The sequence below is a fragment of the Pogoniulus pusillus genome, chromosome 13 (genome assembly GCF_015220805.1).
Source record: "Pogoniulus pusillus isolate bPogPus1 chromosome 13, bPogPus1.pri, whole genome shotgun sequence".
Classification (NCBI taxonomy): Eukaryota; Metazoa; Chordata; class Aves; order Piciformes; family Lybiidae; genus Pogoniulus; species Pogoniulus pusillus.
In genome coordinates, this window is record NC_087276.1 from 17,704,495 (window position 1) to 17,988,773 (window position 284,279).

General features: G+C 49.3%; 3 long non-coding RNA genes across 9 annotated transcripts; 2 read left to right on the forward strand and 1 right to left on the reverse strand.

The window, feature by feature from the left end:
- The first annotated feature begins 1,997 nt into the window (after positions 1-1,997).
- On the forward strand, positions 1,998-130,363 carry LOC135180639 (uncharacterized). Of its 7 annotated transcripts, none has more exons than XR_010304514.1 (7): positions 1,998-2,210; positions 21,735-21,879; positions 22,992-23,092; positions 41,125-41,428; positions 45,283-45,347; positions 59,945-60,080; positions 130,202-130,363. It is a non-coding gene; the product is annotated as an uncharacterized LOC135180639 (long non-coding RNA). The 7 variants fall into 7 exon arrangements; XR_010304515.1 differs by lacking the exon at positions 130,202-130,363 and adding an exon at positions 96,933-96,992; XR_010304516.1 differs by lacking the exon at positions 130,202-130,363 and adding an exon at positions 76,840-76,897.
- Positions 130,364-185,830: 55,467 nt separating this feature from the next.
- LOC135180323 (uncharacterized) lies at positions 185,831-215,827 on the reverse strand. Its single transcript, XR_010304390.1, has 2 exons — positions 215,525-215,827; positions 185,831-187,411 (listed from the first exon to the last, which is right to left on the reverse strand). It is a non-coding gene; the product is annotated as an uncharacterized LOC135180323 (long non-coding RNA).
- LOC135180321 (uncharacterized) lies at positions 186,942-203,228 on the forward strand. Its single transcript, XR_010304389.1, has 7 exons — positions 186,942-187,019; positions 191,272-191,366; positions 195,903-195,992; positions 196,237-196,360; positions 201,146-201,269; positions 201,404-201,533; positions 202,864-203,228. It is a non-coding gene; the product is annotated as an uncharacterized LOC135180321 (long non-coding RNA).
- Positions 215,828-284,279: the final 68,452 nt, after the last annotated feature.

The window sequence follows — 284,279 nt, forward strand, 5'->3', positions numbered from 1 at the left end:
GGCTTGACAACTGTTTTTGAAGCTGCCTGAGTGCCCAGGTTGCTGGGTTGGAGAGCTTCACAAGGGGCAGAGTTCTCTTCCTTGAAGCACTAATCCTCTTCTTTGGAAGCACAATTACAGCAAAATAAATAAGCAAGCAAGCAGCATTTCAAAACCATCAGAACAAATGCTCTGATTAACCTAATCATGCATTCCCCTCCCCCCCCCCACCCTTGCATATTTAATTCATTATTTGTATTTTTCTCAGGTGCTGATCATTTTGTCCAAATTCAGGATCAGAAATGTGAGTATTTTGCTGAAACAGAAAGAGAAAAAACCCAACCCAAACCGAATCAAACAGCTCTGAGAAATCCCCCAGGCAGCAGTGGGGGGGGATGGAGATTTGGGTTTTTGGTTAGGTACCTGAATGCATCACAATAATTACAGCAGTTTGCAGCATTTCCCATCTGCAGCCCAACTCTATAGCAAGTTGATTAGAAAATAAAACAACAACAACAAAACCCCAAACCTGAAGGGAACAGGCTGGAAATATGAAGATGAGGGCCACTGAGCTTCACAAGAGCAAGGAAATGATGAGGCAGGTTCCTCATTATCCGGCAATGGGTTTAATTCTGAGGGCTTTCACGGGAACAAAGGCAGGCACTTGACAATGATTTGTATGATTTCTGCACCACCATCTTCTGGGCAGGGAACCAACTCCTGCTAAAAATGCTTCTTTAAGTGGTGCTGACTGGAAACGTTCAGCTAATGCAAACGCTAACATCTGCATGACTTTCCCTCCACCCCCACCCTTCCCTCTCTTAAGGCCAGAGGTAACTTTAAAATAAAATGAAATGATGATGCTTTGAGACTCAGCCTCAGCACAGGTGTAATTGTACCGACTGCCTGACAGGAAACTGCAGCTGCTGCTGCTCTGTGGAGGGCCTTTAGAAAGAGCCTCAAATGGAGAGGAGCAACCTCCTGTGCCACTACAGGTGAGGAAAGCAGCTCTGTGAAGGACCTGGGAGACAACAAGTTCACCATGGGCCAGCAGTGTGCCCTCAGGGCCAAGAAGGCCAAGGGTAACTTGGTAATTAAGAAGGGTAGGAGGAGGTCAAGGAGTTCTTCTCCCCCTCTATTCTGCCCTAGTGCAGTCTGGTGTGGAGTACTGGGTCCAGTTCTGGACTTCCCAGCTCAAGAGAGGCAGGAAACTGCTGGAGAGAGTCCTGGGGAGGCTGCAAAGCTGCTGAGGGGCCTGGAGCAGCTCTGGAAGGAGCAAAGGCTGAGAGCCCTGGGGCTGAGAGCCTGCAGAAGAGCAGCCCCAGAGGGCATCTGAGCAATGCTCAGCAAGAGCTAAAGGAGCTGTGGAGGGCAAGAGGCTGGGGCCAGACTCTTGTCAGTGGTGCCCAAGGACAGCACAAGGAGGCTGGAACCCAGGAGGTTCTATCAGAGCAGGAGGAGAAAGTTGTTTGTTGTGAGAGTGCTGGAGGGCTGAGGCAGGCTGCCCAGAGAGGTTGTGGAGTCTCCTTGTCTGGAGAGCTTCCAAACTGCCCAGGGCATTGTGATGCTGGGCAGGCTGCTGTGGGTGCCCTGCTTTGGCAGGGGTAGGATTGGATGATCTCCAGAGGTCCCTTCCAAGTTCACCATTGTATGATTTATGATCATTTGCCTGCAGAGCTGCTTTTAATTTACTCTGTTTCCCAGCTGCTAAACAAGCACCCAGGTGATGCCACTTCCCAGCCTGGCAATAAGAGCAGGATCCCCACCTCCACTCTGCCAAGACACATGCAAGGTAACTTCTCTAGTGTTTCTTCAGTTTCTCACCCTGTAATGGGAAGCAGAATTTGGCCCCAAATTAGCTCCAATTAATCTGATGCTAATGTCACTGATTACAACTGGCTGGGATGATTTAGGCAGTAAAACACAGCTCATTGGCAATCTGTTAATGCTAATGCAGGCAAACCTGTGAATTAATGTAGGAGAAGAAAGGCTCTGTGTTTTCAGCTGCTTTCAATGTTGCCTTAATTAAACTGCTTTAATGCAGCCAGAAGTTAAAGGGAAGCCTAAAGCACCTCGAAGTGCTGGGAAGTTTGGTGTAAAGGCAGACAAGGTCTGTGCTGACCTGTGTGAGCTATGGCCACGGTGTTGTATGGTTGACAAGCAGTGGTTCCAGGAGTTCAGGGTTCATTTCACTTTGTACAAGTACCAGCTTTGGGCCTGGGACAGGCAAGGTAAGTTGTAACAGTTTTTCATTGCTTTTGGGTGGGATATGATGGGTTTGGTTGATGTACTCTGTTTCACAGGTGTTTCTCAAATGGGCACTGGGTTGCTGGAGCAGGCAAAGAAGCATGGAAGTAAAATGTGCATGGATTTAACTAATAACTTACATCTGCCATTGTTAGCTGGTGGGATTCTTCTATAGGGCAGGCTAGGCAGTGCCAGCTTTCACAGGACCACAAACCAGGGCAGATATTAAAACATGTTTTCAAAAGGAGAGAACTCAAATGCCAGGCAATCATCTGCAATGCACATGGCTCTCCCTGCATCCTCTGGGAGACTAAGCAGCAAGAGAGCCAAGCATCTAGAATACAAATCACAGGCTCACAGGATGTTAGGAGTGGGAAGGGACCTCTGGAGATCTTCCAGTCCAAGCTCTGCCACAGCAGGACCAAAGAATTGGTCACACAGGAACACATCCAGACAAGGCTGGAAAGGCTCCAGAGCAGGAGACTCCACAGCCTCTCTGGGCAGCCTGTGCCAGGCCTCTGGGACCCTTACAGTCAACAACTTCTTCCTCATGTTGAGGTGCACCTTCCTGTGCTGCAGTTTCCATCCATTGCACTTGTCCTGTGCCGGGGCACAAGTGAGCAGAGACTGTCCCTGTCCCTTCCTCTCTGACCCCCAGCCCTCAGCTATTGACAGACATTGCTCAGATCCCCTCTCAGCCTTCTGCTCTGCAGACTAAGCAGCCCCAGGGCTCTCAGCCTCTCCTCATCAGGCAGTGCTGCAGGCCCTGCAGCATCCTTGCAGCCCTCCCTTGGACTCTCTCCAGCAGATCCCTGTCCCTCTTGAACTGGGGAACCCTGTTCACTGTGTCACCTCAGGCAACCCAAACATGATGGACATTAGGCTGAAGGTCTGAGGAGGACCTTGAATGCTTATTTATGAATGTGTAGGAAATTTAATTACCTTCTAATAACCCACTTAATTACTAATATTCCTTAACATTACTGAAGTGTCATTAATACTTCTGAGTGATGCTCGAAGACAAATGTTATTACTACTAGATGTCCTACCAAGAACATTGTGAAGATGATGATGAGTAGATGTTCTCAAGTGCATAAAAATATAAACTCTCTTAGTCCTCACTGGTTAACCTTTAGCTATGAGGAGAAAATAAACCTTTTATAGAATTCCCTGTCGCTCTGGAACTGGGGAGCCCAGAACTGGATCCAGTGTTCCAGGGGAGGTCTCAGCAGGTCAGGGTAGGACTTTGTAACAGTGTGAAATGCAGCACCCCGATACTTAGATCCTAAACAGAAGCATTGGTGTCCTCAGCATGAGAAGGACACAGAGCTGTTTGAGCCAGGCCAGAGGAGGCCACACAGATGATCCCAGGGCTGCAGCAGCTCTGCTGTGAGCACAGGCTGAGGGAGCTGGGGGTGTGCAGCCTGGAGGGCTCCAGGGGGACCTCTGAGCTGCCTGCCAGTGCCTGAAGGGATCCTGCAGGAAGGCTGCAGAGGGACCTTTGCTGAGGGTGTCTGGAGCCAGACCAATGGGGAATGGTTTGGAGCTGAGGAAGAGGTTCAGTGTGAGAGTGTGGAGAGACTATCACAGGCTGCCCAGGGAGGCTGTGGTTGCTTCGTTGCTGGGGGTGTTGCAGGCCAGGCTGGATGAGGGCTTGAGGAGCTGAGTCTAGCTGAGAGGTGTCCCTGGGCATGGTGGTGAGGCTGGAGCAGATGAGCTCTGAGGTCCCTTCCAGCCTGAGCCAGTCTGCATTCCATGGTGTGTGAGGCTCTCTGGGCTGTGTCTATTTTTTGATATGTTTATGTGACAGAAAAAAGTGAACTTGGAGACATTTGTCACAAAACTTTAAGTATGTGTCCCCAGCCAGCAAGGTGCTCTCCAGGTAAAAGTATAATGAGATATCTGAATCTTTGGAATTAATAAATGCTCTTGAAGCAGCCCTTCTGTGGTGCCAGGGGTAGCTCTGGAGATAGCAGGGGAGGAAGATTGATGGGCTGTGCAGGTGCTGGTGCCATTTGAAAGACCTTCAGAAAGAAACAAGTAGGATTCCTGAAAGCATTTCTTGAGAGGAATGCCTGACTTTGACAACAAATGGATGCCCCCCAAGAGAACTGACAAAGTGAGAGAACAATCAAGGAAGAGCAGAGGGAGGCTTTGGGAGGGGCAAAACCCCCAGGTAAAGGAAGTGTTTAAAATCTGTTTCCAGAACACTGAGAAGTTTCTCCCCCACCTGCTGCTGACTTCTTTTCTCCTCTAGACAGTGCAGATCTTGCCTTTGTGTTGGGTGGGACTCAAGCTCCCAAAATGAGCCTTACCTAGGGATGTGGGGTGCAAGGTCTTTCCTAGGTGCTTCCACAAGGCACCTTGTGTGGGGTAACACAAGCAGAGCCATAGAATGAGGTTGGTTTGAAAGGACCTTAAAGTTCATCTGGAACCAACCCCCTGCCATGGGCAGGGACACCTCCTACTAAACCAGGTTGCTCAGGGCCCCATCCAACCTGGCTTTGAATACTTCCAGGCTTGGAGCCTGCACAGTGCCTCTGGGCAACCTGTTCCAGTGCTTTACCACCCTCATGGGGAAGATTTTTTTCTTAATGTGTCATCTAAATCCAGCTTCTGCCAGTTTGAAGCCATCACTCCTTGATCTGTCACTCCATACCTTTGTCCAAAGTCCCTCTGCAGCTCTCCTGTACCCCCTTCAAGTGCTAGAAGGCTGCTCTAGGGGCTCCCTGGGCTCAAGGATCTTCAGAGGTCCCTTCCAACCCCTACTGTTCTGTGATCCTCTTTCATTTAGGAATTTCATCCATCCAGGCTGTTAACCTATGGGTATTGGAATGGGCTGCCCAGGGAGGTGGTGGAGTCACCATCCCTGGAGGTGTTCAAGAAAAGCCTGGATGAGGCACTTGGTGCCATGGTCTGGTTGACTGGCTAGGGCTGGGTGCTAGGTTGGACTGGATGAGCTTGGAGATCTCTTTCAACCTGGTTGATTCTATCATTAATCATCTTTGTGGCTCTGCACTGGACTCTTTGAAACAATCCTGTGATCCCTAGAGCTGTAGGATCTGCTGAGACCCCTGCCCACCTCTGCTTTCCTGATGGCAGCTCCAAAGGCTGGGAGCATCCACTCTCTTCTGCAAGAGAAATAGTCTTGGTTGAGGCTGGGCCCTGAGACCACATTTCCTAGAGGACTGAGAGTTGTCTAAGGCAAAGATCATTTGGAGGGGACTACCTACATTTATACCTTACAGTTATGGAGGGTGTATTTTTGCATTTAAAGACAAAAATAATGAGACTTGAGAGTGTGCTCAAGCTTTAACCTCATCTTCAGCAGCTGTGAAGCCCTCGTGTGTGTTCTGTAGATACATGATAGGAGAACTAATTTGCCACACCACAAATGCCCCTCTGAGGCACAGCTGGGAGTGTGCTGCAGGCATGAAGGTAGTTGAAGCACAGGAGACATCGTGTCACACAGTCACAGCATGTTAGGAGTTGGAAGTGACCTCCAGAGATCATCCAGGCCAACCCCTTGCCAGAGCAGGGGCACGCAGGGCAGGGCACACAGGAACACAACCAGGGGAGTTTGGAAAGGCTCCAGAGAAGGAGACTCCACAACCTCTCTGGGCAGCCTGCTCCAGGCTCCAGCACCCTCACAGGGACAAAGTTTCCCCTCCTGTTCCCTGGCACCTCCTCTGCTCCAGCTTGCTCCCAGTGCCCCTTGGCCAGCCCTGAGCAGAGCCTGGCTGCATCCTCCCAACACTGCCCTGCACATCTTTAGCAGAGCACTGAGGGCAGCCCTCAGGCTCCTCTGCTGCCAGCCCCAGCTGCCTCAGCCTGGCCTCACAGGAGATGTTCACTGCCTGCAGCAGCTTGGGGGCTCTGGGATGGGCTCTCTCTTGAAGTTCTCTGAGGCCTTTCTTGAGCTGAGTGGCCCAGAAGTGGACACAATATTCCATCTGTGAGCTCATCAGGGCAGAGTAGAGGGGGAGGAGAACCACTTTGGACCTAGGTCTCTTCTGCCAGGCAACCAGCAATAGAACAAGGGGACACAGTCTCAAGTTGTGCCGGGTGAAGTATAGGTTGGATGTTAGAAGGAAGTTGTTGGCAGAGAGAGTGATTGGCATTGGAATGGGCTGCCCAGGGAGGTGGTGGAGTCACTGTCCTTGGAGGTGTTGAAGAAAAGCCTGGATGAGGCACTTAGTGCCATGGTCTAGATGACTGGCTAGGGCTGGGTGCTAGGTTGGACTGGATGAGCTTGGAGGTCTCTTCCAACCTGGTTGATTGATGATTCTGTACTCACCACAGTTATCCTAATCCAGCCTTGGATGCCCTTGGTCTGCTTGGCTACAAGGGCAGACTGCTGGCTCCGGGGCATACTTTGTGTCCACCAAGACCACCCAGAGCTGCTCTTCAACAAGTCAGCCCCCAACCTCTGCTGGTCCCTGGGCTTGTTCTTTCCCAGATGCTAGACTCTCCCATCTCCAGCAAAGTGGCATGAGGCTGGCCAGGAGATGTGCTGAGTAACAAGCACAAACCCAGTGTGAACTATTTGTGTACTTACATTTAACTGCCTTTCTTACACCAACACCTCCAGGGAATCATTTCATTTCCTATTTAATTTCAGATGTTGCAAATGCCTGAAGGTTGTTATAAATTATGTATGGGACTAAAAGTTACAGTTTCTATTCTTTGCTGGGTATGGATTGCATTTTAAATTAAACATGCTGTAGAGCCATGGTTGAGCAGGACATCAGCTTGTTTCCTTTGCACCCTTCTTGGACTCTGCAGTCAGTGGCTCTAGAAGGTGTAAAATGTTTCATGTTTTACTGCAGAGTAATTCCTGTTAACCAGCTTCTGGGGAGATTCTGCTGCTTTGGGAGGAGTTCAGAAAGCTTAAGGTGTGGAGACCCCAAGTCCTGTGTCTGAGCTTTCCCATATGATGCTTTGCTGAGTTATTTATTGCTTTCCTATTGCCAGCACTAATATAGTTAATGGCCATATGCTGATAAAAGCCCAAATTCTGAGCTTCTGGGGGGGTTACAGGCAATAATTCTATTGTCCTCTAAATCACAGAATGGGATGGGCTGCAAGGGACCTCCAAAACTCGTCCAGTCCAATCCTGTGCACTCAGCAGGGACATACTCTGCTAGAGCAGGCTTTCCACAGCCCCATCCAGCCTCACCTGGAATATCTCCAGGGTGGGTCCTCAACCACCTCCCTGGGCAGCCTGTTGCAGTGTTCCAGCATCGTCCTGGTACAGAACTTGTTCCTCACATTCAATCTCAATTGGCTGTGCTCTAGTTTGAGGCCTTTCCTTCATCCTGTCCCTGCAGGCCTTTACAAACAGTCTCTCTGCAGCCTGCTTGTAGCCCCTTCAGGCACTGGCAGGCTGATACTAGGTCTCCCTGGAGCCTTCTCTTCTCCAGGTTGCACACCCCCAGCTCCCTCAGCCTGTCCCCATAGCAGAGCTGCTCCAACCCCCTGATCATTTTCATGGCCTCTTCTGGACCTGCTCCATCAGGTCCATGTCTTTCCTAAATGCTGTGTCCAGCAGGAACAGGGAGGGGATTGTCCCCTTGGGCTCGGCTCTGGTGAGCCACACCTCGGGTTCAGTTTTAGGCACCTCTTTACAAGAGAGATGTGGAGGTGCTGGAACCAGTGCAGAGCAGGGCAAGGAAGCTGGGAAGAGCCTGGAGAAGAAATCTGACGAGGAGAGACTGAAGGAGCTGGGGATGGTTAGTGTGAAACAGAGGAGGCTGAGGGCAGACCTCATGGCTGTCTGCAGCTACCTGAAAGGAGGCTGTGGAGAGGCTGCTGCTGGGCTCTGCTCACAGGTCATTAGTGACAGAACAAGAGGGAATGGCCTCAGGCTGCCACTGGGGAGGTTTAGACTGGACATGAGGAAACATCTTTCCCAGCAAGAGTGGTCAGGCACTGGAATGTGCTGCCCAGGGAGGTGGTGGAGTCACCAACCCTGGCTGTGTTTAAAAGTGGTTTGGATGTAGTGCTTGGGGCTATGGTTTAGGGTGAGCCTGGTAGGGAGGGTTCTGGGTTGGACTCGGTGATCCTGAGGGGCTTTGCCAGCCTGAGTGTTTCTGTGACATATGTCTATACTGAGGGCTCTGGAGCTGGATGCAGTACTCCAGGGGAAGTCTCACTAGAGCAAAGTGACAGAATCATCTCTCTGGATCTGCTGGCAGCACATCTGAGAACTGAGATAGTTGTAGCTCGTACCAGTGCAATGAGGATCCCAGCTGGGTGGGAGTAGGAAGGGACCTCTGGAGATCATCCAGTCCAACTCTCTGCTAAGGCAGGGACACTCACAGCAGCTTTCCCAGCATCACAGTGTTCTAATAGCAACCTTCCAGGACCTGAAGTGGGCTACAAGAAGGCTGCAGAGGGCCTGTTTGGGAAGGCCTGCACTGATAGGAGGAGCAATGGTTTGAAATGGGAGCAGAGCAGACTGCCTGTGAGGAGCGAGTTCTGCATGAGGAAGGTGCTGGAACACTGGGACAGGTTGCCCAGGCAGATGGTTGAGGCCCTGCCCCTGGAGATATTTGAGATCAGGCTCACCAGGGCTTGAGCAACCTGAACTAGTGCAGGATGTCCCTGCCGAATGCAGGGGGCTGGACTAGGTAGCCTTTGGTGGTCCCTTCTGACTGAAGCCATTCTGTGGCTCTCTATACACCCCAAAGATTGGGTGTTCTGAAGGTGAAGTGGCAGCACTGAGGAAGGCTGGAAAAACCCTTCTCTGGGCTGCTAAGAATAACCCCAATGATAAAGCAGAAAGTGAGAACTGTGCTGAATGGGGTCAGAGCCATTTAATAAATCCTGCTTATTACCTTGATGAGCTGAACCCGGGCAAGTGGAGCTAGTGAGGAGTCTGCACTGGTGAGCAGTCATTAAACCATTGTGAGGGTAACAGAAGCAATCATCATTAGCCTTGGCTCTGCTGTTACCTCATTAAAAATGCTTTGTTTTTAATGCCTCCTACATCAGTCACAGTTGTAGTAGGGGTAGCTGGTATCATTTAATAACAAAATATGCTTGGCTTAGGTTGGAGGCACCAAAGTGTTTGGCAGCTGCAGCAGATGATCCAAAGAGCCTTGCTGCAGATAGGGTTGGGTAGTTTGACTAATTAGAAGCAGGTGGAATATTGGAACGTTGAGGGCAATAAGAGAGATGCTGCTTCAGGATTTGACAGCTAATGATCATAAGAAGATCATTTGCAGCAGCTGGTAATTAAAGATGGGATCTCTACCAGCAGAAAATCCTGTGCTTGGGGGTGAAAAAGGAGGTTTGGTTTTAAAGCAGATGAAAGAATCTTGTCAGTTGGAGATTTACATTTCCATTTCCTGAGAGGTTTGGAGGGAGAAATAGATCTACCCTTTGGAAACAATGCCTTCTGGGATTCCCAGCTCAAGAGAAACAGGGAACTACTGGAGAGAGGCTGGAGAAGGCTACAAAGCTGTCAAGTATGGTGCCTTTGGTAATTCAGAGTGAATCACAGATTGAGTCTGTGAGGTCTCTTCAACCACCAGGAGCTCACAATCCCACCACTGCTGCTAAGTGGTGTCCCTCAGCACCACCTTTTAAACGCCTTCAGGGATGGCGTCTCTACCTCTTCCTTGGGCAGCCTATTCCAGTGCTGGATAACCCTTTCTGACCTGGGGCATGTGGAAGGAGAAAAGGTGTCTAGAGAAGGAGTCTTCTCTATACACATAGAGGCTTGGCATGAGTGGAGGCACTGCCTGCCTGAAGGGAGCTCAGCTGAAGGAAGGAAGGTGTATGTGCTCCAGCTGACAACGGCAGCACCAGATCTCATTGCAGCAGTCGTGGAGTGGTTGGGGTTGGAAGGCACCTTTCAAGGTCATCTAGTTCAAGCCCCCTGCATTTAGCAAGGGCATCTGCCACTAGAGCAGGTTGCTCAGAGAGGTTGTGGAGTCTCCTTCTCTGCAGAGAGTCCAAACCCCTTGGACATTGTGACTTTGGGCAAGCTGTTGTGGGTGCCCTACTTGCGCAGATGATCCTCAGAGATCCCTTCCAGCTGCTACCTCTCTGTCATTCTATCCCTTCTCTGGCTATCTGTAACTATATAATAGGACAAGATAGGAACTTCCTGGTTGGTGCTTATTAAGGCTGTAACCAGCATTTTGTGACCCCTGCTATGCCACTAGCTGCTAATAGAATTGTCTATGCCAAATTAATGAGTCCTCTTAAATCATTTAAGCAAACAGATGCTGCCTGCTAAGATAGCTGAGAGCATTTGTTAGCTGTAAATGATTTAGATGACAATCTTCCTGGAATAGTTATTCTGAGTGTGCTTGTGGGTTGGAAATATTTATGTCAATAAAGACCAGCAAGGGGAGCACTTCTGATGGAAGGGGGGGGGGGGGGGAAGGAAAGGTAATTAGCAGTTAATGATTTATTAATGGTTCATAAATATATAAAAAAGATGGTTATACTAATATCAACAGTTCCAGGCAGTTAGAGGCAGGCAACTGCCAGTACTTTGTATCTAGATTAGGGATGAAAGCTCCTGCTGCCATCTCAGAACACTTGGAGCTGCAGTGTCCCAGGGGATCGCAGGGCTGGGAAGCAGAAGCTGTGAGATGGGTTTCAGTGCAGCACCATAGAACTGTTGAGGTTAGAAGAGACTACTGAGCTCATCACGTCCAACCACGCACCTAGAGCTCAGCCCCACCACTAAACCACCTCCTTCAGCACCATATCCATGCATCTTTTAGATACCTTCAGGGATGATGATGATGATGACTCCACCAGCTTGATAACTCCAGAGATGGTGGCTCAAGCACCTCCCAACTACTGGTCAACTAGAGCTCACTGGATGGGTTTCCCCCCCCAACAGCTCAATTTAAGTTTTTCATGCCCAAAAAGAGGAGTTGAGTTGGTCTAAACCAAATTTCCCTCATCCACAAACAGATTTATGGTCCATGGAGAAAGAAATTCTGCAGCTCAGCTCCAGGTTGACCCATAATGATGTGGCATCAGGGTCAGAAGTAGATGTGGTAGAGCATCTCTCTGGCACAGTGTCTCCAGCACCACTTTGCTGGAGCAAGACTCGGTCTGACCCTACACACCAGCCTTGGTCTCAACAAAACAGCTCCCTGGGGTGATGGGGAGGTCTCAGTGGGCAGCAGGGTGGTCCACACCTTCAGGGGCAGGAAGGCAGGGGGGGCACCTGTGGGAAGGAGCAGACAGCACAGGTGAGCCTCAACTGCCCAGCAAGGGATTGCAGCCCCTTCCCTCTTCAGAAGCAAGCTGAAGGGTGCCCAGGGTCAAGCCTCTTCCCTGGCTGCTGTCCTAGGAGGACTCTGAGGACTCTGCCCCATCCCTGTGTTCCTCAATCCAGCTCCTTAATCCAGTTCCTGTCTGCTGCTAAATCCAGTCTGGGCCTTGCCCAGTGCCTGCCCCCAGCATCAGTGGTGCCCTGAGGAGTTGGGTTCCAGGCTGGTATGTGCCTTTGTGTTTCTGTCCCATGGCTTTGTTCTTTTTTCCATCCCATCTGGGTTAGTTTCTTTCTCTCCCTTCCTCCCTTTGGAAGGCAGAGGGGTTTGCAGGGGGTGCCTGACACCCATCTGCAGCCTGCCCAGCTCTGCCCTTTGATATCAGCATGTACAGCTTGGGCAGTGTAAGTTCATTGTCAGGTCCTATTCCAGATTTAAGAGGTGGTTGTGTCTCATACCCTTAGTCTTGGAGACTTGTTGACACTGTGGATCTTACAGCGAGAGGAACTCAGGCTGTTTCCTGATGGAGTAAGCAGGGATCCATCATGGTTCAAGCCTCATTGGCTGCAACTAGCATTGATTACTGGGGATGGAGAAGGAAGAAATATAGATTTGTCATTGTGTGTGGTTTGCAGGGATTAAAATGAGGTAACTCATGTTAAAAAGTGAGAGTATAAATAAGAACCCCCTGCAGACCAATTACACAGACTCCATTTGCAGCCCACAAGTTTCTGATGGCTTCTTAGTGAAAAAAAAATGTAGTATGTGGATGTGTTATACATGAAAAATGTACAGGATGGATGAAGGAGAAACTTCCTGCATGTTATCTGGGCTGGAAGGCTGGAGGAAATGGTACAGCTCACTTTGTGTGTGTCTGCATTAAAACATGCCTGTGCCCTAAGGAGAGTTTGACTTGAGCTTGATGTGTGGTTGTGCTCATCAGGGGAAAGCTCTGACAGGAATATTCCTCTGTCTCTGCCTAACTGCTGGGGCTAACTTTTGATGGAAAGCTGAACTAAAGATACCATGAACATATCCACAGGGTCATAGAGCAGCTTAGGTTGGAAGGGAGCTCGGAGCTCATCTGCTCCAACCTCCACGCCATGCCCAGGGACACCTCTCAGCTAGACTCAGCTGCTCAAGCCCTCATCCAGCCTGGCCTGCAACACCCCCAGCAAGGAGGCAGCCACAGCCTCCCTGGGCAGCCTGGGACAGACTCTCAGCACCCTCACACTCAACAACTTCTTCCTCAGCTCCACTCTAAGCCTGCTCTGCCTCAGCTCCAAACCATTCCCCCTTGGCCTGGCTCAGACACCCTCAGCAAAAGTCTCTCTACAGCCTTCCTGCAGGATCCCTTCAGGCAGTGGCAGGCAGCTCTGAGGTGCCCCTGGAGCCTTCTCCTCTGCAGGCTGCACACCCCCAGCTCCCTCAGCCTGTGCTCCAGCCCTTGGAGCATCTTTGCTGTCCCCTCTGGCGCCACTCCAGCAGCTCTGTGTCCTCCTCCTGCTGGGGACAGCAGAGCTGGAGGATTGGAGGTGAGGCCTCACCTTCATGGAGGAAGAACACCTAAATGCAGCTTTTAGGAATTACATTTTTTCCCCCTGGAGGATCAAAGCTTTCTCATAAAAGTGTCAGAAATTGTTTGGGTTTGTTGTTTTTTTCTCATTTTTATAAAACTGTCAGAGCAGAGATCACAGAATGGCTTAGCTTGGGAGACTTTTAGGTTGGTTGAATCCAACCCATCAGATGAGCCTGGCACCATTCATTTCAAGCCATCACTGAAAGCTCCAGGGTTAAGCCTTCAGGTGAAGGAGCAAGGAGGCTTGCTTGCTTGAGTGAAGTTTTAACACCAGGATGCAGAGTTCAGATAGGTGATTTATTCTCTTGTTAATATTTTCCATTGGGTTACAGCTTTCTAATTCAGAGTTGAGATCTGTAAGGACAGAACATGCCCTCCATGGGGCCAGACTCTTTTCAGTGGTGCCCAGCAAATGGATCAGGGGCACAAACTAGAGCCCAAGAGGTTCCATCTGAACAGGAGGAGAAATTTCTTTGGTGTGAGGGTGCTGGAGGCCTGGAGCAGGCTGCCCAGAGAGCTTGTGGAATCTCCTCTGCAGACATTCCAACCTGCCCTGGCCACTGTGATCCTGGGCAAGCTGCTTTGGGTGACCCTTCTTTAGCAGGGGGTTGGATTGGATGTTAGGAGGAAGTTGCTGGCAGAGAGAGTGATTGGCATTGGAATGGGCTGCCCAGGAAGGGGCTGAAGTTGCTGTCCCTGGAGGTGTCCAAGAAAAGACTGGATGGGGCACTTAGTGCCATGGTCTAGTTGGTTGGATAGGGCTGGGTGCTAGGTTGGACTGGATGATGTTGGAGGTCTCTTCCAACCTGGTTGATTCCGTGATCTCCAGAGGTCCCAACCCTGGAATCTGGGATTTGAGTGATGAAGGCAGGTAACGTAAGGAGATGTAGATCCCAAGAGCTGGCAAATAGAAAGCAAGCTTGGGAAGATGCTTTGTAAAGCTGGAGTGGTTTTGTGGTGGGAGTAAAGGGGAGAGGATTCAGAAGCCACAGCTTGAACTCTTTGGGGATTATATCCCTGTTCCCATGGCTCTGAGCACTTTCATTACTCTTCTACTGAACCCAGAATTTTACAAAGCATCACTTGAGCTCTAATGTTGAGGAAAATTGCCTGAATGATAGTAATCATCTACAATTACAATAAATACATGGAGGGAGCTGCAACTTTGATTTTCTTGTTCTCTCTCTGAGTTTTATTACTCAATAAACTGCAAGCCCAACTCCCTTCACTCACACCACACTTACCACAGTCCTCTCTGATCTTACCTTGATTTTATTGATTTCAGTGGTGTTCAACAGGCATAAACCCCACGAAACTAAAAGGAGAATCAATTCCACATTAATTAAGCAGCATTTTATGCTGCTTAATGGCTCTTGTAATCATCTACAACTGCACCCAGTGCCTGGCAGTCGCACCCGGGCAGAGCTCCACACAAACACGTGCCCTGAGCAGCGAACTCGCCCTGGGTTGGCACATTTTCAGGGGGCAGCCTTTGCTGTCAAATTGTGTCTGGGTTATAAATGGTGACAGAGAAGCGATGGTCACAAGCAGCCCCACGTGAGCCCAAGCTACTTTTTATTTATCCATGCTCCCCCCCAGCAGAAAGGGCTATTAAAAAACCCATCAGGTAATGCCTGGATACTTCATGAGCTTTCCCAGTCTGAGGAGGATTTCCAGCACGACAAAACTCTCAGGACCTCATCTACAGACCACTGAAGCAAGAGGAGGGATTATTTGTTTACAGCTCATTATATTTCAGTTTTGAGCAGTGATTCCCTGGCTCATTTATTTACTCAGCAGCCAACATTATGGAAGGTTTTTAAATGGCAGGAAGGACTTCAGCGTTCCTCATACTCAGGCACTGGAACACAAACCTGATGAGGAGAGGCTGAGGGAGCTAGGGGTGTGCAGCCTGGAGAAGAGGAGGCTCAGGGCAGACCTCATTGCTGTCTACAACTACCTGAAAGGACATTGTAGCCAGGTGGGGTTGGACTCTTCTCCCAGGCAACCAGCAACAGAACAAGGGGACACAGTCTCAAGTTGCGCCAGGGGAGGTCTAGGCTGGATGTTAGGAGGAAGTTGATGTCAGAGAGAGTGATTGGCATTGGAATGGGCTGCCCAGGGAGGTGGTGGAGTCACCATCCCTGGAGGTGTTGAAGCAAAGCCTGGATGAGGCACTTAGTGCCATGGTCTAGTTGACTGGCTAGGGCTGGGTGCTAGGTTGGACTGGATGATCTTGGAGGTCTCTTCCAACCTGGTTGATTCTATGAGGTGGGGTTGAAAGTTTGGTATCTAAAATGCTTTGGACCTGGGTATAGAAAGGAAGCAGCACCTACTGTACTGGAACTGGGCTAGCCTGGGGGCTTCATGCTTTTACCTCTTGACATGGCACTTTCTCCAGAGTGCTGCTTTGTGCCCTGTCCAGATAGGTTCATTTTAGTTGAGGAGTGGCCTTTAAATTTTTCCATGTTTTGCTCTAAGCCTTCTCTTTTCTGTCAGTAGTTTCTTATTCCTTAGTGTCGTAGGGTTTGGTTTACCCTAGGGTTGGATTCTGGCTTAAAAGATACAAGGAAGGATTTTATTTTCCATGTCTTTTTCACACTCCTTGGTTGAGACTCCACCTGGAAGGCACAGCTGCTGCTGCTGACTCACTGCTGCATTCAACTCTGATCAGACAAAGGGTTTACTCCACCTAAGAGTTCCTGCTCTAGGAGCTTTCTGCAGCAGATGTGTGTGAAGTGATCTCAGGTTGTCCCTTACAGGTTTGCTGCGTTTCTGTCCGTGTAGGGGGTGTGATGTGCCCTCTGTGCTGTTCAGTTCAGCTGCTCTGCAGAGCACGGATTCACTTAGAGAAACAAAGCTTGTGACTCTGTTTTGCAAGAGGACTTCCATTTTGGAAGGACAATACACCCATGATCCTTGTAATGCTTAAGATTTACTCTTCCTTTTCTCACAGGGACACAATGAAACTGATTGCTTAGATACAGCAGACATTATGGTCTGTCTTCTCGGGGGTGTGTGTGTGTGTGTTTTTTCCTCCCTTTAACTGTGCATTTACACATGAATGGGCCATTGGTTCCAAACGGCGAGAAGATCACAGTGAATTATGTTCACTTCAGAAAGACAGTGTCAAATTCAATCTGGTATAAACTCCTCACATCGTTTCAAGTGGAGGAAGCTGTTTGAATTTGTGTGGTCGGCAGCAGAACTTGCCCTGGCAGCCTGGAGCTAGATGGGGCTCCTCGTACCCTCCTTTTATGATCAGGTTGACCCCTGGTGGATGTGGGGCAGGCTGTGGATGTATTCTACCTGGACTTCAGCAAAGCCTTTGACACTGTCTGCCACAACAAGCTCCTAGCCAAGCTGGCTGCTCATGGCTTGGACAGATTCACTCTGTGCTGGGTCAGGAACTGGCTGGAGGGCCAAGCCCAGAGAGTGGTGGTGAATGGTGCCACATCCAGTTGACAGCTGGCACTGTTGGTGTTCCCCAGGGGTCAGTGCTGGGCACAGTCCTGGTCAACATCTTTATTGATCTGGACGAGGGGAACTGAGTCCAGCATCAGTAAGTTTGCAGATGACACAAAGCTAGGAGCAGGTGTTGATGTGTTGGAAGGTAGGAGAGCCCTGCAGAGGGACCTGGGCAGGCTGGATGGGTGGGCAGAGGCCAATGGGATGAGATTGAACAAGGCCAAGTGCAGAGTTCCACACTTTGGCCACAACAACCCCAAGCAGCACTACAGGATGGGGACAGAGTGGCTGGAGAGGAAGAAAGGGACCTGGGGGTACTTGTGGATACTAGGCTGCAGATGAGCCAGCAGTGTGCCCAGGTGGGCAGGAGAGCCAATGGCATCCTGGCCTGCATCAGGAACAGTGTGGCCAGTAGGACAAGGGAGGTTATTCTTCCCCTGTACTCAGCACTGCTCAGGTCACACCTTGAGTGCTGTGTCCAGTTCTGGACTCCCCAATTCAAGAGAGATGTTGAGGTGCTGGAATGTGTCCAGAGAAGGGCAACAAAGCAGGTGAGGGGCCTGGAACAGAAACCCTATGAGGAGAGGCTGAGGGAGCTGGGGGTGTGCAGCCTGCAGAGGAGGAGGCTCAGGGCAGACCTCATTGCTGTCTACAACTACCTGAAGGGAGGTTGTAGCCAGGTGGGGTTGGTCTCTTCTCCCAGACAACCAGCAATAGAACAAGGGGACACAGTCTCAAGTTGTGCCAGGGGAGGTCTAGGCTGGATGTTAGGAGGAAGTTGTTGTCAGAGAGAGTGATTGGCATTGGAATGGGCTGCCCAGGGAGGTGGTGGAGTGGCCGTGCTTGGAGGTGTTGAAGCAAAGCCTGGCTGAGGCACTTAGTGCCATGGTCTAGTTGACTGGCTAGGGCTGGGTGCTGGCCTGGACTGGATGAGCTTGGAGGTCTCTTCCAACCTGGTTGATTCAGTGATTCTAAAGTCTGCCAGGCGGCCCCAAAAGTCAGGCTTATTCTGGGAATGACTTAAAAAGGTATTACAAATTCATTTTCTTTCCATTATTCAAATTAAAAGGAAGCTAAAACTGCTGTGCTTGCTGAAGAAAGCTGTTGCTGAGAGTGATCAGTAATTATCAGTAAGATGTATCCTGTTCGGTTCAGGTCTCTGCTGCTCCAAAGCAATTTGTGTGTCTGACTGCTCCAGCTCGGCTTGTCTGATTCTATAGGAGCACAGGCTGAGGGAGCTGGGGGTGTGCAGCCTGCAGAGGAGAAGGCTCCAGGGGCACCTCAGAGCTGCCTGCCACTGCCTGAAGGGATCCTGCAGGAAGGCTGCAGAGGAACTTTTGCTGAGGGTGTCTGAGCCAGGCCAAGGGGGAATGGTTTGGAGCTGAGGCAGAGCAGGCTTAGAGTGGAGCTGAGGAAGAAGTTGTTGAGTGTGAGGGTGCTGAGAGTCTGTCCCAGGCTGCCCAGGGAGGCTGTGGCTGCCTCCTTGCTGGGGGTGTTGCAGGCCAGGCTGGATGAGGGCTTGAGCAGCTGAGTCTAGTTAGGAGGTGCCCCTGGGCATGATGTGGAGGTTGGAGCAGATGAGCTCTGAGGAACATTCTAACCAGAGCCATTCTGGTCTGACAGGTTATGGTTCTATGGTTGATTTCTGGGTGACTGAGGCTCTCACACAGATCAGTGTGAGATCATCACCTCTCACAGTCTTCTTAATTCTGGTTGTAGTGATCACTGAGTCACCAACTCTGGTTGTGTTTAAAAGTCATTTGTGTGTGGTGCTTGGGTGTATGGTTTGAGGTGAACCTTGTTGAGTAGGGTTAGTGGTTGGACTTGGTGATCCCAAGGATCTTTTCCAAGCTGAATGTTTCTGTGGTTCTGTGAATGTTCTGAAGGCTTTGATGATTGCTTTGGAACCCACCAAACCCTGGTTCCATGCCTGCAGGCCATAGTGGAAAGCAAAGGCTGCCTTTGTATTTCAAGGGTCAGGATGGACTTTTGTGCTGTGAGGTGCAAAGAATGTGGCAGAAACAGCAGAAATCGATGCAGGCCCAGCTTATGCTGCTGCTATCCAGTGCCCAAGCAGCTGGGGGATGCTGTCAGGCATGGCCCTGGTTCATGGAATTGTTTCCATTGGAAAGCATCTCTAAGACCATCAAGTACAACCATCAGCTTAAGACCACCTTGATCATCAAACCCTGTCCCCAACTGCCACAGGTTTCTTGTCCAGGGATGGGGACTCCACCACCTCCCTGGGCAGTCTGTTGTAGTCCCTGACCACTATTGCAGCATAGAAATTTTTACCTACTATCCAATCTAACCCTCCCCTGGCACAATTTCAGGCCATTGTTGGCTTCTCTGGTTGTCATACCCCAGGTTCTGTAAGTCTCTGTGTAAGCAGTTCTCTTCCTTCCCTGCCCACTTCTCTCCAGCAAACTGTTTGCAGCAGTTTTGGAGATGTGTTGCCCCTGTGACTCAACAGAGAAAGAAACAACCCTTCTACTTTTGGTGACCATGTGCTGCTTCCAAGTAATTTGCAATCTAGTGATCTCATCTCTGGCATGCTTCCAAGCTGCACAGCCCTTCAGCCCCGCAGTTTTACATGCTGGCCACAGGGCTTTGCAGGGCATGTTCTTGCAGGCTGATGAGGTGCAGCTCCATTGTGGAGCTTTGTTTCCCTTTTGGATCTGTTCTTTGTGAACTGATTCAATGTTTGACCACATAACCCTGGCACTCACCATCATATGCACTGCTGAGGTTTGTAAGAGATGCGCTGCAGTTGTCCTCAGAAAGAATTCCCAAGCCCTGCTGCTTTCAATGCCTTAATTCTGGGGTCACTTCAATGTGTTGGTAAGTTTGTGTCTTTTCAGAAGTACCCCACAGCACACTGGATGTGAGCTAGAAGAGAAAAACAAAGCTTTGCATTCTAAGTGGAGTTATGGATTCTTAATTCATAGAATCAACCAGGTTGGAAGAGACCTCCAACATCATCCAGTCCAACCTAGCACCCAGCCCTATCCAACCAACTAGACCATGGCACTAAGTGCCCCATCCAGTCTTTTCTTGGACACCTCCAGGGACAGCAACTTCAGCCCCTTCCTGGGCAGCCCATTCCAATGCCAATCACTCTCTCTGCCAGCAACTTCCTCCTAACATCCAATCCAACCCCCTGCTAAAGAAGGGTCACCCAAAGCAGCTTGCCCAGGATCACAGTGGCCAGGGCAGGTTGGAATGTCTGCAGAGGAGATTCCACAAGCTCTCTGGGCAGCCTGCTCCAGGCCTCCAGCACCCTCACACCAAAGAAATTTCTCCTGCTGTTCAGATGGAACCTCCTGGGCTCTAGTTTGTGCCCCTGATCCATTTGCTGGGCACCACTGAAAAGAGTCTGGCCCCATGGAGGGCATGTTCTGTCCTTGCAGATCTCAACTCTGAATTAGAAAGCTGTAACCCAATGGAAAATGTTGAAAAAAGAATAAATCACTCTCTCTGAAGAACTTTCTCCTAACATCCAGCCTATACCTCCCCTAGAACACGTGAGGCTGTGTCCCCAGTCCTCTTGCTGGTTGCCTGGCAGAAAAGCCCAACCCCACCTGGCTACAGCCTCCCTTCAGTGCTGAAAATTGTGCTGATATATGCCCATTCATCTGCCCCCCCCAAAAAATCCTTCCTAAAGATTTCTTCATTTGAAGCCTTAGCTCCATTCAAATATCACAGCAAAATGATTTTAGCAGGGGGAGGAACTGGCACAGTAAAAAGCCCCTGTGGTGCCACCTCAGGAAGCAATATATCAAACACAAACAGCTTGCAGACTTTTCTTGTGCATGCAACTTCATTACTTGGGGGGGGAATTCTATAAAAGGTTTGTTTTCTCCTCATAGCTAAAGGTTAACCAGTGAGGACTAAGAGAGTTTATATTTTTATGCACTTGAGAACATCTATTCATCATCATCTTCACAATGTTCTTGGTAGGACATCTAGTAGTAATAACATTTGTCTTCGAGCATCACTCAGAAGTATTAATGACACTTCAGTAATGTTAAGGAATATTAGTAATTAAGTGGGTTATTAGAAGATAATTAAATTTCCTACACATTCATAAATAAGCATTCAAGGTCCTCCTCAGACCTTCAGCCTAATGTCCATCATGTTTGGGTTGCCTGAGGTGACACAGTGAACAGGGTTCCCCAGTTCAAGAGGGACAGGGATCTGCTGGAGAGAGTCCAAGGGAGGGCTGCAAGGATGCTGCAGGGCCTGCAGCACTGCCTGATGAGGAGAGGCTGAGAGCCCTGGGGCTGCTTAGTCTGCAGAGCAGAAGGCTGAGAGGGGATCTGAGCAATGTCTGTCAATAGCTGAGGGCTGGGGGTCAGAGAGGAAGGGACAGGGACAGCCTCTGCTGCTTGTGCCCTGGCATAGGACAAGTGCAATGGATGGAAACTGCAGCACAGGAAGTTGCACCTCAGCATGAGGAAGAAGTTGTTGACTGTAAGGGTCCCAGAGGCCTGGCACAGGCTGCCCAGAGAGGCTGTGGAGTCTCCTTCTCTGGAGCCTTTCCAGCCCTGTCTGGATGTGTTCCTGTGTGACCTGCATGGGATTCTGTGGCCATGCTCTGGCAGGGCTTGGATTGAAAGATCTCCAGAGATCTCTTCCAACCCCCAACAACCTGTGAGCCTGTGTGGTGTGGTGACCTTCCTGCTTTGAATAACAGCAAAGCAGAGATAGGAAATGTGGGCAAAGAAGGAGCAGAAGCATCTTGTGTACATCTGAAATACAATGCAAACAAATAGACACATTGCTGTGAGTCATCAAGATTATTTCTCCCTAAGCCTGCCAATTTTCCTGTGCTTTTGTGAACTTCCAACAGACTCCCTGCTCTTTACTGCTATAATTACCTTAATTCCTGCCTGAAACCTTGAGTCTGCAGGATGAGGGAATAATGCTCCGGCACAGCCAAAGCTCCCTCTGCAGTGCTGACTGCTGCTGACAAGTTGTGCTTTAGCCTCTGGCTGCTCTATGTTTTTTCTGTGGCCCTCATTTATCGTGCTATAATCACTGGGGTAGTGTCACTGCAGTTTTGGGAAAGGCTTCTATTTCTGAATGTGGGAAGAAGAAAGAAAAGAAAAGAGAAAAGAAAAGGAGGGGGTTTGGGAAGGTATTTTGAGGATCAGGGAGATTAAAGCACAGCAGATGCCATGAATGAGGAGAAACATCACTGTGTTGTGTTGTAGGTGCTGCTCAACATCTCTAGGTGAATGCTAATTCAACTTGGGACGTGTTGATGATGGTTAAAGGCTGCTGGAACTCTAAATGGTGATGTCTGCTGCTGGCATGGAGCTTTCTACCAAAACCAATCCCTGCATCAAAGGAAAAGAGGTAGGCTAGAGGCAGAGCTATCAGTTGAGGCTCATTTCAACTGCAAAGTCAAAGCAAAATAAGGTGGATGCCCCCTCCCTGGCAGTGATCAAGGCCTGGGTGGACAGGCCCTTGAGCAACCTGGTCTAGTGGGAGGTGTCCCTGCTTAATGGTCTTGCAGGTCCCTGCTAAGGCAAACCATTCTACAAGGCATGGGCAAAACCCCAGAGAAAGTTCCATCTGTGGACATCAGTAAGGTACGCTGCTGGTGGTGAAGGTGCCATGGAATCAGAGAATCATTGAGGCTGGAAAAGCCCTTTAAGATCATTGAGCCCAACCATAACCCAACCACCAGGACCACTCAACCATGTCTTGAAGTGCTACACCTACAGGTTTCTTGAACAGCTCCAGGGATGGGGACTCCACCACCTCCCTGGGCAGCCTGTGCCAATGCCTCACCACTCCCTCAGTAAAGAAAATTTTCCTAATGTCCAATGTAAACCTCTGTTTAACTGCCACCAGGAGGTAAAATAAGTTTATAACCACATGTAGAGTGTTACAAATCTACTAAAGGCCACATTTGTGCCATGGCTCTGCTGAGTGGTGTAGAGCTGAAAGAACTGTTTCAGGATTCAGCTAGTGAGGGGTATGGAGAATAGGGAGAAAGAGATTTAGGAGAGCTCTAGGTGCAAATGGCAGCTGCATTTCATATCAATTGCAAGCCACCTAACAATCTCAGGACACAGGATGTTAGGGGTGGGAAGAGACCTCTGGACATCTTCCAGTCCAAGCCCTGCCAGAGCAGGGCCACAGAATCCAGCACAGGTCACACAGGAACACATCCACACAGGGCTGGAAAGGCTCTAGAGAAGGAGACTCTACAACCTCTCTGGGCAGCCTGTGCCAGGGCTCTGGGACCCTTACAGTCAACAACTTCTTCCTCATGTTGAGGTGCAACTTCCTCTGCTGCAGTTTATATCCATTACCCCTTGCCCTGTGCCAGGGCACAAGTGAGCAGAGTCTGCCCCCACCCTCTTGTCCTCCAGCCCTCATGTATTTGCAGACATTGCTCAGATCTCCTCTAAGTCTTCCTGCAGCAGACCAAAGTAATGTCAACTTTTTAATTGCTCCAGGAATCCTGGACACATTTGCATGCTCTGCTTGGAGCCAGATGCTCCTTCACGGGCCCTGACAGTCAGTGGATTCATTGATGTGCCTTCTTCCAGCAAATGAGGTAAACAGCTCTGCTTATCACCTCTTCATTAGCATTTGCTGCCGCAGATCTGATCAGCTCTCTCTCTGGGTGCGGGTGAAGCTTGATTCTCCTCTTTGAGGCGCTGCCTGGCGTTGGCAGGCAGGGCTGGGAGCGGCGGCGGGCGCGGGGCTGTGGCGTGTGGGTCCCCAAGAGGCTTTCTTCCAACCTCAATGAATTTTTCATTTGCCTGCAAGTTTCCTGAATCCTTGCAGGCGAGACAGAAGTTCTCTGTCTACTGCAGAGATGGAAATAGCTCGTTAGCAAAGCTAAGTTTAACAGTCACTTGATCAGGGAGAAGGGAGATGTTCCCCAAGGAGCAGACTTTGGTGTGCTTGGTTATTTGTGGTGGTGAAAGACAGCAGGGAGAGATGTTTCACGGATTTGTTTTGTCTTTAAATGCTGAATGTTAATCCATTTTCTAGATGGATTGTCAGCTTTTTTATCAGATTGGGTAAGAGCTAACATCCTTCATGGGAAGTGAATCTCTTCTGCCACCGAAGGCTTCCTTTGGAGGGAGAGGAGTGAGGTGGGAAATCTAGAAACAATCTTGTGAGGACTACTGAACAAAACCACAGAGTGTTAGAGGTTGGAAGTGACCTCCAGAGATCATCCAGGCCAACCCCTTGCCAGAGCAGTGGCACTCAGGGCAGGGCACACAGGAGCACAACCAGGGAGATTTGGAAGGGCTCCAGAGAAGAAGACTCCACAGCTTCTCTGAGCATTCTGCTCCAGCACTCCTACAGGGACAAAGTTTCTCCTCCTGTTCCCCTGAAACCTCCTCTGCTCCAGCTTGTCCCCAGTGCCCCTTGTGCTGCCCTTGGTCACCCTTGAGCCTGGCTGCATCCTCCCAGCACTGCCCTGCACATCTTTAGCAGAGCACTGAGGGCAGCCCTCAGGCTCCTCTGCTGCCAGCTGCCAGCCCCAGCTCCCTCAGCCTGGCCTCACAGGAGATGTTCACTGCCTGCAGCAGCTTGGGGGCTCTGGGCTTGGCTTTCTCCAGCAGTTCCCTGAGGTCCTTCTTGAGCTGAGGGGCCTGGAACTGGACATAATATTCCAGAAGTGGCCTCAGAAGGGCAGAGTAGAGAGACAGGAGAACCTCTCTGGACCTACTCACCACAGCCCTTCTAATCCACCCCAGGATGCCCTTGGCCTTCTTGGCCACAAGGGCAGATTGCTGGCTCCTGGACATCCTTCTGTGCACCAGGACCCCCAGGTCCTTTATCCCAGAGCTGCTCCCCAACAGGAGATATTCCAGATATGACCTCACCAGGGCAGAGTATAGAGACAGAAGAACTTTTCTCACCCACAGCCCAGGATACCATGTTTATAACACAAACTTAGTTTCATTGGTTTTGTCCTCCTCCTGCAGTGGAGCAAGGAGTACTTTTTCTAGTGTTTGAAGGTGGTGGCTGTGACTGGTCATGCTCATGGTGGGTGCACATGTTTATGAAGAGGTGCAGCTCACAATGGAAGGGTTCAGGTAGAGTGGGAACTCTTTCAGAAGACTGAACCCTTGTGGTCTTGCTTGTTCAGATCAGGATGTCAGGTAATGGCTTATTTTATTAATAGGGTTAAGAGTGTGCTTAATTAAAGCAGAGAAAATTTAACCTATCAAGCTCAACCTACCAAGAAGGTTGAAGAAATCATCTTGGTTTGGGACACTGTTGAGGGCTAATTGAGTTTGAAGTTCACAGGATGCTGTAGCTCTGCAGCATGCTGGTCTCAGTGGCCTTTTGCTGACGTAAGGTGGGTCTGGAGTCTGATCCTTGGCAATGGATTCTGTGCCTATGTGGTCACAACTTCTTTTTTCTGCCTAAATTCCTTAAGCTTTCTGGACAGATGAACTAAAAGCATTCAACTCTGAAGGAAAAAAAAAATAAGAAAAAGAAAACCCAAAGTAGCAATTATGCAAGAAATGTCAATAAATGATGCATGAGAATAAATATATTAAATTAAAGCACTTTAGAGGAGATGCACCCAACTGCTGGGTGGATGCCAAGCTGCAAAAACTCAGCTGCTCTTCTCCTTCAGGAGAAGGACTATGTGATGTGTGGGGCAGGGTTACTCCTACTGTCCCCCCAGTAAATCTGAGCTGCTGTCAGTGCTGATCAAGACTCGATGGCTTCATGGTGTCATCCTGCATCTCATTGTGCTATGGTTGAATATATGAATTGCAGAATTACAGAAAGGCCACAACAACCCCATGCAGCCCTACAGGCTGGGGGCAGAGTTGCTGGAGAGCAGCCAGGCAGAGAGGGACCTGGGGGGACTGATCGACAGCAACCGAACATGAGCCAGCAGTGTGCCCAGGTGACCAAGAAGGCCAATGGCATCTTGGCCTGGATCAGGAATGGTGTGACCAGCAGTACCAAGGAGGACATTCTGCCCCTGTACTGGCACTAGTTAGGCCACTGGCCATTGGTTAGGCCACACCTTAAGTACTGTGTCCAGTTCTGGTCCCCTTAGTTTAGGAAAGATGTTGAGGTACTTGAATGTGTCCAGAGAAGGGCAGCAAGGCTGGTGAGGAGCCTGGAGCACAGCCCTGTGAGGAGAGGCTGAGGGAGCTGGGGATGTGCAGCCTGCAGAAGAGGAGGCTCAGGGCAGACCTCATTGCTGTCTACAATTACTTGAAGGGAGGTTGTAGCCAGCTGGTTTAGGACTCTGCTCCCAGGCAACCAGGCATAGAACAAGAGGACACAGCCTCAAGCTGTGCCAGGGCAGGTTTAGCCTGGACATTAGGAAGAAATTCTTCATGGAAAGAGTGATTGACGTTGGAATGGGTTGCCCTGGGAGGTGGTGGAGTCGCTGTCTGTGGAAGTGTTTAAAAGGAGACTGGATGAGGCACTGTTCTGGAGCACTCCAAATTCCTTCCTTCTCCCCTCCACTTCAGGTGTGAATAGGGAGGAGAAGAAGGTGTGAAAACTGCTTCCCCCTCTCCCCCACCAGCAGGCTTGAAGCAGGGAACAGCAAAAGGCCTTTCTCCACAAGTGTACAGACCTGTGGAATCAGACTGGGGGTTGGCTGGGATTGGCTTCTATTCCAAACTGGGGAGACCCGAGCCGTTTGGCTCTCCTCTGCCCCAGCTGAGGCAGCGTCGCTTCCACCAATCTCTTGTTGGATACAGGAATATTAAATGCAGTGATTTTATAGAATAGTGTGGCTGTGGTGCAGCTATTGTCCAGCCATGGACAGGAGAGGGTTCAGTAAGTGCTGATAGAGGGTTGGAATGACCTTAGGGACTGGTGTAGCAAATGCAAACAAGTGTAAAGCCTGGAGTCTGTGCTTCTCGCCTATCTCTGCTGGCTTGGACTTGCCAGACACAATGTGTGTGTTGTTGAGAGAACATGAAGAATGTCTGCCAAGTAGTGTGTAATCCTAGTGTAGTCCTAACACAAGTGTGTATAACCAATCAGAATTTAACATGATGTTGTAATCCTTCTTATGTGGTCTTCTGATAAAGTATATATCCCTATGCTTGGGGTGCAATAAAGGGATTCAGATGGGATTTGGATTTGGATTGGCTTGTACCAGGCCTTTGCCCCATCTCTTCTTATCCCCCTGATGCTATGGTATGGCAGCTGTGTCTAGAGACACTGCTGAGTTCGGCAGCTTCACCACTCACCTTGCGCTTCTGCCGTGTGGGTCTAGGCTGCTGGACATTGCTTGCAGCATCAGAAGGCAGCTGAGCCACACAGAAACCCAGCACAGGTTCATCACTGAATACCTATCTCACCTCCTGTTCCCTTAATTCTCTGCTCAGCCTGATTGATAGAGGGGTAAAGCTGTGTTTGTAGCTTAGCCTTTTCCGTTGCCTGACTTCCCAAATCTCTGACTTTGCCCATAACATCCTGTGAAGAATTCCTGACTGAATTAGAGCCTGCAAATAAACCTAAACTGGTTCTGTATATAGTCTGTGGGCAGGGTTTGCAGGGAAAGAAAACAATTCTATCATTCCTGCCTTGGCCACATGAATTCCCTGCCTCCACAACAGGCACTTAGTGCCAGGGCTTAGTTAATTAGAAGGGTTAGACTCGATGAGGTCTTTCCCAACCTAGTTAAATCTGTGATTCTGTGAGGTTGGAGGGCACCTCTAACCTCCCCACTGTGGTGAGGGGAAGAACAGCCCCTCAATGGCCCTAGCACATATGCTGAAGTGCTCCGAGTGTGATATTCAGCTAAGCAGAAGAGTGGCTTCAAAAGGAATACTTCATTTGACTTCATCTACAATGAAGAATGGAGAACAAGGGGAAAATAAATTGGACCAGAACAGAAATGGAAAGATCTGATTTGTACTGTGGCACAGAAAAAAAGCCCATAAATTCTTTCTGAGCTGCTGCAAAAGCTTTGCAGATTAAGATGCTGCAAAGGAACCTTTCTTGCTCCGCTCTGGCTTCTTTGTGGACGTTTTAGTGTGAAGTCGTGCAGGGTAGATCTGAGAAGGGAGCAGGGCTTGTGCCTCTGTAGTGCAAAACAGACGTGGGCTGCTCATCCTTATTCTCAGAGCAGTCAAGTTTAACGGCAGGCTGATTTACATAATTGATCCAGACGAGCCCAGCAGGTGCTGGGGAGCTGAAGGAGCCAAGCTTCCCACAGGAGAGCCTGTGCTGATGGGCGCAGGGGACACACTGCTGCCTAAGCCCCAGCACTTCTCCCCAGGAAACTTCCTGTCATCAGGAGATGGCAGCAAAATCTTATGAAGCAGAGCATTTGCTACCCTGCAAATGTTGCCAGGCTTCGTGTGCCAGGAAGGCTGCGAGGGCTCTGCTGGAGATAACTTTGACCTGCCTTCCCTCTTTGGCCCCCCCAGACAAAGCCTTGTTAGATAGGTCTATTGCAGTAGGCTGGATCCTCTCCCTGCTTTTATTTCTCTCAGCAGCTGTTACAAAGATGCTTTCTTAAGGGCTGTCCTCATGCCACCTAGAAAAGCAGACTCATCAATGCTGTTAACCCAGCTGGGGCTGTGCAGGATCATAGAATCCTTTTGGTTGGAAGACTTTTCAGATCGCTGAGTCCAGCCACACTGCCCATGTTTCACCTCACTCAGCTTCAGAAAGCTGGGCAGCTGGGAGGGTCCCACTCACCAGACCCTGCCCACAGCCATCCACCTGGCCAGGGAAGCTCCATCATTGTGGCATCATGAAGTATTTATCTCTAGACAAGTGGATGAGAGTCTGATTTAGACTTCTATGCTGCAGGTGGTCTGTCTGGTGGGATAACTCAGGCTGAACCATTCCTTGGCTGATCCATTTAAGCCCTCTTGGTGTGTATCTGTGGCTGGCCACCTGTGGGTGTTTGTCCATCAGCTTGGCACAATGAGCCCAGGTGAGAGTTAAGGTGTCAGAGGCCAAAACTCAGGTTTCTTCATGGCACATTGGCTCTGACCTCTGGTTTGTAGCCATCACACTTAATTTTGGTCCAACACTTTGCAGTGTGGCATTGCCTTTTTTGTGTCTCCTTCCTCAATGCACAGTATTTGAAAGCTGCAAGGATACTGCTGTTGTGATGTGGGTCCAGCTGGAGCAAGCATCAAACATTTGCTTGTTGCTTTAATCTCTTTAATCTATTCTTGGCTCCTAGTTGTTTTTCAGGAGCTGAGTGCTTATGTTAGAGCTGAGGCTTTCCTGGAGGGCTTTGGCTGTACACTGCTGTCCGGCTCTCCATAGCAAGAACATAACCAGAGGCACCACTCATTCATTTCTCCTCCTACAGGAAAGTACCAACTGCACAGCTCTTCTGTCTGCTGGTGCTACCCAGAGGTGACACATCTTGACTGTTCCTGTATTTTAATAAGATGTAATGCTTGTGTACTCTGATGCCTAACAGCATCTTCAAAATAACCACATGGACCTCATGCAGGAGTCAGGATCTGATCTCAAAACTGCATTCAACTTGTGGGTTTTTGTAAGTAGTGAGGCTTTTAGATTAACTTCCAAACCAGGCAGTTTGCTTCTCTGCAGCATTCTGGGTATTGCCTCTCCGAAGAAGTGTCTGTAATTTATGATCTGTAATTAGGATACAATTTAATAATTACATGTCCTGCAAGGAAACGTTTCTTGAGCAGGGCTTTGTTCTTATGCAGCTGCTGGAAACACAGAAATGTGGGCTGTAAGAAATAGTTCAGATGGAAATGAACTGGTGAGCCCAAACTGTCTTCAGAAGTGATCAGGAGTGCTGCATGCTGACTGTGCTTCGTTGTATAGACCACACCTGGAATGCTGTGCCCAGTCTGGGGCTCCCCCATTCGTGAGAGGCAGGGATCTGCTGGAGTGAGTTCAGTGGAGGCTATGAGGATGATGAAAGGACTTGAACATCTCTGATATGAAGAAAGGCTGAGAGCCCTGGAGCTGATCAGTTGGGAAAAGAAAAGGCTCAGAGAGGATCTTATCAGTCTATCAATATCTGAGGGGTGGGTGTCAGGATGAAGGTTCTAGGCAACCAGCAATAGAACAAGGGGACACAGTCTCAAGTTGTGCCGGGGGAGGTCTAGGCTGGATGTTAGGAGGAAGTTGTTGGCAGAGAGAGTGATTGGCATTGGAATGGGCTGCCCAGGGAGGTGGTGGAGTCACCATCCCTGGGGGTGTTGAAGAAAAGCCTGGCTGAGGCACTTAGTGCTATGGTCTAGTTGACTGGCTAGGGTTGGGTGCTAGGTTGGACTGGATGATGTTGGAGGTCTCTTCCAACCAAGTTGATTCAATGATTCTAAGGTGCCAGGTCCTTTTTGGTGGTGCCTAGTGACAGGATAAGGAATGGTAGGTACAAGATGGAATCCAGGAGGTGCCACCTCAACATGAGGACAGACTTCTGTATGGTGAGGGTGGCTGTGCTAGTTTGAAGCTAGCTAGAATGTTTTGATGAGAAGAACTAGATTACAGGCTGTGAAAGGGGAACAATGGTGATGTCTACTTCACTCATAGGCTTGCTGAGAGGTATAAGAGCAAGAATCCAAACACAGATAAGGCAGTTGCTCTCTGTCTGGGCTGTGTGCTGCAGTTTTCTCTCTCTAACCTAACCTGATTAATCCACCTGTTTCCTAAACCACCTGTCCAACCCTCCATTCTTCCTTGGGCACAAGGCAATGTCTAGGGTAAGGTGCAGGAGTGGTAGAAGGGCAGTTGTGAGCCCCTCCTGGGGACTCAGGTTTCTGGGAGGGCTGTTGTGTTTCTGTACTACCTTTTACCTTGTATATTTCTGTCTATAACTGTATATACTGTAAATATCTGCTTGTATATTGAGCTAAGCTGTGAATATAAGCTTCATTCAATTGCCAGAGCTGGCTGAGTCTAGCATGGGTGATTTCCAAAGCGTGGAGGGGTGGGTAACACCCAAACCATCACAGTGGCAGAGCCCTGGAGCAGGCTACCCAGAGAGGTTGTGGGGTCTCCTCCTTTGGAGAGATTAAAACATGCTTGGATGCACTGCTGTGTGCCCTGTCCTGGGTTATCCTGCTCTGGCAAGGAGACTGGACTCAATAGTCTCTGGAGAGCCCTTCTGACCTCCAACCTTCTGTGATACAGACATTGCTGCAACACACAGGTTGTCCAGAACACTGCAGCTCATAAACATGTACAGCAGAAATCACTCTGAATGCAAAAGGAAAAAAAAAAAAAGAAGATTCATTTCTGTGACTGCTTCATGGCAGATTTCTGTATGAAATGTAGCAAATCAAAGGCAATGTTCCTGTGCTTGGTCTTTCCTCTAGCAAATGCCAACACAAAAAGATTCTGAAATAGTTTTTTTTTTCCTCCTAAGATTTATGCTGAAAAGTAGACATAAAAACCTTTACTGATGGCATTATTAACTTAAGAAATGATTTTAGCCTTAAAGATGAATAATTTCAGAGTGACCTGATGGTGGGTTACAATTCTTCCCTGAGCTATCAACTGCAGCTGAAGGACTGTGTCTTGATTTTATTAACTTCCTCTTGCAGGCAACACTGTACTTGGGGAGAAAAAAAAATCCATTTGTTGAAGTCATGGCAAAGGTTCTCCAGGTAAAAGCCTGCTCTGGGAAGATGCATATTTTGTTCTACACAGGTGCAGACCTGGCACTTCAGGAGATGGTTTAGTGGCCATGGTAATATTGGGTTGGACCTGATGATCTTAGAAGTATTTTCTGACCTTTATGATTGCAGAAAACTCCCCAGGAGCCAGCAGTGCCCTCATGCAGCCCAGCAGGCAGGTGTGTGCTGGGATGTAGCCAGAGAAGTTTGGGCAGCAGGGCGAGAGGATTGTGCCCCTTGATTCTGCTCAGACCTCACCTCTAGCCCTGTGACTATCTCTGGTGTCCCCAGCATAAGAAAGACACAAAACTGCTGGAGCAAGTCCTCTTTGCTGCAGAAGTTGTGGTCAGAGTGGTGTTGGCAGAAATCACAGAATTCCATCGTGGTGGGGTTGGAAGAGAGCTCTGGACAGCATCCAGTCCAAACCCCTTGCTAAAGCAGGGTACCCACAGCAGCAGAGGGGGTAGGAATCTCTCCACAGCCTCACTGGGCAGCCTGCTCCAGGCCTCCAGCATTCTCACACCAAGTAAGTTTCTCTTCATGTCCAGATGGAACCTCCTGGGTTCCAATTCGTGTCCACTGCCCCTTGTCCTGTCCCTGCGCACCACTGACAAGAGTCTGGCCCCAGGCTCTTGGTCAGTGCAGATGTTTGCAGCTGCAGAGCACAGCAGGACATGTCTCTGTGTGCACCGGGGTGATAAAGCAGTGCAGTGGTGGCTTTCCAAGTATGCAGAGACAAGTGCACTGAAAACTCTCTTTAAGGAGCAGTGCTTCAGTGTGATGTGAAATATTAATGCAGCCTCATTTTTCAGGCATCAGGGCTTTCTCGAGCTGAGCCATATGCTGTACTCACCAGGGAGAAGAGCAGGCTCTGGCTGGGTTGGGATGAATGTGACAGTGTTGAGAAGATTGACCTCTAGCACTGAGTCAAGTTTAGGCTCTCAGCCGTTTCCTCCTCTGGACTTCAGGTTTTCCAGAAGGAGATGTGCAGTAAGGGTGATCAGATCTGTTTCTTTGCATCCTCTTGTGTCCTGAGGGGTCAAAACTCCACAGATTTTCAGGCTGCTGCTGTAGCTTTCTCTACACTTCAAACGATTTAAAGTTGAACATACTCGAAATGAGAAGCAACATCTCAAGCTGGTAAATCAAAGTAGAGGTTACCTTGTGTTTCATTATTAAAGCTTGATGTGTTCAGCTCTATCTGCCTGGAAGGGGAATGAGTTGTTTGGTCTCTCCTTGAACCTCTGTCCCTAGCCATGAGTGTGGGCTCACTGCTTGTTGCCAAGTCTTCCTACAGGGATTTCTTCTTTGGTAGAGGCACCACCTCAAACCCTTTTGGGGCTGTTGTTGGTGATTTTCATGATGAAAGACTGAATAAGCCCGTGCTGCATACCTCAGTGCAGGAGCATCACCTGTAGCACTTAGTGACCTGGTAAAAAAATAGTGGATGTGGGCTGCTGTGCTGAGGTGGTGTCTGCAAGAGCTTGCTGCAGCAGTTAGTGTTACGTGGTCATATGGCTCTAACTTCAGCATTTGCTGTTAGGTGTTCATATGGCTGTAAGTAACTTCAGGTCTCTTCCAACCTGGCTGATGCTATGATTCTATGATTCCTTTCTTTCCCCAGTAAAATGACAGAACTACCCTCACTGTCAGGGCAGGCTGAGGGAGCAGGAGACAGAAAGCAGCCTTGAGGTAAACTACTTGGGGGTGCTGGTGGAAGAGCAGGAAGATGGACAAGAGCAGGCAGAGTGAGCCTGCAGCACAGAAGGCCAAGGGCAGCCTGAGCTGCATCCAAAGCAGCACTGCCAGCAGAGCCAGAGAGGGCATCCTGACACTTTGCTCTGCTGAGGCCTCACCTGCAGTGCTGCAGCCAGCTCTGGAGCCCTCAGCACAGGAAGGGCATGGAGCTGGTGCAGAGGGTCCAGAGCAGGCCATGAAAATGATCAGGATGCTGCAGTAGCTTTTCTACAAGGACAAGCTGAGGGAGCTGGGGGTGTTCAGCCTGGAGAGAAGAAGGCTCCAGGGACACCTAATTGCAGCCTGCCAGTGTCTGAAGGGGCTACAAACAGGATGCAGAGAGACTATTTGCAAAGGCTGCAAACTGGTGCACACTGCTGACTGATGTTGAGCTTCTTGTCTACCAGCAGCACCCCCAAGTCCCTCTCCTCAGGGCTGCTCTCCAGCCAGTCACTGCCCAGCCTGCATTTGTGCTTGGCATTGCCTCAACCCAGCTGCAGGACCTTGCACTTGGTCTTGTTGAACCTGATGAGGTTGGCTTGTGCCCACCTCTCCAGCCCATCCAGGTCCCTCTGGCTGGCATCCCTTCCCTCCAGCCTGTCTGCTGTACCACACAGCTTGGTGTCATCAGCAAACTTGCTGAGGCTGCACTCAATGCCTCTGTCCATGTCACCAACAAAGATGTTGAACAAGACTGGTCCCAGGGTTGATCCCTGAGGGACTCCACTTGGCCATGGAGCCATTGACAGCCACTCTTTGGGTGCAGCCATCAAGCCAGTTCTTTATCCATCCAGTGGTTCACCCATCAAACTCATGTGTCACCAGCTTGGAGAGCAGGACGTGGTCCGAGACAGTGTCAGAGGCTTTGCTCAGGACCAGGTAAATGACATCAGTTGTCACCAAGTATCTGGGGTGTTTCTCCAGCATCACAGGAAAATCGTGAGGGCCCCAATGTTCAGAGGAGGTGTTTCCTCCTCCTTGTTAACAGCCAAATTGCAGAGTGGCTCATTTTGCATTCCAAGCATCTCTAACATTGCATTGCCACGTAAAGAATTGCTGTCTTTGCCCTAGGAACGTTATGAAGTGGCCTGAAACTGTGCTCAATAGCCTGGGTGTTATTTTATGTCTCTCCCTGAACAAGAAGAGTGATGAGTGGCTTGTCTTCAAAGAGAGGATGAATATGAAATGGTACAACAGAATGGCTTGGTCCTGTGTGAGGATTGATGGATTTGAGCAATGATGCTTTTTCCCCCCCCCCTGCCTGCAACCAAGTTCTATTAAAAGTTCTCCCATTCAGCAACTCACCTACAACAATTAATTGAGCTGCTTTGTGTACCTTTTAGCCTTTCTAAGAGCCTTGTTGCTTTGGAAACATCCAGAGGCCAGGAAACTACCAGGCAAATACTCCAGAATTATTTCCATTTCATAGTGACCAAGAATTAGGATCATATTTAATAGCACCAGGCGGCTGTTAAGACTGCAAAGGTTTCTGAGATGCTTGTGACTTGTTCCTGTCCGTGCTGTAAAGTGTCCTAAAATCTGCTCTGAAATTCCCCTGGAACTGGACTCTTTGTTTATTTCCAGTGGGTGTTTTCCTGCAGCCCAAGAGAAGGATTGAATTCATCATGCCACGTTGAAAGGGCAACATTTGCATTACTGTGACCAATGAATTGCAAGCCACCAGTTACTTTTCATAGCTGAAAGCCTGAGAGGACATCCAGTAAATGATCCATGAAGATCTTAAACAAATGACAACTTTACATTTCAAATCTTCATTTGGGATTATGACAATGCAAAAAAAGCTTCCACTGTGATGAACCTCCCTTGGCAAAGTCCTAACATTGGATTGTGTTCATGCAATCACAGGATGGATCAGGCTGGAAGGGAGCTCAGAGCTCATCTGTTCCAACCTCCACACTATGCCCAGGGACACCTCTCAGCTAGACTCAGCTGTTCAAGACCTCATCCAGCCTGGACTGCAGCACCCTCAGCAAGGAGGCAGCCACAGCCTCCCTGGGCAGCCTGGGACAGACTCTCAGCACCCTCACACTGCAGAACAACTTCTTCCTCAGCTTCGCTCTAACCCTGCTCTGCCTCAGCTCCAAAACATTCCCCCTTGGCCTGTTTCCAGACACCCTCAGCAAAAGTCCTCTGCAGCCTTCCTGCAGGGTCCCTTCAGGCACTGGCAGGCAGCTCTGAGGTTCCCTTGGAGCCTTCTCCTCTGCAGGCTGCACACCCCCAGCTCCCTCAGCCTGTGCTCACAGCAGAGCTGCTCCAGCCCTTGGAGCATCTTTGTGGCCTCCTTTGTCCTCACTCCAGCAGCTCTGTGTTCTCTTTTTGCTGTGGACAGGAAAGCTGGAGGCAAGATTGGAGGTGAGGTCTGAGCAGAGCAGAACCAAGGGGCACAAATCCCTCTCTTGCCCACTCTCATCTGGCTGCAATCAGCACACCGCTGCCTGCTGGGCTGCATGAGGACAATGCTGGCTCATGGGGAGCTGCTCAGCAACCATGACCCCCAAGGCTCTTTCTTCAGGGCTGCTCTCAACTCATCCTACACTCAGCCTGGACAAAAGAAACAGCCTCAGTTTGCAGCAAGGGAGGTTAAGTTTGGATATTAGAAGTCTCTTCACTGCAAGAGGGGTCAGGCACTGGCACAGGCTGCCCAGGGAGGTGGTGGAGTCCCCATCCCTGGAGGTTTTCAAGAAACGTGTGGCAGTGACACTTGAGGATAGGGTTGAATGTCCATGGTGGCTCTGGGTGGATGATTGATCATCTTAGAGGGATTTTCCAACCTGAAAGCTTCTATGATCGTACCTACTGTAATGAGCTCAGACCCTGAAGTCCTTAAATTCTAACATAAATTCAGAGTCTATCATTAATTATTCCTTTTATATCTGTGAGCTGATGAGGGTAGCAGCATGAGAGATGTACTGTGCACGATGGCTCTTGCCATGACTCACTTCTGGCCTTGAAGCACTTAATGTGTCTGTGGCTTACCTGGAAGAGGGGACAGCACTGCTCTTCATGACAGAGCTGGTGCCAGCCTTACTGAATCAATGTCTGAAAGCTGCTTTGAGTTCCTCAAACAAAAGAAGTGGCATCTGCCAGGGAAGATGAGGGTTTGCAGACAGCTAAAGCTGAAGAAGTTTGAGATACTGCAGTCCCCTTCTGTGAAATGCAGAGAAATCCCAAAGCTGTGTTAAAGTTGAAAGGGTAATTGATGTTTTTTTTGAGTTAAGGTTGGCCTGAAAGGAGGCTGGCAGTCTGGAGGTGTGCTGTTAGGGACAGACTGTATATCTGAATGGTGCTGTGGGAGACCGTGATAAATGACGGCTGCTCGGTGGTAAAGCTGTGCGTGTCACACACTGCTGGCTGCAGATGCAGCCCCACTCTGTCCTCAGAGTCAGGTTTCCTTGTGCCTTTTGGAGCTGATGATGACCTCAGTGATGAGCCACAAGGGACCTTCAGGGAATTTAGAGGCAGGGAGCTGGCACTGGGATAGAAGGAGCCACGGTGGCAGGTGGAGGGATGCTGACAAGTGAGTCAAAGAGAGGGCTTAGCTGCACAGAGCCATTAATCCTCCTTGCTCCTGCTTGAGTGCCTTTGGCAGAAAGTAAGACTGGGTAGACTTCAGATAAATCAAGCAGTTGGCTGGCTGCTGCCTGACTACTTCTGTAGGTACATGGCAACAGTGAAGCTCTTGTCTCTGCTGCCTTTTAAGGTGCCCAAGTGGTGGCCTTCTGTGGCTTCCCAAATCAGTGGCATGCAGCTTGCACTGCTGCCTAAAACAACCTCTAGAATTGAGACTTGCAGCTTCTGCTTTTTTGTTTTGTTGCCTGGCCACAAAGAGTGATGGAACATGGAATAAAATCCAGTTGGTAACCTGTTGTAAGTGGTGTTCTACAGGGCTCAGTTTTCTTCTTTCTCAGTCTCAGGGACTGAGGCACCCTCAGTAAGTTTGCAGCCACCAAGTTGGGTGGGAGTGTTGATCTGCTCAAGTGTTGGAAGGCTCTGCAGAAGGAGCTGGGCGAGTTGGATTGATGGGAACTATGAGATGGGGTTGAACAAAGCTAAGTGCCAGCTGTTGCACTTGAGTCACAACAACCCCAAGAGTGCTCCAGGCCTGGGGCAGAGTGGCTGGAAACTGCCCAGCAGAGAAAGGCCTGGGGATGTTGGCTGAAGATGAGCAGCCATGGTGGGATGTTACTTATCATAGAATCAACCAGGTGGGAAGAGACCTCCAAGACCATCCACTCCAACCTAGCACCCAGCCCTGTCCAGTCAGAAGCTGCTAAACAGGTAAAATCTGACTCATCTTTAATATCTGTGGAACTTTGTGTAGTGCACAGAAACATCCCAAAGGGATACAGTGTAAGGGGACAGGAAGGTGTTCAAAAATTGTGTGGAAATGGCACTCTGGGACATGGTTTAACGGCCATGGTGGTGTCAAGTCAAGGGCTGGACTTGATTTTGGGTGTTTCTCCCCAACTAAAATGATTCTGTGAGCAGAGTAGCAAGTGACTGTGGAAGGGATTGAAAGAAATAAATCACAGAAAGGGAGGAATGTCAATAGTGGCATCTCTCTTTGGAGAAGACTTCTGGACAGCAGTGAAGGGGAAAAGGCCCTGGGGGTCCTAGTGGATGGGAGGTTGACCATGAGCCAGCAGTGTGCAGTGGTGGCCAAGAAAGCCAAGGGCATCCTGGGGTAGATTAGAAGGGCTGTGGTGAGTAGGCCAAGAGAGGTTCTCCTCCCCTTCTACTCTGCCTTTCGGAGGCCCCACCTGGAATACTGCATCCAGTTCTGGGCTCCCCAGTTCAAGAGTGACAGGGATCTGCTGGAGACAGTCCAAGGGAGGGCTGCAAGGATGCTGCAGGGACTGCAGCACTGCCTGATGAGGAGAGGCTGAGAGCCCTGGGGCTGCTTAGTCTGGAGAGAAGGCTGAGAGGGGACCTGGGCAATGTCTGTCAATAGCTGAGGGCTGGGGGTCAGGAAGGGAGGGACAGGGACAGCCTCTGCTCACTTGTGCCCTGGCACAGGATAAGGGCAATGGATGGAAACTGCAGCAGAGGAAGTTGCACCTCAACATGAGGAAGAAGTTGTTGACTGTAAGGGTCCCAGAGGCCTGGCACAGGCTGCCCAGAGAGGCTGTGGAGTCTCCTGCTCTGGAGCCTTTCCAGCCCTGTCTGGATGTGTTCCTGTGTGACCTGTGCTAGATTCTTTGTTCCTGCTCTGGTAGGGCTTGGACTGGAAGATCTCCAGAGGTCTCTTCCAGCCCCTAAAATCCTGTGAGCCTGTGATGTGATTTGGATTCTAGATGCTTGGCTCTCTTGCTGCTTAGTCTCCCAGATGATGCAGGGAGAGCCATGTGGATTGCAGATGATTGCCTGGCATTTGAAGTCTTTCCCTTTCAAAATAGCCTTTAACAGTTGCCCTGGTGTGAGGTTATTTCAGGTGTTGCTCAAGCACCCGAGCAAAGCAAGCAGAGTTTGACAATGAATTTGCAAGCTGTCTTTGGTAGTTGGTGAATGCAGGTAGCTGTGTCACTGGAGGTCAACTAGATTAGCTGAATAATTAACAAAGTCAGGTTTAAATCACTGCTTTTAATCACATCTTCAGGAATTGCCTGGGAGACTTTGCCTTTGAGGGGTAACTTGGTCTTCCAGGGAGAACTTTATAATTGAGTCCTTTTCCAGTTTCCATCACTGTCTTTGACACAGACTAACAGGGCTGTATTGATTTACCCCAGACTGGATGCTCAGTGCTGATCTACATTCAAGTTAAAAACTTCTACATGAAGAGAATATTGAGGCTGTGGCACAGACTGCCCAAGGTACAGCTGGCAATGCCCCCAGCTCTTGTCTGCCTGATGAAAAGGAACTACAAGAAGCAGAATGTGGCTGGAGATGTGTTGAGGAGACTCAGTCACTGATGTTTGCTCCTATGACTAATGCCTGTCCCCTTCCAGAAAATACTCCTAGAGGATCATAGAGTCATAGAATCATAGAGCTGTTTGGGCTGGTAAAGCCCTCTGAGACCATCCAGTCCAACCCTCAATCCAATACCACCATGGCCACTAAACCATGTCCCCAAGTGCCATGGCCACACATCTCTTGATCACCTCCAGGGATGGGGCTTCACCACCTCCTAGGCAGCCTGTGCCAGTCCCTGACTACTCTTGCAGTGAAGAAATTTTTCCTGACCTCCAACCTAACCCTCCCCTGGCACAATTTCAGGCCATTTCCTCTCCCATCACCTAAGCCTAGGAAGAAGAGCCCAACCCTACCTCACTGCAGCCTCCCTTCAGGGAGCTGTAGAGAGGAATGAGGTCTCTGCTGATCCTCCTCTTCTCCAGACTGAACACCCCCAGCTCCCTCAGCTGCTCCCCATATCTTCACTGTGTTTTGTAATGTCATAGAATTATAAAATTGTTCAAGTTGGGATGGATCTCAAAGCTCATCCAGTTCCAACCCCCCTGCAATGGGCAGGGACACCTCCTACTGGCCCAGGTTGCTCAAGGCCTCATCCAACCTAGCCTTCAACAGCCCCAGGGAGGGGTCACCCACAGCCTCCTTGGGCAACCTGTTTCAGTGTCCTACCACCCTCACTGTTAAGAATTTCTTCCTAACCTCCCATCTAAATCTACCCTCCTCAAGCTTCAATCCATTCCCCCTTGCTGATGTCCCATGGAGCTGGAGTCCACTCCTGTTAGGAATCCTTCCTTCCCTGGCAGAGCAGATTCTCCCTCTGTCACACAGAATCAACCAGGCTGGAAGAGACCTCCAAGCTCATCCAGTCCAACCTATCCCCCAGCCCTAGCCAGTCAACTAGACCATGGCACCAAGTGCCTCATCCAGGCTTTTCTTCAACACCTGAGCTGGAGGGCAGAAGGGCTCTGCAGCGGGAACTTGACACCTGGACAGATGGGCAGAGGCCAATGGGATGGGGTTCAGTAGCTCCAAGTGCAGGGTGCTGCACTTTGGCCACAACAGCCCCATGCAGAGATACAGGCTGGGGTCAGAGTGGCTGGAGAGCAGCCAGACAGAGAGGGATCTGGGGATGCTGATTGATACCTGCCTGAACATGAGCCAGCAGTGTGCCCAGGTGGCCAAGAGAGCCAGTGGCATCCTGGCCTGCATCAGGAATGGTGTGGTCAGCACGAGCAGGGAGGTCATTCTGCCCCTGTACTCTGCACTGGTTAGACCACACCTTGAGTACTGTGTTCAGTTCTGGGCCCCCCAGTTTAGAAGGGACATTGAGATGCTTGAGCGTGTCCAGAGAAGGGCGACGAGGCTGGGGAGAGGCCTCGAGCACAGCCCTACGAGGAGAGGCTGAGGGAGCTGGGATTGGTTAGCCTGGAGAAGAGGAGGCTCAGGGGTGACCTTATTGCTGTCTACAACTACCTGAAGGGTGGTTGTGGCCAGGAGGAGGTTGCTCTCTTCTCTCAGGTGGCCAGCACCAGAACAAGAGGACACAGCCTCAGGCTGTGCCAGGGGAGATTTAGGCTGGAGGTGAGGAGAAAGTTCTTCACTGAGAGAGTCATTGGACACTGGAATGGGCTGCCCGGGGAGGTGGTGGAGTCGCCATCCCTGGGGCTGTTCAAGGCAGGATTGGACGTGGCACTTGGTGCCATGGTGTAGCCTTGAGCTCTGTGGTAAAGGGTTGGACTTGATGATCTGTGAGGTCTCTTCCAACCTTGGTGATACTGTGATAAGTATAAAATCCACTGGGCCCAACCTGGGCTTCTAGAATCCTCCATCCCTTCCACCTTTCAGCTGGCCTGTAAGGTAGGCTGAAGCTGCCCCTGAGCTGAGCCTACAAGGCTTCAGTGGCCCAGCTCCTCCACAGCCCATAACATAAGAGCACACTGCTTGGAGAAGTGACAGCAAGGAAGGCAGGGAGAGGCTGTGATACCAGAAAGGGAATTATTACAATATCCTGGGATGTGCAGGTCTGTCCCCCTGGAATGGGCCTCTGTGCCTATGGTTTTGTTGAAGGGGGACCTTGGGCCCCTCAAACTACCACAGTCTTGATGTTGAATAGATCAAGGTTAATCATGAAGGTCCAAAGCAAGGCCAGCTGTACAGCAAGGACCCTGTAGCATGGCTGGGCTTTTGCTGGAAGCAAGAGCTCCATACATTTTCAGCCTCAAAGAACTGGATGTTTCCAATAATAAAATTCAGTAAGCCACATCCTCTGGTGTGGCTCATAAAATGTAAGGAAACCAAGTGCCTAGAGACATTTTAGGATTTATTGGACTGCTGCTTTGTCTGGCAGAGCAGGTCTGAGCTCCAAATCCCACCTGAGCTCCAAGACGTCTTGAGGAAGCCGTGGAACTCCAGCTGGGAAGTGTCCCATGTGCAAAGAATCTTGTGTTGAAGGAGACTGGTGACTCTGGCATCATTTGCTGCCTTTCCCCCTGTGAGCTTCAGCAGTTTTGCAGTTCAGATCCGTGGGAATGGAGTGACAAGCGCTGGGAGGATTTGCTCTGCTGAAGAAACGTACACATGAACACAGCAACCACCAGGAGCTTTCAGCGAGCTGTCTCCCTTGGCCTGCTTCACTCCAGCATGGTTGGGAGGTAAGAAGGAATTTCAAAAGGCCTAAATAATCCTAAAAGCTGCTTACAGCAGCCTGCTGCAGAGCCCCCAAAGTCTTGATAGAACAAAATTTATATTGGATGTCAAAAGCCCAGAAACTGATTCGTGGTTGCATTAAATCTGGTGGAGTCCTGGAACAAAATTGGGGCAGCAGATTCTCTATCTGCAAACAAGTGCACAGGTGATAATAGCAGAGATTTTCTTCTCCTCTTCCTCTGCAAGTAAAAGGCCTTTGGGATGTAAACACCCAAAAGTTTCTGTCATGCCAGGTGACTGAAATCTTACCCTTGATAATGAATAGAAACAGGTTGCCCAGGGAGGTGGTGGAAGCCTCATCCCTGGAAGTCTTTAAGGCCAGGCTGAATGTGGCTCTGAGCAACCTGATTTAGTGTGACATGTCCCTGCCCATGGCAGAGGATTGGAGCTAAATGATCCTTGAGGTCCCTTCCAGCCTTGACAGCTCTGTGATTCTGTAATGTATGTGTAAATTACATTGGGTAGCTGCCATTTAGCATTTGACCATCTCCAGTGGTGGTGTGGAAGAAAAAGTGTTAATTAATTATTTCCCTAACTTAGAAGCAACAACTCAATTCCCAACAGCAGGCCAGAGTGCACTCAAATGGCACAGTTTGGATTAAGTTGGCACTGATGTTTCTTCCCAGAGAGGGTTCTCAGACACTGGAATGGTCTGCCCAGGGCAGAGCTGGAGTTCCCATCCCTGGAGGGTTTCAAGCAGCCTGTGGAGCTGGTGCTTAGGGGCATGGTATGGTGTTGGTTCTGCAGTGCCAGGTTGAAGGTTGGGTTGGGTGAGCTTGAAGGTCTCTTCCAAGCAGATATATTCTGGGGTTCTTTGTTGTTTGTTTTTCTAATCTGGGTGAGGACTTCAAAGTTCATGATGTGCTTACAGAGCAGTGTTCAGGTGATAAATGTTATGGGGTGTTCCTCTAGCAGAAATCACAGAATGGGTTGGGTTGGAAGGGACCTCCCTGCAGTCAGCAGCTAGAGCAGGCTGCTCAGAGCCCCAGACAACCTGACCTTCAATGGTTGCAGGCATGGGGCAGCTCCCTCCTCTCTAGCCAATTTCTGCTAGGGTCTCACTATTCTCACTGTGAAAGAAATTCTTCCTTGTCATGCACCATGGGGGTGAAGGAAGCTGGAGGAGAATCAGAGACCTGCCCATGTCTCCTTCACCTCAGCACTAGCTAGTCTGAGTCTGGAATGTTGTGCCCAGTTCTGGGCTCCCCAGTTCAAGCAGGACAGGGAACTACTGGAGAGAGCTCAGCAGAGAGCTGTGAGGATGCTGAAGGGACTGGAACATGTCTCTTATGAGGAAAGGCAGAGAGCCCTGAGGCATTTTAGTCTGGGGAGAAGAAAGCTGAGAGGGGATCTGATCAGTATAAATCTCTGAGGGCTGGGGGTCAGGAGGATGGAGCCAGTCTCCTCTCAGTGATACACAGTGACAGGACAAGGGATAAGGAACCTAAACTCAATCCATCTCAGTGTGAAAAATTCCATCTCAGTGTGAAAAAAAAACTCTTTACAGCAAGGGTGCTGGAGCCTGGAGCAGGCTGCCCAGAGAGGCTGTGGAGTCTCCTCCTTTGGAGACTTTCCAAACCCACCTGGATGCATTCCTGTGTGCCCTGCCCTGGGTGGTTGTGCACTGTCAGGAGAGTTGGGCTGGATGACCTCTGGAGGCCCCTCCCAATCCATAGCTTTCCATGATTGGTTCTCAGATTCTATGATTGCAAGAGGCAGGCAAAAGCAGAACTTAGAGCAAAGAGGGTGGGGAAGAAAAAAAAAATTAAAGGAAAGCAACTTTACTTTGAAATTCAACTTTTGTGATAGACATAACAAAATGAAACAGCCTTTGAAGCTACAGAGAGAGCAAACAAACCCCAAAAGAACACAACCCCAATTTTTCAGCCCATGCAGCTTGTTTGAGATGGGTCAGAATCTGTTTTATTGATGGGGAGAGAAAAAGACTTTGTCGATCCACTGGCAAAGCTGAAGAACAATAAGTTGATTGAGCAGAAGCATTGTTTGGTAGGAGAAAAAGAACATAAAATCCAGTTTATCTTTATTGAAAGGGATGTCTGGAAAGTTTTGTTGTGAAATGATTTGCTTTTCTTTGTCCCTCTGAGCACATCGCTGCCTGAAATGAAAAATCACACTGTGAGCACATCTGATCTAAAACCAAACCTGGAAAAAGAGGGAAGTGTTTGACTCCTCTTCAGCTCTTGTCTGCTGGCATCTTCTCTTCCTGTGAAAAAAATCAGTCTCATTCCGTCTATTTCTTGCCCCTGAATTTGTACCATTTTGAGAACCATTAGATTTTTGTGTTACCAAAGCAAAGAGTGTGCAAAAGAATGGTTTTAAGTCAACTTCTGCTCCTCAAGGCTTGGTGGCTACAGACACTGTTTAGTCACAAACTCATCGTCTTTGGGGAATATTAAATAGATTGAATCATGTCCTGGTTTAGTCTAGACCAGCACCAGTCCTGCTCAGGGCTGGCACTGCCCACCTCAGGCTCTGCTCACTCAGCCACTTGATGAAGCTCAGGGCAGCTTTGCACAGCCAGGGGCTGCTGCTAGCAGGGAGAAGCTGATGCCACAGCTCCTGCCAAGGGCTGGAGGGCACAAAGACTCTGCCTGACACTTGCTCCTCTGCACACCAAGGGCACTGCTACAGCTGTGCTCCACCTTGGGAGGCAGGAAGGCAGAGGAGGTACCTGTGGTGAGCCTTATCTGCCCAGCAAGGGACTGCAACACATGGATGGCATCTGCAGGAGCAAGCTGAAGGATGCCCAGGGTCAAGCTTCTTCTTCTCTGGCTGCTGTCCCAGGAGGACTCTGTCCCTTCTGCCTTCCATTCTCATCTGTGTATTCCTCAATTCAGCTCCAAGATCCAGCTCCTGAATCCTGTTCCCATCTGCTGCTGAGTCCAGGATGGGACTTGCCCTGTGCCTGCTCCCAGCATCAGTGGTGCCCTCAGGGGTTGTGTTCCATGCTGGTTTGTGTCTGTGTGTCTCTATCCCATGGCGTTGTTCTTCTTTCCATTCCAGCTGGGTTAGTTTCTTTCCCACCCATCAGTCTCTCTCTTTTCTTCCCTTTCTCTTCCCTTTGAGAGGGCAGAGGAGTTCATGGGGAGCATCTGGCACTCAGCTCCTGGCCAGCCCAGCCCTGTCCCCTGACAGAGGAATGTATTTTGAAATGTTTTTAGCATCTAACTCAGTTCCTGAGTGGCTTCATTTCTGCTCAATCACTACACCAGCTGGCAGCACAAGCCAGCGTTTCCTACCTTCACCCCACGGTACTTTGTGCTATAAAAGCAGGCGAAGGACCCAAGGCTATTTGTACATTGGAAGGTTCCCTCCCCGAGCTGCCAGATCACTCTTAATTTCTATGACACCTTTTAGGCTGAGTTGGGATATTAGAGCTGTCATTGTAAAAGATTTCCATTTTTCCTGTGACGCTGCTTTGAGATGGATCCGCTTTGAAGCTGTGTCAAAGTGGCTCTGAATCAGGAGCAACTTTCAAATGCTGCAGTTGAAAGTCTAAACAGCCTCAATATGCTGCAGAAAATTGTTCTGAGGAGCCAACCTCCTACTATGGTACCCTGGAGCATTCAGTCACTTTCAATAAATCTCTTTCAATAATTTCTCACTTGTCCTTATTATTACTAACAGCAAGAGCATCTCAAGGCAATGTCAGAGGAAAGGCCCTGCCTAGATGCAGGAATCAGCCTTGTTTGGAAGATAGTATGAAGGAAAAGTAACCTAAATGCTAACTAACTGGGCAAAGTGACTTCTTCTGGCTCTTTTCTATCTGAATTTACAGATGGTTGGTGTCAATTGTGTCTGAAAAGTCACCAGTGGTTTGGTTTCAAGAAGTTATGTTCTAAGGTAAGTCTGTTGAGAATGGAACTTTGGAGTTGTGTGCTGCCATTCAGAGAGACCTGGGCAGGGAGAAAGGGAATGAAACCAAGTAAGGGCAGTTGTGGAGTCTTGAATGTAGGAAAGAACAGCCCCATGGACTAGCAGAGGCTGGGAGCTGGGCTGTTGGAAAGCAGCTCTAGAGAAAAGGACATAGGGGTCCTGGTGGACAGAAGGATGCTCAGGAGTCACAAATGTGCCCTTGTGGCCAAGAAGGCTGAGGGCATCCTGGGGTGGATTATAAGGGCTGTGGTGAGTAGGTCCAGAGAGGTTCTCCTGCCCCTCTACTCTGCTTTGCTGAGGCCACTTCTGGAATATTGTGTCCAGTTCTGGGCCACGCAGCTCAAGAAGGACCTCAGGGAACTGCTGGAGAGAGCCCAGCCCAGAGCCCCCAAGCTGCTGCAGGCAGTGAACATCTCCTGTGAGGCCAGGCTGAGGGAGCTGGGGCTGGCAGCTGGCAGCAGAGGAGCCTGAAGGCTGCCCTCAGTGCTCTGCTAAAGATGTGCAGGGAAGTGTTGGGAGGACTCAGTCAGGCTCTGCTCAGGGCTGGCCAAGGGCAGCACAAGGGGCACTGGGGGCAAGCTGGAGCAGAGGAGGTTTCAGGGGAACAGGAGGAGAAACTTTGTCAGTGTGAGGGTGCTGGAGCCTGGAGCAGGCTGCCCAGAGAGGTTGTGGAGTCTTCTTCTCTGGAAACTTTCTGATCCCCCCTGGATGTGTTCCTGTGTGCCCTGCCCTAGGTGCAGGGGGTGGCCTGGATGATCTCTAGAGGTCCCTTCCAGCCCTTTAACATTCTGTGATTCTGGGCTGTGGTTGCCTCCTCCTTGGGGGTGTTGAAGGCCAAGCTGGGTGAGACCTTGAGCAGCTGAATCTAGTTGAGAGGTGTCTCTGCCTATGGCAAGGAAGTTGGAGTAGATGAGCTCTGAAGTCCTTTCCAACCTGAGCCATTCTGTGATTCTATGAATAGTGTTTGTGCATTTATGTCACTCAGAGCTATTCCAGATCCCCATTGGGAACTCCCCTAGCTGGGATTTTCCCTAGCTGGGAAGTTGTCTGGTTGATGCTATTTTATTCAGTGGAAGATGATGCTCCCTGGAGCATGGTAGGTAATAAAGGAGGACAAGATCAGGAGGAAACTGCTCATTTTTGGTGACTTTCTGCTGGGGTTTTGTTGTACAACAGCCAGAATGAGTTCTCAAACAAGGTTTGGGGAGAGCAAGGACAGCTCATTCTCTTTTTATGGTTGCTCTTTTCTCATAACCTAACACTCAGCTTTGCTACCAGTCTATCACTGATGAGATTTCATCTATATAAAACTCCTGAGGACTGCAGTGATAATTTCAGTCTCCCAGTTTATGAGATTATAAAAGGCAGTTTGCCCTTGCTGGTCTGTGAAGGGCTGAGATTGGGCAGTCTGATAATTCAGACTCTCCATTTTCAGGCTGAGACAAAGGCTAAAGCATGGTAGTGCCTTGTGCCCAGGATGAATGGGATGGGCTTTGACAGAAATAAAACCCATTTAATGTGAAGTTGTTGGTGCTGTAACACAAAGAAAAGGGCCTGGCTCACAGTGCAGCCTTCAAGATGTGCCCAGCCTGGACTCAGCAGCAGATGGGAGCTGGATTCAGGAGCTGGATTGAAGAACACAAAGATGGGGCTGGAAGGCAGAAGGGACAGAGTCCTCCTGGGATAGCAGCCAGAGAAGAAGAGGCTTGACCCTGGGCATCCCTCAGTTTGCTCCTGCAGATGCCATCCATGTGTTGCAGTCCCTTGCTGGGCAGATGAGGCTTGCTTATCCTGGCTGCTCCTCCCCACAGCTGCCACCTCTGCCTTCCGGCCCCCAAGGTGTGGCACAGCTGTGGCAGTGCCCTTGGTGTGCAGAGGAGCAAGTGTCAGGCAGAGCCTTTGTGCCCCCCAGCCCTTGTCAGGAGCTGTGCCATCAGCTTCTCCCTGCTAGCAGCAGCCCCTGGCTGTGCAAAGCTGCCCTGAGCTTCATCAAGTGGCAGAGCCTGAGGTGGGCAGTGCCAGCCCTGAGCAGGATTGGTGCTGGCCCAGCTCAGAGTCTCTCCTGGCCAGTGCAATCAGACAGTATTTCTGCTAAAACACTTGTGGATTTTTCTGGTGTGTCTTAGAAATACAAGCCCTTGGCAAAGCAAAACTGATAATCCACTTTGTCAAGGCAGCGTGGGCCAGAACCATCTGCTTGTGATGAATGTTCCTGGCTGTGAGCCATGCCTGGGGAGAATGTGAGACCGCAGCCCACAAGGAATAACCCTCAGGAGGCAGGACACTGATCTGTAGCCCTTTCTTCTACCCAAACTTGAAGTTTTGTGAAACCTGGAGGAAATCTGAGAGCCCTGGGACTGCTTAGTCTGCAGAGCAGAAGGCTGAGAGGGGATCTGAGCAATGTCTGTCAATAGCTGAGGGCTGGGGGTCAGGGAGGAAGGGACAGGGACACCCTCTGCTCACTTGTGCCCCAGCACAGGACAAGGGATGGAAACTGCAGCACAGGAAGTTGCACCTCAACATGAGGAAGAAGTTGTTGACTGTAAGGGTCCCAGAGCCCTGGCACAGGCTGCCCAGAGAGGTTGTGGAGTGTTCTTCTCTAGAGCCTTTCCAGCCCTGTCTGGATGTGTTCCTGTGTGACCTGTGCTGGATTCTCTGGTCCTGCTCTGGCAGAGGTTGGACTGGAAGCTCTCCAGAGGTCCCTTCCAACCCCTGACATCCTGTGGTATCTTCTGTTCACTTTGGCTGAACTGTATTGAAGACTTCAAATGTAAGAGAAGGAGACTGCTGGACGTAAGCTGCCCAAGCAACTGATTTCTTCCCAGAAAGCAGGGTGAGAATGCCTCAGCTCTTCTCTCAGAGTGCTGATTTCCTCAGGGGGAGGCTCATACAGATTGGAGACGGAGGCTGTAACTAAGGCTGCAGAAGGTCCAGAGCTAGCACCACAGTCCTGATGCTGCTGCACTCCACAGTCCAGGCACATGACAGTGGGAAAAGGCAGAGTTTTTAGTGAAATATTTCACATATCAGGCAGAATTATCTCCCTTTGCCTTAAAGAGGCAAGGATGGCACAAACAAGTAACATAATCAGGTGAAAGTATTTTTTAATTAATAGGAGTGGTGTGGGTAGGACTAATCAACTCTTTCCAAGAGTTGTTTGCTTAACACATTGGTGTTCAGTCTCTTAGTTACTTGACCAGCATTGGAATGGGCTGCCCAGGGAGGTGGTGGAGTCGCTGTCCTTGGAGGCAATCAAGCAAAGCCTGGATGAGGCACTTAGTGCCATGGTCTAGTTGCTTGAATAGGGCTGGGTGCTAGGTTGGACTGGATGATGTTGGAGGTCTTTTCCAACCTGGTTGATTCTATGATTCTGTGATTCTTTCTCCTTCTTCTTTCCTTCCCTCTGCTCTCCCCTCCTTTTTATTTTTCCTCTTCTCCCCCTTTTTTCCCTTCCTCTCTTTTTTCTCTCTCTTCATCCCTTATTTTCTCTTTCCCCTCTTTTTCTCTTCCCTCCTTTTTTCCTTTCTCTTCCCTTTTGTTTTTCTCTCTCCTCCTTTTTTTCCCTCTTCTCCCCCTTTTTCCCCTTCCCCTCTTTTTTTCTCTTCCTCCCTTATTTTATCTTTTCCCTCTTTTTCTCTTCCCTCCTTTTTCTCCTTCTCTTCACTTTTGTTTTTCCTTTCTCTTCACTTTTGTTTTTCCTTTCTCTTCACTTTTGTTTTTCCTTTCTCTTCACTTTTGTTTTTCCTTTCTCTTCACTTTTGTTTTTCCTTTCTCTTCACTTTTGTTTTTCCTTTCTCTTCCCTCCTGTTTTTCTGTCTTTCCTGTCTTGCTTTTCTCTTTTTCCCCTCTTTGCTTTTCCCTCTTTCTCCCTGTTTGCTTTTTTCTCTTTCTCTGCTTGTTCTCCCCTCTTTCCTCCCCTCCTTTTTGTTTTGCTCTCTCTTCCCCTGTTCTCCTCTCTCCAAGGAACATTATCTCAGTTTTTTTATGATTTTATTTATACATATTCTACACTTTCCATATATTTTTAAAACACACCCCCAGATTGATAGCCACTTTCCTTGATTCTCATGATCTTAGGCAGCCTTACTGCTGAAGTTAAATCCTTAACTGCATCGCTGTGCTTCCCATTCTTAACAACACAACTGAACATCTAATGTGTGTGAGGCAAAACACTTAAAAACCTCACCAAAACAAGGAGATAAAAAAAAGCAGTAAGTCCAAATGTCTAAAAAAACCCCATGAAACTAACTTTGAAATCTTCTGGTGTTCTCAGCTATTGACATCCCAGTTTGGATTCCCAGGCAGAGTGTTGTGTAACTTTTTCTGATGTGCAATCCAATACAGAGCTTTCTGCAGAGGATGGCTTTGGCAACCTGAAGGAAAGCTTCACAGGAATAATAAATCACATCCAGAAGATGTATGGGAATGACTTTTCAGGGCGTGATGTAGCCAGCTCAGTTTTTGTTCTGGGCTGGCTTTGGGTCTCTGAGACACACCTCAGCCCCACCATGTGCTGTGTTGGCTTCCTGTTCCAACTGCTGGTTTCAGGCTGGTCCAACTATTCCACCAAGATTTGTAGAAAGAGGAATTAAAATCACCATTTCTGCAGGTCCACTTCTGCCTGGAATTTGGTATAGGCAACTCATCCATCTCCTGCAGAGCAATGCAGTTGCTGGGACTTGCCATAGGAAAAATAACTCTTTTTAGAGAATCACAGAGTCACAGTCTCATTGAGGCTGGCACAGACCTCTGAGATCATCCAGCCCAGCCTGTGGCCTAATGGCACCACATGGACCAGAGCATGGCACTGAGTGCTACATCCAGGCTTGCCTTAAACACCTCCAGGGTCAGTGACTCCACCATCTCCCTGGCCAGTCCATTCCAGTCTCTAATTCCCCTTTCCATCAAGAGATGCTTCCTAACATCCAACCTAAGTCTCCTGTGACACAGCTTCAGGCCATGCCATCTCACCCTGTCACAAGGTGCCTGGGAGCAAAGCCTGACCCCTGCCTGACTACAGATTCCCTTCAGGTAGCTATAGAGAGTGCTAAGTTCCCCATGAGGCTCCTCTTCTCCAGGCTGAACACCCCCAGCTCCCTCAGCCTCTCCTCCTCAGCCTTCCCCTCCAGCCCCCTCCCCAGCCTCATTGCACTCCTCTGGACTATAAAGATTTGGGAGGTGATAGCACAAACTAGAAGTGCAGTGCTGGTAGTCATGGTCTGCTCACCACTTCTGCCTGCAGAGTGAACTTGCTTTACAATCAGCCTTTCCCCTTTGTTTGATGTAATCCACTTCAGTAGCTGTGGGACCTCAGTGACTCTTGGGGGTCGAGTACGTAGTGACACTGTTAGGAAGGACATTGAGTTGCTGGACAATGAGGTGCTGGAGTGTGTCCAGAGAAGGGCAGTGAAGCTGGGGAAGGTTCTGGAGAGCAGAGCTGTTGAGGACCAGCTGAGGGTATTCAGTCTCGAGAAAAGGAGGCTGAGAGGAGACCTCATTGCTCTCTACAGTTCCTTGAGAGCCAGGTGGGGTTTGGGCTCTTCTCCCTATTCTCAGGTAACAGGACAAGAGGAAATGGCCTGAAATTGTGCCAGTGGAGGGTTAGGTTGGGCATTACATAGAATGTCTTTGCTGCAAGAGTGGTCAGGGACTGCAACAGGCTGCCCAAGGTGGTAGTGGAATTCCTGTCCCTGGAGGTGAGCAAGAAATCTGTGGCCATGGCAACTAGGGACATGGTTTAGTGGCCGTGGTGGTGCTGGATTGAGGGTTGGACTGGATGAGCTTGGAGGGCTTTTCCAAGGCAAGCAATTCTGTGTCTCTGTCTGGTTCTTTGAGCCAGGTGTTCATTCTCTACCTTGCCAGGACACTACTCACAGCAGCATTAAAACTTGGGAAGCATTGATGAAAAAGATCATATTTTTGGTGCAGTCTCATTTAGTCTTTCAAAAGCCATCAGTGAGGATAATTACACCAGAGGCAGATCCCTGATGTAGGGCTGACAGATATCTTTAATTCCCTCTGTGGAACTTGGGAGCATTAAGCACATTTCAATATCACTCCATGGACAGGAGATCATAAATCTTTCCATTACTAAAGTGATCTATTTTTAAAATGCATTAGGTGATAGCACTTGAAGAGAGGGGAGAAAAAGATTAAGTCATAAAAATGAATAACAATTATTTTCTCTGCATGTTCTAGGCGAGCAGTACGTGGCCTTTGCCATCATAAATCATAGGATCTTAGAATCATCAAATGGTTTGGGTTGGAAAGCACCTAACAAGGTAATCCAGTCCAGCCCGCCCTGCAGCCAGCAGGGACAGTCTGCACTACATAAGGTTATGCTGAGCCTCAGCAAGCCTGACCAAAAATGTCTCCAGGGATGAAGGGTTGAGGACTCCAGCACCTCTCTGGGCAACCTACTCCAGTGTTCCACCAGGCTCTTGGTGAAGAGATTCTTCCTAATGTCCAAATAACTTCTTCCTAATAAGGAGGACACAGAGCTGCTGGAAAGAGTCCAGAGGAGGGCACAAAGATGATCCAAGGGCTGCAGCAGCTCTGCTGTGAGCACAGGCTGAGGGAGCTGAGGGTGTGCAGCCTGGAGAAGAGAAGGCTCCAGGGGGACCTGAGAGCTGCCTGCCACTGCCTGAAGGGATCCTGCAGGAAGGCTGCAGAGAGACTTTTGCTGAGGGTGTCTGGATCCAGGCCAAGGGGGAATGGTTTGGAGCTGAGGCAGATCAGGCTTAGAGTGGAGCTGAGGAAGAAGTTGTTGAGTGTGAGGGTGCTGAGAGTCTGTCCCAGGCTGCCCAGGGAGGCTGTGGCTGCCTCCTCACTGGGGGTGTTGCAGGCCAGGCTGGATGAGGGCTTAAGGAGCTGAGTCTAGCTGAGAGGTGTCCCTGAGCATGGTGTGGAGGTTGGAGCAGGTGAGCTCTGAGCTCCCTTCCAGCCTGAGCCATTCTGTGAATCTAATGTCCAATTTTATGAGCTGAAAGGACTTTGTGCAACAGAATGAATTTTAGGCATCAGAACAGACTCAGGGGGAACTGCAGTTTCATGGAGCTGCCTCCATTTCTGGGGCAGATTGTGTGATGCAGTGGCAAATTGGGCAGTCTGTAAGTGAGATCCGTGCGAAGCAGCAGGACTGTGAGCTGCTTGTTTCACATACGAGGGCATTTTGGCCCTACCAGTAAATGTGTCTGCAAAGCTGCTGTGCAGTTTGCTAAACACTGCCTTTTCTAGTCCTTCAGGCACCTGTCTGAAGTGATCTGATGGCATCACAGCACCAGATCTCATTCTGCTGCTGATGTTATCAGATGATATGTCCTAATAAATGTATTTGCTGTTGGCTTTGGTTTATGCCTCTCAGGACCCATTTTCCTCTTGATGGAGGTAATTAGACCTCAGTCTCTCTCTGTGTCTCTCTCTCTCTCTCTCCAGAACAGATTCTCCACAGCTCACAAAATGCTGAAGGTACTAATAGAAAAGTCTTGAATTTCATTTTGTGCATTGCCAAAAGGCCTTCACTTTGCAGTAGGCTCACAGATACCATCTACCTAAATGAAACAGGAGTAGAAAGGAGGTGGAAAATGGCCTTGAATTACATTTATTGATTTACTGCATTTTTTGGTAGTGCTTTAAGACTTCATTTTATTTTTTCCCCACTTTTCCTGTTGGGTTTTATTAAGGTTTGTTGAGAAACTTAAGCAGGGAATTCAGCATTGTATAGTCCACACAAATCTTGGGCAGAGAGTCCTTCAGAAAGGTCCTCCTGGATTTTTCCATCTGGAGAGATGGAAGAAAGAAGACTCTGGGGAAAAACTTATAAAGGCCTTCCACTACCTGAAAGCTGAGGAGGGATTTTTCTACAAGGAGCTGTAGTGGTAGGATGAGAGGCAATGGATTGAAGCTCGAGGAAGGAGGGCAGATGGGAGCTTAGGAAGAAATTCTTGATAGTGAGGGCGGTGAGACACTGGCACAGGTTGCCCAAGGAGGCTGTTCAAGGCCAGGTTGGATGAGACCTCGAGCAGTCAGGGCTGGTGGGAGGTGTCCCTGCCCATAGTGGTGGGGTTAGAACTAGACGGTCTTTAAGGTCCCTTTCAACCCAAACTGTTCCATGATCCTATGAAATCCTTCTGGGCAGAGGATGATGTGTTCAGCTCTGGCTAATAACTACTACAGGCTGGAAACTGTGTTTTCTGCTTCCTTCATGTCAGAGGAACTCAGGGTTTCCACAGCTGGGTCTTTTTGGAGTATCCCATGGTCTGAAATTCCTGAATGAGTTTCCCTCTGTGCTCAGGGCTGGATTCTGTCTTGTCCTCAGCCATGGGGCTCAAAGTACAGTCCGTTTCCTCCCCCTTTTCTGCCTCTCTCTGCTCCCAGACAGACCTTATCTCATATGGGAGAGGTTTGTGGCCTGGCTTGGCCTTGACAGAGCTAATTTTTACTGGCATCACTTGGGCCTGGGTAGGGAGGTAAGGTGCAGGAGGGAATGCTTTTTGAAGCCTGGAGCTTTTGAGCCTGGTTGGAGACAGAGGTTTTGGAAGGTTTTGGCCTGAGATTGTGGAAAAGTCCATGGTGGAGAACTGGACTGAGGATGGATATACATTTTGTGTGTTTTGCATGGTTTTGTACTGGTTTATATAGTTGTTACATTTACATTTCCAGTTGAGAGTGCCTGAACAGGAACCAGCAGTGTGCCCAGGTGGCCAAGAAAGCCAGTGGCATCCTGGCCTGTATCAGGAACAGTGTGGCCAGCGGGACCAGGGCAGCTCTTCTGCCCCTGTACTCAGCACTGCTCAGGCCACACCTTGAGTGCTGTGTCCAGTTCTGGGCCCCTCAGTTGAAGAGAGATGTTGAGGTGCTCGAATATGCCCAGAGAAGGGCAATGAAGCTGGTGAGGGGGCTGGAGCACAGCCCTGCGAGGAGATGCTGAGGGAGCTGGGGGTGTGCAGCCTGCAGAAGAGGAGGCTCAGGGCAGAGCTCATTGCTGTCTGCAGCTACTTGAAGGGAGGCTGTAGCCAGGTGGGGTTGGGCTCTTCTGCCAGGCACCCAAGGACAGAATGAGGCGACACAGCCTCAAGCTGTGCCAGGGTAGGTTTAGGCTGGGTGGAATGAACTGCCCGGGGAGGTGTTTGAAAAGAGCCTGCATGTGGCACTTAGTGCCATGGGTTAGTTGATGAGAGGGCGTTGGGTGACAGGTGGGACTGGATGATCTGGAAGGTCTTTTCCAACCTGGTTAATTCAGCGATTCTGTGTACACTTCCAATCCTTTCCGACCCTGTGTGGAGCATTTCGTTTTACTCCTTTAAGGAGTGGTAAAGGAGGATCTGCCTGCTCCCTAAAACCTCGACAGTAAGAGAAAAGCGTTTCTAGTGTGTCATAAATCGCCTGCTTCGGAGCCGAATTTAGCCTTCTGCGCTTCCAGAGCCCGCACCAACCTGTACGCGCAGGAGCCGGGGGCGGCTCGGAGCTCAGCGTGGCGCAGGCACAAACGCCTCTGGTCGCTGTTCAGTAAGCTGCCGGCTAAAGGTCGCTGCCCGCTGCCGGTCGCTGGTCGCTGCCCGCTGCCAGTCGCTGCCCGCTGCCGGTCGCTGCCCGCTGCCGGCGCAGCCGAGCCAGCTCGCAGTGTTCCGCAGATGGCTTACCCACGGCAGCGTTTAGCCGCAGCTGCTGCCTGGGGCTTGCGTTTCCCTCCCACCAGCCAGCCGCTGGCAGCTCCGGGGACGGATCCAAGCCTCACGGTTGAACGCGCACGGGCAGAGCGGGAGGCTCCCTGGCGCTGCTCCACCGCAGCGGGACGAGCGCTGCCCGGAGCGCAGCTGCTGCCCTCCCTGACTTGGAGGCGCTGGTGGAGTTGGTCCTTCTCACCAGCTATGCCCTGGATCGCTGCAGTGCCTTAGCCAGGTGGGGGGTGGCCTCTTCTCCCAGGTAACCAGCAATAGAACAAGGGGACACAGTCTCAAGTTGTGCCCGGGTAGGTATAGGCTGGATGTTAGGAAGAAGTTCTTCACAGAGAGAGTGATTTCCCATTGGAATGGGCTGCCCAGGGAGGTGGTGGAGGCACCATCCCTGGGGGTCTTCAAGAAAAGACTGGATGAGGCACTTAGTGCCATGGTCTACTTGATTGGATAGGGCTGGGTGCTAGGTTGGACTGGATGAGCTTGGAGGTCTCTTCCAACCTGGTTGATTCTATGATTCTAACTCTGTGGCAGTGCTATGTGCGAGGGGTTAGAGCAGATCCCTCCCCCGGTAGAGCAAATTTCTGTCTCTCCAAGTAGAGAATGTGGAAAAGTCGAAAGAAGAGAAATTTGTATCTTTTCCTTTTACAGTCAAAACTACATTTAACAACATAAGGAGAATAAACTACTGCAGAATAGAATGACCTTAAAGAAGATGGGGATGGGTTCAAATGGTGGCAAAGCAGAAAAGCAGCAGCCAAAACAGCAGTGGGGGAAGATAGCAGCAGGGTCAGCAGAGGCAGCAAAGGGGAAGATCCAAGCTGTGCTTCCAGACATAAAGCTTTTGATGCTCCAGTGAAATTACATTAACTTAGCCACTGTTGCCATTTTATGGCCTGGCCCTGCAATGTTCACCTCTCCACTCAGAGATTCCAACACTTTCCCGCTTCTAAGTTTCTCTGTTCCCAATTTTTTATGTCTGAGCTGGAAATCCATCTCAAACTGCCGCACTACGGATGCTAAACAGGACCATGAAAACACATTTGGAGATAGAAAATCTGCTTCCAGTGCTGGGAAGAACTTTGCTAGGTGCAAGCTCAACCTGCTACTCTTATGAAATCAGTTGCTGGAAAGAAAGAGATGGAAGATTCCAATAGGAATATATTTCACTTTAATGGCATTGCCCATACCCTGGCAAAGCATTTCTCTCAAAGTAAAAGCACCTCCAGCTCCAGACTGCTTTTGCCTCTGTAAGAAAACCCCTTTGATCAAACAGGAGTGGAATCACCATCTGGCTGCAGATCTCTACATTGCACTAGAGAGGTGATGGCAATGTTCTTAGGAAGAGTCTGTGCAAGTTGCTCTGGTAGAAGCTGAGCAACAAAGTTTCTGTAGGCTGTCAACCAATCCTTAGCCCTAGGGCTTCCAGAGCCCTGGAGGCTCCAGAAGCTATGAGGCATTCATTGTGATCTTCTGGAGAATAATACCCCTTACACTGCCCTAAACAGTGCTTTTGCAGCCCCAGAGGGGAAAGTGGACCTGTGAAAGGTGATAGTGAGATGCTCTTTGTCACCTAGAAGATCTGGTGCCCAGATGAGTTTGTTTTCTGCCGTTTTTAGTCCCCAGCTTTGCATCTTTCCCAAAGCACTTGAAATGACTGAGATTCAGTAGGGTAAAAACAGGTAATTGGTCATGGTGAATCAGGGTGACACAGCTGCCTCTACAAAATTCCCAATTTCAAATTACTTTTAATTAATCTTATTAAAATTCATTGCTTCTGCCACGTTGGAGAGTCTAGATTGGAATGAGTGTTTTCATCTTCCAGAGCCAGCCCTTCAGCTCTCCTCACTGGCTTTGAAGTGAGTCTTTGCAACACTGACATTATCCTAGAGGGCTATAATAGGAGTGGAGAAGTTCTGCTGCTCTGTCACAGACCAGGATGGTTGGCTGAAGAAACAGAGCTTTGGAAGAAAGGTTAAAGGGAGATGCAGGGGACAAAAAGTGTAGTGGTGTGAAAGCTCTCAGAGGGACGATGGAGCTCTTTGTTTCCCTCTAGTCTAGTTGATTGGCTAAGGCTGGGGGATGGGTTGGACTGGATGATCTTCGAGGTCTCTTCCAACCTGGTTGATTCTATGATTCTATGATTCTCTTTCCTGTCTAGGAGTGAACATGACCTTTGGCTTGCTACACATTCCTCTTAAGAGGGTTTTATGAATTTGGAGTCAACTACAGAGGAAATTCAATCTACTTTCTTTTGTACTTACATGCATTATATGTCTGAAGTGAAAACCATGGCTTAATCTACAAATAGAAGTGGTCAACATGATTGATAGCTGCTCCAGTTTGCACTAAGCTCTTTGCAAAGGCTCAGTGCTGGCTAAGGAGGTGATTGCACTGGTGTCCATCAGAAGGCAGGTTTTGCCAGGAGCTGCCACCTGTGACTCTCTGCAGATTCCCAGTGTAGCAGATGACTCTTGTCATGCTTAGGGTGACAGACCAAGGCTGACCTTGCATGGTGGTTATTGCATGCTAGCTGCCTGACAGTGCCAGGCACATGGTGGCACTGGCAATAAGCCACCACCTGCACACCTTAAATATCACTGAATGAACTGCTCCAGAGGGCAGCCACAAGTTTTGATTCGTGGACTGGTTTGATTCGTGACTGAGGAAGGGACTGGAGGGGAAGGCTGATGAGGAGAGGCTGAAGGAGTTGAGATTGTTTAGCCTGGAGAAGAGGACACTCAGGGAGGACCTTATCATACTACCTGAAGGGAAGCTGTAGTCAGCTGTGGGTCAGGCTCTGCTCCCAAGCAGCTTGTGACAGGATGAGGGCATGGCCTGAAGCTGTGCCAGGGAAGGGTTAGGTTGGATGTTAGGAAGGACTTTCTTTATGGAAAGTGGAATTAGAGGCTGGAATGGACTGCCCAGGGAGGTAGGTGGTGGAGTTGCTGTCCCTGGAGATGTTTAAGGCAAGTTGAAGGCCATGCTTTGGTTGATGTGGTGCCGTTAGGCCACAGGCTGGGTTGGATGTTCTCAGAGGTCTGTGCCAGCCTCAGTGAGTCTGTGACTCTGTGATTCACCTTCTAGACAGTGACAGGTTTGATGACTCTGTGTTCTTCAGCATTTGGCAAGCCTACCAACCACAAGTATCTCAGGAGCCCTGCAGAGGTAATACCTGTTCCCCCTGCAGAACCATAGATCCACAGAGTGCTTTGGCTTGGAAGGGACCTGAAACATCAGCTAGTTCCAAGTCCCCTGCCATGGGCAGGAACACCTCCTCCTAGACCAAGCAGCTCAAGGCCCCACTCAACCTGGCTTTGGACACTTCCAGCCTTGGAGCTTACACAACTATTCTGTTGCTCACCACCCTCATGAGGAAGAATTTCTTCTTAATGTCCAATCTAAATGCAGCTTCTCCCAAGTTGAAACAGTCACCCTTGCCCTGTCACCCTATGCCTTGCCAGAAGTCCTTCTCCAGTGCTCCTATAGCCCTCTTCAAATGGTACAGGAGACACAGCAAGACAAAATACAAGTTCATTTGATTTCACCTGCTTTTAGTTGTGTTATTTCTTTAATTAGTATTAAACAAAAAAAACAATGTCAGGTTTAAAAGGCATTTTCTTCTTTTCACCACCATCATTTTGTCCTCTGTGGTCATGCAGTGAATGAATTATTGTGGAGTTATGGACATATTCATCATCTCCATGGAAACAATTGGCACAGGACTTTGACTTCCTTGCATGACAGTGAAAAAGAGAGGCTCTGATAAAGGATAGTGCTAGGTCCAGTTCTGGCCTTCCCAGTTCAGGAGAGACAGAGAACTGCTGGAGAGAGTCCAGGGGAGGATGCAAAGCTGCTGAGGGGCCTGGAGCAGCTCTGGGAGAAGCAAAGGCTGAAAGCCCTGGGGCTGAGAGCCTGCAGAAGAGCAGCCCCAGAGAGCATCTGAGCAATGCTCAGCAAGAGCTAAAGCAGCTGTGGGGGGGCAAAAGGCTCTTGCAGTGGTGCCCAGAAACACGACAAGGGGCAAAAATAGGAACCCAGGAGGTTCCATGTGAGCAGGAGGAGAAAGTTGTTTGTTGTGAGGGTGCTGGAGGCCTGGAGCAGGCTGCCCAGAGAGGCTGTGGAGTCTCCTTGTCTGGAGAGCTTCCAACCCACCCTGGGCATTGTGCTGCTGGGCAAGCTGCTGTGGGTGCCCTGCTTTTGGAAATTTTAGCTATGCTTTGACTTGTTTTCAGAGTCACTCTGGGTCTTGATGTAACCAACTGCAAGATTTAACTTTCCAGATGGACTTTTCTGGTTAATTAAGTACATTCTATAGGGCTATATGGAGAAAAGAGGCAGGTTTCCATACAAATATAAGCCAATGTGAGTTGTAACTGCTTGCATCTAGCCTTTATTTCAGCCTTTGGAGCTGGGAGCTGCACACACTGCAGTCAATCATGTTTATCCAAGTCTATTGCTATTTTTGCCCTGCTTATTTAGCTTGGGCACAGTGCTGCAGTGCACAGCTCCGTGGCTTCCAGAGCCGAGCTGCTGTCTCCATGACTTTGTGTTAAACCCCTGAAAGGCACTAAAGGTTTTGGGAGCATTTCATAGCCTTATTCACCAAAACTGGAATACCCCCCTCCAAGCCCCTGCTTGTTGTGTACCTTGTAGATGCCCTTAGCCAGTTGTTCCTGGTGTATGCACCATAACACCACAGGACTGCTTAGGTTGGAAGAGACCTTTGAGATCAAGTCCAGATGGAGCTGAGAAAGAGTCCAAGTATTGAGTGTCAGGAGGAAGCTGTGGTGGGGCTGCTTTCTGCCCTTTGCAGAGGGCTGATGGTGGCAGGTGCATGCCTGCAAATCCCTACAGCTGGAGAAATCTCATCTCTATGATCTCTTTCAGCTGTGCCCATGCTGCAGACCAGAAACAGCTACTGCCAGCAGAGCACCTGGGGAAGGGTGGGTGCTCTGGGGAGAAGGTTGGTCAGAAAAGAAAGGAAGTAAGAAGAGAAAGCAGGGCTCCTTGCTGATGGTGGAAGGTAGGTGTTCATTTTCTCCTGTACTTTGGGAAGCAGTTTTGGAGGGAGGAGGTTTCCAAGATGCACCTTGAGCTGGCTTTTCACTGCACTTCACCTTTTCTTGGTTGAGGGGAATTGTGAGAGAGCCTGGATAAGGAGGTTGTGGGTGCCTGATGGGGTAGGGAGCTGTAAGATCTCTCTCAGACCTCTATTTTCTTGATTTAATTTGCTTCTGTATTCTAAGGGATTTGAGCTCAAAATCTTGCTAGAGTGAAGTCTCCTAAAATTTACTGTCCTGTTGACTGATTGTGGCCATTAATCACCCTAAGAGGAGTGAGTCACCTGCCTGGTAGTAACACCTATTAGCTGTGAGTGAGTGCCTGGAGCAGTGCAGTGTGCCATCATTACTCACCACTGTGATGGGGCAACGAAGAGGAAAGAATTAAAAACAGGAGCAGGATGAGAGTGGGGGAAAAAAACAAACCTGTGTGGGCATAGTAAGGTAGAGAGCAGGCTCTTGCTGGATCCTTCTTCATGGAAGGCATCCTCTGGCAGTGAGACCATTGCTCTTTTCTGAATTCCCCACTGACCTTTACACCTATTCCCCAGCTGGGAATAGATACCTGGCAGCTAGTGAAAGCTAGAAGCAGCAGCTCTTTCCCCATAGCATTTCCCTCATCAGAGAGAAGCTCCAGTCCTTATCTTCGTATCCTCCACTGGACTCTCTCCAGGAGTTCCCTCTCTCTTTTGAACTGGGGGTCCCAGAACTGGACACAATGCTCCAGATAGGGCCTTACTATGGCAGAATAAAATGGGAGGAGAACCTCTCTCAACTTGCTGGCCACACTCTTCCTCGTGCACTCCAGGAGATCGTTGAGCTTCTTAGCCACAGGAGCTCAGTGATGGCTCATGGTGAACGTTTTGTCCTCCTCTATGGAGCTGCTTTCCAGCAGGTCAGCCCTTAACCTGCACTGATGCACAGAGTTATTCCTCTCCAGGTGCAGGACTGCACACTTGCCCTTGTTGAACTTTATGAGGTTTCCCTCTGCTCAAGTCTCCATCCTGCCCAGGTCAATACCATAGCAAAAGTTTGTTTCCTTGCACTTCCCAGCTCCTCTGCACTGCCTGAGGCAGCTGGAGTCTAGATAGCTGCAACCACAAACCCTGGACTCCAGCGAGAGGGGGAACAATCCCAGCTCTCCTGGGTGCTTTCATGCAGCACAGCAGAACGGGGCTGTTCCCTGCAGCTGACCACAGAGCTGGGGGAGAATGAGTGGCACCACCATTGTTTGTGTTGCCAGGAAATTGCTCGGCTACCTCAGTAGCTCAGCTGCAGAATCAATCATTCCCAACAATTAAAACAATGCTGTTTGGCAGCTGACAACCCCAAGTCCCAGCTGCCAATTTCTTTCTCTCTTGTGTGGTTGTTTTCTTGGGGTTTAAAACTGCACGTGGATGGGAGTCACCCAACATTTCTGTCCATAATAACTCTTCTTGCTGTATCTCACAAGTGTTTATCACCAGGCTTGACAGGAAAGGCAGCACAGTTGTTGAGAGGAGACCTTTGTTAGTGTGGAAACCATGACTTTTGTGGTGTAGCAGCACTCATCAGCCTCTAAATAGGATGGATAAAGAGGTTAAAAATCCATGCTGTGAATCATGTTCCTGCCAGTCTCCTCTTTCCACTGAAAGCACATCTGTTGCACTTGGTATGTTCCATTCCTGAAGAGCAGGAGGGTACTTAAACTTTCTTAATGGAGCAGGTTCAGAGCTGGCCACTAAAATGTTCTGAGGACTGGAAGCTGTCTGCTGTGGGGGCAGGCTGAGAGAATTTGCCTTGTTGAGCTTGGAGAAAAGGAGGAGACATTCTGGTGGATTTTCAGTGCTTAAAGGGGTTGATTAGGAATCTGGAGAGACAGACTTTTGAGCAGGATCTGTTGTGGTTGGACAAGGTGGGGATGGTTTGAAACGGAAAGAGTGAGATTTAAACTAGACAGAATGAAGAAACCTTTCATATTCAGGATGGTTAGACCCTGGCCCAGGTTGCCCAGAGAGGTGGTAGAAGCTCAAGTGCCTGGAACCATCCCAGATGAGGTTGTCTGAGGCTCTGGGCACTCTGCTCTAGTTGCAGCTTGGGATAGATGACTTCAAAGGTCCTTTCCAACCCAAACCACTCTGATTCTGTGAAGCCTTTCTGCTTTGTCCTGGTGGTCTGTATTGATGTTACACCTACATAATACAGTTTAGGTTGAGGGAAATCACCTGTGGTACTGTTACAGTTTTCTTCCCAGCTTTTCCTAGCACTCCAAAGAGGTCCTGCTGGTAGCCCTTCAGGTGGCATTCAACAGGAGTCTAGTTCAAGGGGGAATTGGGTAGCCTGTGTTGGGCACAGCAGCTGTCTGCATGGAAAGCAAGCAGAAAGAGATGATGAAAAGTGTTGCATGAGGGCTGGATGGTCAATAGCACAGATAATGTACCCTGGGTATGACCACTCTCTATGGACCCATATCTAATAGAACATTTCCAAGGTGCTTCTTTACACTGTCATCATGGTTTGTACATTGATGTCTTCTTCTGGGAGTCCAAGTGGATGGGAGGTTGACCATGAGCCAGCAATGTGCTCTGGTGGCCAGGAGGGGCAATGCCATTCTGGGGTGTATTAGAAGGGCTGTGGTTAGTAGGTTGAAAGAGGTTCTCCTGCCCCTCTACCCTGCCCTTGTGAGGCCATATCTGGAGTACTGTGTCCAGTTCTGCCCCCCCAGTTCAAGAAGGACATAGAACTGCTTGAGAGAGTCCAGCACAGAGCCACAAAGATACTGAAGGGAATAGAACATCTCTGTTATGAGGAGAGCCTGAGGGAGCTGGGGCTGTGCTGCTTGGCGAGGAGGAGACTGAGAGGTGACCTCAGCAATGGTTATCAATATGTAAAGATGAGTGCCAGGAGGCTGGAGCCAGCTCTGCTGGGTGATGCCCAGTGACAGGACAAGGGCAATGGCAGAAGCTGAGGCATAGAAAGTTCCATGAAAACATGAGGAGGAATTTCTTCCCCGTGAGGGTGACAGAGCCCTGGAACAGGCTGCCCAGGGGGGTTGTGGAGTCTCCTTCTCTGGAGATTATTAAAAATCCACCTGGATGTGTTGTTGGGTGATCTGATGTAGGTGACTCTCCTTTGACAGGGGGGTTGGACTGGATGAGCTTTGGAGGTCCCTTCCAGCCTCTGACATTCAGTGATTTGCTTTGAGGGTGCTGGATCCTTGGAGCAGGCTGCCCAGAGAAGCTGTGGAGTCTCCTTCTGTGGAAAGCTTCCAACCCCCCCAGCTGTTGTGCTGCTGGGCAAGCTGCTGTGGGTGCCCTGCTTTAGCAGGGGAGTGAGACTGGGTGATCCCCAGAGGTCTCTTTCAGCTCCCACTGCCCAGATTCTGTCTGATGTCTGCCCTAACATTCAGCATCTTTCTGCTTGAAGCAAGATGGGGAAAGGCTTTCTAACACACAAGTTTTTGCTAAGGTAGGGATGGGCAGCAGAGATTTTCTTGTGCCTCCTGAACTGGGTGATGACTTTGGGGCTGTGGTTCATCTTGTGCAGTCCTGCTGTGGCTCATGGGCATTGTTAGCACCTCAAAGCAGCTCCTCACAATGACTAACGACACCTCTAATTATACAAGCTGGCATAAACAAGTCTCACACTGTGGATCATAAATTAATCACTGGCTTGGGGAATACTTTTTCCTTCCCTGCTTGCTCATGGGCATTGTGATTACTGAATGTTGTGGAAGAAATGGGATCATCCATCAGTGGGATGGGCAACTGCAGGGCTTATGCTAGCATCCCTCAGACTTCTGTCTGTGGGGTTGTTAGGACCGCTTTGGCATCTCTCTTGGCCCTGGTGGGAGTGAATGCTGTTAGGAGAAAGGTTGTGACTACAGTTTTCTTTCTGAGCTGGACACCGGTTTTGCCACATGTCCATCTTTGCTCTCTTGAGATTGCCCCACACCATCTTAACCTGGATTACTGGGTTTGCTCTGTGAGAGCTGTGGAACAGTTGTTTGTAAGAGCAAAATGCAAATGGAAGATGCATTTCTCCCTGGTTTCTTGTGTCATCCTTCTTTGACATTGATTTATCTGACAGTGATGTTTTCAAATGGCATTTCTTGTTAGATGCTAATTAAATCTTCCCTATGCTGATGGCTCCAAAACTCAATATCTGGGTTGCTGCTGTGAAGCACTTGGAATCAGGACTGTGAAGCACTTGGAATCAGGACTGTGGCATTGCTTTGGTTGGAAAAGCTCTTCGAGATAGTGAATCCCAAGTGATCTCTTACTCTGCAAAGTCTGGTGCTTGCCTTTGAAACACCTCCAGAGATGGGCATTTGACCACCTCCCTGGGCAGCCTGTGCCAGTGGTTGAGAGCCCTTTCAGTGGAGATATTTTTTCTCGTATCCAACCTAAACCTCCCCCAGTGCAACTTGAGGCCATTTCCTCTTGTCTTGTCGCTTGTTTCTAGGATTAAAAGGCTTAAAACCATCTGACTCCAGCCTCCTTTCAGGTTACTGTAATCATTGGACTACTGCAGATGCTCACAGCACAAAATGAATCTTGCAGAAAGGTGGAGTGTCTGGAATCCATCTGCTCCCATTACTGCCTGACTGTGTTTCAAAGTCTGTTTTTCCTCTGCCTCGCTCTATGTTGTGCAGCAATAACTACCTCTAGTAAGTCTACAATCAATATGCAGTTAGCTTACTTTTTTTTTTCTCCATCAGTCTTTCTTTCTTTTTTTCCTTGCTCTAACTGTATGAAACTTTGCACATTCACCTTAGTGTGTATTGAACACTCCTCACTTTGCCAAGTGGACTTTGTATTTAATGGCACGTCTCAAATGTATCCTCTGGGAATTAGGTGGACTCCATTTTCACTTCTCATTTAGCTTGTAGGACAAAGCAATATATTCTTTCACAAAGAGAAGTGTATTTTAAAGGCTAAGAAGGAACTGGTGTACTTGGATTTGTTTTCTTGCTACACTTGTCAGGCACTGCTTATTGATTGGGCCTGATGATCATAAAGCTCCTTCCCAACCTAAACAATCCCATGGTTCTGTGGTAGTATGCACTCAGGCATGGATGAGATCTGTTCTCTAAGGAAGCTTAAGAGGTGAGCCCAAGCTAATCTTGTGAATTTCCACAAGGCCAATTGCAACATCTGACACCTGGGTTGGGGCAATTCCAGGAACAGATACAGGCAGGAAGAGGAGTGGCTCAGGAGTGGTCTTCATGAGAAGACTTGGGGGTGTCTGCTGATGGAAACCTTCCCCAGGAGCCAGCAATGGGTGCTGGTAGCCCAGCAGGCAGCTGTGTGCTGAATTGCATTAAAAAACATCCTGAGCAGCTGGACCAGGAGGGGATTCTGCCCCTCTGCTTTGCTTAGATCCCACCTGCAGTACTGCCTTTAGTTCTGGTGCCTCTAGCTTAAGAGAGACATGGAGCTGCTGAATTGGGCTTGGAGAAGGCCATGAAGGTCAGAGGACTGGAGAACCTCCCCTATGGGCACAGGCTGAGAGAGCTGGGGCTGCTCAGCCTGCAGAAGAGAAGGCTCCAGGGAGACCTTAGAGCAGCCTCCCAGTACCTGATAGGGGCCTACAGGAATGCCAGGAAGGGACTTTTGACAAGGGCTTGGAGAGAGAGGACATGAGGCAGTGAATTGAGGAGGACAGATTTAAATTGGAGATTAGGAAGAAATTATTTTACAGTGAGTGTGGGGAGACACTGGAAGAGGTTGCTCAGGGAGGTTGTGGATGCCTCCTCCCTGGAGCGGTTGAAGGCCAAGCTGGATGATGCCTTGAGCAATTTGGGCAGTAGGTGGTGTTCTTGCCCTGGCAGGGCTCAGAACTGGATGATCTTGATGGCCTCTCCCAATCTAAACCATTCTATGAATTTATGATGGTAGAAACAAAGGCTTGGGTCCTGTATCTAGGGCTTCATGGACAGGCTCTTGAATCATTGCTTTGGGCTCACCATGGATTTCTTTCAGGAGCTGGGAATAAGTTGAAGCCGTCACAGTAAGAGTGGAAGAGTTAGAGGAGGTTGCTAAAAGAGCTTGTTTCTTGCTTCTAGTCTTTTTAGCTCTTCTTTTGGTGGGATATGGAAGAAGGTTGCTCTTTGAATGAGATGTGATCAGAGAGCAGTAAGGACCTGGTACTTAAAGGCAAAAGAAGAGTTTCAGACTAGAGAGTTAAGGAAGTAAGAAACCCAGGAAGAACATCATGGCTGAGGCTGCCTTTGGAACTAAATGAGTTGGCAAAACTTTGGAGTAGAGCAAATCCAAGTGTTACAAAGATGCTTTCTGGAGCTCCTTTCTACAGCGCTGTCTTGGTTCTGGTTTGAATTTCCCAGAGACTCAAAATACAGCTGACAGAACCAATACAATTATAGGATGCTTTCCCTTCTCCACCCTTTTGGAAAGAAAGGAATTAGATGTAGAGAGGAAAAGGTAAAACATACCCAAATAAATAGTCTCACTCCGGGGAGGAGCCAGGAGGACCTGGGCTCAGGCTCAAGACCAGCACCCAGGAGGGTTAACCCTTTACAAGCACGTTGCAGATATGAGAGCTGTTAGATACTTGTCTCAGCGCCCTGCTGAAGAGGTGACCAAGTGCTAGCTGTTGAAGCTGATTATGGAACAACCTCAGAAGTCTGTTGTGGGAAGGGAAGAGGAGAAACTTTAGCTTCCTTGTGACTTCAGCTGCACGTTGAGAGTCCTTTGTCACGAGCAAGCTGCCGCTGGGTGTCTGCTGGAGGCAGGAGGCTTGAAGTGGCTTTTGTATTTTTAGCTGTTTTCCAAGCTTGTGGTTTTTATATGCTAATATGTTTGTTTCTTTCCAGCCTTTAGAATGTTCATTTTACCAAGTCTAAAATTTGACACCTGCTCTACTAGCTTTTTATTATCATCACTTTCACCCTTAGAAACCCAGAAATTATTAAGGTGGAGTAATTGCTATCCAATTATATAATAACTACTTTAATCCAGCCATCATGATATGATTTAAAATGAACCCTTTTGTGCCATTGATTTCAGAATAATTACTGGTATATTGTACTTCTGCAAGAGTTATTCTCAGTTAACCACTTGAAAATAATATGCTGTACTTATTGGAAAAAAAACTAAATCTGATTATCCCCCAAAGCTCAATGTTCTTCCTGCATCTGTGCCTCAATTGTATGGAGGCACATAAGCAGAGTGCTTGCTGGTGACCTGAGAGATGCTGAATTAGGCTCCCTTCTGTATCTGCTTTAGGAGATATCAATAGCTCTAATACCTCATTCAAAGGCCTTTTTTAATGCTGATTTTTTTCCCCCTTCTGAACCAGGGAGGTAGTCACTGCTTAGACCCGATGGGTTTGCCAGTTATCTTTAATCACAAAAGAATGATTAAAGCACAAGAAAAATATTTTCTTTTTTATTTTACCTCTTCCTGCCTCCTGACTTACATTTCTCTTTGTATAGAGTCATAGAACGGTCTGGGTTGGAAGGGGCCTCCAAAGGTCATCGAGTCCAACCCCTTCTGCAGTCAACAAGGATGTCCTCAAGCAGATCAGGTTGCTTGGAGCCCTGTCAAGCCTCACTTTGAATATCTCCAGGGATGGGGCCTCTAATAAGAGAACCAAATCTGGTCAAATTAAGTTTTGTTAGTATCTTTGAAGTAGGAGTGACTAAGAAGGAGATGATTGCCAGGGCTGTGGGCAGCCTGATGTATAGGCTGGATGTTAGGAGGAAGTTCTTGACTGAGAGAGTGATTGGCATTGGAATGGGCTGCCCAGGGAGGTGGTGGAATCACCATCCCTGGAGGTGTTCAAGAAAAGCCTGGATGAGGCACTTAGTGCCATGGTCTAATTGACTGGCTAGGGCTGGGTGCTAGGTTGGACTGAGTGATCTTGGAGGTCTCTTCCAACCTGGTTGATTCTATGATTCTAACACATGTAGCTGAGGATGCCTCTGCTGACTGCAGTTGGGGTTGGATTAGATGACCTTTGGAGGTCCCTTCCAAGACAGACCATTCTGTGCTGCCTGTCCTTGAAGACATGAAGCAAAATATCCTGTGGTCCTTCTCAGATCATATTACCAATTTAAGTAGAGAGCCCTTGTGTAAGTCTTTACAGAAATGAAAGAAGAAATCTAACCTTGTTTATCTGCAGAGGTGGTGAAAGAAGATGGGAACACATCAAAGAGCATTTCAAGCCAGGAAGGAAAATTATCAAAATAGTCATGAAGAAAAAAAGTCCTTGAACTCTGTCCTGCTCTGAGGGCCTTGGACTGGGAGATTGCCCAGTTGTTGTCTGAGTGATGGTGAGAGAAGCAAAAGATTGGTGGCAGTGCTGGTGAGGCCAAAGGGAAAGTCAGCCAGTTGCCATTCTGAGCTCTTAAACTCATACTGTGCTGGGAAAAGGCATTTTCAGCAGGGGACTCGTGGAGACTGCACATTGCCCAGAGGGGTTGCTTAGCCTCCTACTCTGGAGAGATCCCAAACCGCCTTGGGCATCGTGCTCCTGGGCAAGATGCTGTGGGTGCTCTGCTTTAGCAAAGGGGTTGGACTGGATGATCTCCAGAGATCCCTTCCAACCTCACCATGCTGAGATCCTGTGAAAAACTCTGCATCCTCAGCTTTTGCTGACTTCACAGAAGCCTTTCTGTGGCTCCTTCCCTCCCATGTCATAGATAGGGAGTGAAGGGAAAGATGTTTTACTGTTCATTGTCTTCATATTCTCCCCAGCTAAAAGAGTAGGAAAGAGTTTTCTGGGTGGCAAAGGGCCTTAAAGCTCATCCAGTTCCAACTCCCCTGCCATGGGCAGGGACACCTCCTACTAACCAGGTTGCTCAAGGCCCCATGCTTTTGCATCCAGCCTGGTTTTTCAACAGTGCCAGGCTTGAATCCTCCACAGCTTCTCTGGGCAACCTGTCCCAGTGCCTCACCACCCCCTTGGGGAAGAATTTCTTCCTAATGCCTAATCTAAATCCAACTTTTTCCAGTTTGAAGCCACTGCTGTCACTCCATGCCTTTGTCAAAAGTCCCTCTCCAGCTCTCCTGTGGCCCCCTTCAAATGCCAGAAGGCTGCTCTAAGGTCTCCCTGGAGTCTTGCCTACCCCAGCAGAAGGGAGCTCCTCCAGAGAGAGAGCTTTGGTTCTCTGCAGACAAGTTTGTTGCATCTTTTCCGTGGGCTCAGGAATGTGGGTCACAGCACATGAGCAGGCTGGCAGAACAGAAGTGAGAGACTGGCTGAAGTGTGAAGCACTGATGTTGCTGCAAGCTTTCCCTTGTCTCCTGCACTATGAGGACAGAGTAAATCATTTACACAGCTCATGTTAGCCCTCCTGCTAGTACTAAATGATTTTTTCATGAATATGTTTCTTCTGGGAAGAGCCTCCAATGGTTTGGAGCTGTGGTGCTGAGGCATGTGTTCCTTCTGGTCCATCCTGGTTTAGACCAGTGATTTCCCTTACTCCTTTGAGCTCTGCTTGCTGATTCTGAAAGGTCCTGTTGAAACTGCAGTTACTTGGCTGAAGTGAAGTGTACTTTAGAGGGCTGTCTGAATAGTTATTGGAATGAAAGGCAGATTACTCATGGAAGTGTACAGCAAATGATAATTGTGGCAGAGGCTACCATGCTTGTATGTTTTTCCTCCTGGGTGTAAAAAGCATCACAGAATGCTAGGGGATGGGAGAGCCCTCTGGGGATCATCTAGCCCAAGAGCAAAGCTCACAATGCCCTGATTGAGCTATAGGCCTTTGGAAGTGCTTGCTGCAGCACTGGGGTGGTGTTTTATGGATAGATTCTCCCACTTGCTTCCCTCATCAGTGCTGGGCTTTGCTTGCCTGTGCAGGAGCTGACCGCTGATGGGTCCATCTGAGCCCGCTGGCCACGGGAGCTTTCTAGTGGCTGTTGCTATTCCATGTGCTGAGGACTGCTGGCTGGAGCATGGGCAGTGCCTCGGAGCAGGTCACAGAGCCCTCAGTCACTTGTCCTGCTTCACTGTGGGGCTCAGCTCACTGCCAAAGGAAGACATTTAGAGCTTAAAGGTTCAGTGTTGCTGTTGCCTTCCCGAAGGCATGTCTGACTCCTTCAGTGGGCTCCAGCAGACTCCTCCTGCTTTCTCTGCTGCGGGCAGAGTGCCCTGGTTCACTGCAAGGCTTTTCTTACAGTGTTTACAAGGTTGGGGTTTATTCTTTTACATATGTATTGCCCTTTGGATTTCCTGGGATCAGCACCTTCTGGGTTTGGCACTTTGAGAGCCCTGAGGAAGTTTAAGGAAGGGCTTTGGGATCATCTTTCTCTTGTTTCTTTCTTGAAGGCCCTCCATTGAATTAAACAAAGTTATTTATAGCAGACCTCTGGGCCCAGGGCAGCCTGCAGTGCTCAGAAATGATCCTAATGTTGGGGTGAGTCCACATCAGCAAGGTTCTCTTTTCCAATCAGAGATGCTCTGTGATTCTGTGACCTTGGTGTCTGTAGAGCTGCTCTCCCACTCTCCCTCTTCACTTTGAATTGCACAGGGAGGGGTTTCTTCCCCTTTAAATACATTCACTGTTGCTGCTGCTGAACTCTGCCTTGGCCAGCAGCAGATCCATCTTGAAGCTGGGAGATGTTGGCTCCATCAGACATGATGGAAGCATCTAGAAGCTTCTTACTAAAGCCACCTCTGAACCCTAGTCCTTGCTACCAAAACCTCACTGTGCAAACTCAATACAGATGTCAAACTCTGCTTTGCAGCCCACCCAGAGCAAAGTCCAACTATTCAGTTTGAAACTTCTCTTTAGTTTCTGTCAAATTCAAAGCTGCTGGCATTGGTCTGAGTGGGTCAATGCTCACTTTTTCCCTTCCCTGCACCAGAGCCTGGGGACAGGAGTAAGAACAGTGCCAGCAATTAGCACAACTATCAGCACCTTCCTGCTGAGATCTTGCAAAGCTGTTGAGGCTATCAATATCTGCTCATGGTGGCTTTGGGCTTTGCAATCAATTTTTTTTATTGGTCTGCTAAAACAAAGAGATGTCAGATGCTGCTCAACACCGCCTCCTCAATTCTCTCTTCCTCTCCAGTGATCCATAATGCAAGTAGAGAAGCTGCTGGTGTCAGTTAATCCTCTGAAAACCCGGAGCCTTTGGAAGAACTCCTGGATTTCTTGAGCTGGTTTCAGAGTAGTTGAGTCAGCAGGGGTTAAATATGACTCGAGGGCAATATTTTGCAAAGACAGAAACCTGAAGCAGGAAGCTGCCCTCACTCTGTGGTCATGAGATGACCCAGCTGGAGCTCAACCAGGTAACCCCAGCATGCAAAGGTTCTGCTCAAAAGAAAGCTAACTCCGGCTGGGTAAGTCTCAGACCTAGGACAGGCTGAGGGAGCTGGGATTGTTCAGAAGAGAAAGCTCTAAGAGGACTTCAAGTCTGCCTGCCAGTGCCTGAAGGGATCCTGCAGGAAGGCTGCAGAGGGACTTTTGCTGAGGGTGTCTGGAGCCAGGCCAAGGGGGAATGGTTTGGAGCTGAGGCAGAGCAGGGTTAGAGTGGAGCTGAGGAAGAAGTTGTTGAGTGTGAGGGTGCTGAGAGTCTGTCCCAGGCTGCCCAGGGAGGCTGTGGCTGTCTCCTTGCTGGGAGTGTTGCAGGCCAGGCTGGACGAGGGCTTAAGGAGCTGAGTCTGGCTGAGAAGTGCCCCTGGGCCTGGTGTGTAGGTTGGAGCAGATGAGGTCCCTTCCAACCTGAGCCGTTCTATGATCTGGGGTGCATAGGAGGTTGCATCTGCACAAGATGTACAGACCAGGGGCTAAAATACTTCCAGAAGTAAATGGTTTTTATTCCTTCCATCTCAGGTGGCAGATTTTGTGTCTGTCCTTGTGGGTGCAGCTCACAATGACATTTCCCCCCCTTTTCTTTATATTACAGAGTCATTTCTTTACATATGGGGAAAAAAAAAGTCCATCTTTGTGACTCAGAGGTGAAATCATGCAAAATGTAGAGCACTGGGTAGAAATTGAATCTTGGTAGGTTCGAGATGTTACTGTAGCAATCCCTTGTTTGGTTTAGTAGGGATTAGGCAAGAAAATACTTAATTGAGTCAAAAACTTGCAGAAATGGGAACTGATAATCCAAGTAAGCTCAGCAAAATTGCTTGTGCCTCTTTCTCACCCCAAGACACATAAGTATCTTAAGCTGAGAAATAAACCTGCTCTAAATAAACCTCTGCAAGCCATCATAATCTGAGATGCTTTATGATGGAATCCCAAAGGATAAACCACATTTATACCCCTAAGGCTTTGTAAATTAGCTTGTCTCAGGGAAGCTGCTGGATGGTAAATTGGTGTTGGTTCTGAATGCCTTGATGGTTACACACTTCTGAGGTCTTGATTGCCTGGCTGCAAATGACTTTGCCTGCACTTTGTTGATGCGTGGGGTTTGAGGAGCTGCTGTCCGCGAGCAGCCCATCGCCACGCTGGGCTCTGTTTTGTCGCTGACTACAGGAGGCTTCACTCTCTGTGCATCTCTGTGGGGAAAGTGCTAATTTTCCTGGCAAGTGAAGGACTGAACATCTGCCAGTCTTTGCTTCCCAGGCAGCAAACAATGTGAGGAAACCACTTTCCACGCTGCTGAGGTGTCAGAACTGTCACAACTTGTACTGATGCTGAGCAGGAGAGATGTTCGTTCCTGGGCACTGGATGGACTCTTGGCTCAACTGGGTAGCCTGATGCTGTCACTCAATTAAGGCTTAATTTAGCAGCAAAATTGGGGGGGAGGGGTGGTTAATATTTTTGTGTGGTTTGCTATTTAGCAGGTTATTGGTTTTTAACTAAGTGATCCTAGGACCGATGCACAGCCAAATGAAATGCAGCCTTTTGCACTCCATCCTCAATTCAAATTAACTATGAAACTACAAAAAGCTGTGGAAGGTTAAAATTACCCCCAAATGAAAAATCACCAGGCTAGCTCAGAAGGGTTGGGAGCAAAATGAAGCTGTGTTTTTACAGCAAGCTAAACTCTACAGGCATGCAATACAATGTACATGCACACTGATAGACTCACAAATATTTACAGCTCTTCACAAAGTAAAGACAACACAAGGACCATCTTAGGGACCCTGATCACCCCTCTGGACAAACCCAGGGGGGCTTCCACCAGCCTCCTTTTTGCTCTTCTCCTGTTACCTCCCAGACTGTTTGTGCCTGTGCCAGCAAGAAGGTCAAGACAGAGGTAAGGGCTACGCAAAGCAAAGTCACACAGAGGAGGAGTGAGAAAGAGAGAGACAGAATTGTTTATACAACTGGATTTTATCCCCACCAGCAAGCAACTGGAATCACATAGATTTACCTTTCTTATTCCTTTTGCATCCAGCAGCCAATTATTAATTTTTTTTAACTTTTTTTTTCTCTAGTCTCTAAAAGTCCATCCCTTGTTTACTGTTAGAGACAAAAAACTAAGCTGAGCTTTAACCCATAACAAAGCCCCAACTCTACCTCATCCACACCAAGCCTGAGGGCCAACCCCCCAGCCCCAAGAGTTACCTTGTTTAAAGTACCTTTCTTAGAGCTCTCACTTAGTGCCATGGTCTAGATGACTGGATAGGGCTGGGTTGGACTGGATGATCTTGGAGGTGTCTTCCAACCTGATTGATTCTATGAACAGCTGCTATGCTTGGGAAACCAAGGAAGAAAAAGCTGTTGGGGAAAAGATGTGTGGGGAGGGAGCCCCCGTCAGACAACACCCCCCAGCTGCCTTCCAAGTTCCAGTGCAATCAGGTTTCGTTAGGATGTGATACTCTGGGTGGAGGAAGGTTCTAAGAGCAAAGGGAAGTAGAGCAGGTTCTTTGATAGCTCCTTTAATGTGCACTGTAACTATTTCTGCATACCTGGTGAAAGGAAAGAAGCCTTTGAACTACAGCTCTCATTTTATGACTTTTAGCCTCTTTAATAGAGTGATTTCCCATTGGAATGGGCTGCCCAGGGAGGTGGTGGAGGCACCGTTCCTGGGGGTCTTCAGGAAAAGACTGGATGAGGCACTTGGTGCCATGGTCTAGTTGATTGGATGGGGCTGGGTGCTAGGTTGGACTGGATGATCTTGGAGGTCTCTTTCAACCTGGTTGATTCTATGATTCTATGATCTTCTGCAGACAGACTGGAAACGACAGCCTTTAGGGAGAGCAGCTGCCTCTGCTCCTTGTGTATTGGAGGTCAGGTGTGGGAAGTCTCTCTGGAAAGAATGGGTGAGAAACATCCATGGTGTGTGGTCATGTGCCACCCACTTTAACATTTCTAAGTTCTCTGTGGAGCTATCAGGACTTACCTGCCAGGTCTTTTTAATTACCTTTTAAAATGTGTGTTTAGTGTAATATCAAATAGCATAGAGAGGTTTGGGCTGGAGGGAACCTTTCAAGGTCATCTAGTGCAGCCAGCAGGGACATCTGCAGCTAGAGCAGGTTTCTCAGAGCCCTAGGAAACCTAACCTGCAATGGTTCCAGGGATGGGACATCTGCCACCTCTCTGGGAAACCTGGGACAGGTTCTCACTGCCCTCAATGCCAAAAAATGTCTTCCTTCTCTCTAGCCTGAATTTCCCTCTTTCAGTTCAAAATGCCCTCCCTGGTCCTGTCACAGCAGGCCCTGATCAAAAGTCTGTCCCCAACTTTCTGATCAGCCTCTTGAAGCACTGCAAGGCCACCAAGACATCTCCCTGGAGCCTTCTCTTCTCCAGGCTAAACACCCCCAACTATCCCAGCTTGGCCTCACAGCAGAGCCCTTCCAGCCCTTGGATCATTAGCAACAAGACTGGGAAGGGAGCTGGAGGGAAAGACTGAGGAGGAGAGGCTGAGGGAGCTGGGGGTGTTCAGCCTGGGGAAGAGGAGACTCAGGGGGACCTTAGCACTCTCTACAGCTACCTGAAGGGAAGGTGTAGCCAGGTGGGGGTCAGGCTCTGCTCCCAGGCAGCTTGGGACAGGGTGAGAGGGCATGGCCTGGAGCTGTGCCAGGGAGGGTTAGGTTGGATATTAGGAAGCACTTCCTGAGGGTTAGGTTGGATGTTAGGGAGCACTTCCTCACAGAAAGGTGATTAGGCACTGGGGTGGATTGCTCAGGGAGATGATGCAGTCACCATCCCTGGAGGTCTTTAAGAACAGATGGGATATGGCACTTGGTGGCTTGGTTTAGCTGCTGTGGTGGTGCTGGGTCATAGGCTGGACTGGATGCCCTCAGAGGTCTTTTCCAGCCTCAGTGACTCTGTGATCACTCTTGTGGCCTCCTCTGGCCCTGTTCCACCAAATCTCTCCAGACAGTAATAAAGTTTCCCAGGTCAGTGAGGTACAGACAGCTTGCTTGGGCACTTGCTAAGCTGGCACAGGATTTTTGGTCTTGCCAGACTGACTTTATATCTTTTTCTGCTCCTGCTAAGGATAAAAAAAACAAATCCATCTTCCAGTGCCTGTGGTAGGAGGAGACCCTTCTCAGTATCAAATACTTTGCAAGTGCCTGTCTTGACCTGTGTGGCTGAAGCATACTCTCTGATGTCTCTACAAGCAAACCTCTTTGTTCAGGTCCACAGTAACTTTGCTGCATGTCTGTGAGTGCAGCTGGGCTGAGAGAGCTCCCAGAGCAGGTCACCTGTCTGATAACAGCTGCTTGGGCAGTGTCACTGTCTGCTGGGAACAGTGAGAACATACCTTCTTGTTCTCATTCTTAAGCACTTGTAGTTGCTCCTTTCTTGTTATTGTTTTGGGGCAGTTTTATTTCTCCCATGGAAGGGAAGAGCTTGCAAAGTAAATTAGCCCTATGAGGTTGAAGAAAGGGAAAATGTTCTCCTGCTGTTGAGCAGGGTGGTGAGTGCAAAGACTTAGCTTCCTCAAAGTGGCTACCTACATTTCTCACCTGAAGAAAAGCTGTTACTGAAACCTGTTTATGTACTACAAAGGGACTTGCCCATTGAGTCTCCTGCCCACAGGTACAAGCAGACGCCCCCAGCATGATGGGGTTGGAAGGGACCTCTGGAGATCACCCAATCTCCTGCTAAAGCAAGGCACCCACAGCAGCTTGCCCAGCATCACAGTGCCCAGGGGAGCTTGAGATGTCTCCAAGCTCAACAGCCCCAGGGCTCTCAGCCTTTTCAGACAGATGTTCCCTCACCTTCTGAGCCTCTGCTGGACTCTCTCCGGTGTTTCCCTGCCTGTCTTCAGCTGGGGAGCTGAGAAATGGGTATGGCACTCCACATGCTGCCTGGCTAGGGCAGCGTAGAGGGTGAGGAGAACCTACTTTGACCTCCTTGTCACATACTTCTTAATGACACCCCAGGAGACCTTTGGGCTTCTTGGCCACCAGGGCGCACTGCTGGCTTATGGTGAACTTGTCCAGCAGCACACCCAGATCCTCCACAGAGCTACCTTCCAGCAGGTCAGTCCCTAACTTCCACTGGTGAAGGGAATTATTCATCCCCAGGTACAGGACCCTACTTGCCCTGAATGAACTTGATGAGGTTTCCCAATCAATAAATAATAAACTGACACAAGAACAAACTGACTGCCAGATATGTGCAATAAATAATGTGCCAATTAGCCACCACAGCCTTTCCAGAGGAACAGTTCTGCTCTCTGTCTGATGGAAAGCTCAGAGCAGATGCTTCTGTACGTTGTTGCAACCAGCACTGAGTGAAGGCTTCACCATTCACAAGGCTGTATGGTTTGAAATGCTGGAGGTGCTGAGTGCACATCTTTGCTACTGGTGAGATAAAAGGATGCAAAGAAACTGTCTGAGACTTATCCATTCTCTTTCTAGTTGGAAGTCCTAGCAAAGAGTTGTCAGCACAAATGAGGCTGCTGGATGTAGAAAGTGATGGGAGCAGCAAAACTGCTCCAGTGCTGCTCCAACATTTGCTTAGATAAAACCTGCTCATTAAATCTCAGTCACTTGTGGCCTTCCTTTCACGTCCTGGAGTGTGTTGCTTTGCATGCCACGTTCTGTGATGGATTTAACTGCTGGGCCTCTAGGAGAGTGTCTCCAAATCCTAGACTGGCTCAGGCGGGAAGGGACCTCAGAGCTCATCTGCTCCAACCTCCATACCATGCCCAGGGACACCTCTCAGCTACACTCAGCTGCTCAAGACCTCATCCAGCCTGGCCTCCAGCAAGGAGGCAGCCACAGCCTCTCTGAGCACCATATTCCAGACTCTCAGCACCCTCACACTCAACAACTTCTTCCTCAGCTCCACTCTAACCCTGCTCTGCCTCAGCTCCAAACCATTCCCCTTTAGCCTGGCTTCGGACACCCTCAGCAAAAGTCCCTCTGCAGCCTTCCTGCAGGATCCCTTCAGGTGCTGGCAGGCAGCTCTGAGCCTTCTCCTCTTCAGGCTGCACACCCCCAGCTCCCTCAGCCTGTGGTCACAGCAGAGCTGCTCCAGCCCTTGGATCATCTTTGTGGTCTCCTCTGGCCTCGCTCCAGCAGCTCTGTGTCCTTCTACTGGGGACAGCAGCACTGGAGGCAGGATTGGAGGTGAGGGAGTAGCTAAACAAAGCTGGCCAGGGTAGATGACTTTAAACAACTCAGATAAGAAACATCAATTCCTCCATATACAACTCTTTAATAAAACCAGGGCTTTTTCTACCTAGAAGTAAAGTTGAGGGAGTAGCTGTTAGCACAGCCTAGGTTAGGCAAGCCCAAGCAGTTTCCACTGCTTGCATAAATCTTCTTCTAGGGTTCAGCATTACCTCACAGCACTCCTGTGCTCCACAGATAGAGCTGACTGTGAGCCAAGTCCTCCCCTTCATGATGTTTCTGCTTGCACCCAATATGGTCGTGTTGCAAGTAAGGAGGCCTCAGGGCCAGGCCAGTGTCTTTCCAGGGAGCTTCTCGTTGGGAAGTAAGTGGTCTTGTCAACAATATTTTAGGTTTTTTTCCCTCTTGCCTTCTTTTGGGAAGTCTTTCAGGGTCTGGACCATGATTGGGGGTCTTTGTCATGTGCTGCCGAATCCTAGAATGCCTTCAGTTAGAAGGGACCCCAGAGCTGATCTTCTCCAACATCCTCCCCATGAGCAGGGACTCCTCTCAGACTCAGCTGCTCAGCTCCCTGCTGCCAGCACAAGCCAAAAGCAGGCTCTGCCTCACATTTGGCATTCTGAAGTGTTCAAAAGACCCAAGGTGCTGCTTTCATGGAACTTGTTTAATGCATTTAAAATATTTCTCAGGAAAGCCCAGTGAGCTGTTACCATTCAAGAGGCAAGTCTGGTTTATAGGGATGATCTTTTGATTAGGCATGTGCTGAGCTCTTTGAAATCTGGCTGGTGAGCAGGGCACTGCTAAGAAGCTTTTCATGTCTCAAGTTTTTTATCTGTTAGGGTGAGAAAGGAGGAGAAAGTTGGCTACGTGAAGCCTGTGGTTTGCAGCTGCTGCTTTCCTTGGGCTTGCTGCTGGCAGAGAGGAGGACAAGTGGCAGTAGATATCACTATCAAAATAAACTAATCTGGGTAGGAGTCTTTAGAAGGCAATCTCACCCTTAAATAATCTGCTGTTAAGGTGAGGCAGCTGAGCAAGGTGCAGTTGGGTTTGATGGTCCAGTACTGATTTTTCTGCTGTGGTGTGTCTGTGGGATCTTTTATTCCCACAGAGCCACAGAATGGTAGGGGTGAAAAAGGACCTCTGGACATTGTGGAGTCCAACCCTCCTGCCAGGGCAGGTTCAGCTATAGAAGGTTACCCAGGAATGCATCCAGGTGGGTTTAGAGTTACTCCAGAGATGAGGACTCCACTTCTTCTCTGGGCAGCCTGCTCCAGGGCTCCAGCACCCTTAAATTAAAAAATTCCTTCTCATGTTCAGATGGAACTGCTGATGGTCAAGTTTGTGCTCATTTGTGCTCCATCCTCCCAGCACTGCCCTGCACATCTTTAGCAGAGCACTGAGGGCAGCCCTCAGGCTCCTCTGCTCTCAGGTGCCAGCCCCATCTGCCTCAGCCTGGCCTCACGGAGATGTTCACTGCCTGCAGCAGCTTTGGGGCTCTGGGCTGGGCTCTCTCGAGTAGTTCCCTGAGGTCCTCCTTGAGCTGAGGGGCCCAGAACTGGACAGAACATTCCAGATATTCCAAGATAAGCTATGAAAGTGTAGCAAAGACTTCAAACAACAAATGTGAGCAAACTTCCTTGGGAACAATTGCGTTGCAAAAGGCTTCCTGTGTAATCCATATGGATATTGTCCTCAGTACTCCTGGGAAGCAGTTAGAAGTTCCCTGGAGCCTGGTTCACTGCACTTTGCAGTTTTGCTCTTTGATTTGGTCATTTGTATGTACTGAATTTGTTCTGTGTGGCAGAGGAGGGTCCCTTGGAGCTGTGTGAGACACTTGGTTTGGTCGAGACGCATAGTGTGGACTCAAAATGTGCCTGATAGATGCACCTTCAATCAGAGATAAACATACCTAAAATACACACCTAGAAGCTGGTTTGAAGGTGAGGAGAGTGGTTCTCTGATAACATTGTTGACCTGAAAGTGCTGGATACCAGACCAGGGAGTCATTTGAACAATATAAAGGTGAATAAGGATAAAGAAGGAAAAACAGCAGGCAGCAGTACAGCCTGGGGGCTGTCCTGTTGGAGAGCAGCCCCATGGAGAAACACCTTGGAGTGCTGGTGAGCAGCAAGTTGTGCAAGGGCAGCAATGTGCCCTTATGGGCAGGAGAGCCAATGGCATCCTGGGGGGCATCAAGGAAAGTGTGGCCAGCAGGGCTAGGGAGGTTCTTCTCCCACCATACTCTGCCCTGCTGAGACCACGCCTGAAATACTGTGCTCAGTTTTGGGCTCCCCAGTTCCCCAGTGCGCCCAGGTGGCCAAGAAAGCCAAAAGCATCCAGGCTGGCATCAGAAATGCTGTGTCCAGCAGGAGCAGGGAGGGGATTGTCCTCTTGGACTCTGCTTTGGTGAGTCCACACTTCGAGTGTTGTGTTCAGTTTCGGGTGTCTCAATACGAGAGATGTGGAGGTGCTGGAGCCAGTGCAGAGCAGGGCAAGGAAGGGCCTGAAGAGGAAATCTGGTGAGGAGAGACTGAAGGAGCTGGGGATGGTTAGTGTGAAACAGAGGAGGCTGAGGGCAGACCTCATGGCTGTCTGCAGCTACCTGAAAGGAGGCTGTGGAGAGGCTGCTACTGGGCTCTGCTCACAGGTCAACAGTGGCAGAATAAGGGAGAATGGCCTCAAGCTGCCACTGTATAGGTTTAAACTGGACATGAGGAAACATTTTTCCCCAGCAAGAGTGGTCAGGCACTGCAATGCACTGCCCAGGGAGGTGGTGGAGTCACCAACCCTGGCTGTGTTTAAAAGTCATTTGGATGTGGTGCTTTAGGCTATGGTTTAGGGTGAGCCTGGTAAGGTAGGGCTCTGGGTTGGACTTGGTGATCCTGAGGAGCTTTGCCAGCCTGAATATTTCTGTGAGTCTTTGAAGAGTGACAGGGATCTGCTGGAGCGAGTGCAATGGAGAGCTATGAGCATGTCTGAGGGACTGGAACACCTCTGCTAAGAAGAAAGCCTGAGAGCCCTGGGACTGTTTAGTCTGGAGAGGAGAAGGACAAGGGCAAGGGATGGAAACTGCAGCACAGGAAGTTGCACCTCAACATGAAGAAGAACTTCTTGACTGTAAGGGTCCCAGAGCCCTGGCACAGGCTGCCCAGAGAGGCTGTGGAGCCTCCTGCTCTGGAGCCTTTCCAGCCCTGTCTGGATGTGTTCTTGTAAGAGCTGCACTGGATTCTCTGGTCTTGCTCTGGCAGGGCTTGGACTGGAAGATCTCCAGAGGTCCCTTCCCACCCCTAAAATCCTGTGAGCCTGTGATGTAGGTTTCTCAGAGAATATCACAGTACAGGAAGCAGAAACCTTGCCAGTAGCTGACAAACCCATTCCCAAAGCTTTTGCCTTTGCTACTAGAGCAGGAAAAAAAACAACCTCATACATTTTCTGAATGATCCTCTAAAATTCCTCTCTTCCTCCCTGGAGCAGAAGAGCAGATTAATCAGAAGGGGCTTGAGGGCTGCAGAAGCTGTAGAGGTCATCAGAACATCCTGAAGAACAAGGGCTGCACTGGAGCTCGGTTTAACTCCACACCCTGCCCCAGCAGCGAGTGCTGCTCTTTCAGAGGGGCTCCTATCGAGACACCAGATGCCTGAAACGGACACAGAAGCTGCTGAGCCCCCAAGTCTTGCTGCTCTTGTGTCTTTCAGCTGCTTTGTTGTGCAGCCTGCTGTGCTCTGCCTGCCTTTCTCTGGGACAGCTGGCTGCGCTGCAGGAGGCCTTTCATGGGGGAAACAGGCTGGAGAAAAGAAATTGTTATTAGTAGTAGTATTGTGCAGCTATCGTGGCTATGAATGTTTAATTTATAGACTCCAGACTGGGACCAAACTGCATGCAAGGAACAAGAGAAAATGAAAAGGCATATTTTAATGGGGAAATGCTTCAAATCCAGCTTTGGAGGTGTGTTTTCCTTCTCCAGATGTGTGTGGTGTTAGCTTGCACAGCAGCTGAGCTGTACACTACATGGATCGGCAGCAATTGTGAATGGACAAGTGTGAAATGCATTCTTGCTTCAGGTTTCTTAGCCTGTCCCTTCTTGTGACTTTGGTTATTGCATCTGTAACCAGTGGAGTCCCCCAGGGATCAGTGCTGGGGCTGGTCCTGTTCAACATCTTCATCAGTGCTACTGATGAGGGCACAGAGTCTGCTCAGCAAATTTGCTGATGACACCAAGCTGGGAGGCTTGGCTGATACAGCTGCAGGCTGTGTGGCCATCCAGTAAGACCTGGACAGACAGAGCTGGGCACAGAGGAACCAGATGAGGTTCAACAAGAACAAGTGCAGAGCCCTGCACCTGGGGAGGACTAATAAACTGCACCAGTACAGGCTGGAAGGTGACCTGCTGGAGAGCAGCCCTGTGGAGAGGGACCTGGGAGTGCTGGTGGGGAGCATCCATGGCACAGCAGTGTGCCCCCTTGTGGCCAAGAGGGCAAATGGGACCCTGGGGTGCATTAAGCAGAATGTGTCCAGCAGATCAAGGCAGGTTCCCCTTCCCCTCTACTCTGCCCTGGTGAGACCTCATCTTGAATACTGTGTTCAGTTTTGGGCTCCCCAGTTGAAGAGGGACAGGGGAGGGTCTAGTGGAGAGCTATCAGGATGATTAGGGGACTGGAGCACTGCCTGATGAGGAGAGGCTGAGTGGCCTGGGACTGCTGAGAGGGAATTTAATGAATGGTTATAAATATCTGAGGGCTGGGGGTCAGGAAGGGGGACAGGCTCTGCTCACTTGCTCCCTGGCATAGGGCACGGAGCAATGGATGGAAGCTGCAGCACAGGAGGTTCCAGCTCAACACAAGGGAGAATTTCTTTCCTGTAAGAATCACAGAGCACTGGAAGAGGCTCCCCAGACAGATTGTGGAATCTCCTTCTCTGGAGACTTTCAAGACCTGTCTGGATGTGTTCCTGTGTGATCTGTGCTAGATTGTGTGGTCCTGTTCTGGCAGGAGGGTTGGACTCGATGATCTCATTGGGTCCCTTCCAACCTCTAATATCCTGTGATCTTGTGATCTGTCCCAGGCTGCCCAGGGAGGCTGTGGCTGCCTCCTTGCTGGGGATGTTGCAGGCCAGGCTGGACGAGGCCTTAAGCAGCTGAATCTAGCTGAGAGGTGCCCCTGGGCATGTTGGGGAGGTTGGAGCAGATGATCTCTGAGGTCCCTTCCAGCCTACAAGTCCATGGCATGCCCATGGCAGGAGGTTGGAGTGGATGGTCTGTGAGGTCCCTCCAGCCTGAGCCAAGCTATGATCTGGGTTTTCATACCCAGTGTGAAGGTTCATCTGTGAAGTGGTTTTTTTTTACCCCTTTCCTTAGAGGTTGTAGCCAGGTAGGTGTTGGCCTCTTCTTCCCAGTAACAAGTGTTAGAAAGAGGGGAAATGGCTTCAAGCTGCATCAGAGACAGTTTATGTTGGATATGCAAAGAAACATCTTCACTGAGAGGGTTCTCAAATCTTGAACAGCCTGCCCAGGGAGGTGGCTGAATCCCCATCACTGAAGGGGTTTCAGAGATGTGGTGCTGAAGGACATGGTTTAGCCCCAGCCTTGGTGGACTTAGAGCATGGCTGGACTCCATGATCTGAAAAGTCCTTTCCAGAGCCCAAGTATTATGAGTGCTTTGCCAGACAATTCCTATGGGAATGCATTTTTGAGGAAGTAAAAGCACCAAATAGTTTGGGGCAGTTTTCTGTGGGAGCACTTCAGAGCAGCTGAGCTTGCTGTGAGGTTGCTGCGAGGCTGGGCAGTGGTTAATGACTGTTGGTGAGCTGCCATGTGGCAAAATGGACATCCACAATCTGCTGGGAAACTCAGAATATGTGGCAGATCTTTCCTAGGTGGGATAAAATCGCAGGAAATGTGTTTATAGCATCTTAGGATGCATCATTAAACCTCTTTGTTGTTGTGGTACCTTGTGCAGAGGGCTGGGAAGGGACTGTTTCCAAGGGCATGGAGCAGTGAGACAAGGGGCAATGGGCTGGAACTAGAACAGAGTAGATTTAGATGGCATATTAGGAAGAAGTCCTTTACTGTGAGAGAGGCTGTAGCCAGGTGGGGTTGGTCTCTTCTCCCAGGCAACCAGCAATAGAACAAGGGGACACAGCCTCAAGTTGTGCTGGGGGAGGTCTAGGCTGGATGTTAGGAGGAAGTTCTTGACTGAGAGAGTGATTGGCATTGGAATGGGCTGCCCAGGGAGGTGGTGGAGTCACCGTCCCTGGAGGTGTTCAAGCAAAGCCTGGATGAGGCACTTAGTGTCATGGTCTAGTTGACTGGATAGGGCTGGGTGCTAGGTTGGACTGGCTGAGCTTGGAGGTCTCTTCCAACCTGGTTGATTCTGTGATTCTGGCGTGGTTGAACACTGCCACAGGTTGGCCTGGGAGGTGATGGGCTCATCCCTGGAGATGTGCAAGGTTAGGCTGAATGGGACCCTGAGGGACCTGATCCAGATGGAGATGTTCCTGCTTACTGCAGACTTAGATGACCTTGAAAGGTCCCTTCCAACCCAAACCATTCTATGATTTTGATACCAGCTGCGTTTCCTAACCCACACCTTACTTCTGATGTATTTTTAAGATCCCAGACTCTGCACCACACAGAAGAGCAAGAATGTGTGGCCTTTGGTTGTGTTTGTGCAGCCTCTCTGCTTCCAGAATGACAGAGCCATGGCTGCAAAAGACCTCTAAGATTATAAGTCCAACCACCAACCTAACTCCACAGTGTCCCCGCTGCTGTGTCTGCAGGTTTTCTGAGCATCATTAGGGGCTGTGACTCCACCACTTCTCTGGGCAGCTCCTTTCAAGCTTGTAACTCAATTTTCTGTCCAAATTAAGTGAAAACCGAGGACTGATTCTCTCTGAACCTCGCTGCTGGCAAGCCGTGGTGTGAGGCTGCCAGCAATCCACTCCCTGACCAGGGGAGAAGCTGTAGAACAAAGCTTTATTTGATGTAAACTCCAGCTGGAGGAATTTGTGAATCCCTTTAATAATTCTAATTTTGCAATGCTAATGAACTTTCCAGCTCTTCCTTGCTTTTATTGGGAGGGAGAGTTGTAAGCTAAGGCAAGCAGACAGTAGAGTTCTGAAGGCAATCATGCTTCATAATCACCACCCAGCAGAGGCTTTTAGCTCAGCAATGAGCAGGAGACACTCAGGACAGTGGCATTAACTTTGTTGCCACGGTAGGAAGGGACAAATGAACCAGTTACAGGCTTCTGGTAGAGTGAAAATCACAGCTGGAGTACACCAGCTGCTCAGAGCTTTTCCTGCAGCCCAGGTGATGATTTCTAAAGGCCAGGGTAGGATTCTTAACAATACATTTAGGCTCCTTCCCTCAGATTCTCAATTTCAGGTGCTTTCAGTTGTGGACTTTGTTCAAGTATTTGGCTTGGATGAGTATTTGATTTATTTTAATATATAAAGTCACAGAATGGTGGAAAGTCAGAAGGAAGCTCTGAGGACATTCCACTCCATGCTAAAACAGGTTACCTGCAGCAGTTTGCCCAGGGTCACAATGCCCACTGAGTGAGGCTTGCTCATGCCAGCATGCGTGATGGGAAGTGCTGTTAGCATCAAGGGAGCTAAATGTGGCCCTCAGGACTGAAAACCAGGCACATGTACGTTCCCCCTCTGCTCTGCTGTTCTTAGTGTCCAGTTCTGGGCTACCCACCTCAGGGGAGACAGGGAACTACTTCAGGGTGTCCATCAAAGGCTACAGAGGTGCTGAGGGACCTGGAGCAGCTCTGTGAGGAGCAAAGGCTGAGAGCTCTGAGCCTGAGAGCCTGCAGAAGAGCAGCCCCAGAGGGCATCTGAGCAATGCTCAGCAAGAGCTAAAGTGGGGCAAGAGGCTGGGACCAGACTCTTGTCAGTGGTGCCCAGGGACACAACAAGGGGCAGTGGACACAAACTTGAACCCAGGAGGTTCCAGCTTAACAGGAGGAGAAATTTCTTTGGTGTGAGGGTGCTGGAGGCCTGGCCTCTACAACCAGAGGGGTTGTAGAATCTCCTTGTCTGGAGAAATCCCAAACCCCCTCTGGGCATTGTGCTGCTGGGCAAGCTGCCGTGGGTGTCCTGCTTTAGCAGGAGGTTGGACTGGATGATCTCCAGAGGGCAGTTTTAGCCCCTTCCATGCAGGGATTCTGTGGCTTGTGCCCCTCTCCTCTGCATGCATGTGATGTGCTCCCTCCCCTCTGGTAAGCTCTGCTAGAAGAGCAGCCGTGAGTGTCTCAGCAGAGCTGTGCACAGCCGACTCAGCCTGAAGTTTCTCAGAAGCACAAGGAAATGACTCTCCTGATATATATATTAATTTATTTCCCCCCCCCAAGCAACATCCAATTGCTGACTAATACTGGCTGTGGTTCAGATGGCTTTGGTGGGAGGGATGAAAGCTTTTTGGCAGCTGGAGGGGTATGGGTATGGGTAATAACTTTATCAGGTAATTACAGTGCTGGAAACAATGCTATGTCTGTGCTGTCGTGGGGATTGCAGATCCACCTTACCTCGCAGGGCTCTGAGTACTGATGTCTTTTCTCAGCCATTCCCAGCAGCAAAGGCTGAGCTGGAGCAGGTGGTTCTGCATTGCCTCTGCAGTCCTAGCCCAAAGCTCAGCCCTGCCATCGCCCTCAGGAGAGCTTTATGGGACAAGCTCCAGTTGGCTCTTCCCCGACTCAGAGTGATGGATGTCACATCTGCACCCAGCGATGACTTCGGTGTGGCCTGCACACTTGGTGCTGGCATTAGGTGGTAGAAGTGCTGAGCTGATCTTTTCCAAGCTAGGCAGCTCTGTGTTTCTGTGTATCAGTGGTCAAGTCCTTTCTGCCTGCACATCCATCTGTTCTGAGGATATTGTGTGCACAGGGCTTGTGAGCAGCTTCAGGTGCACTGCTTCAGCCCCGGCTGGCAGAGCCACAGCTGAGTCACAGCTTCTAAATGTGGTGACAACTAATATGAACAGTAAGCAGGGTCAGAAGCAGTGGGGAAGAAAATGGGAGGCTGAAGAGGAGATGTGGTCTTTTAACCTTTTTGGACTGCAGCATAACCTTTCTGTGTCTGGTAGGAGCAGGGAGGTGATTGTCCCATTGTACTCAGCTCTGATGAGGGCACACCTCAAATACTGTGTTCAGTTTGGGGCACTGCAATACAAGGAGGAAGTTCTTCACAGAGAGAGTGATTGGCATTGCAAAGGGCTGCCCAGGGAGGTGGTGGAGGCACCATCCCTGGAGGTGTTGAAGCAAAGCCTGGATGAGGCACTTAGTGCCATGGTCTAGTTGACTGGCTAGGGCTGGGTGCTAGGTTGGACTGGATGAGCTTGGAGGTCTCTTCCAACCTGGTTGATTCTATGATTCTATGAAGAGAGATGTGGAGGTGCTGGGCTGGGTCCAGAGGAGGACAAGGAAGCTGTGAAGGGCCTGAGAATAAATCTTATGAGGAGCAACTGAGGGAGCTGAGGATGGTTAGTGTGAAGCAGAGGAGGCTGAGGGCAGACCTCACAGTTGTCTGCAACTACCTGGAGGTACGTTGTGGAGAGGCTGCTGCTGGTCTCTTCTCACAGGTCATTGGAGACAGAACAAGGGGGAATGGCCTCAAGCTGAGGCTGAGGATGTTTAGATTGGACATTAGGAACAAGTTTTTCACAGAGAAAGTGGTCAGGGACTGGAATGAGCTGCCCAGGGAGGTGGTGGAATCACCCCGCCAGATGTGTTTAAGGGTGGTTTGGATGTGGTGCTTAGGGATGTGGCTAAAGGTGAATCTTGTAGAGTAGGCTTCTAGGTTGGACTTGGTGATCCTGAGGGGCTTTGCCAACCTGCATGTTTCTGTGATCCTGTGAAAAGTCAGTGTGAGATGAGCTGCTCTTCATTAGAGTGCTCTGAAATTCACCCTTAGAGGCTCAGCTGAAGTGTGCCCTTTGGTTGAGGGCTGGACAACTTCCACTGCTGGAAAGGGCAGGAAATGCACATGAACATTTCACTGTCCTCTGCAGCCACTGCTTGCTGCTTGTGACCTCTCTCTGGGACTGAGCCTGTTGGTGTCCCAACCCAAGCTTGTGAGGCAGGTTCTTTGTGTTTTGTTCCTTGTTTTGTGCAGATCAAATGCCTCTCAAAACACAAAATGGTACTAAGAGTGTATTTGTGCGCTCATAAATACAAACTAATACACTTGCAGAGGCAGGAGATTGATTAAAACTTGGATGAGTTAGATAAAATTCTTTTCCATCATCAAGCCATGACCTCTTCGTCCAGACATGCTGCAGGCCAGAGCAGAATTCAAATGAGCAACCTCCTTGTCAGCTTCAAAATAAACCCCAAATGTACTTTAACCAACTTTGCCAGCTGATTGCACACAGCCCTGTGTCTGCAACTGTCCTCAGGTATCAACTACAACTTTAAAGTCCTTGTAGAATCCTAGAACAGCTCAGGCTGGAAAAGACCTCAGAGCTCATCTGCTCTGACCTCCACACCATGCCCAGGGACACCTCTCAGCTAGACTCAGCTGCTCAAGCCCTCATCCAGCCTGGACTGCAACACCTCCAGCAAGGAGGCAGCTACAGCCTCCCTGGGCAGCCTAGGACAGACTTTCAGCACCCTCACACTCAACAACTTCTTCCTCAGCTCCACTCTAACCCTGCTCTGCCTCAGCTCCAAACCATTCCCCCTTGGCCTGGCTCCAGACACCCTCAGCAGAAGTCCCTCTGCAGCCTTCCTGCAGGATCCCTTCAGGTACTGGCAGGCAGCTCTGAGGTGCCCCTGCAGCCTTCTCCTCTGCAGTTTGCACACCCCCAGCTCCCTCAGCCTGTGCTCACAGCAGAGCTGCTCCAGCCCTTGGAGCATCTTTGCCTCCTCTGAACTCTCTCCAGCAGCCCTGTGTCCTTCTGCTGGGGACAGCAGCACTGGAGGCAGGATTGGAGGTGAGGTCTGAGCAGAGCAGAGACAAGGGGCAGAATCCCCTCTCTTGCCCTTTGCCTACATTACTTGGGCTCCTCATCAGGAGGAGCATGGCACGCAGCATCCTTCTCTTGTGAAGCACTTGCTGTGGGTTTTCTTCCTGAGAGGAACATCTCTGTTCAGATTTGTGCCCTGTCACAACATCTCCTGCAAAGCATTTTCTCACAGAACCGAGGAGACAAATCAAACTGTGAATGGCAGTGACTGGTATGGCCTTTGATTAAGAACTGTTGGAACAATGAAGGTGGGGAAATGGTTGAGCTTTTAGTCTTCATTGTTCAAAGCCTTGAGCTATAACTATTTCTTTCCTTCCCCCGTGCTGAAGGACAAGCTTCCCGGCGCATGCCATCAGAGGCTGAATGTATTTGCTGCTTATGTCAAAGAGGAGCTCATCCCAGGGAGATGGAGGAGCTGAAGCAGGCTGCCTTCTGAAATGCAATTCACAGGAATCACAGGATTAATCAGGTTGGAAAGGACCTCCAAGATCATCCAGGCCAATCTATCAATTAACACCTTCTAATTAACAAAATCCTGGCACTAAGTGCTTCATCCATCCTCCTCCTAAACACCTCCAGGGATGGCAATTCCACCACCTCCCCAGGCAGCCCATTCCAATGTCAATCACTCCGTGAAGAACTTCTTCCTAACATCCAGCCTCAACCTGCCCTGGCACAGTTTGGGACTGTCTCTCCTCATTCTGTCCCTGGTTGCCTGGGAGAAGAGACCAGCCCCTACCTGGCTACAGCTTCCCTTCAGGCAGTCGTAGACAGCAATGAGGTCCTCCCTGGGCCCCCTCCAGGCTGCACCATTGTTTTTCTGGCGCTGGGTGCAGCTCAGCACTGGCTAACAGGGTGTCAGAGCAGCTCCTTTTGGAGCTGCCCTCCAAACGTGTCCCCGAGCCTGCGCTGCCTCGTGCCCTACCTAATCAAATTAGCAGATTGCATTTCCCAGCCAGGCTGAGCTGAGTGGGCTCAGCCCTTTCACTCTGTCATCTGTTGGAACATGACATTTAGGCAATCTCCTTCCCCAAGAACTCGAGAGAGTGCTTAGAAGGGCCAGCAGTGTGTCTGCTGCTCCCGCCGGAGGAGAACGCATTTGCTTTGCCTCTTTGCTCCCCGCTCAATAATTGAACTCCTCGCAGGGGTGGACCAGCAGCACATTGACAAATGGGGGAGGACACTGTTTGCCAAGGTAGAATTACAGCTGTGCCAGAGGTCTTCAAGTACAGCCTGGTGCTCAATGAAAAGGTGCCTTGAGCTAGTTGCTGCCTGACAACATGAAATGAGAAGGATATTTGGTGATGACTTTGAGCAAAAGGCAGGCAATAGCCTCTGGGTCCTACTGGTGAGGCACGGCCCTTGTTCTACTGGCAGCCCTTATTGGTGTGGACATGGCAAAAAGGAGATGCTGTATGTGTAGGGATCAACAGGTTGCAAAAGCAGGGGCTGTTTAGCCTGGAGAAATGAAGGCTCTGGGAAGACCTTGTAGTGGCTTTCCAGTATTAGAAGGGAGCCTGCAAGAAGGCTGGAGAGGGCCTTTTCATGATGGTGTCTAGAGACAGGACAAGGGACTTGTATTGATAGGCTGAGAGGGAATGGATTGAAGCTTGAGGAGGGTGAGTTCAGACTGGAGGATAGCAAGAAATGGTGAGATTCTGGAACAGGTTGCCCAGGGACGCTGTGGAACACCTCCCTGGAGTGTTCAAGGCCGTTTTGGATGAGGCCTTGAATAATGTGATCTAGTGGAAGGTGTCCCTGGGCCTGGACACAGCCCTATGAGGAGAGGCTGAGGGAGCTGGGGGTGTGCAGCCTGAAGGAGAGGAGGCTCAGGGCAGAGCTCATTGCTGTCTACAATTACCTTAAAGGAGGCTGTATGCAGACAGGGTTGGTCTCTTCTGCCAGGCAAGCAGCAACAGAACAAGGGGACACAGTCTCAAGTTGTGCCAGGGGAGGTCTAGGCTGGATGTTAGGAGGAAGTTGTTGGCAGAGAGAGTGATTGGCATTGGAATGGGCTGCCCAGAGAGGTGGTGGTGGAGTCACCATCCCTGGCAGTGTTCAAGCAAAGCCTGGATGAGGCACTTAGTGCCGTGGCCTAGTTGACTGGGTAGGGCTGGGTGCTAGGTTGGACTGGATGAGCTTGGAGGTCTCCAACCTGGCTGATTCTATGATTGGAATTAGATGACCTTTAAGGTCCCTTCCAGATGAGGAAATGCCAGCAAAGAATAGATAATAACCAACTTTGATGTAGCAAAGCACTGGAGGGATTGAAAAGACATCTTGTGCTGCTGAGGAATATGGTTTAGTGGTGCTCCTGGCAGTGATGGGTCAATGCTTGGACTTGATGATATTAAAGGTCTTTTTCAACCTAAATGGGTATATGATTCTGTGACTTCAGGGCTCCTAATTTTGGGTATTGGTGTTGATGTGAATGATTTGTAAGGACAATAATGGAAGAGTCAAATTATCTTGGAGCAGGCATTTTGATAGGATTCTCCATCTTGAGGATGCTCTTTGCTTTTTATCCTTTTCCTTTCCCATTACTGTCTTACCTGAAAAGCTTGACTAGATTGGGGTTTTTAAAGGCTGGAAAACATAGGAAGAGCATAATGGAATTAAATGTTTGCACCTGTGAGATCTGTCCTGCTTAGGCAGCCTGTTAGGGTGTGATTTATTTTCTTTATCCCAAAACATCTGGTAGCAAATGAGTATGGAGCTACTTATGTGCTCCTAAGAACACACATCCAGAGGGCTTTTGCGAGGAGAATCCCTTGCCTGAGAGCATCACCAGACAGCTTGAGCAGCATCAGGAGCTGAGTGACAAGCTGGAGGATGCTGTGGCTGAGGTAGATCTGGCTGTGCTTGAAAGAAATGCAAAGCAGCAGTGATTTAAAGTCCACAGCAACAAAAAAAACCCAACCCAGTAGCACTAACTTGATGTGGTGCTGTCAAGAAAACCGAAACCTCGTGAGTTAGTGGTGGCTGTTGATAATATTTTGATCCACTGTTACACTTGTGGAGACAGGGCTTGATTGTCAGTGGTTGACCATCACCAGCTGACAGAAACAGGATATTCCAGGTCTACAAACCACAAAGAACTTAAAAGAAGTTTTGATGCAAACCAAGTTTTTCAGTCTTTCCATCTTCACACTTCCACAGCTGTGGATGTGGCCAATGGAACGCGCTGAGGTCAGTGCCCCCCTGCTGGAGAAGTGCATTTCCCTGCTGCTGGAAAAGCTCCCTGGGGCATTGGAGCTTTTGAATCACAGAATGTTAGAGGTTGGAAGGGACATCCAGAGATCGTTGATCAGATCTCCTCTCAGCCTTCTCCTCTCCAGACTAAACAGCCCCAGGGCTTCCAGTCTTACTCCACAGGGGAGATGCTCAAGTCCCCCACTCAGCCCCGTGGCTCTCCACTGGACTCTCTCCAGCAGGTCTCTGTCTCTCATGATCTGGGGAGCCCAAAACTGGACAAAGTATTCCAGATGTGGTCTCACCAGGGCACAGTAGTGGATGAGAAGAACCTCACTAGCCCTGCTGGCCACACTTTCCTTTCTACCCCCGGGGCTGCCATCGGCTCTCTTGGCCCCAAGTGCACATTGCTGCCCATACAGAACTTGCTGACCACCAGCACTCCAAGGTCCTTCTCCACTAAGCTTCTTTCCACCAGGGCAGCTCCAAACCTGCACTGGTGTCTGAAGAAGAATCCTAAAAAAAAAAATAATAATCCATATTTTCAGATCTTTAGGGTGACCAAAGGACAGTTGAGGCTTTTGACACTGTGTAGGTGTTGTTGGGGGCAGAAGGAGCAAATAAAAGCTGCTGCTCATAGATGGGCATCAGACCAGGTGGGATGCTCTCACCTATGCCCAGAAATAGTCATTTACCTCTACAAGACACAGTGCCAGTCATTAGAAGTGGATTTCAGCCAGCAGCTGCCTGAAGTTTCAATGTTCTCCCCAAATGCATGGCCACTAAGCCCTGAGCAAGTGTGGTGTTCCCTCAGCCCTCACCAAACTCCCTTGGAGACAGTGAGAGTTGTGCCTGTGTATTGAGAACAGCCTGATGCTCCTGACTGCTTGCAAAAAGACTCCCTGTCACCCATCACTGACCTTCCACTGTCTGAAGGGGGCTACAGGAAAGCTGAGGAGGAACTTTTTATGGTGTCAGGTAGTGATAGGACTGAAGGGAATGACGCAAATCTCTCAGGGGGTGGATTCAGATTGGATGTTAGGAACAAGTTCTTCACCATGAGGGTGGTCAGACACTGGCATAGGTTTCTCAGGGGGGTGGTGGAAGCCTCATCCTTGGAAGTCTTTAAGGCTGGATGTAGCTCTGGGCAACCTGATCTAGTGTGAGGTGTCCCTGCCTATGGCAGGGGGGGTTGAACTGGATGATCCTTGAGGTCCTTCCCAGCCCTGACAGTTCTGTGATTCAGTGATTAACATAAAGCACCTCCCATAGCAGCAGCAGGTACAAATACGTTTTCATACATCTGTTTGGGGCTTTCCTTTAACAAAAGGCACTTCTGCTGGAGAATATTTGCTATTTGCAACAGGAGGAGAGAAGCAGCTCTGTAGCTGAAAATAGATGGCTGTTATTGAAATGAAAACGATTCACACTTCACAAGTTCTGCTGTAAACAGAGGGAGGCTGCTGAGGTTGGTGTGGTTTCACAGATTACCAGCAGGGTGGGGGTGGGAAGAACCTCAGGAGATCATCCAGTCCAACTCTCCTGCTAAAGCAAGGCACCCACAGCAGCTTGCCCAGCAGCACAATGGTGAGGGGGCTTTAGAAGCTCTCCAGACAAGGAGACTCCACAGCCTCTCTGGGCAGCCTGCTCCAGGCCTCCAGCACTCTCACACCAAACAAGTTTCTCATCCTGTTCAGTTGGAACCTCCTGGGTTCCAGTTTGTACCCACTGCCCCTTGTGCTGTCCTTGAGCCTGTCACTCCTTGCATCACAGGATCATAGGATGTTAGGGGCTGGAAGGGACCCAAAGAGATCATCGAGTCCACCCCCCCTGCTAGAGCAGGACAATGCTGTCTAACACAGATCACACAGGAACACATCCAGACAGGCCTTGAAAGTCTCCATGGAAGGAAACTCCACAACCTCTCTGTGGAGCCTGTTCCAGTAAAGAAGTTCCCCCTTGTGTTGAGGCAGAACCTCTTTTGCTGCAACTTACACCCATTGCTCTTTGTCCTTTCCCAGGGAGCAGTGAGCAAAGCCTGTCCCCTGCTCCTGGCAGCCTTCAGATACTTATAAACCTTTATCAAATGCCCTCTAAGTCTTCTCTTCTCCAGACTAATCAGCTGCAGGTCCTTCAGCCTCTCCTCATAAGCCATGCCCTCCTGCCCCCTCATCATCCTCATAGCCCTCCGCTGGACCCTCCCCAGCAGATCCCTGTCCCTCTTCAACCGAGGAGCCCCAAACTGAACACAGTATTCAAGATGAGAATCGTTTGGGAAAGCTGTGCTCCAAACAGCAGTCAGAAAACTGAGCCTAAAGACAAAGTGGTTCTGCATTCCACATCAGCTGCTGTTTCTTCCCATGGGAAGTTCTCTCTTAGCAAAATGCCTTTTCTCTTCTGCCGGGCAGTGGAAAAATTAAAGGTTGACAGGACATGCTAATGAAATAAAGCACTAAGCATTTTCTGACAGGTGCAAAACACAGCCCCTGCTTGATAAGATCATATTTTTTTGGGGGGGAAACTTTTGCTTGGTAAAATCTAATTTGTGTCAGTTCAATATTGGCTTGAACATCGAGCTCTAATTTATTGAGAGCACCAGGAAGACGATAACCATTTGTTTAGCACAAAGTGTTCAATCTATAAGGAACCAACTTCATGAAATTTAATTTTCTGAGAGAAAAAAGAAAAGACAAAGCCAGCAAAGCATCACAAAACCTCAAACCACCTCTGTCACTCCTGCCTGGGAACAAAGGAAGGAGCGAAGTGTGTCTGAAAGCACCGAGCCAGCCCTAGCGGTGACCTTGCCAGGCACCAGTCCAGGCAAGGTGCAGAGGGGGTTGAGAGCAGCTCTGAAGTAAAAGACTTGGGGGGTGTTGGTTGCTGAGAACACATCCGGGTGGGTCTTGGAAGTCTTCAGAGAGGGAGACTCCACAACCTCTTTGGGCAGCCTGCTCCAGGGCTCCAGCATCTTACACCAAAGAAGTTTCTCCTCATGTTGAGATGGAATCTTCTGGGTTCCAGTTTGTGCCCATTGTCCCTCATCCTGTCACAGGACCACCCCTGAGCAAAGCCTGTCCCCTTCTTTTTGCCCCTCACCCTTCAGCTCTTTGTAACCAGGAGTTTGTTGTGGTGAACTTGTCTGATAGGACTGAAGGAACAGCAGCACAGGCTGGGGAAAACCCTTGCAGGCAAAACAGCAGGAAAAAAGAAAAACAACCCAGGGCAGGTTCTGCTCTTCCTCTTCCCTGTGTTGCTCATGGACACAATTCCTATCCCAGGGAGCAAGTGAGCAGAGCCTGTTCTCCCTCCTGACCTCCAGCCCTCAAATGTTTATAAACATTGGTTAAATCCCATCTCAGTCTTCTCCAGACTATAAAGCCCCAGTCCCCTCAGCCTCTCCTCATCAAGCAGTGCTCCAGTCCCCTAATCGTCCTCACAGCCCTCTGCTGAACCCTCTCCAGCAGATCCCTGTCCCTCTTCAACTGGGGAATCCAAAACTGAACCATTGGAGATCCCAGCCAGGAGATGCTGCTAACGTCTGACCCCTGCTTTCTGCTCTGTCATTTGTGCGTATCGCTCCCCGGTCTGACCTGCTGTAGTTGTAGCTGCTGCAGTGAAATGGCTGAATTCCAAATCTCACAGCTGTATGAAGTTTCCTATTGTGGGGATTTTTTGTTTGGTTTTGGGTTTGTTTTGGTTTTTTTTGTTGTTGTTTTGTGGTGTGGGTTTCTTTTTGAGGGGAGTATGTAATGAAGCTCAGTGAAAACCAGAAGCAATCATCTCCCCAGGCTTTGGCTCTTGTGCTGCGTTTCAGAGGCAGTGGTAATTGGTGGCCAGAGATGATTAGCATCTTTCAGGGGGCTGGGAGAGAGGTGTTGGAAATCTGCAAACATTGTTTTTATTCTTTGCCTTCTGACTTGCAGAAATTTCAGGTTTGTTTGTTTCTCTCTCTCTCTCTCCCCCCACCTCCTTCTTTATGCAAACACTCAGCTAACAACCTAATCAGAGTGAATAATTGCAGACTAACCTGACTGCTAATTAAACACGCTTAACGAGAGCCTGCTCTTACTATCTGCTGTCCCTGGTGCTTTTCTGTTTCTTACTGGATATTGCACCAAGCTGCTGTTCCTTAGGCTCTGAAAGTGCTGCTGGCACTTTGAAAACCGCTTAGCCCCCTACTTAGCTGGGATCACCGGCTGAGCTGCTGACTCAGCAGATCTGGGGGGGGCAGACACTCCTCTGTGAATCTTTGAGCTTTGCAGAGGGCTGCTGAGGCCAGAGGATTTTCTAGGCTTAAGAACCATATCGGTAGAATCAGCAGGGTTATAGCTAATTAAAAATAAGCCTGTCCTGGAATGATGACTTTCAAACCTAGGGTTAGTGAAGTGCGTTTCAACTGAGCCACCTAAGTGGGTGCTGCAGCAGAGGAGCTGCTGGCAGGGCAGGATCCTTAGCATCTGCTGAGGAGCAGTGGTCACAGAATCACAGAACTAATCAGGTTGGAAAAGACCTCTAGGATCATCGAGTCTAACCTGTCACCTAATCCTTCTAATCAACTGAACCCTGGCACTAAGTGCCTCATCCAGCCTCCTCTTAAACACCTTCAGGGATGGTGACTCCACCACCTCCCCAGGCAGCCCGTTCCAATGGGAAAATGATTGCCTGAGCTGGGTCTGCCTTACCTGTGCAGCAGAACTCCACATCAAAACACTTCTTGCCTTCAAGGGCCTAGCCCATTTGATGCCAGTCCTGTTTCACTGTAGCAGTCAGGTAGCCCAGGGAGATGGTGGAGGCTCCATCCCTGGGGACACTCAATGCCAGGCTTGATGGGGCTCTGAGCAAGCTGATCTAGTTGCAGATGCCCCTTCTCACTGCAGGGGTTTGGACTAGATGACCTTTAAAGGTTCCTTCCAACCCAGTGCATTCTCCAGTTCTAAGATCTTAAAGGTCTTTTCCAACAGAAGTGATTCCATGATGCTAAGAGATGCAGCTTGAGACAGCAGCAGAGTTGCAAGGCTGGAATGGTGCTGTCTGGGGGAGGGGTGTGGAGAGATCTGAACCCCTTTTATTAAGCAGTATTTTTGGCATTACAGCTTTTGGCTATCAGTTCAATTTAACTCCTTTCAGATTTGAGGTTTTGGTTGGTGTTTGTTTGGGGTTTTATTCACCTGAAATAAGTGTAAAGAATATTTCCCCTCTTTTCTTTCTTTGCTGAAAGGTCAATAAACTCCATGAAACTTCCCAAAATAGAAGGCAAATCTGGATGGAATATTTGTAGTCCATTATTTTTCTGATTCCTTTGTTGCTTGTTTGTTCTTTTCTTCAACACACAGGTTTTATGTAACCTTAGATTTACCCATTTTATGCTCCAGCAAGCTTTGCAAATAAATACTGATGGTTTAGAAGAGTTACTGATCTATTCTTAAGTCCAGTTTGATAGCAGCTGTAATGCTAGGGCTAGCTGTAGCCGATTGATCTATGCTGGATTAGAAGCCTATTTCTTGTGGGTTGCTCATTGGTACATCTTTTGAACACAGAGTTACAAAGCAGCCCAAACCTTGAGGTACAAATGATAGAATGTTAGGGGTTGGAAAGGACCTCCAGAGATCATCCAGGCCAACCTCCTGCCAGAGCAGGGTTACACAGGGCAGGGCACAGAGGAGCACATCCAGAGGGGTTTGGAAAGTCTCCAGAGAAGGAGACTCCACAGCCTTTCTGGGCAGCTTGCTCCAGGCTCCAGCACCCTCATGGGGACAAAGTTTTCTCTGCTGTTCCCATGGCACCTTATCTACTCCAGCTTGCCCCCAGAGCCCCTTCTGCTGCCCTTGGCCAGCCCTGAGCAGAGCCTGGCTGCATCCTCCCAGCACTGCCCTGCACATCTTTAGCACAGCACTGAGGGCAGCCCTCAGGCTCCCCTGCTGCCAGCCCCAGCTCCCTCATCCTGGCCTCACAGGAGGTGTTCCACTGCCTGCAGCAGCTTGGGGGCTCTGGGATGGGCTCTTTCAAGCAGTTCCCTGAGGTCCTTCTTGAGCTGAGGGGCCCAGGACTGGACACAGTATTCCAGATATTCCCTCACTGGGGCAGAGTAAAGAGGGTGGAGTGTGGCCCTAATCACCACACTCCTCCTAATCCACCCCAGGATGCGCTTGGCCTTCTTGCCCATAAGGGCACGTTGGTGGCTCATGGGCATCCTGTGGTCCACCAGGACCCCCAGGTCCTTTTCCTCAGAGCTGCTCACTGGCAGGTCAGTCCCCAATCTGCAGGTCCCTGGCCTTGTTCTTTCCCCAGTGTAGAACTCTACCCTTGCCCTTGTTGGATTCTCATTCAGTTTCTCCCCACCCAACTCTCCAGCCTATGCAGGTCTCACAGTGACAGCACAGCCACTGGGAGGGGGTGTCAGCCCCTTCTCCGTGTTTGGTGTCATCAGCACGCTTGCCTCTCTGCCCTCACCACTGGCCCTGTTATTACCTTTATTGTTACTTTTCCTTAAAAACAAGCAGGAACATCACTCCTGAGCTCCCTTAGCAACAAAATGCTGCAACTGCTGAGTTAGGAGGCGCAGGTCAGCAAAAGAACCTCACAAGAGGCTCATTCAGCTGTGTTTTGCTTGTGACATTCCTGCACAATGGGGAAGGATTCTTCTCATCTGTTGCCAACAAGATCTGCCTATTATGCAGGTGTTGCATTAGAGTGGCAACGAGAAATGCTGAGTTTTTTAGGTACCTGTTCTCCAGCCTTATCAGCAAGTGAAGGTCACCAGTGTCTGCTGTTTGAAATCTCATTTTCAGCCTTATCTCTGTGACCTCTGGGTTAATTAATGTTGGAGTCTTCAGCCTTGCCATTCTGGCCCCAAAGTGTGGTAGCTCTAAGTAGTGTGTAGAAGTGTTCTTGGTGGTTGTCACTCCAAATAGCAGCAGCTGAATATCTGCATTAAAGCAGTTTTATTATGGGAAGTAGGACAGGTGTGGGCAAGGTAGGAATTCATATGTCTGTGTCTGTACCCAATTAGCTACACAAGCAGCTTTTCCTGCACTCCTCCTGCACACTTTTTCTTTTCTGGATGCCTTTGTTATGGTAAAACAAAATGTAAAGCATCTATCAATCTGCCAGAGCTGCAATTCTGAGTCCCTGAACAAAAGTGGCCATGAAACTCTGTTTGAGTTTTGTTATGTTATGGATTTATTTGTACTGGTTTGTTTTTATGTTCTCATAAAAGCAGGTGAAACTGTTGGCATTTTGTACAACACGGTGCTAACAAAAGAGCCGAAACTTGCAGCTTTGGGTATAATTAATTCTGCAGCTCAGACAAATCTCTTTGGCTGGAAGCAGCCCTGTGGTAGAATTCAATATACTTTAACCCTGATAGTTAAGATCATAGAACAGTTTGGGTTGGAAGGGATCTTTTTAAGTTCATCCACTCCAACTCCCCTGGAGTCAGCAGGGACATCTGCAGCTGGAGCAAGTTGCTCAGAGCCCCAAACAACCTAACCTGCAATGGTTGCAGGGATGGAGCAGCTCCCATCTCTCTGCACATAGAACCATAGAATCAACCAGGTTGGAAGAGACCTCCAAGATCATCCAGTCCAACCTATCCAACCAAGATCATCCAGTCCAGCCCTATCCAATCAACTAGACCATGGCACTAAGTGCCCCATCCAGTCTTTGCTTAGACACCTCCAGGGACGGTGACTCCACCACCTCCCTGGGCAGCCCATTCCAATGCCAATCACTCTCTCTGCCAACAACTTCCTCCTAACATCCAGCCTAGACCTCCCCCGGCACAACTTGAGACTGTGTCCCCTTGTTCTGTTGCTGGTTGCCTGGCAGAGGAGACCAACCCCACCTGGCTACAGCCTCCCTTCAGGTAGTTGTAGACAGCAATGAGCTCTGCCCTGAGCCTCCTCTTCTGCAGGCTGCACACCCCCAGCTCCCTCAGCATCTCCTCACAGGGCTGTGCTCCAGGTTCTTCACATCTTGGTCGCCCTTCTCTGGACACCTTCCAGTACCTCACCATCTCTCTTGAATTGGGAGGGCCAGAACTGGACACAGTACTCAAGGTGTGGCCTGACCAGTGCTGAGTACACTTCCCTGTACTACTGGCCACACTGTTCCTGATACAGGATCTCAACTCACCCATTTTCTTCCTTCTCTCTGATTTAGTTGGGGCAATTAATAAGGCAAGACTTATGAAATATGTAGTTATCTGATTTCCAGAGGCCTTGCCCACAACTATATACAAATGAGTTAAATTTGGGTTCTAATTTGGTCAGGAAAATCTTCACAAGGATGCTTATAGGCAATTTAGGAATTTAGGAGAATCAGAAAATGAGAAAAGTTTAGCCACAAAATGGCTTTGCCTCACTTGCAAATAGGCAGCCTGCAGCCCTAGGGCAAGTCTGTGCTGCTCAGTGCGCCAGTGTTGCGACTGCTCAGCCGTTGAGAGGCTTCTAGATCTTCCCAGGGTGCTGGGAAAGAAGCAGATGATCTCTGACCTGATCCTGGTTCCTCTTGGCATGGAGGTTTGCAGAGGTGTAGATAGGGTCTCCAGAGAGCACCATGTCGGTGTCGCTTCTTGACACATCACGAGGCACTTAAATGCCTTCTCCTGGGAAGCTTGAGGCACTTCAGTTTCCAGGTAGCTCAAGCCCAAGACATCAGGGCTAAGCTGGTCTGAAGCACAAGGCAGAGAAGAACACATTGTCCAAAAGCAGTGAGGCAGAGGCAGCACAACTGCTTGCAGCTTAGCTCCATTTATTTCATGTGCCCAAGGGCAGTGGCTCCTTTGGCCACAGAGATTCACCAATCAGATGGCATTTGCCAAACTGACCACATTAGGTGACCCCGGGGCTTGCTTACCTTCACTTGAGCAAGACACTAACAAGTACCTAAACACCTGTGGGTACCTGTTTATCACTTTGGGAGGAGACATAATGGCCCAAGCCTATGTTTTCTTCCTGCCCTTGCTTCCCCTGTCAGCAGCAGGAGGGGGCAAGCCAGGATATCTAATAGGTGTATTAGCCTTCCACAACACTCTTCAGCCTCTGTGGGCTCAAACCATCACCCTTGTCCTGTCACAACAGGCCCTTCTAAGATGTCTGTCTCCAGCTCTCCTGCTCTCCTTCAGGTACTGGAAAGCTGCTCTAAGATCTCCCTGGGGCCTTCACTTCACCAGGCTGAACATCCCCAACACTATTTGCCTGTGAGCTACAGAACCTGTGCTGGTCTGACTGCATTTCTGCAGGTGGTTTTTGTTGTGTCTGGGGAGAGGAAGACTCTGCCATGTGGTCTGAAATGTGAACCACAGCTAGAGTTTGGGGTTTTTTTGCTACCTTTACATGAAAATTGCTGCACGTTTCTATGTTTGCAAGCAGAGTGTTCAGGAGCATTTGCAGCAGTCTAAACCAGCCAGCACTTGAAGCTAAGCAACATTGCTTCTTCTGGCTGTCAGGCATTATGCAATGGAAAATGATGAACTTCCAGATCGACACAGACATGCCAAGATAAGAGCCCAGATTCCTGGAAGTGACATAGCTATCAGCACTCATGCACGCAACTGAGGAGGGAACTTGTAACCTGCAGTAATAGACTTGGCTTTCAACTCCCTTTCTGCATAAGAAAGGAGCCTAAGAAGGTTGCTGTCAGACTCTCAACCCCTTTTTACCATGTTTTTGAAGATGTAGGGAGGATGTATCCAATCTTCAATGGATGGAAGTTTGAATTGCTAATTGCCTTGCACACAGGTGTGACTTTGTGTGAAGCACACAGTTCAGCTGGAGGTGCAGCTTCCTGTTGCCAAAAAACCTCACTTGAAAGGCTGCTTTACTCAGCTTCAGGCAGGCGTTGCTTTGCTAACTGATGCTCTGCAGCCACCAAAGAAGAAGCTGATGGCTCTGTTTGTCAGGTGTCACTAATCACCATGAATAAGAAGGAGAAAGAGAATAGTGTTCAGCATCTGGGATGATTTTGTGCAACTCAATAGCATCTCATTTGCATGCGTCAGGACTGACTTTGTTCCCTAACAAGTCCCACTTCCAATGCTCCCAGCACCCCACCCCTGCAGGAGCAGAGGGAGCAGTGCCTGCTGCTCAGCCAACAATCCTGGTACAAGGAAAAGGGTTACTGAGGAATCACAAGGCCACAAAGATGGTCCAAGGGCTGAAGCAGCTCTGCTGTGACCACAGGCTGAGGGGAGCTCGGGGTGTGCAGCCTGGAGAAGACTCTGGGAGGATCTCAGAGCTTCCTTCCAACACCAGAAGAGATCCTGAAGGAAGGTTGCAGAAAAACTTTTGCTGAGTGTGTCTGGAGCCAGGACAAGAGGGAATGGTTTGGAGCTGAGGCAGAGCAGGGTTAGAGTGGAGCTGAGGAAGAAGTTGTTCAGTGTGAGGATGCTGAGAGTCTGTCCCAGGCTGCCCAGGGAGGCTGTGGCTGCCTCCTTGCTGGGGATGTTGCAGGCCAGGTTGGATGAGGCCTTGAGCATCTGAGTCTAGCTGAGAGGTGTCCCTGGGCATGGTGTGGAGGTTGGAGCAGATGAGCTCTGAGGTCCTTTCCATCCTCAGCCCTTCTATGGATTCTATGATTCTGCCAGTGTGATACCACTGCCAGCTTTGTCGTTCCTCCGTCAGTCTCCCACGTTTGATGCAAAAAAGTCAGCACTGAGCTCATCCATTCTAGAGCAGGATGCTGCAGCCTTGGCACGTGTGGCTCTGGGCAGCTCTGCCAGCTGGGTAGCTTTGGAGCAGTGCTGTCAAATGCCTGAACATCTCTTAATGATTGGGATTTATTTAGAGTTGCAGATGATTCTGAGAAAATTTAATCTCTTGAGCCAAAGCTATGCCTGTTGCTGATATTTGCTGGAGTGTTTTGGGTTAATTTCAGCTGGTTTTGAGGATGCCAATTGAGAAAACACTCTTCTTTTTTTTTGGGTTGTTGTTCTTCATTAAAGTGCTGACAGTCATTGATGTAAAAAATCAAACAGATCAAATTCCCTTGTGTCCTTCTGCTGTTGAGAAAAGGAGTTAATTCTTCTGGTTTTATTAAGAAAACACTCTTTGTGTTTCTCCTGTTCTCATGTGTAAGTCCTCACTCTTTCTTCAAAGCATGCACCTTGGAAAAACTGTGCTTTGAACTTAGGGGGTGGGAAAAAGAAAAGCCCTTTTGGAGGTCTCCAGAAGTGTGTAGGAGGGGGCTAGGGAAGGTGTAGGGCAGCCCTGATAAGAAGGCTTGCTGCAGGTGCCAAGATGCAGAAATGAAAAGAGTCCTGAGCCTGTCTGGCTTAAAGCAATGAGAAAGGAGTTGGATGATGCATCCCTGAAAGGGAGGAGGGTTGAGATGGGTCAAGCAGAGCAGGAAACATGAATGGAGAAAATGAGATGGAAAAAAAAATAATCTTGTCCCAGAAGTCCTTAAAAAATTAGACTTAAAAACAGAACTGGAAGATTTCTGTGTCTTGTTGGTTCTGCTCTCGTGGAGCAGCTGCAGATGTGAGCCATGGGGGAGGCTATGGCCAGTAGCAGGTATCTGATGCTCAGACCTTGGTGCCAGGGCTGCCAAGCCCTGTTAATTCACCTTCATTGAATCTCCTGCGTTCTGTTTACAGGGCTTTGATTGTGTTCAGGCAACCATGCACAAAATATCAGGGTTGTGGTTGTTGCTGTCCAACGTAAGGAAATGGCAGTGCTGAGCTCCTTTCTGTCCATGGTGCTCATCTCTGTTCTGATGGGATCCCCTCACTGGCCATGCAAATAGAAGATTTCTTCTGGGGGGCACTTGCTCAACAACCAATCCAGAGATCCAAGCAGGGCCCAGATGCAGCTCAGGTCAGGAAAACCAAGATCAGATTATGGCAAGTGCCCAATACCTTGAAAGTTTTGTGTTCTTTGGCTCTACCTGGCACCTAGAGACCTTAGGAGGGACTCTTGACCTCTTTGTGCTTCAGGTCTTTGTAGAGTCTGCTCATCACAGCCCAGTGCTGCAAAATCAAATGTGATGCTGCAGTGATGAACTGCCAGGCCAATAGGATGGTAATCCCAGAATCAGAGAATGGTGGGGTTGGGAGGGACCTCTCCAGGTCATCTGGCTCAAGCCCCAGCAGCAAGTGGAAACATCCCTGACTGGATCAGGTTGCTCAGAGCCCCATCAAGCTTGACCTCGAATGTCTCCAGGGATGGGGCCTCCACACCTTCCTGAGCAACCTGTTCCAGTGTTTCACCACCCTCATGGCAAAGAGCTTCTCTCTAATGTCCAATCTAAACCTACCCTGTTCTAGTTTAGAACCATTGTCCCTTCTCCCAGTGCTACAGGACGTTGTAAAGAGTCCCTCCTCAGCTTTCTGGTAGCCCCTTTCAGACACTGGCAGGCAGCTCTGTCTCCCTGGAGCCTTCTCTTCTCCAGGCTATGCAGCCCTGACTTCTCCATGGAAGAGGTGCTCCAACCCTTGTGACCTGCTCTGCACTCACTCTCATAGTTCTGTGTCCTTCTGCTGAGGGATCATCTTTGTGGCCTTCCTCTGGCAAGGTCCTCTCCTTCAGGTCCTGCCCGTGTTTGGAGCCCCAGAGCTGGCCAGTGATTGGTTTGATAGAAATAATCTTTAAGGTCACACTACTTAAAATCTGATGCCCAGGAAGCAGCCCTCAGTTGTTCCACTAAGTGCCTGGCCTGCTGAAGTCATTATGCTCCTTCTCTTTGGGTTACTCATTGTTTTGCTTATACAAGTTGGCTTCTAAACTACTCCCGAGGCTGATTCAGTTCCCAGTGAAGTGAGCAGGGGGCTTTCTGCTGGATGCACCAAGATCTGGACTAAGTCCTGGCTCCACAGCACCTTGTAGCATGGGCAAATGGGAGCCATTCCCTCTGCTGTAAGAGTTAGCAGGGACTGATGGAGCAATCAGCCCTTCTGCTCCAGTTGGCCCTCATGGCCAGTGTGGGAATGATGCCAAGGTATAATCCTGGGATTAAACATGCAGCAGTGATCAGTGGTGAAAATAAGGTAGCAGGGAAACATTGGAAAGGATCATGCTCCTCCCTTGGCATGCAGTGGCCTTGTGTGCTGGCCAGCAAAGGTCAGAGGCCTGGCACTGTCCTGGGCACTGTGCTCTTGTCTGATTGCAGCTGCTGTCTTTGCATCTTTGCTTTTCTCTCTGGTTTGTGTTTGAGGTTTTGTTTGCTTGTCGGTGTTTTGGTTTTATTCTGCTTTTAAATCTTATTAACCTTCCTGATACATTTTGCAGTGCTTTTCATCGTGTGCCTAGAATTCTTCCTTAGCCTTCTGACAGGCCCTGGAGAACCTCAGTCTTTTTCCTTAAACCCTGGACTGCCTTGGCAAATCACAGGTGTCCTCCTTTCCCCTCTGCTACATCGGTAAGACAGCCCTCAGCATTTGCCCCTTTCTGCTGCTGAAGCCTGGCCAGAGGTGGCTGTGTGTGGGGCCAGGGCAGGGCTGCTTCTGACAGGATGTGCTGCCCCACTTCACTTTTCTCATGTGCTTCAAGGTGTAGCAAGCCCTATTGGCATGTCCCAGAGTAGCCATCTCCATGGAAGGTTTTGCCAAAGAGTCCTTCTGCCCACTCAGAATTGGGCCCTGCTACCTTCATCATCATCATCATAGAATCAACCAGGTTGGAAGAGACCTTCAAGATCATCCAGTCCAACCTATCCCCCAGCCCTAGCAAGCTCTGTGCTGAAGCAAGGAGGAGCACCAAAAGCATCCCAACATCAATTCTGTTGCAAAGCAGACAAGGAGCAGCTGCTGGGGACAGGCTTAGGATTTTTCCTCCACTCTAATTGAGTTTCTTTCTTTCATCTTTGCAAACTGAAGTGAGCAGATGCAGATGTGTCAGCTGGCTCAGGGATGGGTTTATGACTACAGTCTTCAAGGGAACAACAGAACCTGCTTGTGGAGACTGTTTTCACCAAGAGCATCTTGCTGAGATAAATGAAACTCCTGCATTCCATGTGCTTGCTAATCAGCTTGAAGTTCTGGGGTGTAACTGAGTGAGCAAAGTTTATAAAACTAGTGATGTTTGGCTAAACTGACTTCATGGCTTTTAAAAGCAGCTCTTTCTACTGCTCCTTTGTGTGCACTGCCCTTTTGGAAATCCTCTGTGACATACTGAGAGTACTTCACACAAGACTCTCTCCAACAGCTCTTGCATGGGTAGGGGAAGTTGCCTTCTATAAAAGTAAGGAGGAGGATTTTTTATTACTTCTGTTTGTTTTCTTTTCCACTGCTTCATCTTCTTTCCATTTTCTTTTTATGTGATGGCTGCTTTGGAACTGGCTGGTCAGATATTTGAAGTTCACAGAACCAAACAATCACAGCATGGTAGGGGTTGGAAGGGACCTCTGGAGATCACCCAGTCCAACCGCCTGCTAAAGCCGGGCACCCACAGCAGCTTGCCCAGCAGCACAGTGTCCAGGCAGGGTTCTCTCCGGGAAAGGAGACTCCACAGCCTCTCTGGGCAGCCTGCCTCAGGCCTCCAGCACCCTCAAATGGAACCTCCTCAGTTCCAGTTTGTGCCCATTGTCCCTTGTTGTGTCCCTGGGCACCACTGACAAGAGTCTGGTCCCAGCCTCTTGCCCCCCTTTAGCTCTTGCTGAGCATTGCTCAGATGCTCTCTGAAGCTGCTCTTCTGCAGGCTCTCAGCCCCAGGGCTCTCAGCCTTTGCTCCTCACAGAGCTGTTCCGGGCCCCTCAGCAGCTTTGTGGCCTCTGCTGGGCTCTTACAGTAGTTCCCTGTCTCTCTTGAACTGAGGAGCCCAGAACTGAACCAAATACTCCAGATGCAACCTCTTCAGAGCAGAGTAGAGGGGGAGAAGAACCTCCTTTGACCTGCTGGCCACACTCTTAATGCAATCAAAGTCGGGCAACAAGACTCTTGGCTTGATAGGTCTGTGAAAATTACCTTGAGCAGCTGAGTCTAGTTGAGAGAAGTCCCTGCCCATGGTTGGGAAGGTTGGAGCAGATGATCTCTGAGGTCTCTTCCAACCTGAGCCATTCTGTGATGATTCCATGATTAAACTCCAAAGCCCTAAGGACCAGAAATGTTTATGTACCTGTTGGTTTGGAAGCCTATGCCACCCAGTTGTGAAAGTCTTGATTGATCTTCAAATCTTTTTCTCCAAAGGCTGAAGGCGTTTTGGGAAGGGGAGACAGCAACAATCCCAATTCCTTGTGTCCCCAGATGCTACCTGAATTGCAGTGTTCAATCACAAGGTGGCAGTTCTGCTTCACACATAACTTTTTTTACTCTCAGTTCCTTTTTGGTCCAGCTCCAAACAACAACAGTGTGTGTCTCTTGCCTCAATTCACCTTTTTATCCTATCAGTAAAGATTCTTTACATACCTGAAAGAGAACCTTTTAATACCTCCCCAGATTTCTCCTCTAATTCAAGCCTACAGTGAATAGACACTTGAACAGCAGTGAGGCTGCAAAGATGCTGCATTTTCTCTACACATCACTCCAGTCCACACCATCAACTTTTCATTGCAAAGATTTATGTCAAGGAGCTACTGAAATTGTTCCCATTGGTACTTACAGATTTGGGTTGCAGGTGAATCTTCTCTTTATTTAACCTGGATTTAGTTACTCCTTGCGATCGTCTCTATCCGAAGCTGATAGCCTCCCTCCACAGCAAAGTGATGGTGCTCCTGTAACTGGGCTCAGCTCTGGGTGCCACAGCACAGGAAAGACGTTTAGGGCATTCACTGTCAGGGTGAAAGAACACTGCCCAGGGAGGCTGTGGAGTCTCTCTCTCTGGAGATATTAAAAAACCCACCTGGATGTGTTACTGTGTGATCTGGTGTAGGTGATCTTGCTTTGCAGAGGGGGTGGACTGGGTGAGCTTTGCAGGTCCCTTCCAGCCCCTGACCTTCTGTGATTCTGTGTGGGAGGGCATCCAGAGAAAAGCATCAAGGTTAGTGAGGGGTTTGGAGGGCATCATATGAGGAATGGCTGAGGGAGCTGGGGTAGCTTATTCTGGATAAGAGCAGGCTGAGGGCAGACCTCGTTGCTCTCTACAGCTCCCTGAAAGGAGGTTGGACTGGGGCTGGGGTTGGTCTCTTCTCCCAAGCAACCAGCGATAAGAATGAGAGGAAATGGGTTTGAGTTGTGCCAGGGGAGGATTAGATGACATGAGGGAAAACTTCTTTAGTGAGAGTGGTGAGGCCTTGGAACAGGCTGCCCAGAGAGGTGGTGGAGTCCCTAGCCCTGGAGGTGTTCAAGAAGCTGTAGCTGTGGTGCTTCAGGTCATGGCAGTTTGGTCACAGCTGGACTTGGTGATCTTCCACCCTTAATGATTCTGTCATTCTATGTGCAACCTGAGCAAGCCATGCTGTGAGCTGCTGCACTCAAGCTGGTAGATTCAAGTAATTTTATCATCTTAATTGCAGTAAATTTCTAACAGGCTCTAAGTACAAGAAGGGAACAAAGTCCTCCATGGTATTTCAGATGACTTGGCTGTAGGAATCAGGGCCATGCATAACCAACTGCTACCGTACAAGCTGATTCCAGGCTGGGTTTGCTCCTCTCCTCAGTACTTAGCAGCTGAAAATCTTGTGGTAATCGAGTGGTCTCTTTGGATGTTCCTTGCCTTTGGGTTAATTGGATTTATTGCTGGCACAGAAATCAGTTTGCTGTGGCTTTTTGGAATGGTGAGATTTTCTTTTGGAGACATCTTCTGGGATTGCATTTTGAGCACAAGAGCCAGAATCAAACATGCTCAGTGCCATGCAGCTGGGTCCTGTTCTAGAGGCTGAGTGGCTTGGGGCTGTTGAGCTTGGAGAAAAGTAGCCCCTGAGGGGATGTGATCAATGTTCAGCAACAGCTAAAGGAGCTGTGAGGGGCAAGAGACTAGGGCCAGACACTGGTCAGTGGTGCTCAGAGACAGCACAAGGGGCAATGGGCACAGACTGGAACCCAGGAGGTTCCATCTGAAGAGGAGGAGAAACTTGTTTGGTGTGAGGGTGCTGGAGGCCTGGAGAAGGCTGCCCAGAGAGGCTGTGGGGTCTCCTTCTCTGAAGAGCTTCCAACCCCACCCTGAGCATCATGATGCTGGGCAAGCTGCTGTGGGTGACTTTGCTTGAGCAGGGCTGTGGAAAGGATGAACCTCAGAGGTGCCTTCCAGCCCCCACCGTGCTGAGACTCACTGATTTTTGTTGTAATTTTCTTCCCTCAAGGAATCAAAAAAGGATTAACAAAACCCCCAAATCATCTTGAGAGAGTGCAGCAGCTTTTGACTTTGTCCCTCCATCCCATTGTGAGAGCTTTGGTTTTCTTCTCCCAGGAAACTCAGCGTAGTGGCAACCAAGGAGTTGTTTAAAAGGAACCCAGAGGTGACCTTTTCGACTCAGCAGCGCTGCCTAAAAGCAGCACTTAGCATGGTGCCCAGGGCAGCAGCAGCATTCAGCTTACTGTAAGGGCTCCAGCAGGACAGCACTTAGTGGAAGCCCTCCAGCAGGAGCCAGCAGGGGGATGCTCAGCGCTGAGGACCAGCTTGCCCCTGTGTGCTTTTCTTCCTCTCTAGACATGTACACAGAGTCAATGCTTTCAGGCCTCTTTACCAAACTGCTTCAGCTTATTACTGATTCTTCTCATGAGCATAATAATAACACTAACCCATCCCTTAGGGCCTGTTTTGACCATCAATGAATCATAGAATCCCAGAATGGCTCAGGTTGGAAGGGAGCTCAGAGCTCATCTGCTCTGACCTCCACACTATGCCCAGGGACACCTCTCAGCTAGACTCAGATGCTCAAGGTCTCATCCAGTCTGGCCTGCAACACCCCCAGCAAGGAGGCAGCCACAGCCTCCCTGGGCAGCCTGGGACAGACTCTCAGCACCCTCACCTTGAACAACTTCTCCCTCAGCTCCACTCTAACCCTGCTGTGCCTCAGCTCCAGCCCATTTTCCCTTGTTCTGTCACCAGACACCCTTAGCACAAGTCCCTCTGCAGCCTTCCTGCAGGATCCCTTCAGGCACTGGCAGGCAGCTCTGAGGTCCCCCTGGAGCCTTCTCCTCTGCAGGCTGCACATCCTCAACTCCCTCAGCCTGTGCTCACAGCAGAGCTGCTCCAGCCCTTGGATCATCTTTATGGCCTCCTCTGGACTCTTTCCAGCAGCTCTGTGGCCTTATCCTGTTTGGGACAGCAGATCTGGAGGCAGGACTGGAGATGAGGTCTCAGGAGAGCCATGATCCATTCTGATGTTTTCTTTGGCTTCTTTTGGTCCTGAACATCCTCAGCCTTTCTGATGCAGGATTTCAGTTGTGAACAAGCACAGAAGAGTCCTTTTCAGAAGACATTCTGCACTTCTTGTCTCTTGTGAGAGATCCTTGGCAGCAAGGTGCCTTTGTCAGCCTTGAAGTGTACATTGTTTTCCCTGTAGCAGCAGTAAAAATGAGAAGGCTCAGGCTGTGTGTGCAGACACACCTAAAATATTAGCACAAATTTTGTCCACTCTTATTGTCCTGATTCTCTTACAGATGCTACTTTGGTGTCTTAATGGTGGTGAAGACACTTGGAAAACCACATCCTGATGTAGTTGTTGCTGGTCATTCCTGTAGGTCTCTTTGTGGAGTGTCACCAATCATTTTCTTCCCTCATGCAAGGGGCAGAGGTGTCTGAGCTGGAAGAAAAGCTGTGTGGATTACTCACCTCACTGGCTAAGGCAGGTGCCCCCTGAGTTGAAGGCCCAGGTTGCATAGTTTGTGACTGGGAGATGGTTTGTCCTAGCAAATGCCTGCAGGAGAATGAAAATGGTTGGGTTTTCATTCCTCTTCTTGGGCACTGTCTGCAAATGTGCAATAGTCTGCACCTTCTTGGAGATTACTTCTTACAAGTGCCTGGGTTTAGCCAGGCACAGGTCTGGTGATTGCACTGAGCACTGAGCCTGGTGGCTTGGGGCTGCTGGATGTTGAGGTCTGGGTGTTTGGAATGCTCCAGGGCTACAGCTGGGCTGTGTGTAGGCTTTCAGCATGGAAGCTTGGGCTTGTTACTGTGAGGGTGGCAGGACATTGCAGCAGATTGCCCCAGGAGGTGCTTGGGGCTCCATCCCTGGAGGTATTCAAGGAGAGGCTGGATAGGGCTTTGGACAACCTGGTCTAGTGGAGGATGTCCCTGCTGACTGCAGGGGGGTTGGACTGGATGAGCTTTGGGGGTCCCTTCCAACCCAGCCCATTCTGTGATCCTGTGATGCACTTCAAGCCCTCATCTGGATTTTCACAATCCCTTTTTGGCTCCTACCCAGCAGGATGATAATTTGGTCACTATACCTCTGAAGGGTTCAGAGCTGTTATCACAACCAGATTCAATGACAATTCAAATCCCACTTGTTATTCATGCCCTAGCTTCTCCCCATTTCCCTGCCCTGGCTCTTCTTCACCTACAATGGCAGTTCCTGGCCCCATTGGTGGAAGCTATTGGACAAGATCTCATCTGGATCACTGGGAGCAGATAATTCATAACAAAGAATGAATTAGCTCTGCTTAACTGCTGCATATGTTTTGCCTGAGAGACATCCAACTCATTTTCAGGGAGGCTTAGCTCCATGGACAGTTTGATGGGATAACAGGCAAGAGTCAGCATCAGAAATCAGCACTGTAGCTGGCTTGCAGTTAAAAACCCATTTGATTAGTTTGGTGGTTTGGTTTTGTTTGGTGGTTTTATTTGTTTGGGGTGGGTTTTTTTGTTGGCTTGGATTTCTGTTTTGTTGGTGGTTTTTTTTTTTCTTTGGTTGGTTGCTTTTCTTGGCTTTTGAGATGCTTTTCCATTTTCTTTAGAATGAATCTGACAATTCCCCAAGCTGTTCACCCTAACAAAACCCTTAGTGTCTGCTTTAACCTTACTGCAGCTTTATATACAGATTACATTTTTCCACAGAACCACAGACTGCTGAGGAGGGTGGAAAAGACCTCTGAGACAATCAAGTCCATAGGAGCACAGGATATTAAGAGTTGGAAGGGACCTCTGGAGAGCTTTCAGTCCAACCCCTGCCAGAGCAGGATCAGAGAATCCAACACAGGTCACACAGGAACACATCCAGACAGGGCTGGAAAGGCTCCACAGAAGGAGAATCCACAACCTCTCTGGGCAGCCTGTGCCAGGGCTCTGGGACCCTTACAGTCAAGAAGTTCTTTCTCGTGTTGAGGTGGAACTTCCTGTGCTGCAGTTTCCATCCAGTGCCTTTGTCCTATGCCAGGGCACAAGTAGCAGAGGCTGTCCCTGTCCCTTCCTCCCTGACCCTCAGCCCTCAGCTGTTTGCAGACAATCCTCAGATCCCCTCTCAGCCTTCTCTACAGACTAAGCAGCCCCAGGGCTCTCAGCCTCTCCTCATCAGGCAGTGCTGCAGTCCCTGTGGCATCCTTGCAGCCCTCCCTTGGACTCTTTCCAGCAGATCCCTGGCCCTCTTGAACTGGGGAGCCCAGAACTGGATGCAATATTCCAGGTGAGGTCTCAGCAGGGCAGAGTAGAGGAGGAGGAGAACCTCTCTGGAGTTGCTGAACACACTCTTCTTAATGCCCCCCAGGATCCCATTGGCCTTCAGAGCTGCCAGTCCCACCACCACTGCTAAGCCATCATGACACAGAGGAGGTAGCTCTCCAGAGAGACTTTTCCTGTGGTAACTTCCCAAAATAACTTGGTGATTTCTTCTCGTGTGCATGAATTCCTTACTTCTTCTTGTTGTTGTTGTTATTCTTATATATGAATATTTCTGAATGCCAGTCAGAATCAGTGTTTCCACTTCAGTAAGCTATGAAAAACAGAAATCTCTTGCTGCAGAGATGGTAGCATAAGAGGATGCTGCGTGTGGGTCAGGAAAGTCTGAACAATGTCAAGATGACAGCAGGCTGCCCAGAGAGGTTGTGTAGTCCCCTTCTCTAGAGACTTTCCAACCCCCCCTGGATGTGTTCCTGCGTGCCCTGCCCTGGGTGATCCTGCTCTGGCAAGGAGCTTGGACTGGAAGATCTCCAGAGGTACCTTCCTACCCCTAATATTCTGTGATTCTGTGAGTGGACCTCCTTTTTACAGGAAAAAAGCTCCATGAGAGGAATGTAAAAAGGTTTTGCTATCTTGCCCATTGAAATGGGCTGCTACCTGGGGAGGTGATGGAGTCACCGTCCCCAGAGGTGTTTAAGAGGAGGCTGGATGAGGCACTTGGTGCCATGGTTTAGATAATTGGAAGGGTTAGGTAATAGGTTGGACTCAATGACCTTAGAAGTCTTTTCCAACCTGGTTAATTCTGGGTCTATGATCCTATTTCTTAGGTGCAAAGGAGCAGCCTCAGGTAGTGTGGTACCCCTTAGGACTTCCCTGTTTGGTCCAACCAAGATCACAGAATGGTAGGGGTTGGAAGTGACCTCTGGGTCCATCTGGTCCATCTTTAGTAGATTTTTCTTTGGAAGTAGTTCTTTTCCTTATGAGTCAAAGACTCTCACAAAGGTATCAGTTGGAAGGGATCTCTGGAGCCCAACCCTCCTGCTAAAGCAGGGCACCCACAGCAGCTAATCCAGCAGAACGATGCCCAGGGTGGGTTGGAAGCTTTCCAGACAAGGAGACTCCACAGCCTCTCTGGGCAGCCTGCTCCAGGCCTCCAGCACCATCACAGCATCCTTCTGGTGCCTGAAAAGGGGCTACAGGAAAGCCAAGAAAGGACTTTTCACAAGGACTTGTTGTGAGAGAAGGAGAGGGAATGGATTGAAGCTTGAGGAGGGCACATTGAGACTGGAGATTAGGAAGAAATTCTTTTACAGTGAGGATGCTGAGAGTCTGTCCCAGGCTGCCCAGGAAGGCTGTGGCTGCCTCCTTGCTGGGAGTGTTGCATGCCAGGCTGGATGAGGGCTTGAGCAGCTGAGTCTATCTGAGAGGTGTCCCTGGGTATGGTGTGGAGGTTGGAGCAGATGAGCTCTGAGCTCCCTTCCAACCTAAGCCATTCTGTGGATTTAAAAGAGATTTTCTTTTAGTATTTCCTTAATCTGCAACTTTGCTTTTGAAAAAGTCTCATCAGAACAGGGAGATTTTGTATGTTTGGGTTGGGTTTACCTTTTGGAGTGGCTTTGCCTTTCCTTGTGTGTCTTTGTTATTCCCATTTTAATGTTGGAGTGACTGTTCTGGAGTGTGTCCAGAGCAGTGAGGCTGGGGAAGGGCCTGAAGCTGCTGGGCTGTGAGGAGAGGCTGAGGGAGCTGGGGGTGTGCAGGCTGCAGAAGAGAAGGCTGAGGGCAGAGCTCATTGTTCTCTGCAGCTCCCTGCAGGGAGGTTGGAGTGAGGAAGGGGCAGCCTCTGCTCTTGGTGGCAAGGGACAGGAGCAGAGGAGATGGCTCCAAGCTGCCCTAGGGGAGGTTCAGGCTGGATGCAGGAAATATTTCTTGCCAGAGAGGGTTCTCAGACACAGGAATGGTCTGCCCAGGGCAGTGCTGGAGTCCCCATCCCTGAAGGTGTTCAAGCAGCCTGTGGAGCCTGTGCCTAGAGACATGGTTCAAGACTGACCCTAAACTGGGTCAAAAACTGGACTGGATGATCCTGAAAGTCTCTTCCAACCAGATATATTTTGTGATTCTGTGTTTTCTCATCCCTGCCTCAGTAGCTGAGCATCTTCTGTTTGTGCCTGATTTACTCATGCAGTTGAGTGATGGAACAAAGATGCAAATTGTGAAAACAAAACTATTGTCATCGTTCCTGAAGTGTGATGTTTTTTTTCCCCATCCTGTTTTCAGCTCTCCACATGCCCTTGAAACTAATGGGGAAAACTAACAGCACTCATTAGATAGCTAAAAAAACCCAGTAAACCAGATTTTTTCAACCAGGCTGCCTGCAGCAGCTCCTTTAGAGCATTTCATTGTCACAGGGTTTGCTGTTTGTTGCTAATGTAGAATTGGATAAAGATTTATTTGCTCAACTTAGTGCTGTTGTGGAAAGGCTTCATCCAAGTCTTTCTACACCAGTTTTTTCTTTCTCATTTGAAGTCGTGATTCCCCACCAAAGAGCACTAAAAACTGCCAAGACATCCTTGGTTGTTCTGCCATCCTCTTATATTATCAACAGGACTTTTCTATTTCTAATCCATATATGCTGTGGGATATTGCTTAGTCTCTTTCCTTTTTCATGGCTCCCTGGGTGCTCCAAGGGGGTGCAGCAGCTCTGCTGTGAGCACAGGCTGAGGGAGTTGGGGGTGTGCAGCCTGCAGAGGAGAAGGCTCCAGGGGACCTCAGAGCTGCCTGCCAGTGCCTGAAGGGATCCTGCAGGAAGGCTGCAGAGAGACTTTTGCTGAAGGTGTCTGGAGCCAGGCCAAGGGGGAATGGTTTGGAGCTGAGGCAGAGCAGGGTTAGAGTGGAGCTGAGGAAGAAGTTGTTTAGAGTGAGTCTGGCTGTTGTGGTTTTTAAGGATAGTTGACCAAAATGAAGCTCTCAGTTGAAATTGGAGGGAAAAAATACCGAATGCTATTTGGAGAGAGATGATACAGAGAAGACATTACAAAGCAATTCCTGCATCCATGGCAAACCCCCTTGAATCTTCCCTCAACCCAAAACTAAACCTATACTCCCCAATGCTCCAGTCCTCCCCCCTCAATGCCTCTGCCATCCAAGAGGCCTAAACACAAGCCTCTGGAAGCCCCAACCAGGTCTGCTGCTTACATGTTTGTCCTGCTAAAGCGGCTCCTGCTCAACACAGGGCAGGAGGGGGAGGAAAGGAGAAGGAGAGGGGGAGGAAAGGAGAAGGATTTTTTTAACCCTACAGTTCCCAACCTGGAACACTGTCCTAGGCTGCCCAGGGTGGCTGTGGCTGCCTCCTTGCTGAGGGTGTTACAGGCCAGACTGGATGAGACCTTGAGATGCTGAGTCTAGTTGAAAGGTATCACAGTATCATCAGGGTTGGAAGAGACCTCACAGATCATCAAGTCCAACCCTTTAGCACAGAGCTCAAGGCCAGACCATGGCACCAAGTGCCACGTCCAATCCTGCCTTGAACAGCCCCAGGGACGGCGACTCCACCACCTCCCCGGGCAGCCCATTCCAGTGCCCAATGACTCTCTCAGTGAAGAACTTTCTCCTCACCTCCAGCCTAAATCTCCCCTGGCACAGCCTGAGGCTGTGTCCTCTTGTTCTGGCGCTGGCCACCTGAGAGAAGAGAGCAACCTCCTCCTGGCCACAACCACCCCTCAGGTAGTTGCAGACAGCAATGAGGTCTCCCCTGAGCCTCCTCTTCTCCAGGCTAACCAATCCCAGCTCCCTCAGCCTCTCCTCGTAGGGCTGTGCTCAAGGCCTCTCACCAGCCTCACCGCCCTTCTCTGGACACGCTCAAGCATCTCAATGTCCCTTCTAAACTGGGGGGCCCAGAACTGAACACAGTACTCAAGGTGTGGTCTAAGCAGTGCAGAGTACAGGGGCAGAATGACCTCCCTGCTCCTGCTGACCACACCATTCCTGATGCAGTTGTCCCTGGGCATGGTGTGGAGGATGAAAGAGATGAGCTCTGAGGTCTCTTCCAACTGAGCCATTCTAGGACTTTTGAAATGTGTATAATAATTGGACCATATCATTATCATCATCATCATCTCCTGTCATCTCTCTTTACAAAGCACATGTCTTATGTTGCTGTACCACAGAGGGGCTGGACATAAGCTTTGCTCTGTATTTTCTGGCAGTGATTGTCAGTCTAGAGGCAGAAGGAAGAAATAGCTGGGAAGAAGACTGTGCCATATGGTTTCAAATGTTGAAACATTTGTGATTTATATATATATATATATATGTAATTCTTTTAATGCCTTCATATTTGTTGTTTGGGCTTAAGCATATGGTGGTAGTGAGTGTGGTAGGTAACTTCTGCCATCAAGCAAATGCAGGTTAGTGCCAGACAGGTTCACCATATGTATTTTCATGGTATCATCACAGAAATATTAGAAGATGAATAGCCATGTACAGAAAAGGCAACAGCTACAAAGAACTGTTCATTAAGGCACTGAGGAGTAACAGCTGCTTGGGATTTGCCCTCTCTGTGTCCTGCAGCATGGACCACTACACATTGACAGTGTAAGAATAGTTCAGCCCCATCTACCTCCAGGAATAAGGAATTCTATTATCCAGCTTCATAGAATTGTAGAATTATTCTGGTTGGAAAAGATCCTCAAGACAGAATCACAGCATCACAGAAACATCCAGGCTGGCAAAGCCCCTCATGATCACCAAGTCCAACCCAGAACCCTGCTCTGCAAGGCTCACCCTAAGCCATAGTCCCAAGCACCACATCCAAACGACTTTTAAACACAGCCAGGACTGGTGACTCCACCAGCTCCCTGGGCAGCACATCCCAGTGCCTGACCATTCTCAATGGGAAAAATATTTCCTCATGTCCAGCCTAACCCTGCCCTGCTGCAGCTTGAGGCCATTCCCTCTTAATTCTGTCACTGTTGACCTGTGAGCAGAGCTACATTTTCAGGTAGCTGCAGACAGCCATGAGGTCTGCCCTCAGCCTCCTGTTTCACACTAACCATGCCCAGCTCCTTCAGTTTCTCCTCATCAGATTTACTCTCCAGGCCCTTCCCAGCTTCCTTGCCCTGCTCTGCACTGGCTCCAGCACCTTCACGTCCCTCTTGCACTGAGTGCCCAAACCCAAATACAACACTGGAGGTGTGGCCTCTCCAGAGCCGAGCACAAGAGGACAATCCTCTCCTTGCCCCTGCCATCAAGGCCAACCCTCACCCAACACCACCATGCTCACTTCTCTCCCACAGTCCCATGGCTACCTGATATTTGAACACCTCCAGTGGCAGCGACTCCACTGCCCCCCTGGACAGCCTGTTCCAAACACCTGATCAATTTTTCATTGAAGTGCAAGTTGGATCTGTGGCCTTGGAAAATTACTATTTGCCAACCTGGCCTCAGGTGGCTCCCATCAGTGTACACTGGTGATGGGCTGCGGTGTTTGATGGAATGGTCTTGCTCTGTAATGTGCTTGGCTCCTAAAAATCATTCCAGTGCTGGCAATATTTCTATTTGTGCCACCCCCCTCCCCCCCCAACAGGATGCTGTAACTGAATTGATTTTATTAATAATGTAATAGATCATTGATGACAACAGCAGTGGAAAGGAGCAGAGCCATGCTGCAAAGGAGCCTCCCTTCCATCTCAGCACGCTGTCATTTCCCACGGCGCTGGCTGGCTTCAGCAGAGCGAGGAAATACCTAACGAGAGGACTCACAGGCAGCTCCTGAGCACTCCTGCACACTTACACTGGGCTTAAATCCAGTGATGGGAGCAGTTCCCTCTGTGCTGTCACAGAGTCAGAGAATGAGGATTGGAAGGGACCACAAGAATCAGCCAGCTCCAACCCCCTGCCATGCCCAGGGACACCCTACCCTAGAGCAGGCTGCACACAGCCTCAGCCAGCCTGGCCTTAAACACCTCCAGCCATGGGGTCTCAACCACCTCCCTGGGCAACCCAGTCCAGCCTCTCACCACTCTCATGGTGAAGAATTTTCTCCTCATGTCCAGTCTGAATCTCCCCACCTCCAGCTTTGCTCCATTCCCCTTAGTCCTATCACTCCTTGAGAGCCTGAAAAGTCCCTCCCCATCTTTTTTGTCGCCCCCTTCAGATACTGGAAGGCCACAAGAAGGTCACCTGGGAGCCTCCTCTTCTCCAGACTGCACAGCCCCAACTCTCAGTCTGTCCTCATAGCAGAGCAGCTCCAGCCCTCTGAGCATCCTCGTGGCCCTTCTTGTAATGGGGGCTCCAGAATTGGATGCAGTCCAGTCCTCTGGCCACAGCTGACTGCTCTTCATGGAGCTTCTTCAGCTGCAGCAAATTTTAACCTACTAATTGGTTTATAACTGGGGATCTTATCTAGGGTTTTTTTTCAGTTTGAGCAATGTCTTTTCAGGCATAACCAACAGTATTTGAGTTATGGCAGGCTTGGGTGTGAGTAGGAAAGAAATCTGCTCTGTCAGTGGTGCTGCTGGAAGGTGCCAGTGCCTCACTGCTCTCTGCTGCAGCTGCTGCCTCCAGGTCTCTGCCATGTGAAGAGCTGGTGCCAGTTGTCCCTCTGCTTTGGGCAGACCCAGCAGGATCAGTTTAGTCTTGGAGCCAGGACTTAGCCCTGGGCTGGCCCCAGATGCATGACAGCTGCTCTCCATGCAACCCTCTGCCTTGCCAAGGGGAAGAGAACCAGAGAGTCACACAGGGAATCACAGCATAGGCTGGGCTGGAAGGGACCTCCAAAGCTCATCCAGCTCAACCTCCTGCACTCAGCAGGGACATCCTCCACTAGAGCAGGTTGCCTACAGCCCTGTCCAGCCTCACCTGGAATATCTCCAGGGATGGGGCCTCAACCACCTCCCTGGGCAACCTGTTGCAGTGTTCCAGCCGCCTCCTGGTGCAGAACTTGTTCCTCACATCCAATCTCAATCTGCTCTGCTCCAGTTTGCAGCCATTGCCTTTGTCCTGCCCCTGCAAGGCCTTTGCAAACAGCCTGTCTGCAGCCTGCTTGTAGCCCCTTCAGGCACTCGCAGGCTGCAATTGGCGTCCCTGGAGCTTTCTTCTCTCCAGGCTGGATACCCTCAGCTCCCTCAGCCTGTCCTTGTAACAGACCTGCTGCAGCACCCTGATCATTTTCCTGGCCTGCTCTGGACCCTCTGCCCCAGCTCCATGTCCTTGCTGTGCTGAGGGCTCCAGAGCTGGCTGCAGCACTGCAGGTGAGGCCTCAGCAGAGCAGAGCAAAGTGTCAGGATGCCCTCTCTGGCTCTGCTGGCAGTGCTGCTTTGGATGCAGCTCAGGCTGCCCTTGGCCTTCTGTGCTGCAGGCTGGATATTAGGAAGAAGTTCTTCACAGAGAGAGTGATTTCCCATTGGAATGGGCTGCCCAGGGAAGTGGTGGAGGCACCGTCCCTGGGGGTCTTCAAGAAAAGACTGGATGAGGCACTCAGTGCCATGGTCTACTTGATTGGATAGGGCTGGGTGCTAGGTTGGACTGGATGAGCTTGGAGGTCTCTTCCAACCTGGTTGATTCTATGATTCTATGATTCACTGCCTGCTCCTGCCCAGCTTCTCCTCCACCAGCACCCCCGAATCCTCCTCCTCAGAGCTGCTTTCTGTCCTCTCCTCCCCCAGCCTGCACTGACACTGAGGACTGTTCCTGCCCAGCTGCAGGACCCTGCACTTGCTCTCCTTGAACCTCAGGAGGCTCACCTGAGCCCAGCTCTCTGGCTTGGATGGTATTTCATTAATAGTTTTGAATTAGAAACCTCTTAAATGAATTTTTTTTTTCTTTCTGGATGAAGAACAAATATGCTGAGTGAAAACATAAGCAGTTATTTCATTTGATTCAAGCTGGAAGAAGTTTCTTGTTTCCCTCCACGTTGGAGTTTTCTGTCCCTAAATGCCTGGTGTCTGCATGAGATTCTCTCCTTCTGAAAGGAGTGGGAGGGGAGGGAAGTTAACATTCATCAGGTCAGAGCAGTTTGGGTTGGAAATGACCTTTCAAGGTTATCTAGTCCAAGCCCCTTGCAGACATCTTCAACTAGATCAGCTTGCTCAGATACCTTGACTCACATGTGGAATCTCAGCATGCTGGCAGTCAGAAAGCACCTTACGAGGTCCCCCTTGCAGTGAGCAGGGACATCCCGAACAGTAAATGGGGGATGCCAGCAAGCTGGGGGCAGTGAGGGTCTGCTGGCAGCTAGGAGATGCTTCAGAGAGCCCAGGCCAGGCTGGGCCCATGGCTGAGGCCAGCACGATGAGGTTGAACAGGGCCAAGTGCAGGTCCTACACTTTGGGAGAAACAACCTCATGCAGCTGCAGACTGGGGCTGAGACTGGCAGACAGGGACCTGGCCGTGCTGGGGCACAGCTGTGGGCATCAGCCAGCAGTGTGCCCAGCTGACGTGGAAGGCTAAGGGCATCCTGGGGTGTGACAGGACCAGTGTGGGCAGCAGCACCAGGGCTGCCCTTCTGCCCTGTGCTGGCACCGGGGAGGCCTCACCTGCAGCTCTGTGTGCAGCTCTGAGCCCTCACTGCAAGAGAGAGCTTGAGGGGCTGGAGCAGGGCTAGAGGAGAGAGACAAGAGTGGGGAGGGGGCTGGAGGGGAAGGCTGCTGGGGAGAGGCTGAGGGAGCTGGGGGTGTTCAGCCTGGAGGAGAGGAGACTCAGTGGGACCTTAGCACTCTCTACAGCTACCTGAAGGGAAGCTGTAGTCAGGTGGGGGTCAGGCTCTGCTCCCAGGCAGCTTGGGACAGGAAAGCACTGACCCCAGCAGGGTTCCATTTTTGTTTCCATGATGAGAAAAATCCACTTTTGGCACCCTGAAGCTAATTTTGTGATTTCCATTTGTTTATGTTCAGAAAACCTTGGTTTGGGTTTAGATTTTGCTTCTTCTGCACTTAGCTTAGCAAAATAAGATGCTGCAGAGACAACTCAGTTTTGTTTTCTGCTTCTTCTGTACAAGTGATTTTATAGCTACTTGGACAGGAATTTTGGAGGATAAGAGAGTTGCTTGGCAACTAAACTGCAATATTTGCACTGGTACCTGCAGTGTGGTTTCCCTGCTTCCTGGGGAGAGGGCAGAGTGAGTGGCTGTGATGTTTCTATTTCTATTTCTCCTTTTAGTTGCTGCCCATATTACTGGGTGCTGAGTTTCAATGCTGCTCCTTGCTCATCTTGCTGGACTCTGAGCATTCAGCAGGAGGACTCATGGTGGGCAACATGCAACTACTTATCTGAGTTGGAGTTCCTTCTACTGAGTTAATGAAATCTGGAGTGTATGATGGAGAGTGTGGCCAGAAGTTGAGAGAGGTCTTCCTCCCCCTCATACCCTAGTGAGGTCACATCTGGAGTACTGTGTCCAGTCCTGGGCTCCCCAGTTGAGGAGAGACAGAGAACTGCTGGAGAGAGTGCAGGGCAGGCTGCAGAGCTGCTGAGTGGCCTGGAGCAGCTCTGGTAGCAGCAAAGGCTGAGAGCCCTGGGGCTGAGAGCCTGCAGAAGAGCAGACCCAGAGAGCATCTGAGCAATGCTCAGCAAGAGCTAAAGGAGATGTGGGGAGCAAGAGGCTGGGTCCAATGACAGGACAAGGGGCAAAAGGTTCCACCTGAAGAGGAGGATAAGTTTGTTTGGTGTGAGGGTGCTGAAGTTCTGGCTCAGGCTGCCCAGAGAGGCTGCAGTCTCCTTCTGCAGGGAGCTTGCAGACCTCCCTGGGTGTTGTGCTCCTTGGCAATGTGATGTGGGTGCCCTGCTTGAGCAGGGGCTTGGACTGAATAGTCACAACTATGAAAGTAAAGACTGCTCCTGGTGTTTTGCATCAAGCACAAAACATTTCTGAGCAATAAAGAGGTGAGAGAAAACCATCTCCATCAAAGCTTTATTGCTTATTTGGGTTTTTAAAAACATCCTTACAGGATAAGTAATCTGTAAGCACCCCAGGGGCATCCACATAGCAGCATTAAAAAGGGAAGGTGGCTTTCCCCCCCCTCCACCTTGGGTATTTTTGCTTCTGAAAGATGATCTCAAGAGAACATTTGTATAAACTGTTGTTGGACGTGGTGGTGGTGGAGGAGGACTGGGAGAACATTTCTATTTGGAAATACTCTTTGCATATCACCAATGAATAAAACATAGCCCTTTGTGTGCACATTAGATTATGGAGCATGACTAATCTTGGAATACTTTCTGGCTTGCCTCAATTCCAGAAAATTAGCAGATTAGCTCAAGTTGCCATTAATAAAAGATAAAACTGCCACCTTAAGACTCAGCTTAGAAAGGGAAAAGAAAGAAACCAAACAAACCACCAGAAAGGCTTCTGAAAACTGTTCCTGTTGGCTGCCCAGGCTCTGTCATCAGTAACAGCAGCTGCAAAGTTGGTGACTTCATCCTGCTGGAGTCTTATGGGAAGGAGCTGAGGGTGTGCAGTGTGGAGAGGAGAAAGCTCCAAGGGGACCTCAGAGCTGCCTGCCAGTGCCTGAAGGGATCCTGCAGGAAGGCTGCAGAGGGACTTTTGCTGAGGATTTCTGAAGACAGGCCAAGGGGGGATGGTTTGGAGCTGAGGCAGAGTAGGGCTAGACTGGAGCTGAGGAAGAAGTTCTGCAGTGTGAGGGTGCTGAGAGTCTGTCCCAGGCTGCCCAGGGAGGCTGTGGCTGCCTCTTTGCTGGGGATGTCGAAAACCAGGCTGGGTGAGGGCATGAGCAGCTGAGTCTGTCTGAAAGGTGTCCCTGGGCATGGTGTGGAGGTTGGAGTAAATGATCTCTGAGGTCCCCTCCAAGCTGATCCATTCTAGGATTCCATGACCAACTAAAGGCAAAAACTAATTGTTTAGCACATGCAGCCACTGCTTTAAAGCATCCAGGATGCAGTTTTGAGGGAAGCTCCTGTTGTGTGCTCTGTGTGCTTCCTTACCCTCCAGCCTGTGAGAAATACAGCACAAGTGTTATTTTCTGTTCCAACAAAGGCATTTCGATTTGGAAGGGTTCAGTAATTAGCTGAGGTTAGGTCTGGAAGGTGAACTGATTGCTCCCTCTTTACTTTATCCTCCTGAGGGAACTTCTGATCATCCAATTCAAAGGCTGACCTTGCTTTTGGTTATATAAGGAATATTGCATTCAGTTTGACCTTCAGAATGGAGATTGCAAAAAAGATGAAAGGATTAGCTGGAATTGAACACTACGCCTGGCATCCACAACTGGGGAGGGGGGGGAGGGGGAGGAGAGGAAAATAGCTGAACCCATGTTGCCTATAAATTATGCATGAGAAGCCTTGTATGCTAATGTTATCATCTTATGTCACCAGGCTCCTTGCACTAGCTGGGTGTGTAGGTGTCTTATTAGGTGAAGAGTAACACTCCCTGTAAAAATAACCCAGGCAGAGAATAGTCCTGGGGGGAGGAGATAAACTTGCTTATAATCCAAGGCACCTAAAGCGCATCAAATCTGTGCGCAGCCTCCGAGGTTTATGTAAGTACAAGATTTGCCAGCAAGCTCTGCTGCCTTGTTGGGGTTTTTTTTCTCTCTCCTCCAACAGCAGCCAACTTACATAATCCCAGATTTTACAGAGGGACGTGCTGTGTGCTCTCCGTGCCCTCCAGTTAGCGCCAGGAGCTAAAGGCAGAGCTGTGCCACCTTTGCTGCTTGGCTTGGTCAGGCTCCCACCGCAGCCATCTCACCCTCACCTAGGGCTGCCTCCAGCACCTGTTGGCACCATCCTGGAGAAAGGGACTTGCAGTAATTATCTTGATGGATGTTTTCTATCAAGCAGCTCTTACCCCTGGGAACTACTACTGAGATACCCCATGTGTGAAAAGGCAAATAAAGCTTGACCCTAAATAACCTGCAAGCAGCATCTAGGAGCAGTAATTTTTCTCCAGCTCCTTGCTTCTGCCTGGGTGCAGCTCTGGTCTGCAACAGTTTGGTCTCGTTCTGCTTGGGGAACTGCTTCTTACACCTTGGATTGTGATTTAAAAGGCTCGCTTCTGGTTTTGTCAGGATTGCTGATCCTTGATATAAATGTTATTTATTGAGTGACAAGAAGTATCAGAGGAGAAAGTCTTCAGGTAGAGAATGGGGATTCATAGAGACTTTCCACTAATATGATTTATGGCAGCCAAAAAGGAGTTTCTGTAGAACTCACTGCTGCTTATCATAGCAAAAAAAAAAAAAAAAAAAGCCTCAAACCAAGTTAGAATGTTTGTGTATTGAGCTTTATTTGTGTCTTAAAGTCTTACAGTTCATCTAGTGATGCCTCCTAATAATGGTGTGTGAAGCCACACACCTGACTGGTAACAACCATCACAGAAGTGTAGCAAATACCTAGAGGTTTGTGTCTTTAAATTCTTGGTTTTGACATGTTGTCCTGCTAAGTGTTGCTTTTCTTATGCACAAACCTTTTACCCTTACCCTTCAGCACCCAATAGCTGAAGGGACCCTACCAGAAGACTGCAAGGGGACTTCTCACGAGCCTGACACAGGCCAAGGGAGAATGGTTTGGAACTGAGGCAGAGCAGGGTGGAACTGGAGGTGAGGAAGAAGTTGTTGAGTGTGAGGGTGCTGAGAGTCTGTCCCAGGTTGCCCAGGGAGGCTGTGGCTGCCTCCTTGCTGGGGGTGTTGAAGGCCAGGCTGGATGAGGGCTTGAGCAGCTGAGTCTAGCTGAGAGGTGTCCCTGGGCATGGTGTGGAGGTTGGAGCAGATGGGCTCTGAGGTCCCTTCCAGCCTGAGTCCATGGCATGCCCATAAGCTAGCAGACCAAGATTTCATCTGGACTTTTTTTAACCTCTCTTTCCAAACCCCAGCTATTTCTGTCTTATACTTTAAAGTCTTCGCTAATTCCATTCCCCAGGACTCACATTGCTGATATGGTGCCTTTGGCAAACTCTACCACCTTAGCTGTCACTGCTGGGATTTTTATCTTGGCAGCAGGAAAAAAAAAAACAACCCACCACTGGGCAGAGCTGTATAATCTTCAGCACATTTCTAGGGCTGATTTGATTTAGTGTTCGTTCTGACACAGTGATGCTGACTGTCAACACATAATCTGCCTATTGATTAGATCAGGGGAGAGAAGACACCAATGATAATGAGAAAATAGAAGTTCTCCTAGGATGGGCTGGAGCTGCTACATCTACCTGCTTCCCCCTGCTCCCTAGGAGCTGTGCAAATCACAGAATCAGAGAATGGCTCAGGTTGGAAGGGACCTCACAGCTCGTCTGCTCCAACCTCCACACCATGCCCAGGGGCACCTCTCAGACAGACTCAGCTGCTCAAGGCTTCATCCAGCCTATCCTGCAACACCCTCAGCAAGGAGGCAGCCACAGCCTCCTTTGGCAGCCTGTGCCAGGCTCTCAGCACCCTCACACTGCAGAACAACTTCCTCAGCTCCACTCTAAGCCTGCTCTGCCTCAGCTCCAAACCATTCCCCCTTGGCCTGTCTCAGACACCCTCAGCAAAATCCCTCTGCACCTGTCCTACAGCATCCCTTCAGGCACTGGCAGGCAGCTCTGAGATCCCCCTGGAACCTTCTCTTCCCAGGCTACACACCCCCAGCCCCCTCAGCCTGTGCTCACAGCAGAGCAGCTCCAGCCCTTTGAGTTACAAATGAACCTGTGAAAGTAGAGCCAAAATGACTCAGTTTCACCTCAACACCTGCAAAGCCTGGACCTGGCTGTGCAGTGACTTCCAGGCTGCAGGTCTGGACTGCACCAGAATTTTTGTGTTTGAATTTTAAGGGCATTTCAATGTATTTTCTAGGTTTTGGCTATACATCTTACTGGTATGTGCTGTGGCAGTGTGCTGAGAGCCACTTCTCTTTCTGAATGCAGTAACTCAATAATATTTATAAAGGTGTGGGGGGGGAGGGGAATCACTTTGCCTGCTTTCAGTTGACCACCCGAGCCGGTTGCTCATCACAAGCTTGAATGATCTCATTTGTCAGGAAGCCCAGGAAGGTGGCACCCAGTTCAATCCTCGGACAGATTAAACTTTCAGGCAAATTTTAGACTGAATTCTGGCTTTTACTTGCCAACACATTTGTTTGCAGTAGCACAAGCTGGTTTGAACTGTCTCCCAGCTTGAAATGCGTAAATGAGCTGCCTTCTGCTCTGAGGACAGGCTGAGGGAACTGGGAGTGTGCAGCCTGGAGAAGAGAAGACTCCAGCCAGACCTAAGAGCAGCCTGCCAGTGCCTGAAGGGATCAATTCTATGATTCTGGGTTAAAAAAAAATATTCATTCCTTTCCTTTCTCCTCTTCTTTTCCTTCCTCCCCTTCCTCTCCTTTCTTCCTTTCCTTCCTCTCCTCTCTTCCTCTCCTTCCTCTCCTTTCTTTCTCTGCTTCTTCTCCTTTCTTCCTTTGCTTCCTCTCATTCCTGTCCTTTCTTCTTCTCCTTTCTCTCCTTTCTTCCTTTGCCTCCTCTCCTTTCTTTCTCTGCTTCTTCTCCTTTCTTCCTTTGCTTCCTCTCATTCCTGTCCTTTCTTCTTCTCCTTCCTCTCCTTTCTTCCTTTGCCTCCTCTCCTTCCTGTTTTAACATGAAGAAATAATACTTTACTCTGAGGAGATATCTTCCAGAGTTAATGATGGAAGTGCCTGTAGGAGTAGTTGCTTCAGTAACCAAGCAGAGACTAGAGGAGGCTCTTCTAATGCTTCTTGAGATTTTTTGGTTTTGTGGAGGGCTTGGAGACTTCCACTGATCATGGCACAGCATGGCTGGAGTTGGAATGGGACCTCTGGAGATCGAGTCCAAACCACCCTGCTGGGGCAGGTTCACCTAGAGCAGGCCACAGAGGAACACAGCCAGATGGGTTTTGATTGTCCCCAGACATGGAGTCTCTATCACCTCTCTGGGCTCCATCACCCTTAAATTAAAGTTTCTCCTTGTGTTTAGATAGAACTTCTGATATTGAAGTTTGCACCCTTTACCTCTTGTCCTGTCACTGGACATCACTGATCAAAGCCTGGTCCCATCCTCCTGACACCCACCCTTGAAATATATATCAGCATTGTTGAGCTCCCCCTCAGTCTCCTCTTGCACTTGATGATCTTACAGGTCTCTTCCAACTGAAGCCCTTCTGTGACTCTGTGTTTCACTGACAGATTGTTTTAGATTAAAAAAACCCTAGAATGTCTTCTTCTGATACCTACCAGGCTCATGGAGATGTTGGGTAGAAAGTTGGACTTGATGAACTTGGAGATCTTTTCCAGACTGAATCAGTATCAGAATTAATCAGGTTGGAAAAGTCCTTCAAGATCATTGATTCCAACCTTATCACCTAACACCTTCTAATTAACTAGACCCTGGCACTAAGTGCCTCATCCAGCCTCTTTTTAAACACCTCCAGGGAGGTAAACACCACCACCACCTCCCCAGGCAGCCCATTCCAATGCCAATCACTCTTGCTGTGAAGAACTTTTTCCCAACATCCAGCCTGAACCTGCCCTGGCTCAGTTTGAGGCTGTGTCCTCTTGTTCTGATTCTATGATTCTAACTGTTTGAAGTTTGTTCATCTTTGACTCTTGCAAGCAATTCTTTTTGCAGGAGAGGAAGTTAATGCACAGAGGTAAAACTGATTCTGGTTAAAGTATCCAGGAAGTCAGTTCAAATCCTCAGATTCTTAGTGTGGTCTCTTTAAGCCTAGGCTGGGCTTGTTCATGCTGGTCTGTGGTACTAGAAAAGGATGTGTAATTCCTATCAGCTTTAACTGGGGTGTTTCCATAGAGATGATGTTTAGCAGGAGAAGAGCTGGAGCATTTTGTCATTGATTTTGAGACTATACCATGTCAGATCTGATTGTAGTGCTATTGCTAACCCTCAGCAGTGCTCAAGTCTAGGGAAAGAGCCTAGGTTTGGACAGCTTGAGGAATAAAATATGTGAAGGGGACAACACTGGGAAGAAAAGACAACTTCTCTGTGAATGGGAACATGGAAATTAGATTGTTACATCCAGGGTGGGTTACAATTATAAAAGGGTTTGAGTTGGAAGGGACCTTAAATATCATCTAGTTCAAATCTACTGCCAATGGCAGGGACACTGCCTACTAGACCAGGGTGATCAAATCCCCAGCCAACCTAGATTTCAACACTTCCAGGCTTGGAGCCTCCACAACCTGCCTGGGCAACCTGTTCCAGTGCCTCTTCATCTTCATGGGGAAGAATTTCATTCCAAATTTAAATCCAGCTTCTCCCAGTTTGAACCCACCTCCCCTCATCCTATCACTCCATGCCTTTATCAAAAGTCCCTCTCCAGCTCTCCCCTGTAGCCCACTTCAAATCATGGAAGGCTGCTCTAAGGTTTCCCTGTAGCCTTCTCTTCTCCAGGCTGAACAGCCCCAACTCTCTCAGCCAATCTTCTTAGGAGAGGTGCTACATCCCTCAGGTCATTGCCATGGCCTCCTCTAGACCCTCTCCAACAGTTCCATGAGTTGGTGCTTCAGAGCTGGCCACTATTCCAGGTGTGATCTCACCAGAACATATCCAAATGATGCATATATGAGAGTATGTAATCTAGAAATGTAAGTTCCACAAGTGGGTTAGGTGTTGATAAGTAAAGAGAGGAGAAAATGCTAATTAATAGAGATGCTTGAGTCATGGAGAAGTCAGAAGCACTGAGTGTTGGTTGGGTTACTTCTTGGCAGTGACTGCAGGAATGTGTTCATAGGTTAGCTAAAAGTCTTCCTGGAGGTGAAACAAAATGATCACAAGATGATCAGAGGCTCACAGGGTGTTAGGGTTGGAAGGGATCTTTGGAGAGCTTCCAGTCCAACCTCTGCCAGAGCAGGACCAGAGAATCCAGCACAGGTCAAACAGGAACACATCCAGACAGGGCTGGAAAGGCTCCACAACCTCTCTGGGCAGCCTGTGCCAAGGTTCTGGGACTCTTACAGTCAAGAAGTTCTTCTTCATGTTGAGGTGCAACTTCCTGTGCTGCAGTTTCCATCCCTTGCCCTTGTCCTGTGCCAGGGCACAGGCCAGCAGAGGTTGTCCCTGTTCCTTCCTCCCTGACCCCCAGCCCTCAGCTATTGATACACATTGCTCAGATCCTCTCTCAGCCTTCTCCTCTTCAGATCACCCTAAATAGTCTACTGAGCAGCCAAGGTGAACTGAGGTGGGTTTTAATTTTTTGGGTTTCATCCCAGAAAATGAGCCAAATCTGCTGAACATTGTGGAGGCAGAAGGTGCAGTGATTCTAATAGCATCACACAGGACATTTAGTGCATTACATGCAGTGCATGGCAGATTTTAGCAAGGGACAGCTGGGACAGCAGCTCAAGGAAACTCTGGGAGCTAAAATTACAGCACAGAGAATGTCACTCTGCTAGCAGGGGAAGAAAGGAAGCTTGCAGCATGGTGATGCCATTGAAGGCTGTGGTAAATGAAATTCATCTCATGCTTAGAGTCTGGTTTGTGTTCAGGGAGTGGAAAGTCTTCTCCAGCTGTGATGCTGCAGCTTAAACACTCAATTTTGTGCAGGCCTGGATCATCCTGGTAACTCAGGGTACAGACTGTTGAGTAACGCTGACTTTGTAATAGCATTCACCAGGCTGAGGAGGCTCTTTTAGACTAGCCTGATGTTGAGGAACCTTGGATTTACTGTGCTGCAACTTCCCTCAGCTTTGCTGTGCTGCAACTTCCCTCAGCTTTGCTGTGTTGCAATTTCCCTCAGCTTTGCTGTGTTGCAATTTCCCTCAGCTTTGCTGTGTTGCAACTTCCCTCAGCTTTGCTGTGCTGAAACTTCCCTCAGCTTTGCTGTGCTGCAACTTCCCTCAGCTTTGCTGTGCTACAAGTTCCCTCAGCTTTGCTGTGCTACAACTTCCCCTAGCTCTGCTGTGCTACAACTTCCCTTGGCTGGCCAAATGTGTGTAGCCTTTTTATTTTGGCAGCAGTGTGGTGTTGAGTGCTTAGTAATGCAAACTGTGTCACCTGCTCTAGATGATCCTGCTTTGGCTGGGGTGACTTAGACTAGAGGATCTCCAGAGGTCTCTTCTAACCTCCTTCTGTGATCATTGTGGTTGGGAAAGCTTTTGTACACTTCTCTCTCGTTGGCAGTGTCTGGTTTTGGATAGTTCTGCATCTGCTGGAGCATTTGAAGGAGAGGAATTTAAACCCATTTAACTGAGTTTAAATAAAGACCAGAAAAGTCACTGAGGATGGAAAAGGAGACAGCTGACCACATGTGCAGATGACCAACCTGAGACACTGGAACAGATTGCTCAGGGAAGTTGTAGGTGCCCCTTCCTTGGAGGTGCTCACGGCCAGGCAACCTGGGCTGGTGGGAGGTGTCCCTAGATGAACTGAATTGATCTTTAAGGTCCCTTCCAACTCAAACCCTTCTATCAGATGGAGAAACTCTGAATTGCTGAAATACTCTTTTACCTGGAATCCATCATTTCCCTGCTGTCTGGAGAGCCTGGATGGAATTGAACAATGCCCACTTGCTTGAACCATCCATCTGTATGTTTAACCAGTTTCATACAGGTGCAAATCCGCAGGGAGATGGATCCTGCCAGATTTGAGATTGCTGCAGTAGGCTGCATCTGTAGCTGACTGTAACGTGAAGCTGTTTGCTTTGCTTGCATTCAGCACCATATGTTGTCTCTCTGTGCCAAGCACCACACCAAACATTTGCATGCTGTTGTCAGTAATATTTCCTTCAGGAGGAATGCCACGTCACTTAAAAACCCACTCTCTAAAGCAAAATGTATTGCTCACAGGCAATTTTAGTCTAGGAGCAACATGACTGCTCTTCTTTTTGGGTGCAAAAGTGCTTCCCTAATTCAGGCTGTCAAAAAAGAAAGAAAGAAAGAGAAAAAAATCACCTGGGAGGTGATGATTGCATCAAGAACTGAGGAGTCTCTCAACAAAGATAAGGTCTTTGTGAGGAGTGACTGAAGCAGCTGGGGATGGTTAGTGTGAAACAGAGGTGGCTGAGGGCAGATCTCATTGCTGTCTACAACTACCTGAAGGCACATTGTGGAGAGGCTGCTGCTGCTCTCTTCTCACAGGTAATTGGAGACAGAACAAGGGGGAATGGCCCAAGAAGTGCCTTATCTAAGTTTGGATTCTTGTTCTTATACATCTCAGCAAGCCTATGAGTGAAATAGACATAATCACTGTTTGTCTTTCACAGCCTGTAATCTGTTTCTTCTCACCAAAACATTCTGGCTAGCTTCAAACCATCACACCAGGCTAGGACTTGCCCAGTGCCTGCCTCCAGCATCAGTGGTGCCAGTGGTGCTCCCAGGAGTTGGGTTCTATGTTGGTTTGTGTCTCTGTGTCTCTATCCCATGGCATTGTTCTTCTTTCCGTCCCAACTGGGTTAGTTTCTTTCCCACTCATCAGTCTCTCTCCCTTCTTTCCTTAGCAAGGCAGAGGGGTTCAGAGAGAAGTTCTCTAGTGGTTGGCCCAGCCCTGCCCCTTGACAAGGTGTGTTTGTGAGAAGAGCTGCATTATTTGGTTGGCTGTTTATTCCGATCCTTTGAAGTGCTGCTATTGCTTACTGAAATGGCTAAATGAGATTTAAAGCAGGCAGATGGCTTCAGACAATTGCAAATTCTAGTTTGTATCTTTGGGGTTTCTTTTAATTGTTTGCTCATTTTCCTTATTTCCCTGCCTGGGCTAGCTCAAAGTGTCTGCTAGAACTCAGAGCTCTGCTGTGCTGCTCGTAGCATCTCTTAGAGATCCTTTCCTAGAGGATTCCACGAAGTTCATGCCAGTGTCTCATCGTTGCTGCTTTTGAGTCTCCAGATAATCAGAGGGAACTTATCTGGGTGCTAAAGTGGAAGTTGTTAAGTGGCTGTGCACGGCTTCCACTGCAAATCAGCACTAATTAAAATATAATTACTTGAAATTGTCCTGATGTTTCAGAAACAATAATAGAAACACGGAAAGGGAAACGGAACCAATTGCTTTCAGATGAGATCCTCCTGTCTAGGCTCTTACAGTGATTTTAAACCTCATTCTGATGAAAGAGAGAGTAGACAGGCAGAGGTCAGGTAGTGCCTGGAGCAAATTAATGACCTGATCCAGTCACAGTGTGAAGCTTTGCTGGGATCCACACTAACTGCTGTGATTCGTTATTATCGTAGCAGAGATTTTGATCTAGCAGGCAGTGGTGTGCAGTCTGCTTGGCACCAAACTGCTGTGAAGAACCAGGGAGCAAGAAGTGCAATAAAAGTGTAAAGGTAAGGTTTAAACCAGCAGCAGGGTGCAAAGTGAGCATCAGAGTTTGCTGCTGCAGGAGGCTATGGGAGCTCATTGCTCTGGTGCCTTTGGAAAGGGATTGCACAGAGATGTGAACAAAAGGTCCACCAACAGACCCGGCTGGGCAGGGACGTTCCTGCTGTGGTCACCAATCTGCCAAGCACTTGGCTGACTGTTGGCTTGCAGTGACTACATTGGAAGCCCCTGAAAATGTGGCTGAAGAGGTCACCCCTGTCTGTGCTATGCTAAAGTCACCAAGGAAGAAAGTGTAGGAGTGAAAAGAAATTAAAGAGTTTAATAATTAGTTAAATTAAATAGACTCATAGGATTGGTTCAGTTGGAAAAGATCTTAAAGATGATAGATGTTCACACAGCACTGCCAGGTCACCACTAAACCATGTCCCTCAGCACCACATCTGCATGACTTCAGAATGCCTCCAGGGAAGGGGACTGCACCACTGCCCTGGGCAGTCTGGCCCCTGGGCCAGGGCTTGAGAACCCTTTTGGGGAAGAAACTGTTCCTCATGCCCAGCCTTAGCACAACTTCAGCCTGTTTCCTCTCATCCTGTCACTTCTTTCTGAGCAGAGCTCAACCCTCAGTCATTTCCAGCCTCCTCTTAGGGAGTTGCACCAAGCCAGAAGGTCTCCCCTCAGCCTCCTTTTCTCCAGGAAAACAACCCCAGGTCCCTCAGCTGCTCCTCACAAGATCATGCTTGGTTGCAGAGGAAGGCTGCTTGGTCCAGGTACTCAGCAAACAGAGTGTGTGCTAATTCTGGTGACCCTTGGTTATCCTCAGTGAGAAGAAAAGGTCATTGTGAAAAGTCCAGGTGTGGAAAGCACTGGAGCTGCAGGAGCTGCAACTTGCTTTCCCAGGCAAAAGCTTTTTGCTGTAAAGAAAACAACTACAGAAACCCAAAAGCTAAAGAAAACAAGAAGCCCATCTAAAGAGCATAAGGGAAACTTAGTCCTGAGGTGTTGCAAGGCTGCAATGTAATCTCGAGCTATTTGGAACAGAGCAGTAAGAAGCACTCTGTGTGCCCAGAGAGGTGCAGGGGTTTGCAGTTTCTTTTCCCTTTGATTTTGCATGGGGTTTTTTTGTTTACAGTCTCGCAGTTGCAGCCATCCAGAGCTCTTTGAGATAATGAAGAGGAAACCCTGCAGATACAGTGACAGAAATGGCAATTACCATAACACCAGGGCTTAGATGTCTGCATCAATCACATCACACCCAGGCAACTGGAGGCTTTGGAAAGATACCCCAGAGGAGGGAAATCTCTGCAAAGGAAAGGATCTGTGCTGCAGCACCCCAGATAGGAGCACAACTTTCCAACTTCTTCACAAGGTGACAGATTTTGTGCCAGTGGAGTTGGAATGAGAGGCCTGGAACACAAACCCTATGAGGAGAGGCTGAAGGAGCTGGGGGTGTTTAGCCTGGAGAAGAGGAGGCTCAGGGGGGACCTCACTGCTGCCTACAACTACGTGAAGGGAGGTTGTAGCCAGATGGGGTTGGTCTCTTCTGCCAGGCAACCAGCAATAGAACAAGGGGACACAGTCTCAAGTCGTGTCAGGGGAAGTACAGGCTGGATGTTAGGAGGAAGTTGTTGGCAGAGAGAGTGATTGGCATTGGAATGGGCTGCCCAGGATGGTGGTGGAGTCACCATCCCTGGGGGTGTTCAAGAAGAGACTGGCTGAGGCACTTAGTGCCATGTTCTAGTTTATTGGCTAGGGCTGGGTGCTAGGTTGGACTGGATGATCCTGGAGGTCTCTTCCACCTCCTTGATTCTGTGATTCTATGAATTAAACCCAAGCCCCAACAACTGGTCAGTGGAACATAGAGCAAATTGAGTGTGATGCAGTATGAGAAAGATGAGAGCTTTCACTGGAAGAACTAAAGGAAAATGCAGGGAGTATTTGCCAGGCTGGAACAAAAGAAAAGCCTCTCTCCTGAGACTCTGGAAGGTAGTTCTGAGAAGTTCACCTGGATGAAATCGTTCTACCAAGACCGAGGGAGGATCTATGAACGTGAAAAACGTCCGTCGGGGCTGTCTGCCTGCCTCGGGTGACACGCAGAGGACAGGCAGCAAATAAATGCCTGTTTTAATTGCTGCAGGGGACTTGCTGCTGAGTACCTATTGTGCTTAAACCTGCTTGTGTAAGAAGGAGTAGTTTGGGAAGCAGATGGCTCTTGCCTGCTTGCCTGGGAAGCTTTGGGGAATTGTAGGCTCCAGGACAGGAATACTAAATCAAACCACAGCGACTTTAATCTTGACTCAGGAATTTCGTTTCTGGTTTTTAAAGCTGCAGTCAGAAGCGCTGAGTCTCGCAAGCTCAGCGACGCCGACGGAAGCGCAGGCAGCAGCTTGCTCCGTCCCTTTGCAGGCTCAGGCACTCCGCTGCCGGCAGGTCTCAGGCGGTGAAGTGAGCTCGGAGCCCTGCGTTGTCCCTGGCAGCCCGAGGGCAGAGCGCAGGCATGCGTGGGGCTGGGCAGGCTGCGCTCCTCCGGCGCTCCCCCAGCGCCGCAGCTCCTGCACGAAGTGCTGCCCTTGTGCTTCTGGGGAGAGGCAGAGCTCACTGAGCTTGGCACGGCACAGTACCCAAAGCCAGCACGTTTCAGTCCTCCTCTGTCATGCTGCTCTGTAATTCTAGCCTTGGAGTGTGTTTTCCTCTCCAGCTGTCTTCTGACTCACTGCCTGCAGAGCTATGTGAGAGCGTTTGCTGATGTCTCCTTCGTGGGAGGGACAAATCTTAAAGCTTCTCCCACTTTTGTTCTGGCATCATGGAATTATGGTTAGAAGAGACTTCTGAGATCATCAGGTCCAATCACAAATCAGCACTAAACCATGCTTTAACTTCTGGTCAGCCCTGAATTCCTCAGGCAGTTGGAGTAGATCACAGTATCACAGTATCACCAAGGTTGGAAGAGACCTCACAGATCATCAAGTCCAACCCTTTACCACAGAGCTCAAGGCTAGACCATGGCACCAAGTGCCACTTCCAACCTTGCCTTGAACTGCCCCAGGGACGGCGACTCCACCACCTCCCCGGGCAGCCCATTCCAGTGGCCAATGACTCTCTTAGTGAAGAACTTTCTCCTCACCTCCAGCCTAAATCTCCCCTGGTGCAGCCTGAGGCTGTGTCCTCTCGTTCTGGTGCTGGCCACCTGAGAGAAGAAAGCAACCTCCTCCTGGCCACAACCTCCCCTCAGGTAGTTGTAGACAGCAATAAAGTCACCCCTGAGCCTCCTCTTCTCCAGATGACCACAGGGGGGTCCCATCCAGATGAAATATTCTGATCCATGTATTCCCCCTCTCATCAAGAAACAATAAAGATGAGGTGTTTTGTGGTGGTGAAGGAAGTGAGGGGTCCAGAGCACAAGCCTTGTGAGGAGCAGCCTGGAGAAAAGGAGGCTGAGGGGAGACCTTGATCTCTACAACTCCCTGGAAGGAGGTTGGAGCCAGGTGGGAGCCAGCCTCTTCTTCTAAGTAAGAAGCAAGAGGATAAATGGCCTCAGGTTGTACCAAGAGAGGTTTAGGTTGTCTGTGAACAATTTCTCCCCCAAAGGTTCATCAAGGCCTGGCCCAGGCTGCCCAGGGCAGTGCTGGAATCCCCATCCCTGGAGGGATTTCAGAGCTGTATAGCTGTGGGGCTATGGGACATGGTTTAGTGGTGACCTGGCAGTGCTGGGGTAATGGTTGGAGTCTATCATCTTAGAGATCTCTTCTAACCAAAACAATTCTATGACATAAGCTCCAAAAGTGGCCATTCTTAATCCTGGTCATTCCTTAGTCCTTACCAATATTCCAATACTCTGTGGTCTGAGGTTGGTCAAAATTGGTTAGATCTTTAGGTGATTTATGCGAGATGCAAACATTCCCTATTCTAAAGAGGGGAGCAGAGGCTTTCTGACGGGGCTGGAGGACACTACTGAGCGCATAGGCAGGCACAGCTGAGCTGAAGAGCTGCAGCTCCTGAAGCAGAGGGTGTCATGCTGCTGCTGGGGATGGGGAGCAGAAGAGGCCAAGAGCCATACACTTTAACAGTAGGCTTCACTGCTGAGCTGAATCTCTGGCTAGAAACATGCCTCTCCCAATCTGCCAGAGGTTGAGTGCATCAATTAGGTGATATTTAATTAGCAGCCAGAAGCGCCGAACTGGGAGATGCTGATTGGATGAAACCCATTCCCTTTTACTTCTCTGCAATGGTTTCTGGCTCCCTGAGCCCAGCTTCCTTTACTTTCCTTCAGTGGCAGTGCTGTGTGATCACTGCTTCGTGATGCTGCAAACCAGGGCTGCTTTTATTGATTTAAAATGGGCCAATAAAGATTTATGCTGCTTTGGTGGACAGAGCAGAGCTTCCCACTCTGCTTTTACAGAGACTTAACTGAAGGAAAGCATGAAACAGGGGCTCTGCATCTGGGGCTGAGGGAGAGGGGATAAAAGGGGCATGGCACTTCAACAGGTATCCTGATTTTGTCTGGAGAAAAAGTTTCCAGTTTCTTTTTCCTCTGAATGTAAAATTACCAATTTAATTGGGACCAATCTAGCATGATTGCTTTTATTTTAGAGCATCACGATGATGAATCATGCTGAGATAATTGGCTTGAATAAACTGTCCCTACCTATGCAAATAAAAGGGGGGGGGGGGGGGGGGTAGGGGGGAATGGAGCTATTCTGAACATGTGGTGTTTAGGCAGGAGGGAAAAAAGCTCACAGTGCTGCTGAGGATGAAGGCTAAGATTAGTGCTCATCAGCAGCATCTATCAAGGCTTCTTAGGGGTTTATTTTTTTACTTCACGTGAAAAATGTGCCAAACAATCTCATCTTTTAGGAAGACTCCACAGTGCTGTAACTGCAACCAACTTTGTTGAGCACTGAGGAAATCCAGAGTAACTTCTGGATATGCTGCAGCTGACCTGGCCTTGTGCAGCTGTTGATAACAGAATCCCAGAATGGCTCAGGCTGGAAGGGACCTCAGAGCTCATCTGCTCCAACCTCCACACCATGCCCAGGGACACCTCTCAGCTAGACTCAGCTGCTCATGGCCCTCATCCAGCTTGGCCTGCAACACCCCCAGCAAAGAGGCAGCCACAGCCTCCCTGGGCAGCCTGGGACAGACTCTTAGCACCCTCACACTGAAGAATTTCTTCCTCAGCTCCACTCTAATCCTACTCTGCCTCAGCTCCAAAACATTCCCCCTTGGCCTGGCTCCAGACACCTTCAGCAGAAGTCCCTCTGCAGCCTTCCTGCAGGATCCCTTCAGGCACTGGCAGGCAGCTCTGAGGTGCCCCTGGAGCCTTCTCCTCTGCAGGCTGCACACCCCCAGCTCCCTCAGCCTGTGCTCACAGCAGAGCTGCTCCAGCCCTTGGAGCATCCTTGTGGTTATTATCTGTGGGAGAATTCCAGTGGAGAAACACTGCTGGAAGTTTAGCCTATGGAGATTTGCTCTTCAAGGTTGAAATTTTGGAGGAGTCTGTTTATGAAGTTTAAGGAAATTTGAGGCATTTTAATCAGAAAATATTACTATAATTTGTTAAGTTTTGTTTAGCAGCACACTGCAACTTACTGCGTCAGTCTGCTGAGAGGTGAGAGTGCTCCCAGGCACACATCTCCTTTCTCCTTTCTTCCACTCATCAGGGGTTTCATGTCACACTAGATGATGAAATTTAAGAAGAAATCTGTTACAGAGTAATCATCAAGACCATTAAATTATAATTGGAAGTGAAAGATTGGAGGTAAAAACAAACCTTCAGAATAATTAAGTCTCATTGAATAAGTGCAGAGCAGTGGCTGTGTGCACAACTTCTGAAATCATTTTAGCTCCACCATGTTGTTAATATTAGAAATACTTGGCTAGGAGACAGAAAAGTTGCTCTGTGCATTATGAAGCTAATGAGTGAGAATCACAGACTGGTTTGGGTTGGAAGTGACCTCCAGAGATCATCCAGCTCAACCCCCTGCCAGAGCAGAGTCACCCAGAGCAGGGCACACAGAAACACATCCAGGTGGGGCTGGAAAGTCTCCAGAGAAGAAGGCTCCAAAACCTCTCTGGGCAGCCTGCTCCAGGCTCCAGCACCCTCACAGGGACAAAGAGAGGCAATGCCATTCTGGAGTGTAGTAGAAGGGCTGTGGTTAGTAGATCGAGAGAGGTTCTCCTTCCCCGGGTCAGGCCATATCCAGAGTACTGTGTCCAGTTCTGGGCCCCTAAGTTCAAGAGGGACATAGAACTTCTTGAGAGAGTCCAGCACAGAGCCCCAAAGATGCTGAAGGGAATGGAACATCTCTGTTATGAGGAGAGCCTGAGGGAGCTGGGGCTGTGCTGCTGGGAGGAGACTGAGAGGTGACCTCAGCAATGGTTACAAAGATGTGCAGGTGAGTGCCAGGAAGCTGGAGCCGGCTCTGCTGGGTGATGCCCAGTGACAGCACAAGGGCAATGGTGGAAGCTGAGGCATAGGAAGTTCCATGGAAACATGAGGAGGAATTTTTTCCCTGTGAGGGTGTCAGAGCACTGGAACAGGCTGCCCAGGGGAGTTGTGGAGTCTCCCTCACTGGAGATATTGAGCATGTGTTCCTGTGTGCCCTGCCCTGGGTGATGCTCCTCTGGCAGGGAGGTTGGACTGGATGAGCTTTGGAGGTCCCTTCCAGCCTCTGACATTCTGTGATTCCATGATTCCTCCCTGCCCAACTCTCCAGCCTGTTCAGGTCTGGCTGAATGGCAGCACAGCCTGAGAGGTGTCAGCCACTGCTCCCACTGTTTCCATACCTGGGAAACGTCCTCAGTAGCTGACAAATGATTGCTATTAAAGAGAGCAGGTACTTCTGGTGATTATTTCTTTGCACAATGCAGGAGAGTCCTAGAGGCTTATAATAGGTTTATTTTTTGTTAATAACACTAAAGAGCAGATTTGAATCCTTAGCAGTGATCAAGTGATACTGGCAGATGGTAAGGTGATAAATGAAGTCTGCAAGGAGAGCTGTCGCTCTGAGCCAGCAGTCCCAACAAAGATCAGATTAAAATAGCTTAGATAGAAAACACAACCAAAAAAAGACATGAGTGTGGATGGATGGATGAAAAAGGATGAGTGAGAGTTAGCAGTAAATGAAAGGGGAGAAGCAGGAACTAGGATAAACAGCAAAAACCAGAGCAATAAATGGCCAGGAACTGGCTGGGTTTGGTATTAGCCTCATGCAACAGCAATATTACCTGTCCAGGAGCTGGCAAGGGGACCATGAATAGTGTCCATCTGTGACAACTTCACAAGTTGTCACAGCTCTCTGGAGAAATATGGATGTGGTTGTGATGTTTGGGTTTGTAAGGAATCATAGAAACATAGAATCAAGCAGGTTGGAAGAGACCTCCAACATCATCCAGTCCAGCCTATCCCCCAGCCCTATCCAGTCAACTAGACCATGGCATTAAGTGCCTCATTGAGTCAGGAGTCAGGATAGACATGTGAATGTGAGGAGCAAAGCCTGCTGTGGAGCTGTGGTTGCTGTCCCACAGAGGGAGGCCATGGTTGAGTGTTTTGGAGGTGTTGGGAGACTGGAGGAGTTGGCTGCAGTGTCTTGGGTGCAGAACTTGTAGTGATCACATTATATAGATTTTTACTTACTATTTCTTTCCATTCTTTCCTCTTTTTTCTGCCTTTCTTTTTGTTGTTGTTGTTCTTCTTTTGCCTCCACCAGCAGGGAAGCCAGGAAGAAGAACTAAGAGCCTTTAATCTTCTCAGCTTGTGTGATGTTTCTCCTCACACTCTGAGCTCTAGCATAGCTTGTCCTTAGACTGTTTGCAGACCACATGTGCTATGGGATTATCTATCCCAGCAGAAGGGATGCCTGTGGAAGGGCAGATCAGCTGAAGTTGTGCTAGCTCCTCAGCAGCAATAGCTGAAGGCTGGTGAGACTGAAGAGTTATCTTTGGGGCACAGAGCTGTGCTCCTCAAGCCTTGTGCCCGAAGACAAGTGTCAGTGTAATTAGAGGGCCAGCATCTCATTAACAAAGTTGAGCTGATGGATGTGGTGCCCCTGGAGGGATAAAAGCTGTTTGGATATACCTGGGGCTCACTCCTGTGTTTTGTGCAGCCAAACAGGGAAATATTTTGCTGCCTCTAAGAGGGTGGAGGCAGCCAATGCAAACTGGGGGCTCTGTGTGGGAAGGGGTCATGAAATAAAACATGAAGTGTGGTGGCTGAGCCCTACCGCAGTTTGTGTGTTCCTCTCAGCTCTGCCAGAGCTGCTCATTTTCAGTGTGTGCCTGAAAGACCCAGGATAGCTGTCTGCAGGCTCCAGGAGCCTGGCTAGACAGTTGGGTGTGTTCTGTGACCAAGCAGCATCACAGACACTGGAAGAAATGATTTTTATTATTAGCTCTGCTTATTGTTTGAAACCAAAGAATCATTTCCCTCTTTATTCAGCAGACAGCTCTATTTTTCTCTTTCTTTTGAGAGACCAAATGACTCAAGAGCTGCAACAAATATTGAAGGTTTAGAATTCATAAGGCAGTTTGTGAAAGTATCTCTCCGAATGTATAAATCATATTGGCCATTTAAAAGATTTTGCTCTAACAACTGGAAATAAATTTGAGTCTGAGGTGGTTTTCAAGGACTGTGAACAACAAAATCACTGCACAAAATACTGCTGCTGCTCTTTGCAGCAGCTCAATGTACCGAGGGGAGAACAATTGATTGAGAACCCCAAATGTACAATGTCCTCCTTCAAATCAATGGAGGAATTGCTGAAGATGTCATCATTAAATACAGGAGGGGATATTACTGGGCCAGCAAAGGTGGTTTTATACCTTTTTGCACTCTTTTCTTCCAGTTGACTTAAACCAGCTCTTGTGTGTGTGAGCATCGCTCATCTGAATTGGTGGCAGCACCCAGCAGCTCCCGCTGGAGCAGGGGAAGCTGTGTTCTGGATGCAGCAACAGCACAAGTGATTGCTGCCCATCAGAGTCCTGAACAGTGTGACAGTTCACAGCATGGTGGGAGTGGAAGGGACCACCAGAGATCATCATCAGAGGAGGCTGCAGGGACACCTAATAGCAGCCTACCAGGACCTGGGGGGACTATAAGATGGCTGCAGAGAGACTATCTGCAAAAGCTTGCAGGGACAGGATGAGGGCAGTGGCTTCAAACTAGAGTAGAACAGATTTAGTTTGGCTGTTGTGAGCAAATTCTTTATTATGAGGGTGGTGCAACTCTGCAACAGGCTGCCCAGGAGGGTGGTTGGGCTCCAATCCCTGGATACATTCAACCTGAGGCTGGACAGGGAGCTGGGTAACTTGGTCTAGTGGAGGATGTCCTTGCTGACTGCAGAGGGGGTTGGACTAAATGACTTTTGGAGGTCACTTCTAACCCAGAGCATTCTGTGATTCTATGATTCTGTTTAGTCCAACCCCTCCTGCTAATGCAGGTTTGCCTTGGAACACAATGTCCAGGGAGGTTTTGGAAGTGGTGAAAGCCCTGTCCCTGAGGACATTCAAAGTCTGTCTTGATAGGGCTCAGAGCAACCTGCTCTAGTTGATGATGTCCCTGTTCACTGCAGGGAGATTGGACTAGATGATCTCTGGAGGTCCCTGCCAACCCATTCTACAGTGGTCAAGTATGTTGTCCAAGCAGTCCCTCCCGTGCTACTCCTCAGAGGTTTTTTGCATGCCATGTGGAAGGAAAGCACAAGTTGAGAACCATAAGCCAGAAGAGGCTGTGAAGCAAGCTAAAGTGATGGTCATGGCTCAGCCAAGAGTCAGCGTTTGGGTCTCTCAGGTTGTTTTGCTTGGTTGTAGCACAGTGGAAGGGAGCTCAGATGAAAAGTACTGGCACTGAAGCTGTTCATTGCCAGGAGATGATGCCCTGAAGCTTTATGCCCACTGGAAGGTGGAGCTGAGTGACAACCTAACAGCAGCCAATTAGGTCAACCAGCAGGTTTTCATTTGCTTGTTTTAGGCAGCCTTTAAAAGAGGTTGGGAGGGAAGAGAGATTGCTTCAGGTGGAAACTGTAATTTGGGGCACTGCAGGAACATGGTAGAAGTGAACTCCATCAGCAATGTTGCTGGTAAGGAAGGGGTTGATTCTTAACTGAAAGTGGTAATGAACTGGAGGGAAAAAGCCAAACAAATTTGGGATGGAATCTTCAGATACTCCCAGGAAATGCAGAAAACCAGATGAGCCTGGAAGGAAGGACAGACTGAGGGAGGGAAGAAGGGAGAATAGAAAAGTAGGTGAGGAGAGAATTGAGGTTGCTGGAGTGACAACCACTAAAACAGGGCTGTTAGCCAAGACCTCCCACTGTGTGATAGCTGAGAGTTTTCTAGAGCAGGAGATGTTGTTCTTGCACATCTTGCAAGACCAGCCTGAGAGCCTGCAGAGGAGCAGCCCCAGAGGGGGATCTGAGCAATGCTCAACAAGAGATAAAGGAGCTGTGGGGGGCAAGAGGCTGGGCCCAGAATCTTGTCAGTGGTGCCCAGTGACAGGACAAGGGGCAATGGGCAAAAGCAGAACCCAGGAAGTTCCATGTGGAAGTGAGGAGAAACTTGTTTGATGTGAGGGTGCTGGAGCTCTGGAGCAGACTGCCCAGAGAGGCTGTGCAATCTCCTTGTCTGGAGAGCTTCCAGCCTGCCTTGGGCACTGTGCTGCTGGGCAAGCTGCTGTGGGTGCCCTGCTTTAGCAGGGAGGTGGGACAGGATGATCTCCAGAGATCCCCTCCAACTCCCACCATGCTGGGATTCTGGTATCTGTATCTGCCACTGCTTACCACTGTGCCATGGGGTTGTAGAGGAGCCTCAAAGCAGGCAACTTGGAAACACCACGTTCTTTCACCCTTGTTGTCATCATCACAAGGAGGAAAATCCTGAACCACTAGAGAGTAAAAGTGAAAAAGAGGAGAAAGTTGCTAATTTTATCCTTCACTCTGTGAGTCTGTGTGGGACAGACTAAACCCAGGATGCCAAGAAGAGCCTGAGGCTTTTCCAGTGCATGAGAAATGCCTGCTGAACAATTTGAATTTCAGCAGATAAAGGTTTTTTCCCCACTGGTGTTACCTCTCTAAAGGTAAGTCAGCTCCTCCCTGTCTTCCTCTTGATGTCAGTTCTGATCAGTGAGGATTTCTTCCTCTTACCTAAAGCAGCTCCCCAAAACATTGGTCCTTTTTCACAGAGACAGATTTGCAGCCACTTACAGCAGTCCCAGTGGGCTGCAGGCATTCATGCAGCACTGCAGCTCCACACCCAGAACTTGGGCCATCAATAACCCAGGAGCACGGAGTTCTCTCCACAGTTTTTCTGTGCCTTAGTCATTAAGAGCACTTAATAAGCAATTTGTCAAGTCTGGTAGTTAAAATTAGCCACCTTCAGAATGGATGAAGGAGATGCTCAGAGGATGTTGTCCTTGCACAGGACAAAATAGCTGTTTTGGAAAGGGAGGGACTGTGAGGAGGGAGCAAGTCTGGCATTTTAAATGAATCTAATTGTTGGTTGCAAGCAGGACCTGTGTCCTGTGAGTCACATTAAATGATCATAGGACCATAGAATGCTTTCAGTTGGGAGAGGCCTCTAGAGCTCATCCAGTTCAACCTGAATTAGTTGGGGCAATTAATGAGGCAGGGATTATAAAATACATGGTTGTTTTCTTTCCAAAAAAGCCCTCCCCACTACCTCCATACAAACCAGTTCAGTTTGGCTTCTAGTTCAGCTGGGGAAATCTTCACAAGGATGCCTATAGGCGATAATTGAGGAGAATCAGAACATTGGAAAGCTTTAGCCACAAACTGGCTTTGCCACACTTACAAATAGGCAGCCTGCAGCCCTAGGGAAAGTCTGTGCTACTCACTGCAGGGGAGCAGAAATGTCAAGATAGTCCTGACCAGGATCAGGTCAGAGATCACTTGCATCTTTCCCAGCACCCTGATAGAGCTTGGGAAGATCTAGAAGCCTCTCAACAGCTACCAAGATGCAGAGCAGTTCCATGGAAACATCAGGAGGGCTTTTTTTTTCCTGGGAGGGTGACAGAAGACTGGAAAAGGCTGCTCAGGGAGGTGGTGGAGTCTCCCTCTCTGTAAATATTCAAGACTCACTTGGATGTGTTCCTGTGTGATCTGCTGTAGGTGACCCTGCTCTGGCAGGGGGTTGGACTGAATGAGCTTTGGAGGTCCCTTCCAGCCCCTTGCATTCTGTGATTCCATGTGAGCATGTGCATGTGAGCACCCAGAAGACACAGAATACAGGAATTTGCACCATTTCTCCTGTTTGGTTCCAAGTTAACCCTCAGGACTGTTAACTGAGGCCATTTGCTTTCCAGCTGTGTCTGTGTGGATGTACTGTGCCACTACAATGGCTGCACATGATGCTCTAGAAGGTCTCTTCCCACCAGAATGGTTCTGTGATCCTGTTCCTCCATGAAAATATTTCAGCTACAGCACTGAATAAATCACATTTTGCCCAAGAAGGGAAAACAGGAACAGGCTTTTGTATGACTTCTATTACAAATATTAGTGGAACAGAGGAGATCTCCTTTCTGGTTGTGCTTTGCAGCCTCTTCTTTGGCTTTTGTATCACTTCTGTTACAAATATTAGTGCAGCAGAGGAGATCTCCTTTCTGGTTGTGCTTTGCAGCCTCTTCTTTGGCTTTTGTATCACTTCCACTAACAAATATTAGTGCAACAGAGAAGATCTCCTTTCTGGTTGTGCTTTGCAGCCTCTTCTTTGGCTTTTGTATAATTCCCACTAAAAATATTAGTGCAACAGAGGACATTCTCCTTTCTGTCTGTGCTTTGTGACTAATGTGTTGGAATGTGACTCACAGGTCTCTGACACTGCCACTTGGTTTTTTTTCCCTATGGATTTCAATAGGATCCAAGATTTAGATCCTTAGAAACCAACTTGTGAGACTCTCTCAAATAAAAAGAAGTGATTCTTCTTAGCTATGAAGTCCATCTTCTTCTGCTACTATTGCCAAGGGTAGAACATAATGTCCTGCTGCTCAGGCACTCCTCTCTGTGGTCTGCTTTCCCCTCTCTGAGGCTGCAATGTGCCTTCTGAGTGATGCCTGTCAATTGTCTCCAGGCTGCTTTGTTGGCTGACTCACAAAATGCTGCTGCAGGGGCGAATACAAAAGCACAGTGACTAATGGCATTGATGGGAAACAAGGCCAAGGAACAGTGTCTGGGAAATAAAGCTGGACAGCCAAATCCCCTAGGAATTGGCTAACTGCATTTGCAGGAGGGACATAGAATCATAGAATGGTTTAGGTTGAAAGGGATCTCAAAGCTCAGCCAGTTCCAACTCCCCCACCATAGGCAGGGACACCTCCCACTAGAAAAGTTCACTCAGGTCCTCATCTAACCTGGTCCTGAACACCTCCAGGGAGGTTGTGGATCACAGAATCACCTCCCTGGGCAACCTGTGCCAGTGTCTCACCACCCTCACTGCAAAGAGCTTCTTCCTACCATCCAGTTTCAATCTCCTCTCTGCCAGTTTAAACTCATTGCTCCTCATCCTGTCCATGTTTGGCTCTTACATATATCCCTGCCAAATCCAAGTTTCTCTTTATCTCTGGGAACTGGACTAGATGATCTTTTGAGATCCCTTCCAGACCCTGACATTCTGTGAGTTATTTTGTTGGGGTGGATATTTGGAACCATCTCATATTGCCACATCTGGAGGCCTTTTCCTTTTTCCTTCCATCCATCTTTTGTTTGAGTCTGATTAGGAGCTTCCTTTTGTTCTGATTTTATACTCTTTCCCCCAAGAAAGTTATTACATCTGCTTTTGTTTTCTCTCTATCATTTTCCTAAGCTAATCTCCCTCTTTTCTCTCAGTTAGTTGCTGTCTTTGTTATCCAGGCTCGTTGTTGTCTCTGTCTTCATTTCCAAGCCTTCCTTTATCTCATTTTCCTTGAGAACTGATCATTTTTGGCTACAGTTTTGAAGCTGTGTCTATTTTTTTGCTTATTTTTGTATTACCATGACAAATCTTTTCTCTTTGGTGGTGTCCCCTTAGCAGAGAGAGCATATTGTTACCTTTATTTCTGCCCATCTCAAGTGGGCTTCAGGATAAGCTGCCCACAGTCCTTCTGAGTGACCTCTTAGTCACACTTGCCATTTTAGGCTTTAATTGTCCATGTGGAAACAGCATTCATGAAGTCACAGAATCATGGAAACATTCAGGCCCCTCAGGATCACCAAGCCCAACCCATATCCCTACTCCACAAAGCTCATCCTTAAACCATTTCCCCAAGCACCACATCCAAGCGACCTCTAAACACAGCCAGGGTTGGTGACTCCACCACCTCCCTGGGCAGCACATTCCAGTGCCTGGATGATTAACAACAACAGAATTCATTTTGTGCCCAAATTTTAACTCTTCCCATTTCACACCATTGGTTATTACAGCCCTTGGTAGCTTCTGCAGCTTTCGTGTGCTGTTAATAAGAAGGTCCCACACGAGCCAGTATGGACTCTCTCCTCTTCCAGCTGGAGGGAAGAGAGTTGTTGGAGGAGAGCAGTTGGGTTGGACTTGCCCAGTAATTAGCTGCATTTTCTGGGCACCACGTTGTGAAGCTTTGTAGCCAGGTGGGGTTGGTCTCTTCTGCCAGGCAACCAGCAACAGAACAGGGGGACACAGTCTCAAGTTGTGCCAGGGGAGGTCTAGGCTGGATGTTAGGAGGAAGTTCCTCACAGAGAGAGTGATTGGCATTGGAATGGGCTGCCCAGGGAGGTGGTAGAGTCACCATCCCTGGAGGTGTTGAAGCAAAGCCTGGATGAGGCACTTAGTGCCATGGTCTGGTTGACTGGACAGCGCTGGGTGCTGGGCTGGACTGGATGATGTTGGAGGTCTCTTCCAACCTGGTTGATTCTATGATTTTTAGGGCCAGTACAATAGGTGTGAGGGAACACACCCAGCTCTCCCTTCCTCACTGCAAGCTGCTCTGCAGTCATTCCCAGCAGGAGCCTGCTCTTCTTGCAGAGCTGTGTGTGGAGGAGAGATCATTTCTTACCACCAGCCTGCCTAAGCCACGCAGCCACATCTGCTCTATATAACAAGGCAGCATATCTTAGGTGCCATTAACAAGCTCTAGAGGAGGCTGTGCTGCCAGACCTGAGGGGTGCTCGCACCACTTCTGACAGGATTAACAGCGTGGGGAGATTGGGCTCCCTGCATTGATCAGCAGGTTGATAGGAGAGCTGCCATGGCAACGGGGGCAATATATTATTTTCATCTATCAATCATCTCTCAGGGCTTGACTGGGAGGTGTTGAGGCTGCAAAGGCTTTGAGTCGGTGCTTTAAGGCAGGGTGTTCAGCACGGACTTAAAATGTAATTGCATTGTGCTTTGCCCCTTGAACTCTGGCATGTCCCATGGTACAGCTCCTTTCCATCCTAGTCTGCCATCAACGTGTCTCACAAAGACTCCTCTGCAAACTTACAGCCACCGAGGCAGGAGGTAGGACTCCTACAGCCCAAGAAGGGGCTGAAGTCTGGGAAAGACCTGTCAGGAGTGTAAAGGGTTTTCTCATCAAGCTGACAGGTGAAGGCTCTGTTCAGTATGACAGCTCCTTCAGAAAAAACCCCATTAATTAACACCTGTCAGCCGTGACAGGCAGAGGTAATTCCCACTCCAACAGGTCTTTGTGTGTGCCAAACGCATCCTCCTTATTCCCTTGACAGCTGGACCATGAAATCTAATTCTGCCAGGACAGAAGATGGGCTTGCTCTTTGCATCTGGTTTCTGAGTGCATCAAAACGAGCAGAATGTGCCTGCAGACAGAGGAGGGAAGTGTCTGCAAAGCACCCAGGGCACACAAGTGGTCCTCTCAGCACAGGGGAGAGAGCAAGCAGGAACAAGTAATTAATTGCAAACAGCAAATTGGTCTCACAGGACAAGTTTTGAGGTCACAGCAAATAAATAAATAACAGGATTAAACCCAAACCAAAACAAATAGCTTTATTGATGGTTAGCTGACTTGAGGTGATAAATAAGTGAGTGCTTGAGAGACAACAGAAAATAATACCTGCTGTTCATCCTGTGCAGTATTTATGATTTGTGAAATCAGCAGTGGAGATGAGTAAACACTGAGCAGTCCTTCACAGAGGGGTGGTGGAAGTCACTGTCCTGGTAAAAGAAACTGCTTCTTTCTTCTGAAGTGGGAAGAGGCAGAGAGGTTTTGTGCAGGCACAGTGAGCAGCACTAGGGCAAGCAGCAGTGGTTCTGAACTAGAGCAGGGCAGGTTTACATTGGACTTTGGGAAGAAGTTCTTTACCATGAGGGTGGTGGAACGCTGGGACAGGCAGCCTGGGGAATGCCTCATCCCTGGAGACGTGCGAGGTTGGGTTTGATCGGGCTCTGAGCAACCTGATCTAGTTGGGGATGTGCCTGCTCACTGCAGGGCTGTTTGGGCTAGCTGGCTTTAAAGGTCCCTGCCAAGCCAATGTATTCTGCGGTTCCAGGATGGAGAGTGATGTCAGTAGTGATTCAGGCCTTGTAATGACAGGATGAGGAGTAATGGGTTTAAACTGGCTGAGGGGAGATTGAAACTGGATGTTAGGAAGAAGGTGTCTCCAGTGAGGGTGGTGAGACACTGGCACAGGTTGCCCAGGGACGTTGTGGCTGCTCCCTCCCTGGAGGTGTTCAAGGCCAGGTTGGCTGAGGCCTTGAGTGACCTGTTCTAGTGGGAGGTGTCCCTGCCTATGGTGGGGGGGTTGGAATTGGCTGAGCTTTGAGGTCCCTTCCAACCTAAACCATTCTATGAGCCTGCCTTAGCAGAAAGGAGCCTCTCTAGTCTCCCCCTAGTGGGCAGGCAGCGCATTGCACTGCAAGGTTCTCTCTCCAAAAGCTCCAATCGATGTTTGTGTCTTGCTAGTTTTGCTTGGCTGTTTAAATTGCCTGTTTCCTCTGTAAATACCCACAACCCTGCCACTGAACCTTACAAATAAGTTTTTCTGGTGAGATTTAATCATATTTTTTAACGTTTCATAGTTTATTCATAGTTTTGCCTGGTCATTAATATTAATGATTGTAATCATAAATGTAATGAATCCTTATTACATCAACCACAAATGCAAATGTCCCACCAGTTGCTGAGCAAATTAGCTGCCCACTGCTGAGGTCTATGTAGTTGGTCTTGGTGGGGCAGGATTGTCCTCCCTGAAGCAGATATTGTGTGTGCTAGACACAGGAGAGCTTCAGGACATTGTGAAGTAGCTACTGGAGCTGGTACTGGCTTCCCAAGACTTAATTATCTTTGCTGCTTTATAGGCACTAACATTTTCCCTGAGACAACTTGGTCAGGCATGCATTTTGGAATGCCTCCAGCTCCTGTTTCAATCCCTGATGTGCAGTGGAGCACATGCTCCTGGATCTCTTAAAGGACAAGAATAGCATGAGGGCTGCAACCACACAGGTTTGTTACAGGAACAGAGCGAGGAGCTGCAGCAGCCCAGGCATAAGCACCATTGCACCACTGATGCAGCTCAACTTCATATTTCAGGAGTGATGGTGTAAGGAATTGGCACTAATAGTGCTGGGAAATTCAGGGATCTTACTGCAACAGAGCTAATGCTGACTCTGAAAGGAGAGGTCTTCACCTCACTGGCAACAAGGCTCTCCAGAGGAATTTATTTTGGAAAGAAGGTGGTGTAGGGGAATAAGTGTTGTGGCCAGTTCTGGGCTCCCCAGTTCAGGAAAGACAGGGAACTATTGGACAAGCTCTGTTGGAGGCTACAAAGATGTTGAGGGATTGGAGCATCTCTGTGAGGAGCAAATGCTGGCATCCCTGGGGCTGTTGAGCCCAGAGAAAAGCAGCCCCAGGGGGCATCTGAGTAATGCTCAGCAAGAGCTAAAGGCTGGAGAACAAGAGGTTGGGGGTAGACTCTTGCTCGTGTTAGGGCAACAATCAATGGGCACAACTGGAACACAAAAGCCTCTGTCTGAATAGGAAGATCAGCTTCACTGTGAGGATGCTGGAGGCCTGGAGCAGGCTGTTGTAGGTTGTGGAGTCTCCTTGTCTGGAGAGATTCCAAACTCCCCTGGGCAAGCTGCAGTGGTTGCCTTGCTTTAGCAGGGGGGTTGGACTGGGTGATCTGCAGAGGTCCTGTCCAGCCTAACCAAGCTGGGATTCTATGAAAATGGTGTAGCAGATTGAGAAAGGTTTCTTCAGGTGTAATTGCAAAGTAGCTTTCTGCTTCCTGTCTTCCCTGCAGCTCCCTGGTGTCCTTCCTCCTCCATTTCTCGACCTGCAGCTCTGTATTGGTGCTTCATGGACAGCTGCTCCGATTGCACATGGTGCCTGTGACAAAGCTAATGATATCACGGTGAGTTACTCCTACAAGGCAGCTGATGCTGCATTTGATAGGGGTTTCTTTTCCCTACTTTATCAGCAAATACCAATCCCATCTGCTCTTGCACCTGCCAGCTCAGACACCAGCATTCCCTCTGCCACACCATTCCACTTTTCCTCCCCTCCTTGATTATTTCTCCAGCTTCCATGTTTTGCCAGCCCTAACTTTGTCATATTCTGTAAGATAGCAACTTCCCACTTTGTATTTTAGTCTCCTGGTGCTGAGATTGTGGCAGCACACATACCTTGTGTCTGGCAGTTGTCAGTGTGCTGCTGCCTGCCTTGATGGATGGATCTTTATCTCTTGTAATTTGTCCTCTCTTGCTCAGATTCTCTGCCCTGCTCTTTTCACGAGCAGGAGAGATTGGCTACTGCTCTCCCATAAAAACAGTTTATATATCAATCAAGGCTGTCTGTGAATTTGCTCTTAACATCTGTGGAGAGTGCAATGTGTTAGGATGTTGGAAGGCTGCATAAAACTGCAGAAAAGTTTGTTCCTACCTACAGTCTATAAATATCCATTCTATAATCCAGAATTTACAGGGCTGCCTCTGTGCTGCAGAAGAGGTAAGTTACAGCAGCAACACCAAGCTGTGTGGGGTGGCTGACAGCTGGAGGGAAAGATCCATCCAGAGGGACCTGGACAGGCTGCAGAGCTGGGCCCAGGTCAACCTCATGAATCATAGAATCGTAGAATCAACCAGGTTGGAAGAGACCTCCAAGCTCATCCAGTCCAACCTAGCACCCAGCCCTATCCAGTCATCTAGACCATGACACTAAATGCCTCATCCAGGCTTTTCTTGGACACCTCCAGGGACAGTGACTCCCCATTCCCACGGCAAATCACTCTGTCTGGTAAGAACTTCCTCCTAACATCCAGCCTGTACTTCCTCCAGTTCAACAAGACCAAGTGCACAATCCTGCAGCTAGGCTGGGGCAGTCCCAGAGACCAATGTATGCTGGGCAGTGCCTGGCTTCAGAGCAGCTCTGGGGAGAGGGACTTGGGGATGCTGGTGGATGAGAAGCTCAGCATGAGCCAGAGTGTGCACTGGCAGCCCAGGGAGCCAACCAGAGCCTGGGCTGCGTCCAGAGCAGTGTGAGCAGCAGGGCAAGGAAAGGGATTCTGCCCCTCTGCTCCCTCTGCTGAGACCCCACCTGCAGCACTGTGTCAAGTTCTGAAGCCCCTGGGACAGCAAAGATCTGGAGGTGCTGGACCATGTTCAGAGAAGGACCACAAGGATGATCAGAGGCATGGAGCTGCTCTGCTATGGGGACAGGCTGAGAGAGTTGGGGGTGTTCAGTCTGGAAAGGAGAAGGCTCCCAGGAGACTTTATTGTTGCCTTCCAGTGCCTGAAGGGTGCTACAAGAAAGCTGGGGCGGGACTTTTCAGGGTGTCAGATAGGGACAGGACTGGGGGAAATGGAACAAAGCTGGAAGAGGGGAGATTTAGATCAGACATTAGGAAGTTCTTCACTGTGAGGGTGGTGAGAGACTGGCATAGGTTGCACAGGGAGGGTCCATCCTTGAAGGTCTTTAAGGCCAGGCTGAATGTGACTCTGGGCAACCTGATCTAGTGTGAAGTGTCCCTGCCCATGGCAGGGGGGCTGGAACTGGATGATCCTTGAGGTCCCTGCCAGTTCTGTGATAATATTCTTGGAAGGCTTTTCCTTGTCTCTCCAGCTGGGATCTGTGTGTGTGAGTGTATGTATTTAACTTCCATATTTTTTTTTGCAGCTGCTGTTGCTATTTTAGCTAATTTTAAATCTCATTTTATTGTGTTGTAAACTTCTTTTGCTAGAAAGCTGGGTGGTTTCACTTCCTCCTGTGTGATAAATGTGTGCTAAAAAATGCAGGGCTGTGAAGGGGTGGGGGGAAATATAAATAAATAGTGTCGGATTTGCCCCCAGCCTGCTTTTCATTTTGCCTCTGCAAGCCTTTAAAAATCTCTGTAGTGTAGGCATTGATTTTGCAAGGGAAGCTTTTCAGCTGGGCTGTTTTTTGTTGCTTCAGATTCAGCTTTCAAGGACTTTCAGTTTCTGGTGGCTCAGAGAAGAAAAAGACTTCTACTAACAATCTGAAATCTCAGAAATACTAAGCAGAGTATTTAAGGCATCTGAAAGTATGGCAGAAATTCAGCCCAAACTCTGGCCAGTGAAGGTATTGAAGGACCTAGGGATTGAATTTTATGAGGAGCAGCTGTGGGAAGTGGGGTTGTTTAGAGTAGAGAAGAGGAGGCTGAGAGGAGAACTCACTGCTCCCTAAAAAGTCCTGAAAGGAAGCTGGAGCCAGGTGGGAGTTGGTCTCTTCTACCTGCTGCCAGGTGAATAGAATGAGAGAATCATAGAATCAGTCAGGGCTGGAAGGAACCACAAGGATCACCTAGTTCCAACCCCCCTGCCATGGGCAGGGACACCTCACACTAGATCAGCCTGTCCAGATCCTCATCCAGCCTGGCCTTAAACACTTCCAGGGATGGGGCCTCAACCACTTCCTTGGGCAACCTATTCCAGGCTCCATCACTCTCATGATGAAGAACTTTCTCCTCATGTCCAGTCTGCATCTCCCCACCTCCAGCTTTGCTCCATTCCCCCTAGTCCTGTCACTACCTAAAAAGTCCCTCCCCAGCTTCTTTGTAGGCCCCCTTCAGATCCTGGAAGGCCACCAGAAGATCACCTGGGAGCCTCTTCTTCTCCAGACTGAACAGCCCCAACTCTTTCAGTCTGTGCTCACAGCAGAGCTGCTGCAGCCCTCTCAGCATCCCAGTGGTCCTTTTCTGAACACACTCCAGCATCTCCACATCCTTCTTGTAATGGGGGCTCCAGAAATTATGCCAGGGGAGGTTTAGGTTGGAGATGAACAGTTTCTTTCCTGGCACAGTTGTCAAGGCTTGGAATAGGTTGCCCAATGAGATGTCCCCATCCCTGGGGTATTCAAAATATGTGTGACCATGGCACTTGGGAATGTAGTTTAGTGTCTATGGTGGTGTTAGCTTCACAGTTGCACTTGGTGATCTTAGAGAGCTTTTCCAACCAAACCAATTCAATGTTTCCATATCTCAAGTGGTAACTAAGCTTGATCTTAGTGTGAAACAACTGGGTAAGAAGCAGCAAACAGCAGGGTCTTCTCCAAGCTTGTTAGATAATGATTCATTTAAACCATGGAAAGCTGAAGAGCTCAGAAGAACCCACAAAGGAATAGCAGGAAAATGATCTTCTATTTTATGCTCATGCTTCTTTCCCATGAGCCTCCTGTGTTTGAATGGAATCATAGAATTAACCAGGTTGGAAGAGACCTCCAAGCTCATCCAGTCCAACCTAGCACCCAGCCCTATCCAGTCAACCAGACCATGGCACTAAGTGCCCCAGCCAGGCTCTGCTTGAACATCTCCAGGGATGGTGACTCCACCACCTCCCTGGGCAGCCCATTCCAATGCCAATCACTCTCTCTGCCAACAACTTCCTCCTAACATCCAGCCTAGACCTCCCCTGGCACAACTTGAGACTGTGTCCCCTTGTTCTGTTGCTGGTTGTCTGGCAGAAGAGCCCAACCCCACCTGGCTACAGCCTCCCTTCAGGTAGTTGTAGACAGCAATGAGGTCTGCCCTGAGCCTCCTCTTCTGCAGGCTGCACACCCCCAGCTCCCTCAGCCTCTCCTCATAGGGTTACTGTTGGTTTTTTCCTCTCTTCTCACAACTAAGGATTTGATTTCTCTCAGTAAAAATCAGCCAGCACAGAGGCACAGCAACAGGTTGCCCAGAGAAGCAGGGGGGGCTCCAAGCCTGGAGGTGTTCCAGGTCAGGTTGGTTAAGGCCTTGAGCAACTTGGGGTAGTGGAAGGTGTCCTTAAGAGCCCATGGTAGGGTGTTGGAACTGGATGATCAATGTAAACTGTTCCATGAGTCTCTGAAATGTGTTTTTAAAGGAGAGCACTGAGAAGTAGGAGTAAAAATAGTCAATTTTATACAATTCAGAGTTACTTGGCTGGATAGCAAAAGATGTTGGAGGCATGGTCTAGTTGACTGGCTAGGGCTGGGTGCTAGTTTGGACTGGATGAGCTTGGAGGTCTCTTCCAGCCTGGTTGATTCTATGATTCTGTGATCTAGAGGGGTGAGATGAAAAGGGTAGGAGGGTGACAGATAGAACAAGTATCTGTATTACTAAGGTTATCAAATGGGTAATGAATTGGACAGGCTGTGTGCAACACCAAGCAAGGATTTTCAGCTGCTTTAGAGATGCTCAGGGGAAAAAAATAAAAAGTGAAAAGTTGTTTAAGTTACAGAAAGGAAATAATGCTTCAGTTACTACAGCAGCACTGCTGAGTAGAGAGCTGGACCTGTTCAGATCAGAAAGAGCTAAGAGAGATGTGCATAAGCAAGCCTATTTTGGTGCTGCCTGTGCTGCAGAGTGGTGATGCTTCTCAGCCTTGCTGTGTTTCATAATTCAGGAGTCAAGGGAGACCTGAACTGAGCAGCAGCAAAACTGAAATTGATTAAAGGATAAACTTCTGCCATGGCAGCAAGAAACGGAGCAGATCGAGGTTAGAAACAAACTGATCATCATGGGCTCTAAAAGTCACCTCTGCCTCTTCCCTGGGGGTGTTGGAGGCCAGGCTGAATGGAGCCTTGAGCAGCTGAGTCTAGCTGAGAGGTGTCCCTGGGCATGGTGTGGAGGTTGGAGCAGAGGAGCTCTGAGGTCCTTTCCAACCTAAGCCATTCTGTGCTGATCCAGGACAAGCAAAAGTTCTCAGGATCGCACACAACAGCACAGATAGTCAGAGAAAGGCTCCACCACTTCTTTTCAGACCTCAGAAGTTTCTTCCAGAAGTGGTCCTGACCTCCTGACATGAGCAAGTGACTTCCAGCTGAACACAAGGTCGTTTTGGAATCCAGCTGGAAGAGACTGGATCAAGGTCCTCCATGTCCCTGGGGGTCTTCAAGAAAAGACTGGATGAGGCACTTAGTGCCATGGTCTAGTTGATTGGTTAGGGCTGGGTGCTAGGTTGGACTGGATGAGCTTGGAGGTCTCTTCCAACCTGGTTGATTCTATGATTCTATGAAGACACAAGATTACAGCTGGTGCTGTAGGTGTGGCCTCACATCCTGTCCTGCCAAACAAAGAGATCCCTGCTTTGGTGAGAATCCCAGAATGGCTCAGGCTGGAAGGGACCTCAGAGCTCACCTGCTCCAACCTCCACACCATGCCCAGGGACACCTCTCAGCTAGACTCAGCTGCTCAAGGGTCCATTCAGCCTAGCCTGCAACACCCCCAGCAAGGAGGCAGCCACAGCCTCCCTGGGCAGCCTGTGCCAGGCTCTCAGCACCCTCACACTGAAGAACCTCTTCCTCAGCTCCAGCTTCTACAGCTGCTCCTGTTTGGTGTAGTGATGGGAATTGATCTTGAGGTTCGATTGCTCCTCTAGCGAGCTAGTAACAAGGGATAAAGAGGTGCTGTGATTCCTGGTGGCTCCTTGCTGACAGCTCCTGTGGTCAATTGCTCTGTCAGATCTTGCTTACCAGATTTCCAGACTTAGCAATCAATAGAGAGTCCTGACTCATGTCTTGGTATTTTCCTGCCTGCTTCCTCCGCTTTCAGAACTCTAATTCCTCATGCTGCACTTAAAAAATTGGCTTTTTCAGAAGCCATTTCTTGAAGTGGTTGGGGTCAACATTGCTATTTGAGATCAGCCCTTGAAAGAAATCAGGTTTTAACTCCAAGTGAAAAATGCTTTGCTGATACACTGCGACGTGAGCGCTTGCAATGTATTCAGCTCCTGGTTGCAGGCTGTTCTCAAAGACTTTAGGGTTCATCCTGGATCCTCCCTAGAGACTCAGTCAAGGAAATACAGAAAATGCCACTCTGTGCTTCGTAAGTGTAGCCTAGAAGCATGTTTCAACCCAAAACTTCAATCTGTCAGAGCAGAAAAAAGCTTCACTTAAAACATTGAATCGTTTTTCTCCAAACCCAGCTGCAGATCAGTTAATTTCCCTATCAGCTTTGACTGGGCTGAGCAGATATCCACTCATTTTGGGGAGAGCTTTGTATGTTTTCAGATGTTTCTTGGCATCTTGAAAGAGACCTGTGAGTCCTGATGTGCCAGGACGACCAGGATGCAGCAGTGTGCCACTCTGGCCAAGAAGACCAGATGGTGTCCTGGGATACATTGAGAAGAGTGGGGCCAGCAGCTCAAGGGAGGTTCTCCTTCCCCTCTACTCTGTGAGGCCACATCTGGAGTATCTGGTCTATTTCTGGGCTCCCCATTTCAAGAGAGAACTGCTGGAGACAGTCCAGCAGAGGCTGCAAAGATGCTGAGGGATCAGAGTATCTCTGGGAGGAGCAAAGGCTGAGAGCCTGCAGAGGAGCAGCCCCAGAAGGCATCTGAGCAATGCTCAGCAAGAGATAATGGAGCTGTGGGGGGCAAGAGGCTGGGGCCAGACTCTTGCCAGTGGCACCTAGGGACAGGACGAGGGGCAATGGGCACAAACTGGAAGCCTGGAGGCTCCCTCTGGACATGAGGAGGAACTTGTTTGATGTGAAGGTGCTGGAGGTCTGGAGCAGGCTGCCCAGAGAGATTGTGGAGTCTCCTTGTCTGGAGAGCGTCCAACCCACCCTGGGCATTGTGCTGCTGGGCAAGCTGCTGTGGGTGCCCTGCTTTAGCAGGGGGTTGGACTGTGTGATCTTTTGAGGCCCTTTCCAGTCCCACCCTGCTGGGAGTCAGTGAAACGATGGCAGTCAGGTTCCACATCCCCTTGGCTCTCCTGAACCTCAGCCGTAGGTGGATGCATGACGTAAAGGAGCTGCTGCTCTGCCCCTGGCTGCTTTCTCAAAGGGATTAATCTCATTTCATTGCACTTTTGAGCAATCTGAAGACATCCTGTGTTCCAGGAGAAATGGAAAGCTGTGGCATAAAGGTCATTGTGGTGTCTTCTCCCTGCTGACTCAACTCACCCAGCTGTACTGAGCGGAGTGCCAGGCTTCTGAAAGCAGCAGTACAGATTAGCCTGGGCTTTGGTGGGGCTTGGTCGTGATGAAAGCTGCTCCCTTGGATGTGTTGTTTCGTTTGTTTGTTTTGTTCTGGGCACTGTGGCTTTAGAAAGCCTTGCAAAGGGCTCCAAATGCAGTTGTGCACAAGCAAGGGGAAAGAATAAGGTTATTAGGTGCATTTTGCATTTCACAGAAGCACAGAATGTCAGGGGTCAGAAGGGACCTCCAAAGCTCATCCAGTCCAACCTCCCTGCCACAGCAGCATCACCCAGAGCAGGTCACACAGGAACACATCCAGGTGAGTTTTGAATATCTCCACAGAGGGGGACTCCACAACCCCCCTGGGCAGCCTGCCCCAGGGCTCTGTCACCCTCACAGGGAAAAAATTCCTCCTCATGCATCCATGGAACTTCCTCTGCCTCAGCTTCCACCATTGCCCTTGTCCTGCCATTTGGCATCACCCAGCAGAGCTGGCTCCAGCCTCTGGGCACTCAGCTTTACGTCTTTATCAACACGAATGAAGGCAGCCTTCAGGCTCCTCCTCTCCACGCTCCAAGCCTCAGCTCCCACAGGCTCTCCTCCTAAGGAAGATCTTCCACTGCCTGCAGCAGCTTTGTGGCTCTGTGTTGGACTCTCTGAAGCAGTTCTATGTCCCTCTTGAACTGGGGGCACGGGAACTGCACACAGTACTCCAGATGTGGCCTCACCAGGGCAGAGCAGAGGGGCAGGAGAACCTCTCTCAACCTACTAACCACAGCCCTTCTAATCCACCCCAGAATGGCATTGCCCCTCCTGGCCACCAGAGCACATTGCTGGCTCATGGTCAACCTCCCATCCACTAAGACCACCAGATCCTTTCCCCTTCGCTGCCTTCCAGCAGGTCAGTCCCAAAGCTATGCTGATCCCTGGGGTAGTTCTGTCCCAGGTGCTAGACTCTCCACTTACCCTTGTTGAATTTCATTCCATTTCATCCTGTCTAAACTTGTGTCTAAACATCATCTTGGAAATGCTTGCTTAAAAATGTGGATCACTCACTGCATCTCTGTGGTGTCCAAAGCACAGGAGACAGGAAAGCAAACACTGTGAGAGATTGGCATTTGGATCTGGAATGTCACCAGCCTGAGAGAGAAGAACCTAAAGGGTGCACAAAAATAAGTGTTTTGATCCCTTCATGATTCAGTCCTTCATCCTGTCTGGAGTACAGCAACACACATGACAGAAGACTGAGTTTTATTGTTCCATGATGTTGCTTTCAGATGCTCCTAAATCACCCTCCTTGTTGCAGCTGCCAAGGCTCACCTGATAAACCATGCTTTGATTCAGTTAATCATCCCCTTCTCTGGAACCAGATAAGGAAAGCAACTCTCTGTCTCTTCTGAAGGGTAGGAAATAGAAGTCAAAGCCTCAGAGTCTGTTGTGGTGTTTGGCATTGGGAAGCTGCTCCCTGCCTCGTTTCTAGGAAATCAGAGAACAGAAAAGAAGGGGTAAATATTCTGGGATATTTGTTAAATTGTGGAGTTTCAGATCTTTTCTGGAATTAGCTGAGACTTTCACTCCAGGGGATGGAATCCACCTTGGGTGTGTAGCCCTGTATCGTGACCTTCTCAACACTGAAAGCGAAGGTCTGCTCCTGGCCTTCTGTGTGCAGAGCTGTGCTGGGGAGCCACATTGCTGCTGCAGGCAGTGAGCATCTCCTGTGAGGCCAGGCTGAGGGAGCTGGGGCTGGCAGCTGGCAGCAGAGGAGCCTGAGGGCTGCCCTCAGTGCTCTGCTAAAGATGTGCAGGGCAGTGTTGGGAGGATGCAGCCAGGCTCTGCTCTGGGGTGGCCAAGGATAGGACAAAGGGCACTGGGGGCAAGCTGGAGCAGAGGAGGTGCCAGGGAAACAGGAGGGGAAACTTAGTCCCTGTGAGGGTGTTGGAGCCTGGGGCAGGCTGCCCAGAGAGGCTGGGGAATCTCCTTCTCTGGAGCCTTTCCAGACCCCCCTGGTTGTGTTCCTGTGTGCCCTGCCCTGGGTGCCCCTGCTCTGGCAGGGGGCTTGGCCTGGGTGATCTCTGGAGGCCCTTTCCAACCCCTAACATTCTGTGATTCCGTGAAGCCCTAACTGAATAAAAGCATTTTGCACGTAGCTGAGTTTGAGGCATGAATTAGAAATGCATTGAAATGATGGCTGGAAGTGAATTTGTTTTTCCTTCTCCCCTCTTGAGAGCTGTCTCTGTGATTATGCTATCAAATGTAAGAGAGAAAAGCAGGTTTGTGTCCTGGTCTGCATGACTGTTTGCCCTTTGAGCCTACTTCTCCTTGGTGGTTTTGATGTTCAAGGCAAGAATTGGACCTCTCTGAGTATGAGAACACATCATCTGAATTAGATAAAGGCTTTTTTAATCCTCTCAGGCAGCTTTCAGAAGCTCCTTCAATTGGCAGAAGAGATTAGGACAGACAAACTTTACCCGGGGGGGGGGGGTGGTGGGGTGGTGCAATTTCTCTAATGGGGATGAAGGGGGAAATAAATGACAACCTTTGCTTGTCCTCTGGCAGCAGCAACAAATGGTGTTTGCATTTCCTACAGCATGTGAGCCTCAGAAGAGTTTGAGGTCAGAGCTGCTTGTCCTGTGAGACCTTCTGTTCTTCTCAAGTAACTTCTTTAACCTCAGTGGCAGTGGTAACTGGACTGGATCTGCTGCTAGGGGTTTTTCTAGAGAGTACAGATTGTTTCTTGTTGCTTTTAAAGTGAAAACATTGTTTTTACACATTTCCTGGTTTTTTTATTCCATCATTCCCAGAGGTGCTCCAAAAACCATGTAGATATGGCACTGCAGGATATGGTTGTGGTGGTGTTGGGTTATGATTGGGCTTGGTGAGTTCTGTGGTCTTTTCCAACCTTAATGAGAAGGGCAGCGAGGCTGGAGAAGGGCCTGGAGCAGCTGGGCTGTGAGGAGGGACTGAGGGAGCTGGGAGTGGAGAAGAGGAGGCTGGAGATGCAGCCTGGAGAGGGAGAGGCTGAGGGCAGAGCTCATTGTTCTCTGCAGCTTCGTGCAGGGAGGTTGAGGTGAGGAGGGGGCAGCCTCTGCTCCTTGGTGGCAAGGGACAGGAGCAGAGGAAATGGCTCCAAGCTGCCCCAGGGGAGGTTCAGGCTGGATGCTAGGGAGTACTTCTTTTACATCGGGATGTTTGAGAAGGCAGTGCTGGAGTCCCCATTCCAGCAGCCTGTGGAGCCGTGCTTGGGGACATGGTTTGGTGTTGACCCTGCAGTGCTGGGTCAAGGGTTGGACTGGATGAGCTTGGAGGGCTCTGCCAACTGGGTGTGTTCAGGGATTCTGTGGGTATTGTGCATTTTCTATCATAAAGATTCCCAGACCATTGATTTGGTAGGTAAATGATGACAGTCAGAAAACCAAAATCTATACCAAGGACAGCTTCTGCTGTAGCTCCTGCAGATCCTTGAGCTCACCTGAACATGATGGATGGCTGCCACCAGCAATAAAGTCACTACTTAGGTGTGCAGCTTGATGCTGCATTTCTGCCACAGCCTCTCAAAGCCTGTAGCCTCCAAACTTACCTTTCTTGTGGTGATTTCCAGCGACTGCTTTAGACTGGAATAACTTTACAAATTCACCAGGTGAGTTATTTGTCTGCATTTACTCCTACGTGGCTAAGACCTGAAAAGGTAACCTCTTTAAACCGGCGCCTTCATCTCCTATTACTGCTCCAAAACCACCAGAAGAATACAGTGAAATCCTACAAATGGATTGACACTGCTGAGCAATTGGCAGCAGTGTGCTGAGGGAAGAAAAAAAACCTACAACTGAAAAAAGAGGGGGGCAAATCATTGGCCAGGCACAAAATGGTGCCTGAAGGGCTTGTGCTGGACTCTGCCGTCATTTGCAGTGATGCTTCTGTCCTTTCCTCTGTCTGAAAGGGAATGCTGAGGGTGTTCCAATCCTTTCCTTTTCTGAACCATGGGCATCAAGAGAGAGATTAGCACAGCCTTTTAAAAGTCAGTGTTTTTGCTTGCACTGAAATGTGTTTTCTCTCCCCTGCCACGTACCAAGCAGTGTTGGTTTAGCCTGGATCAGAGCAGCACAGGAAGATCAGGTGTAATTTGTTTCATTGAGCTAAGGAAGCTGCTTTAAACAGCTGCAGCTTTGATCTGACTTGCAGATGAGGCAGAGACAGGGACAAACAAATATTTCCTGGCACTTTGACTGCGTTCTTGCTTGCAAGAAGGAGGCACTGCCTGCACACAGTGGGGTCTGCTGGGTAGTGTGATAGATTTGCATAAATAACAGCTTCACAACAACAAAATGAATGTTTCTCTGCTTCTCCTCTCCCTCACTTGAATCACAGCCCCAGGATTGCATTGCAATGCATGCTTCAGTTACAAACAAAAATGTTATTATTAGGGAGCAGTTAAAGTAATTAAGGCTAGTGTTTGGAGTGGCTGGAGAAAGGCTTGGGAATGTTGCATAGGTGTTCATGAACAACAGCATGAGATTGCATAGAACCACAGAACTGTCAGGGCTGGGAGGGACCTCAAGGATCATCCAGTTCCAACCCCCCTGCCATGGGCAGGAACACCTCACACTAGATCAGGTTGCCCAGAGCCACATCCACCTTGGCTTCATCCTCCAGGGATGAAGCTTCCACCACCTCCCTGTGCAGCCTGTGCCACTCTCTCACCACCCTCACAGTGAAGAACTTCTTCCTAATGCCTAATGTAAATCTTCCCTTCTTCAGCTTTGTTCCATTTCTCCTAGTCCTGTCCCTACCTGACACCCTGAAAAGTCTCTCCCCAGCTTTCCTGTAGCCCCCTTTAGACACTGGCAGGCCACAATAAGGTCTCCTGGGAGCCTTCTCCTCTCCAGACTGAACACCCCCAACTCTCTCAGCCTGTCCCCATAGCAGAGCAGCTCCAGCCCTCTGATTGTGGCTTTCTCTGGATACCTTCCAGCACCTCCAGATCTTTCCTGTAGTAGTGGCTGCAGAGCTGGCCACAGTGCTCCAGGTGGAGTCTCAGCAGAGGGTGCAGAGGGGGAGGACCACAGCCTGCTTGCTTCTCTAAGGTTCTGTTTGCTGTTCTGTATCTGCCATTAGAGATCACACAGGATGATCCTTCAGCTCCTCAAGCATGCAGACCTCATGCTAGGTCGTGAGTTCAGGACTTTGTGATTGGCTGGCTGGTTGTTTTATTTAGTGTTCTGAAAACATATGGTTTACAGGCTCACCTTCACCCTGGGTGAGAAACGGCCTGGGGAAGACATCCTGCTCACGGGAGAGGGCTTGGCTGGCTGTGCAGGAGCCATGCCCTCAGTGAAAGCCATGGCTGCTGCCAGCTGCAGGAACTGGAGGGAGCTGGAAGTGAGGCACTGACATGATCAGCAAAAGGAACAGGGGTTGGTGAAATGGAAAGATTGAGTTCCAAACCCCTGCTCCTTTGCAGCAGGCAGAAGGAAGACCAAGGGTGAAATGGGAAGGGTGAGACTACTGCAGTGCACTCATCTAAGGGTTTTACTTAAATTTAAGTAATATTTGAATAGGAAATAAGGACTTCTACTGCAGGAACTTTCAGGAAATGTGGTATTTGAGTGGGTGTTCTTCTAGGAAAGAGAAAGGCAGCATCTTATTTGCAGAGGGAGAGGGCTGATTGTGTTCCTGGCTAACCAGCAAGTGTGTGTGTGGGGGGGGTCTGATCACTGCTCTGCAAGAGCTACAGGGTTGAGCCAAGAGGATGCAGTTGGACTCTTGTCACTGGTGCCCAGTGACAGGATGAAGGGCAGTGGGCACAAAATGGAACCCAGGAGCCCGAAAGGTTCCATCTGAACAGGAGGAGCTTGTTTGGTGTGAGGTTGCTGGAGGTCAGGAGCAGGCTGCCCAGAGAGGTTCTGGAGTTTCCTTCTCTGGAGAAATTCCAAATCCACCTGGGCACTGTGATACTGGGCAAACTGCTGTGGGCAACCCTGCTTTAGCAGGGAAGCTGGACCAGATGAGGTCCCTTCCAACCCACACAGCGCTGGGATTCTCTTGTCATTACTGGCAGGATAGACCAAGCTGCTGCACATGGTGCTCATTTTGCCATTGGCAATGGTCTGATAGGTAAGTGTGGGCACGGAGCAGAGTTGAGAGCTCTGAGGAGTTTGTATTAAAATGCATAAAGCTGTCTTTCCAGGACAGCCATTGCCAGCATTGTTCTCCCTTTCCTCTGCATTGTGAGCCTTCTTCAAAAAGAGGCAAGAAATGACTGCACTGCACAAGGTCAGATCAGAGAGGGTCCTTTGGTTTCCTTTATTCTCAGAGGCAGCAGAGCCATGGTGAAATAGCACAGCGCAGCTTTCACCCAGCTTAATGTCTCTCTACTAAATTACAGCCTGGGTTTAGTACACTTCCCTCACTTTGCAACTCGAACCTCACGCTGCAGACAGCTTGTTCCTCTGCTAACAGAGGTGTTTCCCTTGTTAGCTCTAGCTTATGGGCTGTAGGATTTGGTCTAATGAATTAGTCTAAAGACCAAAATTGCTGCTTTCGGGTTTCCCCTTCGGTTGCTGCCTGTGAAAGAGATTCGCTGGTGCATAAAATGTACAACAACAGGGGGAAAAAAAGGTAATAGGAAAAGTTTGAATTCTCAGGGGCTTGAAGAAAAGTGGCATTGCAGCCTCCTGCCTGATTCTCACGTCTCAGGTGAAGGGCACAGGCTGGCTTGCAGCAAACTCAGAGTAGGGCTACTCCAGAAATGAGCACTCGGAGTCTTTCTGTTCCAACATACCCAGGCTGCACAATTCAAAGTGCTTTTTAATGTGATACAGATCGTGCCAGGCTCTGCCTTCATCTAGACAAGGACTGGGAGGTCACCACAGCCCACAGGCACAAACTCCTAAATGGGAATGTGCTCCAGATCTACAAAAAAGCCCCAATCAGACCTTTGGGTTCTGTGCTCCTCTTATGCTGCTGCACAGCCACACCAAGGGGTGAGCCTTGGTTCCAGCAGGAGCTCTACCAAAGTTCTGCTTTACTTAAGGGACACAAAGATGTGTGTGCTACTCCAACACCCCTGCCACAGCAAGACCATACCATCCAGCTCAGGTCACACAGGAACACATCCAGACAGGCCTGGAAAGTCTTCACAGCTTTTCCAGTGCTCTGTGACCCTTACAGGAAAGAAGGTCTCCTTTGTGTTGAGCTGGAACCTCCTGTGCTGCAGCTTACATGCACTGCTCCTTGCCCTATCTCAGGGAGCAAGTGAGCAGAGCCTGTCCTCTGCCCCGACCCCCAGCCCTCAGATATTTATAACCATTCATTAAATCCCCTCTAAGTCTTCTCTTCTCCAGACTAAGCCCCAGGTCCCTCAGCCTCTCCTCATCAGGCAGTGCTCCAGTCCCCTAGTCATCCTCATAGCCCTCCACTGGATCTTCTCCAGCAGATCCCTGTCCCTCTTCAACTGGGGAGCCCAAAACTGAACATAGTACTCAAGAGCCCCAGGGCTCTCAGTCTCTCTCTATAGGGGAGATGCTCAAGTCCCCCACTCACCCTCGTGGCTCTCCACTGGACTCTCTCCAGCAGGTCCCTGTCTCTCCTGAACTGAGGAGCCCAAAACTGGACACAGTATTGCTTGTACTCTCCACTGGACTCTCTGGGGCAGATCCTTGTCCCTTTTATATATTTACATAAACATTCTTTATATTCCATGGTTGGAAAAATCTTCTGGGCCTGTTTTCATGTCAGTTTTCTCACTGCCCCAATCTTTACCCTGGTAGAATCCTTGTCAGGTTTTCTCTCCACTTCAACAGCCAGCTGGGCTGGCATGAGTCAATGTGTTCACAGCTATAAGGGTGTGGGCAGGGAGACCTGAAGGCAATGAGATGTGAGAAAGACATGAACATGGCCACAGTAAGAAACAGGCTGGGAAATGGCTGTAAAGCTTCACAGTTGCTCCTCTTAGAGCAAAACAGAGATTTAGCTTTTTTCTACACCAAACTTCACAGACATTGCAGCCAGTGCTTAGGTGAAGAAGCAAAGGCTCTACAGCATGTGCCATGGGTAAAAATATCACAGAATCACAGAATGGGAGGGGTTGGAAGGGTCCTCTAAAGATCATCCAGTCCAATGCCCCTGACAGGGCAGGATCACCCAGGACAAGGCACACAGAAACACATCTAGAAGGGTTTGGGATCTCTCCAGAGAAGGAGACTCCACAACCACTCTGGGCAGCCTGTGCCAGGGCTCTGAATCTTTTTTGAGTTGTTCTTGTGATGAGGATATAACCCAGGAGCTGGTGAGATATACATCTGGAACAGGAATTTACACACTCCAATAAACTGTTTTTCAGGAAGACCTTTTGAAAAGGTCCCCCCCTCAATCTGGGTACAGGGAGGGTTTGAGAGGTGGGAGCAGAAGGAGGCTGGAAGTAAGCAGGGAGCTGTGTTGGTTCCTGTGTGGGTGATGAGCAGGTTTGGAAATCACAGATCACAGGATGTTGTGGATTGGAAGGGACCCAAAGAGATCCTTGAGTCCAACCCCCCTGCCACAGCAGGACCATACCATCTAGCTCAGGTCACACAGGAACACATCCAGACAGGGCCTGAAAGACTCCAGAGAAGGAGACTCCACAGCCTCTCTGGGGAGCCTGTTCCAGTGCTCTGGGACCCTTCCAGGAAAGAAGTTCCCCCTTGTGTTGAGGTGGAACCTCCTGTGCTGCAGCTTACAAATAACATCTTTCCATAACACATCAGTGCAGGACTGGATGATCCTGGTAGTCCTTTCCAAGCACAGCGATTCCTAGCGATTGGATGTTGTGCTGAGGGATTTGGGTTAGTCAAGGACTTATCATAGTATCATAGAATCAACCAGGCTGGAAGAGACCTCCAAGCTCATCCAGTCCAACCTAGCACCCAGCCCTAGCCAGTCAACTAGACCATGGCACTAAGTGCCTCATCCAGGCTTTGCTTCAACACCTCCAGGGATGGTGACTCCACCACCTCCCTGGGCAGCCCATTCCAATGCCAATCACTCTCTGTCTGCTAACAACTTCCTCCTAACATCCAGCCTAGACCTCCTCTGGCACAACTTGAGGCTGTGTCCCCTTGTTCTATTGCTGGTTGCCTGGCAGAAGAGACCAACCCCACCTGGCTACAACCTCCCTTCAGGTAGTTGTAGACATCAATGAGGTCCCCCCTGAGCCTCCTCTTCTGCAGGCTGCACACCCCCAGCTCCCTCAGCCTCTCCTCACAGGGCTGTGCTCCAGGCCCCTCACCAGCTTCATCACCCTTCTCTGGACACCTTCCAGCACCTCAACATCTCTCTTGAATTGAGTGGCCCAGAACTGGACACAGAACTCAAGGTGTGGCCTGACCAGTGCTGAGTACCGGGGCAGAATGACCTCCCTCATCCTACTGGCCACACTGTTCCTGATACAGGCCAGGATGCCATTGGCTTGTCAGTGTGAAACTAATGATAGGACTCAGAGAGCTTGAAGGTCTTTTCCAATCTAAGGCATTGATTCTGTGATTCTTTGTTTCTGTGATTCTGTGATTCCGTGACCTGGATTCAGCATGCAGCAAACCTTGATTGCTTTTGCTTTCTTCCAGAACTTTCCACCCATGTGTTTGAGGATAAAAATAAAGCTCTGGGAACTTCAGGTACCATGCACAATAACAATTAATTTTTAAATTTTCTTTTCTGGGAAATAATCTGAGTCATGCATCAGTGCTGAGTGCCACAGATCAGAGTTTATAGCAGTTTCATCTTTAGCCATTAATAACCAGGCCAATCATTAACATTCATTAGTGGGGAATGTATTGGCTGTGTTATTATTGAGTTATTACTGCATTCTATTATGGAGTTGTAGTTCTAAATACACAGGTGGTGTTTAATTGGGAATTACTGCCTTGTGGCTCCCTAGTTTAAAGGCACAGCACAATATTGCAGAGCTGGAGTGGGACACAGCTTACACATGAATTTCTACCAGGTGTTTTGGGGGGGTGGGTTGTTCATGGCTTCACAGGATCACAGAGTCAATGCTAGGACCTCAAAAGATCATCCAGTCCAACCTGCCCGCCAGAGCAGTATCACCATCCAGGGCAGGGCACACAGGAATGCATCCAGGTGGGTTTGGAATCTCTCCAGACAAGGAAACTCCACAGCCTCTCTGGGCAGCCTGCTCCAGGCCTCCAGAACTCTCAGTTTCTCATCCTGCTCAGATGGAACCTCCTGGGATCCAGTTTGTGCCCACTGCCTTGTCCTGTCACTGGGCACCACTGACATGAGTCTGGCCCCAGCCTCTTGCCCCTCACAGCTCCTTTAGCTCTTGTTGAGCATTGCTCAGATCCTCTCTGGGGCTGCTCTTCTCCAGTTTCAACAGCCCCAGGGCTCTCAGCCTCTGTTACAGTCCCCTCAGCATCTTTGTAGCCTTCACTGGACTCTCTCCAGCAGTTCCCTGTCTCTCTTGATCTGGGGAGCCCAGAAGTGGACCCAGTATTCACCAGGGCAGAATAGGCTGGGAGGAGAACCTTCTTCAGCCTGCTGGGCACTTTTTCCTTAATGCACCCCAGAATACCATGGGTCTTGTTGGCCATGAGGGCAAGTTGCTGGCTCATGCTGAAGTCGTGCACCAGCACACCCAGGTCCTTCTTTGCAGAGGTGTTTTCCAGTGGCACTCCATTAACCTCTGCACTGTGAAGAGGAGGATTTTTACCCTGCTAAAAAAAAAAAACAAGTTCCAGTTTATATTTTCCTATTTTTAGAACTCTTTGTCACCTGACAGATGTGCTCTTTGCATTTAGTGTCCATGGAAGAGTTTGGCTTCACAGGCAACAGGATGCTCAAGGTCGTTGGGCTTCGGGCAGTGGTTCTCTTGTAAAGCTCAATAAAACAGGCCCCAGAATGACAGCTGGAATCCAGGTTGCAGATTTGATCCTTGAAGTTGTTGCTGTACAGGAAATTTACTCCAGTGTTGGGAGATATTAAATTTCTGAGGTTAAAAATGGATTACAGATCTGCATAAGGGAATATTGAATTCAATAAGGCACCTGAAGGGCAATGCTCTTGGCAGCTCCCGGAGTCACCACGGGATTGCTGCTCTGCTGGGTACCTGAAAGGAATCAGACAATCATAGAAGCAGTCAGGCTTGGAAGGGACCACAAGGATCAGCCAGTTCCAACCCCCCTGTCATGGACAGGGACATCCTACCCTAGAGCAGGCTGCCCACAGCCTCAGCCAGCCTGGCCTTAAACACCTCCCTGGGCAACCCATTCCAGCCTCTCACCACTCTCATGCTGAACAACTTCCTCCTCACCTCCAGTCTGTATCTCCCCATCTTCAGCTTTGCTCCATTCCCCCTAGTCCTGTCACTCCCTGAGAGCCTAAAAAGTCCCTCCCCAGCTTTTTGTCGCCCTCTTCAGATCCTGGAAGGCCACAAGAAGGTCACCTGGGAGCCTCCTCTTCTGCAGCCTGCACAGCCCCAACTCTTTCAGTCTGTCCTCATAGGAGAGGTGCTGCAGCCCTCTGAGCATCCTCGTGGCCCTGCTCTGGACACACTCCAGCATCTCCACATCCTTCTTGTAATGGGGGCTCCAGAACTGGATGCAGTACTCCAGTTGAGGTCTCAGCAGGGTGGAGTAGAGGGGAAGAATCACCTCCCTGGCCCTGCTGGCCACACTTCTCCTGCTGCAGCCCAGGCTCTGGTTGGCTCTCTGGGCTGCAAGTGCACACTGCAGTTTGTGGCCTTGGAGCAGTTCTCAGGTCTTCACAGGGTCCTGGATCACCAAGCCACAGGTCAGCTCTGTGCCTTTTATCTTGTCCTTCATTTTAGCAGGGAAGAATGTAGGTGGAAAGTAAATTAAGGCACTCGTGTGAGAAGCTGGCATGAGTGGCAAATCAAGTGAGAGACACAAACTCAGCTCAACATGCTGTGCTTTCCAGGTCTGTGAAGCTGAAGCAGTTGACACTTAGCTTCCATCCAAAGAATCTTCTCAAGTGTGGAGATAGAATCAGAGACATTTTTGTTGTTGGAAAAGACCTCTAAGATAATTGAGCCCAACCACTGGGACGTCACAAGGGTAATGCTCCCTTTCAAGACATCTCTCTCTTCAGGCTTCCTACTGGCAGAAGCCCTGTGCTGCTGAAAGGTGGCAATTCATCCTTAAACAAAGATCTATTGCTTGTCACAGCTCCCTGCTGGTCTCCAGTTACACAAAGAGCCATTTCTACCTCCCAAGCCCTGACTTTGTGATGTTATTGTCTGCTCCTCTCTCATAAACATCTGACACACATTTTCTTCCCAATCAGAGTTTCATTTTATCATTACGGCAGCTCCAGGAAGTGTTTCTCATTTCATAACACCATCCCTGGAGGACAAAGAGCTGACAGGGAGGCTGAATTCCCTAAAGCAATTTTCTTTGATATCCACACCCTCTCCTTGTTCTCTTGGCACAATCAGAAGGTGGAGATGGATGAAAATGACGCGATTACAAGTTCACCTCCTGTCAGCACAGGGATTGTTCTCTCTGGCTTGGTTTTTGTCTCTTGACCAGTCTGTTATTTCAAAGTTTATTCTGCCTGTCTCTTAAGAGAAAAAAAGTTTCTTCTGTTATCCAGCCTAAATTTTCATTTCATGGAATCATAGAATGGCTTGAGTTGGAAGGGACCTTAAAGATCACCCAGTCCCAACAACCCTGCAGGCAGGGATACCTTCTAGAGCACCTTTTATTCCCCCTCTCTCTTCCCAACTGCTACTTTCTTGCAGCTCCAAAGTAGAGAGTCACACACCTTTAATACAGGAAAGAAGTATTCCTGGAAAGAAGACAATGGCTGCAGAGATGTGGTGCTGAGGGACATGGTTTAGCACCAGCCTTGGTAGAGTTAGAGAGTGATTTGCCTTGATGACCTTAAAGAGCTTTTCCAGCCAAAATGATGCCATGATAACTGTGGCAGTCTCGTGTGAAGCTTGTAAATTGTTCTTTCTAAATCCTAAGAAGTAATAAATTTCCTCCTAGGTATGAAACAAAGACTGCTGGAAGAGAAGAGCAGGCTTAGGATCCTGTTGCTCCTTGGATTGCTTTAACCTTTGGCTGAGCATCGTGAAACAAATTTAGCTGGCAACTGTTAGCTTCTCCATGGGCTTTGTGGGGTTCTTCTTTCTTTGTGTGATAAACATTTCACAGAGTCATAGAACCACAGAATGGTCTGGGTTGGAAGTGACCTCCAAAGCTCATCCTGTCCAAGCCTTCTGCAGTTAGCAGCAGCAGCAGCATCCTCAGCTAGATCAGGTTGCCCAGACCACTGTCAAGCCTCACCTTGACTATCTCCAGGGATGGGGCCTCAACCACCTCTCTGGGCAACCACATTTGTAGTCTGCTCCTGGGTTTAGCAAATGCAATGGTACATTATAAAAGCAAGAAGTGGAGGAGATTTTTGTGCAGTTCTGCTTGCTCCTTTCACTGTCATTCACAGGGGCAGTAACTGTTAAGGCAGGACAGGTCCTTACCATATTGAAAGGGAATAAACATCCATGCTTCTGGAAAATTAAGTTGTGGACATGTCTTGAGCTATGAGTCTTCCAGCTGAGTCCTGAAGGAGCAAAGCTACCATCTGAGGAGGAGGTCTTCGAGCCCAGGAGGGAAAAGCAGATGACAAACCAGCTCTGAGGGATGGAAAAGCCAAGCCACATGCATGGATAGCAGAACTGTGGAAACCTGGCTGAAACGAGAGGTAGGAAGAGCTCCATAAGCAGTGAGAGAGGAAGGAAAATGAAATCAAAGCACAAAAAAGGAATCTCAGTCTCTCTCTTTCAGTCCTTTGACTCAGAGTTGTTATCTCTGGTTGGCTTCCCCCTTTATTTCCCCCCTCACCCAAATCTATTCATAGCAATTTGCTTAGCACTCCTGTTTGCTTTAAAAACAGAAGGTACATCAAGGCTAAATAGAAGCTTATCTCCAGCTCTTTGTTCTCTCTCACAAAGGCTGTAGCTAAGGCTCTTCACTCCCTTGCACCTTCAGACACTAATTACACATGTCAAATTAGGTGCGGGCTGCTACTACCAACATCAGAAGGGAGTTTTGTTTGATGTCTTACACCTTCCCTCCACGGACTGAAATCACTGCCAGAGGTGCAAGACATGCTAATACCTCCCTATCTCCCTGCCTGTTTATCTGTAGGGAAAACTTCCCGGCTGGAATGCGGGAGAGAAGCAGTGCAGGAGCAGTGCACTGCTTGCTTTTGCCGAGCTGCTCTTAACGACGTTTCTGGAGGCTGCTCCATTCATCATTCCTGCTTCGGTTCAACCTGCTGAAGCATGGTCAGGTGCACTCACAGCGTCTGTCTGTGTGCAAGCTTAGTTCAGTAACAGTTGGGATCTTGCCAGCTGGAATTGTTTGGGTTGGGAGAGGTCTGTAAGACCAATAGGTGTAATTGTTAAGCCAGCACTGCCAAGCCACCACTAACCCACATCCCTGGGCACCACATCCACTCTTCTTTTCAATTCCTCCAGGGATGGAGACTCCACCACTGCCCTGAGCAGCCTATTCCAGGCTGGGACAAGCCCTTTGGGGCAGAAATTCTCCCTAACATCCAACCTAAACGTTACCTTGGTGCAGCTTCAGGCCAGTTCCTCTTGTCCTATCACTTATTTCCTGGGAAGAGACCAGCCCCCACCTGCTCCAACCTCCTCTCAGGGAGGTGTAGAAAGTGAGAGGGTCTCCCCCGAGCCTCTTTTTCTCCAGGCATTTCACTGTTTGAACTTCATTTGTGTCACTACAGAATCAAGGATAGAAAAAAAGTGATTGTATATGGAGCAAAGAGGCAAACCTCTGTGTCCTGATCAAACTCCTGTCCCACCCATGGGTGGCATGGGTTGGGTATTAGTTGGGACTGGTCAGGGTAATCCCAGGAAATCTGCAATCCCAGACTGGGCAGTGTCTGGTTTGAGAGGAGCCCTGAACAAAAGGACTGTGTTAGATAGGATTGTCCTGCTCTGGTAGGGGGGTTGGACTCGATGATCTCCTTGGGTCCCTTCCAACTCCTAACATCCTGTGAGCCTGTGACTTGGGGGTGCTGGTGAATGAGAAGCTCAGCATGAGCCAGCAGTGTGAACTGGCAGCCCAGAGAGCGACCAGAGCCTGGGCTGCATCCAGAGCCATGTGGGCAGCAGGGTGAGAGAGGGGACTCTGCCCCTCCGCACCCTCTGCTGAGACCACACCTGCAGCACTGTGCCCAGTTCTGGAGCCCCTGGGACAGCAAAGCTCTGGAGGTGCTGGAAGGTGTCCAGAGAAGGGCCGTGAGGATGATCAGAGGGCTGGAGCTGCTCTGCTATGGGGAAAGGCTGAGAGAGTTGGGGCTGTGCAGTCTGGAAAGGAGAAGGCTCCCAGGTCTGTGGCCTTCCAGTATCTGAAGGGCCCTACAAGAAAGCTGGGGAGGGATGTTTTTGGGTGTCAGATAGGGATAGGGCTGGGGGGAATGGATCCAAACTAGAGGAGGGGAGATTTAGATTAGATGTTAGGAAGAAGTTCTTCAGCATGAGGGTGGCAAGAGACTGGCACAGGCTGCACAGGGAGGTGGTGGAAGCCTTATCCCTGGAAGTGTTTAAGGCCAGGCTGGATGTGGCTCTGGGCAGGCTGATCTAGCGTGAGGTGTCCCTGCCCGTGGCAGGGGGGATGTAACTGCATGATCCTTGAGGTCACTTCCAGCCCTGACAGTTCTGTGATGCTGTCGTTCTGTAAGCCCTCAGGTGATGGCTTGGCTGCCCCATTCTCCCCTGTGAGCAATGACTACTGCAAATCCAAACTTGCCATTCTCAAATGCAGTGATTGTGACTTCCAGGAGTTTCACCTTCCTCTTTTGGCCTGCTCTTTATACCCAACCAAGAGCTGCAGCAAGATCAAAACCCAGAGATTCATTCAGTTGCTCACTAATACACTGCTGAATTCAAAGTGGTATTTAATAGCTGCCTAGATTCATTTTTTTTGCTTGTTATTTTTGGATTTATTACTGCTTCAGTTCATAAAGCTGCTGGGTTCCAAAATCTGAATTGCTGTCCTCCTATTCTTATTTTTCCTCTTTACTACAATAAGTTGTATACAAGGCTTCTTGATTACTTTCTTTTAGTTCCTCATGAAATAATAAAGTAGCAGCTTTTTTATGCTCTATTTAAATTTTGAGTGCCAGCCAAGAGCCTTCTCTCCCTGTTTTAGCAACCATTCAATGTGAGATTTCTAATCAGCTATGCCCTCCACATCAGAGAGCCTCCCCTCACTACCACTGCTGATCACTCCAGAGATTTTCAGGCTGGGAAATTATTGGTCATGCTTCCCTAGTTATGTTTCCCTCCAGAACATAGTCCTTAGGAAACTAATGCTCTGAACTCTACTCCCTGATCTCTGGAAATGCAGAGCCTTCACGAGCAAGGTGGTTCATGTAATTTCAGAGATCAGGATTCAAGAGAAGATATAATATTTAGGTGCTCTTGAGCTCCGTTCACTTGCCATGGAATCACAGGATGGTTCAGGCTGGAAGGGACCTCAGAGCTCATCTGCTCCAACCTCCACACCATGCCCAGGGACACCTCTCAGCTAGACTCAGCTGCTCAAAGCCTCATCCAGCCTGGACTGCAACACCCCCAGCAAGGAGGCAGCCACAGCCTCCCTGGGCACCCTGCAACAGACTCTCAGCACCCTCACACTCAACAACTTCTTCCTCAGCTCCACTCTAAGCCTGCTCTGCCTCAGCTCCAAACCATTCCCTCTTGGCCTGTCTCCAGGCACCCTCAGCACAAGTGCCTCTGCAGCCTTCCTGCAGGATCCCTTCAGGCACTGGCAGGCAGCTCTCAGGTCCCCCTGGAGACTTCTCCAGGCTGCACACCCTCAGCTCCTCCAGCCTGTGCTCACAGCAGAGCTGCTCCAGCCTTGACATAATCTTTGTGGCCTCCTTTGGACTCTCCCCAGCAGCTCTGAGTCCTTCTTGTGCTGGGACAGCAGAGCTGGAGGCAGGATTGGAGGTGAGGTCTGAGCAGAGCAGAGCCAAGGGGCACAATCCCCTCTCTTGCCCTGCTGCCCACACTGCTCTGGCTGCAGCCAGCACACAGCTGCCTGCTGGGCTGCAGGAGGGCACTGCTGGCTCACGTTGATTTTCAGCTCGTTTTCTCTTTGATTGGTCTCTCTTACATATCAATAGAAACTCTAAAAGGACAACATTCAATTTTAAGTGTAGATAACCATTTGATTTGAGACTGCTGCTGGTTTGGAAGAGGTTTTGGTAATTAAGCAACCTCAGTGGTTAGTAGAAAGCAACACTTTTCTGCAAGTTTAAGGCAAGACTGCAGCAGACAAACAAATGCATGCCTGTGTGCATGGGCACACGTATGAGGCTGCTCTAGTGGGAGCTGTCCCTCCCCATGGCAGAGGGATTGGAACTAGATGTTCTTTAAGGTCCCTTCCAACCCAACCCATTCTATCAATCTCTGCCTACACCTACACCTGCAGCTGGTGAACTCCTACAGATAAGTACTCAGTATTGGTGTCCCTGCCAATGGCAGGGGGTTGGAACTGGATGAGCTTTGAGGTCCCTTCCAACCTAAACCATTCTATGATTCTATTCTGAAGGGGGCCTACAGGAGGGCTGGAGAGGGACTATTTACAAGGTCTTGTTATGATAGGATGAGAAGAAATGGGTTTAAACTGGCAGAGGGGAGATTGAAACTGCATGTTAGGAAGAAGTTTTTTACAGTGAGGATAGTGAGACACTGGCACAGGTTGCCCAGGGAGGTAGTGGATCACAGAATCACAGAATGTGATCATATGGATCACATATGGATCACATTCTGTGATCCACAACCTCCCTGAAGGTGTTCAGGACCAGGCTGGCTGAGGCCTTGAGCGACCTGTTCTAGTGGGAGGTGTCCCTGCCTATGGTGCGGGGCTGGAACTGGCTGAGCTTTGAGGTCTCTTCCAACCTAAACCATTCTATGATTAACCAGGAATGCTTCCACCCACAGCTCTGCTGCACTGACCAAAGCCAAGCCCTCCGTGCCCTTCTCAGGATTCCTTCTGGATGAGGCACTTAGTGCCATGGTCTAGTTGATTGGATAGGGCAGGGTGCTAGGTTGGACTGGATGAGCTTGGAGGTCTCTTCCAACCTGGTTGATTCTATGATTCTATGATTCTATGATTCTATGATTCTATGATTTTTCTGGCAGTCTACAACACAGACTCTGCTGTCTGGCATCTCCAGGCCACCTCAAGTAAAACCAAGCCAGAGCAACCCCAGAAATCACAACACAAATGTGACTGGCCAATGGTTGGGGGGTAAAAAACTGCAGAACTCAAAGCAACCCCATCCAAAGCTGCTGTCTGCCTGGAAAGCATCTTCTCCCTCCACAATCTCCTCTCAGCTTTTGGAGAGAAGATTCCTCCAGATCTCTGGGCAAGTAAAAGCAAACAAATAAGTTGAAAACTCAAATGCACCTCTACACATACTATTTTTTTTGTTACCATATAATCATAGAATGCAGTGCTTGGAAGGGACAAACAACTTGCCATGAGCCAGCAGTGTGCCCAGGTGGCCAAGAAAGCCAAAAGCATCCAGGCTGGCATCAGAAATGCTGTGTCCAGCAGGAGCAGGGAGGGGATTGTCCTCTTGGACTCGGCTCTGGTGAGGCCACACCTCGAGTGGTGTGTTCAGTTTTGGGCACTCAATACAAGAGATGTGGAGGTGCTGGAGCCAGTGCAGAGCAGGGCAAGGAAGGGCCTGGAGAGTAAATCTGATGAGGAGAGACTGAAGGAGCTGGGGATGGTTAGTGTGAAACAGAGGAGGCTGAGGGCAGACCTCATGGCTGTCTGCAGCGCAGCTACCTGAAAGGAGGCTGTGGAGAGGATGCTGCTGGGCTCTGCTCACAGGTCATTAGTGACAGAACAAGAGGGAATGGCCTCAGGCTGCCACTGGGCAGGGTTAGACTGGACATGAGGAAACATCTTTCCCAGCAAGAGTGGTCAGGCACTGGGATGTGCTGCCCAGGGAGCTGGTGCAGTCCCCAACCCTGGCTGTGTTTAAAAGTGGTTTGGATGTAGTGCTTGGGACTATGGTTTAGGGTGAGCTTTGTAGGGAGGGTTCTGGGTTGGACTTGGTGATCCTGAGGGGCTTTGCCAGCCTGAGTGTTTCTGTGACTCTGGTAAGCTCATCCAGTCCAACCACCTGCAGTAAGCAGACATCCCCAACTAGATTAGGTTGCTCAGAGTCCACATCAGGCCTGGCCTTGAATGTCTCCAGGGATAGGGCCTCCAAAACCTCTCTGGGCAAACTGTTCCCTAATGCTCCTTAGGCTGATGCAGCCCCAGGCTGATGTCACACGTTAAAGGCATGGATTGGAAACAGGTGAACACAAACTGCGCCCCAAGCAGAGCCAAGAGCTGGTGAGGAACTCCAGCTGGAAAGCCAGAAGACAGAAGCAGGGGGAACTGTGAGCTGTGCCTTTGTGCTCACGTTTGCCCATTATCAAGCACTCAGCAGTGAGATGTGCTTTCTGAACACCTCCATAAGCCTGGGCTCTTACAAAAGGATTAGCTTTTAAAAGGCACTGCAGTGCTCACATCCCCACATCATTTGCTACGTCTTCTTGATCCTTCTCCTACCCTGGCATTATGGTTAAACGTGATTGAGACTTTTATTCATAAGATCTTTTTTTCTGTGCCTTTGGAGACACATCAAAGATGTTTCTGTGTTAAATATGAGGATTGTCCTGCTCAGGGCTGGCACTGCCCACCTCAGGCTCTGCTCACTCAGCCACTTGATGAAGCTCAGGGCAGCTTTGCACAGCCAGGGGCTGCTGCTAGCAGGGAGAAGCTGATGGCACAGCTCCTGACAAGGCCTGGGGGGCACAAAGACTCTGCCTGACACTTACACCAAGAGCACTGCCACAGCTGTGCCACACCCTGGGGGGCAGGAAGGCAGAGGTGGCAGCTGTGTGGAGGAGCAGACAGCACAGGTGAGCCTCAAGTGCCCAGCAAGAGCGAGCAGCCCATGGAAGGCATCTTCAGCATCAAGCTGAGGGATGTCCAGGGGCAAGGCTCTTTTTCCCTGGCCTCTGTGCCAGGAGGACTCTGTCCCTTCTGCCTTCCAGTCCCATCCCTCTGTTCCTCAATCCAGCTACAGAATCCAGTTCCCTTCTGCTCCTGAGTGGAGGCTGGGACTTTCCCAGTGCCTGCCTCCAGCATCAGTGGTGCCAATGGTGCCCTCAGGGGTCGGGTCCTATGTTGGTTTGTGTCTCTGTGTCCCTATCCCATGGCATTGTTCTTCTTTCCATCTCAGCTGGCTTAGTTTCTTTCCCACCCATCAGTCTCTCTCTCTTAATCATAGAATAATAGAATGACTTAGGTTGGAAGGGACCTCAAGGATCATCCAGTTCCAACCCCCTGCCATAGGCCTTCTTCCTCTTCTCTTCCCCTGGGGAAGGTAGAGGGGTTGCTGGAGAGTCCCTGGCACTCAGCTGGTGCCCAGCCCAGCCCTGAAGCCATGAGCTGTGCTATCAATAGTGACATTCATTCAGTATTCCTGTATTGTCTTAGAATCATAGAATCAACCAGGCTGGAAGAGACCTCCAAGATCATCCAGTCCAACCTATCCCCCAGCCCTATCCAGTCAACTAGACCATGGCACCAAGTGCCTCATCCAGGCTTTGCTTGAACACCTCCAGGGATGGTGACTCCAGCACCTCCCTGGGCAGCCCATTCCAATGCCAATCACTCTCTCTGACAACACCTTCCTCCTAACATCCAGCCTAGACCTCCCTTGGCACAACTTGAGGCTGTGTCCCCTTGTTCTGTTGCTGGTTGACTGGGAGAAGAGACCAACCCCACCTGGCTACAGCCTCCCTTCAGGTAGTTGCAGAGATCAATGAGGTCTGCCCTGAGCCTCCTCTTCTGCAGGCTGCACACCCCCAGCTCCCTCAGCCTCTCCTCACAGGGCTGTACTCCAGGCCCTTCCCCAGCCTTGCTGCCTTTCTCTGGGCATGCTCAAGCATCTCAACTGAGGGGCCCAGAACTGGACACAGCACTCAAGGTGTGGCCTGAGCATTGCTGAGCACAGGGGCAGAAGGACTACTCTGGTCCCACTGGGCACACTGTTCCTGACCCAGGCCAGGATGCTGTTGGCCTTCTTTGTATTCCAGGGTAAAAAATCTGCTGTATGACAAAGGAAGGACAAAAGGTCCTCTGGCTCCTGTGGCAGAGAAGGGGTTAAAATGCTTCTTGTGCTTTGCCTTGTGCTGTAACTTGCAGTCCCAGTCGACATGTGGTCTGCAGCCTTCCCTCTCTGTAGCCTAGCTGGACTCTCTCTCACTCCAGCTGGTTTCATCCTTTCCCTTTTGTCTGGTGTGTTTGAAGGCAAGGTCAGAGCTGCTGCCTGTGTGGGCTCCCAGCAGAGCTGGAGATGGCTGATGCCAGAGCCTGGTCAGAGCTGTGCAAAGGGACCGAGGATGTCTGAAAGAGAAGTTCTAACAAGAAAAAAGGAAGCTGTGAGGACCCAGAGGTTTAAGGCACAACCCTTTGGAAACAAGAGGTCAGCTAAAGGTTTCAGACTGTATAGAGTCTTCTCGTGGCTTTGATGGAGAGTTCCTTTAGAGCCCAGCTGGAAGAAAGGGCTCAAAGCCATGGGAGCTTTGCAGGAGCGCTGAATGTTTTCTGCCTTATCATCACCATTGCACACTTTGCAATATCCAAAAGTCTTTTACTTTGCCATTCCAAAGTCTGTGGAGGGAAGAGTAAATTATACCCCAGGGTGACAAACTGACTGTAAAGAGCACACGAGGAAAATTCATTACAGCCACTTTAACCGCAAAGATTTCCTTCTCCCTCCCTCCACCCAAAGACAGGCTGAGGGGACCTTGTCTGTGGCACCTCACAGCACTGCCACTTCTCCCTTCCTGGAGCCACAGACTGTGCTTTGAACGCAGGTCACACCACGTGGAGAGGTTCCACTTGCTTTGAGCTGGCTACCTGAGAAGGCTCCAAAGCAGATGGGGCTGAAGGGAGCATCAGCCACCTGGAGTCTTAGTCAGCAATACAAAGCGCTGAGCTGAACCATCAAATAGTCACTCCTCTTGCCACTAACGACTACAGACCTAGGGAGTCTTTGCACAGAAAAAGGGGTCTGCTCTGGTGATTGCTTTAGGTTTTCTCCTCATTTTGGGGGGGGGCAGCACCGTTGCAGACCTTCTGACATTCTGCAAAGAGCTGTAAACTGATTTTTCTGGTCCAAAATGAATTTTGGTTTCAAATCCGACCCAACAGACACACAAATCTTACTTAAACTTGTCAAGGCCTGGGTGAAGTGCTTCAGCTGATGTGGACTGACATTTTCAGCTGAAGATGTTAGGTTTATATAAATGTTCTCAGTCCCAGCTTTTTCTTAGGAACTTGGACTTCACAACTTGCCCAAGGCCTGCCCCCAGCACCAGTGGTACCAATGGTGCCAATCAGGGGTTGGGTTCCATGTTGGTTTGTGTCTCTGTGTCTCTATCCCATGGCATTGTTCTTCCAACCCATCTGGGTTAGTTTCTTTCCCAGCCCATCAGTCTCTTCTTCCCTTTAGGGAAGGCAGAGGGATTCAGAGAGAGCCTCTGGCACTCATCTGGTGGTTGGCCCAGCCCTGATCCTTGACAGACACACACAGACCTACCCTACCTAGGCTGCTGGTCTGCAGAGGAGCAAGTGTCAGGCAGAGCCCTTCTGCCCCCCAGCCCTTGGCAGGAGCTGGGGCATCTGCTTCCCCCTGCTAGCAGCAGCCCCTGGCTGTGCAAAGCTGCCCTGAACTTCAGCAAGTGGCTGAGTGAGCAGTGCCAGCCCTGAGCAGGATTGGTGCTGGCCCAGCCCAGAGCAGGACAATCCTCATGTTTTGCAAACACTTCAGCAGAAGGTCAGGAGGTTCAGCTGGCTGCTAATAGAGAACTAATTGGATGCCTGTAGACAGTGCTACTCCAATTGTTCTTGATAAATAGATTCTTGCATGGATTGAGCTCTGCATTTACATATCATGTCTGGTCCTGAGTTATGCATTCATTATCCAGAAGTGCTTGATGAACGGATGATGAAAAAAAAAACCCTAAACCACCAACCCTACTTCAACCCCAACCATGAACTCTGTGTTTTGCAGGATGATTGACTCAGCAGCAGAGAGAGAATTGAGGTGGGTTTTTTTTGTTTCCTCTGTGATTGAATAGGTAACCTTGAAAAGAAACCTGACAGCTTAATCATAACAGTGCTGAAAACTGTTCTGCATAAACACATTTGTTCAAGCAACTGAAAATATTTATCCCAAGGGAAATAAATAAAGAAAGAAAGAAATTGACTAATGGAAATGAAAGGCTGTGCTAATTGTGGTGATGGAGTTCTTGACCTGTTTTAAGGTGCTACTACTGAGCAGTGGCTTGGAGATGGATTGTGAGGCTGTGGCCAATGGAAGCGTGCAGCTGAGCAGAGAGAGTCCAAACAACCTCAGAAAGGGCCAAGGAGTGGTTGCTTTTGAAACTCTGCAAGGGAAACAGGATTCTCCCTCTGCTCACCAAGCTGCTGACCCTGAATCCAGTTCAGTGCTCTCAACTTGGCTTTCCCAGAATCCCAGTGTGGGGAGAGTTGGTTGATCCCTCTAGAGATCGCCTACTCCAACCTACCTGTTAAATCAGAGGCACTCAGAGCAGGTTCCCCAGCATCACAATGCCCAGGGGGGCTTGGAAGCTCTCCAGGTAAGGAGACTCCACTATCTTTCTGGGCAGCCTGCTACAGGCCTTCAGCACCCTCACACCAAACAAGTTTCTCCTCTTCTTCAGATTGAACCTCCTGGGTGTCACTTTGTGCCCCTTGTCCTGTCCCTGGGCACTGCTGACAAGAGCCTGGCCCCAGCCTCTTGCCCCCCACAGGTCCTTTAGCTCTTGCTGAGCATTGCTCAGATGCCCTCTGGAGCTGCTCTTCTGCAGGCTCTCAGCCCCAGGGCTCTCAGCCTTTGCTCCTCCCAGAGCTGCTCCAGGCCCCTCAGCAGCTTTGCAGCCTCCACTGGACTCTCTCCAGCAGTTCCCTGTCTCTCTTGATCTGGGAAGCCCAGAGTTGGACCCAGGACGCCAGATGTGGCCTCACTAGAGCAGACAAGAATGGTAGAAGAACCTCCCCTGATCTGCTGGTTGTATTCTTGATGCTCTCCAGGTCACCATGGGCCACAGGAGCACATTGCTGGCTCAGGGTGAACTTGCTGTCCAGCAAGACTCCTGGGGCCTTCTCCAGGGAGTTGTTTCCTAGTAGCTCTAGAGACAGAGGACTCTAAAGTCCAAGGCTGTAGAGCTACTGTTGATGCATTTTTGCAGTGCCTAAGAGGTCCTGCATGGAATTTCAGGTTGGACATTAGGAAAAATGTCTTCATATAAAGGGTTGCCAAGCCCTGGAACAGGCTTTCTAGGGCTGTGGTGAAGTCACCATCTCTGGAGGTGTTTAAAAGCTGTATGGATGTGGTGCTGAGGGACACAGTGTAGTGGCAGCAGCTCAGTAGTAGTGTTGGGGTTGTGAGCTCTGGGTGAGTGGGTGGACTGGATGAGCTCAAAGGCCTCTTCCAACTTCAGCAACTCTAAGGTTCTGTGGAATTTGACCATTTGACTCAGTAAGACAGAAAAATGTTGATAGCAGCAGAGATCTGTGCTCCTACTGAGGCTGAGCAATGTCAGACCGTGGTGTAAACTGGATGCTCAGTCCTCCATCAGCCTGGGGAGAAGAAAGGACAAATCCTTGTGACAGTACAGGGAATCTTCAGGAAAACTTTGTGTTATTAACGTGCAAAATGCCCCTAACCATGTGAATGACCTGGTTAGATGGAAAAACTTAAGAGAAAAACCTACCCAAGCTGTTTTAATTGATTGCTCACTCACCTGCAAATGATGCCCCTGGCTACAAAATGCAAATCTGCCTCAAAATACTCTTGTTCATACAAGCAGACAAAAAAAGGTCTGCTGTGCTGTGCATCTCAATGAGTTTGGCTTGAGAGCCCTCTCCTCTGCACACTTCAAGGTGTTCCTCTGTAGATGTGAGTATATACAGGACACATCTACACAATTTCACACTAGAGCAGAGCAGATTGAGATTGGATGTGAGGAACAAGTTCTGTACCAGGAGGGTGCTGGAACTCTGCTACAGGTTGCCCAGGGAGGTGATTGAGGCCCCATGCCTGGAGATATTCAACGTGAGGCTGGATAGGACTCTGGACAACCTGATCTAGTGGAAGATGTCCCAAGGGGAAACCTTATCAGTGTGAGGGTGCTGGAGGCCCAGAGCAAGCCACCCAGAGAGGTTTTGGAGTCTCTTTCCCTGGAGACTTTCTAAACCCACCTGGATGTGTTCCTGTGTGCCCTGTCCTGGATGATCCTACTCTGACAGGGGGCTCGAACTGGGTGAGCTCTGGAGGTCCCTTCCAACCCAGAGCACTCTGTGATTCTCTGGTCCTGCTGTAGCAGGGGGGTCAGACTTGAGGATCTCCAGAGGTCCCCTCCAACCCCTAACATCCTCTGATCCTGCGATCCCATGGATGTGAGTTATTTTAAAAGCAGAGCAAACACCTGGTTACTTGTATATATTTAATCATGTGGACTGGTAGACAGTTAAATAGGCAACCACACAAAAATTGCATTGCACCACTTTTTGCAATGGGGTGAAAATGTAGACTTCAGCCCAGGGAAAGCCTCTCGGTTCTGAACCTGCACTTGGTGAACCTGCCCTGTCCATGTAAGGAGATGGAAAATCCCATTGTGAGCCATGGAGGAGAGAGCAATGAAGGCTTTGGACAGTGCTTGCAGTGTGGTAGGTCTGTAAAAATCCTAGAGCTCAGCAGATATTTTGTGTATCACAACCTGGGGCCATTGCTGGTGAAGCAGTGCACTTTCTACATGGGGCAGATCATCCCAGTGAGACCTGAACCCCAATGGCATCTTCTGCTGGAAGGGAAAAAGAAAACAGACCAAAGATGAGAAGCAGCAGATAATTGTATCCTGGGCTGCATCCAGAGCAGTGTGGACAGCAGGGTGAGAGAGGGGATTCTGCCCCTCTGCACCCTCTGCACCCTCTGCTTAGGCTGAGACACCACCTGCAGCACTGTGCCCAGTTCTGGGGCCCTTGGGACAGCAAAGATCTGGAGTTGTTGGACCATGTCCAGAGAAGGACACGAGGATGATCAGAGGGCTGGAGCTGCTCTGCTGTGAGGACAGCCTAAGAGAGTTGGGGCTGTGCAGTCTGGAAAGGAGAAGGCTCCCAGGAGACCTTACTGTGGCCTTCCAGTATCTGAAGTGCCCTAAAAGAAACCTGGAGAGCAACTTTTTAGCCTGTCAGGTAGTGATAGGACTGGGGGGGGATGGAACAAAACTATCAGTGGGTAAATTCAGATTGGAAGAAGTTCTTCACTGTGAGGGTGGTGAGATCGTGGCACAGGCTGCCCAGAGAGGTAGTGGAAGCCTCATCCCTGGAGGTGTTTAAGGCCAGGCTGGATGTGGCTCTGGGCAACATGATGTAGTGTGAGGTGTCCCTTCCCGTGGCAGGGGGGTTGGAACTCAGTGATCCTTGAGGTCCTTTCCAACCCTGACAGTTCTGTGATTATTCCACAGTCTACTATGTCTCACTGTCAAGATCTCCTCACATTGCTTCAAGCTGTAACCCTTAGGTTAGCCTACAGAATTTTTTGCTGCTTCAGCTCTTTTATCAAACCTTTCTCTGTAGTTCCTGTACTCATTTACTCCTCACTTAGTCAAACTTTGCATCCCCCAGCCTTGGAGTATTTTGTCAGAAGGTTTATTTCCAGCCGAGGAAGTGATTTGATTGCTAGAGCAGCAGAAAGATTGTATTGTCAGATCTGTATTCTCCTAACCATATTAGGGCAGTATCTGTACTTATTTATACCTCCTGCAGTGTCAGTGCCTGCAGAACTATTACAAAAGTACAGAAATTGGTCTGTTGGGCTTCTTGTTGCTCTGTAGACAGCGTTGGGTAATCTGAAGTGACATCCAGCTGAAAAATAGCGAAGAGCAGTGAGGTGGAATGTGGAGCCTGTGCAAAGGCTCTGTCACCTGATTGTTGAAGCAGAGATACAGCAAGGGGATGTGGTGCAGAAATGAAGAGCCTCTGAGCTTGCATGCATCTGTGGAGAGAGGTGTCCTGCTCTGGGCTGGGCCAGCACCAATCCTGCTCAGGGCTGGCACTGCCCACCTCAGGCTCTGCTCACTCAGGCACTTGCTGAAGCTCAGGGCAGCCTTGCACAGCCAGGGGCTGCTGCTAGCAGGGAAAAGCTGATGGCACAGCTCCTGCCAAGGGCTGGGGGGGCAGAAGGGCACCGCCTGACACTTGCTCCTCTGCATACCAAGAGCACTGCCACAGCTGTGTCACACCTTGGGGGGCAGGAAGGCAGAGGTGGCAGCTGTGGGGAGGAGCAGACAGCACAGGTGAGCCTCAAGTGCCCAGCAAGAGCGAACAGCCCATGGATGGCATCTTCAGGATCAAGCTGAGGGATGCCCAGGGGCAAGGCTTGTCTTCGCTGGCCACTGTCCCAGGAGGTCTCTGTCCCATCTGCCTTCCAGCCCCATCCCTGTTTTCCTCAATCCAGCTCCAGAATCTGGTTCCCATCTGCTGCTGAGTCCAGTCTGTGCTTTGCCCAGTGCCTGCCCACAGAATCAGTGGTGCCAGTGGTGCTCTCAGGGCTTGGCTTCCATGTTGGTTTGTGTCTCTATCCCACAGATATCTCTGTGTTTCTTTCCCACTGATCAGTCTCTCTTCCCTTTCTTTTCCCTCAGGGAAGGCAGAAGGGTTCCTGGAGAGCCCCTGGCACTCAGCTGTTGGCCAGTCCAGCCCTGACCCTTGGCAACATGGATGGCAAACAACATCAGAGCTGCTTGCTGAGGGAATGAGTGAAACACAAAGGAGTAATGAGCACTAATTGGTGTTTTTCACACTGCTGCATTAATATTTTGGTGTTCCTTCTGGCAGCAGCAGGGAAATGCAAGTGTTCTGCATTGTTTTCTTATGTTAGAGGTGCTCAAAATGTTCTGTTGGTGTTTCTCCATTAGTTCTGTCTCTGGCAACCTTTCTTATTGACTCCAGCAGCATGTGAGCTGCACACAGGGTGTGGTGGTTTGGGTGTTAGTCGCCCCCCACTTTGGAAATCACCCAGACTAGGCTCAGCTGGCTCTGGCAACTTGAATGAAGCTTTTATTTACAGCTTAGCTCAATATACAAGCAGATATTTACAGTATATACAGAAATATACAAGGTAAGAGGTGATACAGAAACACAACAGCCCTCCCAGAAACCTGAGTCCCCAGGAGGGGCTCCCAACCACCCTTCCACCTTCTCCCACCCCTCTCAATCTTATCCCAGTCCCAAGGAAGAATGGAGGTTTGGCCAGGGGGTTAGGAAGCAAAGTGGATTAATCAGAAAGACAGCAGAGAGGCTAGAGAAAGAAATGAGCTCGGAGCTCCCCAGCAGAAGTGCCTTATCTATGTTTGCATTCTTGTTCTTATACCTCTCAGCAAGCCTATGAGTGAAGCAGACATCACCTTTGTTTTCCTTTCACAGCCTGTAATCTAGTTCTTCTCACCAAAACATTCTAGCCAGCTTCAAACTAGCACACAGGGTTGTGCCAAGCAGCCCAGCTGGCTGAAGTCATTTATGTCCATGAACTGGTGGGACCCACCCCCACATGCAATGAAATCCTCCAGACTAGGCTCAGCAGGCTGGAAGTTAAGGAATGAAGCTATATTTATAGATTAGCACAACTTGCAAGCACTTATACACACACAGAGAGATATTTACAGTTACATACAACATAAAAAGTCACACAAAACCACAAAATCCCTCCCAAGGCAACCACATTGCCAGGAGGATCCTGACACAAGCCTCCTCCCCCCACTGCATCTTTTCCTCCCTTCAGAAATAACAGAACAACCCACATATATCTCACCTGATAAATCTGGAGAGATCTGAGGTGAGATGTCAAGAAAAAGATGATGACAAGGAGGTTAAAGGAAAAAGGCTTAGGTCAGAGTAAAGAGTTGAGGCAGAGGCAAGCACACAGACCACCAGAGAGAAGGAACTGAACTGAGAGCTGAGCAGTGCCTGAGAAGTGAGTGTCTTATCTGCATTTGGCCAGTTGCATTTCTCAGCAGGAGAATGAGTCATATAAGGGACTGCTGGGTTGTTTTTTTCTTTCTTCTCACAGCTAAGGGTTTAATTTCTCTCAGTAAGATATTCCAATTAACCTCAGCCCTCCACACAGCTGGGGAAGACCTGGAGAAACTTGCCTGGCTGTTCTTGGTGGTGGTGGTGGTGGTCATTCAGCTGCCCTCCCTAAGGAGCTGCAAGAATGAACTGCAGGAGGTGAGACTCACAGATGTGTCTGCAGGCTGCAATCTCTAAATGGGATTTTTTTCCCTCCCCTTCTTTAGAGATCTATCTCTTCTCCAAAGAAAAAATAGCTACAAGGATCTCTTGGGGTAGATAGGGCACGGGGAGGTCCCTGTATTAGCATTGTTTGGTCACTGTCACTGGATATCAATTTCCATGGGGCTGGCATGATTCACTATATCTGTAGCTGTTGTCTGCATTTATCTATCCCTTCTGGCCCTTGTTGCAAATCTCCATTCCTTCAGTAGTTTTCCTGCCTCTCTCTGGTTTGGTTTAGTTTCCTTGTTCCCTGGAGTTTTGCTGTTTTCCTTTTCTGCGCACTTCTTTGCTCTGAAGGAAGCTTCACTCTGTTATCCTGCACCTGGCTGGAAAAAAGGTAGGGAGAGCAAGGTCGGGAGAGAAAGGTACAGAGCTTCCTTTCCTCTTTCCCCCCACATTCCCACCCCCTCCCCTGCCCTCTCCCCCTATCCCTCCCCTCTTTTCCATTTCCTTTTTCCTCTCCTCTCTACCCTCCCTGTCCTGAAGCTGAACAAGAGAACATTCTCCAGGGGTGGAAATACAACTTTCCAATGGAGTTATTTCCTTGATTTTTATTTAGAAGAAGATAAATGAAGCTGGCTGTAGGATGTTGGCTACAAATGCTTTTCATGGATATCTTCAGGAAAAGAAAAATGGATCAAAGGTATCACACATGTTAGCTATGGCTTCAAAATGAAATAAAATTCCACGGGCTGCAGCAGCTCTGCTGTGAGCACAGGCTGAGGGAGCTGGGGGGGTGCACCCTGCTCCAGGGGGACCTCAGAGCTGCCTGCCAGTGCCTGAAGGGATCCTGCAGGAAGGCTGCAGAGGGACTTGTGCTGAGGGCATCTGGAGCCAGGCCAAGAGGGAAAGGTTTGGAGCTGAGGCAGAGCAGGGTTAGAGCGGGGCTGAGGAAGAAGTTGTTCAGTGTGAGGGTGCTGAGAGTCTGTCCCAGGCTGCCCAGGGAGGCTGTGGCTGCCTCTTTGCCAGGAGTGTTGCAGTCCAGGCTGGATGAGGGCTTGAGCAGCTGAGTCTAGCTGAGAGGTGTCCCTGGGCATGGTGGAGAGGTTGGAGCAGATGAGCTCTGAGGTCCCTTCCAGCCTGAGCCATCCTGTGATTCTGTGAATTCTCTTCTGGGAACCTGTCTCGGTCCCACCCCAGTTGTGTTCTCCTGCGCTCTGGGTGTGTTCTGGTGTGGGAGCTGTATAATCCCCAAGCAGAGATGTTGCTCTGCAGCTTTATCTTCTGCCAGCTTTCTGAAACTTTCTCTAAGTCAATCCAGCATGGAAATGGTGCAGTGTGGAGGATGAGTACAGTAGAGATCATTTTCGCCCTGGGCAGGAGAAGGGCCTGAATGTGGTATCACAGGGCAGAAGACTGATTTAGAGTAGGAGTTGGAGTAGATGATCTCTGAGGTCCATTACCTCCTGAGCCATTCTGTGCTTCCATGATTCCATTAGAATAGTTTTTTTTAGGGGAAAATGCCCAAGAAATGATATAACTAATTATCTTGAAATGAATTTTAAGGTGGACTTGGTAAATGTTCCTGGATGCAGAGAGGCTGAGCTACCTCTGCACACACAGACTTTTCTTCAGCTTCTTGACCCGTTTGAGTTAAAAGTCTTAAAGTAGTTGCTGTACTACAAAGGCTTTTACATATCTTCAGTTCTTCTCTTCTGAAAGGTTTGATCCCTTCCCCAAAAAAATCAGCTAGAAATGAAGAGCTGTTGTCTTCTCAGCTCTGAGCTGGGAAGATAAGATTTCAAATGCTCCATTAAGCATGATGTTTCTGCAAAGAAAGATGAATAAGAGAGTTGGGAAGAGTGCAAGTGAAGAGTGAAAGGTCAATGATGTGAGCTGCAGGAAGGCTGAACGCAGTCGATCTGGAGGGCAGGAATGACAATAAAGCAACAGGCTACGAATCCATAAAGTGATTTCCCAGGAAGCAGAGGGACTAATTGCTCTTGTCAGACCTCAAGGTTAAATGGAAGAGTTATGGGGCTAAATGAGAGAGCATAAACCAAGAGGCCCTGATGCTTACTGCTTCAGAACTGTCTTCAGTTATTAGAAGTTCCACTGAGTAGTAGTTTTGCCATCAGTTAATTTATTTTTGAGGCACTTGCATTGCTGTCATGTGGCTGGGCTGGCACCAGCTGAGTGCCAGGGGCTCTCCAGGAACCCCTCTCCCTTCCCTAAGGGAGCAGAAAGGGAAAGGGCTGGGAAAGAAACTAACCCAACTGGGATGGAAAGAAGAACAATGCCATGGGATAGAGACACAGAGACACAAACCAACATGGAAGCCAACCCCTGAGGGCACCACTGATGCTGGGGGCAGGCACTGAGCAAGGCCCAGGTTTGACTTAGCAGCAGATGGGAACCAGGTTCAGGAGCTGGATTGAGGGGAAACAGGGCTGGGGCTGGAAGGCAGATGGGACAGAGTACTCCTGGGACAGTGGCCTTAGAAGAAGAGGCTTGACTCTGGGCATCCCTCAGATTGCTCCTGAAGATGCCATCCAGGGGCTGCAATCGCTTGCTGGGCACTTGAGGCTCACCTGTGCTGGCCAAGCCTCCCCACAGCTGCCACCTCTGCCTTCCTGCCCCCCCCCCTCCCCACAGCTGTGGCAGTGCCCTTGGTATGCAGAGGAGCAAGTGTCAGGCAGAGCCTTTGTGCCCCCCAACCCTTGGCAGGAGCTGTGCCATCAGCTTCCCCCTGCTAGCAGCAGCCCCTGGCTGTGCAAAGATGCCCTGAGCTTCAGCAAGTGGCTGAGTGAGCAGAGCCTGAGGTGGGCAGTGCCTGTTCTGAGCAGAACTGGTGCTGGCCCAGCTCAGTCCCAGATGATGTTTCAGGTTCTCCAGAAATGCAGTCCTAGTGCTGTCATCCACTTTCACTATCAGATTAGGTACAGTTATAAGGAGCACACACTATTATTTTGGGGGCATTGGTTGCACAGGTCAAAATGTTTTAATTTTGTGCTTTGAAATTAATTTGTAATGCTCTTCCTCTTTAATTAAGATGGACAAGAAAACAGAAATTCCTCAGGGGAAAGCAAGAAGAATTCTTTCCCTGTTTTCAAAGTGCTGAGAATGTGAGGAAGCTTTAACAAAGCAGGAATAAAGACGCACCCCCTCTGCCACCTTCCTCTTCCTCTCTCTCAATGCTGAGCTCTCCCAAGGCACGCAGGGGAAGCACATTGCCAGTAAACAGGCTTGCCTTGGTTACCTTCCCTGCTTTAGCACTAATCCATGGCCCCTGGGGAGCTGCAAATCAGGGACTGAAAACAGCTATCTAGGTAATAAAAGCTGCAGGGTAACTCGTTTAAAAGTTACTGGGCAGAAATTATGATTGCTGAGTCTTGCAGCAACGTTCCTGTGAATTGTCTCTTGACTTCGATGGAGTCAATTAAAGGCACTTAATTAGTGCAGTTAGTAATCATCTGCTAACATTACAGGCTGTCTGGTCTGTTATGATTTGTCTGCTTTAATACCCTTTAAGAAATGACCTCGTACAGACAAATGTGGTTGAGCATTCTCTTCAGTTTGCAACTTGCCTCTGCACTGAGTGGGCTCTTTGCAGAGGTCTCAACAGCTGAGACCTCAGCTCAGCTCCTCAGCTTAGAGGAGCAGCATTTCTTGGGCTGATCTCTCTCCTCCTGCTTCTTTGTGGTTCCTGCTTTGATTCTTGCATCTAGGGAAGAACGACCCCATGCACCTGTACAGGTTAAGTGCTGATTTGCTGGAGACCAGTTCTTCACAGAGAGAGTGATTTCCCATTGGAATGGGCTGCCCAGGGAGGTGGTGGAGGCACCGTCCCTGGGGGTCTTCAAGAAAAGCCTGGCTGAGGCACTTAGTGCCATGGTCTAGTTGACTGGCTAGGGCTGGGTGCTAGGTTGGACTGGATGAGCTTGGAGGTCTCTTCCAACCTGGCTGATTCTATGATTCTATGGAGAGAAGGATCTGGGGCTTCTGGTGGCCAGCAGGATAGCCACAAGCCAGCAATGTGCCCTTGTGGCCAAGAAGGCCAAAGGAATCTTGGGGTGGATTAGAAGAGCTGTGTTTAGTAGGCTGAGAGAGGTTCTCCTGCCCCTCTGCCCTGGTGAGGCCACATGGGGAATATTGTGCCCAGTTCTGGGGTACTCAGTTCAAGAAGGACCTCAGGGAAGCAAAACAGTTCTGTGATTCTATGAAACCTGAGAGGTCTGTATTACAGGTATTTGCTGGGGAAAAGACAGTGGAGGAAGGAAGCTCAGCACCATGCTGGAGGGACTGCAGGCTCATGACTGCCTGGAAGATTGGCATCACAAGGTGGGGTAGGAGCAAGCTCGAATTGGATCATGTTAAAGTAGTCACAGCAACAAAAAAAAATTGGCATTGATTCCTCTTAACCTCTACAAGCAACAAGAAATGTTTTCACACTAGGGAGGGATTCTGTTACTGCAGCCAGTCTGAGTGCTTATGTCTGCTGTGCCACCTGTAGCATCCCTCAAAGGGGTCATTTTCTCCTGACTGGGAAATGATTCCCCAGCACACCAAACGCCCCCATTAGATGTGGCTCATGTTTAAGTTTCTGGGATTGCTGCTGTGCTGCCAAACCCTTTTAATTTTGATTTGCTGATGTTTGTCAAACCGAATGGGAATCAGAAACATGGCAAGAGTGATGTTCAAGCAATGCATTTGTTTTGACAGGACTGAAAAACACCCAGGCAGAAAGAAGGAGAGAGATTATCCTGTGACAAAGTATCTTACTCTACCTGAGAGGCACTGATTCACAGCTGAGCCATTTAGAGTTGTTCACATGCAGCACCAGCATCAGAAACTGTTTGCAAGAGCAAGCAGCATCTGCCGAGCTGACCTGTGAGATTCTGAGTTTGGTTTGGGTTTTTTTTTTCCCTGCAACAATTATTCCATATTCAGGCAGCCATGAAAGGATGGAGTGGGTGGAAGACAGCTTTCAATCACCTCTGATTTCCTTCTTTCTAGGTGCCTGCTGGTACCTGTAGCACTTGTGAAGGAATGAGGTCACAGCAAAGGCTGCACCCCTCAAGCGTGAAGTTCACAGGCTCACAGGATGCTAGGGTTTGGAAGGGACCCAAAGAGACCCTCGAGTCCAACCCCCCTGCCAGAGCAGGACCACACAATCTAGTTTAGATCGCACAGGAACACATTCAGACAGGCCTTCTCCAGAGAAGGAGACTCCACAGCCTCTCTGGGAAGCCTGTTCCCCGGAGCAACATGATCCTTACAGGAAGGAAGTTCCCCCTTGTGTTGAGGTGGAACCTCCTGTGCTGCAGCTTACACCCATTGCTCTTTGTCCTATCCCAGGGAGCAAGTGAGCAGAGCCTGTCTTCCCCCTAGCCTTGAGCTCTGTGGTAAAGGGTTGGACTTGATGATCTGTGAGGTCTCTTCCAACCCTGATGATACTGTGATACTGTGATACTGTGATATCCTGACACCCACCCCTCAAATATTTATAGACATTGATGAGATCCCCTCTCAGTCTTCTCTTCTCCAGACTAACCAGCCCCAGGTCCCTCAGCCTCTCCTCATCAGGCAGCATTCCCTAATCATCCTCATGGCCCTCTCTCCAGCAGATCCCTATCCCTCTTAAACTGGTTATCACAGTATCACAGTATCACCAAGGTTGGAAGAGACCTCACAGATCATCAAGTCCAACCCTTTACCACAGTGCCCAAGGCTAGACCATGGCACCAAGTGCCACATCCAACCTTGCCTTGAACTGCCCCAGGGACGACGACTCCACCACCTCCCCAGGCAGCCCATTCCAGTGCCTAATGACTCTCTCAGTGAAGAACTTTCTCCTCACCTCGAGCCGAAATTTCCCCTGGCGCAGCCTGAGGCTGTGTCCTCTTGTTCTGGAGCTGGCCACCTGAGAGAAGAGAGCAACCTCCTCCTGGCCACAACCGCCCCTCAGGTAGTTGTAGACAGCAATAAGGTCACCCCTGAGCCTCCTCTTCTCCAGGCTAAACAACCCCAGCTCCCTAAGCCTCTCCTCGTAGGGCTTGTGCTCAAGGCCTCTCACCAGCCTCGTCGCCCTTCTCTGGACACGCTCAAGCATCTCAGTGTCCTTCCTAAACTGGGGGGCCCAGAACTGAACGCAGTACTCGAGGTGTGGTCTGACCAGTGCAGAGTACAGGGGCAGAATGACCTCCCTGCTCCTGCTGACCACACCACTCCTGATACAAGCCAGGATGCCACTGGCTCTCTTGGCCACCTGGGCACACTGCTGGCTCATGTTCAGGCGGGTATCAATCAGTACCCCCAGATCCCTCTCTGTCTGGCTGCTCTCCAGCCACTCCGACCCCAGCCTGTATCTCTGCATGGGGTTGTTGTGGCCAAAGTGCAGCACCCTGCACTTTGAGCTATTGAACCCCATCCCATTGGCCTCTGCCCATCTGTGCAGGCGGTCAAGGTCCCGCTGCAGAGCCCTTCTGCCCTCCAGCTCAGTCACATCTGCCCCCAGCTTAGTGTCATCTGCAAACTTGCTGATGACTGACTCGATGCCCTCATCCAGATCATCTATGAAGATGTTAAAGAGGATGGGGCCCAGCACTGATCCCTGAGGGACACCACTAGTGACTGGCCGCCAGCTGGATGTGGCACCATTCACCACCACTCTCTGGGTCCGGCCCTCCAGCCAGTTCCTAACCCAGCACAGAGTGTTACCATCCAAGCCGCGGGTTGACAGCTTAGCCAGCAGTTTGCTGTGGGGGACAGTGTCAAAGGCCTTGCTGAAGTCCAGATAGACCACATCCACAGGCCTCCCCACATCCACCAAGCGGGTCACCTGATCATAGAAGGAGATCAGGTTAGAAAGGCAGGATCTGCCCTTCCTAAACCCATGCTGGCTGGACCTGAGATCTTTGCCATCCCTCAGGTGCGCAGTTATTGGCCCCAAGAGAACCTGCTCCATCAGTTTCCCTGGCACTGAGGTCAGGCTGACGGGTCTGTAGTTCCCAGGTTCCTCCATCCGACCCTTTTTGTGGATGGGGACCACGTTGGCCATTTTCCAGTCTCCTGGAACCTCTCCGGTGAGCCAGGACTGCTGGAAAATGATGGAGAGTGGCTTGGCCAGCTCAGCTGCCAGCTCTCTCAGCACCCTGGGATGGATCCCATCTGGTCCCATGGACTTGTGGGTGTCCAGATGGCTCAGCAGGTCCTGAACTAATTCCTCATGAATTTCCAGGGGAACACACTGCTCCCCGACCCCATCCCCCAGTTTAAGAGGCCATTTGCATCCTCCTCCTCTCTCCTTACTGTTGAAAACTGAGGCAAAGAAGGCATTCAGGACCTCTGCCTTTGCTTCATCATCAGTTATAGTGTTCCCCTCCTGGTCCAGTAAGGAGTGGAGGGTCTTCTTGCCCTTCCTTTTAGCATTGATAAATTTATAAAAGTGTTTTTTGTTAAATTTCACGGAAGTGGCCAGCCTAAGTTCTAGCTGAGCCTTAGCCTCTCTAATTTTTCTCCTACATAGTCTGGCTACCTCCTTAAACACATCAGGAGAAGCCTTCCCCTCCTTCCAGAGGCGATACACCCTCTTTTTCTCCCCCACTTCCTTCAGGAGCTCTTTGCTCATCCAGGCTGGTCGCCTCCCCCTGCGGCTCATCTTTCGGCATGTGGGAACTGCCAGTTCCTGTGCCTTCAAGAGCTCCTGTTTAAAGTAAGTCCAACCATCCTGGACCCCTTTGTTCTCAAGAACTGCTGCCCAGGGGACATTGGAAATAAGTTCCTTGAGCAAATTGAAGTTTGCCCTCCTAAAGTCCAAGGTGTAGGTTTTGTTGAGGTGCCTCCCTACCTCCCTGTATATTGAAAACTCCACTAACTCGTGGTCGCTACACCCTAGGCAGCCTCCCACTATCACATCTCCTACCAGCCCTTCTCTGTTGGAGAGCAGCAGGTCAAGCTGAGCTTGACCCCTAGTAGGCTCGTTTAACAGTTGAGTCATGAAGCTGTCCTCCATGCACTCCAGAAATCTCCTGGACTGCCTCCTCTCTGCTGAATTAAGTTCCCAGCAGATATCTGGCAGGTTAAAGTCACCCACAAGGACAAGATCTGAAGATCTTGAGACAGCCTCCAACTGTTTGTAAAATATCTCATCTGTTCCCTCATCCTGGTTGGGTGGTCTGTAACAGACTCCAACCAGGATGTCAGATTTATTAGTCCTACCTCTGATTTTAATCCACAGGGTCTCTACCCCTTCATCCCTCACTTCTAGCTCAATGGCATGGTTCTTACAGTTGGGGAGGTGGAAGGTGCCCCAAAGATGCCCATGCAACCAAAGCATCTCCCTTTGCTTTGGGGCAAGCCAAAGTACCTCTTGGGCACATAGGTGAATGCTGCTTACAGGACACAGGTTGAACTGTGGCATCACAGAATGGTTTGGGTTGGAAAGGATCCTTTCAATGTCATTTTGTCCAACCCCCTGAAGTCAGCAGGGCCATCTGCAGCTAGAGCAGGTTGCTCAGAGCCCCAGACAACCTGACCTGCAATGGTTCCATGCATGGGGCTTCTCCCACCTCTCTGGGCAGCCTGGGACAGGCTCTCACCCCCCCACAGTGTAAAAGAAATTTCTTTTCTCCAGTCTAAATTTCCCTTTTCAGTTTCAAACCATCATCTCTTGTCCTGTCACAACAGGCCCCGAGAAAAAGGCTGTTCCCAGCTTTTTGATCACCTCCCCTGAGTACTGAAAAGCTGCAATGAGGTCTCCCTGGACCCTTCTCTTCTCCAGGCTGAACAACCCCAGCTCTCTCAGCCTGGCTTCACAGCAGGGTTCTTTCAGCCCTTGGATCATTGTTGTGGTGTCCTCTGCTTCTGCTCTATCAGGTCCATGTCTCTCCTGTGCTACGGGCTCCAGACCTGGATGAGGAGTCCACCATGAGTTACCTTCAGAAGATGCAGCAGTTATTCCACCAGGTAATTCTACCTCCAGCAGCTAAACTGGGCTGCCAGGTTTAGTTACTCTTTGGGAGCCTGGGGACACGTTCTGGCTGTGACATCCCTTCCTACTTCACTGACACTTCAGAAACTCTTCTCTGCCTTGCTGAGCAGCCTGGCAGAGTGTCTCACATTTCAGAACCGAAGCAAAACTGCTGCCTTCTTTGTATTTGTTTTCTAGTTTTTGTCTTCTTTCATTTCTCTTTATTTTCTCCACACACAGCTAAAAGAAACCTCTGTCCTTCACTGAAGAGTTCCAAGAGCTCTCATCATATTTGCTCTCAATTTGTTCCAAGATGAGATCCTTAAAGCTTTCAGTGAAAAATTGTGCTGGGAATTGTCTTCAGGTGGGCAAATTCCCTTCTTTGTTGCCTGGGTGTATTCAGAAGAGTCAGACTGCAGTCAATATGATATTGATTTTGACCTTAAATTCCTGAATCTGCATTTAGATTCAGAGTGTAAAAAAGGCAACTCCAATGAGATGTGATTTCCATTAGTACAATTGCTCAATGAAGATGCATTTTGGTTTTGAAATGTTTCTTGGATTTCAGCAATGTAGCCCCACGTAGAATCTTCCCTTTCTGTTTCATTTTGCTTTATCCAGCTGTGTGCATGACCCTGATCTCGTGGGAGATGTGTGCTGGCCTGGCCTCCACAAACCACCACACCACAGCAAGTATATTGCATCCATGTGACAGAGTGAATTGTTACCATACAGGGATCAATAATGTGTTATTAAATACAGCAGAGCCTCAGTCGGTGAAAAAACACCTCCACCTTCCAGGAACCCTGCTTCTGAGGGGCAGGGTGAGCCAGAAATCCACTCCTGACAGGTCCTGCTGCTCTTCAACAGATAAATTCTTCACTTGCAGCCTTCACTCCAACCGTCAGAAAGTGAGTGATGCTGCACGGCCAAAGGGTTGTAAATGCAGCCAGGAAGTAGCCAGTGGCAGGCTGAGAGTTGGGGCTGTGCAGTGTGCAGAGAAGGCTCCCAGGAGACCTTACTGTGGCCTTCCAGTATCTGAAGTGCCCTAAAAGAAACCTGGAGAGCAACTTTTTAGCCTGTCAGGTAGTGATAGGACTGGGGGGGGGATGGAACAAAACTATCAGTGGGTAAATTCAGATTGGAAGAAGTTCTTCACTGTGAGGGTGGTGAGATCATGGCACAGGCTGCCCAGAGAGGTAGTGGAAGTCTCATCCCTGGAGGTGTTTAAGGCCAGGCTGGATGTGACTCTGGGCAACATGATGTAGTGTGAGGTGTCCCTGCCCGTAGCAAGGGGGTTGGAACTGGATGATCCCTGACAATTCTGTGATTCTATGAATGGCTTGGTTGGAAGGGAGCTCAGGTAGGCTAGCTGAGAGGTGTCCCTGGGCATGGTGGGGAAGCTGAAGTAGATCATCTCTGCTTAGAATGATCTCAAGAGGTTATAACAACACATTCAAAATGATATCTGGAGTCAATGATCTCAAGTCCCTTCCAACCAAAGCCACAGGCTCACAGGATGTTAGGGGCTGAAAGGGCCCTCTGGAGAGCCTCCAGTCCAACCCCTGCCAGAGCTGAACCAGAGAATCCAGCACAGGTCACACAGGAACACATCCAGACAGGGCTGGAAAGGCTCCACAGAAGGAGACTCCACAGCCTCTCTGGGCAGCCTGTGCCAGGGCTCTGGGACCCTTACAGTCAACAACTTCTTCCTCATGTTGAGGTGCAACTTCCTGTACTGCAGTTTCCATCCATTGCCCTTGTCCTGTGCCAGGGCACAAGTGAGCAGAGGCTGTCCCTGTCCCTCCCTTCCTGCTTCTCAGCCCTCAGCTGTTGACAGACATTGCTCAGATCCCCTCTCAGCCTTCTCCTCTACAGACTAAGCAGCCCCAGGGCTCTCAGCCTCTCCTCATCAGGCAGTGCTGCAGGCCCTTCAGCATCCTTGCAGTCCTCCCTTGGACTCTCTCCAGCAGATCCCTGTCCCTCTTGAACTGGGGATCCCAGAACTGGATGCAATATTCCAGGTGGGTCCTCAGCAGGGCAGAGTAGAGGGAGAGGAGAACCTCCCTCCATCTGATGGCCACAGTCCTCTTAATGCCCCCCAGGACCCCATTTGCCTTCTTGCCCAGCAGGGCACTTTGCTGTCCCATGCAGAACTTGTTGCCCAGCAGCACTTCCAGGCCCTTCTCCACAGGGCTGCTCTCCAGCAGATCAACTCCCAACCTGTACTGGTGCAGTTTATTTTCCTTCCTAGGTGCAGGACTCTGCACTGATCCTTGCTGAACCTCATCAGGTTCCTCTCTGCCCAGCTCTCAGCCTGCCCAGGTCTCACTGAATGCTCCCAGTTTCCCTGTTTTTGTTCACTGAGGTTCCTGCACCTTCTCAAGCATCAGTGAGCTCAGTGAAAGGCTCTCACACCCCACTGTCCATCACAGGGGCCATGGGAAATGCCTTCCCTTTTATTTCTCTCCTTGGAAAGGTTGGGTCATCAGTCAGAACTGCTTCCATGTCAAACACAACGTCTGAAGTCCCCAAACTGCACCAAATAAGCACACAGAGTCAAAGGCATCTTTCAAAACGTGAAACATGCTGCTCAGACAGCCCTAGATGGTGTCAACAGGCATAGGACAGAGGATAACTCTTCCTGTGTGGTGAATGAATTTCTGTAACTAACCATGGAAACCTCTGAACCAGCAGCTAGTTGAAATCTCATTTGGTAGAGACACTTCTCACTAAAGCAATTCCTCTCAGAGAAATGTGGATCTAATTTGCCAAGTGTGATTTGAAAGAAGAAACACAGAGATGGATTTGGGGTGGGTGGGGGTTTTATACCCACACGGGATAGTTTGACTCCAGGGAAAGGGGTCAGAGGTCCTCTTCCTCTCCCATAGTAACACTTCATTGAAGGCATCCTGTAAGCAGAGATCATAGAATCACAGAATCATAGAATCAACCAGGCTGGAAGAGACCTCCAAGATCATCCAGGCCAACCTAGCACCCAGCCCTAGCCAGTCAACTAGACCATGGCACTAAGTACCTCATCCAGGCTTTGCTTCAACACCTCCAGGGATGGTGACTCCACCACCTCCCTGGGCAGCCCATTCCAATGCCAATCACTCTCTCTGTGCAGAACTTCCTCCTAACATCCAGCTTAGACCTACCCCAGCACAACTTGAGACTGTGTCCCCTTGTTCTGTTGCTGTTTGTCTGGCAGAAGAGACCAGGCTGGCTACAGCCTCCCTTCAGGTAGTTGTAGACAGCAATGAGGTCCCCCCTGAGCCTCCTCTTCTCCAGGCTGCACACCCCCAGCTCCCTTAGCCTCTCCTCATAGGGTTTTTGTTCCAGGCCCTTCACCAGCCTTGTTGCCCAGCTGCAACAACTCTGTATATCACTAATGGTTTATGGAGCAAAGGAGCAGATTCCTCACCTTTGTGGCTCTCCTCCAGCAGCTCTGTGTCCTCCTTCTGCTGGTGACACCAGAACAGAAGGCAGGATTGGAGGTGAGGTCTGAGCAGAGTAGAAGGGCAGAACCACCTCTCTTGCCCTGCTGCCCACACTCCTTCTGGGCTGCATGAGGGCACTGCTGGTTCATGGGGAGCTGCTCAGCAACCAACACTCCCAAGTCTCTCTCTTCAGAGCTACTCTCAACCCACTTTGCATCCAGCCTGGATTTGCTCCCAGGACTGGCCTGACCCAGAAGCAAAAAAAAAGCAGCACTTGGACTTGTGGAACTATCTCCTAATAATCTCAGCTCATTTCCAAAAGGCTCCTGTGAAAAGCAACCATTGAGCTTCACTGCAGAATCATTTCAGATGCTACAGAACTATAGAATCACAGAACCACAGAACTGCCAGGGCTGGGGTCTTCTTCCCCACACTGTTGCTTTTAGTCCAGTGCTGGCCACACTTTTCCTGATGCACCTCAGGCTGCCATTGGCTCTCTTGGCAGAAGGGCACATTGCTGCCCATGCAGAACTTGCTGCCCACCAGCACTCCAAGGTCATTCTCCACGGAGCTGCTTTCCAGCAGGGCAACCCCAGCCTGTACTGGTGCTTGTTGTTATTTCTCCCTGGATGGAGGACCCTGCACTTGTCCTTACTGAACTTCAGTGAAGTCTGATTCTCTTAACTTTGCAGTTGCAACCTCTGTCCATCTCCCCCTGCATTACAGGCCTGATAGGCACACCCTGCTGGGCCATTTCCAGGCCACTTTAGTTGTGCTATTATTTTTAATCCTGTATTTTGATTCCATAATGCACTATGAGAAGCCAAAATCAATAATTCCTGCTGTTAAGGTGAAGAACTCAGTTGAACCAATAATTCACAGGTCATTTGATCTGCATGAGGTGAGAGCATCCTCTGGCAGAGAACAATTTTCCCAGACACACTCAGTAGTTGGAATTATCTGACTATTGTCTTGGGTAAATTTTTAAGTCCTTCTATTGAGCAGAACTAATTTTGAAGAAGCCCTTGCTGTTTGCACTCAGCTCTGTGTCACCTTGTGCTGCCTGCTTCATTGGATCAGCTGCACAACCCTTCTCCTGCAAAGAGCTGATGAACAAGCATGGGGAAAAAAACCCCAAAAACCTGTGGTACCTGCTCCAGAGGGAGCCTGTGAAATGTGCTCCAGAGGGAGCCTGTGGAATGTACTCCAGAGTGAGCCTGTGGAATGTGCTCCAGAGGGAGCCTGTGAAAGGTGCTCCAGAGTGAACCTGTGAAAAGTGCTGCAGAGGGAGCCTGTGGAACACAGTCTAGAGCCAGCCTGTGGAACACGCTCCAGAGTGAGCCTCTGGATTATGCTTCAGAGTGAGCCTGTGCAATATGCTCAGCATCAAACAGGCTGTTTGGTCTGGTTCCATAGCTTTCTGTTGAGAATAACCTTTTAGGGCATCACCAAGTGACTCATTTGCAGGCCTTCACACCACTTTGTTGAGAAGTGTCATATGGATGGAAAAACTCTCCAGGTCTTCCACAATAATGCAGCCCTTTTCCAGTGATGTATTTTAAGGGTACATAGTCCTGAGCAGTAATCTGTTATCCTGCTTATTCTTAATTGGCACTGTGCAAACAATAGTTACCAACCCATTCATCTTGCTGCTCTCTTCTCCTTAACCATTCCCTTCTGCAGTATTTAATGCGTTTATCTTTCAGTCCCAGGGGTCTGATCTGCAGCCTACTGAAATCAATGAGCCGATTCACAATGCTTTCAGGGAGCACTGGGAATGCTTTAGAAGGATTTTGGGACACATTCAAGCTGAAGATATTTCTTTACAAGGTAAAGGCTGTGCTGAGGAACGGCAGAATTCATGGCAAAACAAAACCTTGAGTCAGAAGTTGAATGCAAAGTGAGAAGTCATCAGTCAAGAGTTACCTAATCTTCAGGTTTCACTTGTGTGGTTTCCACATTAGGTTGCTAATCCATAAGAAAGCTGGGAAGGGACTTTCCACAAAGGCTCATAGTGACAGGACAAGAAGGGATGGATTTCTGTCTACAGCTACCTGAAGGGACATTGTGGAGAGGCTGCTGCTGAACTCACAGGTAACTGGTGATAGAAAAAAGGGGAATGGCCTCAAGCTGAGGCTGGGGAGGTTTAGATTGGGCACTAGGAAAAAGTTTTTCATGGAGAGAGTGGTCAGGGACTGGAATGAGCTGCCCAGGGAGGTGATGGAGTCACCCACCCGGGATGTGTTTAAGGGTGGTTTGGATGTGGTGCTTAGGGACATGGTTAAAGGTGAATCTTGCAGAGTAGGGTTATAGGTTGGACCTAGGATCCTGAGGGGCTTTGCCAACTTGCATGTATTTGTGATTCTGTGAAGCCAGAGGATGGCAGATTGAGACTGGAGATGAGGAAGAAGTCCTTTCCAGTGAGGGTGGTGAGACACTGGCACAGGTTGCCCAGGGAGGCTGTGGATGCCCCCTCCCTGGAGGTGTTGAAAGCCAGGCTGGATGAGGCCTTGAGCAGTCTGCTCCAGTGGAGGGTGTCTGTGGGAACCCAAAGGATGCAGCTAACAGAACGTTTAGCTCTCCTTCAAGCCTCTGTGCCCCAGAGGTCGGTAGGCGATGGGACATGTTGTTACCCCTTGAGTCGTGTCAGAAAGGATGGGAGTAATGATAACTAAGTGGTGTATCCTTGAAGCAGATGGGAAAATAGCTGCAGAAAACAGCAGCTGCTACAATAGGATGAAACAGTGGGCCTAAGGGGGGTAGGCTGTGGGAAAGTGGTAAAGACCCCACCTGGAGTACTCCATCCAGTTCTGGAGCCACAAGAAGGTGTCCAGAGAAGGGTCAGAAGGATGATCAGAGCTGCTCTGCTATGGAGACAGAGTGAGACAATTTGGGTTGTCCAGTCTGGAGAGGAGGAGGCTCCCAGGAGACCTCATTGTGGCCTTCCAGTATCTGAAGAGGGCTACAAGAAAGCCAGGGAGGGACTTTTTAAGATGTCAAGTAGTGATAGGACTGGAGGGGAAGGTGGGGGGGGGGTGGTGTGATAGATTCAAGCTAGAGGAGGGAAGGTTTAGATTAGGCATTAGGATGAAGAAGAAATGGTTCCAAGCTTCTCCAGGGGAGGTTCAGGCTGGATGCTAGGAAATATTCCTCCCCAGAGAGGGTTCTCAGACACTGGAATGGTCTGCCCAGGGCAGTGCTGGAGTCACCATGCCTGGAGGTGTTCATGCAGCCTGTGGAGCTGTGCTTAGGGACATGGTTTGGTGCTGATCCTGCAGTGCTGGGTTGAGGGTTGGACTGGATGAGCTTGGAGGGCTCTGCCAACAGGATGTGTTCTGTGATCCTGTGACCACTTGCTTCTCTTTCTGCCCTTTATTTTCTTCTGTTGGTGTACTCCTGTCTTGTCTTTTGCCTTCTATTTCAGTGACAGATTTCTGGGCTGAGGAACTTCCCTTCTGAAGAGATGCAATTCCTCCTGTCCCTACTGCATGAGCAGAGCTGCAGGCACTGTATTTATTCAGCTTAGAGATGATTTGTCAGATGTCCTTAAATAATACATTCTAATAGACTTAAACTGGGGGAGCAGTTTGTAAGTTATGTGTAGGAGCTTCATCACCAAATCCTATTTGTTTTGTGGATTTCTCTTCTAATTCCCATGAATCCTTTTGTAAATGTCCTCTTCCTCACAGAATAATGCCAAATACATTTTCTGATTGCTGAGTATTGTTTCTCCTGGAATATGATGGGTTCCTCTGAGGTAGGATTTGTCATGCTTTTACATCTGCTCCTCTTGCCAGGAGTGAGACAGAAGGGTTTGGGGTTTTGCATGATGGCTTTGTCCTGAGTTTTCTAAAATATTTTTTTTATGAATAAAATCAAAGGCATCCTGGGGTGAGTAGGTCAAGAAAGGTTCTTCTGCCCCTCTACTCTGCCCTGCTGAGGCCATAGCTGGAATATTGTGTCCAGTTCTGGGCCCTTCAGCTCAAGAAGGACCTCAGGGAACTGCTGGACAGAGTTCAGCACAGAGCCCCCAAGCTGCTGCAGGCAGTGAACATCTCCTGTGAGGCCAGGCTGAGGGAGCTGGGGCTGGGAGCAGAGGAGCCTGAGAGCTGCCCTCAGTGCTCTGCTAAAGATGTACAGGGTGATGTCAGGGGGATGCAGCCAGGCTCTGCTCAGGGCTGGCCAAGGGCAGCTCAAGGGGCACCGGGGGCAAACTGGAGCAGAGGAGGTGCTATGGGAACAGAAGGAGAAACTTTGTCAGTGTGAGGGTGCTGGAGCCTGGAGCAGGCTGCCCAGAGAGGTTGTGGAGTCTCCACTGGAGCTTTTCCAACCCTCTCTGGTTGTCTTCCTGTGTGCCCTGCTCTGAGTGCCCCTGCTCTGGCAGGGGGTTGAGCTGGATGATCTCTGAAGGTCCCTTCCAACCCCTAACGTTCTGTGATTGTGTGTAATTCCTGGAGGTTTCATTAGGTGGACTGGGATATAAGACAGCTCATTTTGATCTCTGACCTTGGGCTCACTGCAGTCTTTTATGTCTCAAGCTTATTCTAACCACAAGGGATTATTATCAGCCATCTCCAGAGATAAAATGATTCGTGGGACATAAGCATGCTGGTTAAAGTCCAGTGCAGCAGCAGCAAGTTGTTTTGCTAGAGCAGGTCACCTCCCTGACCTGGCTACCTTTTGGGCTACAGTTTATTACAAGCCTGGGGAAGAGAAGGCTCTGGGGGCGACCTAAGAGCTGCCTTCCAGTACCTGAAGGGGTCCTACAGGAAGGTTACAGAGGGAATGGAGTAAAACTATCAGTAGGTGGATTCAGATTGGATCAGTTAGGAAGAAGTTCTTCACTGTGAGGGTGGTGAGAGACTGGCACAGGTTGCCCAGAGAGGTGGTGGAAGCCTCATCACTGGATGTTTTCAAGTCCAGGCTGGATGTAGCTTTAAGCAACTTGGTGTGAGGTATCCCTGCCCATGGCAGGGGTTTGGAACTGGATGATCCTTGAGGTCCCTTCCAGCCCTGACAGTTCTGTCATTCTGGGATTCCATGACTTTTCCTGAGGGTGTCTACAGAAAGGACAAGGGAGAATGATTTGAAGCTGAAGAGGGTTAGAATGCAACTGAGGAAGAAGTTGTTGAGTGTGAGGGTGCTGAGAGTCTGAACCAGGCTGCCCAGGGAGGCTGTGGCTGCCTCCTTGCTGGGGGTGTTGCAGGCCAGGCTGGATGAGTACTTGAGCAGCTGAGTCTGTCTGAGAGGTGTCCCTCGGCATGATGTGGAGGTTGGAGCAGATGAGCTCTGAGGTCCCTTCCAGCCTGAGCCACTCTGTGATGACATTTCCTCACTCTGCAGCTGGGGATGGTATATCTGAGAACAGAACTGACAACCTAGGTTTTAGACTGGCTGCTTTTCCTCTCAGCCAACACAATTACAGCCATGCTCTCACTCTTCTGAAGGGCTTAATTTATTTGTCTTTCACAGAAAGGTTATTTGAAGTCTCCAATATTCAAATGTCAACATTCAAATAGAAGTTTTATTTGCTCTGGATCTTAAAGGATGTTCTTTGTTTCTTAAACCTTTGTTTACAAAGAGGGAAGGTATCTTATGCCAGAAAGTATCTTATGCTGTGGATAAGACTATTACAAAGCTATTGGAAGCAACAATCCAAGATACAAGAGCACACTTTGTATTGCCTCAGGTACGTAAGAATGACTTACAGGATTTGAGGCTGATCTGTTTTCCATAGCAGCTTAAGAACCTTAAAGACCAAGTTTAAAAGTAGTCCCTTGTTTCTTTGTTCTTGCTTTTGTTGTCGAGGGGCTTGGGGGTTTTGTCTGGGGTTTGTTGTGTTGGGTTGTTTTTTCTTTCTTTCTTTCTTTGTGGTTTGCTGTGGTTTATTTTTTTTCTCAAACCAGAATATGAAAGTAGGTCACTGCAGCAGAGGAGGGGCCCTGAACAGCAGCAAGCGAACCTGCAGCCACCAGGGACAGAGCCACAGCAGCCATGCAGTGTCAGCCGCTGGCTCTGCATGAGCGATGCAGCTCGGCAGACCGGGAGGAAGGGAGGTTGTGTGCCCTGTGGTGACCTGAGGCTGCCCTGGGCATCAGCCTCCTCTGGTGCCAGAGGGGCAGCACCAGCGCATGGCCTGCTCTGCTGAGCCAGGGCGGCAGCAAAGCCCAGACGGGCTTAGGCAGGACCAGCTACGCTTAGGCATGACCAACTGGGCCTGGTCTTAGGCAGGACCAACTGGGCATAGGCATGACCAACTGGGCTTAGGCATGACCAGCTGGGCTTAGGCATGACCAACTGGGCCTGGTCTTAGGCAGGACCAACTGGGCATAGGCATGACCAACTGGGCATAGGCAGGATCAGCTGGGCATAGGCATGACCAGCTGGTCTTAGGCAGGACCAAGTGGGCATAGGCATGACCAACTGGGCTTAGGCATGACCAGCTGGGTATAGGCATGACTAGCTGGGCTTAGGCAGGACCAACTGGGCATAGACATGACCAGCTGGGCTTAGGCAGGACCAAATGGGCTTAGGCAGGACCAAATGGGCTTAGGCATGACCAGCTGGGCTTAGGCAGGACCAAATGGGCTTAGGCATGATCAACTGGGCATAGGCATGACCAGCTGGGCTTAGGCAGGACCAACTGGGCATAGACATGACCAGCTGGGCTTAGGCAGGACCAAGTGGGCATAGGCATGACCAACTGGGCTTAGGCAGTACCAACTGGGCTTAGGCAGGACCACAACATTGCTATCAAGCACACACAGTTAGGGGTTGGAAGCGACCCCCAAAGATCATCCAGTCCCACTGCCCCTGCCAGAGCAAGATCATACAATCATGGAATCACAGAATGGTTTAGGTTCGAAGGGACCTCAAAGCTCAGCCAGTTCCAACTCCCTGCCATAGGCAGGGACACCTCCCACTAGAACAGGTTGCTCAAGGCCTCATCCAACCTGGTCATGAACACCTCCAACAAGGTTGTGGATCACAGAATCACAGAATATGATCAAAGGTCTCATTCTGTGATTCTGTGATCCACAACCACCCTGGGCAACCTGTGCCAGTGTCTCACTACCCTCACTGGAAAAAGCTCCTTCCTAACATCCAGTTGAAATATCCTCTCTGCTAGTTTAGACACATTAGTGCTCATTCTGTCATTACAAGACCTTGTCAATAGTCCCTTCCCAGCCCTCCTGTAGCCTCCTTCAGATACTGGAAGGCCACTCCAGGGTCTCCTCAAATCCTTTGCTTCTTCAGGCTGAAGAGCCTCAACTCTTGCATCCTAGAGCAGGGCACACAGGAACACATCCAGGTAGAATCATAGAATCATAGAATCAAGCAGGTTGGAAGAGACCTCCAAGATCATCCAGTCCAACCTATCCCCCAGCCCCATCCAGTCGGTTTTGAATGTGTCCAGAGAAGGAGACTCCACAACCTCTCTGGGCAGCCTGCTCCAGTGTTTTGGCACCCTCAGAGTGGCAAAGTTTTTCCTCTGTTCAGGTCTAGCCTTGAGCTCTGTGGTAAAGGGTTGGACTTGATGATCTGTGAGGTCTCTTCCAATCTTGGTGATACTGTGATACTGTGATCATTGAAAGCTGCTCCTTCCACCATACAAAATGATCTCCTCCACCTGAGGCAGTTTTTAGGGGCTGAATTTATTACCTTCTATATAGGTCTAGAAAGGGAACATCTACATATTGTTCACCACCACTGGACACTAGAGGAAGTATTGGAGTAGTGAATGTTTGTTTGCTTCTCATTTTTTTCCTTTTGCAATGTCTGTTAACTCCAGAGTGGACAAAAGCTCTGGGAAGAGTTAATTAGTTAACACCATTTAACCCTAGAAAACACCTCACTTCTCTGCAGAGATGCCTTGCCTTTGATGTCTGCAAGAGTCTGGAGAAAATTGGAGCAGGTAAGACACAGGAGGAGAGCTTCTTCCTTTGGAAGGCTGAATCCATCAAACAAAACCTTAGCACGTTGGTTTAAATGCTGAAAACAAAGCAAGCCCTGGTGTGGCACAGTGCTTTGCAGAGGGAATTGGTGGAGGTCACAGATCCTTAGTGGGTGAGGGGGCTGGGGCTCAGAAATGCTTTCTTCACCTCCCACTGTGCAGCCATACACTTCACTTTTTATACTCTCTACAGTAGTGGATTCTGGACTCTGGATTTCCAGGATCTCTGGTAAAAATAGAAGGATTTGTGCATGTGAAGAGAGTCCATCACCACAGGAAAGGGCAAGTGAAGGAAGGCTGAGCCCTGATGAGCTTATAGCCTGATCATAGAATCATCAAATGGTGAGGGCTGGAGGTCATCCAGTCCAGCATCCCCTGCTAAAGCAGGACACCAACAGCAGCTTGCCCAGATCTCAGTGCCCAGATAGGATTGGCATCTCACAGCAAAGAAACTTCTCCTCTGTGTTCTACTTTGTACCTGTTGCACCTTGTCCTATCAGTGGGCACTCTGGCCCCATCCTCTTGCCCCCCAGCCTTTAGCTCTTGCTGAGCACTGCTCAGATGCCTTCTGGGGCTGCTCTTCTGCAGGCTCTCAGCCTTTGCTCCTCCCAGAGCTGCTCCAGGCACTTCAGCAGCTTTGGAGCCCTTTATTTGAATCTCTCCAGTAGTTCCCTGTTCCTCTTGAACTGGGAAGCCCAGAAGTGGACAAAACACTCCAGGTGATATCTCACCAGGGCTAAGTAAAGGGGCAGGAGAACCTCCTTTGACCTGCTGACCACACTCTTCTTAATGGCAGCATATGGAAGAGGGTGTTGGTCCAGGGCAACATTGATAGAGGAGAGATGGCTTAAAGCAAAGAAAGAGCATGAGAGGTTTAGCTCTGCCTGGTTGTATTCCTCTCTTGTGTTCCTGGGAGCCTGTTTGAAATTTAATTTCACAAGTTCAGGGACATTTGCAAGTAATTAATTTCAGTGTCTGGCTGTTTCATTCAAGTTTGTCAGTGCTACTGACTCCCTCTTTCTTTAGAATCAGATCATTCCTGCTTGGAGGTGAACCCTCATTAGCCTTCACAAAACAATATAAAAGGGAAATGTCAGAAATAATATGATTAGAGGTGTGTAAAATGACTTCTGGAAGCACAGATACCTGACAAGCCATTAATGAGATCATTAAAAAGACTCCAGAAATGCAATTTCACCTGAAAGCAAGAGACTTGTTGTCAAACACCTAAAAAAATGTATTACAAACCTGCTGTCTAGCTTGAAAACACAAAGTGGATTTTACTGCCTAATGTGAGACACTGACTGACACACAAGGGAAAGGAACCACAGAATATCAGGAGTTGGAAGGGACCTCCACAAATTATCCAGCCCAACCCCTCACCAGAGCAGGAGCATCCAGGGCAGGGCACACAGAAGAAGGGTTTGGAAAGTCTCCAGAGAAGGAGACTCCACAACCTCTCTGGGCAGCCTGCTCCAGGCTCCAGCACCCTCACAGGGACAAAGTTTCCCCCCCTGTTCCCATGGCATCTTCTCTGCTCCAGATTACCCCTGAGCAGAGCCTGGCTGCGTCCTCCCAACACTGCCCTGCAGTGAGGGGGGGCACAGCTGCACTCACAGGGCAAGCTGCTGCCCTAACCAAGGGCTGCCTGGATAGACCATGGTGCCAGCTCTGCCTGGGCAATGCAGTCACCAAGCAGTGGCCTGGCTGTGCCAAATGCTGCTGCAGAGAGCTGGTGATCCACGGTCCCCATCGTGGTGTTCTGATGGAGTGAAAGATGAGGAATTAGCTTCTGCATGCCTGGTGCTGAAGCCAAGGGGGAGCATTCAGTATAAGCTGGATGTTAGGAGGAAGTTCTTCACAGAGAGAGTGATTGGCATTGGAATGGGCTGCCCAGGGAGGTGGTGGAGTCACTGTCCCTGGGGGTGTTCAAGCAAAGCCTAGCTGAGGCACTTAGTGCCATGGTCTAGTTGACTGGCTAGGGCTGGGTGCTAGGTTGGACTGGATGAGCTTGGAGGTCTCTTCCAACCTGGTTGATTCTATGATTCTGTGATCAGCAGCTCTGCTCAGCCTCGTGCATGACCTCCTGGCAAGTGCTAGAGCTAATCCCCCCATCGATTTTTGCTTAGAACACCTAGAGCTGCTTGAGCACAGTCAAACCAGAGCAGCCCAGTCTGCAAGACGTTTAAGTGACTGAAGGCAAGCATTATTTATTTTCTGAGGAGCAGCCCAATAGCTCTTCTGCCCCTCTACTCAGCACTGCTCAGGCCACACCTTGAGTGCTGTGTCCAGTTCTGGGCCCTCCAGTTGAAGAAAGATGCTGGGGTGCTTCAATGTGTCCAGAGAAGGGCACCGAGGCTGAGGAGGGGGCTTGAGCACAGCCCTGTGAGGCTGAGGGAGCTGGGGGTGTGCAGCCTGCAGAAGAGGAGGCTCAGGGCAGAGCTCATTGCTTTCTACAGCTACCTGAAAAGAGGTTGTAGCCAGGTGAGGTTGTTTTCTGCCAGGCACAGAACAAGAGGCCACAGCCTCAAGCTGCATCAGGGCAGGTTCAGGCTGGATGTTAGGAGGAAGTTCTTCCAAGCAAGTTATTGACATTGGAATGGGCTGCCCAGGGAGGTGGTGGAGTCACCATCCCTGGAAGTGTTTAAATGGAGACTAGATGAGGCACTTAGTGTCATGGGTTAGTTAATTAGAAGGTGTTAGGTGATAGATTGAACTCAATGAGCTCAAGGTTCTTTTCCAACCTGGTTAATTCTGTGATTCTGTGATAGATCAGATTGCCCAGAGCCCTCTCCATCCTCACCTTAACTATCTGGAGGGAAGTGGCCCCAGCCACCTCCCTGGGCAGCCTGTTGCATTGTTCCAGCAGCCTCCTGGTGCAGAACTTGTTCCTCACATCCAATCTCAATCTGCTCTGCTCCAGTTTGAAGCCATTGCCCTCATCCAATCCCTGCAGGCCTTTGCCAACAGTCCCTCTCCATCCATTTTTACCTTTGAATAAGACCAAATGTTTGGTAAATCCAGGATGTCTCATTTAATCACAAACCTCTCAGTGCCCTTGCCAGCGACAAGCTGCAATATTTCACTGCATAAATGAGGGACCTGCAGCTGCATCAGATAATGTCTCACTTGTTATTTAGCTGATGAAAGATGGTTTCCTAGGACTGAGATAACTTTCTGACTTTTTTCCTTCTCCATTTTCTTAACAGGGATGACATTTAGACTGAAAGAGGAAAAAAAAAACCCAACACAGCCCAGTGAGAGCAGCCAGCAATACATTGGTTTATTGGTTAGATTTTAATGTTATTTTTAAGCAGCAAATAATGAATTACTTTGACTAATAAGTGCAGAGCCAGATATGATCTATTCTCATAATTAGGTTGACAGCCACCATCAATCCTGTAGTTTCAGTTCATCTGGCTATAAAATCTTGTCTGCTTTTCCCATATCAAGTTTTACCCAATTACACACCATGAAATACAACCTGCTTGCTGGGGGGAGGGTGGGGGTGTGATTGGAGAGGCCTCAAAATGCCTTTGCTTGGCTTTCTGGACTGCAACTGCAGCTCACATCCAGCTTTTTGCCTACCAGCACTGCCAAGACCTTTTCGGTAGAGCTGCTCTCAGTCTCATCACCCCCTAGCCTGGGCTGATCACAGGACCACAGCTTGTTAGGGGTTGGATGGAACCTCTGGAGAGCTTCCAGTCCAACCCCTGCCAGAGCAGGATCAGAGAATCCAGCACAGGTCACACCCAGACAGGGCTGGAAAGGCTCCACAGAAGGAGACTCTACAACCTCTCTGGACAGCCTGTACCAGGGCTCTGGGACCCTTAGAGTCAATAACTTCTTCCTCATGGTGAGGAAGTTGCTGCAGTTTCCATCCCTTGCCCTTGTCCTGTGCCAGGGCACAAGTGAGCAGAGGCTGTCCCTGTCCCTTCCTTCCTGACCCCCAGCCCTCAGCTGTTTACAGACACTGCTCAGATCCCCTCTCAGCCTTCTCCTCTGCAGACTAAGCAGCCCCAGGGCTCTCAGCCTCTCCTCATCAGGCAGTGCTGCAGTCCCTTCAGCATCCTTGCAGCCCTCCCTTGGACTCTCTCCAGCAGATCCCTGTCCCTCTTGAACTGGGGAGCCCAGAACTGGATGCAATATTCCAGGTGGGTCCTCAGCAGGGCAGAGTAGAGGGAGAGGAGAACCTCCCTCCATCTGCTGGCCACACTCCTCTTAATGTCCCCCAGGACCCCATTTGCCTTCTTGCCCAGCAGGGCACTTTGCTGTCCCATGCAGAACTTGTTGCCCAGCAGCACTTCCAGGCCCTTCTCCACAGGGCTCAATTATGCCAACCCAGGGGCAGGACCCTGCACTTGGCCTTGCCAAACCCTGTGAAGTTCACCTGAGCCCACTTCTCCACCCTGTCCAGGTCTCTCTGGCTGACCTGACACAGGATAATAAGCATCCATTTGCCATCAAGCTGCAGCACAAGAGTACAAACCTCCTGGCCCGTGCCAGCAGTCTGCAAGAGCATCACTTAACCCTGCCATGGTGGGCCTGCTGTTAGGCAGCCAACTTCCATGGCTCCCACTGCGAGAAGAAGCAGTCCTAGGAACTGGGTCACCTTCTTTAGCTGTGGTCTTATCCTGGAGCTCACACTTTTTGCTTGTTGACAGTTTTAGAGCACTTTGTGAAGGCAATAATTGGCCTGGGAATATCTGGCTGGCAACAAAGGGCTGGAATGAACTTGCAGTCCCAAGCACAACTCCAGGCTGGGTGGGGAATGGCTGAGAACAGCTCTGAGGAAAAGGACCTGGGGGTCTGGGGTGATGAAAAGCTCAACAGGAGCCTGCAGTGTTGAGTGCAGCCCAGACAGCAACTGTGTGCTGGGCTGCAGCAAGAGCAGTGTGAGCAGCAGGGCAAGGGAGGGGATTCTGCCCCTTTGCTCTGCTCTCCTCAGACCCCACCTGGAGTCCTGTGTGCAGCTCTGGAGCCCCCAGCACAAGCAGGACATGGAACTGTTGGAGCCAGGCCAGAGGAGGCCACCAAGATGCTCAGAGGGCTGCAGCAGCTCTGCTATGAGGACAGGCTGAGAGAGTTGGGGCTCTGCAGCCTGGAGAAAAGAAGGTTTCAAGGAGACCTTGGCGTGACCTTCCAGTATTGGAAGGAGGCTACAGGAGGGCTGGGGAGGGACTATTGACAAGGCCCTGTAATGACAGGATGAGGAGTAATGGGTTTAAACTGGCAGAGGGGAGACTGAAACTGAATGTTAGGAAGTTGTTTGCAGTGAGGGTGGTGAGACACTGGCACAGGTTGCCCAGGGTGGTTGTGGATCATAGAATCACAGAATCTTTGATCACATTCTGTGGTTCCATGATCCACAATCTCCCTGGAGGTGTTCAGGACCAGGCCTTGAGCAACCCGTTCTAGTGGGAGGTGTCCCTGCCTATGGCAGGGTGTTGCAGCTGGCTGAGCTTTGAGGTCCCTTCCAACCTAAACCACTCTGTGACTCTATGATCTATCTCAAAGAAAGGATGCTGAAGGTGGACAGGAAGGTCTCCTGCTCTACTGCACTCCCTGGTTTTGTCAGGAAACAAGGCAGAGTTTGCTCAGTGATGGAGACATTCAGCTGCACATTAAGGATGCCTTAATTTGGTTTCCAAGGGTCAGATGTTTATGTTCTATTATTGTTGTTCTTTCCCAGCCTGGCTCTTTGATCTCCAACAAAATAAAACATCTTTTTTATGAAACTGCATGAAGATGCCTCAGGAATTTAATGCTTTAAGGTCGTATTCTGGCCATTAATATTAATGCCTTGAGCCTGGATTTGGAGGTGCCTTCTAGAATAAAACTAGAAAATGGAGCAGTTTCTGAAGAGTTCCTAATAATGCAGGAGGAGTAAAGGATCCCATTTGAGCTGTAATTATCTGAAGAGATATGTCTGAGCTTTCTCAGAGATTTCTGAGATGTGCCTCTGTGGCCAAGAAGGCTAAAGTCATCCTGGATTGGAAGCCCTGTGGTAGGTCAAGACAGGTTCTCCTGCCCCTCTGCCCTACCGAGTCCACATCTGGAACTTGGCTCAGTTCTGGGCCCCTATGAGCCCATCCCAGAGCTCCCAAGCTGCTGCAGGCAGTGAACATCTCCTGTGAGGCCAGGCTGAGGGAGCTGGGGCTGGCAGCTGGCAGCAGAGGAGCCTGAGGGCTGCCCTCAGTGCTCTGCTAAAGATGTGCAGGGCAGTGTTGGGAGGATGGAGCCAGGCTCTGCTCAGGGCTGGCCAAGGATAGGACAAGGGGCTCTGGGGGCAAGCTGGAGCAGAGGGGGTGCCTGGAGAACAGGAGGGGAAACTTGGTCCCTGTGAGGGTGCTGGAGCCTGGAGCAGGCTGCCCAGAGAGGTTGTGGAGTGTCCTTCTCTGGAGCCTTTCCAGACCCCCCTGGTTGTGTTCCTGTGTGCCCTGCCCTGCGTGCCCCTGCTCTGGCAGGGGGCTTGGCCTGGATGATCTCCAGAGGTCACTTCCAACCCCTAACATTCTGTGATTCTGTGATTTAATGATCCTGAAGAAAAATCCTCTATAGGTGATCTTCAGGTTTATTAATTGCTACAGAATTGCTGCTTAAGGAGCTAAAAGCTCTGCCTGTGCAATCATTCTATCTTTTTAAAGTGGAGAGAGATTGGACCAAATGCAGTGTGAGGGTAAAAATGGAATTATTATGTAAAACTGTTTTGGAAATAAAGTGCTTTTCCATCTCAGACCATCCCAGTTTGTTCTGTCCACGGTGGTTCTCTCTCCTCTGAAAGCAAAAATCCAGCTGATGAGAAGCTCATGCCTGGTTTCACTCACAGAAGGTAATTTGGGGATATTAATTTCCCTCATTAGGTTGTAGCACTCAGTACTAATTTAGTGCAATGATCTAGGGAAGGATCAGTAGGCTCATCTGTAGATATTAAGGTATTTCAGTAGGAACCCTTGGAAGTTTATCATCTCTGCAGCTTGGAGAATTTTGTGAAGCTGTCTGATTTGAAGGATGCTGCATGAAGTCCCCAATAAACACTGCTGCCCCTGGAACACTCAAACGTTTTAAGGCTGCTACAGAATTGCCCTCGGAAACGCATTACTAAATGAATCAAACCTAAGCAGATGCCTCCACGTTAGGCCATGTCTCCAAGGCAGCAAAAAAATCCTTATTCAGCAAAATCCTGTAGATGAAATGAATTTGGCCCTGAAACAGTGACAGCCACTAAGTAAGAAGCAAACTCAACAGAACGAACCCAGAGCATCTTGCTGGGAATTCGATGGTTTCCAGCAAGGGAAAGCAGGGCAAGAGAGGGGATTCTGCCCCTTGGCTCTGCTCAGACCTCACTTCCAAACCTGCCTCCAGGTCTACTGTCTCCAGAAGAAGAAGAAGGACACAGCTGCTGGAGAGAGTCCAGAGGAGGCCACAAAGATAGATCCCCAGGCTGGAGCAGCTCTGGTGTGAGCACAGGCTGAGGGAGCTGGGGTGGGGCTCAGCCTGGAGAGGAGAAGGCTCCAGGGGGACCTCAGAGCTGCCTGTCAGTGCCTGAAGGGATACAGTCTCACCCTGCTCTGCCTGAGCTCCAAACCATTCCCCCTTGGCCCATCTCCAGACACCCTCAGCACAAGTCCCTCTGCAGCCTTCCTGCAGGATCCCTTCAGGCACTGGCAGGCAGCTCTGAGGTCCCCTGGAGTCTTCTTTCCAAGCTGAACCCCCCCCCAGCTCCCTCAGCCTGTCCTCCCAGCAGAGCTGCTCCAGCCCTTGGATCATCCCTGTGGCCCTCACAAAGGGAATCCTGAGACAGACAAGATGAAGCCCTGGATTTCTCAGCAGCCTGCTGTAACTGATGAGTCAAAAGATGTGAGATAAGATGCTCAGGATGAAGTAAATCAAAGCAGAGCTGCTTAGGTTACATTTTCCAGTAAATATTTAATGACGCACAGAGAGTAAACAAGCTGCTGCTGCTTGCTGCTTTCATACAAGCAGAACAATAAGTTGTCAAGCACACAATTTACTACCAGAGAAATACCTGTGTGTTAGAAAAAGAGACAAACACAGCAACAGCAAGGAACCACTGCTGCGAGTTTCTGTCTATCAAGGCACAGAGTTTAAGTAGGGCAGAAAGCAGTACCTGGGCGCCTGAATAGGGATCCATTTCTTCTGCTGCAGAGATGTGCATCAGCACTCTTCCAGGCATATTTCACCCCCTAGCATTGGGTTAGAGGCTGATTTCCTCTGAGGGGGACCAAAAAAAGCCTTCTTTTGATTGCATTTGCCTATGACAGCATTCCTTATAATTTCCTGTGATGGATTAGCTGCTGCCCGATGGCAGGAATAGAGGTGGCCAGGAGTCTGCTGTGGTAAGGAAATTCTTGTCTCCTCTGATACATCTCTTGCAAAGGAACTGTAGGTTTGCTTCATGCACAGGCTGACAGATCACACGCAGTCAGCTCATAATCAGTGTTAACTGCACCAGGAAAAGGAGTGAGATAGTGGGTGAAGAAATGCATGCATTGCAACAGCTTTTGTTTCTTAAAGACATACCTGCACTCAATTAGCTTCTGTTTCTTCTCTGCAGTCACATTTAGAGCTAACTGAAAGTGCTATTCCTGTGCAAGCTGATCTAGATGTACCAGTGGCAGAAGAGAGGTTGGACTTGATGGTCTCCATAGTTCCCTTTCAACCCCTACCATTCCTTTGTTCTATCCAGCTATAGAATTGCCTGGAAAATGTGAGCTTGGTGCCTTAAACTTGGACCACAGCCAATCCTCGACTCTTAGGATTGGGGAGGAGAGGCTGAGGGAGCTGGGGGTGTTCAGTCTGGAGAAGAGGAGACTTGGGGAGACCTTAGCACTCTCTACAGTTACCTGAAGGGAAGCTGCAGTCAGCTGGGGGTCAGGCTCTGCTCCCACACAGCTTGTGACAGGATGAGAGGGCATGGCCTGAAGCTGTGCCAGGGGAGGGTTAGGTTGGATATTAGGAAGCACTTCCCCATGGAAAGGGGAATTAGAGACATGGATGGATTGCCCAGGGAGGTGGTGGAGTCACCATCCCTGGAGGTGCTTAAGGCAAGCTTGGGTGTGGCACTCAGCGCACGCTCTGGTCCATGTGGTGCTGTTAGGTCACAGGCTGGACTGGATGATCTCAGAGGTCTGTGCCAGCCTCAATGAGTCTGTGATCAATGACCTTAAATTATCATAAATAAAAACAGAGCAACAAGAACACCAGATTTTGCTGAACATGCTTTTTGGTGTAAGAAATGATGCCACAAGTAGAGAGTAGAACATTAAAGATCTATGTAAGAGATGAGAACTGGGAATTCAAAGAAGTGAAAGACAAGTTAATGTGTTACATAAAACATGAAAGAATGATTAAGAACATTTTACAGTTAAAAGGAATTTTGTTTAGCCTGTAGAGGACACCCAGGTCCATCCCATCCCTCTTCACTTTGGAATCTACAGGGTCACTAAACTTATTCATGTATTACCTAAACCAGGCATGCACACAAATGCCCCAAATTCCACACAGCAGAGATGCAAAAACAGAACATATCAGGCTGGGAAAAGACATTTTGGGCTTGTAGAGACCTCTGGCTGGCTGTAGTTTGACCATGTTTTTACCAAAGTTTCTATTAGTGATAGCTTGGAGGCATCTGCCTATCTTTAAGTAGTTCTAAAACATCTGGAGACCTGAAATTGAAACAGATAAAACCTTTATGTTCATGTTTGAATGGGGTTATTTGCACACCAGGGGAGCTTTAAGTTGGAGATTAGCATCATAGACTAATAGAATTATCAGGGATGGAAGGGACCTCAAGGATCATCCAGTCCTAACTCCCTTGCCATGGGCAGGGACACCTCACACTAGATCAGGTTGCCCAGAGCCACATCCAGCCTGGCCTTATATCATGCAGGCTTGGATCTTCCACCACCTCCCTGGGCATCCTCTGCCAGTCTCTCACCAGTGAAGAACTTCTTCCTAACATTCAATCTGAATCTACCCATTGATAGTTTGGATCCATCCCCCCCAAGTCCTATCACTACCTGATACCCTACAAAGTCCCTCCCCAGCGTTCTTGTAGCCCCCTTCAGATACTGGAAGGCCACAAGAAGGTCTCCTGGGAGCCTTTTCCTCTCCACGATGAACACCCCCAGTTCTCTCAGCCTGTCCTCACAGCAGAGCTGCTCCAGCCCTCTGAGCATCCTCGTGGCCCTTCTCTGGACATGCTCCAGCAGCTCCATATCCTTCTTGCAACAGTGGCTCCAGAACTGTGTGCAGTACTCAAGGTGGGGTCTCACCAGAGTGGTGCAGGGTGGAGACATTTCTTTCTTGCAAGAGAGGCCAGGCATTGGAGCAGGCTGCCCGGGCAGGCGGTGGAGTCCTCAGCCCTGGAGGTGTTTCAAAAACATGTGGACATGGCACCTGGGGAACATGGTTTGGGGGGGGGGGGGAGTGGACTGACAGCTAAGGCAAGGAAGAGAAGACTGCGGGACGCACACACGACCTCAGAGCTGCCTTCCACAGCAGAAGGGATCCTCCCGGAAGGCTGCAGAGGGACGTCTCACAGGGACGTGGTCAGCACTCAGTAGTGATCACTTGGCAGAGGTTGAGCCTCGTCGCTTTCCAGAGGGGCTGGGTGCGGCTGGGCTCAGCTCCTGACTGGTGCTCAGCTGCATCTTTCCCGTGACTAACAGGACACCCTGGGGAGCAGAACTGAGCCTCCAAGCGAGCCGAGCGCCACACCGCTTTGGTGCGCAGGCAACAGGCGCAAGGACCTCGGCGCTGCGACCTGCAGGGAGTCTGCGCCGTGCCCACACCGCCGGCGCTGATGCGAACGGGGCGCGGGCAGGCGGCAGAGCCCGGCCGCGGCCGCAGCCGCAGCGCTCGGGGTGACGGCAGGCAGCGGAGGTCCCTAGCAGCAGCAGTTCTCCGCTGTTCTAGCAGGTTCCAAAAGCAGCTCAGCTGTCCTCGGCAGAGTTCCTCCAGCAGCGCCGGCAGCAGCCTCAGCCCAGCTGCTCACTTGACAGCCCTGTCTCTGCGGCAGGTCCTAGCAGCCCCCAGCACAGTTCCTAGCAGCCGCCTGTAGCTAGCGGCCGGTTCCTCCCAAGCCGCTTCCCCGGTAGCCGACTCCCCCCCTCCGCCTTACCGTGGCGGGTCATTTGGATGTGCTGCTTTGGGCTATGGTTGTACAGTAGGGTTCTAGGTTGGAGTTGGTGATCCTGAGGGGCTTTGCCAGCCTGCATGTTTCTGTCATTCTGTGGTTTTCTATGTCACTGTGATCCTGTGCAAGCTCAAACACATACAGCGAGAGGGCTGCACACATGAATCCCTGTAATCCTCCTTTGGCATGATGCAAAGTTTTGCTTTTCTACTGTGTTTTGAACTTTTAACTTAGATATTTTAGGTTGTTGGTTTTTTTTGCTCTTGCTAACTTACCATTAGTCTTCAATCTGGGCTGAAAAACTCAAGTGAAAATACTGTCTTGCACATTTGCTGCTTCAAGCAAGGCAGCACAGGTTCCTTCTAATCTGGTGCCTTGGTTTTGGCTGCTTCATAAATAAATAAAAGATTGCCTTTAACATTTTAACTGCAGCAAAAGAGATTAAAGCAGCAAACGAAATGAGGGGAAGTCAAAGGACATGCAAAGATTGAATTAAAGCATTTCCCAGCATTTTGATGACAAAGTTTGACCATTACAGAGCATAAATCAATTTGCAGTCACTGTGGACAGCTAGCTGAGGCTGAAGTGGAAACTGCTTCACTATGAAATCTGCTCAAAGATAAAAGGAGTCATAGAATTTTTGTGCATGGAGAAAAATGGGAGAGAACTTTAGAGACCAGGAGGTATGCAAAGCTTTATGCAGGAAGATGAGAGGAGAGAAGATCAGGCACACTCTGATTGTAGCATTTCCCAATGAATATTCTAAAGGTATTTCATGTGGTTTGGAATTTGAAGTGAAATGTGTGCATCAGTTATGACAGTTCATTTGGATTTCAAACAAGGGTCCACCTGGATTCTACTGTTAAAGGAATCACAGGATCACAGAATGTTAGGGCTTAGAAGGGACCTCCAGAGATCATCCAGGCCAACCCCCTGCCAGAGCAGGGGCACCCAGGACAGGGCACACAGGAACACAACCAGGGGAGGTCTGGAAAGGCTCCAGAGAAGGAGACTCCACAACCTCTCTGGGCAGCCTGCTCCAGGCTCCAACACCCTCACAGGGACAAAGTTTCCCCTCCTGTTCCCATGGCACCTCCTCTGCTCCAGCTTGCCCCCAGTGCCCCTTGTGCTGCCCTTGGCCACCCCTGAGCAGAGCCTGGCTGCGTCCTCCTGACACTGCCCTGCACATCTTTAGCACAGCACTGAGGGCAGCCCTCAGGCTCCTCTGCTGCCAGCTGCCAGCCCCAGCTCCCTCAGCCTGGCCTCACAGGAGATGTTCACTGCCTGCAGCAGCCTGGGGGCTCTGGGCTGGGCTCGATCAAGCAGTTCCCTGAAGTTTTTCTTGAGCTGAGGGGCCCAGGACTGGACGCAAGATTCCAGGTGTGGCCACAATGGTGAGTTCTTAACCAAGAGTCTCAAATCCATGAAGATCTGGCTGCACAAAGGTTTTTCACTGACAGCTGTCCTCCTGGCCATGGTGGGCTACTTTGAGTATGTGATTCAGAGCTGATTCTGAGGAACTCTGAGTTGTTAAAGTATGTCTAGGAAAAAGCAATGAAACTGGTGAAGGGTTTGGAGACCAGGGCTGGTGAGGTGCAGCTGAGGGAGCTGGGATTGTTCACCCTGGAGAAGAGGAGGCTTAAGCGAGACCTATTGCCTCTGTACCACTCCCTGAGAGGAGGTTGGAGTGAGATGGGTGTTTGTCTCCCAAGGAACAAGAAATAAGACAAGAAGAAATGACCTCAAGTTGCAGCAGGGGACGTTTAGGTTGGACATTAGGAGAAATCCCTTTGCTGCAGGAGTGGTCAGGCACTGGCACAGGCTGCCCAGGGAGGTGATAGAGTCCCCATGCCTGGAGGTGTTCCAGAAACGTGTGGCCATGGCACATGGATTGGTAGCCATGGTGGTGTTGGGTTGACAGCTGGACTCAATGATCTTAGAGGTCTTCTCCATCCTCAGTGAGCCTGTGGTTCTATGGCAATGGGAATAACATGCTTTCAGTTTTTCCTTTTTTTTCCCCCCTTTTTCTTTCATGTTTTCTCATTTCCTTTTATGGTTGGACTCTGATCTTTAATGTCTTCTCCAACCTTAATGAGTCTGTGATTCTATGGCAATTTGAATAACATCATTTGAAATGCTCTCCTCTTTTTTGTTGTTGTTGGGGTTTTTTTATCCTTTCATGTTTCCTCATTTCCTTTTCCCTCACCCACAGCCCCTGAACAATTGCAGACACCCCTCACTGTTCTCAGAGTCGTTTACCATCCTTATTAAAGTTTTGTCACATCGATGCAGAGTTTAATGCCCCATAATCATATACCAGGTGGCAGGCTGCTCCAGCTCCTCAACCTTTAGAGCTCTCAGTAATTGGATTAACTGGCAGTTGTTGTGCTCCACTCGTGCAGCCTCAACAGCCTGCGAGGAAGGGGAATGGGCAGTCGATGAAAACACAGCACTTTAAAAGGTTAGTCAGGCTGGGCTTTTGTTCTGCCCACTTGCTAAATTGAGCATGAAGATCTTTTTCTTCTTTTATTTTTGGTCTTTTTCTTCTTCTTTCTTTCTTTCATGTGGTTTTTTTTTTTTTCCCCCCTTCCCCTGTTGTTTCATCATCATGAATCAAACTCGAAAAAGACCAAACTCAGGAACAGCACAAATAAATTTGTGTTCTTCTGACTGTAACTAGAAGGAGAAATACTGAGAGGTGCCTTTGCTTTTTATTCCCCTCCCCGCCTCAGGTTTGCATTTCAGGTGGGTGTGCTGCTAATTGAAACTCATCTCCTGGGCTCCAGCTGGTGGTGACACAAACGGGAGGAGAGCTCCTTCAGCGTGGGAGCTCAGGTAATGTCTGCTTGCATTTGAAAAGCTTTAACCTACCTCAGACACTAGATGAATCTTTCTAGAGCTTATGATCTATGGGAACACTTACAAATGAATATCCACAGGCCACAGCACTCTCTCAGTGCATTGAAAGAGATGAAGGCACTGATGGAAGCAGGCTGGAAAGCTGTTGGCACTCCCACAGCTCCAGCCTTGCAGCCACAAAGGAGAGCTGCTGAAGCGAAAGGGTAGGGGCCCTTGCATTTTATCAGACAAGAAGGTTTAGTGTCCACCCTTTAATGCAGCTAATGAACCTTGGAGATTGAAGCTGGCTGTATCTCTGCCCTCATCAACCGATAGAAAGACAGGCAGGTGTCTTCTGAAGTGGGCAAGGCTGGGGAGATGCTCTGGGTTAGGTGAGGGACTGGTCTCCTCCCAGCTGACTGAGCTGTGCTTGTCTTCTGGGATACAGGACCATAGGTGGTTTGGGAGAAGGGACCTTTTAAGGTCACCTAGTCCAGTCCATGTACAGTGAGCAAGGACATTTTCAAGGAGATCAGATTGGTCAGAGTCCCATCTAAGCCAGCCTGGGGAGCTTAGAGTAGCTCTCTGATACCTGAAGGGATCCTGCAGGAAGGCTGCAGAGAGACTTTTGCTGAGGGTGTCTGAAGACAGGCCAAGGGGGAATGGCTTGGAGCTGAGGCACAGCAGGGTTAGAGTGGAGCTGAGGAAGAAGTTGTCCAGTGTGAGGGTGCTGAGAGTCTGTCCCAGGCTGCCCAGGGAGGCTGTGGCTGTCTCCTTGCTGAGGGTGTTGCAGGGCAGGCTGGATGAGGGCTTGAGCAGCTGAGTCTGTCTGAGAGGTGTCCCTGGGCATGGTGTGGAGGTTGGAGCAGATGAGCTCTGAGGTAATTTCCAACCTGAGCCATTCTAAAATTCTAAGAGGCATTGACCACTCCTGTGGGGTCCCTGTCCCAGTATTTCCTTCTTGTGTTGAGACCTTGAGTTCCAGCACTCCTTTGAGACTAGGATTTGGTGATTCCTGTCTACTGACAAGCCAGTCCCTAAAAGCTCCTTTGAATACAGTCATGCATGAAAGCATTTGGGTAGCTTTCTATATGTGTGTGCATCTCTGCTTGTGGCAGCTGTGACACACAGGTCATTTGTTTCCCTCAAATATACAACATAAGAGCTATTTCAACCTTGATGCAGAGGCACTTTTCAGGGTGCTCAGTGTTAGGGGTCCAGTCGATGCTTCTACACTGATGTCCTCTGGATCTGAATCTAAACCCCAGCAGCACAAACTGTCAAAGTTATACCCTGAACAAATATCTGTCTTCCAATTTTAAACCCACACCAAAACATTCTGCCTTCAGCTCCACAGATACTTCCCTCCTGATCTGTCCATCAAGTGTGTCAGTGACTGCCTGGGAGCAGAACTCCACCTATTTACACATGGCCATCATAAAATCAGTCAGGGTTGGAAGGGTCCACAAGGATCATCCAGTTCCAACCCCCCTGCCATGGGCAGGGACACCACACACTAGATCAGCCTGTCCAGAGCCTCATCCAGCCTGGCTTTATACACCTCTGGGAATGAGGCTTCCACCACCTCCCTGGCAATCCGTCCCAGGGTCTCACCTGGAGTTCATGCTGAAGAACTTCTTTACATCCAGTCTGAATCTACCCATGTCTAGCTTTGCTCCATTCCCTCCACTCCTGTCATTACCTGACATCCTAAAAATCCCCCAGCTTTCTTGTAGCCCCCTTAAGATACTGCAAGGGCACAATAAGGTCACTTTGGAGCCTTCTCCTCTCCAGACAGAACAGCCCTAGCTCCCTCAGTCTCTTCTCATGGGAGAGGTGCTCCAGCCCTCTGAGCAGTCACAGTGGGTGAGCTCCTCTGCCTCACCACCTGGTGGTTGTGGTTGCCTACATAACTGGCAGAGATGGTCACACACTCGGATGCTTCCAGTGGCAAAGCTGGTTTAGACTAAAGATGTCTTCAGTGTTGTGCTCTGTGGGGCTATGGGCCAGGGTGAAGTCCCTTTTTGAAGCACAGCCCTCATTTCATCACAGATAAGGAAATGGCCTTGATCTTTATCCCTCCAAGAGGAGGGTATATTTTTTTCTGGTCTAATTGGACCAACAATGACATTTTGAAAAATTAGAGGGTTTGAACAATCCAAAAATACTCCTGTTATATTTTTGCTGCCTCCTAATTCCAGCTTGACCTAAAAAGTGCTTAGCCTGCTGTGTTGTGATGTCATTTCATAAATTCATAAACTCATAGAATGGTTTAGCTTGGAAGGGACCTTCAAGGTCATCCAGTTCCAACCTCCTGCCTTGGGCAGGGACACCTCCCACCAGCCCAGGTTGCTCAAGGCTCCAACCAACCTGGCCTTGAGCACCTTCAGGGAAGGGGCATCCACAACCTCCCTGGGCAACCTGTCTTACCATCTTCACTGTGAAGAATTTCTTCCTCATCTCCAGTCCAAATCTACCCTCCTCAAGCTTCAATCCATTGTCAAAAGCCTCTTCCTGGCTTTCTTGTAGCCCCCTGCCAGTACTGGAAGGCTGAACTGAGGTCTCCCTGGAGCCTTCTCTTCTCCAGCCTGAACAGCCCCAAGTCTAGCCCCTTCTGGTACTGGAAGACTGCTCTAAGGTCTCCCTAGAGCCTTCTCTTCTCCAGCCTGAACAGCCCCAAGTCTCCCAACCTGTCCCTATAGGGGAGGATCTTCAGCCCTCTGATCATCTTATGGCCTCATGGATCCACTTTAGCATCTCCATTCTGTGCAAGTGAGAGTAGAATGCTTTGGATGTCTGATTCCTGACAATTCTCAGGGGAGGGATTTTATTTTCTCTCACCCATTTCAGTTTCATTTGAAAAATTAAAACCTCACATTTCCAACTTGAAATCCATCACCACTCAAAACAGGTGGAATCTGTTCTGCTTATGGCTTTTGAAGAGCTTTTGAGTCCTGTTGGGGCCTGCAGTGGTACGAAATGAAAATGTTTCCATTTCTTCTGGGGTGATTGAAGAAATAATCCAGTCAGCATATTTTTGGCAAGCATGCTTGAAAAGGAGGATGTGATTTCATAAATATAACTCTCTCTTAGCAAAAAAAATATTGTGGAGTGCAAAATGCTTCCACTTGCATAGAGTCTCCTGGGTGCCTGTGGAACGTTATCATTCCAAGGAGGAGATGTTTACAGTCTTTTTATCAGGCAGCTTCAGTGGCTGGAAGAGGCCTGTGATCATTATTTTTAGGTTCTGTTCTTCCCTTCTGCTCCCTCCAGCTCCCCCAGTATGGATGTCTCCTTAGAAACCCTGCCTGTCAGATGGCATCATCAACACATGGCACGGCAGCGAGCTGCCACGCGGGGAGAGGGGCACTGTGCAAATGATGTGCTTCCTACTGCTGGCAAAAAAAGGTTGAGTTTAGCCCTTTCCCTGCAAATAGATCCTTTCAGCCCAGGTTTAGGAGAAGGAGGAGCCCATCTCTGCTTCCTTTTGCATACCTTGGTGAGAACAAATCTTGCTCAGAGGAAGGGATCATTGCAATGCAGAGATAGAACCTTTTTAAGTCTTGGGTTGTGCTCCTGGAGCTGGATAGATTTGTTGTCACGAAAGCTGTATACGAGGGTTGCATAACTCTTTGGAGGTGTTTATGTAGAAGCTCTCCCAAGGGTGATGTTTTATCAAACCTTATTACAAAACCTCTCCTCTCTGCAAGCTATCAAATTCTTAGTGAGCCATTAAAATTCAGTGTTGTGCCTGGTCAAGGATAAGCTGAAGCAATCTTTCATATTCATGTAAGTAAGAGTTAGCACCTAAAAATTTCCAGGAGATTTTGTGTTAGGAAAAATATCTCCTCTGAAACAGTTCTCAAGGCCCAGAACAGGGCAGTGGTGGAGTCCCCATCCCTGGAGGGGTTTCAGACCTGTGGAGCTGTGGTGCTGAGGGCCATGGCTTAGTGGTGACCTGGCAGTGCTGGGCTACAGAATCATAGAATCACAGAATGGTCTGGGCTGAAAGACACCTCCAGAGGTCTTCATATGCAACCTCCCCCACCCCCTTGCACTCAGCAGGGACATCCTCCACTTGAGCAGATTGCCCAGAGTGGGGCCTCAACCACCTCCCTGGGCAGCCTGTTGCAGTGTTCCAGCAGCCTCCAGTTGCAGTTCCTCATCCAATCTCAATCTGCTCTGCTCTAGTTTGAAGCCATTGTCTTCATCCTGTCCCTGCAGGCCTTTGCAAACAGTTTCTCTGCAGCCTTCTTGTAGCCTCTTTGGGTCCTGGCAGGCTTCTATTAGGTGTCCCTGTAGCCTTCTCTTCTGTAGGCTGCACAGCCCCTGCTCCCTCAGCCTGTCCCTGCTCCAACCCCTCATCGTTTTTGTGGCTTCCTCTTGATCTGCTCCATCAACTCCATGTCCTTCCTGTATCGAGTTAAGGGTTGGAGTGGATGCTCTGAAAGGTCTCTTCCAGCCAAGACAGTGTTGTGATCCTCTGTAATTCATTACAAGCCACAGGTATCCTATGTTGTGGTCACCTGCAGAGTCTTGCATTAGGGTGGATTGGAAGGATTTCTTTTTTCTAGTGCTGTTTAGGTATGTTTTACTTCTTCTCTGCAAGCTTGTTTGGCTGTGCCTTGATTTACACCCTTCTCTGTCTCCTTTCCCCTCTCTGCTGCCTCAGAACCTCTTTTCTGTGTTACATAGGACTCCTTGACTCCTTCCTCAGGTAGTGGAGCTCCTCTTAGCAAGTTGGGACAATAAATTAGATGTAATTGTTGAAATGTTCCACCACTACTGACTGCTGCCGAGACAATGGATACTGGCTGGGTTGTGTGGTTGGGACACATTGAGAATCCAAAGAGGGTTTCTTCGTTATGCTGGAAGTGAGGGAAGAAAGTGAGAAGAGGAGGTTGCTGGCAGAGTATTTTCCACCAGACAGCCTCCCTGGTGCCTTCTGCCACCTCTCCCAGAGCAGATGAAGTCTGGTGTAGCAGCTGCAGTCTCCATATTGACAGCATCTCTCCTTGAGCCTACCAGCAGATGGGAGAGTGCTGCAACAGGCAGAGCAGGAGCAAATCCTGGATGACATCCTCATGAAGTCAGCTTTCTCACAGACTGTTGGCAGTCCCCTCAGGTTGCCTTCTTCCTCTGTGCTCTCAGCTGGGCTTCTTGCGGGTTTTGCCTCAGACTTTGAGGTGTAAGGGTGAATTCTGTTTGATTTGTCTGCAAATGCATCAACTGCTGGTGTCCCTTGGCTTTCAGGGTTATGATGTATGAGATGAGCCAAGGTCACATCTGTGGGAGTTGCTCTACTAAAGGGTTTGTTTTGCTGTAGTGTGCTCAGGGAACAAGAAACAAATGTTGCAGCTCCCACCTAGTTGGGTTTAACTCCAGCAAACAGCTACTACGTTGTTTAGAGTGTGCACCAACGTGATTTAGGGTGCAAAGACTGCCTGGGCTCTCAGAAGGGGGTTGCACAGCACAGTGGTTTCTTTTCTGTGTGAGTCGTAGCAGTGCTGCTGCTTGGTTGCCCTGAGCCCCTGGCTTGCCAAGCATCAATCTGGCTGACAGGGCAGAACCAAGCTGCCAGTGCTGCCCGCGCAGATTGATGGATGCAGCTGAGGTCTGTGGGCTGGGCTGCGGAGCCAGCAGGCGTGTGCGGGGACACGGCAGGTGACCTGGGGCTGAAGGAGGAGCACCGAGGTGTTTACACTGCCCTCCAGTCCCGGAGCACTGCTCTGTGGACTCCGTGTCAGGCGCTGCCCGACAGCATCTGGGAAGGACGTCGTGCGAGATGTCGGAGCGTTCCCAGGCAACGGGAAGAGGGAGCAGTTCTGGGATGCTCGCAGCTCTCTGCCGCAGGCTTCTTTGCTTAGCTCAGGCTCCACACAGCCTCCGCTGCTGCAGCTCCCGGGCTTCAGTCCTTTGCATTTCGGTCCCTTTCCCTCTCACAGGCCATCCAGTCCCTTTCTCCACAGTGGCAATAGGTTGTTTTCCAAGCATTTAGTAGGCGTCCCCTGTCTTGTTCTTATCAACAGACAACTTCAGTGTAACTTCAGCTACACTGCTTGGTACAGTGCCTCAGAAGCCAGACTGATGGAACCACAGCTTCTCCTCACAGTTTTTTCTCTATCCTTTTTTTTTTTTTTTTCCTTCCCCTCTCTTTCTTTTATTTTTTTTTGTCCTTTGTCTTTATTTTTTGCCCCATTCCTCTTTTTTTATCCCCGTTTTTATGTCTTTTCACCTCCTTTATTACTTTCTCCTCCCTCCTTTTTTATATTTCCCTCTGTCCTTGTTTATTTCCCTTCCTCTTTCTTTGTACTTCACCCCTCTCTCCTGCTTCTTCCTTCATTCCCCCCCCACTCTTCCTTTTTTATTTTCCCCTTATTTTTTATTTCCCTCCTCTTTCTTTTTAGTTTTTTGTTCCACTCTTTCCTAATTTTTTATTACTTTCCCTCTCCTTTATTTTTCCTTCTCTCTTTTTTATGCTTATTTTCCCCCTCTCCTCCTTTTATATCTTTCTCCTCCCATCTTTCCTCTTCAGTTTATTTTTTTCCCCACAAAATAAACTGCTACATTCCATTCAGCTCCATCAGTCCTGCTCTCTCAGCTCACTTATACTTAGGGAAGCAGTTATCAAACAGGAACGATTACCAGCTTTTCATACAGCGTTTTCCTGTGCTTTTGCTGCTGCTCAGGGAATGTCACTTAGAGTGTGAAATAGAGATGGCACTTTGGGACGTGGTTCAGTGAGCATGGTGGTGTTAGGTCAATGGTTAGACTCAATAACAGAGCTCTTTTCCTAATCCTGCTTTCCTGAGCACAAAGACTTTCCTGTCCATGCAAATACAAGCCAGCAACATCACTTCCAGGTAAATCTAAGTTAGGACTGAACATCCTGCCCTTATGGGGCACATTGATGTAGCTCTCTGCCTAGGAGTTTAAAAGCTAAATCATAGAATCACAGAGTGGCTTAGGTTGAAAGTGACCTCAGAGCTCATCTACTCCAACCTCCACACCATGCCCAGGACAGCAGCTAGACTCAGCTGCTCAAGGCCTTATCCAGCCTGGCCTTCAATGCCCCCAGCAAGGAGGCAGCCACAGCCTCCCTGGGCAGCCTGTGCAAGACTCTCAGCACCCTCACACTGAACAACTTCTTCCTCAGCTCCACTCTAACCCTGCTTTGCCTCAGCTCCAAACCATTCCCCCTTGGCCTGGCTCCAAGACACCTTCAGCAAAAGTCCCTCTGCAGCCTTCCTGCAGGATCCCTTCAGGCACTGGCAGGCAGCTCTGAGGTCCCCCTGGAGCCTTCTCTGCAGGCTGCACACCCCCAGCTCCCTCAGCCTGTCCTCACTACAGAGATATTACAAATACACAAAGAGATTTAATTCTCATTTGATTCCTGCATGCAGATACAAAAATGCCACCAAGCTCCATATATCCAACTCTAGATCACAACTGCACAGGTGCTGAAAGACACAACAGATCTTGCTTTCAAAGCAGAAGCAGACTGGAAATGCCTTTATTTTAACCCTTGCTCCTGGCAGGGGCTCCTTGGGAAGGTGTGAGAAGCCCATCATGGACAACTGGAGGAGGATTTTCTTGCAGGGGGATGGTTTATTTTTTTCCTTACTCCATCAGTTAGCAGCTGACCTCTGGCATGGAGTGTGCAAGCAATTATTTTCATCCTAGGTAGTGTAAAAATCTCAGACCTTCCCAAACCCCAGTACAACAGACACACCTTGCAGTGTTCTTACCGTGCCTACAAAGGGAAAGAAAGCAGATTTCTTCCTCTCTTAGTTCCTCTACAGAAAATTCAGATCAGAAAGAACCAGAGAAAAATACTTGAGGAAAGGTCAGTCCACTGAGCTTCTTTGAAAGAGGATAAAAGGACAATGCTAATGCCATTGTAGAGCAGCAGCAGACGCTATAATTCAGTCCCACAGAAGAGAGGCTCTCCAGGGGACTTCTCAGCCAGAGACCACACAAAGGCCTTGCTGCCCACACAAAGATTTTGTGCTGCAAGGAAAGATGCTGCTGCCACCTTGAGCTGCGTGCATTTGGGCAGCTTATGCCAACCTGCAGCGTGGGGAAAAGTGATGTGATGGCTTTCTGACACGGGGAAATTATGTCCATGTGGTGTCAAGGGTCAGAGCTGGGCTAGCCAGCAGCTGAATGCCAGGGGCTCTCCAGGATCCTCTCTGCCTTCCCTAAGGGAACAGAAAGGGAAGAAGGGAAACAGACTGATGGGTGGGAAAGAAACTAACCCAGCTGGGATAGGAAGAAGAACAATGGCATGGGATAGAGATACACAAACCAGCATGGAACCCAACCCCTGAGGGCAAGGATAGCACCACTGACACCACTGATGCTGGGGGCAGGTACTGAGCAATTCCCAGTCTGGACTCAGCATCAGAAGAGAACTGGATTCTGGAATTGGATTGAGGAACACAGGGATGGGGCTGGAAGGCAGAAGGGACAGAGACCTCCTGGGACAGTGGCCAGGGAAGAAGAGGCTTGACCCTGGGCATCCCTCAGCTTGCTCATGAAGATGCCATCCATGGGCTGCAATCTCTTGCTGAGCAACTGAGGCTCACCTGTGCTGTCTGCTCCTCCCCACAGCTGCCTCCTCTGCCTTCCTGCCCCCTAAGGTATGGCATAGCTGTGGCAGTGCCCTTGGTGTGCAGAGGAGCAAGCATCAGGCAGAGACTTTGTGCCCTCCAGTCCCTGTCAGGAGCTGTGCCATCAGCTTCTCCCTACTAGCAGCAGCCCCTGGCTGTGCAAAGCTGCCCTGAGCTTCAGCAAGTGGCTGAGTGAGCAGAGCCTGAGCCAGGCCATGCCAGCCCTGAGCAGGATTGGTGCTGGTCCAGCTCAGAGCAGGACAGGCATGGTGAAGCTGTGGAGGAATTGTTCTTCTCCAGAAAGGTGACACAAACTCCTACCTGAAAGTGAATTGCAGCTTTTGTAGGTGTGAGTTTTGGGGCTTTGTTTGGTTTTGATGTTGTTTTGTTTGTCAGAAGCAACACGGCACAAATATTTTAACCCCTTGGTCGCACTCCTGGCAGGATAATGACTGAGCTCATCAGAAACCCTTGGCAGTGGAGGATGGGATGCTCATTTTGACAGTGGTGCTGTGCCAGCTTCTGTGCTGGTGGGACAGGGCACTCAGTGCCTTCTCCTGTGAGCTGAACGTGGTGAGGCCAAGGAAGAGATTTTTCTTTCCCATTTGGATGGTTAAATCCTGCCTTCCCTTCAATGACAAACCTCAGCTACTTCAGGAAGCAGAGCTTCAGTGCCTGCAGCACAAAATCTCTGCCAGTGTTACTAGGTCAAGCCTGATGTCCTCTATTTATGTTTATTTTATAACTGAGCTCTAAGGCTCGATTTTGGTCTGGGACAAAGTTCATTCCTCTGTGAGTAGACATTGATGGGATAAGATACAAGGGGGTTATGAAGTTATCACTTGGAAAATGTCTCTCATTATGGTGCAAATATTACTAATTCTTTCCTTTTTTCCCCTTGAATTTGGTGCTGCTATCTTTGGTTCTCTTTTCTGACATGGCTTGGCCACTTTATACATTTTCTTGCAAATGAGGAGAGCAAATTTTCTTATCAACCCTTAGCCAGTTGCAATTACTGTCACTCTGTTCAGCTGAGTTAATAGGTTTGTGCCAACGAAACAGGAATTTTTGGTCATAAATTGGGATTGTACTGAGTGCCCTGAGCTGGCTGATACTGTTTTAAACAGCAGAGCTTGGTTTTGGAGGTGGCAGGCACAGCTCAACTTAGTTCTTTGACTTCACTAATTGCAGTGGAGAATTCAACAAAGGCTGAGTGCACAAAGGATTTTTTTTCCCTCCCTTTGTTTTTGTGAGGGATTATATGTATATGTGTTAGAGCTGAATGAACACGGGACAGAACTTCTGTAAAATGGGCAGTTCCACTGGGAATATCTACATCCATCTCTGCCATGTGTCCCAGCTCTCCCACAGCATTAGTGAAAAACCATGGTGATGGGAAGTCAGGATGGCTTGGGTTAGCCACCAGTTTTCTTCTTAGTTCTCTATGCCTACATATTACTATATATACCTATATCTATATCTATATCTATATATGATGTACATGAGGTATATTGTATATTATAAACCATATACAGAGCCAATGGCATCCTGGCTTGTATCAGGAACAGTGTGGCCAGTAGGACAAGGGAGGTTATTCTTCCCCTCTACTCAACACTGGTCAGGCCGCACGTTAAGTGCTGTGTCCAGTTCTGGGCCCCTCAATTTGAAAGAGATGTTGAGGTGCTGGAAGGTGTCCAGAGAAGGGCAACGAAGCTGGTGAAAGGCCTGGGACACAAACCCTATGAGGAGAGGCTGAGGGAGCTGGGGGTGTGCAGCCTGGAGAAGAGGAGGCTCAGGGGGGACCTCATTGCTGTCTACAACTACCTGAAGGGAGGTTGTAGCCAGGTGGGGTTGGTCTCTTCTCCCAGATAACCAGCAACAGAACAAGGGGACACAGTCTCAAGTTGTGCTGGGGTAGGTCTAGGCTGGATGTTAGGAGGAAGTTGTTGGCAGAGAGAGTGATTGGCATTGGAATGGGCTGCCCAGGGAGGTGCTGGAGTCACCATCCCTGGAGGTGTTGAAGCAAAGCCTGGCTGAGGCACTTAGTGCCATGGTCTAGTAGACTGGCTAGGGCTGGGTGCTAGGTTGGATTGGATGATCTCGAAAGTCTCTTCCAACCTGGTTGATTCTATGATTCTATGATTCTATGTGGCATATAATATATGTGTATTGCCATATGTATACATATATGTAATATATATGTATTTTATATATATATATATATATATATATTTATATATGTATAATAAACATCTATATTATATATGTATATTATTATATATGTTATCACAGAATTTCTTAGATTGGAAAAGACCTTCAAGCTCATCGAGTCCAATCATGAGTTTCACACTGACAAGTCCTTGACTAAACCAAATCCCTCAGCACAACATCTAATCACTATGGATCGCTGTGGTTGGAAAGGACCACTATTATTTAATTATGTAATTAAATACTAGTATGTCTACATTATATCTATATGTATTTATGTATATATATATAGCTAGCTAGTTGTAGTATGATATAATTATATATCTGCCTGCCAACAGTTGAAGGGATCCTGCAGGAAAGCTGCAGAAGGACTTTTGCTGAGGGGATCTAGAGACAGGCCAAAGGGGAATGGTTGGAGCTGAGGCAGAGCAGGCTTAGAGTGGAGCTGAGGAAGAAGTTGTTCAGTGTGAGGGTGCTGAGAGTCTTGCACAGGCTGCCCAGGGAGGCTGTGGCTGCCTCCTTGCTGAGAGTGTTGAAGGCCAGTTTGGATGAGGCCTTGAGCAGCTGAGTCTAGCTGAGAGATGTCCCTGGGCATGATGTGGAGGTTGGAGCAGATGAGCTCTGAGGTCCCTTCCAACCAGAGCCATTCTGCAATTCTATGAACTTAGAACTGTGGATGTGGCTGTAGCTAGGAAGCTGCCTGCATCATGAGGATGCTCAGAGGGCTGTAGCACCTTGCCTGTGAAGATAGACTGAAAGAGTTGGGGCTGTTCAATCTGGAGAAGAGGAAGCTCCCAGGTGACCTTCTTGTGGCCTTCCAGGATCTGAAGGGGGCCTACAAAAAAAATGGGGAGGGACTTTTTAGGCTCTCAGGGAATGACAGGACTAGGGGGAATGGAGCAAAGCTGGAGATGGGGAGATTCAGACTGGACGTGAGGAGGAAGTTGTTCAGCATGAGAGTGGTGAGAGCCTGGAATGGGTTGCCCAGGGAGGTGGTTGAGGCCCCATCCCTGGAGGTGTTTAAGGCCAGGCTGGCTGAGGCTGTGGTCAGCCTGCTCTAGGGTAGGGTGTCCCTGCCCATGGCAAGGGGATTGGAACTAGATGATCCTTGTGATCCCTTCCAACTCTGACTGATTCTATCATTCTATGTACCTTAAATCTTAAAGCAAGGCCTCATTAATATTTTTTCTTTAGATGAGGGTGCTGACCCCAGGTTGCTCACAGAGGTGGGAGCTACTCCAACTCTGGAAACATTCCAGGTCAGGTTGGAAGGGGCTTTGAGCAGCCTGATCTAATTGAAGATGTCCCTGCTGATTGTAGGGGAGTTGAGTTAGATAACCTTGAAAGGTGTCTTCCAAGGCAAACCATTCTATGATCTTGTGTTTATCTTTTCAAAGGCCATTAATGAGTACACTGAGCTGATAAAACTGAGGCAGTGTTGCACCAGCCCTACCAGCTCCTTCCTCCTGGTATCTTGTGCTGCCAGGGCTCTTAGCCTCCAAAGTAAAAAGGGCAGTAGTCTAAAGTGAGATGGCCCAAACTGCTAAAAATACGTTGTTCTGTGGTTTGAAGTCACATTTGTGCTTCCAACAGAGAAATTAATTTGGCTGTCAGTGACAGAAGCTTCGCTCCCTGTGGATGTATCTACAGAACCGTTTCTTCAGGGGACAATTGAAACGTACAGTGCTGAGAATAAGGGAGCAGAGTATGGGCAGCCTATAAAAATAATAACAAATAGCAGATTGTGCCCAAAATGCTCCTTTCATTACTTGCTTCTCTTCAGATATCTTTCCTGGCTTGTCTGTGTATTTGTGTTTGTTTTGCATCAGCAGGATGCAGCCTCTTCGTGACTGTGTTTCCCCAAGTAACCTTGCTGGAAATAACCCACATCTGATCATGCACACCATGTCTGCTTGGGAACCAAGGTCCTGCTGAGTGGTAGATCCAAAGTGTATTTGGTTTCAGAAACTGACCCCAGAATCACTGAAACAACCCTCCCCACCATAAACCTGACCCTCAGGAAGATGCTTGCTGATAGTCTGTTCCTACCTCTTCTCTCTTCCCTTCGCACTTGGTTGCTAATAAATGCAGAGTAAACAGCAATGCTGATCTGGTAACTTCTGGATCAGGCTCCTGCTGGTCCTCTGCAACCAGCAAAAGATCCACTTAGAAAATGTCACTGGGGCATTCTAGCTTTCTTGCAAGGAAGTCTTATGAAACCCTACCAAGTTAATAAGGGACATTGTGGAGTGAGCTGACAGGATCCCAGGATATTAGGGGTTGGGAGGGACCTCTGGAGATCTTCCAGTCCAAGCCCTGCCACAGCAGGACCAGAGAATCCAGTACAGGAAACACAGGAACACATAATTATTGTTGGCATTACTTATTCTAATAATTATAATGAATGAAATAATATTAGTAATGATTATTATAACCGTTCTAATACCAATAATTATTATAATTATATTACTTATTAAGAGTTTTCTTTGATCACATTACCAAAAGGTTCCTGGCCCTAGTTCACAGCCCCTTGCATGGAGTTTTGTGTCCCTCATATGAATCATAGAATCAACCAGGCTGGAAGAGACCTTCAAGATCAGCCAGTCCAACCCAGCACCCAGCCCTATCAACAACACCATGGCACCAAATGCCTCATGCAGGCTTTTCTTGAGCACTTCCAGGGGCAGTGACTCCACCACCTCCCTGGGCAGCCCATTCCAATGCCAATCACTCTCTCTGCCAACAGCTTCCTCCTAACATCCAGCCTATACTTCCCCCGGCACAACTTGAGACTGTGTCCCCTTGTTCTGTTGCTGGTTGTCTGGCAGAAGAGGCCAACCTCCAATCTGGCTACAGCCTCCCTTCAGGAAGTTGTAGACAGCAATGAACTCTGCCCTGAGCCTCCTCTTCTGCAGGCTGCACAACCCCAGCTCCCTCAGCCTCTCCTCACAGGGCTGTGCTCCAGGCCTTTCACCAGCTTTGTTGCCCTTCTCTGGACACATTAGCGCCATTAATAACCCAGATGATGCTGATATTCAGCAGGAAGGCTTCCAAGGTCTCCACTGGAAACTTGTTGGCTGGGTTGCAGTTCTTTTTTTTCCCCTTTTTGTGTGTAAGAGCTGGAGCTGTGCAGTTGTTGTTAGTGATATTTAGTAAAAAGTCCAGAGGGAGGTTCTGACAGGCTGCTTGCTGATCTGTTGGCATGTCACAACAGCATATGGTGAAGGGAGGAAAAGACAAGAGAGACATCCAAGGCAGAGCTGTTTAGAAACCTCCTTAAAATTGGCTCGGTGACTAAACCAAAGGTTTCTTGCTGCCAGAAGTGTATCAAAAGCCACAAGAAATTTGATCTGAAAGTGGCTTTCTGGTCTGGCAGGAAAAAAAGAGAGTTTTTGTTTTCAGTTTTTCCAGCAGGATGTCTCACTTTCTTTTGGAAAAATGATCAACCTGGGAAAGTATCTAAAGGGTCATGAGGGTCATGGGGAGGAGGCCAGGCTCTTCTTAGTGGTGCCCAGGGATAGCACAAGGGGCAATGGGCACAATCTGGAAGCCTGGAGGTGTCACTTGAACTTAAAGGGAAACTGTTGGTGTGAGGGTTCTAAAGGCCTGGAGCAGGCTGCCTAGAGAGGTTGTGGAGTTTCTTTGTCTGGCCACTGTGATGCTGGGCAAGCTGCTGTGGGTACCCTGCATTAGCAGGGGGATTGGACTGGATGATCTCCAGAGGTCCCTTCCAACACCTATCACGCTCTGGTTCTGTGCTTTCTGAGAGCAAGGATGCAGATGTGGCACCCTGCATCTTCACATGAGATCTCTGTAGTGTTAACAGACCAAAGCATGATGAACCCTGTGCTATTGCTCTGCTTGACTCTCCCAGTTGAAGCAAGAATTACAATCTTCCTTCCAACTCCACCATTCCATGATTCTGTGAAGCACTGCCACAAAGCAAACCCATTTTTGAGGGTCCCCAGCCCAGCCCTGATGGTGCTGTGTCAGGCAGCCAGTACAACTGCTTCCCGAAGCAGTGTGAGGCCAGCTCCCTGCTCTTTGCTCACCTAGAATGGCATTTGTTCTTCTAAATCAGCTTATTTGGTCTGACAGCAGCTAGGCACAGCAGTCACACATTCTGCAGCATGAATAGTGATGGCAAGGTTAGGTGGTGTGCTCCTTGCTGGGGTTAAGTAGGAATGGGGTGGGGGGGAAAGGTGCAGGTATTGGTAATGTTAATGTTACAGCATTAGCTGAAATCACTATGTTGGAACTGGCTCAGTCCCAGGAGCTGCAGCCTTGCAGTTATTCCCCCTTGAGACCGGGGGGCTTGCAGAACTGCTCCAAGAGAAGTGAGAATGAGCATCTGTGGGGTGGGAAGTGCTGTGGGCATTGATTAGGCAGGCAGTAGAGGATGAGTATTAGGAGGAGAAAGGATAACACCGATGTTAATGCACCTCTGTGAGGAGCAAAGGCTGAGAGCCTGCAGAAGAGCAGCCCCAGGGGGCATCTGAGCAATGCTCAGCAAGAGATAAAGGAGCTGTAGGGGGCAGGAGGCTGGGGCCAGAATCTTGTCAGTGGTGCTCAGGGACAGGTCAAGGGGCAGTGGGCACAAACTGGAACCCAGGAGGTTCCATCTGAACAGGAAGGGAAACTTGTTTGGTGTGAGGGTGCTGGAAGCCTGGAGCAGGCTGCCCAGAGGGGTTGTGGAGTTTCTGGAGAGATACCAAACCCCCCTGGGAATTGTGCTGCTGGGCAAGCTGCTGTGGGTGCCCTGCTTTGGCAGGGGGTTGGACTGGATGATCTCCAAAGGTCCCTTCTAACTCCCACTGTGCTGGGAGCCTGTGAAAAGGACTTAGGGAGGCTCAAGCTTCAATGCCTTTGCTGGTTTCTCCTCTCTGCAGTCAGTTTATATCCATATGGTAAAAGATGATGTGGGAGGTGGTAGTGTAAGCCAACCTGTCATGCCACAGCCTCTTCCAGCTTCAGCTAAAGAGGGTGTAAACCAAGTCCTGTTCTAGTTGGGCATCCTACCTGAGTGTCCTCTTTATGGACACAGCTGCTGAGTGTGGGCCGCCTTCGTTCTCACATTGCTTTCAGAGAACAAGTGCTGAAAGCAATAAACAGACAAATACACAAAACCCGAAACCAATCCTCAGATGTTTCAAACTAGCCTTGGTTTGGGACAGTCTGAGAAGGGATGGTCTGTCACTGGAGTTCTTCAGAGACAAACAGCAGTCATTTTCTGACTGTGGCCAGAAATACCTCAGTCCTCCTCACTTGCTTCCTGGTCAAAATGAATTGAGTTTGCCATCCACTGAATAATCTGCACAGCCTAAAAGCAGTCTGGGAGCAGAAAGTGCATGGCATAGGAAGAAGGAAGAGAATCTTTTGGTGTGAGCCCCCAATATTTACAGCTCCTGACAGGATGCCTTTTAGAAATGAAGGTTTCAACATGGCTTAGCACACACAGGCTGTAATTTGTCTGTCATTTCTCTGAAAGTTCATTGGCATTGTCAAGTCCTGTTTAACTCAGTAGGGAAATATGGATTTCATCCTTGGTGAGTACAGGAAGCATCTTGATGGCCTTAAGGTTTCCTGCTAAAACTGCAACCTTCAGTCTCCTCTCCACCTCTTCCCGAATGGCTGATGGCACAAAATTGGGGTGAGTGTCTGACACCCCTCAGGCTGTGCTGCCATCTAACCAGATCTGGACAGGCTGAAAGCTGGGTGAAGGCAAACCTCATGAAGTTCAATAAGGACAAGGGCAGGACCCTGCATTTGGGGAGGAATAACAACATCCACAGTGCAGGTTGGGACTGCCCAGGTGGAAAGCATCTCTGTGGAGAAAGCCTTTGGAGTGCTGGTGGGCAGCAAGTTCTGCATGGCCTGCAATGTGCCCTTGGGAGCAAGAGAACCAATGGCAGCCTGGGGGGAATCAGGAATTGTGGCCAGCAGAGCTAGGGAGGTTCTTCTCCCCCCCTACTCTGCTCTGCTGAGAGCACACCTGCAATACTGTGTCCAGTTTTGTGCTCCCCAGTTCAGGAGAGACAGGGAACTGCTGGAGAGCCACGAGGGTGAGTGGGGGACTTGAGCATCTCCCCTATAGAGAGAGACTGAGAGCCCTGGGGCTCTTGAGTACTATGTTCATTTTTGGGCTCCCCAGTTGAAGAGGGACAGGGATCTGCTGGAGAAGATCCAGTGGAGGGCTATGAGGATGACTAGGGGACTGGAGCACTGCCTGATGAGGAGAGGCTGAGGGCCCTGGGGCTGCTTAGTCTGGAGAAGGGAGGATTGAGAGGGGATTTAATAAATGTTTATAAGTATCTGAGGGCTGGGGGTCAGGAGAGGGGGGACAGGCTCTGCTCACTGCTCCCTGGGATAGGACAAGGAGCAGTGTATAGAAGCTGCAGCATAGGAGGTTCCAGCTCAACACAAGGGGGAACTTCTTTCCAGTAAGGGTCACAGAGCACTGGAACAGGCTCCCCAGAGAGATTGTGGAGTCTCCTTCACTGGAGCCTTTCAGGGCCTGTCTGGATGTGTCCCTGTGTGACCTGAACTAGATTGTATGGTCCTGCTGTGGCAGGAGGGTTGAAGTCAATGATCTCTTTGGGTCCCTTCCAACCGCTGACATCCTGTGAGCCTGTGAGCCTGTCTCCTCGTGCTGATGGTGCAGCTCTGCCTGCACATTAGGTTGTTATCAATCAGGTGGGATTGTCTTACAGCTTGGGTAGCCAGGGCTGGCTGTGGGCTCTGGGATCTGACAGAGTCTATCACTGCTGACTTGCAGTCTTCAGTGCTGGCTGCATCTGGAACACACAGTTCCCTGTAATAGTGGGGCCTCGTGCTCTAAAGTGTACCCACTCCTGATTTGATGTAGATTTGAGAAGATCCCACACTGACCTGCTGTCAAAGCATCACCGAAGTGGGAGAAGAAAGGTCCATGCTAATGTGACAGATGGGAAGGAAGCAGGACTCCATGGGAAGCCATTGCAGGGCAGAACCAGGTGCTCCAGGTGGGATGCTGTAGCAGGTTTTTTTCCTCCTAGACTTCAAAAGCAGAGCATTGCCAGGCTTTTTTGAGGATTGAAGTGCCTGAATCTCTATTATCTATTAGTAAGAAGTTCATAGATTCATAGGTCTCTTCCAACCTGGTTGATTCTATGATTCTATGAATGGTTTGGGCTGGAAGACACCTTGAAGATCATCCAGTTCCAAGCCCCTTACCATGAGCAGGGACACCTCCCACTAGAGCAGGTTGCTAAAGGCCTCATCCAACCTGGCCTTGAACACCTCTCTGGGTGTCTGTTCCAATGTCTCTCTGCACTCACTCCAATATAAATCTGCTCTCATCCAGCTTCAATCCATTGTCCCTCATCCTATCACTACAAGACCTTGTCAGAAGTCCTTCCCCAGCTCTCTTGTAGCCCCCTACCAGTATTGCAAGGCATCAGCTGAGAAATTCTCCCAGAATAACAAGTGACAGGACCATGAGGGTGGTGAGACCCTGGAACAGGTTGCCAGGGAGGTGGTGGGAAGCCTCATCCCTGGATGTGTTTAAGGCCAGACAGATGAGGCTCTGATCTGGTGTGAGGTGTCTCTGCCCATGGCAGGTGGGTTGGAACTGGATAATTCTTGTGGTCCCTTCCAACCCTGGCTGATTCTATGATTCTGTGATTGACTTGATAAGCCAGGAGGTCTAATTTTGCTGATAGTCTTGCTTAGTTAATGTTTCTGGGGGCTTTTGGCTCTGGACTGCTTGGATAGATTGGTAGTAAAAATATTTCCCCCCTATCACAGTTCTGCTAAGGCCACCAGCCAAGTCTTTCCCATCTATTTCTACTCATCTCCAAGGACCCTGCAGTCAAGCTGCCTGCCAAGGTATAATTGATTTATAGTGTACCCCAAAGGAGAACCAGCTGAATGTTCATTAGCTTCTATGTTCTAACACTTTGATGCCTTCCTATCTGAGATCTTCTTAGTGTTTATTTAAATACCCAGAATAAACAGAGCTGTATTCTCTGCCCTTCATTTCCTTCTTGAGTACCACAAATCAAATTCAGGCACTAATCACATTACAACTACTTAATATTATGGTAATTCCTACAAATACAGGGGCTGACCTTGCTGCTCCTGCTGTGGTTAGCTGGGAGTGGAGCTGGGTACCAACTGTGAGAGAATCTGGAGCAGCTCTACTGTGAGCACAGGCTGAGGGAGCTGAGGTGTGCAGCCTAGAGAGGAGAAGGCTCCAGGGGGACCTCAGAGCTGAAGGGATGCTGCAGGAAGCCTGCAGACAGATTTCTGCTGAGGGTATCTAGAGACAGGACAAAGGGGAATGGTTTGGAGCTGAGGCAGAGCAGGGTTAGAGTGGAGCTGAGGAAGAAGTTGTTGAGTGTGAGGATAGTGAGAGTCTGTCCCAGGCTACCCAGGAAGGCTGTGGCTGCTTCCTTGCTGGGGGTGTTGCAGACCAGGCTGGATGAGGTCTTGAGCAGCTGAGTTTAGTTGAGAGGTGTCCCTGGGCATGGGGTGGAGGTTGGAGCAGATGAGCTCTGAGGTCCCTTCCAACCTGAGCCATTCTAGGGTTCTATGAAAATACGTTTTAGGGTAAAATGCACAAGAAATGAATGTAACTAATTATCTTTAAATCAATTCTAAGATCATCTTGGTTCATGGATTCAGGAATGGCTGAGCTACCTCTCTAGCCACACACTTTCATATCCATCAGTCTCTTGACGGTTCCGCATAAGGAGGCCACCAACTGAAGCCCTCAGCATTGACTCACAACACACTAAGTTCTTTACTCACTTTCTCCTCCAAATACCAGGGCAGGGTTGTGTTGTAGTTGCTCATGCTTCTGCTGCACATTGCAGCGCAAGTGATTTTAGAATGTACTTTAACTCCAGATCATGCCAGGCAGAGATGTTAAGTCCCAAGTCATGGTTCTTGGTTTGTTGTGTTTGCTTTTTCTCTCCCCCTCCTCACAGGCATTTAGTAAGAGAAACATCTCCGAAATTGCCATCTGCTCTGCATGTAAATTCAGCTAATTATACACTGATTGGCAAGGCTATAAAAGGATGTTTTTGGGGAGATGATGGGTTTGGTGGCCTGCTTCACTAAGAATGAATGCATGTAGGCACTCTGCAGTTTACCCATGGAGTCTATAGGTTGGGTTGGTGGGGGTACAAGTATGACCAAATGTGCTCTGGCACGGTCACTTCTGAACTGAACTGAGCAGTTATCTCTGTTCTTACTTTCATGTGTCTTCCCTCCATGGAAACCTGGTTCTCTGCACAGCCTCAGTACAGGACTCTTCTGGTTAACATCGTCTGGTATTTCAACAATGGCATAGCTTCAAGCAGGAGCAGAAATTAGTCCTGGCCACCTCTTACCTGAACTAGCACATTGTAGTTCTTCATGGCTCCCTTCAGGTGCTGGAAGGCAGATCTGAGTCTTCTCCAGGCTGCACACCCCCAGCTCCCTCAACCTGTGCTCACAGCAGAGCTGCTGCAGCCCTGGCATCATCTTTGTGGCCTCTTCTGGCCTCACTCCAGCAGCTCTGTGTCCTTCTGCTGGGGACAGCAGAGCTGGAGGCAGGATTGGAGGTGAGATCTGAACAGAGCAGAGCCAAGGGGCACAATCCCTTCTCTTGCTCTGTTGCCTACACTCCTCTGGCTGCAGCCCAGCACACACTGCGGCCTCCTGAGGAGCTGCTCAGCAACCAACACCACTAAGTCTGTATGCCTATAGAAATCCTGAAGGCATTCAAAGAGCAGGAGGAGTTTTGTCTTTTGAGATAACATGGCAAACCTCCAGCTTTTCACCAAAAGGGTGTCAGGTGCTTTGTTTGCTTAAAAGTGTGCCTATAGTGGTGGCAGGTTGAACAGTAGAGCAGAAATGTGGTGCCTAAAGAAATGTTGGGCTTTGCTTCTCCACATTGCAAGTGATCTTGCCTTATCCAAGAGGATGACAAAGGTGTAAGCTGAGCACCTTGGATCCCCCACAGTGCCATGCTGACACCTGCATTTGAATTGTTGAGCGTTGGCAAACACTCTGAAATTGAGCTTTGGGTGCTAGACTTCAGTCTAAATATGGAATCACAGAAAGGACTGGGTTGAAAGTGACCTCCAAAGCTCATCCAGTCCCACCCACCCCACACTCAGCAGGGACATCCTCCACTAGAGCAGATTGCCCACAGCCCTGTTGAGCCTAACCTGGAATATCTCCAGGGATGGGGCCTCAACCACCTCCCTGGGCAGCCTGTTGTAGTGTTCCAGCAGCCTCCTGGTGAAGAACTTGTTCCTCACATTCAACCTCAATCTGCTCTGCTCTAGTTTGAAGCCATTGCCCTTGTCCTATCCCTGCAGGCCCTTGCAAACAGTCTCTCTACACCCTTCTTGTAGCCTCTTCAGGTACTGGCAGGCAGCTCTGAGGTCCCCCTGGAGCCTTCTTCTCTCCAGGCTGAACACGTCCAGCTCCCTTAGCCTGTCCTCATAGCAGAGCTGCTCCAACCCCATGATCATTTTTGTGACCTCCTCTGGACCCTCTCCCTCAGGTCTATGTCCTTCATGTATTGAGGGCTCCAGAACTGGACACAGAACTCCAGGTGAGGTCTCAGCAAAGGCAGTGCTGCTTTGCTTGCAGCTCAGGCTGCCCTTGCCAATAGAGCCCTGATGTAACTGGAGCCAACCACTTAGGTGCTTCATGCTGAACCACAGCCCCTTTAAAATAATGAATACTATGGAGATTTTGTCCTTTCCTCTTGTTTGGTTTTCTGGTTTGGCTGTTTGTTTGTATTGTTTTTATTTCTTATCCTGGTAGACCACTTAAACTCTACCACAACAGAGTCATGGAATCATTCCATTTGGAAAAGGCTTCTGAGGTCATCCAGTCCAAGCATTAACCCAGCACTGCCAAGCCCACCACTGAGCCATGTCCCTCAGCACCACAGCCACATATTTTTGGAACACTTTGAGGGGTGGTGGTTCCACCACCCCCCTGGGCAGCCTCTTCCAATGCTTAACCACCCTTTCAGTGAAGTTTTTCCTCTTCACTGAAACCAAAACCTCTATTGGCAGAACTTGAGGACAGTTATTCTGATCCAGTTACTTGCTGCCTGAGGAGAAGAGTTTGGCCCTTATGAGGCAAGGGAGGGGAGAGTTGTATTAGGATATAACAGCAATCTTGGGTGTGAAACCTAAACCCTCTCGTGTTCTGGAACATCAAGGGTATTCAGGAGTCAATCTGGGAGAAACTATCAGGAAATGTTGACAGAAATGGAAGGAAATTGAACACAGAAAAGGTCAAACAGAAACCAGACAATGTCTTAATTGTATTCTTAACAAGGGTAATTAACCATTGGAACAGATTAGTGATGGATGTGGCTTGTGCAGCATCAATGAGGATCTTTCAAGTAAGATTGAATCTCATCCTAAAATGTATCATCTAATTGCAGCAGCTCTTATTGGGTTAGAGGAAGGGGCCAGGAAATAAACCCCCAATCTGTGGCACAGGAGAAATGCTCACAGAGCTTCTGGTTAGCCCTGGGAGTCTGGAAACATGCCACTAGGAGAAAACTCAATTGTTCTACTAATGTGAAAGGAAAGAAATAGAAGGGTGGAGGGGGAAATAAGGTTAGAAAATTAACACATTGTCTACAAAAGCTGCACAGTGAGAGTGGCTGTGGATGGGCAGCACCCAGCTGCTGTCTGCTGAGTGGTGCTGTCCTTAGGGATCAGTGCCACAAGCAGGGACACCTCCCACTAGAACAGGTCGCTTGAGGCCTCATCTAGCCTGGTTCTGAACACCTCCAGGGAGGGTGTGGATCACAGAATGTGATCAGAGGTCACACATTCTGTGATCCACAACCTTCCTGGGCAACCTGTGCCAGTGTCTCAGCATCCTCACTGCAAAGACCTTCTTCCTAGCATCCAGTTTACATCTCCCCTCAGCCAGTTTAATCCTGTTACCTCTTGTCCTGTCACTACAAGACCTTGTCAATAGTCCCTCCCCAGCCCTCCTGCAGCCCCCTTCAGATGCTGGAAAGCCACTCCAAAATCTCCTGGAAGCCTTCTCTTCTCCAAGCTGCAAAGCCCAAACTCTCTCAGCCTGTCTTCATAGTAGAGCTGCTGCATCCCTCTGAGCATCTTCATGGCCTCCTCAGGATTGGTTCCAACAGTTCCATGTCCTGCTTGTGCTGGGGGCTCCAGAACAGTACACAGTACTGCAGGTGGGGTCTGAGGAGAGCAGAGGGACAGGATCCCCTCCCTTGCCCTGCTGGCCCAATACAATGCACTCCCCAGCTGCTGCCCTCCTTACACTTGGGAGCTGTGCTTCCCAGCAAGCAGCTTGGGGGTTTTGCTGAGATTTTAGCCTGCGCCAGAGAACAATCCTGATGGGATTGAGTGGGGCTCTTTATTAGTAGCATTTTTAAGGATATCCAGAAAAGCATTCTGATGGATTCTTCTGTTTCCTCCTTTGGACACACTATTAAAAGTTGTTGTTATTATTAGTGGTGTTAGTGTTATTATTATGCATATTGTTGTTGTCGTCATTATTATTAATTAGTTTTAATATTAGTTGTATTAGTGTTAGTTTTATTATTTGTTGTCATTATAATAATAATAATAATTATTATTTGTATTGTTATTGATGTTATTAGTGCAATCATAATTATTGGTGTTATTAATCTAACAATAAGAACACATAAAATAATAACAATAATTATTATAACAATTCTAATGCAAATAATTTTTATAATTGTATTACTTATTAATAGTTTTCTTTGGTCACATTACCAAAAGGTTCCTGGCCTTAGTTCCCAGCCCCTTGCAGGGAGTTTTGGGTCTTTCATAGAATCATAGAATCAACCAGGTTGGAAGAGACCTCCAAGCTCATCCAGTCCAACCTAGCCATAGATCTACACCACTGCTGTCGTGTCTTGAGGTTCAGTAAGGCCAAGTGCAAGGTCCTGCACGTGGGTTGGAGCAATCCTTGGTATTAATACAGGCTGAGAGAGCAGCTCTGTGGAGAAGGCCTTGGAGGTGCTGAGTGGGTGCAAAGCTGGACATGAGCTGGCACTGAGTGCTGCCAGCCCAGCCCCAGCCTGTCCTGGGATGACCTCCAGCAGCATGGGCAGCTGGGGCAGGGGGGATTCGGTCCCTCAGCTGTGCTCTTCTGACACCTTCTGACCTTTCTGTACTTCAGTGAATCTATGAGAAAGCTGGGGACAGACTTTTGAGCAGGGTCTGTTGTGAGAGGACAAGGGGGGACAGTTGGGACTGAAAGAGGGAGATATAGACTGGAGAAAAGGAGGACATTTTTCACACTCAGGGTGGCAAGACCCTGCCCCAGGATACCCAGAGAGGTGGGTTCCCATTCCTGGGACCGCTGCAGGTCAAGTTGTTGTTTAGGGCTCTGAGCAACATGCTCTAGTTGCAGCTGTCCCTGCTAACTGCAGAAGAGTTGGAACAGAAGAGCTTGAAAGCATTCAACTCAAGCCATTCTATGAGTCTCTCCTGTGTTTCTGTCAGTCCCTACCAGTGGAATCTGTGGGCTGTGCAGGACACACTTCAGGAGCATCATTTAGCCCTTGAGGTGGCAGCTCTAACGGGAAAGGCTGAGGCTGGGAGCGATGGGTTCTAGTAAATGAAACGCCTTCTCCTGACTCAAACAGTTCATCTCTCAGCAAGTGACAACCCAAAGCTTTGCTCCAGATGGAGAATGTCAAGCTCCTTGTATGGTAATTAATCTAAACCAAACTTCCAGCTAATTTAATGAGTCATACTTCACAGAGCAGTGTCAGTAAGGACCAAAACATTGGCTAAGATCTGTGGGGAACCTTAAATCAGAGAAAACTAACGCCATTAGCACCTCAGGAGCACTGCTAGGGAGAAGAGCAGCACTGGAAGTCAGTCCAAAGCAAATGTCAGCCTCTCTGCTGCTGTGACTGAGTGCTTGCTGTGTAGAAACATGAGTCACACCATGTTTGCAATGCCTTGTGATCAGTGACAGCTCTGAGTGTCACAGACAGGAGGAAATGGCCTCGAGTTGCACCACAGGCAGTTTAGATTGGGTATCAGGAAGAACTTCTTCACTGAAAGGGTCCTCAGGCACTGAACAGGCTGCCCAGGGCAGTGGTTGGATCCCCATTACTGGAGTTACTGAAGAGTTGTGTAGAGATAGTGCTTAGCGCTGTGGTTTGGTCACAGACTTGTCAGTGTTAGGTCAATAACTGGACTTGATGATCCTAAAGGTCTTTTCCAAGGTAGGCAATTTGTGACTCTGTGAAAAGAGAGAAGATCGTTAGATGTTTGCAAAGAGGAAATTTAGAAATCATTTTAGAAATAGTGAATCAAAAATCTGGAAGTTAAAGGTTGATGTGAAGTGCTGAAAGCAGCAGTCCAAATACTGGTGAAAGCAGCTGCTGCCTAGTGAAGGGCACAGAATCCTAGAATGGCTCAGGTTGGAAGGGACCTCAGAGCTCCTCTGCTCCAACCTCCACACCATGCCCAGGGACACCTCTCAGCTAGACTCAGCTGCTCAAGGCTTCATCCAGCCTGGCCTGCAACACCCCCAGCAAGGAGGCAGCCACAGCCTCCCTGGGCAGCCTGTGCAAAACTCTCAGCACCCTCACACTCAACAACTTCTTCCTCAGCTCCAGTTTCACCCTGCTCTGCCTCAGCTCCAAACCATTCCCCCTTGGCCTGTCTTCAGACACCCTCAGCAAAAGTCTCTCTGCAGCCTTCCTGCAGGATCCCTTCAGGCACTGGCAGGCAGCTCTGAGGTCCCCCTGGAGCCTTCTCCTCTGCAGGCTGCACACCCCCAGCTCCCTCAGCAGAGCTGCTCCAGCCCTCTCATAACCAGTACTCATCTCCTCTCCCACCTCAAAAGCTCATCCGGTCCCACCCTCCTTGCACTCAGAAGGGACATCCTCCACTAGAGCAGGTTGCCCACAGCCCTGTTGAGCCTAACCTGGAATATCTCCAGGGATGGGGCCTCAACCATCTTCCTGGGCAGCCTCTTGCAGTCTTTTACCACCCTCCTGCTGCAGAACTTGTTCCTCACATCCAGCCTCAATCTGCTCTGCTCTAGTTTGAAGCCATTGCCATCATCCTGTCCCTGCAGGCCTGTGCAAACAGTCTCTCTGCACCCTTCATGTAGCCTCTTCAGGTACTGGCAGGCAGCTCTGAGGTCCCCCTGGAGCCTTCTTCTCTCCAGGCTGAACACGTCCAGCTCCCTCAGCCTGTCCAACACCCAACGTGTGCATCTGAGCTTACTCCTCCTAGCTTCGACATGTTAGCTGCTTTATTCATGTAGGAGATAGAGCAAGAAACCAAGTAAGAGTCTCCAGGCAGCTCTCCATAATGGAAACAACAATTGCTCCACTGCTGGTTAAAGCTGTATCAGAGGAAAACCATGCAGGATAAAATGATTGGCACAGACAATAGCTGCCTCTTTGGCAACTGTCACTTCAATTTGTTGGTTGCACTTCCCCTTGGTTTGGTGGTAGTGATTTGTTGTAACAGTCCATCTGTAAAATGATTCCCTGACAAATAAACTCTAATGTGGATTTTTTTGGTACACTTACCTTGTTAGAATATTGCAGCATCCTACCATCAAAGAGGCACCCAAAGTACAGGGTAGAGGCAAACCATAGATTAGAGGGAAAGCACAGGATATGGAACAGAGCTGTCAGAGAGAGTGCAGGCACTGGGAGCAGAGGTGTGAGAGACAGGGAGGGAAAAGGAAATGTTTAAGCAGTTGTTTTCTCTCTGTAGTTATTTTATCCAGACTGCTTTGGGTTGGATGAGACCCTCCAAGGGCATCTTGTCCAACCCCCTGCACTCAACAGGGACACCTCCAACAGGAGCACCCTTGCCCAGGGCCACAGCAAAGCTGAGCTTGAATGTCTCCGGCAATGAGACCTCAAGCACATCCCTGGGCAGCCTGTGCCAGTCTCTCACCACCCTTACTGTAAGGAACTTCTGACATCCAATCTCAATCTGCCTTGCTCCAGTTCCAAACCCTTGGCCCTTGTCCTGTCCCCTCAGGCCCTTCTGAACAGTCCCTCCCTGCCTGTAGGTCCCCTTCACACATTGAAACGCTCCTGTGAGGTCTTTCTGGAGTCTTCTCTTCTCCAGGCTGCACAGCTGGAACTCTCTCAGCCTGCCCCTCCAGGGGAGGTTCTCCAGCCCTTTGCTCATCTTCATGACCTCCTCTGGACCTGCTGTATTTCATGTTGAAATTTTCTTTAAGTTTAAACAAATAAAACCAATGTTTTAAAATCAAATATTTAAGACCCAGATTTTAAAATCAGAATTTAAAATAAATAATTACTTTCTTTATTCAAGTCTGTTTATTATTGTTTCATCAGAGGAGGCTCAGCCCAGGTTTTTCTGTAATTGCTTGGTGAAGGGTCTAGAGCACAAGTCTTGTGAAGAGCAGCTGAGGGAACTGGGGTTGTTTAGACTGGAGGAGAGGAGGCTGAAGGGAGACCTTCTGGCTCTCTACAGCTCCCTGATGCAGAACATTCCAAACTCTTTCCTTCTCCCCACCCTGCTCTGTCTCCAGGAGAGAAGGAGGTGCAAAATCTGCTTCCCCCAATGCAGGCTTGAAGGGAGGAACAGCAAAGGGCCCTTCTCCACAAGTGTGCTGACCTGTGTGGATGCCCATGCTGGAATCGGGCAGGGAGTTGGTTGGGTTCTTCTTGCCCAGTGTAGAATGGCAAATGGACACTTTGTCTAGAAAACCATTAATAGAGCAAGGGAGAGGGTGCCAGGTGCCCGCCTTGAAAGAGTTCCTGACAGGACAGGTTCCCACCTTGACAGGGCTCCCGACAGGACAGGTTCCTGCCTCTACAGAGCTTCCGACAGGACAGGTTCCTGCCTTGACAGAGCTCCTTACAGGACAGGTTCCTGCCTTGACAGAGCTCCCGACAGGACAGGTTCCTGCCTTGCCAGAGCTCCTTACAGGACAGGTTCCTGCCTTGACAGAGCTCCCGACAGGACAGGATCCTGCCTTGACAGGGCTCCCGACAGGACAGGTTCCTGCCTTGACAGAGCTCCTGACAGGACAGGTTCCTGCCTTGACAGGGCTCCCGACAGGACAGGTTCCTGCCTTGACAGGGCTCCCAACAGGACAGGATCCTGCCTTGACAGAGCTCCTTACAGGACAGGATCCTGCCTTGACAGGGCTCCCGACAGGACAGGATCCTGCCTTGACAGGGCTCCCGACAGGACAGGTTCCTGCCTTGACAGAGCTCCCGACAGGACAGGTTCCTGCCTTGACAGAGCTCCCGACAGGACAGGTTCCTGCCTTGACAGAGCTCCTTACAGGACAGGTTCCCGCCTTGACAGGGCTCCTGACAGGACAGGATCCTGCCTTGACAGGGCTCCCGACAGGACAGGATCCTGCCTTGACAGTGCTCCTTACTGGACAGGTTCCCGCCTTGACAGGGCTCCTTACTGGACAGGTTCCCGCCTTGACAGGGCTCCTTACAGGACAGGTTCCCGCCTTGACAGGGCTCCTTACAGGACAGGTTCCCGCCTTGACAGGGCTCCTTACAGGACAGGTTCCTGCCTTGACAGGGCTTCCGACAGGACAGGTTCCTGCCTTGACAGGGCTCCCGACAGGACAGGTTCTCACCTTGACAGAGCTCCTTACAGGACAGGTTCCCGCCTCTACAGAGCTCCTTACAGGACAGGTTCCTGCCTCTACAGAGCTTCCGACAGGACAGGTTCCCGCCTCTACAGAGCTCCTTACAGGACAGGTTCCTGCCTTGACAGGGCTTCCGACAGGACAGGTTCCTGCCTTGACAGAGCTCCTTACAGGACAGGTTCCTGCCTTGACAGAGCTCCTTACAGGACAGGTTCCTGCCTTGACAGCTTCCGACAGGACAGGTTCCCGCCTTGACAGAGCTCCTTACAGGACAGGTTCCCGCCTTGACAGAGCTCCTGACAGCACAGGTTCCTGCCTCTACAGAGCTTCCAACAGGACAGGTTCCTGCCTTGACAGCTTCTAACAGCACAGCTTCCCACCTTGACAGAGCTCCTGACAGGACAGGTTCCTGCCTCTACAGAGCTCCCAACAGGCCACCCGCCTTGGACTGTTGTCATTTGGATTTACAATTGGATATTGCTTGCAGTCCTAGAAGGCAGCCAGGATGCAGAGGAATCCAGCAAGGAATCATCTCCAATTTCCTATCTCACCTCCCTGAGTACAGCCTGCTGCTCCCTTAATTCTCTGCTCAGCCTGATTGATAGAGGGGTAAAGATGTGTTTGTTGCTTAGCCTTTTCCATTGCCTGACTTCCTAAACCTCTGACTTTGCCCATAATAGCCTGTGAAGAATTCCTGACTGAATTAGAGCCTGCAAATAAACCTAAACTGGTTCTGTATGTAGTCTGTGGGCAGGGTTTGCAGGGAAAGTAAATAATTCTACTTTTACCATTCCTGACTCAGCCACATGAATTCCCTGCCTCCATGAGACTCCCTGAAAGGAGAGGGAGACAGCTGGGGGTTGGGCTCTGCTCCTAACAAGTGACAGGACAACAGAGAGTGACCTCAAGTTGCAGCAGGGAGAGGTTTGTTTTGAATATCAGGATACATTTCTTTGCTGTATGAGTGGTCAGGGGCTCATAGAATCATAGAATCAACCAGGTTGGAAGAGACCTCCAAGATCATCCAGTCCAACCTAGCACCCAGCCCTATCAACTGGACCATGGGACTAAGTACCTCATTCAGGCTTTTCCTGAACAGCTCCAGGGACGGTGCCTCCACCACCTCCCTGGGCAGACCATTCCAATGCCAATCACTCTGACTGTGTCCCCTTGTTCTGTTGCTGGTTGCCTAGGAGAAGAGACCAACCCCCACCTGGCTGCAGCCTCCCATCAGGTAGTTGTAGACATTTGTAGCAGCCTGTTGGAACAGGCTGCACAGAGAGGTGCTGGAGACACCATCCCTGGAGGTGTTCAAAACCCACCATGGATAGGGCTTAATGGCCACGGTGGGGTTGGGCTGATGGTTGGACTTAGTGGTCAGAGAGGTCTGTTGGTTCTTTTTGTTTGCTTGAGGTTTTTTTTTGCTTTCCTTGTTGCTTTTAATTTACATCAGAACCCTCAGCAAACACTGCTGAGTCACCAGGAGGATAAATTTATTTAAATCAATATCTAATTAGTGTCCTTAATGCATTCCCTTGCGCTTCAGAAGCAGAAGACTCTCAGCAATGAAGTTTTGTACTCCACTCTTTTCTCTTTGCTTCTGCTTGACTAGCTTGTGTATGTCATTGATCCTTTCTAGGCCTCAGCATCACATCAGTTTCTTTAGGCTGGTTGCTCTGCTAGTGTGTCTTTAAGGAATGAAATAATTGCATTTTGAGATGGAAGAATCTTTCATGTTAGCTTTCTTTTCTTTTTTTCTTTCCCAGGAAGTAGGACTTAAAAGTAAAGGGCACGATGCATGAGATTATTGAGTGGCAAGGCAATGCAGAAGTGACTTTTTCTCTTCCTTGTATCTTGAAATTGCTTTGATTAAAAGAAAAAAAAAAAAGCTTCTCTGACAGGGGGCTTCTTTGTAAAGTGCAGAAATCTCTTATCGCACAGTAGTCAGGGCTGGAAGGGACCTCAAGGATCATCCAGTTCCAATGATCCTGCCACAGGCAGAGACACCTCACACTAGATCAGGTTGCACAGAGCCACGTCCAGCCTGGCCTTAGAAACATCCAGAGATGAGGCTTTCACTACCTCCCTGGGCAACCTGTGCCAGTCTCTCACCACCCTCATGCTGAAGAACTTCTTCCTGATGTCCAATTTAAATCTCCCCTCCTCTAGCTTGGATCCACCCCCTCCCCCCCCAGTCCTATCACTACCTGATACCCTAAAAAGTCCCTCCCCAGCTTTCTTGTAGCCCCCTTCAGATCCTGGAAGGCCACAATAAGGTCTCTCTGGAGCCTTCTACTCTCTACACTGAACACCCCCAACTCCCTCAGCCTGCCCCTATAGCAGAACAGCTCCAGCCCTCTGATCATCCTGGTTGTCCTTCTCTGGACGTGTTCCAGTACCTTCAGATCTTTTCTGTCCATGGGGCTCCAGAACTGGACACAGTGCCCCAGATGGGGTCTCAGCAGAGGGTGCAGAGGGGCAGAATCCCCTCTCTTGCCCGGCTGCTGACACTTCTTTTGATGCAGCTCAGCTTACAGGTGGCTTTCACAGGCAAATAATATTTTAGGGCCTTTCTGCTGTGGTGGGGCCAGTTAAAGCCACTGCAAGTTACTGCATGAGACACTATTTAATACAAAACACCTAATGCCACTACCCTTTTGAATTCTCATATAGTTTAATGAGTTAATATTTGCACTTTAGGGAGAAAGTTTAGATATTAGGAAGTTCTTTATTATGAGAGTGGTGGAGCACTGGAACAGGCTTCCCAGAGAGGTGGTAGAGGCCCCATCTCTGAAGACATTCAAGATCAGGCTTGGTGGTGCTCTGAGCAACCTGATCTAGTTGAGGATATCCTGGCTTACTGCAGGGGGACTTGACCAGATGACCTTTAAAGGTCCCTTCCAACACAAAGCAAAGTCCTGCAGTAAGCAGTGACATCTTCAACTAGAAACCCTGGAGTGGGTTGCCCAGGGAGGTGGTGGAAGCCTCATCCCTGGAGGTGTGTAAGGCCAGACTGGATGAGGCTCAGAGCAACCTGATCTAGTGTGAGGGTGTCCCTGCCCATGGCAGGAAGGGCTGGAACTACATGATCCTTGTGGTGCCTTCCAGCCCCTGCCCCTATGATTCTATGCAGCCATGAATGACAACAATACCTATCCACAGTCACAGACTGAGGTAGTTTAAGTGGTGCTGGATCCTTCCCCAGAGTTGAGCCTCCTGCTGATTCAGATGTACAAGCTGTTCACACATCAGCTCAAGACAACATTCAGGCATGCATGGAAATCCTGGAAATGTCTAAATTAAAGGAAATTCATCTTGAAATATCTTCCTGGAACAGAAGAAAAGAGCATTTCCCTGGGGCTTGATTTTTTCTTCTTCTTTTGCTGTTGCTCTTGGGGTTTTTTGTTTGGTCGGTTGTTTTGTTTTCATGTTTGAGTATTTTTTGTGGGATTTCTTTTTTTGCTCATAGCCCAAATATTATTAAAACTAGACTGAAAGTCTGGGCTTAGGAACTGAAGGGCTCATGACTTTGGAGTGGATCTTAGGGGTTTTTTTGAAACAAAACAATTCTGTGGTTCTGTGGCTTTCACCCTGGATAAACCAATGCTAAGCTCTAGTCCTAGGTTAGTGCCTAAATACTGTCATTAAAGGGAACATATATAGAACAAATAGGAAAGGGAGGGGATTCTGCCCCTTGAGTGCTCTGCTCTGAGGATCAGCTCAAACGGCCACACCTTCAATCCTGCCTCCAGCTCTGCAGAAGGACACAGAGATGCTGGAGAGAGCCCAGAGGAAGCCATAAAGATGATCCAAGAGCTGGAGCACAGGCTGAGGGAGCTGGGGGTGTGCAGTCTGCAGAGGAGAAGGCTCCAGGGGTACCTCAGAGCTGCCTGCCAGTGCCTGAAGGGATCCTGTAGGAAGGCTGCAGAGAGGCTTTTGCTGAGGGTGTCTGAGCCAGGCCAAGGGGGAATGGTTTGGAGCTGAGGCAGAGCAGGGTTAGAGTGGAGCTGAGGAAGAAGTTGTTCAGTGTGAGGGTGCTGAGAGTCTGCCCCAGGCTGCCCAGGGAGGCTGTGGCTGCCTCCTTGCTGGGGGTGTTGCAGGCCAGACTGGGTGAGGCCTTGAGCAGCTGAGTCTAGCTGAGAGGCTTCCCTGGGCATGGTGTGGAGATGAGGTCCCTTCCATCCTGAGCTATTTTGTGATTCCATGATTCTGTGAATTCCCTTCTGGGAACCTGTCTCAGTACCACCCCAGTTGTGTTCTCCTGCGCTCTGGATGTGTTCTGGTGTGGGAGCTGTATAATCCCCAAGCAGAGATGTTGCTCTGCAGCTTTATCTTCTGCTAGTTTTCTGGAACCTTTCCTAAGTCAATCCAGCATGGAAGTGGTGCAGTGTGGAGGATGAGTACAGTGAACATCATTTTCACCCTTGGCAGGAGAAGGGCCTGGATGTGGTATTACAGGGCAGAGGACTGATTTAGAGTAGGCAACCTAGAAGGTATTTCTTGTTATTCTAGTGCTGTCAACCTGGAATTGTGCTTTCTATGACTTGAAATGCCACCCACACAGAGAGATATTGATTGTGACCAATGTGTCTGGGCTTGCTTTACTCATATTCAACTTATTCAGACAGAATATTAACAACAAAGAAAAGGCAAAGCCAATCCCCTACTGGCTGAATGCTTCTGGCCACATATTTGTCATTGATAGCAGTATAAAAATTGCTATTTTTTCCCTGATTTTTTGTTTGTTTGTTTGGGTTTTGTTTTGTTGTCTTTTTCTTTTTTTGGTGGTTTTTTTTTGTTTTGTTTTGTTTTGGGGTTTTTTTGTTTTCTTTCCCTAAAGATTTGACAGCAGTTTTCTGAGCTGCTTAAAAACTGTTTACCTGAGAACTGGCATTTCAAACCCAGTAAGTAAAATTACTGTGCCTATTTCCCCATATTTCTGAGCAAACTGAACTTATTCTTAGCATCCACAGCCCAATGAGCCTGGCTGCTTATGGCATTGATTGAGCACTGCTATGAGAAGATTTGATTTTGCAATCTTTCTTTTTTTTTTTTTTTTTTTTGCATATGAATAGTCTGAAGTTCAATGCACTCTAATGATTAGGAGCCACTTGAAGCATTTGATTGGGCAAAAGGCTGTTTGGAGCTACGGTTTTCAGCTCCCTTTGGTTTACAAGTGGCTGGAATGTTGCAAATGGCAAGTAGGAGTGCAGCTAAAAATGGCCAGAGAAGTAAACAGATTAAACATAAGAGGCTGCTTGGGCTTGCTCCTGCTGTCACAACTGTGTGCACAGCACCCATGCCTGAAGAGCTGGAGGGGGAAACATTGGGGGTTCAGTGAGATGCTGCCTTTTGACATGTGGGGGAAAAAACACAGCCCTGGCATTGGTGTCACAGATTTTGCATGTTCTCTCCTCAGACCTTTTGGGTATCTGGGCCAGCTACAACCCTGTTGCCTGCACCCACCCACAGGTGTGTAGGAGGTCTACACGAAGTCTGGGAGGGACTACTTACAAGGTCTTGTAATGACAGGATGGGGAGTAATGGGTTTAAACTGGCAGAGAGGAGATTTAAACTGGATGGCAGGAAGAAGTTCTTTGCAGTGAGGGTGGTGAAACACTGGCACAGGTTGTCCAAGGAGATCACATTCTGTGATTCACAATCTCCCTGGAGGTGTTCAGAACCGGGTTGACTGAGGCCTTGAGTGACCTGTTCTAGTGGCTAGTGTTCCTGCCTATGACCGAGGGTTGCAACTGGATGAGCTTTGAGGTCCCTTCCAATCTAAACCATTCTGTGATTCTGTGTACTGACTGCTTGTGCCTCTGCTTTCACAGGTCTTTCAGATAAGGGGAGGTCCAGCCCTACAGGATGAGGAGGGGTGGAATGGCTTTGGGGAAGCTCCCTAGTGGAAAAGGATCTGAAGGTGTTGGTCAACAGTCAGCTGATGAAGAGCCAGCTTGTGCCCAGCATCCTGGCTTTGGGTCAGCAATATCGTGGCCAGCAGCAGCAGGGTGGGGATTGTCCAGTGTGCCGGGCACTGGTGAGGCTCAGTTTTGGGCCACTCACTCAAGGAAGGACATGGAGGAGCTGGAGTGTGTCCAGAGAAGGGCAACAATGCTGGTGAAGCGTTCTGGAGAACAAGGCTGGGGAGGAGTAGCTGAGGGAGCTGGGGATGTTCAGCCTGGAAAAGAAGAGGCTGAGAAGAGACCTCCTCACATTCTGCAACTCCATGAAAGGAGGTTGGAGTCAGGCTGGGGCTCAGTTTCTTCTTCAAGGCTAAGAGGAAATGGTCTCAAGCTGCACCAAGGGAGGGTTAGTTTGGTCATTAAGAAAAATGTCTTACCCAAAAGGGTTGTCAAGCCCTAGTCCAGGCTGCTCAGGGCACTGGTGGAGTTTCCATTCCCGGAGGGGTTTCCAAGCTGTGTAGCTGTGGTGCTAAGGACCATGGTTTAGTGATGACCTGGCAGTGCTGGGTTAATGGTTGGACTGGATGATCTTGAAGGTCTCTTTCCATCAGAACAATCCTATGATTCTATTTTTGGTTGCATATGGGACTAGAAGAACAAGGCTGATCAAACTGGATCAGCAGGTTAGCATGTCCTGGTGACTTTGGATGATACCTGGTTGTTAATCAGTACATGCCACATGAACTATGTTGGGAAAATGATGTCATGAAGCAAAAAGCAGAGGCATATTGTGGCAATAGTTATCCCTTTCCTGTTGAATTTGGGCCCCCAGTCAGGTCAAGTGGTTCCAAATTACCCAGAAATGGTTGAAAAAGTTTAGAGGCGTAAGAATCACAACCATCTCCTGGTGACAGGACTTCTGGAGGTGGCTGGGACAGAGACAAAGCTCTCTGGGCTGTGGATACACCAGGTTAAGAGTCTCAGCTTGTCTGAGCTGTCTTGGTTCTGAGTTTGGTTGTTTTTCTTTACTATGGAAAAATATTAAGCATCCCATTTTGACTTGGGGGGGGGGGGGGGGGGGGGAATCATTGTTGCCAAATCAGTTTCCTTCCTGAGTATGTTTTCCCCAAAATACTTCTGAAGTGTAACTTCTCATCTTGATTTTGGGATGAAAATAGATATTAAAGGTTTGAAAGTGTCCCGCAGGCTGGAAGATCTATTTTTGAACCAGCTTTGTGGAGAACATCTGCACAATGTGAGAGAGCAATGCAGAGATATCACTCCCTAGCTAGAGGATAGAGCCCAGCTGTTGCTCCATGCTTTGGAGCCATGAAAAATATCATCATTAAAAGACACTGACAGGGACATCTCAGGTGGCACAGTAAACTCACCTGTAACTTCCCTCCAGACTTAGCAAGCAGATTTATGTGAAAATAATGGGGAAAATTAATGATTAGGCCATACTGCAGAAGGAAATCTGTCCTGGTCCCTGCACAGATCCCCCTTCCCAGCATTAGGGCTGGATGAGATGGAGATGACAAGCAAGGGGAGATGATGTCTGAGGTAGAAAGGATTGTTCAGCCTCTCCCCCCACCTTCTTTCATTTCCCTTCTCTCCCCTCCTCTCCCCTTTCCCCTCCTCTTCCCTTTCCCCTCCTCTCCTTTCTACCTCTTCTCTCCCCTCTCTCCTCCACTCTCTCTCCCCTCCAGCTGTGCAAGCCATGTGTAAAGTGCATCTCTTTTGCCTTTGTGGTATTTGACACAGCTGTAGAAGATCTATGCAAAGCAGCCAAGAAAGGGACCTTGTCTGTCTGCCTCCTGTTCCATGCTGCCTGGCTTTATGTGGTACCTTCCAGGCTGAGCCCAGGGCGCAGAGGAGGTTCAAGAGGAAAATAAACCCCTGACATGCTCTACTAAATCTTATCCCCAAAACCAGAAAAAAAACACAACAATGTCTTCAAAGTTTTATCCATGGGGTCCACGTGGGAGGGAAATGCTGGATTCAGTCTGGAGAGGAGAAGGCTCTGAGGTGATCTTATTGTGGCCATGCAGTATCTTAAGGGGGCTACAAGAAAGCTGGGGAGAGACTTTTTAGGATGTCAGATAGAGTGATAGGACTGGGGGAAATGGAAGAAAGATAGAAATTGGTAGATTCAGACTCGATGTTAGGAAGAAATTCTTCATTGTGAGGGTGGTGAGACTCTGGAATTGGTTGCCCAAGGAGGTGGTTGAGGTCCCATCCCTGGAAGTGTTTAAGGCCAGGATGGATGAGGCTCTGGACAGGCTGATCTAGTGTGAGGTGTCCCCGCCCATGGCAGGGGGATTGGAACTAGGTGATCCTTGTGGTCCCTTCCAACCCTGACTGATTGTATGATTCACAGCAGGCTTAGTTCTGTTGAATTCCTGCATTTCAATCAGGCTTCATCTAATAACTGTCAGCTGACCTGCTGCAAGCCTACCTCTCTTCTAGCTGAGTTAAATCATCTTGGCTGCTGCACAGGAAGCTGAAATACCTGCTGGCCATCTGCTGCACTAAATTCAGTTGTTTTGGAAAACTTTGCTTTAATTCAATTACCAGGACCATAAAAAGAACAGTTGAGGAGGGGACTGTTTTCAGCAAACATGCTTTGTGAGACTGGAGATAAAGAACTGCCTCTCATTTGGCTTTCAGGGGAGGAGAGTGGTGAGGATTTGTGTTCCTGTATGAGAGAGAAGTGTTTAGAGTGGGAGCTGAGCAGTTGCTTTAGACTGACAGGGACCTGACCACGCACTAAAATCGTTTAAAAGGAACGAAACAAAATCCGTTGCATCTGGGGTCGATTAGAACGGCTGTAGTGAGTAGGTTGAGAGAGGTTCTGCCCCCCCTCTACTTTGCTCTAGTGAGGCTGCATCTGGAATATCGTGTCCAGTTCTGGGCCCCTCAGCTCAAAAAGGACCTCAGGGAACTGCTGGAGAGAGTCCATCCCAGAGCCCCCAAGCTGTTGCAGGCAGTGGAAGATCTTAGAGGAGAGCCTGAGGGAGCTGGGGCTTGGGGCTTGGAACTTGGAGAGGAGGTGCCTGAGGGCTGCCCTTACTCATGCTTACAAAGATGTAAAGCTGAGTGCCCAGAGGCTGGAGCCAGCTCTGCTGGGTGGTGCCCAGTGACAGCACAAGGGACAACGGGTGGAAGCTGAGATATAGGAAGTTCCGTGGAAACATGAGGAGGATTTTTTTCCCTGTGAGGGTGACAGAAGACTGGAACAGGCTGCCCAGGGGGGTTATGGAGTCTCCCTCTCTGGAGATATTCAAGACCTACCTGGATGTGTTCCTGTGTGCCCTGCCCTGGGAGATCCTGCTCTGGCAGTGGGGGCTGACTTTTCTTTTTTTATATTTCAGTTATTTTATGATCCTTAAGTAGAAAGGTGTTAGCATGAGAGGGGACAGGGCACCACTGCCAGCTCCACTGCCCCTACAGCCCATTGCATCCTGCACCACGTTTGAGCCTCTCCTTGCAACACTGTAGTAGGTTCTTTGCTCCTTTTAGCTCCTGGATATGAACCAAAAGTGGTTCTCACCTTGGTAGGGTGATTGTAATGCTTTTGGATTTCCAGATTTAATCTCTCTTGGTCCCACTGCTGCACTCCCTTACCTGCCACCAAGATGGACTGGATGTCACCCAACTTTAAACAGCAACAGAAGGAGGCAGCTCCTGCAATCCCCATGCACATCCTGCAGTGTCTCACTGCAGTGGGCTGTGTTTAATTTCATTGAGGCAATGTTATCAGAATTAAAGGAAGAATTAGTGCCTGCCTTAAGGCCATGTAATCAGAATTAATGGCTTTCCTCTCTTAAAACCATTACACAGGTAATCAGAACATAGGTAGTTAAATAAATGTGGTTGACAAAGATTTACTGTGTGACCAAAATAGCAATAAAAAGGAAAGAGGAATGAAAAAAAAATAATATTGGTGAGGTTTCAAACACTCCCTCTCACTTTAGGGTAAAAAACCATGAATCCATCACTGCCGGACAGGCAGAGCAGGATTCATTGATCCTGGTTTCCGATTTCCAATCCAGTAGCTCATATTCTGGTGGATAAAGCTTGTGAGATTTCTTTCTTTCTCTTTCTCTCCCTCCCCCCTCTTTCCTTCTCTCTTTCCCCCTCTCTTTCTCCCTTCCTCTCTTTCCTCCCTCCCTTTCCCCCCTTGCCCCTTCAGGATGTCTGAGCTAGTTGCAAATGTCCCTGCTCACTGCAGGGAGGGTTGTACTAGAAGACTTTTAAAGGTCCTTCCACTCCAAACCATTCTATGGCAGGCTGCATCTCAACAGACCTCATTGCTCTACAACTACCTGAAGGGAGGTTGTAGCTGGGTGGGGTTGATCTCTTCTCCCAGGCACCCAGGGAAAGAAGAAGAGGACACAGCCTCAAGCTGCGCCAGGGCAGGTTCAGGATGGATGTTAGGAAGAAGCTCTTCACAGAGGGAGTGATTGGCATTGGAATGGGCTGCCCAGGGAGGTGGTGGAGTCCCCATCCCTGGAGGTGTGTAAAAGGAGTCTAGATGAGGCACTTGGTGCCATGGTTTAGTTTATTAGAAGGGTTAGGTGATAGGTTGGACTCAATGATCTCAAAGGTCTTTTCCGACCTGGTTAATTCTGTGATGTGATAAGAGCTCTGCAAGGCTGCTGCGATTCCTCAGACTCCACATAAGCTGGTGACTGTGGAGGGGTAATCAGAGCAGGAGCAATCCATGGGACCTGCAAATGGGGAGTCCAGGACTGACCTTTGAAAAAGTTCAGGAGGTGATAAATCAGATCTTCGTTTTAAACTGGACTGGATGACTTGTGTCTATTTAGGGATTTCCAGCTAGACATAAAGAGAAACTTGTTTGGTGTGGGGGTGCTGGAGGCCTGGGGCAGGCTGCCCAGAGAGGTTGTGAAGTCTCCCTCTCTGGAGAGCTTCCAACCCCAGCTGGGCATTGTGCTGCTGGGCAAGCTGCTGTGGGTGCTCTGCTTTGGCAGAGGGGTTGGACTGGATGATGTCCAGGGGTCCAAGCCCTACCATGCTGGGATTCTGAGGTCTCCACAGCTAGATGTCTAAGCATGCATTGGAGTAGCTGAATGCAATTTTCATCCCTTCAATTCATTACTAGCATAGAGTATCAGTAAACACAGATTTTCCCAGTCCCTCCCTGTTTCACAGGGTGACAGTGGTCACCTCACGTGTGACACCAAGGCCTTGCATTGCTATTTTAAGTAAATTATAATAAAAGGGAAATGTTTCCAGGCTGAGAGCAATTTTGCTACTGCAGAATATTTACAAGCATTCATTGAATATTTTCTCTTTCTAATTGCCAGTGTCAGCTTGCAATGGCTCTGCTCTTAGTGCAGTGAGGAGCATATTAGGTTTTTCTCCTTTCCAGGGAAAGAAATTAATTTCCCCTTCCAATCAAATGCCAATAGAGAGCATTTAAATAATTTCTTGGAGCAAATGCATTTTTCTTTCCTGCCTATGAAGGAAAACAGAGATTTGTTCTCTGTGATTCAATAGTGGTGGGTTTGGGTTTTTCTTCTAGAAGTTGTGAGCTGATACTTTTCAAATCTAAATGAACTGCAGTGATTAATTTTCAATGCAGTTCTTAGATCTCAGTTCTCAGAGCAGTTTTCTGCCTCATCTCCAAAGATTTCTCTGGAAGGAGGCAATACAGAATCAAGTGAGGACATTAGCAGTGATATGAATTTCTCAGTCCTACAGATAGGATATTCTAGAATAAAAATCACCACTGGTGTCCACAGCAGTAGAAGGACAGAGAGATGCTGGAGTGAGGCCAGAGGCCACAAAGATGATCCAAGGGCTAGAGCAGCTCTGCCGTGAGCACAGGATGAGGGAGCTGAGGGTGTGCAGCCTGGAGAGGAGAAGGCTCCAGGGGGACCTCAGAGCTGTCTGCCAGTGCCTGAAGGAATCCTGCAGGAAGGTTGCAGAGGGAGTTCTGCTGGGGGTGTCTGGAGCCAGGCCAAGGGAGAATGGTTTGGAGCTGAGGCAGAGCAAGGTTAGAGTGGAGCTGAGGAAGAAGTTCTTCAGTGTGAGGGTGCTAAGACTCTGGACAGGCTGCCCAGGGAGGCTGTGGCTGCCTCCTTGCTGGGGATGTTCCAGGCCAGACTGGATAAGGGCTTGAGCAGCTGAATCTAGCTGAGAGGTGTCTCTGAGCATGGTGTGAAGGTTGGAGCAGATGAACTCTGAGGTCCCTTCCAACCTGAGCTGTTCTATTCTGTAATTATTTCTGACTGATTGATGTAATTGCAGCTCTCCAAGCCCTATTGTGATTGCAGGATTAGATATGTACTTTTATTTCAGTTTAGTATTTTGGAGCAATGCCTTCTCATGAAGAAAGAAACTGCTAATTTCTTCTCCCCAGCAGGCTGTAATTATCTGTATTTATATTTAACCTTTCCAGATACTGCTCATTAACATTTACTTGGCACAGGCAGAGTTTACATTGTGATATACTGCTTTTGTGTAAAGGTTATAATGACTATGGTAATCTTTGGCTTGCTTCTGTTCCCTTCTCCTGCAAGTGCTGGGACTGTGTCAAAACATAAGCTCAGGAGAAGAAGGCTTGGACTGTGGATTTTACTTTGCTCTGCTAAACAATCTCATTATGGTTGTCATGGTGATATCAATTTTTTTTTAAAACCTCCAAATTCAACAAAACAACAACAACAACTTCAACATGCCAGTTCTAGCCATGGAGCCACAACACTGTGATCTGTGCCTGGATGCACAGAATCACTTCAGCTGTAAGGATCTGAGTAAGGTATTTGACTCTGTCCCACATGACATCCTGGTCACCAAACTGGAAGAACACTGACTTGATGGGTGAAGCGCTGCTAGATTGGCTGGATGGTGGTACACAGAGAGTGGTGATCAAGGGCACAATGTCCACATGCAGACCAGTGCCAAGTGGCTCCCTCAGGGGTCAGTGCTGGCACCAGTGCTCTTTGAAATCTTTGTCAGTGACACAGACAGAGGAATCAGTGCACCCTCAGCACGTTTGCAGCTGGCACCAAGCTGTGTGGCACAGTCGACTTGCTAGAGGGCAGGGATCCACCCAGAGGGACCTGGACAGGCTGCAGAGCTGTGCCCAGCCCAACCTCATGACATTCAACAAGGCCAAGTGTAAGGTCCTGCACCTGGGTGGGCGCAGTCCCAAGCACAACTCCAGGCTGGATGGGGAATGGCTGAGAACAGCTCTGAAGAACAGGACCTGGGGGTCTGGGGTAATGAAAAGCTCAACATGAGCCTGCAGTATGAGTGCAGCCCAGACAGCAACCATGTGCTGGGCTACAGCAAGGACAGTGTGGCCATCAGGGCAAGGGAGGGGATTCTGCCCCTTTACTCTGCTCTCCTCAGACCCCACCTAGAGTACTTACTGTGTGCAGCTCTGGAAGCCCCAGCACAAGCAGGACATGGAACTGTTTGAGCCAGTCTAGAGGAGGCCACCAAGATGCTCAGAGGGCTGCAGCAGCTCTGCTCTGAGGACAGGCTGAGAAGGTTTGGGCTCTGCAGCCTGGGGAAGAGAAGGCTTGGAGGAGACCTTGCAGTGGTCTTCCAGTATCTGAAGGGCCTACAGGAGGGCTGGGGAGGGACTATTGACGATGTCTTGTAATGACAGGATGAGGAGTAATGGGTTTAAACTGGCAGAGGGGAGATGTAAACTGGATGTTAGGAAGAAGCTCTTTGCAGTGAGGGTGGTGAGACACTGGCACAGGTTGCCCAGGGAGGTTGTGGATCACAGAATCTGCAGGGATTTTTTTCTTCTTTTTAATTCCCAAGCATGGGAAGATGCAGCTGGAACTACTGTCCTGTGGTGAACTCTTCACCTTTGGCATCTTCCCACAGGACATCCCCAGTAAATAAAAATGTCACACATGATTTCAGGTAGGAACAGACATAAATCTGTGGCTATTCCAGTTCTGGTCTACTGAAGACAAAAGCAAAGGGGGCTCTTGAAAAGATGCTGTTTTCTCAGAAGGAGGAAATTTTATTTGCTCGATTTTCCCTTCTCCTCCTCCTCCTCCTTCCTCTGTTTTTAGAAAGTGCAAATAAAAGAAAAAGAAATTAGGAAAGGGAAGATATTTAAGTGCATGCTGACATTTATTTGGGACCTCTGGAGGGCTATTTTAAGCTTGTCAAGGTGGATTTCTTCACTGAGATCAGTTAGTGGCATTGGGTAGAATTAATGATTCACCATGAAGTTTACATTTGGAAGTGCATCAGCAACATGCCTTTTCCATGCCTTCCTTCTCCAGCTTTGCTTATGTTTTTGTCTAAGAAGTGAGGAAACTCCTGTCCTTAAACACAGTTTCTAGATACCAGTTTTTCAGCCTGATTTTTGCTTCAAAAAAAGAAGAGATTTTTTCTTCACCATTTACACTTCTGATGGACCCATCCAAAGACTAAATGGTTTAGGAGCTACCTGGTGCTACAGTTTGGTGGTTACAGAGATGTTCACCTCAACTTGTCCCAGTAAAGCTCTTAGAATCATAGAATCAAGCAGGTTGGAAGAGACCTCCAAGATCATCCAGTCCAATCTATTACCCAGCCCTGTCCAATCAACTAGACCATGCACTAAGTGCCTCACTCAGTCTTTTCATGAACACCTTCAGGGACAGTGACTTCACCACCTCCCTGGGCAGCCCATTCCAATGCCAATCACTCTCTCTGGCAACAACTTCCTCCTAACACCCAGCTCAGACCTTCCCTGGCACAACTTGAAGCTGTGTCCCCTTGTTCTCTTGCTGGTTGCCTGGCAGAAGAGACCAACCCCACCTGGCTACAGCCTCCCTTCAGGTAGTTGTAGACAGCAATGAGCTCCCCCCCAAGCCTCCTCTTCTCCAGGCTGCACACCCCCTGCTCCCTCAGCCTCTCCTCAAAGGGCTGTATTCCAGCCCACTCACAAGCTTTGCTGCCCTTCTCTGGACACCTTCCAGTACCTCAACATCTCTCTTGAACTGATTAGCCCAGAACTGGACACAGTACTCAAGGTGTGGCCTGACCAGTGTTGAGTACAAGGAAAGAATAACCTCTTCATTAAAGAAAGAAATATGCTGGCCTGAAGTATAGAATGGAAACATAAAACCACAGAATGATTTGGGCTGGAAGGGACCTTAGAGACCATCTACTTCCGATACTCCTGCCATGGGCAGACACTAGTACAACAAGTTGCTCAAAGCCCTGTCCAACCTGGTCTTGAACACCTCCAGGGAGGGAACAGCCACAGTTTCACTGGGCAAACTGTTCCAGTACCTTAAACACCTTCATAGCAAAATAATTTCTTCCTTATACACAATCCAAATCTCCTCTATTCTAGTTCAAAATCATTACCACAGTGGCATTAGAAGGGCTGTGGTGAGTACTTTGAGAGAGGTTCTCCTGCCTCTCTGCTCTGCCTTGGTGAGGCCACAGCTGGAATATTGTGTCCAGTTCTGGGCCCCTCAGCTCAAGAAGGACCTCAGGGAACTGCTGGAGAGAGCCACAGCTGTGGCAATGCCCTTGGTGTGCAGAGAAGCAAGAGTCAGGCAGAGCCTTTGTGCCCTCCAGTCCTTGGCAGGAGCTGTGGCGTCAGCTTCTCCCTACTAGCAGCCTCCCCTGTCTGTGCAAAGCTGCCCTGAGCTTCAGCAAGTGGCTGAGTGAGCAGAGCCTGAGCTGGGCAGTGCCAGCCCTGAGCAGGATTGGTGCTGGTCCAGCTCAGAGCAGGACAGGCTTGTTTTCTTTAGAAGTTCCTATTGGGTCTTGCAACCTAAGACCTGTTAGTCTTAGGAAACCTGAGCATTTAGCTTTTGAATAACTGAAGAAGGGACAAGTCTTAGAAGGATCAATAGACACCAGAGCAGCCTCGTACCTGCCACCCTCCAATGTCTGGGGCTGGCTGGGTCAGGCATGGATTGAGAATTAGGGTCTTTTTGAGCAAAAGTATTGTGTGATAGAAGGCAGCATGGCTCCAGCCTGGCCTTATAAATTCTAGAGGGCTCATGTTTAAAGAAAGGCTTTGCTGTCAGTAGACAAACACCAAAATAATTGTCCTCCAGGGGATGGAAAGCACCAGTTAAAATGCAGCCACACAGCCAGTTCCTCAGTTTTTAGAGCATACTAAAAATCTGCTATGCTGGGGACTGGCAAATTGATCAGGGAGCCTGCAGGTCAGACAGCAAACATTTGCCCATTGCTTTGTCCCCAGCATTTGAAAAGAGGATGTGTGGGTGATTATCCTTCAGCCTTAGCAGATGTTCTGCACCCCTCTTACAGAGTCACCTTCTGCTGGCTGGGGAGGCAGGTGGGGCTCCTGTGAAACTTTCAGCTGCCCCTCAATGCAGGTAGCCTCATGGAGGCCTCTGAGATTCCCAGCTAGATGAGGGTTTCTTGTTGGAATCCTCTCAGTAGATTGTGCTCAGTAGTGCAGAGCTGCTGGATCATAGAGGGTATCTGCCTGTGAAAGCAAGTAGCAAGCCCCCTCCCTTTCTTGCTGCAGAGCTCTTAATTCCTCCAAATAATGCTTTAAGGCTCAAGATTCCCATTTAGCCCTTGACAGACAAGGCAGATGATGTCTTGGGTACTGGGATGACCTTACTTTTAATTATCTCTAAGATCTTTGAGCGGAAGACACTGCGCTTTGCTCCAGCAAGATTTTGGATGCTGTCTCCCATAACGTCCTGGTACCAAGCTGGAACCCAAGGGGTTCCAGCTCAAGATGAGGGGACAGTTCTTGACTATGAGAGTGCTGGAGCCCTGGAGCAGGCTGCTCAGAGAGGTTGTGAACTTTATTTCTCAGAAGCCTTTCCAACCCCACCTGGATGTGTTCCTGTGTGCCCTGCCTTGGGTAACCCTGTTCTGGCAGGGAGCTTGGACTCTAGGATCTCCAGAGGTCCCTTCTGGCTCACAATGTTCTGTGATTCTATGACATAAAAATTGCCCATGGAAATCTCAGTGCAGAGTTCCACACAATATCTTTGAGTCACAAGGACCACTGGGGAGTCTGAAATCCACAGGGTAGCATCCCGGAGGAAACACAGAATGTTCAGGGTGGGAATGGGGCCTCTAGAAATCATTGAGGTCACCCGTGCCCTGCCTGAGAACAATTGAGGTTGTTTTATCGTCTTTATTTCTGTGGAAGCTCCTTTTAACTCGTCTCCTGCTTAAAACTGCCGAACAAATGCCACCTGGCAACCATCAACAGCTCTGGATCATTCCCATGAATAAACACAAAGTTATCACAGCCATTATCACCCAGCCTGAGCTGGAACAGGCAATCCTGCTGTGAGGAAAACCCCAAGGGAAATCAAATTTGCCTTTCTGTAATATTAGCAGTTATGGGTTTGAAATTATGTCTGCCCTGAAGACTTCAAGAATTCAACCATCTTCAAACAGCTTGCACAGAATGATTAAATTCTATTTCATGTAAGGCTGCAATTGTTGCTTATGAGTTCTTACCCTGTAAGGGCCTTCACAGAACCATAGGACAGAATAGCTCAGGCTGGAAGGGACCTCAGAGCTCATCTGTTCCAACCTCCACACTGGAGCACTGCCTGATGAGGAGAGGCTGAGAGCCCTGGGGCTGCTTAGTCTGCAGAGGAGAAGGCTGAGAGGGGATCTGAGCAATGTCTGTCAATAGCTGTGGGCTGGGGTCAGGAAGGAAGGGACAGGGACAGCCTCTGCTACTTGTGCCCTGGCACAGGACAAGGGCAAGGGACAAAAACTGCAGCACAGGAAGATACACCTCAACATGAGGAAGAAGTTGTTGACTGTAAGGGTCCCAGAGCCCTGGCACAGGCTGCCCAGAGAGGTTATGGAGCAGTTAAAAATAATAAAGCAAAATCAGTTCAAATCAGTTCAAAACCATCATGGAAAATCAGTTAAAGTCATCAAGCAAGGCTTGATGCCTCCAACTTGCTGCCATGTCCTGTAGCCTGTCCATGGCATGCCCCTTGCATGGGCTGCTCTGGCTTGGATCGTGGTAGGTGAATGTAGGGGTTTGGGCAGTGGTGTTTGAATAATCCAGGCAGAATTTTTCCAACGTGCAAAAGTAAAAAGAGGTGATGTGCATTTGGGGAGCAGTAGACGAGGCCAGTGCTGATGTAAGAGCAAGGGCCAGAGAGGGTGGGCGAGGCAGTAGGGCCAGCTGGGGGCTTGGAGAGGGTTTAGGTTCAGGTTTAGGCTTAAAAGGGTGGAGGTGGAAGTGTTTTGTTTTCTCTTCTGCAGGAAAAGGAGGGGGTAGTTGATTAGGGTGTTTGTGCTGATTAAGGTAATGCTTTTAATTGCCTTCTTCCCCTCTGTCTTTGTTAATTTGTCCCATTTCCTGTCACCCAGGGCCTGGGTGCAAGCCTCAGCTTTGCCACTACAGAAGATCTTCTTTAAGCTGTTAAAAATCAGCAGAATTTTCAGCAGCAGCAGTTTGACACAAGCATCTTCAGACAATGAAGAGCTGCTTGCTAGGTGCTCTGGTTAATGAAGTGTGCCTTGAGCATTAATTTGCCAGCTTCCATTTACTGTTTCATACAAACCAACAAACAAACAAGAAACCTGACTTCAATTTAAAACTTGTAGGGGTAGAGAAGGAGGATTCGGACGAAACTGATACAAGTAACAAGACGACCTACACTTTGGCCATCGTAACTGGGGGGAACGGCTGCAGAGCAGCCTGGCAGACAGGGACCTGGCAGTGCTGGGGGTCAGCTGCTGGGCATGAGCCAGCAGTGTGCCCAGCTGGCACAGAAGGCTAAGGGCATTCTGACCTGTATCAGGACCAGCGTGGGCAAGAGCAATGAGAGTGGGGAAGGGGCTGAAGGAGAAGGCTGCTGGGGAGAGGCTGAGTGAGCTGGGGGTGTTCAGCCTGAGGGAGACTCAGGGGGACCTTAGCACTCTGTACAGCTACCTGAAGGAAGCTGTAGTCAGGTGGGGGTCAGGCTCTCCCAGGCAGCATGTGACAGGGTGAGAGGGCATGGCCTGAAGCTGTGGCAGAGGAGGGTTAGGTTGGATGTTAGGAAACAATTCCTGATGAAAAGGATCATTCAGCACCGGAATAGACTTGCCCAAGGGAGTCCAATGGAGAGCCACGAGGATGAGTGGGAAACTTGGACATCTGCCCTGTGGAGAGAGATGGAGAGCCCTGGGGCTGTTTATTCTGGAGAGGAGAAGGCTGAGAGGAGATCTGAGCAATGTGTACAAATGTCTGAGAGGTGGGGGTCAGGTGGAGGGGGCCAAGCTCTTTCGGGTGGTCAGCAGCCATTAAGCCAAGGAGCAGTGGATTCAAACTGGATCAGAAAAGATTTCAGCTCAACATGAGGAGAAACTTCTGTACAGTGAGGGTGACAGAACCCTGAAACAGGCTGCCCAGAGAGGTTGTGAAGTCTCCTTCTCTGGAGGCTTCCAAACCTGCCTGGATGCGTTTCTGTGTGAACTACCCTAGGGGATCCTGCCTTGGCAGGGAGGTTGGGCTGGATGATCTCTGAAGCTCTCTTCCAACCTCTAAACTTTTGTGATTCTATTTTCATGTTTGTTTTTTTTTGTAGTTCCCCTCCAAGGCTTCTCTCTGGTGCTATATTAATAAGCCCCTGTTTGGCTGTGAGTTACCCTGGCACTATTAATACCAACTGTCTGTTTCTATGGCAGACATGCAGAATTTCTTCTGTGTAAAAAAAAATCATTCCAATGGAAAAAAAAAAAAACTCCTAAATGTATTTTCTGCTGCTAAAAATACTCAGGAAGGTTGTGAGTAGAAGCTCCCTACAGCTTTGTGGCTATATTCACCTTTCTACTTGAGGCTGAAGGCACTGGAAGGTGTCAGAAATGTTGCCAGCTGAAAATACTCAGCTTGATTTAGGGCTATTCCTCAGATTCCCCCAGGATGTCAATCCTAGTCCTATGGAAGACCTGGTCCTTCTTGATACACAAAAGAAAACAGAGTGGTTTATCCTACTTGCTGGAGGCCAACCTGGAGGCTGCACTGTTGGTGGGGTTTATTGAAGATAAGATGGGCTGCAGTGCTGGGTACTCCCTTTGGAATGATGCAGTTTCCATGAAAAAAAAAACAACAAACCAACCAACAAACCCCAACAAACCAAAACCAACCAACCAACCTAAACCCCTGGAACTAAAACCCACAAACAAAAAGAACCCCACAGCTCCCCAAAATGCTGGATGCTGTGTATGACTTACATATTTGTCAGGGTTGGAAGCGACCTCAGGGATCATCCAGTTCCAACCCCCCTGCCATGGGCAGGGATACCTCACATTAGTTCAGGTTTTCCAGAGCCACATCCGGCCTGGCCTTAAAACTTCCAGAGATGAGGCTTCCACCACCTCCCTGGGCAACCTGTAGCAGCCTCTCATCACTCTCATGGTGAAGAACTTCTTCCTAATGTCTGATCTAAATCTCCCCTTCTCTAGCTTGGATCCATTCCCCGAGTCCTATCATTACCTGACACCCTAAAAGGACTCTCCCCAGCTTTCCTGTAGCCCCCTTCAGATACTGGAAGGCTACAGTGAGGTCTCCGGGGAGCCTTCTCCTCTGCAGACTGCACAGCCCCAACTCTCTCAGCCTGTCCTCACAGCAGAGCATCCCCAGCCCTCTGATCATCCTGATGGCCCTTCTCTGGACGTGTTCCAGCACCTCCAGATCTTTCCTGTCTCAGGGGCTCCAGAACTGGACACAGTGCTCCAGGTGTGGTCTCAGCAGCGGGGAGCACTTCCCTTGCCCTGCTGCCCACACTGCTCTGGATGCAGCCCAGGCTCTGTTTGCTCTCTGGGCTGCCAGTGCACACTGCTGGCTCATGTTGAGCTTCTCATCCACCAGCATCCCCCAAGTCACTCTCCTGCTCTCAAGCCTGCTCTCAAGCCTGTAGCAGTGCTTAGGTTTGCCCCAACCCAGCTGCAGGACTCTGAGGAATTGTCAGGCATGAGAGAATGAAAATGCTGATATATATCTATCTGCAGCAGTTTGATGTCTTCTAGGAGACTCCTTTGCTTGTTTACTTCCTCTCCCAGTGCTTCAGATGTGCTGTCACAGCTGATGCTGTGCCGGCTGGCTTGTGGTGTGTGCAAGGTACAAAACCTGAGGGTGGTCTTGTCGTTAGATTTCATTAGGGTGATAAAGAAGAAAACAATTATCATGAGTTTAGCTTTGGGTTTTGGTGTTTTGTTGTGTTTTTCCTCCCACCCCTTCATTAATTTCTATCTTTACCATCTATTTTTACTAATGAATGTGCTTTGCCTGGAGGAGATGCTCCACATCCTTTGTGTGATGCTTTTCACAGAACCACAGAATTAACCAGGTTGGAAAATGCCACTGAGATCATCGAGTCCAACCTGTCACCTAAGACCTTCTAATTAACTAAACCATGGCACTAAGTGCCTTATCCAGGCTCCTTTTAAACAGCTCCAGGGATGGTGACTCCACCACCTCCCTGGGCAGCCCATTCCAACACAAATCACTCTTGCTGTGAAGAACATCTTCCTAACATCCAGCCTGACCCTGCCCTGGCACACTTTGAGGCTGTGTTCTTTTGGTCTGTCCCTGCTTGCCTGGGAGAAGAGTCCAACCTCACCTGGCTACAACCTCCCTTTGTGTAGTTGTAGAGGGCAATAAGGTCTGCCCTGAGACTTCTCTTCTCTAGGTTGAGAGGATCAGTACATTGATCCTGTTTTATAATAATCATTATATTGACCCTTAATATTTTCTTGGCCTTCTGAATGCTTCCTTTGGAGTCTGTGAAGGGGAAAGCTGAAATAAAGCAGCAGGTTTGAGAGGGATACGAGGCTGTGCTCTCCTTCCTTCCATCACTAGATGGCATGCCGTGTGTGGGAATGTGCTGCTGCCTCTGCTGGGGCGGGGGGATGCTGAGCCATGCCAAGCTCCGGGTTCCGCTGTGCAGAGGCAGAAGTAGCTGAGCAGTGACAGGCAGCTCGCTTGAAGGAAGGCTGGGTGAAAGGGACAAAAGCTGAGCAGACAATTAACTCTGAGGAGATGTCTGTGGTACATGCTGAATGGGTGGCTGGCAAGGGATGGGCACTGATGACAGGCACTGGACCGACAGCTCTCGGCTGGGTGTGTGACACAAGGAGCAGTGAAGGTTTGCTCTTTAAACACAGCAGAGTGCTGCGATTTAGGGGAGAGGTGTGTGTTAATATTTCTTTTCAATGCCAGTGTTACAGGTACACAGCAGCTATCCACGAGCAGTAAAAGCCAATAGTTCTTCTATATTCCAACTGGTGGCTATCAAAACGTGTTCCCTGAAGCACAGCAGGGAGGCTCCAGTGGCAGTCTGTCCACTTCTAAGCAGAACAAAACCAGTGCTTGGAGAGTTTCACCTGCCTGCAAGCAAGCTCCCTCTCCAAGCCCCCAGTGCACAGTCCTGCTCAGCCTTATTTCAAGGGGGAGTTGCTGCTTGTTCAACACCTGCTTGGAAAAAAAAAATCCTACCACTGTTTTGGGACCTTAAACTCAAGTGATGCTCTTGCTGGCTCTTTTGGGAGTGCTGCTGACATGCTCCCTGCATGCCTCGGTTTTGCTGCTGCCATGTCTAAGAGGAAAAAAGGAGAGGAAAAAAAGTCTTCCCCAAGCCCACACAAATCAAACTCGCTCTACAATGACCACAGAATATGTCACAGGAAGTTCAGTGTCCTGCTTAATATTCCATTTACATCCAGCATGTGTCAGGAGTTAAGGCTGGGACTGACCACTAGAAGAGCACCAGATGCTCCCCATGAACCCCTTTGTCTTCCCCAAGGGAAGAGAAAGGGAAGAAGTGAGATAAACTGATGGATGGGAAAGAAACTAACCCAGCTGGGATGGAAAGAAGAACAATGCCATGGGATAGAGACACAAACCAACATGGAACCCAACCCTCACTGACACTATTGGCACCACTGATACTGGAGGTAGGCACTGGGCAAGGCCAAGCCTGGACTCAGTAGCAGATGAGAGCAGGATTCAGGAGCTGGATTCTGGAACTGGATTGAGGAACACAGGGATGAGGATGGAAGGCAGAAGGGACAGAATCCTCCTGGGACAGTGGCCAAGGAAGAAGAGGCTTGACCCTAGGCAGCTCCAGGGGCTGCAATCTCTTGTTGGGCAGTTGAGGGTCACCTGTGCTGTCTGGTCCTCCCCACAGCAGCCTACTCTGCCTTCCTGCCCTCTAAGGTGTGGCACAGCTGTGACAGTGCCCTTGATGTGCAGAGGAGCAAATGTCAGGCAGAGCTTTTGTGCCCCCAGGCCTTGGCAGGAGCTGTGCCATCAGCTTCTCCCTGCTAACATCAGCCCCTGTCTGTGCAAAGCTGCCCTGACTTTCAGCAAGTGGCTGAGTGAAGAGAGCCTGAGCTGGGCAGTGCCATCCCTAAGCAGGATTGGTGCTGGTCCAGCTCAGAGCAGGACAGCATGGTTTAATTATGCTGAACTCTTGTGCAGGGAGACAGGTTATAATTGATGCCATGAGAGTAATGGGAAGTTCATTGAACCAGGACTGGTGTATAAAGGCTATCAAAAGGAATCTCTAACCTCTTTAATGTCATCCACAATTCTCTTCCCACTTGTATTTGAAATATTGCACCCTCACTTGTACCACTTCTTGTGTTTTGGATTCAGAGCCCTCCCAGCAAGAGATGGCTGTACTTGGTGTTCCTTAATTGGGATGCTGTGGTAGGGCAGATGTGGAGATCTTGGCTAATTGCCTTCAAGATGAGCAAGTTGGGTAATGAAAGGAGTATTGATCTGTGTACCAGTGAACATTGCTCCTTTGAATTGAGGAGATTGATTTGTGATTCTCAAGTCTCTTCAGTTTAGAAGCCGGAGTGGGGCTGATGCATTACCACAAGGAATGTGACAGGTCTCAGTTTTGCCAAGGGTGTGACTCAGACCCACAAAGAAAGTTCTGATGGAAGCCCCATTGCATCTGATATTTTATGTCTTCCTTTTACTGGATACATTTCTGGCAGCTTAATGACTGTCCTAAAGGTAAATATCATGGGAGGATCATCTGACTGCAGAAGCCTTCTGAGTGCTGAGGCTTGTCATGAAAGCAGCACAACCTACCCAATTCCAGATGCCATTCAGGCTTCTGGGAAGATGCCGTGTGTTGCCTCCGTGGTAGGCAGCTGGACCAAGAAAATCATTGTAAAGCATGGCTGCAGTATCAGTGGGACCTCTACCAGGCTTCTAGAGTTTTACCATCCTCTGGAAAAAAAAAAACCAAACAAGCCTGGCACTGTAGTTAATAAAGAAGCAAGCAAAGCCCCTGAGATTAACTGAAATGCAACAAAATCCATCTCCCAACAGAAAGAATCAAATCAAGTCTGTTTGTTTAAACATGATGCTGCTCTAATGCATGGCTGCTAAGGGAGCTGCTTCATCAAACTTCCCTGGGAAACCGGGGGATAGAGCTTCAGTGGCAGTGTGGGGTGACAAGAGAACAGCAGCAAACTCTTCATAGAGAGAGAAAGATGGGGAGGGACTGATTCCAAAGGCCTGCATTGTGCTGTGATGCTTAGGTTGGGTTTTTGGGTAGTTGGGTTGGGTTTTTGGGTGGTAGGTTGTTGATTGGTTGTTGTCTTGGTTTTTTTGGTTGGCTGTGTTGGGCTTTTAGTTGCTTGGTTGCTTTGGGTTGTTGATTGGTCATTTGGGTTGGGATTTTGTCTGACTGAGTTGGGTTGTTGGTTGGTTGGGTTGGGTTTTTAGTTGGTTGGTTGCTTTGGGTTGTTGGTTGGGTTTTAAGTTTATTGGTTACTTTAAGTTGCTGGTTGGTTGGGTTTTTAATTGATTGGTTGGCTTGGATTTTTGTTTGGTTGGGTTGGGTTTTAAGTTGATTGCTTACTTTGGGTTGTTGGTTGGTTCATTTGGGTTTTTGTTTGGTTGATTGGTTTGGGTTTTTGGTTGGGTTTTAAGTTGATTGGTTAGTTTGGGTTGTTGGTTGGTTTGAGGTTTTGTTTGGTTGGTTGATTTGTTTGGATTTTTGGTTGGTAGGTTTGAGCTGTTGGTTGCTTGGTTGGGTTGGGATTTTGTTTGGTTGCTTTGAGATTTTGTTTATATATATAACATATATAAAAACTCGAGTGTGTTGGCAGAGAAACTCCTTCTTCCTCTTACTACTATTGCTGTACCAAGACCACTGACCTGCAGCAGCCAGGAGTGTGTTCCTTAAATGAGTAGAGAGACTTCATTATGCTCCTGGCAATGCAAAAGCCCTGCTCAACTGGGTGTACTGGAAAATTTCAGCTTCAATCAATCACTTCATTACTTTAATCTTATGCAGCTGATCTTTTCAAATGTTAACATCTAATATGGTTATCAAGCTATTGCTTCCTCTGGCTGTGAAAGCTCTCAGGTGAGGTCAGGCATGCTTAATCACCAGCTTTACAATGGGTTGTTGATGTGCCAGCCTTGAGTTTGGCTGCTCTGCTAACCAGTTACTGTTGTTTGGCATTCAGCTCCTAACCTGTACTCACATCAATGCTCTGCTGGTTTATTTTCAGATCTATAATCCTGGGGGAGTTGGCGGGGGGGAGGAGGGAGAGGGGAAGAGACAGAATGAAGCAATGAAAAAAAATATAACCCAAAAGTTTAATTTGTTCAGCAGAGCTGTGGGAAACACTGCAACTTTCCCTCCCCATCCATTCAGCAGAAGCAATGCATGTCAGTAGCAATGTGGCTGCTGCAGTGATGCATGCTGTTATTGGAGAGTCATTACACATTAAAGTTACAACCAAGACAGTTTAATTAAAGAGCTCTCCTGTTCCATGCCCTTCTCCACAAGATGTGTGGAAAGGCAGCCTCTGTGTGCATCCATCACAACACGTGGGGGCTACCTTGGCACGACATCTGCGAGGCTGCTGGAAAATAGGAGTTGATGTGGTGTTTCCCACACGTGTCTGCTCCACGCTGGCTGCAGAGGGTGGGTAAAGCACCACCTGTCCTATTCAGCAAGGACTGGGCTGCTAGAATCCTAGAATAGAATCAGAGAATCAATCAGAGTTGGAAGGGACCACAAGGATCATCCAGTTCCAACCGCCCCTGCCATGGGCAGGGACACCTCACACTAGATCAGCCTGTCCAGAGCCTCATCCAGCCTGGCCTTAAACACTTCCAGTGATGAGGCTTCCACCACCTCCCTGGGCAATGCATTCCAGGCTCTTACCACCCTTATGGTGAAGAACTTCTTCCTAACATCCAGTCTGAATCTACCTGTTACTAGCTTTGTTCCGTCCCCTCAGTCCTATCACTCTATCTGACATCCTAAAAAGTCCCTCCCCAGCTTTCTTGTAGGCCCCTTTCAGAAACTGAAAGATCACAATGAGTTCAGTTTGACCTTGTCTGACCTATTTAATGTGTGTGACAGTATCTATCTGCATCCAGAAGGATCTTGGAAGGCTTCACAAGTGAGCCAGTGCCAGCTGCATGAGGTCCAACAAGTCCAAATGCATGGTCCTGTAGCTGGGTTGGGCCAATCTCAGGCACAATGCAGGCTCAGTACAGAGCAGTTTGAGAGCTATTTTCATCTTTTTAATGGCAGTTTAAGACAAATAGATGTTGTGGCTCATTCTTTAAAGTCAGGTTGGTGGAAGACTGGCACAGATTGCCCTGGGAGGTGGTTGAGGCCCTACCACTGGGGACATTCAAGGTCAGGCTTGATGGGGCTCTGAGCAACCTGATCTAGTTGAGGAGGTCCCTGCTTACTGCTTGGGGGTTGGACTGGATGAGCTCTGAAAGTCCCTTCCAACCCAGTGCCTTCTGTGATTCTATGGTCTGCACTTCTCCAAGATGCAAGTGTTGAACTTGGGGAGGATTTTTAGGAACTGCTTTTGTTTGCTGATGCAAGTTGTGAATTATTGAAGTGCTTTGGCCTTCTTGCACTGGTAGACCTTTCTTTGATATGGATAAACACCTGAGAGGTGAGCCTTGAGGCTTTCCTCACTGTGGGGTATAAAATATGGATCATTTCTTATGGGAAAGGGAAAAGAACCTACAAACCCTGTCTTAAAAACTGTGTTCAGTGAGATAAATGTGCCAGTCTGGTGCAGACCTGAGGTGATGGTGATGTATGCTCCATGAGCCACACAACTTTGACTTAGTGGTGGGGTTTGTTTGAAATAAAAAGCTGCTGCAAAACAAAGCCCTGCACAGCTCTTAGCAATGGGAAGCTCTTATCAAGATTTCCCAGATGCTGTGAGCTTTGTGAGTTAATGAAGCTCAATTGAGACATCACTAAGGAGTTTCAAGTGTCCTAAGTTGGTCAGTGGAAAAGAACTTTACTTTCATCTGAGAACTCTCTAAATGATGGCCTTGGTTCTTGCTGCCCAGGCCTACTACAGTCACCTTGAACATCCATGGAATCACAGAATGCTCTGGGCTGGAAGGGACCTCCAAAGCTCATCCAGTCCAAGCCCTTGCACTCAGCAGGGACATTCTCTACTAGATCAGGTTGCCCAGAGCCCTGTCCAGTCTCACCTTCAATGTCTCCAGGGATTGGGCCCCAGCTACCTCCCTTGGCAACCTGTTGCAGTGTTCCAGCACCCTCATGGTGCAGAATTTATTCCTCACATCCAATCTAAATCTGCTCTCCACTAGTTTGAAGCCATTGCCCCTGGTCCTACCACTACAGGCCTGGTGGGTTGTGTTTGCTTTTGTGGGGGTTCAATAGAAGTTGCCTTGTTCAGCAGTTTGGACATGGTTTGTGTTGCCTGCATGGAACCAGAACAATGCCCAAGCATCACAACACAGTACCCAAGCATCACAGCACAGTGCCCAAGCATCACAGCACAATGCCCAACCGTCACAACACAGTACCCAAGCATCACAAAGCAATGCCAAACTCTCACAAATCAATACCCGAGCATCACAACACAGAGCCCAAGCATCACAGCACAGTGCTGATCCTCTCATGCTGTATTTATTATTGATTTAAAGGTAGGATTTGCTTTCCTAATGCCAGCCTATTGAGCATGCAATCCTCAGCTTGCTCTGCTAAAAAGCACTAAACAGCTTCAAACCCAAAGGTGGTGCTTGCTGCTGTGTTGCTCCATGCTGGGAGATTAGCTCTTTATCCAGGGTAAAGCAGAGCTCTGGAATGCTACTTCAGGGCAACCAAAGCTTAGGAAACTGTTCAGCCCTGCTTTGCTGACAACTCCTGTGCCAAGGGGATCCTGTAGCATCCTTTTGGCATGTTGCACAGAGAAGTTATCCCATGAAGCTGCACAGTAAAATGTTCAGAAGGCCAATGGCATCCTGACCTGTATCAGGAGCAGTGTGGCCAGCAGGATCAGGGCAGTCCTTCTGCCCCTGAACTCAGCACTGGTCAGGCTGATCAGGCCACACCTTGAGTACTGTGTTCAGTTCTGGGCCACTCAATTGAAGAAAGTTGTTGAGGTGCTGAAAGTGTCCAGAGAGCTCATCTGCTCCAACCTCCCCACCATGCTCAGGGACACCTCTCAGCTAGACTCAGCTGCTCAAGGCCTCACCCAGTCTGGACTGCATTACCACCAGCAAGGAGGCAGCCACAGCCTCCCTGGGCAGCCTGGGACAAACTTTCAGCACCCTCACACTCAACAACTTCTTCCTCAGCTCCACTCTAACCCTGCTGTGCCTCAGCTCCAAAACATTCCCTCTTGGCCTGTCTCCAGGCACCCTCAGCAAAAGTCCCTCTGCAGCCTTCCTGCAGGATCCCTTCAGGCACTGGCAGGCAGCTCTGAGGTCCCCCTGGAGCCTTCTCCTCTGTAGACTGCACCCCCCCAGCTCCCTTAGCCTGTGCTCACAGCAGAGCTGCTCCAGCCCTGCGATCATCTTTGTGACCTCCTCTGTCTTCACTCCAGCAGCTCTGTGTCCTTCTTATGCTGGGACACCAGAGCTGGAGGCAGGATTGGAGGTGAGGTCTGAGCAGAGCAGAGCCAAGGGGCACAATCCCCTCTCTTGTCCTGCTGCCCACACTCCTCTGGCTGCAGCCAGCACACAGCTGCCTGCTGGGCTGCATGAGGGCACTGCTGGCTCTTGGGGAGGTGCTCAGCAACCAGCACCCTCAAGGCTCTTTCTTCAGAGCTACTCCTTATGAGATTTCACCCCGTGAAGACTGTCCATCTAGTAGTGCATTTCAGCAGCAGTGGAGTGGTGGAAATTTGCTCTTTTCTATTGCTCCAGCAGAGCTGTGACTTTTAAAAAATATTTAATACCATTTCTATAGTTTCCAATCCTTTTATTTGCTGTTACCTTGTGGAAAAATCCCAGGGGGATTTATGTAGACTGAGTTAGGAGGGTGCTTTGCTGTATTGTCAGACAGCAGAGTTATTTTGGCAGTGGGACAAGGGGTGCAGCTCTGATTTAAAGGGCGGAAGCAATTCATGGCAGCAGTGGAGCTCTGTCCTTGCTGGGAGCTTTTGCAGAGTGTTTGATCTTGGGTATTGATTCAGACCATCAAAATGGTTTGTAGTGAGTATAATTTCTGCTCTGACCTTCAGCCAGCTCTCAGATGGAATGGACAAACACCGGACAGATGCTTACAGATGGTTTTACTCATCACTAGCTCCAAGGAAATGCAGAGTAGAGCAGGGACGTGTGAATTCCAACAGTCCTGCAGGCTGGAAGCTGAGGTGGCAGCAGGAAGGACTTCCCAATGGAGCAAAAAAACATATCATAGTATCCTAGAATGGCTCAGATTGGAAGGGACCTCAGAGCTTATCTGCTCCAACCTCCACATCATGCCTAAGGACACCTTTCAGCTAGACTCAACTGCTCAAGGCCTCATCCAGCCTGGCCTGCAACACCCCCAGCAAGGAGGCAGCCACAGCCTCCCTGGGCAGCCTGGGACAGACTCTCAGCACCCTCACACTGAACAACTTCTTCCTCAGCTCCACTCTAACCCTGCTCTGTAGACATTGCTGCAGAGAAGTACAGCCATAAGATTGCTCAGAGGAACGAATTCTGCCCAGAGAGGTGGTGGAGTCCCCATCCCTGGAGCTGTCACAAAAAGCTTAGAAATGGCACCTTGAGAGGTGGTTTAGTGGTGATGATTGTGATGGAGTCTTTTCCAGCTTTTATAATCCTTTGTGATCCGTGTGAAGTGCTGACCTGCATTTGGCCCTGTGTAAATGTGAGCCCTGTATGAGAAGTCTTGGAGAAGTTGTATCCATGGAGGAGCAGCTGCAGGCACCACACAACATGACAGGAATCCTTCTGTCGGAAGGAGCATGGAATAATGTGCAAGCAGAAAGCCTGAGAATGTGGAGAGAATGGCATTGTCTTGTCACCTGCAAATACTGCATGTGGTGGCAGAGAGCTGCTGGAGAGAGGCCAGCCCAGAGCCCCCAAGCTGCTGCAGGCAGTGGAACATCTCCTGTGAGGCCAGGATGAGGAAGCTGGGAGCAGAGGAACATGAGGGCTGCTCTCAGTGCTCTGCTAAAGATGTGCAGAGCAGTGTTGGGAGGACGCATTCAGGCTCTGCTCAGGGGTGGCCAAAGGCAGCACAAAGGGCACTGGGGGTAAGCTGGAGCAGAGGAGGTGCCATGGGAACAAGAGGGGAAGCTTTGTCCCTGTGAGAGTACTGGAGCCTGGAGCAGGCTGCCCAGAGAGGTTGTGGAGTCTCCTTCTCTGGAGCCTTTCCAGTCCCCCCTGAATGTGTTCCTGTGTGCCCTGCCCTGGGTGCCCCTGCTCTGGCAGGGGGTTGGCCTGGGTGATCTCTGGAGGTGCATTCCTACCCCTAACGTTCTGTGATTCTGTGATGGAAGTGGTGGTTTTATGTATATCAAATCACCCCAAACCCTTTCCCCAGACAACCTCAAAACAAAAAGCAAAACAGAAGGTCCTAACCAAATCCTGAGCTTCTTTGGAAGCAGAGAGGCAAATCCAGTCTGAGGCAAGAACAGCAGAAGCACATCAATTACTTGCCCTGACAAACTAACGAGAGCAGGGAAAGGTACAATCTCATTACCAACTTAATCTTCTGGCACTCCTTGGATGCAGTACAAGTGATTCTATCAATCTAGAAACAAAAGGATTATTTTTGGGCCAATTATTCAAGCTCAAATACTCTTGACATATGAAGTGGGTTGCTCTAAAAAACCCGCAGCAGCAAAGCAGTCTCGGGCTGATGGTGTCCTGTCAGCGAGATGTAATTTCTTTCTTCAGTGAGGCTATTTGTCATGGAAGTATGCAGAGCCTATTGCCAGGCGTGTGGGACTCTGCCTGCTGCTCTGCAGCGTTTGTGCTGTGTCACCTGGCATGCTTCCTACAGAAACCAGCTGGACATGACCATTCCTTGCATCCCGGGTTCATTTTGGCACCCCTCACTCACTCTATGAGGAGGGGCTGAGGGAGCTGGGGGTGTGCAGCCTGAAGAAGAGGAGGCTGAGGGCGGACCTTCTGTCTCTCTGCAGCTCCCTGAAAGGAGGCTGGAGCCAGGTGGGGGTTGGCCTCTTCTCCATAGTAACAAGTGATAGAATGAGAGGAAATGGCCTTGAGTTGCAACAGGAGAGGTTCAGAGTTTTAGGAAAAACCTCTTGACTGAAAAAGCAATCAAGCAGTGCAACAGGCTGCCCAGGGAGATGCTGGAGTCCCCATCCCTGGAGGTATTTAAGGAATGTGTAAACATGGCAGCTGGGGACATGGTTTAGTGGTCATGGTGATGTTGGGTTGCTGGTTGGACTCAATGACCTTCAAAGTCTTTTCCAGCTGAAATGATTCTCTGATCCTGTGCTCTTTCTTGCTCTGCTTTCAGCAGGAGGAGAGATGTGTCCCTCCAGTTTTGCTGGAGTTGAAATCCCTTCTGACATTTCCCCCACCACCACCAGTGGTGTGGGTTATCAGTGCTGTGCATTTGAATTCCTCTGGAGCTAAGCTGCAAGCAAAGCAGTGCAGCAGCTCTTTCATTATCTCTGAATTTCTTCCAGAACGATGAAATACCCTTCTCAAAATTCATTTCCTTGTCTAGTTTTTTTGAGATAGAGCTTGTACCTGACAGGCAGAGTTACAATAGGAACTGTTTAATGTATTAATTTGAAGGAGCAGGCACCGAGAGGTTCTGCACTTGCTCACGAGTGCAGAGGTATTTGCATAACTGAACTAGAACAAATGGATGTCAGCTCTCAGGCTTCTGGGCTTTTCAAAGCAGCTCAGGAAGTTCCTTTTCTCTCTGAACATCCTCAACATCAGAGGAAATATCAATTATCATTTTTTCTGCGGTGGCTCTGTAGTTTCATCCCCATCAAGAAGAAATATTGATTCAGGAGCTGAAACTCAGTGACTGCCTGTCCTTTTTCAGCCCATCTCCTTGTAGTTATCTCCAAGGCTTTGTTCTCTGCTGTTGTGCCCCAAGTTTGTCAGTTCTTCTTAAGTAATAGTTCTGAAGTTCTCTCCTTTCTGAACAGGTGGTCACCATCTTATCTGCTGGCTTGACTGTTGTGGCTGCAGTCTCACATCCTTTATCTCTTAGACTTCTTCCTAGTTCTCTTTGAAGCTGCTAAGGTCATTGCCATTGTCTCTGGCACTGACAGTCCCATCAATTTTGTATCCCTTCACTGCTCTCCTTTCTCCCTACCACATAAAGACAAACCTTACTTTTTATTTCTGAAGACTCTCTCTTTGTTTTCTGTCTGATGTTGACTCTTGTCACGTTGCCCCCTCGCTGACAGCTCCAAGTGCTTTGGTGCTTTCTCAGTGTGGATGGGTGCACATCCAAAGCACAGGCTCCCATTGTGCCTCACTGCTGTGCTGGAAGCATGATGCTTCCTACCCTGAGCTCTCCCCTCTTCTGCAGGGCCCATAGCTTGCTTGTGTTATTAGGAAAAAGCATTAAGGCAGTTCACCAGACTGAGTTAGTGCTGACTAAGGTGAGCAGCCAGTTGCCCACCTTTGTAAGTAGATGATGTGTTCAGGGGAACTGCAGAGTCCTGTCAGTCTCTTCTCTGATACACTCAGAGCATGTGTTGGCTTCTGCAAGAGCATGGAAGAAGACAACAAGGAGAACTTGGTGGTGGTGTAGCTAGTCCTGCCTTTCCTGGTGAGGTGCCCATTCCCTCCCCACTGTGGGACAGATTAAGCCAATCTATTCAGGCAAGCTCTGAAGTTTGGTCTTCCTACCATTGATTTTTCTGCTGGTTTGTTGAGGTCTTTCTGTGCCCCAGCACAATTTCTTTATTCCTGGGGATCTTTGTAACCACACACCTGTTAAGGGGCTCTTCACAGGATCACAGGATGTTAGGGGTTGGAAGGGACCCGAGGACATCATCAAGTCCAACACCCCTGCCAGAGCAGGACAATACTATCTGATACAGATCACAGAGGAACACATCCAGACGGGTCTTGAAAGTTTCCATAGAAGGAGACTCTTCAGTTTCTCATTTCACTTATTCCAACTCTCTCCCCCTATTTATTCAATAAAGCCATTATTTAATCTCTGTTACTCAAGAATGATTCCAGCTCTGGTGTCTGTGTGTCTGTGTGGAGCTGGAGGACATAAGCTTTGCAAAATGCTGGACTTGCTTAGAAGCAAACTGACATCTTCCTGCCTCGCTCACTCCAGGCAAATCAGAAAGCCTCTGCACTTGAAAGAATCCACCTCTCATGCTTACTGCTCATGCTAGAGTGCCCCACTGCCCTCTCCAGCACAGCAGGCAGCTTTCTCCACGGCCTGGGGCACATCTTTAGTCACCATGAGCTTGCTTTGGACAGCGTCCAAACTTCTTCAACTCTTTCTAAGGACAAATAGTTGCTTACAACCACAACACTTAACTGAGCGCTGCAGGGAGCAATCTGGTTTGTCTGAGTATCCACAGTGTGTAAAGAACTTACATTAAGTGACAAGACATAAAATCTGAAGTGGTCTTTGCCATGTAAGTGGCATCACTTGACTCTCAGACTGTGCACAGGTGCATTGGATCCCCTTCTTCCAAAAGCCTTGCTTGAATTACGGTGATGAGAGTCTTCTGAGATGCATTGTTGTTAGAAGTGCTTTGCAATTCAGCATGGAAATGATTCTCCTTTTGATCAGAAGAAATGCCAGTTGCTTTCATGTTGGAGCTCCGAGGTCATATAAACAAGTCTGGTTCTTTCAATAGCAAATGGTTCACACAAAGAAATAATTAAAGTACTTCAATGGCATTTAGCATAGAGCTTGTGCAGAGACTAACAAAGCGGTGCAGGGACTTGCCCACCTCCTCACTGTTCTCTAGAGGAATAAAAGACTTTTCACACAATCACAGAATGTTAGGAGTTGGAAGGGACCACCAGAGATCATGCAGGCCAACCCCCTGCCAGAGCAGGGACACCCAGGGCAGGGCACCCAGGAACACATCCAGGGGGGTTTGGAAAGGTTCCAGAGAAGGAGACTCCACAGCCTCGCTGCACAGCCTGCTCTGGGCTCCAGCACCTTCACAGGGACAAAGTTTCTGATCTGGAAGTTTGTTCACAACAGAGACAGAGGAGTCCTGTGAAACTTTATTTGAATAAAAGTAGAGTCCACAGGACAGATCCCTGCAGGGTCTCTCCAATTACTGGACACAAATGTCCCTCTCCCTTTC